At 42.4% G+C, this 222,148-nt stretch overlaps 3 protein-coding genes across 6 annotated transcripts in view; 1 reads left to right on the top strand and 2 right to left on the bottom strand.

Moving 5' to 3' along the window:
* LOC115219790 (metal transporter CNNM4) overlaps positions 1-8,764 on the bottom strand; it is a 63,216-nt gene extending 54,452 nt beyond the window's left edge. Inside the window, exon 1 of the mRNA XM_029790051.2 lies at positions 7,123-8,764. Within this exon, the coding sequence (XP_029645911.1) occupies positions 7,123-8,461 (1,339 nt within the window). The 5' untranslated portion in view covers positions 8,462-8,764. The remainder of the gene's footprint in view (positions 1-7,122) is intronic.
* A 27,874-nt stretch (positions 8,765-36,638) lies between these two features.
* Positions 36,639-99,203, top strand: LOC115219725 (charged multivesicular body protein 3). Of its 3 annotated transcripts, XM_029789940.2 has the most exons (7): positions 51,723-51,727; positions 58,666-58,670; positions 63,327-63,387; positions 69,335-69,514; positions 91,404-91,525; positions 94,165-94,279; positions 96,664-99,203. In XM_029789940.2, exons 3-7 carry the CDS (start codon positions 63,348-63,350, stop codon positions 96,819-96,821), a joined length of 615 nt encoding a protein of 204 aa, XP_029645800.1. In that variant the 5' UTR covers positions 51,723-51,727; positions 58,666-58,670; positions 63,327-63,347; the 3' UTR covers positions 96,822-99,203. The 3 variants fall into 3 exon arrangements, with proteins under 3 accessions (XP_029645799.2, XP_029645800.1, XP_036365370.1); XM_029789939.2 differs by lacking the exons at positions 51,723-51,727; positions 58,666-58,670 and adding an exon at positions 36,639-36,848; XM_036509477.1 differs by lacking the exons at positions 51,723-51,727; positions 58,666-58,670 and adding an exon at positions 62,505-62,652.
* Positions 99,204-103,366: 4,163 nt separating this feature from the next.
* On the bottom strand, positions 103,367-195,379 carry LOC115219814 (synaptic vesicle glycoprotein 2C). 2 transcript variants are annotated; one of them, XM_029790088.2, is made up of 12 exons: positions 195,218-195,379; positions 177,370-177,420; positions 173,897-174,058; positions 168,632-168,794; positions 164,639-164,760; positions 131,688-131,848; positions 128,850-128,933; positions 124,761-124,844; positions 118,656-118,744; positions 111,089-111,315; positions 109,348-109,507; positions 103,367-103,673 (listed from the first exon to the last, which is right to left on the bottom strand). In XM_029790088.2, the coding sequence occupies exons 1-12, from the start codon at positions 195,327-195,329 to the stop codon at positions 103,490-103,492; spliced, it is 1,599 nt and encodes a 532-aa protein (XP_029645948.1). In that variant the 5' UTR covers positions 195,330-195,379; the 3' UTR covers positions 103,367-103,489. The 2 variants fall into 2 exon arrangements, with proteins under 2 accessions (XP_029645948.1, XP_036365369.1); XM_036509476.1 differs by having other exon boundaries at positions 195,221-195,378.
* Positions 195,380-222,148: the final 26,769 nt, after the last annotated feature.

Below are 222,148 nucleotides of genomic sequence, written 5' to 3'. Positions count from 1 at the left end.
CCCCCTAGCATTGCTTGACAACCGATGCTGGTGTGTTTACGTCCCCGTCACTTAGCGGTTCGGCAAAGAGACCGATAGGATAAGTACTGGGCTTACAAAGAATAAGTCCTGGGGTCGATTTGCTCGACTAAAGGCGGTGCTCCAGCATGGCCGCAGTCAAATGACTGAAGCAAGTAAAAAAGTAAAAGAGTATATATATATATATGGCATTTCTTCGATATAGCTCGACAAGGTCGAGGCATTTCACTTCAGCTATTTCTGTGGGTTGTGGAGAATAGATATAACGAAATTATGCCAGCAATGTCTCATTTTAAACTTGAACCTCCAATTCATATTCTTCTTTTTCCTCAGTTGCACGTCTATATTCTCACTTGCTCCCCATTTGTTACGTGAGTTCATTTCTGTCTGTGTTTTTTGTTGACTTGAACTGTTGTCTTGGGACAAACAGTAATTTTCGCCCTAAGGGGCAGAAAATTTCTGAATTTTATGAAATTTGTCTCTCGTCATTTGTGACAAGGTTTTCTTGTGCTACATCAGGGAGTACGACCTCGCATCAAAAATTGATTTTCCCGAGATGGAAGGAAGGAATAACAACGGAAATAAAAAAGGAAACCAGGAAAAAACAAAGTTTTTCAGCTGCCATAGGTGGAAATGTCATTGAACTGGAAGTAGCAATGGACAAGCTCTTCCAGTTAAGAAAATTAATCGTAAAAACTGGTGAAGAAACCAAGTTAGTACCGCCCCCGGAAACTGTTCAAGCAATTCGGGAAAAAACAGTCGTTTACAAGGTGCTTAATATTAAGGAAAATGAATCGCCAATGTGAAGAATGAAGTGGTTGAGCGGCGCATGGCTCCGATATGGAACAAGGTGTGCTACGTTGGCAGAGGTGTAAGAAGTGCTACAATAGAAGCACATTTCGAGTCGGCTAACGTAGCAAAGGAAATTTCGACCCAAACGTTGAAGAACAAAGAAATTATGTTGCTACCAAAGTATTTGGGTCAGCGAACGGCAAAAGTGACAGCTGAGGACATACCTGTTGGTTATGAAGTAATGTGGGCAGCGACAGCAGTTATATATGACATTGAAGGCAAAATAACAATCCTGAGCATGAGGAAAAAGGAACCGACAAACTGGAGGGGACAAATGCTAGAAATGGTAATTCAAGCTGACAACCAAATGCTTGAAAATTTGCTGGATAGAGTCTTCGTAGGGGAGGGGCATGCAATTCGTGTGTCAATGGAGGGACGTAGGCCCAGGTGTTTCAAGTGCGGGCAGAAGGGTCATGTTCGCTCTACCTGCACTAAGAAAAAAAACAGTTGAGGTCCCTCCCCAAAACGTAGCACCAACAAAAGAAAACACTAACAAAAAAAAAAGCAAAACGAATAACAGAAGGATGAAAAGAAACAAAATGAAAAACAGAATGAAGAACAAAAGGAAGAAGAAGAAAAACAAACAAAAGAAAATGACCAAACTGATATGGAGTACACAACAGTGACATACAAACGCAAAAAAGAAAGCACCCCGGACTCCCCTCCCCAAACAAAAAGAAAAAAGACAAACACACACGAACAACACCAAAACATTCCCCAATCCCACCCAGCTAGCACCACATTTGTAGGACAGCTTTTCAATAAACCCCACCCCCCAATGCTAAAAGGTTTTTAAAAAACGGACAAGATTGTCTCGTTTAATGACAAAAATGAAAAGGTGTTATGCTTAATTAAAGCAAACAACCGCATAACATTTTTTAAAGTGACTGACAAAGAGTCTGACACACGTTACGCCAAAGTCGAAGAAGAGGAGTGGAAAGGAAAACTCTTCCAAGAACATGTGCAAAACAACCTTATTAAAGATGTAACCCAGGAGGTGATAGCTGGGAAGCTGATTATCAACCCAGCAGCCACTCCAACACAGAGCCCGGTGGCAACGCCGGTGAAAAGCCAAGCAGCTACGGGGAGTGCTGGGGAAGCAGGCAGACAAAGACTGCCATGCTCCCTCTCACAACCGTAAGTAGGTTATTTTTCTTTATTCGATGATTAAGTTAGGTTGTTTAAATGTGTGTGGAATGGGGTCGAGATGGAAATAGGTCGAGATGGAAATGACCTCATGACACATAGAATAGATGTGGCTATTGTCACCGAGTCCAAGATGAGTGGACCTCAAGTGTTCTCGCCTCTTCTGAGTGGTTACGCGAAATTTATTTCTCCTAGCCAAGGGGTGCAGGCATGGCAGTCCTTATCAGGAAGAACTTGAACTTACAGATAAGTACTGTCTTTCTGGACCCAGAAGGCAGGCTGGTTGTACTAGATGTGACTCATGCGAGTAAGCAGTCCTTCAGGTTGGTAGCTGTCTATGCCCCTAAGGAGTGTAGGCAGTCTGGTTTTTACCGAAACCTGGAGCACTTTCTAGTGACGTCTAAAATGTTAGTTTTGGTAGGGGACTTCAACACTATCCTCAATGTGCGGGTCGATAGTATAGGCTCAACTGATAGGAAAGGGGAATCCTTGCCTCAAAGGTCTACTAGAGAGCTATAATCTAGTAGACCATTACCGACTGGATGAGCCGAACGTTCCACAGTGGATGTGGAGTAACAACAACAGCTCACACAGATCGTACTTAGATAGGGTATTTATTAAGGAAAGAGATAAGAATAGTGTTAGTTGTCCACAATTTTGTATTGTACCTTACACGGATCACAAACTTGTGACGTGTGAGGTACACGTAGATAAATGTCATAGACAGGAACCCGGGTATTGGAAAATGAACAAGTCTATTTTGACTTGTGAAGTTTTCCATACCCGGATTAAGGTGTTAGTTCAGAGGGCATTATGTGGCACCATCATTAACAATAGATGGTGGCACGCCCTCAAAAGAGCCATCCGTTTAGAGTCCATTAGATTTAGCAAGCAGCTAAGTTTAGATAGGACTAGAATAGAGGTGATTTAGTTAAGAACTTAGACAAGGCAATGGAATCTGGCTCTGCATGTAGAGTGTTGTCAGCGAGAACAGTTTTGTACCGCCACCTCAACGCCAAACATGAAGGTTGCAGAGTCAGAGCCAAGCTATGTGCAGGGAAGCGAGAAGGTATTACTGTTGCCGGATGGGCACGTCGTGTGGAAAGTCAGAGAGGTAAAAAGTCCTCTATAAAGTCTTTAACGGACGAACAGGGACGCAAGATCAATAGACAGGAGGAAATGCAGAGAGTCTTTCACCAGCATTTCGCTTGGTTGTTTGAGGAGAGTGGTCCACTTGAGCGGGGGAGCCCTTAAAGGACTTCCTAGCCGGTGGGCCTCGACTTGCGGCACGTGAGGCTGAATGCTGTGAAGGACCGATCACTCCTGCAGAGGTAAGAGAGGTGTTGGCCGAGTGCGCCGGGGCTAGATGGACTGCCCTACAAGTTTTATCGTTGTATGCCGGACTTGTTCGGGGAAATACTGGCAACAGAATGGGAGGATTCCCAGTTCTGTAAGCCGGGGAGTTATGACACTGGTTCAGAAAGACCCGAGCAAGGGGGATAGTATCTGTAACTATAGGCCCATTACTCTATCTAATGTAGAGTTAAAGATTTTAGCCAAGGTGTTAGCAAAAAGGTTGACGGTTGTCGTGAAGAAACTTGTCGGGAAGGCACAGACATGTGCAATCCCAGGCAGGTCGATCTAGGTTAATCTTCCCCTTCTCCGCTACACTTTAGATAGGTTGGGAAATTAGCTGGCAAAGGAGGGGCATTGGTCCATTTAGACCAAAGTAAAGCGTTTGATAGTACCTGGGGGCGGTCATCAAAGCGGCAGGGCTGGGCCCTGGCTTTCGCAGGTGGATCTCCGCAATGTACAGCGGCATCAAATCCACAGTCCAGATAAACGGCTACCTAACAGAGACGTTTTCGATCAAGCATTCTGTTCGTCAATGGTGTCCCTTGTCTCTGCTTCTGTATGTTTTGGCTTTTGAGCCATTACTGCGGAGGTTGGAGAAGTTAGGAGGCAACCCAAATGAAATCGGATGCAGTAGGTCCGTTTCTGCTTATGCGGATGACATCACCCTCATCGTGTCCAAAGAAGCACAGCTACCTCGTGTAGAAGATGTTCTCCGAGAATATAAAGCGGTGGCAGGGGCAAAAGTTAACAAGGACATGTCCATCAGTTTGCACCTTGGCACCTGGAAGAACAAGCCAATATCATCAAGTGTCGTTGAACACTGGACAGATGGTCCTGTTAAGTTGCTTGGAGTTTGGTTTGGCCCGGACTCCCAGGCAGAGAATTGGAGCGAGGTAGTGGACAAGGTGGAGGCCATAGTACGGAAGTGGTCTGGAAGGCCTCTGTCCTTGAAGGGCAGGGCAGAGGTGGTGCAGGTGTTTATAGCATCTGTAATCACCTACCGCCTGTCCATTGTGCCTTGCCCCGATTTGTGGCTAAACAAGTTAGAACGACTCCTCTTCCGCTTTTTGTGGAAGAGAGGAAAGCCACTTGTGAGCGCTCCGGAACCGTTAAAGGGTGGACTGGGAATGCCCAGGCTGATGATGTACAGACACGCGTTGAGGCTGAGACATCTCTGGTGCCACCTGGAGGGTGATAGGCTGTGGAGTCCGCTGGCGGAGGAGTTCTAGCCGCGACCGGCCTCTTTGGAGAGATTTAAACCCGGTCTCATTAAAAGACATAACCTGATTTTATGGCAGGAGTGCCGTCAGGCACTCTGGCCGATCCACAAGACAGGCAAGGCCGGCAGCAGGAATACCACCTCGGTGTTCTATAGAGGGCTGGTAGAGGCAAAAAACGATGATGTCCTTGGAGAGGCTCTGGGGTTCGATGAGAACCAACTTGCCAACCTGTTCAAAAAAACTTTCAGGCCGGGGTACTTGGATAACTTCTAAAAATCCCTGACCTGGCAGTGCTACAGGAACACTTTACCTGTTCGCAATAAGTTATCCAGGCACGGAATATCAGTGCCACCGACGTGTCCAAGATGCATGTTGGACAATGAAACGGTCCAGCACGCTATTGTACAATGTCGGGAGCTATCCAGCTTGATAAGTTACGTCGAACATGTGCTGTCGCATCTGGGACGAGTACAGCTGTCGGCTGGATCTATGATAAAGATGATACCGCCAACTGGACTCACAAAGGAAGGTAAGGCTTGTTTTTACTGTACGGTTGCAGTGCTGAAAGAGTGTGTTTGGAGAACTAGAATGGAAGGTTCTGTGAAAGGGTCCTTCATCTCTGGAACCGGTTTGCTGTCTTACTTCAGATACCATCTAAAAAGCAAGATGGGGTTGGAGAGGAAGGCCCTGCCACCGAGAGAATACAAGAAACGATAGAAGGATGTGATGAGAAAGGTGGGTGTTAGTAACCCAGCTTAATCATCGACGAAAGGAAAAGATAGCGGCTGGGCCTTATAGGCTGCCGGGTTTGATCTTTTGAACTTTTAATCGTTTTCTTTGTTTTCTTTTTAAAAAATAAAAAGTTCTAGTTAAAGGAAAAATTAAACATTCTATAAAATATTTTTAAGTAAATTTTTAACAGAATACTCATTCGAACTCATATAACATTTTTGTGTTTGTTTGTCTTGTGATGTCCCTTTCTATGTACGATCATTTTGATCATAATAAAGATTTCATTTTAAACTTGAAGAAAAAAAGCCTTGCATATTTGTTCTCACCTGTTTCATGTGTGTATGTAAAATACGCAAATTTCCAAGCAGAATCGAACTGTCATTTGCTTCCACAGAAATACCCGAAGTGAAGTGTTTTGATTTTGTCGAGTTATATCGAAAGAATACCATATATATATATATTATACACGCACACACACACACACACACATATATATATATATATATATATATATATATATACACATATACAGGTATATAGTATATACCTGTATATATATATATTATACTTATACAGGTATATATATACATCACAAAAGAAAAAAAAGGATCGAAGTTCCTTCCCGAGTCCTGGGAGCATGAGACCAGTTTCGTAGATTCTGGGGCATACATATTCACACCTTGGACAGGACGCCTGCCCGTAGGAGTTTTACTCATTTTTGGCAGGTATGTGGAATGGTGTAACGTGAAATGAAGTCCAGGAATAGAAACGTCAGTGCAACATCCTAACCACTAAGCCACGCGCACATATATGTATATACATAACATAGATACATACATATATACATATATATATATATATATATATATATATATATATATATATATATCAAATAAAATCAAAAACAGAACACTGATTTTATTTGATATATACCCTATCACCTCTGCCACTAGCTGGCGTATACAGGTGCTTACACTTATCAAGTATTCACCCTAAATTTACAGTACCTATATATATATGTATGTATATATGTTTGTGTATGTGGGATACATTTACATCTAAATATAATTCTGGAAAGAAAAGGTAATACATATATCCATATATATATATATATATATATATATATTATATATATATATATATATATATAATGTATGCGTATAAATTACATATATACATACACACACACGTATGTGTGTGTATATATATATATATATATATAATGTATTTGTATATATTACATATATACATACACACGTATATATATATATAATGTATGCGTATATATTACATATACACACACGTACACATACATATATATATATGTGTGTGAAAACGGATATAAATCAATATATACCTGTGTACGTGTGTAGGTGTATAAATATACACAAAGCGTTGTATTTTTATTAGTGTATCTTATGCACCTATCTGCACAATGCATAGCGACACCCCTATGCAATAACATTGACAAACAATTGTATGACACCGCTTTAGTCTCATAATCAAAAACTGGACAGGTACCCTCTGTATATAAGAGAATCATAGGATGATTGTCTTCTCTTTTTTTTTCGAAGAACATAACCTGTACGCATTGTCTTTTAATACTGAATTGTTAAAATTTCACATTGAGAATTAGCTACAACTAACGACCTGTAGACAAATACATACGAATCGTGTTAGCTTCACACATTTGCATTTGTTTACTGCCAACTTGGTTGGTCGCACGTCGTGATTGTTCGCGCACACATGGATATGTGAATTTATCAGCTAAGTGTATGTTTATACCATTTTGACTTACCTTGTTTAAAATCTTGTAACATATTATCCAGTTTATGGTCGTCAAAAACAAACAACACGGGGTGATTGTAAAACTTGCACACCGCTCTCAAAGGGGTTTTATCGTCAGGATCAATTAAGGCTAAATCCTTGATGTTGAGAATAGCTACGATATTTTCCCGGTCTTTTTCATAAACAGGTATTCGAGTGTAACCTTGTTTCATGGCCTCAGACACTGTCTCAAAATCTAAGATAGTGTTGAGTTCTAGCATAAAAACATCACTCATTTTAGTCATAGCATCTTTCGCCGTTTTTTTAGTTAGAGCCAATGCTCCGGAGATTATGTCTACTTCTTCGCATTTCAAATCTTTCGCCAACCTAATGAGCTGCTGCAATTTTTCTCGGTTGTACACCTGACCGATTTCTTCTCCCAGAATTTTGTCCAATATTAAACTAACAGGATAGGAGAGGGGAAATGTCAAGAACATAAATAAACGTGTAATCCATACAGTGCGGGCTCCGACGGCTAGTCCATGGCGCGAACAAATGGCTTGTGGTACTATCTCTCCAAAAACAACAATACCTACGGTGGCTGATATGACGGCAAAAATACCACTGCCGGTCAAATCATCCATCAAGATTGTTAATGTGTTGTTCACTAAAACATTACCTAAAAGTAAAGTACAAAGTAAAAAGTTTCCCTTCTCTCGGACTGGTCGTATAATCCGCGCGTAACGCTTCTCAGATTTGGAACCTGACTGTTCGATAATCTTTAATTCTGTTTTATCCAAAGACATCAACCCCAAATTCAAACCACTGAAAAGGCCTGACAAGCATAACAGAACAATTATCAAAATTACTTGGATCCATATAGGTAACAAAGTCTTTCTATATGCTTCAGCCTTAAGTCGGAGCCAAGAGTCGCTACCCTGGTGGATCCAATGATCCACTTTCAATTCGGAATTTACGGTTAAAGGTTGCTTTATACACAAATAATAATAAGTTTCTCCGGGAAGCAGAGGGTTCAATTTTACTTTAACTATCACGGATATATTTGATTCGGACGAGGAGGCCACGAAAGCGCTGGTCCGCTGCAAATTGCTGCAGCTGTCGTTCCTCTGCATCTCGTTGGTTGTGAAGGATACTTCAGTTTTATCGGAGAGTTCATGGCCGATCAGTCGGATTTTCTGTTTGATTGAAGTATATACTACTTGGGACCCCGTGTCATCCTTTTTTATAGATTCCTCTTCAATTAAAACTGCGTCAACTCGGACCGCCTGCACCCAACGCTGAGCCGAGTGCAGGAGGCCAAATATCAAGAGAACCATTCGAATCCCATGGTGACACAACGAAGTGGCCATGTTCTTTGACCCACTGCCGGAAGTTTAGATTTTCGTCCCTCCCATTTCCTTCACCCAAAACTCTAATCTGAATGCTATTACGCATGCGCTTCTTCAAAACAATAATTTCCTGTTGAATGACAAGGTTACACGCCTTTCACAGTTATTATTATCACTACTGCAAGGAGGCGTGTCCTCAAATGCGTCATAATTTGTGGTGGTTTCGATTCTCAGTTAAAGCCGTTAAACTTAATCAATTCACGTCGCTAATTTCTCAAGGACATCAGGCACTGACGTTACTGGTGCCCTTGAGAAAGAATGAACATTCTGTTTCCTTAAAATATCCAAAGGTCAGAGAAGTGTAAGAAATAAATATTTTATTTGTTATTTATTCTTCGTCTAGTACCATATATTTGTATCGATATGAATGATAGAGAACAGTCTATAGATCGATTTCAATTCCTGCTCGATAATGTATCTGAAAAAAGCTAGAAGGTCACTTTTATTTCCCTTGCTTCATTATGCATATGTAATAGATGGTTATTTTGTTTTCGGCTGATTGTAAACATTAAGAGTCATTACGTATAAAGCTATAACTAAACATATTGAATATAATGTAAAATAACGTCCAAGAAATTAATATAGTCGTTTTCCCTATGATAACACAAAAAAAAAAGAGAAAAATGCTCCCCCCCCCCCAACTCATATTTATAAACAAAGGAGTGTTTTTCGCGGTTAATGGGGTAATGTCTAAATTTCCATCAAATCACACCCACCGAATCAGAAAAGTTAAGCCACATTGAACAATAAATTAAAATAAAAACACGAATAGCGATCGCTCGACTACCTTTGATTATCGGGTCTACTAGATTAAGGTTGATGTGGGTGTAAGAAGCAATTGTGCACGTTCACACACGCATGTATATATGTATATAGATGCAGTTTAGCCGAACGTTTAAGGTGTTCAGTTTTTCGTGAAGTCCAGACTTCTACACCACTGAGTAGCATCATGAATGTCTTTTAATATAGCATGGGGGTCGACCTATGCTTTATGGGTGAAACTGGGGAGAGAATAATTGTGTGAAAGACTTGTAACACAATGGCTAGGTCCTGGTACTTTGCTATTTTCTCTCTACCTCTCATAATGACTTTCTCGTCATTTGGGACTGTAAAGTCAATTACCTGGCACTTTCTATTCTCTTTCCCCGCTTATATTAAATCAGGCTTTCTAGCTTCTATTACTCTGTCAGCCTGAATGTTGAAGTCTCACAACTTTGGTTCATGTTCATACCATTTACTAGTATAGTCAAATCCTACCTTTCTACATAACTCCCAGTCTATTATTCTCCCTAGTTTGTCAAGTCTTTTCTTCTTCTTCTTCTTTATTATTATTATTTAAGGCGGCGAGCTGGCAAAATCGTTAGCACGCTGAATGAAATGCTTAGTATTTCGCCCGCCTCTACGAAATTCTTTCAAGGTCGACTTTACCCTTTATCTTTTCGGAGTTGATAAATTAAGTACCAGGGAAACACTGAGGTCGATGTAATCGACTTACTACCTACCCCAAAATTTCAGGCCTTGTGCCTACAATAGAAAGTATTATTATTATTATTATTATTATTATTATTATTATTATTGAGTGAGAGAGCAGTGCATGCCATCAAAGTGACACTGGGGTAAAATATACGAAGCCCAGTATACTCATCATGACTACCTGTCTGATAAGGGTACACCAGGCACATGTATCACAACTATATGTGCATGAAGTGGTGACCTCATATCAAGATAAACAGTGCATGACCTTGCACGTGGGGGCCCAATTAGAATTTTCTTCAGGTCGAGTAACCCATCCCACTCAAAAGGTCCCTGAATAAGGTTTATTTAAGGATGATGAATGAAGCACCCATGTTTCCAAGGGTGAATTATCCAAACCCCAAAGAATTCCTCTCAACACATGGCTATGATGCTCCCCCACTACTTCTGCTTGTGATCAGAGATGCACATATCATCAGCCACCAAGGGACATGCTCAACTGGTTAAGGTCAAGCAACTGACAAGCAAATCTGTGGTATTGAGCAGAATATTTGCTGTAGCCCATCTTTTATACCAAGACAAAACAATGTACATGATGACACTTCCAATCAGTTAAGATCAGAAGCCATGAGAGCCACTGCCTATTATTATTATTATTATTATTATTATTATTATTATTATTATTATTAAGAAGGGGGTGAGCTGGCAGAATCATTAGCACACCAGGTGGAATGCTTTGCAACACTTCTGAAATGCTTAGTGGTATTTTACCTGTCACTACGTTCTGAGTTCAAATTCCACTGAGGTCGACTTTGCCTTTCAACCTTTCAGGGTCAATAAAATAAGTACCAGTTGAACACTGGGGTTGATGTAATCGATTCATCCCCTCCCCCACAATTACTGCCCTTATGGCAAAGTCTGAACCCATTATTATTATTATTATTATTATTATTATTATTATTATTATTGTTATTATTGTTATTATTATTATTATTATTATTATTATTATTATTATTATTGGGGCAGCGAGCTGACAGAATTGTTAGCACATCAGGCAAAATGCTTTGCAGTATTCCGTCTGTCACTACGTTCTGAGGTCAACTTTGCCCTTCATCCTTATGGGGTTCAAAAATTAAGTACAAGTTATGCACTGGAGGTCAATCTAATCGACTGGCCCCCTCCACAAAACTTTCAGGTCTTGTGCCTATTGTAGAAAGGGCTATTATTGTTGTTGGTGAGCTGGCAGAATTGTCAGAATGTCAAAAAAAAACATGCAATATTCTTACCACCTGTTTACATTTTGAGTTCATTGAAGTCAACGTTACTATTCATCTTTTCAGGAGTCCATAACATAAAGTACAAGTTCAAATATTCTTTTCTACCCTAGGCACGAGGCCCAAAATTTTTTGGGGAAGGAGGCCAGTCGATTAGATCGACTCCAGTACACAACTGGTACATAATTTATCAACCCCGAAAGGATCAAAGGCAAAATTGACCACGGCGGAATTTGAACTCAGAATGTAAAGACAGACGATATACCTATTTCTTTACTACCCACAAGGGGTTAAACACAGAGAAGACAAACGGATTAAGTCGATTACATCGACCCCAGTGCGTAACTGGTACTTAATTTATCGACCCCGAAAGGATGAAAGGCAAAATCGACCTCAGCGGAATTTGAACTCAGAATGTAAAGACAGACGAAATGCCGCTAAGCAATTCACCCGGCATGCTAATGTTTCTGCCAAGTCAAATATTACGCCACTAGTAGTAGTAATAACAGTAGTAGTAAGGCAGTGAGCTGGTAGAATCATTAGGATTCCAGGTAAAATGCTTAGCAGAATTTTATCCGTCTTTATGCTATGAGTTGATTTTTGCCTCTCATCCTTTTGGGGGTCAATGAAATAGATACCAGTTAAGCACTGGGGGTCAATGTAATTGATTTACCCACTCCCCTAAAATTTCCAAACTTTAAAACCATTATTATTTTTATTCCTTCATTTCATACAGTCATTATCTTGTGAACACTAGACTGTTTTTATTGACTCCTATCAAGTTATGTAACCTCAGATAGTATTCCCTGTAGGATGTTTGCTGTTCCCAAAGGTGTCGTCTTTTGCAGTGTTGTAATGCTGGAACAGACTCCAATTGTATCAAGGTATTTTCTAGAGGCTTTTTTTTTGTCACCAACCCAAGTGCTCCAATCACAGTTGGTACTATTCTTGCTTTTTTTCATATGCCACATTCTCTCAACATCTAACGTCAAGTCTGTATATTTTACGATTTTCTCATTTTCTTTATCATTGATGTAATAATCTGCTGAGCAAACTACATTGAGTTCAAATTCCACTGAGGTCGACTTTGCCTTTCAACCTTTCAGGGTCAATAAAATAAGTATCAGTTGAACACTGGGGTCAATGTAATCGATTCATCCCCTCCCCCAAAATTGCTGCCCTTATGGCAAAGTCTGAACCAATTATTATTATTATTATTATTATTATTATTATTATTATTATTATCGGGGCAGCGATCTGGCAGAATTGTTAGCACATCAGTACCTTACAGTACCTTTCTCCACCAAAGTTATGTCCAGTCTTGTATGTTCAAGGATTCTATCTGTTTGGACTGTAAAGTCCCACAGGAGTTTCACTATTTAGTTTTTTAGGATCTTCTTTGGTTTGTACTGATACCATTTCTCAGTGGTTGGAAACCCGTATTTCTTGCACAAAGTGGCAATGTAAGCACTCTTTATTCATGACACCTTTTATGGCATTCCGTCACAACATTGAGGGTTTCTGTTGATCCAATCAACAGAACAGCTAGCTTGTGAAATTAATGTGCAAGTGGCTGAGCACTCTACAGACACACATGTTCTTAACATAGTTCTCAGAGAGATTCAATGTGGGCACATAAAAAGCACCATCCGAATGTGGCCGATGCCAGTGCCGCCCTGACTGGCTTCTGTGCCGGTGGCACATAAAAAGCACCATCCGAACATTGCCAGCGCCGCCTTGGCTGGCTTCCGTGCCGCTGGCACGTTAAAAGCTCCAACCGATCATGGCCGATGCCGGACACCCCCTGGCACCTGTGCAGGTGGCATGTAAAAAGCACCCACTACACTCGTGGAGTGGTTGGCGTTAGGAAGGGCATCCAGCCGTAGAAACTCTGCCAGATCAGACTGGAGCTTGGAGCAGCCCCTGGCTTCCCAGACCCCGGTCAAACCGTCCAACCCGTGCTAGCGCGGAAAACGGACGTTAAACGATGATGATAGAATGTGACAAGGCTGGCCCTTTTGAAATACAGATACTATTCACTTTTGCCAGTTGAATGAACTGGAGCAACGTAAAATAAAGTGCCTTGCTCAAGGATACAACAGACCAATGGAAATCATGGTCGTGGCCATACAATCATGAACCACTAACCCATGTGCCTTCATTATACGCTTTTTATACTCTCTCTGCATAAGCATGCCACAGGCACTCACAATGTGTTTCACACTTTCTGCCTACTTTCCACATAACCTACACTTATTTCTTCCTTCTGGGTTTGTGTTTAGTGCTTCACCCTGAGCAACCACCTACAAATTCTCTGCCTCTCTTTTAAGATCACTTTTTGTCGACCACTTCCATGATGATTCTACCTTTACTTGTCTTTCGAATTGTCTTTCATTTGTCTTTCGAATTCACCATGTAATTCCATACTCTCCTACATGCTCATTTTCTTAGCTTAGCAACCTGTTTCTTTACTTTCAGTAGTTTCAATGCATATACCACTGCTTTTGGCAACATACTTTAAAAGTTTCTTCTCTACTACTGGCCAAATAAAAATCTAAACACCTGAATTCACCAGCTACACAATATGGATCTTTTCGGTTTGAACGGCAGTTTTTAACATAATTTCTAGGTAACTAAAAAATTTTAAACTTCGTATACTGGTAGAATGTGTTTATAAAACATCTTTTTCTCTTGGCTTTATTGAGAAAATTCTATGGTTTGTAAGATATTTGTTGTTGTTTTTCTTCAATTTCTGCAATTTCAACCAATCACTGACGTCTATTGAGGTAAAAAAAACATTCTGTGCCGTATGAATATGTCCTTCGTTTAAGAAACAGATTGGGTTTATTTACATTTGTGAAGAAAAAAAGATACCCTTCCCCCCACCCTAACTAACCCTAACCCTAAAACAGATTGAAATGCAATAGATCGATACTAGGGTCATAATTATGGGTGACAATTTCATATGACACCGCTAGACAAAACTGCCGTTCAAACCGAAAAGATCCCACAATATTTCACACTCACAAGTCTTCATCCTCCTGCATTACTCAGTGTATATAGCCTTATCATATTTGCCTTTGGGTGCAATGCACTGTTGTTGACTGTTTTCTTTCATGTTAACCTGTCCTACTTCTCTCAAATAACCCTCTCCCCCAAATTTATTATTATTATTATTATTATTGAGTGAGAGAGCAGTTCATGCCATCCAAGTGACACTGGGGTAAAATATACGAAGCCCAGTATACCCATCATGACTACCCGTCTGATAAGAGTACACCAGGCACATGCATCACAACCATGTGTGCGTGACATGGTGATCTCATATCAAGATAAACAGCACATGACCTTGCAGGTGGGGCCCAGTTAGAATCTTCTTCAGGTTGAGTATATTATTATTATTATTATTATTATCATTATTATTATTTATTTCTTTACTACCCACAAGTGGCTAAACACAGAGGGGACAAACAATGACAGACAAAGGGATTAAGTCAATTACATCAACCTCAGTGCATAACTGGTACTTAATTTATCGACACCGAAAGGATGAAAAGCAGAGTCAACCTCGGCGGAATTTGAACTCGGAACATAACGACAGACGAAATACGGCTACGCATTTCGCTCAGTGTGCTAGCAATTCTGCCAGCTCACCGCCTTTATCATTATTATTATTATTAACCAATCTCAGGATGTTGGACCTCACAGAGAAAATGACAATGGACTATGATGTCTGGTGATATGAAGTGCTTGAGAAGATCCACCCATGTCAGGAAAACTGAGTTCTAGAAGTGCTGTGTGTTCCACCTACACGTAACAAGCAAACTTTACAAACACCTTACCCCAACAAACCAAACTACATCTCTTCCTCACATTTCCTCTTTCATGCACTATACTTACCTCCTACTCTCCAATCCTGTCCTCTTGGCCCTGTTTCACTGTATCATTTCTATCTGCTAGCCCCTGACCTGTTCCACCACCCACATGTTACAAGATAACTTTTCACACACCCTGACCCAGCAAACGAAACTACATCTCTACATTTCTTCTCTTCCTCACATTTTCTCCTTCATGCACTATGCTTACCTTTCACTCTCCAATCCTGTCCTTACAGCTCTGTTTCTCTATATCGTCGCTATCTGGTAGTCCCCCAACCTCTATATATCCAGGTTTTCACCACTCACTGCATTCCTCTTCACCACTCTCTACTCACACTTCTTTGGTGATATCTTGCCACTTATATTATGACCTTTGAATCTCAAGGGTATACCCTGGCACTTGCCACCATCTCTCTCTCTCTCTCTCTCTCTCTCTCTTCTTTTACTCGACCATCCCATTTATATCCTGATCCCTGTCCTTTGTGAGTTGCCTGACACTTTGCTACTGCCATCTCTATCCTGCTGTCTCCCTCTCTTTCTCTTCTCCTGTGCTCCCTTCAGGTTGGGTAGCCAGCTATCTCCATGACAGCAGCACATCTGTTTCTATCTTTATTCCTGATCTCTCTCTCTCTCCCTCTGGCTGGGTAACCTTGTACCTACCCTACAGCAAGACACCTCTTTCTGTCTCTCTGTCTCACTATAACCTTTCATCATCTGCCACAAGATCACCCTACTCCAATTCCCCCTTCCCCTCTCAAATGTTAAAAAAAAAAAAAGATTTTGTCTTGCTCATTACTTGGTAACCCTGTCAGTGCAGGTGCCATGTTAAAAGCATTCAGTCTACACTATAAAGTGGTTGGCATCTGGAAGGGCATCCAGCAGTAAAAACCTTGCCAAAACTAACTTCAGTTGTGCTTGTCTCATATGGAAAGCACTCAGTCCATTCAGGGCAGTTCGTGTTAGGAAAGGCAGCTAGCCATAAAAAATCTGCCAAAACAAACGTAAAATAAATCTAAAACCATTATTATTATTATTATTATTACTAGCAGGTGTACCTGGCATTGACCAGGTGTGTTAGTTCGAAAAGGCTGCGAAACTAATAAAGCGATTAACACCTCCTTCCCTTAAGCACCTTTCACACTTTATGGCAAGACTAACACCTCTTTAAGGGTACCGCATGTGTAATAATATGACAACAATCAAGTGAAAAAATAAAGCAACAAAAATTATTACAGCAATAACATAGGACTGAAATATGGTGCCAATACAGCAAGTCTACAAAACTTCCTTATAAACAACATTTTTGGTTTTCCCCTGGGGGATGAAGGCATGTAAACTGTTCCTACAACCCACTCTTGAACAGCCAACGTACAGTTGACCATGTGAAAAGCATGGTTTGGCTAAGTAAAGTCCAGCAACAGACAGTGATTGCCCCTGGGACTTATTAATGGACAAGGCATAACTGAGTCTAATTGGAAACTGCACTCTGCAGAATGTGAACTGTAAATCAGCAGCTGAAGGCACAAGGGGAATTCGCGGTATGAAGACGTCTTGATGGTCATAATCGTTGCTTCAATGACATTGGGAAGTAATTTTGTGATAACAAGGCATGTACCATTGCCCAAATGTTGTTCCTCCGCCATTTACCCAAGCATCTTTTCAAAATCAATTTATATTTAAAACCTCCCCAGACACATAAGCAATGTGTGTGTGAAGTTTAAGAAAAATCGGTCAAGCCATTTTGGCACAAAACGAGGACATACCGATACATGCACACACACACAGACATTTTCAGTTTTAATATGTAAGATTATTTAAGGCAGCAAGCTGGTAGAGTCATTAACATGCCAAGCAAAAACTTAGTGGCATTTTGTCTGTCTTAATGATCTGAATTCAAATTCCACCAAGGTCAACTTTGCCTTTCATCTTTTCAGGGTCAATAAATTAAGTACCAGTGAAACACTGGGGCTGATGTAATCGGCTAGTCCCCTCCCCCAAAATTTCAGGCCTTGTGCCTATAGTAGAAAGGATTATTATAATAATGTCAATGCACCAACTTTTTGTTTTTGTACACACCTGTGGCATGTGTTACACTTACTTCAAAGGAAGAAGTTTGTGGCAAAGAGGGAGAGAGGAGGACAGAGAGGAAGTGAGAGAGACAGTGAGTGGTGATGGTGTTCGTTTTGTGTTTTTAAATGTTTATCAGTATTTTTAGAGTAGACTGATACATGGATCAAAAGCTTTGTCCTTCGACAATGACAAGTCTCTATCTAAATCATTTAACTCTCCTTGAGAAAATTTCTGTGGTACGTCTTCATTTTCAATCATGAAATCTGCATCCACTTTGGTGTCTTCCACAGCAATAGTATTTTCTTCAGGAAATACATCTTCGTTAGACATCTGAAAGCCATTTTCTGGTGGTATTGGAATAGAAAGATCATCATCATTGTGTGGCACTGGTCTTCTTGCCAATTCCAAGTTGGGATACACAATCTTGTGCTTGGGCTTTACAATAAACCCACACATTAACGTTGCAGAAATAACAGTCCATGAAGTGATCCTTTGGCTCTCTCCATATCATAGGTATTGCAAACGGCATTGCTCTCTCTTCCCCTTACTTAGCCAATCCCTTAGTCCATTTGAACAAGCTGAGCAGATGATGTGCGGGGCCCTTATCTTGATCCCCAAGAGAGCAGCCAAAGTATAACTGGTAGATCTTCTTGATTTCACTTGTGATGGCACATTGCTGAGCTTTGGTGGTAAATGGACCACAGACATGACAAAATATATCAGGACTGTTCTTGCAATGCCTTGACATCCTGAGTAGAATTTGATGATGATGATGGCTTGGCACCTTAAACAGAAAGAAAAATTTATGAAAAGAAAAGATTATGAAAACATTAAATTACAAAATGAATACAAATAGTTATAAAACAAAAATCAGAATTTACCTGTATCAGACGTTTAGATGTAGCAATACAGCTGATGGGAGTTATATACCTCTCTTATCTCATCAGAAAAACTGTGCCTGATAGAAGGAAACCGATTACATTTTTGAAATCTGCAGACAAAACTACATATAAAACAACATATAATATCCCTGATGAAAATTGGCTGTTGACCAGTGTTATAAGTAGGAGAGAAGGCGGACACAGAGGAAGTGGGAAAGACAGTAGATACATAGATTGAAAGAAAAGTTGATACATAGATACATAGACTCATTGTTAAATCAACTACAGCAAATATTGGATGTCACTTTCACTTTTCATTACCACACAAGGATAAAAATTAACTCGCAAGTAGCTGAGTACTCCACAGACATGCATACCATTACTTTTAACAATGAAGAAGAGGGAAAGACATTTAGAAATGAATGGAGGAAAAGTCTTTCAAGTGTTTATGTTGTCATTCTGGGAGTTCTAGAAGGATCGAGTGTTAGTTCTCTCTTCTTTCCCCCACCCCTGGTACTTATTTGCCTTCTTTCATAGTTCTTCATGTCTTTTAGTTGAGGGAAAGACCATTCTTTTATTCAGGTACATTTAACATTTTCTCTACAAACGGGCCCCCTTCCCTTCCTTTTGTTTTGTTTTTTCATACAAAAACTAATGCAAATTTCTAATGGGTTATAGCTATGAAAAGAGCCCAGAAAATGAGTTGGGGGAGAAAAGTTGCCAACAGGTAGCTACACAAAATTCAACTCGATACTTTAAAGAGTGTCTTCTACTATAGCCTTGTGAGTGGATTTGGTAGATTACCAGCAGCACGCTGTGTTCTTGAACAAGGTACTGTACTGCAGTCCACTCAGCTGTGAGTGAAAGGGGCTAGCCTTGTCAACTGAAAGAAGCCTGTCATATATATATATATATATATGCTTTCGGTGAAAATGGTTTTGTTATACAGCACCAGTGTTTTACAATCCTGCAAATAATAATAATGGTATTTATATGATAGGAAAGCCTACTTTTTTCTGTCGTGGGCTCATATGCCCCTTCACTGGACTATTTTCCTTAGTCATTGCATGGTGTTCACCATAAGCTTTAAGCTCATACAAATACCATTTATATATATATATATATATATATATATATATAAAGTTAATCCAAACATGAAAGCACAAAAAAACATAACAACGCGAGGACATGGAACAAGTATAGTATTATTGGACGCTCAGGAAAGAAGGAGGGTTTAACGTTTCGAGCGGAGCTCTTCGTCAGAAATATAGGAGAAGGAAAGATCCAGAGAAGGGAAGACAGAGGAAAAAAAATTGCCAACGGTACACACACGGTCATATATATATAAATTAAATTAAAGATAAAACCACTATTAGGCTACTCAAACAGTGATAGACATAAACCAAAACATAAAAAAACAAAAAATAAATATAATTAATATAATATACAATATATATATAAAATATAAAATTAAAAATTAAAATTATTAAAATTAAAAATTTTTTAATTTATATTTTTAAATTTTTAAACTTTTAAACTTTTATACATATATATATATATATATATATGTGTGTGTGTGTGTGTTTGTGTCTGCATTTGTTCCCCCACCACCATTGCTTGACAACCAATGTTGGTGTGTTTGCATCCCCATAACTTAGCTGTTTGGCAGAAGAGACTGGTAGAATAAGCACCAGGCTTGCAGGGAATTAGTCCAGGGCAGTGCTCCAGCATGGCCACCATCAAATACTGAAGCAAGTAAAAGAATAAAAGAATGCCAGAAATCAATAAAATACAGCACCAATTAAGTACAGCTATCCCCATTCCCCTCAGCATGAACAGATTTGTTTCTTCCCATTCTTGCTGTTAATATTTAGATTACAAGTATTGGATCTTTTCGGTTTGAACGGCAGTTTTTAACATAATTTCTAGGTAACTAAAAAATTTTAAACTTCGTATACTGGTAGAATGTGTTTATAAAACATCTTTTTCTCTTGGCTTTATTGAGAAATTTCTATAGTTTGTAAGATATTTGTTGTTATTTTTCCTTCAATTTCTGCAATTTCAATCAATCAATGACGTCTATTGAGGTAAAAAACATTCTGTGCCGTATGAATATGTCCCTCGTTTAAGAAACAGATTGGGTTTATTTACATTTGTGAAGAAAAAAAGATACCCTTCGCCCCACCCCTAACCCTAACCCTAAAACAGATTGAAATGCAATAGATCAATATTAGGGTCATAATTATGGGTGACGATTTCATATGACACTACTAGAAAAAACTGCCGTTCAAACCGAAAATATCCCATGTATTTTCAAGAATTTGTTATATTGAATTTGAATTTATTAATTATTTTATGTCATGTAAAAAGTTTTTACAAGGCAAGTTATTTATTCATTTCATTGACTTCTCCAGAGTAAATTTTTGTGGGGGACATTTCTGTTTTATTCAGCTTCCTTTGCAATGGCATCAAGCTAGAGAAGCAGTGCCTCCCAAGAAAGGAAGAAAATAGCATGTCTGCCATTGCAAAGCAGAATAACAGACCTAATCTTCCAAAGTCCTTCCCTGCCATAAAAATGGAAATTTTTGCCTTTTCAGAAAAGAGGTATCCTCTGTGTGAAAAGTCTGGCTGCATACACGTTAGCATATGTCAGGTGCATACAATTGACAACACAGTTAATTAAAATTTATTCAGTGAGTTCTATTCAACACATGTTTACACGTGGAATTAGCAGAATCATTATTAACTTTAGATGGCTCGCAGGCGAGGTGAACAAATTAGTGAGAGAGATAGACTGGCAATACTTCTACGCTACTAGCAAATTAAAGATGGGGTCGCAAATGAAACAGTGAGTGATCTTTGCAATGCCTTTCAAGTAGGCCGCAATATACCAACGCGAATTTATAAAAATGCAACTCTTCATGGAACGATAACAGCCAAAAAACAGCCTTCTGGGCGACCAAGCCTTGTCAAAAATGCTGCTATTCAAGAATGGTCAATGCTATTCGTAAAAGGCGTACTGCAACCAGTAGACAACTTGGTAGAGAATTGGGATGCTCTAGCAGTACAGCAAACATAATGAATTTTATGTTTATTTTTGTTTCATAATATGTATTTTTTCGGATGCAACCAGACTTTTCACACAGAGGTAAATGTTTCTTGAACAGTCTACATCATTTTTCAGCAACAACAGAAATGCCAATAACAACATGACACACACAAAAATAAAAATGCCATCATCAATACATGTTGGAGTTAGTTTTTTCCCAAGCTTCTTCCATATTGAAGTATTTGATATGACAAATAAAAAGGCAGAAATACAACAGTGGGAAAATTGCATTGATGGAAACTTAATCCCTTTGCCTGAGGAATACATCGAAAATCAGACAAAAAGCAAATTGATATATCTGTGTCTGACAAAAGGAGTGGTTGCTTTTATTAATCCCCACAAAACAAGGTCCGGGCTAGTATTGTACCCCTGGAAAGAGGAAAACCCTACAGGACCATCTATCTGACTTTCAGGACCGAAAACAAGTTGAGTTTCTGTATCAAAAAAATTCCCACAGACTCATGCCCCCAGTGAAGGTAATACTCAGAGGTTTAGCAAGTGATTTTCACTCTTGGTTTGCTTTACAAAAGCAATCATCATCATCGTATAACGTCCGCTTTCCATGCTAGCATGGGTTGGACGATTTTGACTGAGGGCTGGCAAACCAGATGGCTGCACCAGGCTCCAATCTTGATTTGGCAGAGTTTCTACAGCTGGATGCCCTTCCTAATGCCAACCACTCCAAGAGTGTAGTGGGTGCTTTTTATGTGCCACCGGCACGGGGGCCAGTCAGGCGGTACTGGCAACGACCTCGCTCGAATCCTTTTACACATGCCCCCAGCACAGGTGCCAGTAAGGCGACTTTGGTAACGATCATGCTCGAATGGTGCCCTTTAAGTGCCACTGGCACGAAAGCCAGTTGGCTGCTCTGGCAACGAATACGCTCGGATGGTGCTCTTGGCACCCTACTAGCACGGGCACAAGTGCCAGTAAGGCAACGCTGGTAACGATCACACTCGAATGGTGCCCTTTAAGTGCCACTGGCACGGAAGCTGGTTAGCCGCCCTGTCAATGATCACACTCGTATGGTGCTCTTTGCACCCTGCTAGCATGGACGCCAGTCATCGAATTTGATTTTTATTTTGCTTTGATTGATTTGATTTTACTTACCTCAACAGGTCTTCGCAAGCAGAGTATTAGTGTCCAAAGAAGGAAAAGGTATGCATAAGTGGGCTGGTTACACTCCTGGCATAAGCCGTGAGATTATGGCTTCAATATAGGCAATTATTAAGAGCACAGATAGTAAGGAATGGTATGTAGATGGGAGGGATCAGATGGGCTCATGACACCTCAGATAAAACCAAAAGCCATAATACTGAAGATGTAAAGCAGAAAACACACTCGTTTTTAACTTGTAGCAGTATAAGCCACTTGAAGGCTTTCTGCCCAGAACTGGAAAAATGCAAAAGGGTTGAGCAGTGTTGGAAGACTGCTGTTCCAGAAGCACCACTAGTCAGACCACCAGTTACAGTTCCAAGCAGAATTGAAAGACTTATCTCATCTTCAGTCTCAGTAACATGCAGTGTCAAGGCACTTTCAGCTATTCTAAAGTTTGCAGAGGATGTCACCTTCTGATCAGAATCAGAAAATGACAAAGCACCCAATTCTAACAGTTCTACCCAATCCTCTTGCAGGGTTGGAGGTCAAATGTGCAAAGAGGAAGAGAAATGGAAAACTGTAAGAGAGACAAAGAAACAAAATATTAAAATGGGCTAATAGTCCTCTCCGAAAACCTGAATTCTGGGATTCAAGCAGTTTCACTGTTATTTGAAATAATAGCAAATAACTGCTCGACTTGTTATATGAAGTGGAAGAAAGTAAATGAACCAATATGTGGATGCAACAGAAATTAAATCAAAACTAGACGAAATATTCAGTTGATCATGTATTCGGGAAGATGACGAGGGAGGTTTGCAAATGGGTTAAGTATTACTACCCAGAAGACTTGACTTGACTGGCTTCTGTGCCAGTGGCACGTAAAAAGCACCAACCGATCATGGCCGCTGCCAGCGCCTTTTGACTGGCTTCCGTGCTGGTGGCACGTAAAAAGCACCAACCGATTGTGGCCGCTGCCAGCCTCCCCTGGCACCTGTGCTGGTGGCTCGTAAAAAGCACCAACCAATCATGGCCGCTGCCAGCCTCCTCTGGCCCCTGAGCCAGTGGCACGTAAAAAGCACCCACTACACTCACGGAGTGGTTGGCGTTAGGAAAAGCATCCAGCTGTAGAAACACTGCCAGATCAGACTGGAGCCTGGTGCAGCCTTCTGGCTTCCCAGACCCTATCGAACCGTCCAACCCATGCTAGCACGGAAAACGGACGTTAAACGATGATGATGATGATGATGATGAAGATGTAGGTGTCTTTTTGGATGAGCATGGGGAAAAGATGGTGACAGGGAATTACAGAAATCCCAAGAAATACACAGTCAGGTGAGTAAGCAGAAAAGCCAGGTACCCTGATTTGGCCTAACAAGTGGGTGCCCACTAGTGTATGAATGAGTGGCCCTAAATGTTTTATATATAATTACTGTAAGTATATTTTGTCTTAATTATTGAATGTTTTTTCCAATAATTTTCTACTTATTCATCAAATTTTTAATCTGTTTGTAACTGGTACTTACTTTATTGACACCAAAAAGATGAAAGGCAAAGTCAACCTCAGTGGAATTTGAACTCAGAATGTGCAGACAGATGAAATGCTGCTAAGAATTTTGCCTGGTGCACATCTTTATATAACTTTGTCTACCCATTCCCACTTGTTTTCTAAACTCCATGTTCTTTGATGTTCTTTGTTTGTATTTTACATATTTCTGAGGGCCATTGGTTGGCATCCTTTTTGTCTCGGGGAAACAATGGAGTTGCGCATAAAATAATCTAGTCTGGCTTTTACATTTCATGTCCTAATACATCTCCTGCTATGGCTGTGTAGTCCTATCCTGGACAAACACTCCCTCTGGCAGGTGCCGCAAATGTAGCGAAGACTGTTCCTGGCTGGTTGTAATGTCATAGTAATGTCATGCTGCTAAGCATTTTGCCTGGTGCACATCTTTATATAACTTTGTCTACCCATGCCCACTTGTATTCTAAACTCCATGTTCTTTAATGTCCTTTGTATGTATTTTACATATTTCTGTGGGCCATTAAGAAAAGATTATTACTAAGACAGCTTTAGATTTTGAATTGAGATGCTGCTGAGGTTGACTCGGCCTCTCATTTTTTCAGAGTCACTATAATACATTGTAGTGAGGTCAATGTAATCAGCTAAACTTTTTTCCCTACACTTTCCTAGTCTAAGATGAAGGGCTGACAAAATTATTAGCATGTCAGACAAAATGTTTAGCAACATTTCCTCTGGCACTTTGTATCCTGAATTCAAATCCTGCTGAGGACTACTTCACATTTCACCTTTCTGGGATCTACAAAGTAAAGTACCAGTGACGTACTGGGATCAATTTTATCAACTCCCCCATCCTTTAAAATTGCTGGGCTTCAGCCAAAATTCAAAATCCTTATTATTAAGATGATGAGCTGGCAGAATTGTTAGTACATCAGACAAAATACTTAACATTTCTTCAAGCTCTTTACTTTTTAAGTTCAAATCCTGCCAAGGTTAAATTTGCCTTTCAACTGTTTGAGGTCAGTAAAATAAAGCACCAGTGAAATACTAGGGTTGATTTAATCAATTTCCCCATACTCAAAATTGCTGGCCTTGTGCCAAAATTATTATTATTATTATTGCACCGGGCAAAATGCTTAGCAGCATATCATCTGTCTGCACATTCTGAGTTCAAATTCCACTGAGGTTGACTTTGCCTTTCATCCCTTTGGGATCATTGACAGAGCGGCTAACCGGCTCCCGTGCCAGTGGCACTTAAAGGGCACCATATGAGCGTGATCGTTACCAGCATCACCTTACTGGCACTTGTGCCCGTGCTAGTAGGGTGCCAAGAGCACCATCCGAGTGTGATCGTTGCCAGAGCAGCCAACGGGCTTCCGTGCCAGTGGCATGTAAAAGGACACCATTCAAGTGTGATCGTTACCAAAGTCGCCTTACTGGCACCTGTGCTGGGGGCATGTGTAAAAGGATTTGAGTGAGGTCGTTGTCAGTACCGCCTGACTGGCCCCCGTGCCGGTGGCACGTAAAAAGCACCCACTACACTCTCGGAGTGGTTGGCATTAGGAAGGGCATCCAGCTGTAGAAACTCTGCCAAATCAAGATTGGAGCCTGGTGCAGCCATCACCTTACTGGCACTTGTGCCCATGCTAGTAGGGTGCCAAGAGCACCATCCAAACATGAGCATTACCAGATAAGCCAAATGGCTTCCGTGCCAGTGGCACATAAAAGGGCACCATTCAAGCGTGATCGTTACCAAAGTCCCCTTACTGGCACCTGTGCTGGGGGCATGTGTAAAAGGATTCGAGCGATGTAATTGACCTACCTCTTCCCCAAAAACTGCTGGTGTTATGCCAAAATTTGAAACCATTATTATTATGATTATGTAGGCTGCAAGCTTAGAGAATCATTAGTACACCAGACAAGATACCTTGAGACATTTTGTCTGGCTTCACATTCTGAGTCCAAATTCTCTCAAGGTCAGATTTGCCTTTCATCCTTTCAGGAATGATAAAGTAAATGACAGTTGAGTAATAGGTTCAAGATAATGACTCACCACTCCCCTTAGAATTATTGGCCTTGTACCAAACTTAGAACAAATTAGTGTGTATATATATATGTGTGTGTGTGTATCAATAATAATAAGGATTATATATACATCATTACATGTGTTTGTGTTTGTGTGTGTGGAAAAGAATATATCCCAGGAGGCTACAACTGCAAAAGATGCCCATCATTGCCACATCTATGCTGGTCATATTTAAGAGAACATTCTAACAATGGCATTACTTGAAGTCAAGTTACAGCATGGAAAATGGATGTTAAATGATATGTTAATATATGTATATATGCATATATATATTTGCATGTATGTATGCATGTAGGTATGCATGTAGGTATGCAAGTATGTATGTATGTATGTATGTATGCATGCATGTAGGTATGCATGTAGGTATGCGTGTAGGTATGTATGTAGGTATACATGTATGTATGTATGTATGTATGCTACACTCTCGGAGTGGTTGGCGTTAGGAAGGGCATCCAGCTGTAGAAACTCTGCCAGATCAAGACTGGAGCCTGGTGCAGCCATCTGGCTCGCCAGCCCTCAGTCAAAATCGTCCAACCCATGCTAGCATGGAAAGCGGACATTAAACGATGATGATGATGATGATGATGATGATGATATATATATATTTGTAATGATTATTCGGTGTTGACATAATAAAACTCCGAGTTCTGGGTGTCAGGGTGGAAACCTGCACTGACATCTCTTCAAGGCCAGTGCAGATTTCTGCTCTGACATTGCACATGTCTCTTTCTTTGCAGCATCATTAACTGCAAATGAGCCATCATCCCTGTAGTCACGTTTCTCTCCTATGACATCATGATTTTCCCTCACACACTGTCTTGCAATTCAAAACACTTCAAGTCTCTGGTCCTTTCAATGCAGAACATTGGCAAATCTCTTCTGACATATAGAAAGGTAGAAATACAACAGTGGAAAAATTGCATCGATGAAAACTTAATCCCCTTACCTGAGGAATACATTGGAAAATGGCAGTGAGACATGGGCTGTGACTGCTGAGGACATGCGTAGGCTTGAACAAAGTGAAGCTAGTATGCTTCGCTGGATGTGCAATGTCAGTGTGCATGCTCGAGAGTGTAAATGTCTTCAAAGAAGAGTTGGGCATGGAAGGCATCAGATGTGGTCTGTAGTGGAGCTCTGTTGGCATGGTCATGTGATGTGGATCAATGTAGACAGCTGTTTGAAGAAGTACCAATCTCTAACAGTGGAGGGAAGCTGTAGAAGAGGGAGAACCAGGAAGACATGGAACAAGGTAGGGAAGCATGATCTTCAAATGTTGGGCCTCATGGAGGCAATGATTAGTGACTGAGACCTTTGGCAATATGTCATCAAGCCAAGTGAAATCATAGTTGTGACCGTTGTCAGTGTCACATAACTGGCTCCTGTGCCAATGACATATAAAAGGCACATTTCAAGCATTGAGCCTCACAGAGGCAATGACATAACCAAGACTTTTGACAATATTCTGTGCTTGAGAAGAACACCAAAGATGAACTAAAGGCAAGGATTGTTAGACAGGTGGAGTTTGAAAAGGTGCTCAGAGTTATTGTTTGTAAGATGGTTAATAATTTTATGGGTGTCTGCCAAGTCAGCTGCCAGATGTCGTTGTTTCAATGTGTCCATACCCAGGGAAGTAAGGCATTCAGAATATGGCAAGTGCCTGATGGAGGGTATTCTTTTGGTTGCACGTCACTGAACGGCTTCCAGATGATTAATATCCTGGGCAAGATAGGGGTTCCAGACCGGTGATGCAAATTCCAGGTGAGGTTGTACCGTAGCTACATAAAGCTATGATAGATAGCCGGAGAGCGGCTCACAAAGGACTTGGTGAGTGATGCCAAGACACCCTCATCCTTCTTGGCAATTTTAGCAATGTGTTTTGTCCAACGCAAATCGCTGTCGACAATAACACCCAGGTCACATTCACACGAAGACTTTTTAAGATTAGTGTTGTGGAGGGAGTAAGTAAACGCTGGGTTTTTCCTCCCAAAATGCATGGTGGTACATTTGTCCACAGCCAGCTTGAGTTGCCAGTCCATGATCCACTGCTGCATTGTGTCTAGGTCTGATTGCAATAGAGATCTATAGTGTACAGGATCTGACCTCTTTATTTCGAGGTACAGCTTGATGCCATCTGCATATTTCAGCACTGTGGCATTCTTTAAGTTGGTATCTATGTCATTAACATATGCAACAAATAAAAGGGGGCCAAGAACAGATCCCTGTGGTACACCAGATGTCATCTCATAGGGTGAAGAGTGCTGTCCTAGAACTGTGACAACCTCTTTTCGGCCAAAAATAAAGGACTTCAACCAGTTATAGAGATCATCTCTTACGCCCAACGCAGAGAGTTTCACCATAAGCACTAGAGTGCCAATCTTTGTGTCTGCTTAAAAAACGAATGATAACATTGATAGTTGGGTGAAATGTTGATTATCACTGACAAATCATCTAAGACATGTGGCAAATGGAAACTAGTAAAAATTTTACATTAACCTTTTTGATACCAACCTACCTGAGAACACCACCTGGTTGTATAATACAAATTCTATATTTTAAAGTGATGTAAATTTAAATCTACTATCCAAATTTCATGTTTAGTTATGTTTCAACAATGACAGTTATTTTACTAAATTCTTTATGAATTTCAAAATTAATTGAAACAAAGATAGTATATTTCAGCAGCAATTTGGTTAACAAAAGGAATAAAGAATTTTGCGTCCAGTGAAATATTTCATGCTTGACTGTATGTACCTATGTGTATGTGTGGTTCTGCAAATATGTGAGTGTATGCACATGTGAACATTGACAATGATATATAAATTTAAACACATGCACCACACATACACAGCGATATTGATATATACATATGCACACATATAAAGAATACATGCATACATAGGAACAAAAGTTTCTTAGTCATGTATGGAATTCATGAGAAGTAAAAAAAAAAGAAAAAAGAAACAAAAAGATATGTTAGAGAAAAAAATAAGAAAATATGACCGTTTTCTTGAATTTTCAGAAGGGAAGAAAAGGAGAAATGCAGAAAACAAAAGAGAAATGCTAGCACTTTTTCTCCTTATACTATATATATTTGTGTGTGTATGTAGATACATGTGTGCATAAGGGTGTGTATATATACATACATTATGGCTGCCCCCTCGTTATCGAGTATGGCCATTGCACGAAGCTTAACTTTTACTGGTGCTGTGATCGAATGTGACTTTTTAGCCCAGCTAAAGATCTACAATGTCTTGTACAGAATTGGCAACTAATACCTTTACCGGTAATAGCCGGCTGTAGTTGTAACTGGGCTTCATATACCTTTGCATGTCATTTAAGTCCTCCTGCCGAATTACACTCTCTTACACATGCCCGACAGATATGATTAGTATGGTGTGTTACACCACCACCAGTGTCCAGGTTGTCACTCATCTGTCTCGCTTTATGACTACAAAGATGACTCTTGAGTCCAGCTTTACTGAGGCAGGGTCTTGCACAGACATTGCATACATACATACAATAGCCATGCCTTCACGCCGTAATCTCCCTCACCTCCTCAATCCTCTGTGTATGTCTTTCTCAACGTTGTCGTTGCCTCTCGCCATCACCACCTTCTTGGCTGACCATCCGTATCGACTGCTGTCTTTTGCCAACTGACTCTTTTCCGGCCCTTTTTCTGTCTCAGGCAGAACTGACCAACCCAGGCCAACTGATCGACAAACCCAGCTCGTCGCATTTTAAAGGGTAGTTTCTTAAACTTGCCCTGACCGGAAAAGGGTCAGATGTCTCTTCCAACTATATGTATATATACATACATACATGATGTCCCCGCGTATGATATAGCCTTAAGCCTGAAAAAAAAATACACATTTATTGGATGGCCATTGACTCTCAAGAGTTCCTCTGCCCTTTGACAGGTTTTGTTTTTCATCCCGCAGGGTGTCCAATAAACACCCTCCTCACCAAGCAAGCTTGGTGGGGTTGCCGGTTTAGACACCGATGGCCCAACCATGCAACAGGTTGTACTGGGTTACATGTTACCAGTAGCACTCGAAAGTGACCAACTATATATATACATACATACATATATACACACATATACACACAAATACATGCATACATACATATATGTCATTATGAAAGGTTATTAAATGTGGGGAATGATTGGGTGGAGGAGAGTCTTTCAGATATCAAGCCAATTGAGGGACCAGCCATCAGAATTGATAGCAGTACAAGAGATAAGGCAATTAAGGATATGAAGGCTGGTTAAGCCTCTTAACAATTGGGTATCCCTGACAATTAGGTATCCCTGATATGCTAGTTTCAGACAATGGAATGCAGTTCTCTGGGGAATTTAAGAAAGGCATATGATAAAGCATATTTTCACTTCACCCTACCACCCAAGGTCAAACGGGCAGGTAAAAAGATTTGTGGACACCTTTAAGAGTGCATTAAGAAAAGCAAGGAATGAATTAAGCAATGACAAAGCACTGACAAATTTCTTAAGAATATACAGGTGGCACATAAAAAGCACCCACTACACTCTCGGAGTGGTTGGCATTAGGAAGGGCATCCAGCTGTAGAAACACTGCCAGATCAGACTGGGCCCGGTGCAGCTTCCTGGCTTTCCAGACCCCGGTCGAATCGTCCAACCCATGCTAGCATGGAAAGTGGATGTTAAACGATGATGATGATGATGATTGGAAGAAATTAACAATATAATGATAAGAAAATTCATGAAAGTGAAGATCAGAAATATAAGTGTTAAAATGCAGTTGGACACGGGTAGTGACATTATTATTGTAAACTAAAAAAAACGTGGAAATAAGTCAGTAAGCTGAATTTAACTAAATCTAAAAAGGTAGCACATGGTGTTACAAGGAAAAAAATTACATGTTTTTGGTGAATTTCAATGCAATGTAACTTTTCTCCACCTCATCTTTATACTTGTATGTATGTGTATATATGCAGCATACACTGACTTTTCAACCTAAAAAATTCTTCAATCCATGGTTTTTAATTTTGGCACATAAAAAGCACCATCTGATCGTGGCCATTTGCCAGCCTCATCTGGCACCTGTGCCGGTGGCATGTAAAAAGCACCCACTACACTCACGGAGTGGTTGGCGTTAGGAAGGGCATCCAGCTGTAGAAACACTGCCAGATCAGACTTGGCCTGGTTCAGCCTTCTGGCTTCCCAGACCCCAGTTGAACCGTCCGACCCATGCTAGCATGGAAAGAGGACGTTAAATGATGATGAAAAACAAACTTGCACCTCTATTAATTATTAATTAACCCCTTCTGGACATGCATCACTCTTTTCTTCACTCAAGGTTTTAATGATATTATATAATATAATATATTCATATTTTATACACCTTCAACCTTCCCAACAATTAGTGAATACATCACCATTTATATTTTGAAAATAAGTTACCCAATCAAATTCAAATGCTCATTTGTCAAATAGCATTATATCAAACCATATATTATATGTACCATCACAATTTTATTCCACTCCTGATCACAACTGTCTGACCAACAGAAATGTGAAACTCTGAGTAACAGTTTTGTAATGTTTTCACAGCTTTGCATTTATGTGCTTACTGAAAAAATCTCAAATTTTATTTAATTTACTTCGCGGGAAGGATTGTTTCAAAAAAGTCGTGTCTTGCCTTTACCTTCGAAATGCAGAGTAGATGAAACAGAGGCGGCTGAAGAAAGGGAATTTTCCTTGTGTTGTATGTCTTGTACTCTGTTTTTTCGTTGTTTAAGAAAAATGTCCATTTCCTTCGTTTTGTTTTTATGTTTACGTTTCTCATTGTGTTTGACGTTTTTTTTTTGTGTCCTGTACCCTAATATGCATGTATATATACATATAGATGTAGGTACATACATATATGTATGTATATATGCATATGTTTTATTTATTATTTTGTTATTATATATATATATATATATATATATATACACACACGTGCACGCATACTAATATCAAACAGTGAGAATGAGTGCTCAACACTGTATTTGTGGATAAATATTTTCTATTTGTGGGTCATCAAAGCAACCAATGGTTTCAGTAAAAAAATTTCACAATTGTTCAAGTATTCAACATGGAAGTGTTGATACTCATCTCCATTTTGGATGAGAATTCAGGAAGTTGCATGAGACTGAACAGCATTTTGAAATACACTGATCATGGGAGGTAACTCTAAGAAAATGTTGTTATCTCCCTTGCATTAGCCTTCGATTTATGCAAGAAACTGTGTTCACCACAGATTAATTCTTTAATCATTTTAAGCTGGAATGTCTATATTAATAAATATATACATATATGTATGTACGCATACATACACACATATATGTATACATGCATACACACATGTGCATACATTTATATACACACATACACACACCTGCGACATGCATTTTGTTTACGTTCATCCAATCTAAGTTTGGAGGTTAGTTACAATTTCAGATCTTACAAAAACCCACTACATATTAACACTCTAGATAGAGTTGAAAACAACCCCATGAAATTAATTTAAAATGTTATAATCAACCATAGATCTAATAGCTTCCAACAGCAATTATAAGCATTTATTGAACCTTTTAAGAAGTCTTCAAACACATTTATGAAGGCAGATAAAACTAAAAATGTTTATGTGTGGTAAACAACTGCACACATAATCTGCTAATCAATAATATAAAAAGCTAGCACTATGACCTGGCAACGCCGGGTGATAGTGCTAGTGCATGCATATACAGATGCGTGCGTGTGCACATACACGCGAGTACTGTCCAAATCTCCGACCAGTCACATACAGCTAACTGGCATTCAATTGACGTATCAAGTTTCGGGCATTTTGATTGGGTTTTGGATATAAAATTCACAAAAAATTGCTTTGTGGGGTGACCAGGGAAATGTAAAGATGTGCACGACCACCTTTGGACGGTTTTGAATGACCAAAGAAAGTGCGAGTTCTCTAACTGAAAAATTGTGGATTTGTATAAAGGACACACACACAGACATTTTGCCATTTATATATAGAGAGATGATCCATATCACTAGCCATGAAACTTAATAGCAATTCATGCCACAAAAGCCTTTTGTAACCCTGAAGGACTACAATGACAATTTTGCACAAAACCTTTACTGTAATTAATACATCATATAAAAAGCAAAACAGGCATTATCAGCAACTCTATATTAAATAACATCATATGATACCTAAGAGCTTTCTTAAACCTTATTCAATGGATATGTAACAGCACAACCATTGAATGGTTCAAGAAAATTGAAGATAAGCTCAAATGAAATTCGTCCAGTTTGACATCATGGAGTTTTACCCTTCCAATCTCCAGAAGGCATTCAGGCATAGACAACCATCACTAACACCAATATAGCCATTATATTGAATTGCTTACTGGGTGAAAAAGAATGGAGATTAGCTATTTGATGTCACTATGGGGATCAACAATGGAACAGATATAGTGGATCTAGTTGGCTTTTACATCCTACATGTCCTTCAAAATGAAATAAAAGAAGCCAACACAGGATTATATTGGGATTATGATCTCGGAGTAGTGCATAACAAAAATGGACATGATATGGATAAGATAAGGAAAAAATTATGCAAAATATTTAGTCAACTAAACCTAAAAACTACAGTTAACACTAACCTTTAAGAAGTTAATTTCCAAGACATTAATAACCATCCACCATCATTAATTAAGCAATTAGTCAACAGTATTTGCAGGTGTGTTTCCAACCTATCCACTGATGAAGCTACTTTCAAAAAGGGCAGCCCTCTATTACAATGCCACAATAGCATAACCTATATGAGTGGATGAGTTACTATGACTTTGGTTTTTGCTATGTTAACTCTGAGGCCCTTTGATTACCTGGAGCTTCTTCTCTAGTTCAGGTAGTAATTCAGCTATAAGAGCAAGGTCATCAGCATAGAAGAGCTCCCAGGGGCAGCCTATCTTGAATTCCTTCATTATTGCCTGGAGGACTATGATAAACAAGAGAGGGCTGAGCCCCGATCCTTGGTGAACCCCAACTTGTACCCTGAATTCTTCACTGTACTTGTTGCCCACCCTCACCTTACTGGTAGTGTCCCTGTACAAGGCTTGTATGGCTCTCACCAACCACTTGTCTATCCCTAGTTTCCACATTGACCACCAGATAAGAGACGGGGCACTGTCAAAAGCTTTCTCCAAATCAACAAAAGCCAAGCACAGAGGTTTATCTTTGGTTAGGTATTTCTCTTGCAGTTGCCTTACCAGACCAAACTGCATCTCATCTAGACTAATTCTCTCCCTAATTAGTTGGGCTATGACCCTCTCTGTAACTTTCATCACCTGATCCAACAATTTGATACCTCTGTAGCTATTTCTATCAAAGGCATCACCTTTACCTTTGTAGCAGTTGACTATAGTACTGCTACACCAGTCATTGAGTATGACTCCTTCATGAACCACCTGATTTACAATACGGGTGACTAGACCATAACCCACACTACCGAAACCCAACTAGTTATTCCATGAAAAACTTCAAAGATACAATACACTTGTACATAGATAATTACAGTTGGTGGGTGAGGGCAACAACATTCTTGGAGAAATTCTAGGCATTGATGAGAATGAATTACCTGGTCTGTTTTAGAGGGCTTTTGGGCCCACCACTACTATGGGTGACTTCCAGAAATCCCTGGCCTTGCAGTGCTACCAAGGAGCACTGCTAGTTTGAGATAAACTCAGCAGGCATAGAAATGCCACCATTTGGGACTGCCTGAGATACACACAGAACAGTGAAACTGTGCTCTACATACTCATGCAGAGTCTGAGCATTGCTTGCTTGCAGAGTTATGTCAAACAGCTTTTATCGCATGCAAGACAAATCCAACTATTGGCCAAATCCATTGAGGATCACCCCACCACTCACCGTTAACTAGGCAGGGCAGGTGGTGTTTCTTTATCTAGAGACTATGGCAAAGAGGTTGTGAGGTGAAGGCTGAAAGTATTGAAGAAATATACCTTCCTCTTCAATAAAACCCTCGTTGACTATTTCAGGTTTCACTTGGAAAGAAAGTGAGGATGGAGAGGGAAGTGCTACCTCCCAGTAAATTTGTGAAAAGGTGGGTGATTATAGCAAAAATGAACCTACTCTAAGCAAACACCTATAGAGTGGAGAACAACAGTTGGGCAAAGGCTCATATGCTTCTGATGATCAATGTAATCCTGGATCTGTGAGGTTCCTCGATTGACCCTACTTGTAGTTTCTCCTGCATCAGTTATGTTATCATATACTCTGTATATTATGTACACTTTTATTTCATTTCACTATGTTTGTGCCAAGAGCACCATCCAAGCGTGATTGTAACCAAAATCACCTTCTGGCACCTGTGCTAGTAGCATGTATAAAAGGATTTGAGTGAGGTCGTTGCCAGTACTGCCCTGTGCCAGTGGCACGTAAAAGCACCCACTACACTCTCGGAGTGGTTGGCGTTAGGAAGGGCATCCAGCTGTAGAAACTGCCAAATCAAGACAGGAGCCTGGTGCAGCCATCTGGTTTGCCAGCCCATAGTCATATCGTCCAATCCATGCCAGCATGGAAAGCGGACGTTAAACGATGATGATATGTTTCTCATTCCTTCCCCTCATTTTTTGTGTAAGCCCGACACAGATTGTAGACTGCCTTAGTGATGTCCTGCTCATCTCTGCCCCTGTGCTAATAAAAGAAATCATCATCGTCATCAACATTACTATTATTATGGAGTAAGTGATCAGTGCATGCCATCAAAGTGACACTGGAGTACAAATATACAAAACTCGATATACCCATCATGACTACTCGTCTGATAAGGATACGTCAGACACATGCATCACAATCATATGTACATGACATGATGACCTCAGGTGGGGCCCAGTTAGAATTTCCTTGAGGTTGGGTAGCCTGTATCAATCAAAATGTCCCCGAATAAGGGTTATTTAAAGATGTTAAACAAAACATTCGTGTTTCCAGACATGTATTATCCAAACCCCAAAGAATTCCTCTCAATCCATGGCTATGATGTTCCCCACTATTCCTATTAAAGAAAAACAACAAATATCTTACAAACCATAGAATTTTCTCAATAAAGCCAAGAGAAAAAGATGTTTTATAAACACATTCTACCAGTTAAACGAAGTTTAAATTTTTTTAGTTACCTAGAAATTATGTTAAAAACTGCCGTTCAAACCGAAAAGATCCGGGTTTATTTACATTTGTGAAGAAAAAAAGATCCCCTTCCCCCCACCCCTAACCCTAAAACATATTTCTTTACTACCCACAAGGGGCTAAACACAGGAGGGACAAACAAGGACAGACAAACGGATTAAGTCGATTATATCGACCCCAGTGCGTAACTGGTACTTAATTTATCGACCCCGAAAGGATGAAAGGCAAAGTCGACCTAGGCGGAATTTGAACTCAGAACGTAGCGGCAGACGAAATACCGCTTAGCATTTCGCCCGGCGTGCTAACGATTCTGCCAGCTCGCCGCCCTAAAACATATTGAAATGCAATAGATCGATACTAGGGTCATAATTATGGGTGACAATTTCATACGACACCGCTAGAAAAAACTGCCGTTCAAACCGAAAAGATCCGAAGAACAAATAATTCTGTATGGCTAGTTGTCTTAGGAAAATAAGTGGGATATGGCTGAAATCCAGTTGATTCGATGCCTGTTTGTCACTGCGACCAAAACAACGGCACATGGCGACGCGTCTTCGAGAAACTGACAACAATAGCAAAACTTCCGTCACTTGTCTTGCGTTCTCTGCGCATGCGGAGACGGAAGTTTCCACGGTGGTCGCGGGCACAGTGATCAGTGACACAAGGTGTGAATATCATAAACACTTCGAAATGGGACTATTCGGGAAGACACCACAGAGATCGCCCAAAGAATCGGTAAATACCATGTTCACCACCGTCTTTTTTCTTCTCTACTTTCGTTTCCTTTATTACTCTTCCAACTTTATTATTATTATGGAACCACTTTGCAATCTGTCGACGGCATCATAGAAGGGTGCACCACCCCTGACTTTAGTTTTTTCATAACTTTTAAAGAAATGGGCAATTATTTATTGTCATGAAATTTCCTACAAATGCTTTTCAGATGACGTAGTATAGATTATATCGGAATTTGTTATGAACATTTCTATGGAGGTGGGTGAGTTTCGGATAATTCACACGCTTCAACTTTGTTTCCTTGAAACTTTCATAAAAATGAGTATATTTTATTACGGAGATGTACTTGCATAGCAAGTGACTTGATATGAGATCGTGTGCTGGAACGAAAACAATTGCAGCGTGGAAGGTGTTTGTAAGCCATTTAAGAAACACACAAAAACCATTAGATTCACTTCAACATTTAAGTTTAATTTGTCAAAATATTTTCGTCGCTTTGAGACCGCGACCTGTTCACTGACAAAAATCCGTGCTGCATCTCAGTATATTTTAATAATTTTTTTACTAATACCTTTGAGATGGTGTAGATTATAATTGTATTAGAATCTGCAAATTTTTTTAAAAGGCCGGTAGGAAGTTTCACTTAATCCACACACCTCGCTATGGATATAATTTTTTTTCTCGACTTTTTTTTTAATCTACATCATCAAAACGTATGAAGAATCAAAGTCAAGGTGCGCAAAATGTCCATACATACCCACATATTATTTTACGCATTAATTTCCAATATAATCCTATTCTACACCATCTAAAAAGTAGTTGTAAAAAAATTTATTTAAAAATACCTATTTTTCGGAAAGTAGTAAGGCAACAGTGGAGGCGTGTGAATTACCTGAAACTCCCTTTCTGCCCAACTTCGAAAATACTTTTCATAACAAATTCCGATATAATCGTATTCTAATCCATCTGAAACCTAGTCTCCATTTTATCAGAGTTATGAGAAAACAAAGTCAGGAGGCATATGCCTCCTATTTTTTTACTACCCACAAGGGGCTAAACACAGAGGGGACAAATGGATTAAGTCGATTACATCGACTCCAGTACGTAACTGGTACTTAATTTATCGACCCCGAAAAGATGAAAGGCAAAGTCAACCTCAGCGGAATTTGAACTCAGAACATAACGGCAGACGAAATACGGCTACGCATTTCGCCCGGCATGCTAACGTTTCTGCTAGCTCGCCGCCCCCTATCAACCTACTGTAAATGGCCCCCAATTTTTATGATCATACTCAGCCATCGTAAAAAAGGGGGCCACATTATATAAACAATCTTGGATACCTCTGACGACGGATGATCACAGGTAGAATACCCATTGATCATAGATATATGCAGTCAGAGTTGACTTTGGCTGAATGCCAGTGGTAGGCTTCGTGAGCCAAACAAGGAGCCTCTACCCCAGGAATAGAGAACTAGAGCAAATGATGAACATATGTGGGATGCATCTGTGCTGAGAAAAATTTTTTCTAGCAGTGTCATATGAAATTGTCACCCATAATTATGAGCCTAGTAACGATCTATTGCATTTATATCTGTTTTAGGGTTAGGGGTGGGGGGAAGAGTATATTTTTTTTCTTCACAAATGTAAATAAACCCAATCTTTTTCTTACACGAGGGACATATTCATACAGCACAGAATGTTTTTTACCTCAATAGACGTAATTGATTGGTTGAAATTGCAGAAAAGAAAACAACAAATATCTTACAAACTACAGAATTTTCTCAATAAAGCCAAGAGAAAAAGATGTTTCTACCAGTATACGAAGTTTAAAATTTTTTAGTTACCTAGAAATTATGTTAAAAACTGCCGTTCAAACCGAAAAGATCCGAGTTTTCAATCTCCAGATACCCTTCCTGACACCAACCCTCACCTATTTCCAAACAGAGGTAATAATCCTCCAGTATTTTGAACAGGAGAAGCCTAGATGTATGAATAGTGAAGCATTTGTTTACAGACTGCAAAGAAAGCACGAGCTTGCAAACACATCAAAACTAGAGGAAATACAAACTTAACACAAAGCATCATTATCATCGTTTAACATCCGCTTCCCATGCTAGCATGGGTTGGATGATTTTGACTGAGGGCTGGCGAACCAGATGGCTGCTCCAGGCTCCAGTCTTGATTTGGCAGAGTTTCTACAGCTATGCATAGATACGTGTACAAATGCCTTCTTCAGTTTCTCTTTACCAATTTCACTCACAAGGCTTAGGCAAACCTGTGGCTATAGTAGAGGACATTACCCAATAGCATCCATGCAGTGGCATTGTACCCATAACCCCATGGTTCTGAAACAAAGCACCATCCGATCGTGGCCGTTGCCAGCCTCGCCTGGCCCCCATGCCGGTGGCACGTAAAAAGCACCATCCAATCGTGGCCGTTTGCCAGCCTCGTCTGGCACGTAAGAAGCACCCACTACACTCATGGAGTGGTTGGCGTTAGGAAGGGCATCCAGCCGTAGAAACACTGCCAGATCAGACTGGGCTTGGTGCAGCCTTCTGGCTTCCCAGACCCCAGTTGAACTGTCCAACCCATGCTAGCATGGAAAGCAGACGCTAAACGATGATGATGATGACAGCAATGCCTGTGCCTATATCAACATTTAATGTCATCATTTGATATATCATTTAATATCCACTTTTCCATGTTTGCATTGGACAGAGTTTATTTGAGGCAAATTCTCTACAACTGGATGCTCCACCTGTCACCAACCTTCCTGTTTCCTAGCAAAATAATATAATAACCCTTTCTGAAAGTGGACAGCTTTTACACTGTACTCTACTATGTTCTTAACAGAATATACCATAACTATATATATATATATATATATATATCATCATCATCATCATCATCGTTTAACGTCCGTCTTCTGCGCTAGCATGGGTTGGACGGTTCGACCGGGGTCTGGGAAGCCAGGAGGCTGCACCAGGCTCCAGTCTGATCTGGCGGTGTTTCTACAGCTGGATGCCCTTCCTAATGCCAACCACTCCGCGAGTGTAGCGGGTGCTTTTTACGTGCCACCGGCACAGGTGCCAGGGGAATCTGGCAGACATATATACATATATTAGATAATAAATCATATGGTATACACCTGGTAATTTACCGGTAAAGCATATCCACTTTCAGTGTTTGTTTAATGAGAGAGATGGAAGATATGAAAATGTTCATTAATCACTACAATTGTTTTGACCTATCCAACATCGATCCCTCACGATGGGAGACTTAACAACTGGTTTAAGAGTATCTGTCGGTGTAGATGTGTCTCTTCAGGTGATTACAAGATATATCTTGTTAAAATAAAGACTGTTCCACAAGAAACTTCTCAGTTTGTGTATAGAAAAGCAGCAAATTAAGGGATACAGTTTCATTTTTATAGAAGACAGCTGGGGCTCGTGCTGTAAAAAATGATGGCTAATTTTAGTATTTTATATATAAATGAGGTACAAAACCAAGATTTTGGTTTAATAATTCTTTTATTACTAAATTTTTTGTGAAAAATCTATCTGCAACTAACATCCTTTGACTGCTTGTTTCCTTCAAAAGAATTTTCAAGTTTTCCTTCCTTCTTTTTTGACTTACTGCCACATAAAGCTGGCTGTGATTAAATACGGGAGCTGCCAAGTAAATACCAAATACACAGAGTTGAAACGCTGTTTGATTTTTTCTTTTCAGCATTGAATGTTCACCATCTCACTTCCATTGCACACACACACACACACACATTCACATACCTCCCTTTTACATACACACACATAAACTCACACAGAGTTGAAACATTGTTTGACTTATCTTTTTCACTGTACACCTTCCATCATCCCACTAGGAAGTTTGCCATCACTCCTTCCTTCTTTGTCCATCTATCACTCCTTCCTTTCTCATTCATATGTTGTGACTGAGAAAAACACAAGAGTATTATTATAGTAGATAGGTACAAAACCAAGTTTTTAGTTTAATAATTCTTTTACTACCAAACTTGTGAAAAGTCTATTGGCAACTAACATTCTTTGACTGCTTGTTTCCTTCAAAAGAATTTTAAGTTTTTCTTCCTTCTTGTCCAACTTAAGGTCACATAAAGTTGGCCGTGACTAAATACAAGAGCTGATAAGTAAATACCAAATACACAGAGTTGAAATGCTGTTTGATTTTTCTTTTCAGTGTTGAACGTTAACCATCCCACTTCCATTGTGTCCACACACACACATATTCACATACCCTCCCCCCTTTTACATGCACACACATATATTCATACAGAGTTGAAATGCTGTTTGATTTATTTTTTCAGCATGCAATTTTCATCATCCCACTACCAAGTATGACCCCCACCCCTTCCTTTCACATTCATAAACACGAGCATTATTATAGTAGATTATCTTGGAGCTATGGAAAAAATACAAAGCCCAGCAACACTAATGGATCGTTCTACACATCTGTGTAATTTTTCGCGCAAAGCCACCTAGCTGTTTGACCATGAATCCCAAGACAAGAAAATATACAAGAAAGAATTGCCAATGTAAACTTATATGTATAGATGAATAGTAAAAACAGATGCAAAACGAAACACATACACAATACAGCAACAAAAAGGATTAAATATAACCATATAGGTGCAGGAGTGGCTGTGTGGTAAGTAGCTTGCTAACCAACCACATGGTTCCGGGTTCAGTCCCACTGCGTGACATCTTGGGCAAGTGTCTTCTGCTATAGCCCCCAGCCGACCAAAGCCTTGTGAGTGGATTTGGTGGATGGAAACTGAAAGAAGCCTGTCGTATATATGTATATATATATGTGTGTGTGTCTGTATTTGTCCCCCTAACATTGCTTGACAACTGATGCTGGTGTGTTTACGTCCTCATCACTTAGCGGTTCGGCAAAAGAGACCGATAGAATAAGTACTGGGCTTACAAAGAATAAGACCCGGGGTCGATTTGCTCGACTAAAGGCAGTGCTCCAGAATGGCCGCAATCAAATGACTGAAACAAGTAAAAGAGTAAAGAGTATTAACAGATATGGATGTATAAACGCACTGGCTTAAGTTCTGTAGGGCTCACACAAACATCCACAAAGATACAAACATATTCACGTGCATGTTTTAGTGCACATGTGCTCAAATAGCAAATTATATACCTACTTGGTGTTTATGAGGCACTGACGAAAGACCAAGATCTCTGGAGAGATGCTGTGACTGTGAAGACCCGACTAATAACGTGAGTTCATGGCTGTTTCCTGCATCAGTTTCGCATAGCAGCCCCAGCCCATCCAAAGTACCCTAGATTGCAGAATGATCTGCTGTGCTTACCTTGGATCGTAGGGTGACCTGCTGTGCTTGAGGAGATCTATTGAGTCAAATACATCAACATCAAAATAAATATCAAATAAATAAATATCAAATGGAAATTGTAGTTGTGATACCTGTGCTGGTGGCACATAAAAAAGCACTATCCGAACGTGGCTGATGCCAGCGCCACCATGACTGGCTTCCGTGCTGGTGGCACATAAAAAGCACCAACCGACCGTGGCCGCTGCCAGCCTCCCCTGGCAACTGTGCTGGTGGCACGTAAAAAGCACCCACTACATTCACGGAGTGGTTGACGTTAGGAAGAGCATCCAGCTGTAGAAACACTGCCAGATCAGACTGGAGCCTGGTGCAGCCTCCTGGCTTCCCAAATCCCGGTTGAACCATCCAGGCCGTGCTAGCATGGTAAACGGGCATTAAACGATGGTGATGATGATGATGAGGGAGAGAATTCACAAAAAAAACAGAAGACGAAGACAGGTGGCGTAGAAAACAAACAGATGTATTAGTATAACGCTATATATATATATCTATGTATATGTATGTATAGGTATGTATATAAATATGTATATATATATGAATATGTATAATTTATAAGATAAGGGCAAAAATTTTATCCTATATCAATTATATATGAATATGTATAAATATGTATATATATATATATATATATGAATATGTATATATATGTATGTATACATATATGTATATGTATGTATACACACACACACACACATATATATATATACACACACACACATATATATATATATATACATACATCAGCCACGTTTGGATGGTGTTTTTTACGTGCCACCGTCATGGGTATCATAACTACAATCTTCATTTGATTTTTTATTTTGATGTTGGTGTTGATTTTCTTGACTCAATTGGTCTCCTCAAGCACAAAGGTTAGCACAGCAGGCCATCCTGCAAGCCATGAAGTCGCTTCATTTGTCGGGTCTTCACAGTCACAGAGATCTCGATCTTTCGTCATAGTCTCTGTGAGGTCCAACGTACGAAGGTCATGCTTGACCACCTCATCCCATGTCTTCCTGGGTCTACTTCTATCCCGGATTCCTTCAACAGTTTGGGAGTTGCACTTCTTCACACATCTCTCCTCATCCAGCCGTAGTATATGGCCATACCAACGCAAACGTCTCTTCTGCACGCTGCATCTGATGCTTATGTCCAACATTTCTTTCAGGGCGCTTACACTCTGTCATGCCTGGACACTGACATTACACATCCAGCAGATCATGCTAGCTTCATTTCTTTCAAGCCTACGCATGTCCTTCGCAGTCACAGCCCATGTTTCACTGCCATAAAGCATGGTAGTTTGCACACATGCGTCGTACAATCTACCTTTCACTCTGAGTGAGAGACCCTTTGTCGCCAGTAGAGGAAGAAGCTTTCTAAACTTTGCCCAGGCTATTCTTATTCTAGTGGTAACACTCTCTGAGCATCCATCCCCACTACTAACTTGGTCACCTAGGTAGCGGAAACTATCAACCACCTCTAGTTTCTCCCACTGGAGTGTAATAGAATCTGTTTTCTGAGTATCTGTGGTTTCTATTGCCCCTGTGCATCTGCTGCACACGAAAGCTATCTTCTCGGTAAATAATGCAAAGTTCTATCTTCCCTCATGCCAGGAATGTGTTTAATTGGTTTATCGAATTGTTTTACACCACTAAAATAAGTGGGTATTCAAGGAATGTGTTTGTGGATAGTTAATGGGTTGGATGTGGTGCTGATGGAAGAGTAATAACTCTTGAAATTTGCCTATACACCCTTTTCTGTCTTTGATTAGCATCAGGACGGGCATCCAGCCGTAGAAACCAAAACCAGACCAGACTGGCTTACCAGTTCCAGTCAAACCATCTCACCCATGCCATGATAATGATGATAATTGATTTGTTTACATTGACATATTACTATATGAAATGTCCACTTGCAGTGCTAGCACTGAATTCTATAGAAAACCTACAAACATATAAGTAATATATATATAATGTGTATGCATGTTTATGTGTGTATGTGTATATTATCTTTTACTTATTTCAGTCATTAAAAAGTGGCCATGCTGGAGCGCTGCCTTGAGATTTTAGTCGAATAAATCAACCTTAGTGGATTGTTTTTTTATTTTTTAAGTCTGGTACTTGTTCTATCAGTCTTTTTTGCTGAACTGCTAAGTTACAAGAACATAAACACACCAATACCGGTTATCAAGTGGTGGTGGGGGTGACAAGTGCATGCACACATATCATCATCATTTAGCATCCAGTTTCCATGCTAACATGAGTTGGACAGTTTGACAGAAGCTGACCAGCTGAAGGGCTGTTCAGGTTCCATGTCTGTTTTGGCATGATTACAGAGTGTATTGGGTGCTTTTACTTGCTGAATGCAACACCATGTGGTTGGGAAGCAAGCTTCTTACCACACAGCCATGCCCGCACACACACACATACAGAGGGTACAATAATTTCATGCAGTTGCATTGTTTGTTTTTGATTTTGTTGACTATACAGTCTAGTAGGCACCGTCTGTGAGAAAAAGAACACTATGACACAATCCACTTTGCCAGAAATTTGGAAACAAAATGCTGTACTACTTGACAGTTGCGTCAGGAGCTCCAATACGAACATTTCAGACTGGGTGTCGATCTAAGGACTGATACTGAGAGGGATAAAAATCAAACATCCAATTAACATTATGGTGTTTGGAGTGTTCACTAGTAGTGGTGACGTTATGCTTCCATTCATCTTCCTGCACGGTCTCAGACTCAACCCGGAGGCCTACATCAAGTGTCTGGGTAGGGTAGTGCTGCTCTGGGTCAAGAGGGTGGCTGCTCTAAAGATCCTATATCCGGCAACAGGAATCTGCACCATGTCACACAAGCAGGAGAACCCAGACATGGCTGTCAGACAATTTCTGTGACCATCCGTTCGTGGCCATTGCCAGCCTCGCCTGGCCCCGTGCCAGTGGCACGTAAAAAGCACCATCCGTCCGTGGCCGTTTGCCAGATCCGTCTGGCACCTGTGCGGGTGGCATGTAAAAAGCACCCACTACACTCACGGAGTGGTTGGCGTTAGGAAGGGCACCCAGCTGTAGAAACACTGCCAGATCAGACTGGGCCTGGTGCAGCCTTCTGGCTTCCCAGACCCCAGTTGAACCGTCCAACCCATGCTAGCATGGAAAGCGGACGCTAAATGATGATGATATCACCCCAAACATCTGACCACCTAACTCTGCAAACCCCCTTGATTATTATGTGTGGGGAACAGTTGAGCAAGAGATCAACAAAACTTGTGACCCCAAAGATTATGGCAGCATTCATCAACTGAAACAAGGAAACCATCCAGAAGAGTTGCAGGAGATTCTGAAGTCATTTGAAGGCCATGGTTGAAACCAATGGCGATTTTTATTGAATATGTTTACTCTTTTTATATTTCAAGATATCTTTATGTAATTTAGGTAAATATATCTGTTAAAATGAGAGGTCAGTGTTATTTTCATTTTTGTGTAATTTAAGCAACAGTTTATTCACCACACCCTGTACATATATTATACTTGGGGAAGGTAACTTTTTTTTGCCAAGTAAACACATGCACTATTTATATGACCTTCACTTTAGAATTTTTTTTGTTTTATATTTAGTGTATACGCCCATCAAAGTTCTTTCATCACGTATTCTGTGACCTCATTAGTGACTGTGCCATGTGTTTCTTCTTGTCCTGCTTATTCCATTTTTATCATATATAAATATATACGTGGTAAAATATGACTTTCAAGCGGTGGGCCTCACAGAGGCAATGACAAGCAACCAAGACCTTTGGAGATATGCTGTGATTGAGAAGACTTGGCAAGTCATGCGAGATCGTAACCGTGGCCAATGCCAGCATCACGTAATTGGCCCATTTAAAAGTACCCTTCAATCATCGGGCAATATGCTGTGCTTGAGAAGACCTTTTGAGTCAAGTGAAGTTGTGGCTGATGCCAGTGCCACCTGACTGGCACCTATACTGGTGCCATGTAAAAGGCACTATTTGAGCTTGGTCGATGCCAGTGCTGCCTGACTGGCCCCAATGCTGGGGGCCGCTCTTAGAGTGGTTGGTGTTAGGAAGGGCATCCAGCTGTAGAAACCTTACCAGATCAGATTGGAGCCTGGTACAGCTTCCCAGTTTACTAGTCCTCAGTCAAACCGTCCAACCCATGCCACCATGGAAAGCAGATGTTAAATGATGTTGATGTAAATGTCGATTAATAAGAATGAATGCTCAACACCACATTACTGGATAAAGATTATTTGTTTATTAAGGTTACTATTGGTTTCTTGTTAAGAAAATATCTTAATATCTTAACTTTTCAAGCTGATCACATGGAGGAATGGTGTTTGTCTCCATTTTGGATTAAAAATGGAGACAAGCACCACCACCTCTCCATGTGATTGGCTTACGATATTTTCTTGAGATGAAATCAGTGGTAGCTTTAAAACGCAAGCACCAGACTCCAGTCTGATTTGGCATGGTTTCTATGGCAGGGTGCTTTTACGTTCTACCAACATGGGTGCCATTTGTGTGACACCGGTATCTGCCATGAATGCAATTTTGCTCAGTTTCTTAAGTCTATTCAAGCATGACATAATGCCAAGGGTCTCAGTCATTGCCTTCATGAGGCCCAACATTCAAACCAAAGGTCTCAGTCATTGCCTCCATGAGGCCCAACACTTGAAAGGTGCTTTGTACGTGCCACCACCTGCACAGATGCCAATTACATAACACCAGCATTAGCCACAGCTGCGATTTCACTAGGCTTGACAAGTCTTCTGAAGTACAGCATATCACCTAAGTCATTGCCTCTGTGAGGCTCATGTTCAAAAATCATGCACTACCATGCATCCCATGTCTTTCTGGGTCTACCTCTATCATAGAGGTTCCTTTCACAGTTAGAAATCGGCACTTCTTTACACAGCTGTCCTTGTTCATACACATCACATGATCATACTAGCACAGTCATCTCTTGCACACGATACATCTGATGCCTCTTATGCCTAACTTTTCTCTCTGGATACTTACACTCTGCCGAACATGCACACTGACATTGCACATCCAGCAAAGCATGCTGGCTTCGTTTCTTTCAAGCCTACGCATATCCTTGGTTGTCGGCCTATGTTTTACTGCCATGTAGCATAGCTGTATGCACACAGGCATCATATAATCTGCCTTTCACTCTGAGAGAGAGGCTCTCTGTTGCCAGCAGATGTAGTGGCTCTCTGAACTTTGCTCAGCCTAATCTTATTCTCACAGCTACACTCTCAGTACATCCACCTCCGCTATTAACTTGGTCTCCTAGATAATGGAAGCTATCTACTATTTCTAGCTTACCCCACTAGCAGGTGATGAAGTCTACTTTCTATACAGTTTTGGTGTTTATTGTACTGTGCATCTTCCACATACAAAAGCTATTTTCCCCGTTAACTTTCCTCTGATATTGTTGTACTTTTTATGTGTCCAAAGTTTACCCCGGGTGCATCTTATGGAGTTTCTACCTACACCTCTTTTAAAGATCGAGCAGAGCCATCAGCTTGAAGAAATTTATGATTTGTCTGCCTTCCTACTTAGACTTTGATTTTTGCTAGGTTAATTCTAAGGCCCTATGATTCTAGACCTTGCTTCCATACCTGGAACTTCTCTAGTTCTGGTAGTGATTCAACTATAAGAGCAAGGTCATCAGCATAGAGGAGCTCCCAGGGGCAGCCTGTCTTAAATTCCTTTGTTATTGACTGGAGGACTATGATAAACAAGAGGGGCCTGAGCACTGATCCTTGGTGAACCCCTACTTGTACCCTGAATTCTGCCAACCTTCACCTTACTGGTAGCATCCCTGTACAAGCCTTGTACAGCTCTCACCAACCTCTCATCTATCCCTAGTTCTGCATTGACCACCAGATAAGGGATTGGGGGACCCTGTCAAAGGCTTTCTCCAAGTCAACAAAGGCCAAGTACCGAGGTTTACCTTTGGCTAAGTATTTCTCCTGATGTTGCCTTACCAGAAATAAAGTATCAGTGGTGTTTCTCCCTGGCACAAAACCAAACTGCATCTTATCTAAACTAAGTCTTTTCCTAATTAGTTGGGCTATGACTCTCTCCGAATTATTATTATGTACTCCTTAAATGATAATGATGATACTCCTTTCTAGTCAGCTAGTGCCCCTCCCGCTTCTTTTTTGTCTTCTTCCTTTTCCCTTTCTCCTTGTAGAGGCTTGCCCTGGGAAGTTTGCTGGATTGCAGAAATTAATTCATTAATTAGTAACTGCGTTTTAAACTTTACAAGACATGTACAAGAGCCTGCTATGAAACAAAGCCACCATTCTTAATAATGTTTAAAAACACAATGTTATTCATGACCACTATAGTATTTGTTTTTTGTTTGTTCCTTCTCGAGCCATGCCTGGTTTCTTGGCGTATAGGTTCCCCACCTGGACGCGACGCCGGTCTGTTGTAGATGAGCTGCAAGATGCAGGAGGAAAGAGTGAGAGAAAATTGTGGCGAAAGAGTCAGCAGAAGTTTCACCATTACCTTCTGCCAGAGCCTCGTGGAGCTTAAATGTTTTCGCTCATAAACACACACATCACCCGGTCTGAGATTCGAACCTGCGAGTCCGCTGCTCTAACCACTAGGCCATGTGCCTCCACACACCACTATAGTATCACTTCCAGTGGGAGAATTCACTTTAAGTCATCAAAGAACTGTTTGGTTTTTGCACGTATTATTCATTGAAATTGTATTATTTCTAGCAATTTCTTTTATTCATCCCAAAATCAAATTTTTGATCTTGTCAGTAAAATTGCTACATGTTTTATTAAACTTAGATAAACTTAGATATGTTTTGACCAAAGATTGGTCCAGACCATGTCTATCTTAATAGCACCACCTGATAGGATTATCTAAGTTTCGTTTATGGTCCATTCAAGTAGTGAGTTTTTGTTGGGTGAGTTGTATCCAATTATTGGTGGCTTATCCGGTATTTACTTTAAATTTACTGGAAATTTAGATGTATAAGTCAGACACTTTTCTGTTTATATATAAAAAAAAATAATGCCGCATGAGGAGTTGATTAACGTAAAAGAAGTCATTCTTACCTCAATTATTAAGTTTGGTTATTCCCTTAGCCATCTGAACACTGTAATTTGTACTTTTTTTCAGCATGGTATTGGCTGTTGATTTTGTCATTCTATATTCTGAACTCATATTGCCAACACTTGTTCTATTTCCATGTTTACATATTTCATTCTTACTTTTTATGGTAATTAATTTTCACACTCACTTACGTTGGTCCTTGATTATATTTTTAGAAAAAATATTATTTTCTATACATCTATATAAAAAAATGAAAATCTGCAAGTTACATGAAATGCATATACAGACTTTGAAGTACTGTCTGTATACACACTTGCAGCCACAGCCACTTAGTGTGCGAAGTCTACTCCTGGTTTGTGGTTCAAATTTTAGCTCATTAGCTGAATATAAATTTCTTTAAAAAAACTGTTCTCTATACCATTTGTTCATTTAGCATACCGTTGTGTTTTTTCCTTCAATTATTTTCCTTGAATGATAAATTAACTAGATCTCCCTTGATTAAAGCTAGTATTCTATTAAGTAAATGAATAAGTAACACTTGAATTTATTAACCATATCATTTCTTCAATATAATACAGTAAATTAAGTTTTTTTTTTTGAGAACATCAGCAACTAGCTTCAAAAAGGTGTAAACATGCGTATTTTGTGTAAGTTAAGAAATGGTGATGAGTGAAAATTTTGTAAATATAATTATAAGCATCCACTGTATATTGATGATAGAAAATAGTTTAATATTAGAGTATTAAAATGGTTAAATATCATCGTTTAGTGTCCGCTTTCCATGCTAGCATGGGTTGGACGGTTCAACTGGGGTCTGGGAAGCCCTAAGGCTTATAAAGTCCAATAGAAAAAAATGGGCATTAATGCATATAAAACCAGACAGAAAAAATAGGCATTAATGCCTTTTCTTTTTTTTTTTAACGGGGTTTAATACTCTAATATTTAACCATTTTCTATCGTCAGTATATGGTGGAAGCTTATAATTATATTTACAAAATGACTTCAAAATGTTTTGATAGGGTCAAATGTCATGCTTGGTGCCTGCTATCTGCTGGTATATAAGCCTGCTTTGCCAGTACCAGTTTTTATGAATGGTAATCGAAATCGATCAACATCAATGGAAATTGCAGCTGTGATACCAGTGCTGGTGGTACGTAAGAGAACCATCCGATCGTGGCCGTTTGCCAGCCTCGTCTGGCACCTGTGCTGGTGATACGTAAAAAGCACCTACTACACTCACGAAGTGGTTGGCGTTAGGAAGGGCATCCAGCCGTAGAAACATTGCCAGATCAGACTGGGCCTGGTGCAGCCTTCTGGCTTCCCAGACCCCAGTTGAACCGTCCAACCCATGCTAGCATGGAAAGCGGACACTAAACGATGATGATGATGATGATGATGATATAAACTTAGTTTAGTGACATCTTTGGATAGGATATGCTTTTAAACTATTCTATTATTTACACCCTTATTCTGCTATCCATCCTCTTGATTGACTGATTATAGTCCCACCCACTTTGCATTTTTTAAATGCTGGTAATTCTGATCTGAAATTTCGCTTGTTGATTCATCAGCATGTCCCTGCTCGCTTGTATATTTGGTAAACCTGATGAGTTGTGAGTTGCATAACATGTTACATATTTTTTGTGGATATTCTGCATACTATGCCTGACTGTACCATTTTTATGTCACAATAAAGACTCTTAATAAAATAATTGTAGCAATGTACCAGATAACTCATTCATCTGTTTTTATTTAATGCCCTGTCCCTCTCATAATTCCTTGTCTTCTGAGTTATTTGGTTACCCTGCCAGTGCTGGTGCCATGTTAAAAGCATCCAGTCCACACTGTAATGTGGTTCACATTTGGAAAGCATCCAGTTGTAAAAATCATGCTAAAACTAACCTCACCTGTGCTAGTGTCACATAAAAAGCACTGAGTCCACTTAGTAGAGTGACTGGTGTTAGGGAGGGAATCCAGCCGTAAAATCCCTGCCAAAACAGACACAGTAGCCTAGGGTAGATTTTCTACCTGGGTGGCTCCTGGAAGATGGACATTAAATGACAATGGTGGTAAGTAGCTTGCTTCCCAACCACATGGTTCCGGGTTCAGTCCCACTGTGTGGCACTTTGGGCAAGTGTCTTCTACTATAGCCTCGGGCCGACCAAAGCCTTGTGAGTGGATTTGGTAGATGGAAACTGAAAGAAGCCCGTTGTATGTATGCATATGTATGTATATATATGTGTGTGTTTGTGTGTCTGTGTTTGTCCCCCCAACATCGCTTGACAACCGATGCTGGTGTGTTTACGTCCCCATAACTTAGCGGCCCGGCAAAGACCGATAGAATAAGTACTAGGCTTACAAAGTCCTGGGGTTGATTTGCTCGACTAAAGGTGGTGCTCCAGCATGGCCACAGTCAAATGACTGAAACAAGTAAAAGAGTAAAGAGTATATATATATACATACACGCATATTACTATGTATTATATGAATATACATGTGTATACTATATTTATATGAATGCATATATGTATATGAGAGCTCCTACCTCTGCTGGTAACAAAGGGCCTCTCACTCAGAGTGAAAGGCAGACTATATGATGCCTGTGTGTGAACATCCATGCTACATGGCAGTGAAACATGGGCTGTGACAGCCAAGGACATGCATTGGCATGAAAGAAATGAAGCTAGTATGCTTTGCAGGATGTGTAATGTCACTGTGCATGCACAACAGAGTGTTAGCAGCCCGAGAAAATAGTTGGGCATAAGAGGCATCAGATGTAATATGCAAGAGAGATGACTGCGCTGCTTGGGTCATGCGATGCATATAGACAAGGACATCTGTGAAGAAGTGTCACACTCTAATGGTGGAGGAAACTTGTGGAAGAGGTAGATCCAGGAAGACATGAGACAAGGTTGTGAAGCATAACTCTGAATGTTGGGCTTCATGGAGGCAATGACAAGCAACCGAGACCTTTGGCAATATGTCATGCTTGAGAAGACCCATCATGCCAAGTGAGATTGTAGTCATGGCCAATGCTAGTGTTGCATAACTAAACCCATTAAAAGCACCCTTCAATTGTTGGGGGATATGCTGTGCTTGTGAAAACCTGTTGGGCCAAGTGAAATCATAGTCATGGCTGATGCCAGTGCCTATTTCTTTACTACCCACAAGGGGCTAAACACAGAGAAGGTCAGACAAACGGATTAAGTCGATTATATCGACCCCAGTGCGTAACTGGTACTTAATTTATCGACCCTGAAAGGATGAAAAGCAAAGTCGACCTCGGCGGAATTTGAACTCAGAACGTAACGGCAGATGAAATACCGCTAAGCATTTCGCCCGGTGTGCTAACGTTTCTGCTAGCTCATTGTCTTATGCCAGTACCGTCTGACTGGCACCCATACCAGTGGCATGTAAAAATCACCGTTTGAGCATTGGGCCTCATGGAGGTAGTGACAGGTGACCAAGAACTTTGGCAATATACCGTGATTATGTAGGCTTATCAAGCCACATGAGACCATAGTCGTGGTCGATGTTGGTGTGAGATCAATAGCACTTGTGCTAGTGGCACATAAAAACACCCACTACACTCTTGGAGTTGCTGGCATTAGGAAGGGCATCCAGCAGTAGAAACCTTGCCAAATTAGATGGGAACCTGGTGCAGCTCCATGGCTTACCAGAATTCATTCAAACCGTCCGACCCATGCCAGCATGGAAAAAACGACATTAAATTATGATGATGAATGCCTGTATTTATTTACACACACACATTGCAACTTGCCACATTAATCATTTATAGTTTTCACTTTACCATTTTATTGAATCTGCCACTGATTCCTATGGTATTTTTTTATAAACTGACAAAATGAGTTTAGCTTAACCCTAGGCAACAGAGTAAGTTAATGAGGATTAATTCTGTCTGAAATCATCGATGATCTGATGCTCTCGCTTGCTGTAGAGAGGTTGTCTCACTCGGCGTCAATAGATAAGAGCTTTGCCCATTGCCAAGAGTTGTTTTGACTCTTATTTCTAGCAATGCCGGTGCTGACTTGCACTCTTAGTCACTTTAGTGACAATTGTAATTGTGCCTTTTGGTTTTAAATTGCAACTAGCCATGATAGATCGTTAGCCACCACACACATTTTTTTGTCTCCTTTTTTTCTCTCCTTGTTTTTTCTGTAGAAGAGCGTAGACCCGAAACGTAAAAGACTTTTTCTATTCCTGAGCATTATACTAATACATCTGTTTCTTTTGTACACCACCCATCTTCGTCTTTTGTTTTTATCGTAAACTTTCCCTATATATATATATACACAGTGATCCCTTGTTTATCGCGGTAGATTGGTTCCAAGACCGGCCTCGATAACAGAATTTCCACGAAGTAGGGACACCACTTTTACAGTATTTATTCAATGTGTATTTGGACTTATAAAACCCTCCCTGCAATGTGAACAACCCACCCATTACAGTAGTCTATTAATAACGAAGACAACTATTAAGCAATAACACTCTAGATTTTAAAAAAAATAAAGATTGTTACTGTACTCAACACAAAAGAAGCTTGGGAGCCATTGCAGGGGATGAAAACGCAAAGTTTAATGCAAAGAAGCCAAAAAAAAATCACACACAACACAGCGTAAAGTAGTGCAATAAACCACTCAGCGAGAAAGCTTGAAGCGAAATGGCCGTGAGAGAGTGACAAGTGAAGATGCTGCAGATCTGAGCATCGGTCAGAGCACCAATCATAGGATAGATTACAAAATAGAAAGCTGTGATTCGTTGTCTCTTTCCATTGCACCAATCACAGCCCGTCTTGAGTTCAAATACCCCTGTATATGCTGTTTTGCTATTTTACGCTTGTTTTGTTGTTCCTAGACTAGGAAATAATATTTATTATTAAGGATTGGTTCGAAATTGAACCAATCCTATGACTGGCACCCGGCAGTTGCCAGGACCGCTGGACTGACTCCTGTGCAGGTGGCAAGTGAAGAAACACCATTTCGACCCTGTGCTTGAGGAGATCCATTGAGTCAAGTACACCAAGATCAAAATCATTGGAAACTGCAGTTGTGATCCCTGTGCCGGTGGCACGTAAAAAGCACCATCCAAACGTGGCTGATGCCAGCGCCACCTTGACTGGCTTCCGTGCCGGTGGCACGTAAAATGCATCAATCCGATTGTGGCCGTTGCCAGGCGAGGCTGGCACCTGTGTAGGCGGCACGTAAAAAGCACCCACTACACTCACGGAGTGGTTGGCGTTAGGAAGGGCATCCAGCTGTAGAAATACTGCCAAATCAGACTGGAGCCTTTGCAGCCATCTGGCTTCTCAGATCCCTGGCCAAACCATCCAACCCATGCTAGCATGGAGAACGGACGTTAAACGATGATGATGATGATTTTAATGGATTTAATGACAAATTTTAGGTTTTCATGTTTATATATATTCTAAAAATCCACGAAGTCGTGAATCCATGATAGTTGAACCGCGAAATAGCAAGGGATGGATATATATATATATATCTCCAAAATTAAGGAATGGATTTTTATTCTTTTACACAGCAACCCCAACTGCTAACCATAAGCTATAAAACAATTTTTTCAGCTCATAGATCTTCGATATAAGGAAAATTTACAACCTTCTACATCAATAAACCACTACTGTTTTTTATACCATCTGCTCGTAGCTTTCTAACTTGCTACACCTTGAACTTTTACCTATGTTCTTTTATTTGTTTCAGTCATTTGACTGCAGCCATGCTGGAGCACCACCTTTAGTTGAACAGATCGACTCCAGGACTTATTCTTTGTAAGCCTAGTACTTATTCTATTGGCCTCTTTTACCGAACCGCTAAGTTACAGGGACATAAACACACCAGCATCGGCTGTCAAGCAATGGTGGGGGAACAAACACAGAGGTACAAACATATACACACACACATATATATATGTATGTGTACAACAGGCTTCTTTCAGTTTCCATCTACCAAATCCACTCACAAGTCTTTGGTTGGCCCAAGGCTATAGTAGAAGACACCTTAGGTGCCACGCTGTGGGACTGAACCCAGGAGCGTGCAAGCTTTTTACCACACAGCCACTCTTGCACCTATATATATATTTGGTTAATAAAAACTTTTGTATCTTCCATCTCTCATTAACCAAATACATAATGAACCCTGTGAACCGCTAAGTTATGGGGGCATAAACACACCACCATTGGCTGTCAAGCGATAGTGGGTGGACAAACACAGAGACACAAACATTACACACACATGCATACCTATATGTATATATATATATATATCTATATATATATATATATATATATATATTATATATATATATATACATGATGGGCTTCTTTCAGTTTCCGTCTACCAAATCCACTCACAAGGCTTTGGTCAGCCTGAGGCTATTGCAGAAGACACTTGCCCAAGGTACCACACAGTGGGACTGAACCCAGAACAATGTGGTTGGTAAACAAGTTACTTACCACACAGCCACTCCTACACCTATACTCTCTCTTTACTTGTTTCAGTCATTTAACTGTGGCCATGCTGAAGCAACGCCTTTAATCAAGCAAATCGACCCCAGGACTTATTCTTTGTAAGCCTAGTACTTATTCTATCAGTTTCTTTTACCGAACCGCTAACTTATGGGGACGTAAACACACCAGCATCGGTTGTCAAGCGATGTTGGGGGGGACAAACACAGACACACACACACATCACACACACACACACACACATATATACATATATATGACAGGCTTCTTTCAGTTTTCGTCTACCAAATCCACTCACAAAGCTTTGGTCAGCCCAAGGCTATAGTAGAAGACACTTGCCCAAGGTGCCATGCAGTGGGACTGAACCTGGAACCATGTGGTTTGTAAGCAAGCTACTTACCACACAGCCACTCCTATATATATATTTGGTTAATAAAAACTCTTGTATCTTCCATCTCTCATTAACCAAATACATAAGGAACTCTCTTTACTCTTTTACTTGTTTCAGTCATTTGACTGCGGCCGAACCGCTAAGTGATGGGGACATAAACACACCAGCATCGGTTGTCAAGCAATGCTAGGGGACAAACACACACGCATATATATACATATATACGACGAGCTTCTTTCAGTTTCCGTCTACCAAATCCACTCACAAGGCTTTGGTCGGCCCGAGGCTATAGTGGAAGACACTTGCCCAAGGTGCCACGCAGTGGGACTGAACCCGGAACCATGTGGTTGGTAGACAAGCTACTTACCACTCAGCCACTCCTGCGCCTATTTCTGCAAGTGACCGTGCTTTACCAGTGAACCACCAGGCATAAACCATTTGTTTTATTATCTAATAGCTACAACCAATTTCCGATTTCCAGGAGTAAGGTGTTATAAAGTAACATGCCACAAAAATGAAAAGAATAACACTGGATGTTTTGCTAAAGGATATACCTATACCCAGTAGGAAGGATTATATAAGTGAACTTTTGGAAAAATTCAACCAATTCATACAAAGTATGTGGTGGAAAGTTTTCTTCTTTGACAGAAAAGTTAAATGAAATGACAAACCTGAATATGGAGACCCACTAAGAAAAGTATTCAAATTGGAAGGAGCCACTAACTAACCAACACCTACCCAGATTTGAAGAGGAATTTTATTGTATTGTTAAGAATGTGAAGTTCAGGAAATACCCTAGAAGGTACAATATACGTCAGTAGGCAATTAGAAAATTACTTGATGACTTCAAGAAAGCTCCAGGGATACTTGTACCAGAAGACGAAACAAGAAACATTTACATTGTTGATATTGCATTATATAAGAATATGATTAGGAATTACTCAGCAAATATAGACACTAATAAAGTGTCTTTAAAAAGAATTAACAATACAAGGTTATAAGTCTCCAGAGATTTAGCTATAGCTGATATAACCGAGCCTTACATCCCTAGAAAACCCCAGATTATGATTAAGGATCATCAACCTAACTTTCTAATTAACCCCTCAGATTGATCTGTCCTTCTAAATCAGATATAGGGATTCTTAGTAAGAAAATCATCGACAGAGTACTACTTGCCCTAAAATCTAAAATTAGATTAGCCTTCTGGTCAGATACCCAAGAGGTAATTGGCTGGTTTAAGCTTCTAGAAATTAACAAAAATAGTAAATTCTTGAAAAATTAAACAGAGAGTTATTATGCCACTATTAACCCAATCCTCCTCAATAAAGCCTTGATTTATAGTATGAAAAATTCCAATTTGTCCTGATGTGAAATAGATATAATAGTTGCAGTGCAAACTACTTTAGTATATTTTGATGGCAGATTATGAAGTAGATCAGATAGAGAGAATGCTTTTGATATAGCAATGGGATCATCTAACTCCGCACAGGTCATAGACTTAGTCAGAATATATATATCCTTTCATTAATTCAGTCTTCCTTTCCAGTAGAAGGAAGTCTATATAGGGGTGACACCATATTTTTCCTGGACAGAAAAGTACAACTAGAAAGGTATAGGAAACATTTCTTTAGACTTTTTAAGATTTTAGAACTCAACATTACTATAGGAACAAATTAGTGTAGAGTAGAGTAATTTTCCTTGATGCTACCTTTTGTCTTGATACTGGATTATTTGAATCATTTCATAAACCAAATAATAATTATTAAGTATATAAATGTAGCGCCCAACCATCCACTTCAACAATATGGGTATTAATTAAAAATATTTCTGCATGAGTGGCTGTGTGGTAAGTAGCTTGCTTACCAACCACATGGTTCCGGGTTCAGTCCCACTGCATGGCACCTTGGGCAAGTGTCTTCTACTATAGCCTCGGGCCGACCAAAGCCTTGTGAGTGGATTTGGTAGACAGAAACTGAAAGAAGCCCGTCATATATATGTATATATATATGTATATATATATATGTATGTGTTTGTGTGTCTGTGTTTGTCCCCACAACATCGCTTGACAACCGATGCTGGTGTGTTTATGTCCCTGTAACTTAGCGGTTTGGCAAAATACACCGATAGAATAAGTACTAGGCTTACAAAGAATAAGTCCTGGGGTTGATTTGCTCGACTAAAAGGTGGTGCTCCAGCATGGCCACAGTCAAATGACTGAAACAAGTAAAAGAGTAAAGAGTATGAATCTCTAGGTTATCTGCTAATAAAAAAATTACAGTACTGCTTTAGCTAGGGCTGGATACAGTGAGAAAATTCATTACATACATGACACAAACATACACAACCCTGCCAAGTCCTCCAACAATAATACAGACTACACCAACACAACATTACTGTATGTGAACTGACTCAGATCGAGAACACTGGCCACTAAGAATCGGTCAAGGCAATAAACTACTAACCAAAACTCACACACAACACAATAATTCTACTGCTCATGGCACAATGAATTGTTTCAATCCTGTACAACACATTAAAACAAGTAAGTCAAACAACAGATATAGGAATCATGATGTCCTCTGGTACAACCCAACCTTCGGTTCACATGTTTCAAGCAAGATTGCTAGGAAATTTTTTGCTGCTTTAGACAAATGTTTTTCTCTAAATCTAACAGGTACAATGCTATTTTTTAATAGACGCACCGTGAAGGTATTTTATGCTAACTTTATTTGGAGCAGCATATGCACTGCGTAAACAATAGCAAAATGGAACAACAGCTCAATAACCCACCTTCTGGAACTAGCAAACATATGCATCAAAGTGCCAACAAAGATGTAAACCACAATGAAAAGCACCAGATACATCCAAATCATGATAGCAGAAATGATTGTTATATAGCTAACACAGCAACAACATAGGAAAATGATGTCAGAACTGCCATATATACAAATAAGTATCATCAAAGTACCCATTGATGAACCTCTGTATGAGTACAAATCTTGTATATAAATGTACTGTGCACACAATGATAGTAGAAATGATTGTTATATAGCTAACACAGCAACAACATAGGAAAATGACGTCAGAACTGCCATATATACAAATAAGTATCATCAAAGTACCCATTGATGAACCTCTGTATGAGTACAAATCTTGTATATAAATGTACTGTGCACACAAGGGGTGGGTTGTATGTTTACATTGGGGCAACAGCTGATTCACTCAAGAATCGTTATCGCAACCATGTTTCCAGCTGCAAGAAAATCAATAAGAGGCATTCAACATCTTTGGCTGATTTTGTGTGGTGACTTAAGGAAGATGAAATTAAATATAACTTAATTTGGTCTATAGTTAGGTATGCAAAACCATATAATATCTTTTCCAAGAGATGCCAGCTCTTCTCCAAGGAATCCTTGTCTATTCCGTGGACAACTGACAAGATCATTTATAGAATTTGTGAAAGACTTTCAAGATGCTAACATGCATATAAATGCACTTTCACACAATGCAGTGGGAATGAATCTGAGTAGCTGTTAATGTAATCCCTCCTTAAGGTATGGATGAATTAAATTTAGCTTTAACCTCCCCATTCGTAAGTGCATCAAACCACACATGCACATATGTTTACATCTTTGTGGCTGTTTGTATGAACAAGTGTACATGCATCATACAAGTTACGTTAACGGTTATATTTAATTTTTTTTTTCGTTGTATTGCATGTTGGTTTCTTTTTTTTCATCTGTTATTCTATTATTGATCCTCAATATAAATGAAGCTATATCCTTTAATTTGCTACTTTTCTTCACAAGAATCGAGAAAATACATTGCGAAGCTGTTATTTTAACAAGTTGTATCTGTTTATCACCTGAAGAGACACATCTGCACTGTCAGATACTCCTGAAGCAGTTTTTAAGTATTCCACCTGAGGGATCAGTGCTAGATGAGTCGAAACAATTGTAGTGATTAATAAAAACTCTTTTATCTTCCATCTCTCATTAACCAAACACGTAATGAACACTATGAAAGTGACCATGGTATAAACCATGTAAGCTAGTAAGCTACCAGGTATAAACCATTCGTTTTATTATCTAATATATACGTGTGTGTGTGTGTGTAAAGGCTGGTCTTAGAATGTTGAAGTGCATAGAAAAAAAAGATAATTGGTGATCCACTGTACCCCAAAATACTTATTCATCATGGTAAAACTAAAATAGTGCTAAAACTATTATATTTGCTAGAAGAATCACCACCCTCCAGGTATTTTTTCTGCTAGAATAAACTGCTGTGATTTCTACCAATGCACAAACACACACACACACACTCATATTTATTATCTTTTTTAGATGTCAGTTATCTGCAAAGTAATTTTGATATGATAAATAAGTACCATAGTATAATATAAAATGAAAGTTAAAGGGCAATTCAATCAATTTAAATCTTTCAGTTATCTCCCCTTCCCTTATTCTTAACAAAGGCCTTCACTATGTCTACTCACAGTGTTCAATGCTCATAAGGCAAAGAGTTCTCCATCTATCATGAACAGCCACTGAAGCTGTGAAGTAAGTCACATTTTTGTTCATATGATACATCTTCAGATTTCCCTTTAGAGAGTATCTATGACATTTTAGTAGTCCTCCAACAAAACATTTACCAGTAGCAAGCTGCTTTGGGAATGCAAATGTTTTGCACCTGAACCATATGACCACTCCAGTGAAATCGTCATCTCGTTAGTAATACCTGCATGCCGCTGAGTTTACATTGAGGATCATATCTGACCACTTGATCAAAGACAGAAACTATTTAATTGTTTTATCTGGCTACAGTACAGAGTCTGTGGTTCTACTCCATGCAATAGTATAGTCATCATTCTCTCCGTCTTTTGGGGGGGAATCCTAAGTGTATCTTTCATCTGTGGAACTCATAGCAAGTTGAAGAAAGACAAAGAGGGGAACCAGCCCATATAGCCTGTTGATTTAGTCTGTCCTAGAGTCTTACAATCAATGAATTTAAAGAACCACTTAGATCATACAATTTGTAAGTTGAAACTCCTATGTAAGCTAAGATAAGTGTAGAGAGTAACTGCTGAAAATTCAAGTTTATAACCACATAAAAACCAGTTTAACGACTTATTGGTCCTACATTCTAACTTTCAGTGTTTAGTCTGGGATCTTTTGTGGTTGGTCATGTGGACGTGCACTGAGATAATATTGCATTCTTTGTTGTTTTGTCTATTCATATAAATCAGGTAAATAATCAAGTTGAACATTGTGTGATTATTTTGTCCCCTTAGAATTCCTTTTGTGTGTTTAGTAAGTGTCAAGGCTTTGACATATAGTTGCAATGAACTGTGCTGTTCTAGCATATTACAGATGTTCTTTGCCGTTATTGCTTGAGAACTATTCTTTGTTCAGCGTCTGTAGCCTTTATTCCTGGAGGTCTTTGGTGACAGCAAGATTATTGTCTATAATAGCAATTATAGTATCTAACAATTATAGTATCCAAAAGTATGCAACTGTATTTGATATGAGCGTCTCTAGCTAATTTTCTTGTTGTTACAACACTCTATGTATCAAGAACACACAGACTTCACAATCCATGAAGACCTCTCATGATGATATCCACATGTGAAATAATGCCAACTGCATATCAAAAACTAAAACTTTCTCTTCAGGTCCTGAAAACACTACCTATAAAGTGCAGCTGACATTCAAATACTATTGTTTACATATCTGGGACAATGTTGTATTACCTAGACTGTATCATCAAAAATAGGACCTGTAGCTGATTGACAATGTCACCAACATACTACAACTACAAGCTTACAGATGTGCTGGGGTTTTTTTTTGTCTTTTCTAGTACAATTACAACTAACACATCTTACAAACTGCATACCACATCTCACCAAATCCTTCCATTGCATCCACCCTTTCTTGTATCATTACTTTGAAACACTGTATAGAACACGTTATTCAATCCTTCCCATCTAGAATTGTAGTTACCTGGAATTCACATTTTAATACTGAAGTCTAAGGTTCTTCACTTAGTGGTATCTTTCATCTAATATTAAGATTACTATTTTTTTCTTATTCAGTATGAAGTTTCTGAAAAAATTATACTGTTGAAAAAAAAAATTTTTTTTTATTGATTTCATGTACACTTTTCTGAATAATATAATTTGTTGGCCACATTACACTCACATGGCAAAAGGACTTGTAATGGTCCTTAAATATCCTTAAATTTCAGTCTTGCAGTATGTTCACAGCCTATCTGTGAGCAAAAACTGGTAGAATGGCAAGAATTATATCTGCTGTTGTAAACAGGTGGTGAGTTGGTTCAACCTCCCTGTTAAAATAAATTAACTTATGATGCACACTTATTAATTGAAGTATTAGTCAAAGTAGACCCAACAACAACCAACAAAAGTGAGTAACCTTAATCCTGTTCAAGCAGAGAGTGAATGCAGCCATTCTGCTATAATCCACTTAGCTTTGTAACAAATGCTGCCTACTTACTGAATTGTCTCTGTGGTTGTGTTTTTATTGGCTCTATAAGAACTCTACATCTGAGTACCTGGATCCTTCTCATCACAAATACACTCCTTGTACGTTCTGGAAGATGTGCAAAATGCAACAAGAATTCCAGCAAGGTGTTCTGTTGCTGTTAATCTCAGATTAGCAGGTTCTCTTTGAACTAACTCCTGGAGATGTAAATTCACTGTCAATAAATATCATAAATTGATTGGAGTAAAAGTATGTGCACTCATATTTCAATTTCTCTAATCTCTATGATGATGAAATTTTACTATTAAAGATATACTTCCTTTTATCAAGTCTCTTGTTACATTGTTAGTCATTCATATCTTGCATTTAACTGCACCAACCTTTAACACCAAAAGTGTTACTGACATTGTGTTGTAGGTAGTTTGCTGAAGGAGATATGCTCCAGCAAACATCTTAAATGATGCCTTACAAGTGCTCTGTCTGGTTTAATAGCATTCTGTTGCCCTCTGTGGCCAAAATACATTTGAAAAGGGGGTAAAAGCAAGTATAAAAATAAAGGAAAACTGTGTCCTAAGTGTCTTATTTTCCATTTTTAGGTTCAGGAGTGGTGTTCTAAGATGCGTAAAGAAGGATATGTGATAGACCGACAAATCAGAGGTAAATAAAATATATATATAAAAAAAATCTAATTAACTTTCTTTTCAGAAACTATTTTTATCATCAAATAAGAATTAATAACTCAAACCAAATACATTCATTGTTATGATTCTGTTCAATCATTAGTCATCAACAAACTTTCTGTTGTCTAAAATCCTAAACCATAGGGTACTATGCCCGCAGTAAGACTGAAAAAACCACCAGGTAGATTATCAAATGATGATGTTCAGCTTTAATCAATCGCCCGGTTATAACCTGTGTCAAGAGTATTATGCATTTATTTGCCTTCCATGGTGCAGAGCTACTCAATGATTCAGATGTGACAACATAACATTGCTTCATTGTATTGATGCTATCTTACAGGAACTCAGTTCTTGTTTAATAGGAACAATACTCTTAAACAGGGCTCAGTGATTGGAATGCACATAGCTCAGTGGTTAGAGTGTCCAAGTTTGTGAGTTTGATTCTTGGACTGGGCTGTGTGTTGTGTTCTTCAGCAAGACACTTTATTTCATATTGCTCCAGGTCACTCAGCTGTAGAAATGAGTTGTGATGTCACAGGTGCCAAGTTGTATTCCCTTGGATCACATCAGTGGCATGGAGAGGGAAGGTTGGTATGCATGGGTGACTGCTGGTCTTCCATAAATAACCTCACCCAGATTTGTGCCTCAGAGAGGAACTTTCTAGGTGCAATTCCATGATTATTCATGACTAAAAGGGGTCATTACCCTTTCTTTACTCTTAACGTACTAGTTTTCTTTAATACTCAGGCTGCTATTTGACCCTTATCTTGTGAAATGGAGTCTGTTTTCTTTTTTCCACATCTTAGTGTACTGGGACATGATAATAGCATCATCATCATCAAAGTCATCATGATCGTTTAGCGTCTGCTTTCCATGCTAGAATGGGTTGGACGGTTCAACTGGAGTCTGGGAAGCCAGAAGGCTGCACCAGGCCCAGTCTGATCTGGCAGTGTTTCCACAATGTGCTGAAATTCTTTCACATAGGCTACATGATGTTACTCCTATGTAAGTTGCAGTGCTATTTCCAAATTGTCATTTCATGCATTTTATACGGGACGCAATGTCTCTAATTTTAGGTTTGTTGCATATACTTTGCAGTTGTTGGTGCAAAATGTTTTCTTAAATGCTTTTTTATACAGCAATGACATGATGGATCTACCTGATTTTCTACAACTTTGATTCTAAAGTTTTGTGTCATACAGTGCTGTTTTTTTAAATTTTCAGGTTAATTAACCTTTGGGTTAATTGATGAACATCACACCTTGTATATTTTTGTCATACCAGATTTTCTTGTCCAGTTTTCTTCTTTTTCTTTGAAGTCTAATCCAGAATTTGTCATGGTACATAGAGCACTTCTCTTAAACGAGGGACATATTCATACGGCACAGAATGCTTTTTACCTCACTAGACGTCACTGATTGGTTGAAATTGCAGAAAGTGAAGAAAAAAAACAACAAATATCTTACAAACTATAGAATTTTCTCAATAAAGCCAAGAGAAAAAGATGTTTTATAAACACATTCTACCAGTATACGAAGTTTAAAATTTTTTAGTTACCTAGAAATTATGTTAAAAACTGCCGTTCAAACTGAAAAGATCCCAATATTATAACAATTATTGACTTAACATTCACAACTGAATTGATTGGGTAACAGACAACTAAACTAGGACTAGTATTTCATACCTATTCAGTGGTGTCAAAATGATTAGCTCTTAATGACTTAGTCCACCAAACTGTTATGTACATGGAATAGTCTATCAGTGTAAGCACTGAAACAGTGCTTCATGAATTTGCAGTGCTATGTCTTAACCCTTCCTAATACTATATGCAAAAAAGCTGCTAGTTCACACCGTTCATTCATTTATTCGTTTACTTGTTTCAGGCATTTGACTGCGGCCATGCTGGAGCACCGCCTTGAGTTGAGCAAATCGACCCCAGGACTTATTCTTTGTAAGCCTAGTACTTATTCTATCGGTCTCTTTTGCCAAACCACTAAGTTACGGGGACATAAACACATCAGCATCGGTTGTCAAGCGATGTTGGGAGGACAAACACATACATATATATATATACATATATACGACGGGCTTCTTTCAGTTTCCGTCTACCAAATCCATTCACAAGGCTTTGGTCGGCCCGAGGCTATAGTAGAAGACACTTCCCCAAGGTAACACGCAGTGGGACTGAACCCAGAACCATGTGGTTGGTAAGCAAGCTACTTACCACACAGCTGATCAATAATGATGAGCTATTGGTTGAGACTTCTGACCACATAAAGTTTGCTCAGTCAGTGAACAATAGATGAATTGTCTGAAGATGTTATTGCGTATAGAAAAGTAATGAGGTTGGTGAAAGGTGATAGAGAATTTACTATCTATTTATGCCAGTTTCTCAAATACTTGAGTTCCATTTTTCCAGTTCCTCCAGAAAAATCTGAAGACAGTAACAAAACTACCAGCGATATCTCTCTATATATAAACGGCAAAATGTCTGTGTGTGTCCTTTATACAAATCCACAATTTTTCAGTTAGAGGGCTCGCACTTTCTATGGTCATTCAAAACCGTCCAAGGGTGGTCGTGCACATCTTTACATTTCTCCAGTCACCCAGCAAAGCCATTAAAAAATCAATAGCAGTGACTTTTTTGTGAATTTTCTATCCAAAACCCAATCAAAATGCCCGAAACTTGATATGCCAATTGAATGCCAGCTAGCTGTATGTGATTGGTCGGAGATTTGGACAGTACTCGCGTGTATGTGCGCACGCACGCAGCTGTATATGCATGCACTAGCACTATGACCCGGTGTTGCCGGGTCATAGTGCTAGTATAATATAATAAGGTTAGTTCAATGGCTTCATTTTTCAAACAAAGATGGCTGTGTTCATAAAGAGAAGTGTACAGGTAAGTCTCTTCTGAGTAAAAGCCATGAACGATTTTCAGTTGAAATTTAAGCTGCTAACACAATTTGTAATATTCATGTCTCTGTAAAAGACATGAGCAACACAATTCCCCAGTTCCTTAAAATTCAATCCTAAGAAATTATTATTCTCGGGCACATAAAAAGCACCATCCGATCGTGGCTGTTTGCCAGTCTTGTCTGGCACCTGTGCTGGTGGCACGTAGAAAGCACCCACTACACTCACGGAGTGGTTGGTGTTAGGACATCCAAAATATACAAGGTGTGATGTTCATCAATTAACCCAAAGGTTAATTAACCTGAAAATTTAAAAAACAGCACTGTATGACACAAAACTTTAGAATCAAAGTTGTAGAAAATCAGGTAGATCCATCATGTCATTGCTGTATAAAAAAGCATCTAAGAAAACATTTTGCACCAACAACTGCAAAGTATATGCAACAAACCTAAAATTAGAGACATTGCGTCCCGTATAAAATGCATGAAATGACAATTTGGAAATAGCACTGCAACTTACATAGGAGTAACATCATGTAGCCTATGTGAAAGAATTTCAGCACATTGGAGAGAGAGTACAATGAGAGAAAGCAAGCATCCAAATGCCATCAACATGGCATACAAAAACACAGTAGCTTAATAACAAAAAAAAGAATGGTTGAAAAATTATTTTCAGTTATGTAAAAGATCCAACCTTATGACAATACAGAAGCTATACAAATACAGGAGGCAGACCCTCACCCACATACACAGAATATGAAGAACGACTGGGTTAACAATGCAACACCATAATGATACAAAAATAAGGTTTAACCCTTTAGCATTCAAATTATTCTGTCAAATGTAAAACTTATGTATTCACACCATGTAAAATTAATCTTGCATCATTTCATGGCTTTGAGATTTCAATGATGTGATTGTTTATTTTTTAAATGACACAGTAAGGTAGCTATGAATGACCATATCTGATTAGTTTGAACACAAAATAGGTAGAATATTTTGGCCAGATATGGCCGGTTTAAACACTAAAGGTTTAAGTAAGTCCCAAGAACAATAATGTCCACCTGACATGCAAACAGGTGATGCTTGCAAATAGAAATAAAGCTTTAAGTAAGCAAAAATATCATCTGCTCCCATTCTTTCTACCATGGAGGTTTAACAACAGCAAAAAATCAGTTATAAAATGAAAACCATGCATTCATCATCATCATCATCGTTTAACGTCCGTTTTCCATGCTAGCATGGGTTGGACGATTCGACCGGGATCTGGGAAACCAGAAGGCTGCACCAGGCTCCAGTCTGATCTGGCATTGTTTCTACACCTGGATGCCCTTCCTAACACCAACCATTCCGTGAGTGTAGTGGGTGCTTTTTACATGCCACTGGCACAGGTGCCATGCAAGGCTGGCAATGGCTACGATCGGTTGGTGCTTTTTACGTGCCACCGGCATTCAAAAGAAAAATGTATACCTGTTGAGAAACTACAGATTGGTGTTGCAAAAAATTTTGTGGAACATAAACAAACACAAACTGCTTTGGAAAAGAAAAAGAAATGAAATATAAGCAAAATGCAACTGGTAAGTGTGTTTATGGGCTTTATCAGTTATCACTTTATCCAATACTAGCACTATCACCCAGCAACTGTCCAAATCTCCAACCAATCACATACAGCTAGCTGGGATTCAATTGGCGCATCAAGTTTCGGGCATTTTGATTGGGTTTTGGATAGAAAATTCACCAAAAAGTCACTTCTATTGATTTTTTAATGGCTTTGCTGGGTGACTGGAGAAATGTAAAGATGTGCACGACCACCCTTGGACAGTTTTGAATGAGCATAGAAAGTGCGAGCCCTCTAACTGAAAAATTGTGGATTTGTATAAAGGACACACACACAGACATTTTGTCGTTTATATACAGAGAGATAACAATAAGGGAAACAGATTCTGCCAATTTGTAGATGTAGCACACACAAAAAGGGACTTGAAAGACTTAAGTTCACAAATGTACAACTTGAAATATTGAGGATGTGGGAAAACTTCAACAACCTCACTTTATAATTGGAGATTATGACTGCCTTTTATTCCGCTCAAGTTAGTAAAATGAGTACCAGGTGTATACTGAAAAATGAGTACCAGGTGTATACTGAAATCAATTTGTAGTGATGTAAAAGGAAAAAAAATCATTCAGTAGCAATTGTTATTGCTACTACTACTATCATTGTTTGGAGCAGTGGATTGGCAAACCATTAGGACATTGCTGGTCTGGCATTTTTATGCTCTGAGATCTACCAGTCAAGTGTTGTGGTTGGTATAATTGGCTGTGGAGGCGCAATGGCCCAGTGGTTAGGGCAGCGGACTCGCGGTCGTTGGATCGCTGTTTCGATTCCCAGACCGTGTATTGTGTGTGTTTATTGAGCGAAAACACCTAAAAGCTCCACGAGGCTCCGGCAGGGATGGTGGTGATCCCTGCTGTACTCTTTCACCACAACTTTCTCTCACTCTTACTTCCTGTTTCTGTTGTACCTGTATTTCAAAGGGCCAGCCTTGTCACTCTCTGTGTCACGCTGAATATCCCCGAGAACTACGTTAAGGGTACACGTGTCTGTGGAGTGCTCGGCCACTTACACGTTAATTTCACGAGCAGGCTGTTCCGTTTGATCAGATCAACCGGAACCCTCGTCGTCGTAACCGACGGAGTTCTTCCATCCATAATTGGCTGGCCCTTTCCCTCCAAATTTCTGTCCTTGTGTGTATGTTAGAAACATTATTCCCTTTCTTTAGTGAGGTGGATTGGCAAATTTATTAGTGTTGGATAAGATGTTTTGCATTACTTGTTCTGGCTCTTTACATTTTGAGCTCAAATCTTGCTAGCTGATAAAATAAAACTAGTAGTCCAAGTACTAATCCAATTTAATCAACTTAATATTTTTGGCCTTGTACCTATGTTAGAAACAATTATCATCACTGTTATTCTGACTTTCATTAACATTACTTTTCTATTTTTAAACAGCTATCAAAAGAGAAGAAGAAAAAACTAAACGCTCTCTAAAAGATTCTGCCAAGAAAGGTGAAAAGGAAGCTTGTGTGATTCTTGCTAAGGAGCTAGTCCATTCTAAAAAAGCAATTTGCAAACTGTATGCTGCTAAAGCTCACTTAAATTCAGTTCAATTAAACATGAAGCAACAACTAGGTAAGAGATTGAACTTTTGCTTTAATAATAAGAAATTACCAAAAGACCATAATTAACTTACTCTCTCTCTCTCTTTCGGAGAGGCACAAGCACCTACACGCACATATACACACACGGCAGTAACTTCCGCCTGCCGAATTCAATCACAAAGCTTCAGTCGGCTTGGGGCTATAGCAGAAGACACCTACCCAAAGTGCCACGCAGTGGGACTGAACCCGAAACCATATAGCTAGGAAGCAAGCTCCCTAACCACACAGCCATGCCCGCACCTATTGTAAGAAAATATATTGTTCCAAACCTTTTGATGTAGTCAAACAGTAATTATATTTTTCTTCACATGCCATATCAATCTGATCTCTTATCTTTTACCTGTTTTAGTCATTGGACTGTAACCATGCTGGGGTACTTCTTTGAAAGATTTAGTTCATCAAATTGCCCCAGTACTTATTTGTTTAAAGTTTGGTATTTATGCTATTGGTCTCTTTTGTAGAGCCACTAAGTTATGCAATGTAAGGAGGAGTGCAATGTAGGCGCAGGAGTGGCTGTGTGGTAAATAGCTTGTTTACCAACCACATGGTTCCGGGTTCAGTCCCACTGCGTGGCACCTTGGGCAAGTGTCTTTTACTATAGCCTTGGGCCGACCAAAGCCTTGTGAGTGGATTTGGTAGATGGAAACTGAAAGAAGCCCGTCGTATATATGTATATATATGTGTGTGTGTGTTTGTGTGTCTGTGTTTGTCCCCCTAGCATTGCTTGACAACCGATGCTGGTGTGTTTATGTCGCCCGTCACTTAGTGGTTCGGCATACGAGACCGATAGAATAAGTACTGAGCTTACAAAAGAATAAGTCCCGTGGTCGAGTTGCTCGATTAAAGGCGGTGCTCCAGCATGGCCGCAGTCAAATGACTGAAACAAGTAAAAGAGTAAAGAGAGTAAACAAACCAACACCGATCGTCAGGTAGCAGGGAGGGGAGGGAGCAAACACAATCACAACATTTAGTATCAACCTCTGCATATATTCATGACTTATATACTACTGTCCAAAAGTTAATTTCAGTGTCATCAATTTAGATAATTTTTTGGTATAAAAATATGGAATAACATATTGCATAAAGTTTGAGGTTTATTCAATGTGGAATAACACTATTTATACATATTTTATATGCAAATAATCATATTTCTTGAAAGCAAGCCTATTTGGCAATGTTGTCAAAATCATTTTAGCATCCACTTTTTGGCAACATTGCCATTCATTTTGATTATTTACACTCCTTCTTTCAGGTTCAATTATTTAAAATAAATTAAATTAGTGAAATTCCTAAAAATCAACCTGAATATGGGCAAAATCAGTTATTGATCACCTGAAAAGAGACAAAACATTGTCACATTACACAATGAAGGCTATAGTTTTCGAGATGTAGCCAAGAAAGTTAAAGTTTCCTACACTGCCATCCACTCCACCATTGTAAGGTATAACGACAGGTAAAAATAACAACAGAGCTTGGTTAGATCGTCCGAAAGTGACTTCTAAATCACAGGATAAGTTCATCAGAGTCACCAGTCTTTGAAACAGGTGCCTGGCAGCAAATGAAATTGCTCCACAAGTAAATGAAGCTGGCAAAGCTAATGTGTTTCCTACAACCATGTGGAGAAGACTCGTTGCTGCCAGTCTAAATGACCATTGTGCTGCTAGAAGACCACTGCTTTAACCTGTGAATAAAGGTAAGCAACTCATATGCGCCAGAAAATACCAAACTTGGGCCATTGCTCAACAGGAAAGAGTCCTCTGGTCTGATGACTTAAAGATTGAAATCTTCAGATCCTAGCATAGAGTTTATGTGAGACACAGAATTAGTGAATGGATGACTCCTGAGTGTATAGTTCCAACTGTAAAGCATGGTGGGGAAGTGTGATGAACTGGGGGTGTTTTGCAGGCAATAGTGTTGAGGATACTCATTGAGTAACAGAAATATTGAATCAAAATGGGTATCAATCTATCCTTCAGCATCATGCCATTCCATCTGGGATGAGGCTGATCGGTGATAATTTCATGCTCATTCAAGATAACACTCCTAAACATACTTCTAAGCTATGCAAAAATTATTTATAGAAGAAAATGAATGAAAAAATAGTTGACTGTAATGGAATGGCCATCCCAATTCCCTGATTACAATCCCAGTGAAAGTGTGGGGGATGAATTGGATTGCAGAGTCAAAAGGCAACAACCAAGTAGTGCAGAAACCTTTGGACACTCTTACAAAAAGAGTGGCAAAATATTATCAGCGAACATTTGCTTTCATTGGTTAAAAGAATGCCCAGAGTATGCTCAGCAGTGATCAAGGCCAAGGGCCGATATTTCAATGAATCTAAGATTCAGAGTTTTTCTCTAATTTTTCACAGCTTTGTTTACTTACTGAGTTAATTATGTCACCTAATGAATATAACTGTACATTAATAAAATATTCCACCAGAATCTCTCAGTTATTTCTCATTTTGTAGATGTTTTTTTTGAAATAAGTATAGGCAATCTTAAACTTTGGGATAGTAGTATAAACCCAACAAATACCTTTGATCCCTTTGTCACCACTAACATAGTAGTGAGTGTCCAGATTGAACTAAATATATAATTGTTTGTACGTAGGAAGTAAAATTATTCAATGGATTGAGTTTTATTCATATTTTATTGATTACTAGCAGTATCGCCTGGCATTGCTCGGGTTTGTAAGGGAAATAACTATATAAGCATTTTTAGAGATGTAAAGTATAATAGCCATCTCAATATGGCTAACCACAAAGGGGGGGGGATGTTACTGTAGCTTTTTACGTTCTGAGATTTAATAATAAATTTTTAGAGAGTTACTTCCCTTATATATGCCAAAAATGCATTAAAAAATGGGAAAAATTGATGGTAAATTTTTTTTTAAATCGTAGACTCATCATAGACGCGCGCTAATACCCAGAAGGGCTCGATATGAATCACGACTATAAGATACCCGGTTTTGGTTAAACTGCACCGCAAAATGTGGGAGTAGTTAGGAATCTAAATCGTAGGAGACAGACAGCACACAACCTCTCTTTTATATATAAAGATTTCCTGTAGTTTTTGCGGTGGAGACAAAAAAAATCACAACTTCTCAATTGTTACTAATCACTGTTTCATTCCCTGCAAGTGGGTTTTTTAAAATCCTATATTTATGGAAGGAAAGGGCAGTAGGAATCAATATATCAAGAAATTGTGTAATCCTCTGGTTGAAGGCACCCGAAATCCAGATAGTATATCAAACTATCCTCACCAGTAGAATAAAAGTTACATAGAGGATTTTATCATGGTACTAGAGAGATCTTTCTTGATTTAAGCTTCTTCAACCCTGGACTAGTGAATATGCCTGGCATTTTGCCACCATCTCCATCCTGCAGTCTCCCACTCAGCTCTCTCTTTTTCCTTCACTTCCCTCAGGTTGGGCACCCGTGTATTTTCATTGTGGTAGCACACCTGTTTCTCTCTTCGGCCAGGTAACTTTGTTCTTCTTCTACAGCAAGACACCTGTTTCTGTCTCACTATAGCCTTTTCATCATCACTTCCTCCAATGCCTCCTCCCCTCTTAAAAGTTTTTATCTGGCATGTATTTGGTGACCCTGTCAGTGCAGGTACCACTTAAAAGCACCCAGTCCACACTGTAAAGTGGTTGGTGTTTGGAAGGGCATCCAGCTGTAAAAACCTTACCAAAACTGTCCTCGCTCGTGCTTGTGCCACATAAAAAGCACTAAATCCACTCTGCTGTAAAAATCCTGCCAAAACAGTCACAGAAGTCTGGTGCAGGCTTTAGCCTGGTTGACTCTTGTGGTACTGTCCCATCCACACTAGCATGGAACATAGACGTTAATTGATGATGATGATGTAAAATTCAAGAAATAAAAAATTTTGCCAGAAACTTTTACAATCCACATTAATATATTAATTAGATGTATATGTTTCTTTATTTTTAATGACTTTAGCACATTTCCATGTACAAAATTTGACCAATTTCTCACATTCATCATCATCATCATCGTTTAACGTCCGCTTTCCATGCTAGCATAGGTTGGACGGTTTGACCGGGATCTGGGAAGCCAGAAGGCTGCACCAGGCCCCAGTCTGATCTGGCAGTGTTTCTACAGCTGGATGCCCTTCCTAACACCAACCACTCCGTGAGTGGCCAACCACTCCGTCTGACATAATTTTATTCCATCCTTCCTGAAGTTTTTCCCACAAAATTGTAACATACACAAATCAGTTCTCTCTGATTTTATCGACAAGTATCCTTCATAAAGTTTCCAATGGGATTAAGGTCAGGGCCTTGAGCTGGCTAATGCATCACAGTAAGGTTTTCAGCTTCAAATACCTCCTTAACTATTTTAGCACCGTGACATGGTGCATTATCCTGCATAAAGATTGGCTGATGAGTTGGAGATGACTTTGTAGCTGGCACATGTTGCAGAATGATGTTTGTGTATATGGCTGCATTCACATTATCATGGATCTGGATCAAAGGTCCCACACCTGCTGTGGAAATCATTCCCCACACTATTAAACACCCACCTCCAAACTTAACTGTTTTTTCATGCATTTAGGGAGCAATCTTTCACTTTTACATCTCACATATTGACCAGAATTGGAGCCAACCAAATCAAACTTACTTTCATCACTGCAACCAGTTGTCGTCTGTCCAAAATATTATGCTTGTTGGCAAAGACTAACCTTGCTTTTCAGTTCTTCCTACTGATGAGAGGTTTATTGGCAGAGGAATGGGCATGAAGTTCAACTTCCTTCAAACAGTAAGTCACAGTCTTCTGAGACACGTTCATTCTGCAGTCGCAATTTACTTGGTAAGAAATTCCTGCAGCAGTATCGAAATGGTCTCTTAACCCTTTCATTACTGTATTTATTTTGAGGTGCTCTGTGTTGCTTTCAATTACTTTAAATATAACAAAGAATTTAGTAAAATAACTCAGTTATCATTAAGCTAGTATTAGGAACATAAATTGTGACTAAGGTGTGGTGCAAGATTTTAATTCAAAACTTATGAAAACAAAACATTTATACTTAGAGCCAGAGCCAGTTTCAGCCAGGTTGGTAACGAAAGGGTTAATGACAGCCTCTGAATCACACAGTCTTGCCGAACACTTATTTTCCATGGTCTCCCTTGTTTTTCTAATGGCACAAACAAGCTTGTTTCTTCATAAATCTTGAGTATTCTTGAAACAACACTCTTTGATCTGTTAATGTCTCTAGTGATAGCAGAAATTGCCATTCCTTCTTTTTCCAATATGACCACTTGCTTCCTGAGGGTTTCATGAACTTTATGTCAGCTTTCCATGGTTGTTAATTCACTACCATTCTATATAAATGTTCACACTGTTAGGTCAGCATAGTTTACATTGGTCAGAGGAGTGTTGCCAGATTTTGCTTTTTGAATTTTACACAATATGTTCTCTAATTTTGTCCATCTTGTATTTCTCAAATAAACGTTTTTTTCTAATATAAAATATTTAGTTATTAATCATTTTCTATGAAAATGAAGTAGAAATGTAAATATCTTTAAATTTTATTTTAATTCTATAATTTTGGCCACTACTCTATGCACTTACACACACACACACACTCACACACACTTTGATTGGATGTGTTCATTACATGATAATTATTCCATAGAAATTTCGGCTCTTATTGTTAATCACATTAAACACTCACCATTGCATATCCACACAGTGTCCCTCTTCTCTCCCACTCTTTTACCCTCTCTTTATCTCTTCTCTCTTTCTCTCTTCTCCTCCTCTTTCTCTTCACATACCCACCTTCCCCTCCTCCATAAACCCACCCACACCTACACATCCCTACTCCAACTTGCCTATCCTTCCCATCCTCCCATCCTATCCCACACCCCATCCCATCCCACACCCCTCCCCCACATACCCCACCTCTACCCCCACCCTCTGCCTACCCTCAAACCCCAACTCTACCCCAACCCCCAGCCGAACCCACACTCCACCCATGCTTTCCCCACTCTCGCCCCTTCACCTCCCCACAACATCACACCACACCACACCATACAACATTACACATCACATCACAACACACCACCCACACACCCATCCCCGCATCTTCACACCTACACATACATACACGCACACGTCCAGACCACCAGCCCTCCTTCACACGCACATACATACTCTCTTATACACACACACACCTTTGTGTTGGGGGTCATCTTTACCTTGTTATCTCCTCTACTTTCCTTCTCGTGTTTGACCCTTCTGGTGTTTGATCCTTCTGTCTGGCACTAGTCGCCATGATAGATTGTTAGCCACTACACAAAATTTTTTTCTCTCCTTGTTTTTTCTGTGTACCTTTCTGTAGAAGAGCGTAGGCTCGAAACGTAAAAGACTTTTTCTATTCCTGAGCATTATACTAATACATCTGTTTGTTTTGTACACCACCAGTCTATGTCTTTTTTTTCGTAAACTCTCCCTATATATATATATCCTTGTTTCTCTCCTTGTTTTTTCTGTGTCCCTTTCTGTAGAAGAGCGTAGGCTCGAAACATAAAAGACTTTTTCTATTCCTGAGCATTATACTAATACATCTGTTTGTTTTGTACACCATCTGTATTCGCCTTTTGTTTTCTTCATAAACTCTCCCTATATATAAGAGCACATCAATAATAAGAAAGTAGTAACTCACAATGCCACTCGTTACTATTTCAGATCCATGGTCAGACTCATTAGGAGGATGATTTCCACACACACCAACACTCATTTAAAAATGTCAAACATCAGTTGTCTACATCCCTAGTCGAACACATATTCAGTCTGAAGGCAAAAGGAGTCGACTGTAAAACCGACTGGTCTGTTATCATCAATGTGGCTTCTCCCTACTGACCTCCTAGACATTAGTGCAGACCTTGCCTACATGGGGTCATCACCATAATCACAGCTGATGGCCTTTCCCTAATCAATAAGCAAGATGAGCTGGTAAACATTGCCTGAGGTGCCTGCATAACATCTGCTCGAGGTAGTCCATACCTTTGTATTGGTATCCTTCCCCCCACTCTCCTCCTCCTCCTGCCCCATGTACTCAGTAAACTTTTATTGCATGTTAAATGAACTCATGTCATTTATTGTGCCGTAATGTAGGAGCCACTTTGGGTGCATTAGAGTGCTTGTTATTGTAATCATTTTTATCACTATTGTTATTTCTTTATTATTATTATTACTTGCATAAGGTGGCCAGCTGGCAGAATTGTTAGCACACTGGGCAAAATGCTTAACAGTATTTTGTTTGTCTTTATGTTCTGAGTTCAAATTCCACCAAGGTCAACTTTGCTTTTCATCCTTTCAGGGTCAGTGAAATAAGTACCAGATGAGGAGTTGCTTTAATCAACTAGTCCCCTCTCCTAAATTTCAGGCTTTGTGCCTAGAATAGAAAGGATTATTATTATTAGTAGTAGCATAAGGTGGCAAGCTGGCAGAATCATTAGCACACCAGGCAAAATGCTTAGTGGCATTTTGTCCATCTTTATAGTCCGAGTTCAAATTGTGCCAAGGCTGACTTTACCTTTCATCCTTTCGGAGTAAAATAATAAGTACCTGTTACTTGAGTACAGGAGTCGATGTAATCAACTTTCTCCTCACACCAAACTTGGTGGCCTTCTGCATTATTATTACTAGCATACCCATGTCAGCAATCATGTAAATATTATGTATATTCACAGAATTGAAACTCTTGAAGTCATATATGGTTGTAGCATCTGAATTGAAAATATTATTTATGTAATATATATGTGAAACATCCATGTTTCCATGCTTTTCACACAGATTTTGTATAGCCGGATACCATTTCTGTCACCAACCCTCACTTTCCTCCAAATAAGGTAATATTTTACCATACCCAGACATGATTACATGAAAGACTGGAAACAAAGAACACCTCTTGCATGACAGTGACACTCACTTAAAGCTACTGCTTGATGTCAAGGCAAGCAGACAATAAAATAAACACACACACACATATATATATACACATCAAGTTAATCATTGGTGTAACCATGGTGTTCTGGTGATCTCTCATGAGCTAGCTTTCTTTATTTCCATTGACTTGTATTGACTGCAAACTGATGGAAGGCAAATGTACACAGGGTCGACAAAAGTTCTTCAAGGACATTCTCAAAGCCTCACTGAAGTGCTTTGAGATCAGCCTTGAGTTCTGAGAAATGCAAGCACATAACTTCCTTGCCTAGTGAAGCTGCACCACCAGGGATGCACCTCCTACAAACAGAATAAGATTGCAGGGGCACAAATGGATGCAAACTATGCAAGTCTAGAGCCAGCTCCTTGCCATCAGTCCCAATAGACTACCAGGGCCTGATCTGTGGCAGAGCCTTCTGAGCTCTGCCACAGACTGATTTTGTTTTGCTTTTGTTTGTTCCTTCCCAAGCCATGCGTGGCTCATAAGGACCAGTTTCCTGGTTTCCTTGGCGTATAGGTTCCCCAGCTGGACTGGACACCGGTCCGTCGTAGGTGAGCTGCAAGATGCAGGAAGAAAGAGTGAGAGAAAGTTGTGGCGAAAGAGTCAGCAGAAGTTCGCCATTACCTTCTGCCGGAGCCGCATGGAGCTTAGGTGTTTCGCTCATAAACACACACATCGCTCGGTCTGAGATTCAAACCCGCGATCCCTCGACCACGAGTCTGCTGCTCTAACCACTAGGCCATGTGCCTCCACACAGACTGATTGGCCATAGCTGGACACATTCTGCCTCGTCTTCTCCCATGTGATGTCCTTCGTCATTGTTAACAACAGTGGACAAGCTTATAAAAAAAAATAATAGATGTTTGTACATGTCTGAGTCTGTTTGGGTATGTCTCTGTGTGTGAACAGGTGTGAATGTGAGCATATTAATATATATCTGTACGTATGTACATGTGTATATGGGTAGTCATGTGTTCTGGGAACATCTTCTTGTAGAGATTGACAGGCAAGATATCACTCTGGGCTCCAGTGTCAATCTTTAGCCTTAAGTCAATGTTTATTCATTTCTTGCCTGACTTGTTTTGTATTTGTATAGTTGTGTATGCCTCATTTTTTTTCTGGTCGTCATTTCCCATCTCATGCACATTTATTGTGCCGACTGCCAAGAATTCCTCTTCTGAGGTGTTTTGTTCCTGTTGTTGGGCATGTATATCTCTTTGTCTTCTCTTTCTGCTCCTCTTTGAAAATTGGGTCTTGTATTTCTGAGACTTTGTTAGTCTACACATCTTTTCCCAGTGGTTGGGCATTCCACATACTTTGCAGTGTGTACCGAATACAGGACATTTCCTCCGGTCATTGAACTCATGCGCCGTACCACAGTACTGGCATGTTCTTTGTTTGTGGGTATGTTTCGTCCTATGTCTAGATACAATATCTACATTGCTGCCTATTGCATTTGTTTGTAAAGTAAGTGAGGCCATTTGTTTGGTAGTGGCTTTGAATGCTCTTGCAGTGTCTGCTGCTTCTATTAACTGTAGAGCGTCCTTACCTATGAGGGATTTCTGGACCACTTTATGAGCACACCCCCATATTAACCCCTTACCCAGCAGAAACGAATATATGCGTTTTGACCGAAATCGTTTTTTTCTATCTCTGGCGAGTTAACTCGTCAAAAGATAGACTCGCCAAAATCGACAGCAAACGAGTTTCTTCGTCTAAAAATGGGTTAACTCGTTTCTGCCCAAAGCGGTAATTTAAAATCAATATTATTGAATTAAAATTCATAATAAATAAGGTTTGAAATATCCCTCGAAATCACCATTCAAAACATAGTAAAATAAAACAATTAAAAAATATGTCTGAAAAAATACATTTATTTTCAAAATAATTGTTGGGTAAGGGGTTAATTGATCAACAATCCTTTTGTCCTTGTCTTTGAATCTGCATTTCTCAGCAACATTCTCTAGTCTGGACAGGAAATTGTCAATCGTTTCTTGTGGGTCTTGTTTCAGGCCCTGGAATTCGTATCTGTGAATTCTATGGTTAGATCTGGGCTCTAGGTGCCTTTCAAATTTCTCTAAAAGTATGTCTGGGTTATTGCAATCCGATTCTGACATGTCCTAGCTATTGAATAGGTCTAGGCCCTTCTCTCACGTCCATAAAAGGATGTAGCTTACCATTTCATCGGCAGTTGTACCTTTCAGGAAACTTTTGAAAGCCAGTTGAGTTTTCTGTTTGAATTTCTTGAACGCTTCCACGATATCTGTTTCTCGGGGCTAAACATAGAGAGGACAAACAAGGACAGACAAATGGATTAAGTCGATTACATCGACCCTAGTGCGTAACTGGTACTTGATTTATCGACCCCGAAAGGATGAAAGGCAAAGTCGACCTCGGCAGAATTTGAACTCAGAACGCAATGACAGACGAAATACTGCTAAACATTTCGCCCGGCGTGCTAACGTTTCTGCCAGCTCGCCGCTTCCACGATATCATTGGCGTCCCAGTTCATGGTCAGATGTAAATTCATCTGTATGGCAACGGGGGTCGCCATTTTGGATCCTCATGTGTGTGTGTCCGAAGACAAAGCGATATTCAGTTTGTTAAATTTCTGGTTTGTTGTGTTCCTGTTTTGTTGTAAAAGCACAGTTTCCGATTAATTATTTACCGCTGCCACCATGTTATGCATTGTTTCGTTCGTGTTGGGATCATAGACAACTCAATGAAGGCATTGTTATTGTTTTACGTGTTTGTTTTGCTTAACCTGCTACGAACTGTCAAAATACAGCGGAGTGATACGCTGTGCGTATCCACTTTAGACACAGCTCATACTGTTTACTAATAAATAGTGCCAAAAGTGGGGATGTGTTCTACACCCGTATACCTATGTATACACAGTAGCAAGGATGAAAAAAATATCCATGTTAATTTATTGATGCGTAGGCATAGGAGTGGCTGTGTGGTAAGTAGCTTGCTTACCAACCACATGGTTCTGGGTTCAGTCCTACTGCGGGGCACCTTGGGCAAGTGTCTTCTACTATAGCCTCGAGCCGACCAAAGCCTTGTGAGTGGATCTGGTAGATGGAAACTGAAAGAAGCCTGTCATATATATGTATATATATATATGTGTGTGTATGTTTGTGTGTCTGTGTTTGTCCCCATAATTTAGCGGTTTGGCAAAAGAGACTGATAGAATAAGTACTAGGCTTACAAAGAATAAGTCCTGGGGTCAATTTGCTCAACTACAGGCAGTGCTCCAACATGGCCACAGTCAAATGACAAACAGGTAAAAGAGTAAAAAGAGTATGCATTTATTGATGTCTGCATTATCAGACAATTACAAAAAAATGTTTAAAAAATATTCAAAACTCTGCAAAATTCCAGTACAAATTCTTCATGGTTCAAAATGTTGCTTACTTTTTACTCAACCTTATAATTTCTACTGCACTTTTTCTTAGAGAGCATCCAAAAAGAAATATTTTGATATGTAATTTGTGAAATTTGGACGAATATTTTAGGAAATGTGACAATTTCAATGATCAGCAAATTAGTTGAAATCTTGCCTAATTGGCCTAAATGAATAATTAACCATATGTGTGATGTTATATCTTTGAAACTGAGGTGATAATCATCTTCAAATCAGACAAATTAATAGTGACCATGAATATAGCAGTTATTATTTTTCAGGTCATTGGAAAAAAAACTTTTATGGGGCAATTTTTAAAAATATTCGTTTAAAACCTATTTTGTTACATGTTATAAACATTCAGTTCCACAGTATCTTCAGACCTAGTTAAATCCAAAAGTAGGAGCCACAGCAACTTGAGTTTTGGCACATTTGTAGTTAGTATAGAACTAAATAAATCCTGAGATTTCGGGACATGAGACCATTGCAATAAAATTTCAATGAACTATTGAAAATGGCTGTAAATGAGTTTTAGATCAGGATGCCCACATAAGCTTCCCCATTTTAACGGGGATTCCCCCCCCTTTTTTTTTAAGAATCGTTACATGACTCAGAGTATGGAAGTTTGACCCAGTTTTGTAGAGACCTAAACCAGTAAAATCGTGCTATAGCTGCAGTATTATATATTTTGTGTCACATATTTATAAAATTCTTGAAAATGTCAATTGTCCGAAAAGTTACAATGTTTTCTTTAAATCTCTATGGTATTTCACCTGTTTTCTCATACTTAACCTTTAAAGAAGATATTTTGTTCTTTATCTTTGCCTCAGTTGAATACATGGATATATCATCGTGTGGAGGATGTCTTTGTTAGAACAATTCCCATGCCCTGCGTGGTGTAATATTAGGATCTTCCTGAAATATTTCCAGCACTGTTGACTTGAATGGCTCATGAATTCCACGGCTAGCATTATACAATGTCGATTGTCTCTTTATTTTCTTTGCTATCAAGGATGAAATAACAGTTCAAATTTCTGTTTCCAATGGTAAATCCAAACGCCCAGTATGTTTAAGTTCCACTAACATTTTACCTGGACCTCGTTTCATAGCTTCGTTTTCATTAGCCAAATTAAACATATCAATAATTTCTTGTTTAAATGTATCCACATACTTTCGACCATACTTATTACCGTGCTTTCTTGTTCTTGCCCATCCTGTTTAAAATCCACAACACTCATTATTATGCTGGATCGCTTTATGAATGGAATCAAACATCTTAAGTTCTTCAACATTTGAACTAGTATTAATCACCTCAAATTGATGCTGTTCATATATATATATATATATATATATATATTTAGCATAAACAATAGCTTGATTGATTAAATCTTGTTATCTTAAGGCTCCCTTGCGATTATGGATTTCCATTTTGTAGGCAGTTGCAAATTCCGTACAACATTAATGACATTGAAGAGGATTTTCATCATCTGATTCCATATCCAAATCATTAATGCTACAGCAAGTTCAATATGATGCTTCTCTGGGTTATTCCCCTCAACACTATAAACAATACATTTTGTTAAGCTGCCTCTACCTTTCTCTACAACACCAATATCTTCAACTGTGTCTGTATCAAATATTTCATTTTCATTGGAAGCACAATCTTCTTCATCAGATTTGCTTTCACAATTTCCTTCATTTACATCGTTCGTAGTGCCATTGATAAGGTTGTATGTTGCTGTCAATGGTTAAGTTTGAATTTTCATAAACTGAAGTGGAATTTCTTGTCGAATCAAACAGTATTTCCATATGATCACCTATGTTTTGTAATTTTCCAATTATCTCCAAGATTTCCTGTTCAAACTGTTCAACAGTAGGCCTATTAATACCAACCAATTCTACCACTGTATTACTTACACCGTCATTAGCATTTAAGGCATCAACTAATTCAACATGAGTTATAACATCTAAACCCATATTACATTGCCTCATACACGTACCTCATAGCTGTAGCAAAATGAGTGTCGATACTGCCTTTACCATCTTGTACACCAGTACAAAGTTTAAGGTTGTATCTATCTGCAATTTTATATAATGTAAACAATAAATTTCCCTTCTTATAACATCTTGTGTTGTCAGATTGTACATAACGATTTTGAAAGACAAAGAATTCGAAAATATTTTCAAATGAAATTTAAGGGAGATTTAGCTATTGTTTCTAACACATTCCACAACCACCTGATACTTTTCTCAGAATTGTATGTAGACCTAGATTAAAAGACAAACAAGATGTGAAAACTAATTCCTTACTTTAAGCATTAAAAACATAAAGACAATAAAAAAAAAATTTTCATGTATAAAAATTTTCCTGTGCCGGTGGCACGTAAAAAGCACCATCCAAATGTGGCTGATGCCAGCGCCGCCTTGACTGGCTTCTGTGCCAGTGGCACGTAAAAAGCACCAACCGATCGTGGCTGCTGCCAGCCTCCCCTGGCACCTGTGCCGATGGCACGTAAAAAGCACCCACTACACTCACGGAGTGGTTGGTGTTAGGAAGGGCATCCAGTTGTAGAAATACTGCCAGATCAGACTGGAGCCTGGTGCAGCCTTCTAGCTTCCCAGACCCCGGTCGAACTGTCCAACCCGTGATAGCACGGAAAACGGACGTTAAACGATGATGATGATGATGAAGCATATCCACAAAGCTTACCTAGTGATACATTGTTAAGACAGCGAAAAGGAAATAAACAACATTCTCAATACAATGAATTCATGCTAAGTTTGGGCCTATTTTAGTGCCTTTTTTTTTTTTTTTTTTAAATATATGTTTACTTAGTAATTAGTTTGTCCATTTCTTGAAATTCTAGCTCAAAATCAATATTTGAAGCTTTGGATTTATGTTCCACTTGACCTCTTGCCAGGGACAAATGTATAGGCGCAGGAGTGGCTGGGTGGTAAGTAGCTTGCTAGCCAACCACATGGTTCCGGGTTCAGTCCCACTGCGTGGCACCTTGGGCAAGTGTCTTTTACTATAGCCTCGGGCCGACCAAAGCCTTGTGAGTGGATTTAGTAGACGGAAACTGAAAGAAGCCCGTCGTATATATGTATATATAAATATATATGTGTGTGTGTGTGTGTCTGTGTTTGTCCCCCTAGCATTGCTTGACAACCGATGCTGGTGTGTTTATGTCCCCGTTACTTAGCGGTTCGGCAAAAGACACCAATAGAATAAGTACTGGGCTTACAAAAGAATAAGTCCTGGGGTCGAGTTGCTCGATTAAAGGCGCTGCTCCAGCATGGCCACAGTCAAATGACTGAAACAAGTAAAAGAGTAAAAGAGAGAGAGTTTGACTGGCTTTGTCCTTTTCAGCCATATCGTGGCCAGATTTAACAATGACCATATTGAAATAGAGAGGAACCTTTTTTTTCTTATATAAAAATCTTGAAGAAAATATGTTCTTTTCTAATCAAAAATTAACAATGTCTTTTAACATTCGATTTTTATATCAAAATAAATCAAAAGCATTCCTCTTCATGACTATGATTTTCAACACAGCCCTAGTTATAGCACTCCAGTGCATTGAACTAGAATGAGGGTTACCGTTCAGCAGTAAAAAAAAAAAGTGGGGGACAAACTTTGTAAATGCATGGAAATACCAGGGTAATTGAGGGACCTGGGATGATATGTAACCGTTTGAGAAGAAAGTTCACATTCAGAACTTTCAAATGATATATAAGTTTCCAAGGAAAAAAATTATTTTGTCATGAAAAGGATGAAGCAAAAAGTGTGGTTTTTGTGTGTTCCAATGGTGCTTGCCTCCATTGTATGGTGCTCTATAGTGATACCTACTAATATTATAAGAAGCCTAAGGAGAGTTGTTTATGCCCTGAGTGGGACCAGCATTTCATACGAACATCCACTGAAGACAACCCCAAATCTAGACAACTTACCATGATGACAGGCAATTATCACATCATGAAAGTGCATGTTGTAGTCTGTGCAACTCATCACCTGATTGTCTGTGAGGTTTCTGAAGAAATAGGCATAAGTGGATGCTTATATAGCATGATTTTCAAAAGGAAAATTGAAAATGTATCATGTTACCAAACATTTGTGCTATATGTGGTGAAAGAAGAACAAAAAGAACTGAGTCACAACCAGGAGCTGGTTGATCATTTGAGTGCTGAGAAAACCTTTCTGAATAGTGTCATAACAGGTTAAGAAAGGAGTGGATATAGCTACAATATTGAAGCAAAAATTTGTTACAGTAGGCTTGGTCATCAACACTGTCACCAAAAAAAAAGCATGTCAATCATACAAATATGAAAGTGTTGTTCATCATCCTTTTGTTGATTAGAAGGGTATTGCTCCTCATTAGTTTGTTCCACATAGTCAGCCAATCAATAAAGAGTTTTACTTGCATGTCATGAAGCTTTTGAGAGAAGCAGTGCAAAGGAAAAACATCCAAGGCATGAGCAAATAAAACCTAGATGCACCGTGAAAACATGCCTGTTCATGTGCCACTCCTTATTCATAACATTTTGGCCAAAGCCCAAGCTGACTTTTTTTGTTCCCCAGCCACTCTACTTTCTAGCTTTGGTACTTGCAGACATTTTTTTGTTCTCAAAGCTGAAATCCACCTTCAAAGGTTGTCTATTTTGGAAGGTAGAAGTGATAGAAGAAAATTCCATGAGAACTTTGCAGTATTCCTGAAAATGTGTTCCAAAACTGGAAAAATGTTGGGAGCAGTGTAACAACAGTGGAGGGAATAAATCTGATTAAACTGTAAGTTGTAAATAATTCAATAAATTTGTTTTTTTTTTTGAAAAGTTTGGTTATACGATATAATATATAATATAACAATGGATTTAATTACAAGTCATAACTTTCACATCTCCCTGAAATGTAAACTACATGGGCAGCAAGCAGTTTTTTCTAATTTAGTTTTACTACTCATTTATTCATTCTGTCTCGTCTTTGTGTTACAAACTGTAAACTTATTCTTTGTAAGCCTAGTACTTATTCTATCGGTCTCTTTTACCAAACCGCTAAGTTACGGGGACATGAACACACCAGCATCGGTTGTCAAGCAATGTTGGGAGGACAAGCACAGACACACAAACACACACACACACATATATATATATACATATATACGACAGGCTTCTTTCAGTTTCCGTCTACCAAATCCACTCACAAGGCTTTGGTCGGCCCAAGGCTATAGTAGAAGACACTTGCCCAAAGTGCCACACAGTGGGACTGAACCCGAACCATGTGGTTGGTAAGCAAGCTACTTACCACACAGCCACTCCTGCACCTATTGACTTTAATATCAGCGATAGTGTTCCTCAGTTTCGGTGAGGTACTACTATTATTATGGATTCTATTTATACTATTCTCATTTTCACTGTCATAGCATTCACATGCTTCAGGTTGTGTATTCCTAATTTGATCAGTATGAACTGATGTTTCAGGTTTATTCTGGTGCTGTTTACAGTTTGTAACACAAATTTTGCACATTTTTGGTCTAGAAACATTGTTCTTATTATACCACACTTGTACCTTCATGGTGTACGACAGTCACTGATGCACAAATCTGATGTTCCTTCAATGCAGGACTTTGTAATATATGTATAATAATATGGCAACTATGGAACAGTTGAATCAAGAAGTTGTTTATATCACATTTACATGTTAGTAATTCCATCTGCTTGTGGATGACATGGAGATATCTTATAAAGAATGCTGTTCTTTAAAAGATCTTATAAAACAACGCTGTTCTTTAACCAAGAACAAAAATCACCCTTATGAAGTTCCTGAGCATTTCCAGGCACCAAAACCTATGGTATACTCTTTACTCTTTTACTCTTTTACTTGTTTCAGTCATTTGACTGTGGCCATGCTGGAGCACCACCTTTAATCGAGCAACTCGACCCCGGGACTTATTCTTTGTAAGCCCAGTACTTATTCTATCGGTCTCTTTGCCGAACCGCTAAGTGACGGGGACATAAACACACTAGCATCGCCTGTCAAGCGATGTTGGGGGGACAAACACAGACATACACGCACACATATATATATACATATATACGACGGGCTTCTTTCAGTTTCCGTCTATCAAATCCACTATAGTAGAAGACACTTGCCCAAGGTGCCACGCAATGGGACTGAACCCGGAACCATGTGGTTGGTAAACAAGCTATTTACCACACAGCCACTCCTGCACCTATATCTATTTTTGAAAGAAAATTCATGCATAACCTGTTTCCATAAGTAACAGGGATAATTTTTATTCTCCTTGAAAATAAGTTAACTGTTATCAGCAACTGTCCAATGGATTATTAGCAATATTTATACGTATTTGAGTCTATGGTTGTTACTCTTTGGACTGCAATTTTTTATTTCAGCACATTTATAGCATATATTAGATGTACTCCTCTTCAACATGTAAATAACCAGACAACCTTGCTTCAAGTCTGAGACAACTGCATATATTAGTACTTTCACTATGGGCATCATCATGACTATATTTTATGATTCATTTTCTGAATATTTCAAATGCACCAGTGAGATTACAATTACAAAATAAACCACATTATACATTAATCTATAACTGTCTTTAAAAGTCTCTCTTTTTATTGGAACTCCAGATATTTTTTTTATTCTAGAAATAATTTCACTCAATAGAGGATGGTGTAATGTTTTTCAATCTAAGCTATCAAGGTATAATGCATCAGTTTCTAACCAGTGAATAAAGTGATTATTAATAGAATCTTTTTATCATGAAATATAGTCACAAGTTCAAAATGAGAAATGAAGTTTCACTTAACATATGAAATACCAAAGTTAAATGCTGTCAGCCTTTTGACACACCTCAGTATTCTTGAAGATGTGACCATTGAAAGTTTGTTGCATGAATTAATTCAAGTCGAGGATTATTAAATCTGACCAAGAACTTTCCAAGTAAAAAATTATAAATGCAGTTTGTAATCTAGATAATTGCTTAAAGCTTCCTTTTTGATGTTGAATAATTAGAGATTCAGAAGTGGCTAATTTTCTTGATAACTACAATACTGGGTGTTGTTGTGTGATAAAATGCCTGACATAGAATTCTCACTAGCATCTTCGTTGTCATCAACAGTGTGCTCAACAAGATTCTCTACTAAGGCAATTTTTAAAATTATCAAATACTGTTTGAAGATTGTCCTACTACACTCAGCATTTTTTTTCATTTTTTTTCTCCATAAAATTGCAGACAGTTTGGTCATTCCTGAGTATTTTAACAAAAAATAAACATAAAAATTAAACATTCTTAAAAGAAACCTAACTCATTGTAAATAAGGTCTTAATGTATAAAATTTTCTGGATTAAGCATTGATCTACAGAAATACTTACCTTTGAAATAGAATATATCTTATTAGCACCTGCATTTTCCAAATTTATAGTCATGCCCATTTCTTTCAAGTGACCCAACACAATACTCTTACTCTTTTACTCTTTTACTTGTTTCAGTCATTTGACTGCGGCCATGCTGGAGCACCGCCTTTAGTCGAGCAAATCACCCCCAGGACTTATTCTTTGTAAGCCTAGTACTTATTCTATTGGTGTCTTTTGCCGAACCGCTAAGTTACGGGGACATGAACACACCAGCATCAGTTCTCAAGCGATGTTGGGAGGACAAGCACAGACACACAAACACGCACACATATATATATACATATATATGACAGGCTTCTTTCAGTTCCCGTCTACCAAATCCACTCACAAGTCTTTGGTCGGCTCGAGGTTATAGTAGAAGACACTTGCCCAAAGTGCCACACAGTGGGACTGAACCCGGAACCATGTGGTTGGTAAGCAAGCTACTTACCACACAGCCACTCCTGCGCCTATTGACTTTAATATTGACTTTAATTCAGATTATCTCAGATTGTTGTGCATATCCTGATAAACATCTTATTCTTTATATCCTTTTTGCAGTGTTGCATACAGTTTTAATGTTATATCCATCACAGTAAACCAGTAATTGTGTTAGTTGTGGGGATATTCTTAAAATTATCGTCAGTTTAAATTTGGTGGTATGCGCCCTTAAAATCTAATATTAAATCCATGTGCACATGTGGCTATTTTAACTAACCTAAAGTTCTGTTATTCTTCACTACTGCTTGGCACTGATGCAGCTATTTTTATTCTGACCAGGCGGTCCACTAGCACAACTTGGTCACTGATGTTGACTGTTATTTAGATAAAGCTATGGATTTGAATCTGTCCAGGGTTATCTCTCTTCAGTATTTCCCATTCAGGAAGGATAAAGAGCCAGAAATGTGCTAGATATGATGTTTTTACACCTTTTACTGTGAGAAAGAATTTTTCTTCATAGTAACTGCAGTAAATTTGCCTTTAGAAGTTAAAATATGTCACAAGCATATTTTTAATTCAATTTTTTTTTTCAATTTCAATTCAATTCTTATTGGCTCAAAAAGCAAAAGCAAGGCCATGTAGGGGGACAGGGAGGGTGGTCATACAAAGAGTTCAGGCCATTTCTGGTCAAGAGAGACTTTGAACCGAGCGGTTGTCGGCATCTTCACTATCTCATCCGGCAGCTTATTCCACGGATCCGCAACTAATCTAAAGTGCATTTATTCTTCATTACTGCTTAGTACTGATGCTTCTATAATAAACGGTGTTAGCTGCAGTTATTGAATAATGAAATGATCAGTTAATTTCCAAATGTCATTGTTCTGCAAATATTATTGCATGCTTTTTGAGTGCATGCACATAAAAGGGTTTGTTTAAGGTGGCCATTAGTTCAATGTAACACTGTAGGCTATCAATTGAATAAAACTTCTGAACATAAATCATGTGCAACTATGACTCTCTCTGGGTAAGCACCATTTAATACAACAGACTGTGAGAAAACTGCTGTGCCTTTATTTTGTTATATTTGTTCAGATTATTCAGTTAAATGTAATACTTTTTCACTCAAATTGTTTTGAATTAATCATACATTATCTCATAGCTTTGAAATATCAATGATGTGAATATTCATTTTTAGAATGCCAATGTAGGTTAAGTGTGAGAGGCTAGATATGGCTAGTTCAAATATAAAACATGTAGAATATTTGGGCCGGATGTGGCCGGTTTAAACACTAAAGGGTTAAATGAAATTTGAAAGATAACCACCAGGTTTGATCCATAGTTCTGGTTTAGACATTTAACCAATTAGTTTAAGACTTTCCAACACATTTTGTTTTGACATGTGTTCTTTTCACTGTTTGGTCTATTTCTGTATGTTTGTTGTTTAGCCTGTGTGAGCAACCTATCATTAAAGATGTTCCAGCTATAACTATTTAGTCTTATCATATATCTAGAATGGTGAAGGCGCATGGCTTAGTGGTTAGGGCATTCGACTGACGATTGTTAGGTTGTGAGTTCGATTCCCGGCGATGCGTTGTGTCCTTGAGCAAGACACTTTATTTCACATTGCTCCAGTCCACTCAGCTGGCAAAAATGAGTTGTACCTGTATTTCAAAGGGCTGGCCTTGTCACACTCTGTGTCACGCTGAATCTCCCTGAGAACTACGTTAAGGGTACTCGTGTCTGTGGATTGCTCAGCCACTTGCACGCTAATTCCACGAGCAAGCTGTTCCGTTGATTGTATCAGCTGGGACCCTTGTTGTCGTAACCGATGGAGTGCTCCTATATATTTAGAATGATATTATCCAATGGGTCCATTTTGAGATGTCGGGTATGATATGGAGTAAATCTGTTTGCTAATTTTTAGCTGGTCTGTTGTCCACTTGGAGGCTCTTTAATTTCAATGGTAACCATGTTGAGAGCAGGCAAAGTGAACACCTGAACACAAGGAATCCTCAGTATGTTAGCTCTCAAACTTCATTCTATTGTCTATGATTTAATAACCTTCTGGAATGGTTCTGATAATGCAGCAGCCTTTAACTTTGCTCTTTAAATGCCCAAGCGTTATAATCATTCTGGTGGTATAAAACATACCCTGCTTATCTTTACCAACTGCGCCACCTACAAAGACAAAGCAATAAGGGGTCCTCATTTACTTAACATGCTAGAAATAGTTACCAAACTCCTTAAAAATCACATTCTATGACAGGATTTGAAGAGATTTACCGGCTAGATTTTGCATGTTAAGGACTGTGTTGTCCCTGTTTACCCCCAGGGAATCCTGATTGAGTAGACTTATGATCAAAAGTGTTCAGGGTGTGCCCCCCTGTTATTATTGATACAGAAGTAATAAAAGTTTAAAATGTTAATACTTTAGTAATCCAGGACTATTAAAGTTGATGACAGTTGTGGTAACGATGCTGGATGTTGATAATAATTCATTACATGTTCTGTCTACAGTAGTTTATAATTTCAAGAAAAGTTTTGCAATAATTTGATATATCTAATCAGTTTTTCTTTCCATGAACTTTCTATCCCACTTTACCGTTTTCTTTATCTGTAGCTAAGTTACGCATGGCTGGTGCTTTGGAGAAAAGTGTTGATGTGATGAAAGCAATGCATTCTCTGATTAAAATTCCTGAAATTAATTCTACTATGATGGAGATGTCTAAAGAAATGATGAAGGTTAGCTTGCTTGATTATTAGTCAGTGTATTACAAGATGCATGTAGATATATACCTATTTCTTTATTACCCACAAGGGGCTAAACATAGAGGGGACAAACAAGGACAGACATAGGTATTAAGTCGATTACATCGACCCCAGTGCGTAACTGGTACTTATTTAATCGACCCCGAAAGGATGAAAGGCAAAGTTGACCTCGGCGGAATTTGAACTCACAACGTAACGACAGACGAAATACGGCTAAGCATTTCGCCCGGCATGCTAACGTTTCTGCCAGCTACCACTGCCACCATCATTATTTATTAGCAGTGACACTCATGTACTATTTGTAAGTTACACCTAGTCATTAGGCTGCCTCCTTACATGTCATCAGTGTGCTCAGTTTGAGCTGACTTGTAGATATACAACGACAACAATGTAGTCCACTGCCACATGCCAGCATCCTTTGCATATGTAATTGTTATAGCATTCCAATTACACAATCCTGTCTTCACCGGACACAGCTTCAACCTGTATCAAACACTCAGAAACTTCAACATCCACATCACATTCATCATCATCATCGTTTAACGTCCATTTTCCGTGCTAGCACAGGTTGGACGGTTCAACCGGGGTCTGGGAAGCCAGATGGCTGCACCAGGCTCCAATCTTGATCTGGCAGTTTTTCTACAGCTGGATGTCCTTCCTAACACCAACCACTCTGTGAGTGTAGTGGGTGCTTTTTATGTGCCACCGGCACAGGTGCCAGGGGAGACTGGCAGCAGCCACGATCAGTTGGTGCTTTTTACATGCCACCGGCACAGAAGCCAGTCAAGGTGACACTGGCATCGGCCATATTCGGATGGTGCTTTTTATGTGCCACCGGCACAGAAGCCAGTCAAGGCGGCGCTGGCATCGGCCATATTCAGATGGTGCTTTTTATGTGCCACCGGCACAGATATCACAACTATATTAGGGGATAGAATTAAATAAAAAAAAGTAAACAAACATAAGTTTGCTCAAGACTAAGAACAACAACTGTTATACAAAAATTGCATTAAAAAAATGGTGCACTTCACCTGATCAAAGGCTGCAAAATAGATCTTGCTCATTAGCTATCTATACTGTAAAACATAGAAACTCAAAAGGGAAGAACCTACCTGGATATGCATGAGCACAGCTTTTACTGCAGTAAATTACATTCTGCTACTACATGGTCACTCTTCTGCCAAACACCAAGCATAATTATAAAACTTCAAAACACTATCTTTTCCCATTCAGCCAAGAAAATTATTAAAAAATCATATGCATTCAAAAATAGCATTAGCATCCATAACATTCACTCAATCCCTCTACTGGGATGCACACTACTATAGACAAATACTGTGGAGGCACATGGCCTAGTGGTTAGAGCAGCGGACTCGCGGTCAAGGGATCGCGGGTTCGAATCTTGGACCGGACGATGTGTGTGTTTATGAGCGAAACACCTAAGCTCCATGTGGTTCCGGTAGAAGGTAATGGCGAAACTTCTGTTGACTCTTTCGCCACAACTTTCTCTCACTCTTTCCTCGTGCAGCTTGCAGCTCACCTGCGATGGACCGGCATCCCATCCAGGTGGGGAACCTATACGCCAAGGAAACCGGGAAACCAGCCCTTATGAGCCAGGCATGGCTCGAGAAGGAACAAACAACAAAAAAAAAAAACATAGACAAATACTAAGGAACTGGAACTAACACATTTTGACTAAGACCTTTCTTCTTACTCTTTGACCATCAACCAGCACACAAGACTAAACAACATGACATGCTTTGAATTTTACACTTCATCCATACTCTAACCTATTACAAAATCAGATGAAGTGTTGGAACTCTAGATCATACCATTTAACCTGCTATAAGTCAGCTCTATCAGGTTTGATCTACAACAACGGCAAAGCATTGAGCTCTCTTGTATTTCAGTATATAGAAGCAGCTTTGCACAAAAGAATCTATACTATTGCATAATAGTATGCATGACGGTATTAACTGATGTGTGGGTATTAACTGAAAAAATACACTATTTCATAAAGTTTTTAGTAATGTGACTAGGATAATAGCACACTTCTGATAATATCCTCTAAAGTAGAAATAAGATTCTAATTATACCAAGTTCATCTCCATGTGTCTAACACACGTGGACATGCCTACAAAGTCAGAAAACAACACAGCTCCCATGACTTTCGGAAACATTTTTTCACGCTCAGAGTTGCTGAAGCATGAAACAAACTGCCTGCGTCAGTTGTTGACTGCCATGACACTGCATCCTTTAAGGCCTTCATGCTTTCCGAAATCCACCGAAACTACACCTGATTATATATACACTTTTGATGAGTTGTAGTGCACCTGAGCACTGTACACAATGTTTTATTATTATTATATGTCATATGACTACTGTTTAGAAATAGCAACTCAACTGTAGAATTTACCTGCTTTCATTTATTACAAATGTTCTTGCAATCATGTTTGTAGTTTATATTTTGTTTTTCCAGTATGAAAATTATAATTTTTGTATATCATTGTTAGTACAGGTGTTTTTACAACTGCCAGAGAAGCAAACTAAAAACTAATACATACTGCTCTTAGGTGGAACATTATGACTGTGTTATTGTTATCATTTTACAGGCAGGAATTATTGAAGAAATGTTGGAAGATACATTTGAAGGGCTGGAAGATGCTGATGAACTTGAAGACGAATCTCAGAATGAAGTTGATAAAATTCTTTATGAATTAACTGCAGGTAAAGTGAAAAAATTTTTACAGTGACTTTTTCAGCAAATAATGATGGATGCAGACAAAAACAACTTGTTTTAAATCTCTGAGCAAGAGATATACAGTAACAGTAACAGCTGGCCATCGATACACAGTCTGTATATGTATAGCATTTGCAAGGGATGTCATCGCTCCCATCTCTAGTCTTACATGATACTCACAGACCTAGGTTTCTGGGTGGTTATCCATCCTCAGTATGAGTCAACCATAGGCTAGTGACGAAAGCTCTCTCCACTCACATGGATACATTCTGTAGAAAACTTGTTTCCCAGATAGAAAAACATACCCAAGACACAAGAGGGAAGCTGATTAAATTCTTGTGACTTTTTCAAAAGTTCATCACATCAGTTATTAATTTAGTCATTTGACTGCAACCATGCTGGAGCACCACCTTTAGTTGAACAAATCGACCCCAAGACTTATTCTTTGTAAGCCTAGTACTTATTCTATTGGTCCCTTTTGCTGAACTGCTAAGTTACAGGGATGTAAACACACTAACATCAGTTGTCAAGTGATGGTGAGGGGTAAGCAGACACACACAAATCATCATCATCATCATCATCATCGTTTAACATCCGCTTTCTATGCTGGCAAGGGTTGGACGGTTTGACTGAGGGCTGACAAGCCAGAAGGCTGCACCAGGCTCCAATCTGATCTGGCAGAGTTTCTACAGCTGGATGCCCTTCCTAATGCCAAATATGTACATATATATATATTATACGACAGGCTTCTTTCAGTTTCTGTCTACCAAATCCACTCACAAGGCTTTGGTCAGCCCGAGGCTACCGTAAAAGACACTTGCCCAAGGTACCACACTGAAACTGAACCCAGAACCATGTGGTTGAGAAGCAAGCTTCTTACCACACAGTCACACTGCGCCTATTGTAAATGTTTAAAAATGTAATTATGTTTGTGATTTGTCCCTATCCCATTTTTTAGATGAATTTGTTATTGCGAGTAAAATTGTTTATTCTGTTAACTTCATTTTTTCTGATTGGAATCCTTTAGAATTTTAAATGTTTGTAAAGGTTAATTGCAGCCTATCTACATATATGGCATTTGATGAATACGGCGGCGAGCTGGCAGAATCGTTAGTACGCTGGGCGAAATGCTTAGCGGTATTTCGTCTGCCGCTACGTTCTGAGTTCAAATTCCGCCGAGGTCGACTTTGCCTTTCATCCTTTCGGGGTCGATTAAATAAGTACCAGTTACGCACTGGGGTCGATATAGTCGACTTAATCCGTTTGTCTGTCCTTGTTTGTCCCCTCTGTGTGTAGCCCCTTGTGGGCAGTAAAGAAATTGGCATTTGATGAATACTAAATCATTTGAAATGTGTTTTTAAAAAATTATAGAAAAGTTGTTTTAACAGTTTGAAAATATTTGTATTTGATTCAATATTTCATAAACTCTCCAAAACCAATGAGGCCAGTACTTAAACCTATATACAGACAACATATAAGGTGGCGAGCTAGCAGAAACGTTAGCACGCCGGGCGAAATGCGTAGCCTTTTTTGTCTGTCGTTACGTTCCGAGTTCAAATTCCGCCGAGGTCGACTTTGCCTTTCATCCTTTCGAGGTCGATAAATTAAGTACCAGTTACGCACTGGGGTCGATATAATAGACTTAATCCCTTTGTCTGTCCTTGTTTGTCCCCTCTGTGTTTAGCCCCTTGTGGGTAGTAAAGAAATATATATACAGACAGCATGTTGCCTGTAAATAAAGTGAAATAGAACATATATGCAAATTCTAGTTGCAGTATACCATTGAGTTCTAGCTGTGCTTCTAACACTGCTTAATTCTCTAATTAACTCATTAACTAGAACTTTTCTAATTATCTAAGAATTTTAGATGGAGTGGCTGTGTGGTAAGTAGCTTGTTTACCAACCACATGGTTCTGGGTTCAGTCCCACTGCGTGGCACCTTGGGCAAGTGTCTTCTACTATAGCCTCGGGCCGACCAAAGCCTTGTGAGAGGATCTGGTAGACAGAAACTGAAAGAAGCCCGTCGTATATATGTGTGCGTGTGCGTGTTTGTGTGTCTGTGTTTGTCCCCCTAGCATTGCTTGACAACCGATGCTGGTGTGTTTATGTCCCTGTTACTTAGCGGTTCGGCAAAAGAGACCGATAGAATAAGTACTGGGCTTACAAAAGAATAAGTCCCGGGGTCAAGTTGCTCGATTACAGGCGGTGCTTCAGCATGGCCGCAGTCAAAATGACTGAAACAAGTAAAAGAGTAAAAGAGTGTGTGTCTGTGTGCATATGAGAGACTATTGGTCGCACTATTTTATTCCTTATTCGAGTCTATTTTTTTTATGTACACACTCCACTTCTGATTTGTGTCTCTTTGTTTCAGGAGAACTTGGCAAAATGCCTTCCGCTGTCAAAGATTCTTTGCCGTCAACTGATGTCGCTGGTGCCACAGCAGCTACAGCATCAATTGCGCTGGAGGAAGAAGAAGATGATGAAGAGGAAGACGAGATGCGAGCTCGGTTAGAAGCTCTGCGCAGCTAGGCAGACACTGCAAATGCTCTTGTCCTCTACTGCGCAGTTGCGAGTGTGTCTATGTGTTCAACAAGAACACAAAGTTGAAGAAAAGAAAAAGAATAACAAAACAGTCATGTGGTATTTGAACCCACGTTCCTTGATTTATTGCCCAAGTGCATTCACCTATACTCTTTTCCTGCCTTTCTTTTACTCTGTTGTTCTTTCCATCTTTTTCTTTTAACTTCCTTATCTTTTTGTCTTTTTCATTTCTCTTTCTCCTCATCCTTTCTAACTCTTTCAATCATTTCCCATTTTATTTCATCAATATTTATGACTGTTGGGTTCTTTTCTTATTGTCCACCATTATTTATCTAACCATCTTCATTTTTTTTTTTTTTTGCATACAATATACCTAATCTATCTGACAAACCTAAAATTACAATCACTGCTCTGGACTTCATACAACAGCAACGGTACCACCAAGAAAATATTTGGTTATGGTTATAGCAGCGTGTGCATGTGTATAGATGAAATGATATTTTATTATCCAGCCTGACTTGCTTTGTTATATAAACTCTGAAACAGATTCTACCTAGAGGTTACCTCATCTACATATGATATACATACATATCCAGTGACACAAACATCTATACACCTTGGTAGCTGTACATATATTTTCTGTCACACACACATTTATCCAGTATCTATTGAAAATGTTAAGTATTGAACTGAAAATTTAGAATTTCTGATTTAAAATCAGCTGCAGTTGTTGTGTATTATTACTTTTTGTTTCCAGGAAGGATACATAGTTCTATATTACCTCAGTTAACAAGAATTTAGGGAAAATATACCAATTTTTTTATAGAAAAAACATCAGAGATACGTTGGTTTGCTATCCTGAGCAGAGCTGGCAAAATTGGTAGCACACCGGGCAAAGTGCTTAACAGTATTTCGTCTGCCGTTACGTTCAAATTTCACCGAGGTCAGCTTTGCCTTTTATCCTTTCGGGGTCGATTAAATAAGTACCAGTTACACACTGGGGTCGATATAATCGACTTAATCCGTTTGTCTGTCCTTGTTTGTCCTCTCTGTGTTTAGCCCCTTGTGGGTAGTAAAGAAATAGGTTTGCTAACCTGGGTGTGGTTATGTTATTATCAAGTCTTGCCTTTATCATTATATAGAGTGTGAGAACTTAACAGAAAGAAGAGTTAAACACTGTAGCTATGGATTTTTATCTTTTGCAAAAATGATTGGCATTTTAATTATTTTGTCTACTCTGTTTAGAATTTATTTCACACAACTATTTGATATGATGCATTTTGTTTTAACTTTTGTAAAAAAAAGTAGCTATAATTGAGTGACTTGGCCTTAGCATGTCACCAATACATGATACACGCACTCTTATGCACACACATACATAGCTCTTTATTGGCACTTGACTGTTAAAACAGCAGCCAAATCTTTCTAAATTCACACACTATTGTAATAAAATAATGGATACATTGGATAATGTTTTTATAGAAAATTATGTATATAATATAAAAATGGGAATGACCGATCATTCAAACTGCTTTTTAAAGTAATACTCATGTAGGGCTGCTCACTTAATCGCTACTTTTCATATACACGAGCAGTCTCCAATTGTATTGCCTTTTACTTCCACACTCACTTTACCTTTAGACGTTGGAATCCTTCCTTTATCCCATTATCACCAATGTCTCTCTCTCTCTCTCTATCTATCTATCTATCTAGATACAAAAACATAACTCCTACTGGGCTATTCTTCTTGCATTGAACATAGCTGAAGTACAGGACACTATAATAAATCATCTACTATATCTTGGAACTTTCTCAGTTTAGCAATCACTAGTATATCTTCCAGAACCAGAACCTTTGGAGACCTATTCCCTAGTATTACATAGTGTGCATGTCTCTTTGTTTAGGCCTTGTGCTAAGCACCTTTCCATATTTATGGAAACTTTTTCCATTCATATACATAACAAATCAACACAAAATATATTAATAGACACACATCTATTTTCTTACTGTTTTGCATTCATTTTTCTTTGTTATCATTTGTAGGAATATTTCTCAGAATGTTTATATTTACATTTGAATCATTGGAGTATGTGCCTTCACAGCTGAATGTTTGGTTTTCTCCTACAAGCAAGTGACCTCTAATATTTGGCTATGTGAGATTGAGGTGAGACAGAACAATGTCTTGCTTGTCAGAGATACAGTATAGTAGCTGTACCAAGCTTTGAACTCATAACCTATTTTAACTTTGTGTGTGTGGTTATTGGGTGGATGTGTGTTTACATCTATATATAAAGCATTGAAAGTAGGGTATTCTGGTTTACTTTTACTGCATATAGTCCAAGCAATAAAATCTGTCAGACCTTTTAATTGTAGTTGTGTCTTGTTAATTTTTCTTTCTTCCATCAGAACATAAACAAAATATTACTGGTGAAAAGTGTCAATCTTCTTAACCAAACCAATACTACTCTAGAATTGTGACACTCTGAAATTTTCTCTATGCCCACATTTTCGTTGCAGATATTGACTTACAAAAGTTCAAACTGAACATTAACTGCATTGATTTCACCAGGCACTACTTTTTGATTAATGTATTTAATAAAAAATTCAGTGTTAGTGCATACATACGTGAGTATATAGTGTATAAATACATGCTTATGTATAGAGATGAGTGTGTTAAACACCAGCATAGAGATCACTTGGCTCTCTCAAGTATTTTGTTTTTCTGTTACACTTAAATGTGTTGAGAGAAAACTTGGGCATAAGAGGCATCAGATGTAGTGTGCAACAGAGAAGACTGTGTTGGTATGGTCCTGTGATGCATATGGATGAGAACAGCTGCACAAACAAGTGCTGATTATTAATCAATCTAAAATTCATTCTATTTAAAAATATAGTCACTCATCAGGTCTAAAATAATAAATAGATAGAAAAAATAATAATATAATAAATGTACTCATCTAAACTTATATTAATTATCAAATAAATATATAAAAAAATATGTGTATTAACTATAAATAATCGAAAAGCATTTAACAATATTTCTTAAAATAAAAATATAACTTATCTTATCGAAGGATTTTTGTTAACTAAAAATTTAAAGAACTTAGCAGTTATAAGAAATATATTGCATGAAAATATGGCGTTAATAAAATTTATAGAAGAAATAGATAGAAATATGTATTTAAGCTATTAAAATTACAAATGTATTTTAGCTCTGGGAATAAGGGATAAAAATTAACTTTAATATACCATTTACTGGAAAAATTGTAAAGTCTAAATAATTTAAATACTAAATACGTAAAATATATAATATAATAAACATAAATTAAGCTAAAATTTTATAATTTAATCTATTTTCACTAATTAATTTATTTATTTTATAAACATCTAATTTTCAACCTATTCTAATTATGTAATATAGTCAATATAATCTTGTGCTAATTTATACACATTTTACTACTACAAATTATAATTACAACAATTAGTAGCATAAAACAGGGTTTATATATATACACAAATTAGCTAAACTTATTATATAAGTAATTCAATTTATGTCTACATTTAATTTTTCATTTGTCTAGGGAATTAATGAATTTTTTATTATTAGTTAATAATATCTCCTTAAATACGTTAGTACATAATAAACAAAAATTACTACCTATTTGATATGATTTTGCCTTACAAACTATCTCCCAATTTAAATTGTACTTAATATTTTTAGATTTTAGTTCCCATATATATTTACTAAGGCCAGTAGAATTAATTAGATTTCTATTCTTAAAAGAATTAATGTGTTGAGCCACCCGTAATTTAATATTATTTGAAGTCGACCCTATGTAAATGGCATTTAAATTATAACCATTCCTATTATTGTCATCAATCAAAGTCACTACACATTTATATACTACATCATCAAAATTACATTTAGTTTTATCCCTACATGTACAATTAATTATATTCTGGTCTTTATTATTATTATTGGAATAATTATTTGATTTGTTTTTGTAAAACTTAGCTTAAATTCATTAAAAGAAATAATGTTACCAACATTATTAGTAGTAGAATAACCAACTCCAAAATTATTACTAGAAAAAATGTTATATTTTTTATTGTCTCCAATGAATACTTCAATTACAGTTAAAATCTCTTTAATAATGTTTGTTTTAACTTGAGCGTATACATATGTATATGTGTATTTGTGTGTATATTTATGTCTTGCATATATATGTCTGCATATGTATGTGGTCTGTGTACAGCTATCTGTATTTTGATGTATATATGTACATTGATGGTTTAATATGCGTATATTCTGTTGTGAAATATTTTAATTTTTAATTTATTAATTGTATTAATCGAATTATATTTCATATATAATTAATGACAATATGTATTTTGAATCTGCTCTTCGATTTAAGGTTTTTCCTCGATTTTTATAATATACAATTTATATTGAATTCATTTATTTTGTTTGTTTATCACATGCTTAAGACCATTATTTGAAAGGACCAATGAAACAAATCCATTTTTAAAGGTGTATCCTTTAACTAGTTTTGATCAAATTGTTATTTCTGTTCTATTTTAACAAAACTGTCCAACGAACGGGAATGCAAAACTCTGAGTAACAGTTTTTGTTACATTTCTGCTGCTTTTAAATAAAGTATATATAGGCGCAGGACTGGCTGTGTGGTAAGTAGCTTGCTTACCAACCACATGGTTCCGGGTTCAGTCCCACTGCATGGCACCTTGGGCAAGTGTCTTCTACTATAGCCTCGGGCCAACCAAAGCCTTGTGAGTGGATTTGGTAGACGGAAACTGAAAGAAGCCCGTCGTATATATGTATGTATATATATATGTGTGTGCGTGTATGTTTGTGTATCTGTGTTTGTCCCCCTAGCATTGCTTGACAACCGATGCTGGTGTGTTTACATCCCCGTCACTTAGTGTTTCGGCAAAAGAGACCGATAGAATAAGTCCTGGGGTCGATTTGCTCGACTAAAGGCGGTGCTCCAGCATGGCCGCAGTCAAATGACTAAAACAAGTAAAGAGTATATATATATATTGAGGGTGGTTGCTAGAAAAGCGGAAAATGAAGGCAAAACTAACAAGTATCATCAAAAAACTCTGATAGGTGGTTTCTGATTTGTTGTTTCTGTTATTGGATAGTTTGAACATTTCTGAGTGCTAATATGATAACAAACTTTGTTATCAAATAAATCTTGTGAAAATATAAAATGGCATTAAATGAATTTTCCATTTTTCTAGCAACCACCCTATATATACACACAAACATAGATATACTTATATACATAATACATAGATATATATATATATATAGATAGATCCAAAATAGTTGAATTAACAAAACAAACACTCTATCCAGTAAAAAGTAGATATCAATTTAATACACAACCAAAAGGGCTAGTAATAGTTTCACGCTTCTACGATACTTTAATTAGGCATATTTATAAAATATCCCATTTATCTCCAAGTAATCTTTCAGGTTTCTTTATGCATTATATATACTTTAAATAAGGCTGCTGGACAGTGAAGAAATAATAGAAAAAAAATGAAAAGAAAAACGTGAAGAAGGTTGATGCAAAAAATGAAACAAGAAGAAAGAAAACTAAGACATCATCCTCCCTAACTGCAGAAACTACAATTAATGCTGCTGGTATGGAACAAAATAACAGAAAATATGTCAAAGTCTGCGAGACAGCAACTCAATCTTGGGCAGGTGGTTTGATAAAAGAAACCTGTCTATGTATTTATACCTGCTAAAACTTTCAGATCTGGAATTAAGCAGTGTATTGGAATTCTTGGACCTAATACACACATTGTGGTCCTGAACAGGTAGAAAATCAGAATATTTCGAACTTGTGGATGTTTACACACTTGAACTGAACTCTCAAATAAGATATGTTTCTTTATTACCCTCAAGGGGCTAAACATAGAGGGGACAAACAAGGACAGACAAACGATTTAAGTTGATTACATCGACCCCAGTGCGTAACTGGTATTTAATTTATTGACCCCGACAGGATGAAAGGCAAAGTCGACCTCGGCAGAATTTGAACTCAGAACATAGCGGCAGACGAAATACCTCTAAGCATTTCGCCCAGTGTGCTAACGTTTCTGCCAGCTCGCCGCCTTTTTAGCTGATATACCCTCCACCATTCATCAGGTGTCTTGGGGGAAACTTTGAACCTAGGTTCTCATTCTTAAGGTATTTTTCAATATTGTTATTATTATTCAGGTCACTGCCAGGAATTGAACTTGGAATCTTGGGGTTAGTAGCCTACGCTCTTAACCACTATGCCATATGAAGGCTGGAGGGTATATCAGCCAAAACGTTGTGTTAACAACAAACAAGATGAGAACAAATATCCGTCAAATGTAAATAATGTACATAATTCCTCATCTCTTAAATACAGAACTGGTCATTGAAGTTGTACTTTGGATTATTTGTATGTGTGTGTGTATGGACAGAGAAATATAGAAAATTGTTTTATTATAACTGAATATAAAACCAAACATCAAAATAATAAAAAATATATTTTTTAAAATATATTATGCAAATTTAAAATATTTTGAATTGAAAAAATAGTTTGATATATTGATATATTATATAGAAAGACATGTCAGTTAACAGAAATATATCAAGACAGGTCTTTGCCAGTCAAATCTGGTAGCTTTATTGCAAGGAGACCTCCAAGTAGCAGAAGTCCAGAAGTTAGAAGCATTGGTATAGCACATTGTGCATTTATAAGAATCCCAAAAAACAGGTTTCCAAGTATTGCACCAATTCTCAATGTAGCTGTTTGTACACCTAAGCCTGTGGATCTGAAAATTTAAAACAAAATCATAAACAGCATTATTTATATTGAACATAAGTGTCAACAGAGAGAAAAATTTCATGTATATTGATTAGTAAGCTTCCATTTTCAGAACTCTTCATTTCACTTAAATAGTCATTAATGACCTTAGAAAAGGCATAGCAACAACAAGTTATATTTCTCCCTCCAACAAATCAATGATGCAACCATCAAGTGATGGGTACAGTAAATTGTTGTTTGTTCCTTCTCGAGCCATGCCTGGCTCATAAGGGCCGGTTTCTTGGCGTATAGGTTCCCCACCTGGACGGGACGCCGGTCCGTCGCAGGTGAGCTGCAAGACACAGGAGGAAAGAGTGAGAGAAAGTTGTGGCGGAAGAGTCAGCAGAAGTTTCGACATTACCTTCTGCCGGAGCCACGTGGAGCTTAGGTGTTTCGCTCATAAACACACACATCGTCCGGTCTGAGATTCGAACCCGCGATCCCTCGACCACGAGTCCGCTGCTCTAACCACTAGGTCATGTGCCTCCACAGTACAGTTAATTATGCTAAGTCAAACAAAAAGCCATACAAATTCTGATGCATTTATGTGAAATAAATAATGAAACAATAATAAATGTAATGATTTTTACTAGCAAAAGTTACAAATGTTTAAAAGGTGAGGGTAGAGTCACTCAAAAGGAGCCTAGAATCTGGATGGTAACAATCAATTCGAGGCAGATGGAAGGTAAAAGTTATTCTGTCAGGATTCTAACTCAAAATATAGAGACAATCCTAGTGTCAGGCATTTCTTTATATTGGCATGTTTGTTACTGACTTGGTCGATTAGTGAATAAAAATAAAAACTGCATCAACCTTATCATACTGCTTTTGAGTGTAGGAGTGGCTGTGTGGTAAGTAGCTTGCTTACCAACCACATGGTTCTGGGTTCAGTCCCACTGCATGGCACCTCGGGCAAGTGTCTTCTACTATAGCCTCGGGCCGACCAAAGCCTTGTGAGTGGATTTGGTAGACAGAAACTGAAAGAAGCCTGTCACTGTAACTTAGCGGTTTGGCAAAAGAGACCAATAGAATAAGTACTAGGCTTACAAAGAATAAGTCCTGGGGTCGATTTGCTCGACTAAAGTCAGTGCTCCAGCATGGCCACAGTCACATGACTGAAACAAGTAAAAAGTAAGTAAACACTCAGCTGGTGATCCTGAAGAGAGATTGGACTCTGTACAAAAATCTATGTTCCAGTTCACTCATTTCTCCTCTGCAGCTGAGAAACTAGTTCCAATGTAAACTGTAGGCCTCCATCATCAGGTGCTATTCTACAATTAATACCTCAGAAAAATGTTCACTACATTTGAATGATTTTAACCCTTTGGTTATCATATTTCTATTGAAATACACCTCCTTCATTTTAATTAATTTTGAAAACACTGAAAAATTTCATAAAATAATTTTGTCATTATTTAACCCTTTAGTGTTTAGATTACGTTGTCAAATGTAATACTTATTTATTCACATTGTTTTGAATTAATTGTGCCTTGTCTCATAACTTCAAAATTTTGATGATGTGATTATTTATCTTTACAATGACATTGTAGGATAAGTGTGAGAGGCTGAATCTCATAAGTTCGAACATAAAACAAGGACAATATTCTGGCCAGATGGATGGAAGCACTCCGTCGGTTACGACGATGAGGGTTCCGGTTGATCCGAATCAACGGAACAGCCTGCTCGTGAAATTAACGTGTAAGTGGCTGAGCACTCCACAGACACGTGCACCCTTAACGTAGTTCTCGGGGATATTCAGCGTGACACAGAGAGTGACAAGGCCGGCCCCTTGAAATACAGGTACAACAGAAACAGGAAGTAAGAGTGAGAGAAAGTTGTGGTGAGAGTACAGCAGGGATCACCACCATCCCCTGCCGGAGCCTCGTGGAGCTTTTAGGTGTTTTCGCTCAATAAACACTCACAACGCCTGGTCTGGGAATCGAAACCGTGATCCTATGACTGCGAGTCCGCTGCCCTAACCACTGGGCCATTGCGCCTCCACATCTGGCCAGATATGGCCGGTTTAAACACTAAAGGGTTAAGCTGGTGTTTGGAACATAAATGAACATGGAATTTTGATGAATATTTTAAGTTGGCACATTTTAGTTTGCATCACAGAACCAAGAGTAATCTCAGGCAGGTTGGTATTGAAAGAGTTAAAAAAATGTTGTTTTGTGAAGCAGCTGTTATTCATATTTAGGATCCATGATAGCCACTAGTCTGGATACATCCATGTCACTCATAGAATCGAAAAGTGGTATATAAGTAACTGAAGTTTCAAATACCTATAGCCGCTATCAATAGAATGAGGGCAGGTTTTAAAATTAAAATAACAATAAAATGTCAAAGATTAAGTTTTGCAATTTACTTAATCTTTGACATTTTATTGTTATTTTAATTTTAATTTTCTATTATATGTAATTTTTTTAGATGGTGTAATTTAATTGTTCATTTTGAATTGATAAAAGGTGGTTTTGTTCTAATTTTTTATATATATATATAATATTGTGTGAAAATTGGATTTAGTATTTCTAAATTGAATTTTTTTCCTTGTAAGTTTTATTCCCTCAAATAATAATTATATACGAGGGGCGTTCAATAAGTAATGCTCCTGACCCTCTCGCACTTGTTTGATCTAGCTGAAATTTTGCATGTGCAATTATGTATATCTCTATAGATTAAGTGACAAATTACAGCTCTGAACTAATTGTGGTTTCTGATTTACAGGTGTTTGAACTGAGTCAAGTGTGAAATGGAGCTTGTTGAGTGTCGAGCAGTGATCCGGTTTTTGTATTTGAAAGAACGCACACTACGGGAGACTTTTGTTGAAATGAAAGTAACTTATGGTGATGACGCCCCATCATATGACCTTGTAAAACGCTGGCATCGTGAATTCAAATATGGTCGGAACTTGTGGAAACAGCTCCCAGATCTGGTCACCCCCCTTCTGCCATTGATGAGGCATCTGTCCGTCAAGTTGAGGCTGCTATTTTGGAAGATCGATGCATAACTATTCGCTAAATAGCCCATGAGGTCAAGATTAGTACCGGATCTGTGGAAACTATCATTCGTGACCATTTGCATATGCAAAAGGTGTCTGCCAGATGGATTCCCAGGTTGCTCACACCTTTCCAGAAGCAAGAACGCGTCGAGTGCTCGAGGATGAATTTGGAGATGTGCCAAGAAGATGAGTCAAAATTTTTCAAAAGACTGATTACACAGGAGGAAACCTGGGTCCATCACGATGATCCAGAGACCAAATCCCAGTCAATGCAGTGGAAGAACCGTGATTCACCTCCTCCAAAGTAGGCAAGGGTGCAGCCCTCCGCTGACAAGGTCATGCTCACAGTCTTCTGGGACCAGGACGGAGTAGTGATGACAGATTTCCTGGCAAAGGGTACCACAATTACAGGAGCCTATTAAGCTTCACTTTTGAGGAAATTAAGAGGAGCTATCAAAATCAAGAGGCGGGGCAAGATCAGCAAAGGCATCCCCCTCCTGCAGGACAACGCACCGGTTCACAACTCGCATGTTGCCAGATAAGAAGCGCAGGCGTTCGGCTATGAACTCTTCCCCCATCCTTGCACTCCTGACCTTGCACCCCTTGATTTTCACCTCTTCCCAGTCATGAAGTTGTTTTTGAAAGGAAAGCGTTTTCCAGATGATGCAGCCTTGATTTCTGAAGTCACGTCGTCGTTGGAGGACCTAGCTGGGGTCTTGAACTAAAATGGTCTCGAGAGCTGCATCAGACGATGGGAGAAATGCATAACTCTGGGTATTTTCTATGCAGAAAAAGACTAATAACTGTGCCAAGTTTCGTTGCTCTACTTCTATGGGAAGTGGGTCAGGGGCATTACTTATTGAACGCCCCTCGTATATATATATATAATTATTGGGACACTGGGATATATAACACTCTACCTGAGTACCAATCTTGAGAAATTAAGCTTCTCTCGGGCTAAAACATGTTTATGGATATATATATATATATATATGAGAGAGAGAGAGAGAGAGTGGGGGTAAAAAGACAGAGGCACAGAGAGAGTGAAAATTGAAAAGGTATGGATAAGTTGCCACGTTTAAAAAATCTCAAGATCATTTGAAATATTTAAAGCTTTTTAAACTGTCACTGTTTCCTCCAGCCTCTACCCTAGTTGCAGGATTCTGCTGCTGTGATTAAATGAGAGCAGAACTTCGTATTTCATCATTTTTCTTTCTGTAATACCAGTTATCTTTCTCTCAACTCACAACCAATGCACTTAATGTCCTCCCCTCAAAGCACCCTTCTCTGCTATCAAATTATCTCTCCTTTTCCACAACCATATATTTCTGACTCTCCCTATACACTACACCTGCTTCTACCTATATTCATGCAACATACCCACCTTCATGTCATCTCACTTTCTCTCAAATTCCCCCCTATTATCATTACTACCCTGTGCTCTTCATCCCTTTCATCCTGTAAGTCTTCCCCTGCTCTCCCTTACCCCCCTCTTTGAGCTCATATATCTGTTTCTTTATTACTTACAAGGGGCTAAACACAGACGGGACGAACAAGGACAGACAAATGGATTAAGTCGATTATATCAACCCCAGTTCGTAACTGGTACTTATTTAATCGACCCCGAAAGGATGAAAGGCAAAGTCGACCTCGGCAGAATTTGAACTCAGAACGTAGCGGCAGACGAAATACCTATTTCTTTACTACCCACAAGGGGCTAAACACAGAGGGGACAAACAAGGACAGACAAACAGATTAAGTCGATTATATTGACCCCAGTGCGTAACTGGTACTTATTTAATCGACCCCGAAAGGATGAAAGGCAAAGTCGACCTCGGCGGAATTTGAACTCAGAACATAACGGCAGACGAAATACAGCTACGCATTTCGTCCAGCGTGCTAACGTTTCTGCCAGCTTGCCGCCTTCCAGCTCATATATCATTAATCACTCTTCCACTCTTGTCCATCATTCACTACATTCTGCCTTCCCTCCAACACGTTCATTATTGACCATCCTTCAACCTTTTTCCTTCAGTATATTTACCTCCTCACCTATTACTCCTTCTCTTACCATCCTTTACTCTCTTCTTGTAACCTCTACCCACTCACACTTCTTATTCTGTACCCACTCACTTTTATTCACCTTCTTGTAGTTTGAGAATCCATTCCAACACTCTGTCACAATTACTTTCTCTCTTTTTCTGGATCCATCCCAGTTTCTCCTATCCACTTTTCTATAATGTGAGTAGCCATGTATCTCTCCTACAGCAAGAAACCTTTCCTGTTCTGGCCCCTTCTTTCATATTTTAATTTCTCATCTCCTGGCATAAAGCCTCCTCGCTCTCCACTGTAGCTTCATTCAATCAAAGGGATGTTAGACTTGGAAACATCACCAATGCTGGCCCCATTGTAAAGTGATTAGTGTCAGGAAGGGCAAACAACCATAGTCAATGCAAAAGCAAACATTGGATCACAATGTGGTCCTCGGATGCATTGGATCCTATCAAACCATCCAATCCAAGCCAGCATGGACAATGAACATTAGATGATGATGATGTGGTGGTGGTGGTGGTGATGATGATGATGATGATGAGGTGGTGGTGGCAATGGTGGCGCTGCTGATGAGGATTATGATACTCACCTTAGTTGTGTTGGAAATATTTCACTTGATATAGTGTCGAGAGAGTTCCATCCAATAACGGAAATGCCACCAAATAGGCATGACAATGCCAAACTTTGTACTTTTGTTTTGACAAACCAGATGAAGAAGACACTTAATCCAGAGATCACCATGCTAACAACTGCAGAGAGAAATGAAAGTGTTTTTGAAGTAACACAGTGCGAGGGATGAAACATGAAAATATAAACATAAGATGATGTGGTGTCATTGATAGATGTACCCATTAGACTTTTGCTTACTGTATCCCACTTTCAAATTACAATACATTCAATCAAGGCCTCTTGTTTTGTGTTACTTTAGCCTCACATCAAATATTATAATGTAATTATTCAATTCTACCCAATGATCATAATCTGGTAAGACTACTTTTCCTCTACTTCACTTACAGTCCCGTATTGCTTCACATTTTGTATTAATGATACTAATTTACATATTCCTCTCAAATTTTTCTGCTCCAAGAAAACACTCATAAATTGTGTACAATGTTCTTACTTTAGAACACAGTAAAAGAAAGTTATAAATATTTCCAACAGGCAGATTCGGTCAAACATTTCTGTACCATAAATTTGTTGCCAATAGATAATCAATTATGAAATTACAACAACAAGAGTAATAAATATGTCTGACTTCATGATGTCACACAATACTTGATTCATTAAAGCCATAAATATAAACATACATCAAACTTGAAATTCAACAAACAACAAAATAAGAGCAAATGTACTATAATACACATATACTCTTTTACTTTTTTACTTGTTTCAGTCATTTGACTGCGGCCATGCTGGAGCACCGCCTTTAGTCGAGCAACTCGACCCCAGGACTTACTCTTTTGTAAGCCCAGTACTTATTCTATCGGTCTCTTTTGCTGAACCGCTAAGTAACGGTGACATAAACACACCAGCATCGGTTGTCAAGCAATGCTAGGGGGACAAACACAGACACACACATGCATATATATATATTTACATATATATGACAGGCTTCTTTCAGTTTCCGTCTACCAAATCCACTCACAAGGCTTTGGTCGGCCCAAGGCTATAGTAGAAGACACTTGCCCAAGGTGCCATGCAGTGGGACTGAACCCGGAACCATGTGGTTGGTAAACAAGCTACTTACCACACAGCCACTCTTGTGCCTATGTGTATATATATGTGTATTATGCACATGCAACTTACATATATGTGATTAAGTTTAACTTATTGCACTGAATATGCTTTGCTCATGAGATCTAACAAGATCAAAAGATGTCTGTTGCCTGCACTTATTAGCTTTAACCCTTTCGTTACTGTATTTATTTTGAGATGCTCTGTGTGTCTTTCAATTACTTTAAAGTAAAATAACTAGTGTTAGGAACATAAAGTGTGACTAAGGTTTGGTGGAAAATTTTAATTCAAAACTTATGAAAACAAAACATTTGTACTCAGAGCCAGAGCCGGTTTCAGCCAGGTTGGTAACGGCAGGGTTAAACACAAGATCCACCCCTAACTGCTTTGTCCTTATTTTCCAAGAATTTGGATTGACAGATTTGAGTTATTTTTAAGCATTTTGTGCTTTGACTGCAAGAATAATCTCAGTGAATTAATGATTTTCAACTTACTATATTACACATGTAAGACTATACCACATATATATTTAGTATGCAAAATGCTCACCCAAGATAGCTCCCTTCAACCCTATTGTTGATAATATTCAATCTTACCTAAGAGGATTTTACGACCAATTCTATCTACAAGCAGCATACTGAGTATGTTGCCAGGTAAATTGGAAACAGAAGTCAAGAAACCATCAAAGTAAATGTCCTTGTCAGGTTCCTGACAAGTCAGATTAAACGTAGTATTTGTAGGTTTTCCAGGGCTGCATATTGAACCTCCATATTTCTCTATTTTGTCGAACATACTTGGGAACCACATTGACAGACCATAATAGCTGTGGAAGGATTAATCACACATTAAACAAAATAGAAAAAAGAAAATTTTCACTTATGCATATAATTTTTTAATGACAGATTAGTTTTTAATTTTTTGACAATTTTCTGAGAAAATACTTTAGAAAAAAGTTGCATTGTTTTTGCAGACTTCTCAAGACTAGCAAGGTCAATTTGTTAAAAAAAAAAGTGGATAAGAAGGCAGTTGCAGAATATTGCAGTTCTGAGCATAAAAATTTAGATGAAGTGTTAATTAAAGAATATGGACCGAGGTTTAGTTCCCTACTAGACAAAAGAAAAGGTAGATGAACTGGATGAACTGATATTTTACCAGATCAGAAGAAGAACCATTATTGTAACAGAAAGAAAAAATAACTGGTTGAATTGCAAGTGGTTATAATGAGTGATAATTTGCCAATCAAGTCGATGATCTTTTGTCAGATGCTCTAAGTTTTACTTCAATGTGTATACAAGTTTTGTATAGGGTTTGGCAGCTTCTCAGATTTGAAGTAGTTTCTCACTCTGATAAGAAGGCTTAGCTTTTGAGATGTAGTCTTGATTATGTCATGTTTTGGCTAGACTTCTTAAAAACACTGAGAAGCCTAGCATTTGCAAAATTCGTGAAGGTTTAATTATGCATTTTTTATAATATTCCTTGATGTGTGTTATACATGGCATTTTTGTGCTGACAATGGAACAGGGTTGTTGTTATGTTTGGTATGAAATGTGATAACATCAATGGGTGGAGGCACATGGCCTAGTGGTTAGAGCAGCGGACTCGCGGTCGATGGATTGCGGGTTCGAATCTCAGACCGGAAGATGTGTGTGTTTATGAGCGAAACACCTAAGCTCCACGTGGATCCGGCTGAAGGTAATGGCAAACTTCTCCTGACTCTTTCACCACAACTTTCTCTAACTCTTTCCTCTTGCATCTTGCAGCTCACCTGCGATCGACCGGCGTTCCGTCCAGGTGGGGAACCTATACACCAAGAAACCGGGAAACCGGCCCTTATGAGCCAGGCATTGCTCGAGAAGGAACAAACAACAAAAAACATCAATGGATGAGAGATATGGAAGAATATACCAGAAATTAGGTTTCAGCCACTTTGTTATTTCAACGGTTGATGATGATTAAAAGAAATCTAGAAATGACACAGACAATAGTTGAACTATTTTCAACCAGAGCAAAATGTAGTTGTTATTGGTTATGTCTAGATAAGAGAGATGAGTGATAGGAAAAGTGAGTTAAATACTCTTACTCTTTTACTTGTTTCAGTCATTTGACTGCGGCCATGCTGCAGCACCACATTTAATCAAGCAACTCGACCCCGGGACTTATTCTTTGTAATCCCAGTACTTATTCTATCGGTCTCTTTTGCCGAACCGCTAAGTGACGGGGACGTAAACACACCAGCATTGGTTGTCAAGCAATGCTAGGGGGACAAACACAGACACACAAACATACACGCACACATATATACATACATATATACGATGAGCTTCTTTCAGTTTCTGTCTACCAAATCCACTCACAAGGCTTTGGTCGGCCCGAGGCTATAGTAGAAGACACTTGCCCAAGGTGTCATGCAGTGGGACTGAACCCGGAACCATGTGGTTGGTTAGCAAGCTACTTACCACACAGCCACTCCTGCGCCTAAATGTAAGTGCAATCACTACTTTTTTGAAAGAAACTGGAGTACAGTAGCTAGTCTGCACAACAGAGATGGATTAATAATTGAGGATGGGAGATTTATGTCCTAAAGACAAATAAAATGACTTCTGTGCGAGAATAAAGTGGTGTATAAAGCCTGACATTGGGCAACAATAAATGGATGTTTGTGTGTCAGAGAAAAAAAAAACTATCCAGTATATAGGTCAGATGTGGGGATATGCACAGTTGCAGTGTGTTGCTGTGTTCACCATTTGTTGGTATATTCCTTGGTCCTCTCAGGCAATCTATAGAGCAGAGTTCTAGTCAGTCCCCTATCCATTTTCATGGGATAATTTCTCATGTGGTCATGTGGCATGTGGTAAACCAACATGAACCATCAACCCAGCTGGGTCCTCAGTGAAGAGAATACGGTAAGCCGGGTCTAGCTTGGAAAATCAAGCAACAGTCAGAGCTGGTACACCCGAATCATATGAGTAACCAGACACATCCAGGTTTCTGAGTAGAGTTTTTGGTTGGATGCAAAGTCCAACCAATGGTAACCCATAATCCTGTGATTATATACAGACTGCTGTTTATTTGGAATAAACTTTGTCATACTACCGTATTTTCTAGTCTATAAAATGCATCGGTATTTAAGCTGCAGGGCTGAATTTGGGGGAAAATTTTGGTTTTATCCACACATGAAGCACACAGCTGTTTAAAAGACCTATAGAGCTATGGGTCTGCAGCTAGCTTTTTCTGTTGTTGACGTGTAATGTAGTTTCAAAATGCCTTATTTTACAACTATGAGTTGTATTGTTATTGTTATGATTTTATCTTACTATAATCAACAACAAATAACATTTTGTCAATATCAAAGTCTTTATTAGATTAAAAATAACCTTATCAAAACATGAAGGTAAAACAAAACAAAAATGCTTTGTTTTCTTCCGGGCACCAATGTACTGAAGTAGAAGCTTTTCACATTGTTCACTGACCAACTTTTCCTCTGAAAAAAATCAGTGGAATCATTTGACCTCCATACACAAATTATTTTCCTCTTGAAACTTATAAAAAATACACACATTAGATGCGCCTTTCTATAAGCCGTACACTTCATTTCCCAGGTAAAAAACAGCGGCTTATAACCTGGAAAATATGGTACACAAACTAAAAACAAATAAAAAGAGAAATAAAAGAATGTATGATTACAGAGGTATCAAACTGTAGGACCAGGTAATGAAAGCTACAGAGAGGATTACAGCTCAACTAATTAGCAAGATGGTTAGCCTAGATGAGATGCAGTTTTGTGCCTGGGAGAAGCACGACTGATGCTTTATTCCTGGTAAGAAAGCTGCAGGAGAAGTATTTAGCCAAAAATAAACCTCTGTACTTGGTTTTTATTGACTTGGAGAAAGCCTTTGACAGGGCTCCCTGCTCCCTTATCTGGTGGTCAATGTGGAAGCTAAGGATAGACGAGTGGTTAGTGAGAGCTCTACAAGCCATGTACAGGGATGTTTGCCAGTAAGGTGAAGGTTGGCATCAAGTATAGCAATGAATTCAATGTACACATAGGAGTTCACCAAGGATCAGTTCTCAGCACCCCCTCTTGTTTATTATAGTACTCCAGGCCTTAACAGAGAGATTCAGGACTTGCTGCTCCTAGGAGCTCTTCTATTCTGATGACTTTGTCACTACTTGACCGAAAGAAGAAATTTCAGGTATGGAATCTAAGGGGCCTTAGAGTTAGCTTAACAAAAACCAAAGGCAAAGTAAGTCCGAAAGAGACCGATAGAATAAGTACTGGGCTTACAAAGGGATAAGTCCTGGGGTCGAGTTGCTTGACTAAAGGCGGTGCTTCAGCATGGCCGCAGTCAAATGACTGAAACAAGTAAAAGAGTAAAGAGTATACATCTACGTTACATGACAGTGAGACATTGGCTTTGACATGCAAAGGCTTGAAAAGAAATAAAGCTAGCAATATCCAATGGATGGGTAATGCACACACAGCAGAGTGCGAATGATTTCAGAAGAAAATTATAAGAGGCATCAGATGATGCGTGCAAGAGAGAAGACTGTGTTGGGTTGGTCATGGGATGTGTATGGATGAGGACAGCTGTGTGAAGAAGTGCTGATCTCTAACTGTGGTGGGAACCTGTAGAAGGGGTAGACCCAGGAGGATATGGGACAAAGTGGCGAGAAAGGATCTTCAGATGCGGGGCCTCACTGAGGAAATGACAAGGTACCAGGGGTTGTGGTGATTTATTGTACCAAACCAAGAAAAATTGTTGAGCTCTAACTGTGGTGGGAACCTGTAGAAGGGGTAGACCCAGGAGGATATGGGACAAAGTGGTGAGAAAGGATCTTCAGATGCGGGGCCTCACTGAGGAAATGACAAGGGACCAGGGGTTGTGGTGATTTATTGTACCAAACCAAGAAAAATTGTTGTCATCCGTATATACAAGCTTATCCTTTATAGGCGCTGATGTCACATAAAATGAATTCATACCATCATGCCAGTGGCAAATGGCAAGTACCCAGTACATTCTGTAAAGTAGTTGGTGTTAGGAAAGGTGTCCAGCTATAGAAACCATCCCACAACAAACAATTTGAAGTCTGGACAGCTCCCCAGCCTATGGGACCTATTATTAGTCAGTGATCCTGTAACAGGAATAGTTATGGAACTTGTATCAGCGGGAAGAAAACAATGGCTTGTAGCAAAGGCTGAACAATCTTTTCTAAAGTTAATCACTGAACTATACTGTATGAGCAGCACCTGCTGTCAGTTGCACAAATTAATGCTAATATTAATCTCAACACCTTAATCTCAGAATTGTTGCATAAAATAAATAAAAAGACAAAACTGATAAAAAAAAAACATGAAAATGTCCTACAGAAAATAGTCTTAAACGAAGTTTTAAGTAAATATGGGTGATCGTTACCAACATCGCTTCACTGGCCCCTGTGCAGGTGGCACGTAAAAAGCATCCACTACACTCTCGGAGTGGTTGGCGTTAGGAAGAGCATCCAGCTGTAGAAACTCTGCCAGATCAAGATTGGAGCCTGGTGCAGCCATCTGGTTGCCAACCCTCAGTCAAAATCGTCCAACCCATGCTAGCATGGAAAACGGACGTTAAATGATGATGATGATGATGATGATGATGGGTAAGATGGTATAACTGCTTTTATAGTTGGACGCTCTTCCAACCATCAACTTTAAACATCTTGGTAGGTAACTAATAATCTAGTAAGATGGAACATATCAGAAAATGATAGATGCAGATGTGAAAAAGTTGGAACACTGAAACATATTCTTTCCAACTGTTCACTGGCATTAAATACAAGCTCTGATCAATCTGTACCAAGCGGCTTCACTCTGCATGCTTTAGCTTCATTACTATGACAACAGTCCAGATACTTATTGATCAAACCGCATACATATACATGGAGACACAATTGAGTCCTTAAGATCATCTTCAATGCTATAAAGAACCAAATTGTTCTCATCAACAGTGGCAAAAAAAAACCCACTGATCAAACCAACCAGCAATTTCATTACCTTCATGCCTTCGGGACAGCAGCTCCATTTGGAGAAGAAGAAAGTTCCAGTGAACAATGAAAAGTGGAACAGCTATTAGGAGGTGACTGCAGATTTACCAGAGTGTCAAGGATTTTCCCCATTCTAGTCACAAAGAAACCAGATATCATTTTATGATGATAATGAAAGTAAGTGGTAAATCTAGTCATGTTAACAGTTCCTCATGAAGATAACATGGGCACCACTGGGGCTTGGAAGATAGACAGTTATGAAAAATCTCCTTGAGGAATGTGAAGATGCAAGCTGGAAGATGCAAGTGAAGATGCAAGATGCAAGCTGCAGAGCATTTTCCAATTGAAGTCGGATGTAGAGGAGTCGTTGAGTTGGACACAGTGTGAGGTGACTATTGTTGTCACTAGGCCAAACTCATCATAAAGCAAATACCACCATGAGTGATATCCATGACTAGAAGAACATTGAATGAAACCTAATAACCAGTTGACCTCGCAAGAAGGGCCTCATTTTAGTGAATGGGGTGGTGGTGTGCAATGATGCTGTCAAGACGAAGGCCCTGAAATGGCATGCAATTTTTTCCTGATGACCCCATAAATTTGCTAGCTTCCAGTATGTAGTGCTTTCAACTGGAAGCACTTACATCTGCAGGTAGGCATGCTTAGTCCAAATTAAAATGAAAATTTTAAAATGGGGATGAAATGTCTAAGGTATCCTAAACAAAAGAACTGAAAATAAAGAAAAAAGAAAATATGGAAAATAAAAAAGTATGTTACCAAAAAATAATTTTAAAATTAAAAATAGGACAAAAATAATTGAAATATTTGTGAACTGTATTTGTTGAGGAAGAAACTTGATCTGGCTCGATCATTTGTTAGAAGAGCTATTTTAGCCATGTAGGATTGCATAAAAACTGTTCCATTCACTTTTTGCTTATTTCTCAATAAGATTGAGTGTCAAAAAGCTTTGTTGCACTTCTATAAATAAAACTAAAACATGAAATAGAAATGAAAAGTATTGTGAAAAACGTGCTTTAAAAAATATAGAAGAGTTATAATATAAATGAAAAGCAAAAATAACCATTAAGGAATAACAAAAAAAGACATTAGAAAATAATAATTAGAACATTAGAAAATAAAAAGACCATGTCCTTCAGAAATAGCAGATAGTAGAGTGTTTAACCTTTTAGTATTCAGATTATTCTGGCAAAAATGATGCTTGCATACTCTTTTACTTGTTTCAGTCATTTGACTGTGGCCATGCTGGAGCACCGACTTTAGTCGAGCAAATCGAGCCCGGGACTTATTCTTTGTAAGCCCAGTACTTATTCTATCAGTCTCTTTTGCCGAACCACTAAGTGACGGGGATGTAAACACACCAGCATCAGTTGTCAAGCAATGCTAGGGGGACAAACACAGACACACAAACACACACACACATATATATATATATATATATATATACGACAGGCTTCTTTCAGTTTCCGTCTACCAAATCCACTCACAAGGCATTGGTCGGCCCGGCGCTATAACAAAAGACACTTGCCCAAGATGCCACGCAGTGGGACTGAACCCGGAACCATGTGGTTGGTTAGCAAACTACTTACCACACAGCCACTCCTGCGCCTATATATTTATATATATATATCTTGTAGTTTAAAGATTTCGATTATGTGATTGTTTAGTTTTAAAATGACATTGTAGGGTAGGTGTGAGAGGCCTGATCTACTCAGTTTCAATATAAAACTGGGGGAATATTTTGGCCAGATATGGCTGGTTTGAATGCTAAAGAGTTAAAACTTTACCAATAGAATTGGTTTGTATTACCACTTGGCAAAAGACCAGCTATTTAACTGAATGCACCAGTAATAATAGTTCATTGTTAGGATGAAAATCAATGTCAAGCATATCAGAATTTGTACAGATTTTAGTTAAGTGTCTTTTATGTCAAAGCTCAAATTTTGCTTCTCACCATTACAAGTTAAAATAAACCCTGGTAATATTTTAAGATCAATTTTTTTAAATCTTGCACTGTAGTCATTGTTGGGAACAGCAACAAGGACACCCCCCCCCCCCTGTCATCATTACATTAATTTTCCCAGCAACTCTAATCATAGGAATGAAGGAAGTCCATAAACTTACCCAAAGGACAGTGTAAAACTGATAACCATTAAGGCAGCTGAATTGTAGAGCAGAGGATTTTTGAAAAGACTTGCGGTATTCTTCATAGTCTGCAGAATAGAGAGAATACAGAAGATAAAACAGTTTAAAAAAACATTTTGTTTTTAAAAATTAATCACTACAGTAATTTAAAATTTCTAGATTTCTATGGTTTATCTTCAATGTATCTTATTCTAAACTATATTTTGCTCACTTCATTTTCTATATCTACATGCAAACATATACCTATTTCTTTATTACCCACAAGGGGCTAAACATAGAGGGGACAAACAAGGACAGACAAAGGGATTAAGTCAATTACATCGACCCCAGTGCATAACTGGTGCTTAATTTATCGACCCCGAAAGGATGAAAGGCAAAGTCGACCTCGGCATGTAAACATATACCTTGAGCATAGCAGTTATTAAAGTATTAGAAATATAGGTGTGAGCTTAAACTCATACCTATATCTCTAATATTTTAATAACTATTATGTCCCAGTCCTATATAACAATTAAATTTTAGAGTATTTAAGCTCATTTCCACAACAGTGACCATACTGTTCTATATTGAAGAGATGAGGAATTATGTACATTATTTACATTTGACGGATATTTGTCCTCATCTTGTTTGTTGTTAACACAACATTTTACCCCCCAGCCTTCATCAGGTGTCTTGGAGAAATTTCGAACCTAGGTTCTCATTCCTAAGGTATTTTTCAATGTTATTATTATTACTATTATTATTATTCAGGTCAATGCCTGGACTCAAACTCAGAATCTTGGGGTTAGTAGCCTGCGCTCTTAACCACTACACCATATGCCTATGGGCAATTTTGGAGTGAATTTTAGGACTTATAAATCTAATATTTTCCTATCCTACCTTAATACCGTTTCCCATATGCTACTCATATCTGTACTTGGTCTACTTAGGAGATTGTTGTGTCCTAGCATATGTGCTGCTTCTTTTAGCTTTAGTATTTTCCAGTAGTGCTCTCTGTCTATTATTTTAACTTCATCTCACAGGGGGAGCTGGTATCCATTTTTTCATACATGATCTGCTATACCCGATTTATCAATATCTCCTCGTGTCACAGCTTTGTCTCTACCCTTATTTTGATGTTCCTCTACCCTTATTTTGAGGGGGTGGCATGTGTGGTAGTTTACTGTACATGTTATTAAAGTATTAGAAATATAGGTATGAGCTTAAACTCATACCTATATGTACGGTCTCCCTAAGATTCACAAGGATGGTATTCCATTAAGACCTATAGTGAGCTGTAGAGGTTCAGTATGTCATCCACTGAGCCACTTCCTTGTGGATATAATCAGTCCATTAGCAGGAAAGTCAACATTGTACTGTGAAGAATTCCACCCACTTCACAGAATTGATCAAGGATACCCCCACTGAATCCAACCAGATGGTGAGTTGAGATGTGATAAGCCTGTTCACCAAAGTCCCAACTGGTGAAGCACTATTGGTGATACAAGAAAAACTAGTGACAGACACCCATCTAAAAGAACGCGCTAGTATACCAATCAGAAACTTGATGGAAATGTTGACCTTCTGTGTAGAAACTACCTACTTCAGTATGGACACTGATATATATCGACAAGAAGAGGGTTTAGCTATGGGTTCACCATTATCACTGATAATAGCCAATATATACATGGAATACTTTGAGAATTTGGCTTTAGGGTCAACACCACTAAAACCAACCCTATGGCTGCAATATGTTGATGACACCTTTATACTCTGGCCCCACCAGGAAGATGTCCAAGTGCTGTTAGATCATGTGAACTCAATAAAGCCATCCATACAGTTCACAATGGAAAACGAAAAAGACAATCAGCTAGCATTCCTGGGGGTATTAATAACGCACCAGGTATGGATTCAGGACATCCGTATACCACAAGCCGACCTTCTCTGGATGATATCTTAACTTCAATTCCCACCATCCATTCAGAGAAGGATTACTCAGTGCCTAAAACATTGAGTAAAGAATATGAGTAGCGATCGTGATACCCACCACGAAGAAATGATCAAGCTCAGTAACAATCTATTAAGCAACAACTACCCCAAAAGCATATTCTCCACTCTAATTATGAAGGAAAGAGAGGATGACACCAATAAACTGTCCACAGTCTGTCTACCCTATGAGAAAGGCCTCTCCAAAAAGATACAAAAGATATGCGGCCCATATGACATTAGTACAGTATTCAAGAGTAATACAACACTTCGCAAATATCTTCTTCGGGTAAAACCACCGATTGAAGAGAATATGATTAAAAACTGTGAGTACTCCATCCTATGCAGCTGTGGTAGGTTATGCAAAAGCGAAACATGCCGCCCACTCAAAATAGCACTTTCATCTTCTTACAAGTTAGAAAGACCCCTTCATAGGGACTTAACACCCACAATTTAGTCATTTTATCTAAGCAAAGACGAATACAGTTGTACTCTTGGAAGCTGTAGGGTCCAAAACTAGGTCAAAAGTACTGAATGGATCTTTATGAAATTTGGAAATTATATTTTATGCATAAGGGCCATAACCCCCATGACAATTCATATATTTTTGCTGTTGATGAAATTTTAATCACAGATATTAGACACAAATGAAATAATATTTATAAAATTTCATCTTCTTAGAAGTTAGAAAGACTCCTCCATGGGGACTTAACACCCACAATTTTGTCATGTTATCTAAGCAAAGACGAATATAGTTGTACTCTTGGAAGCTGTAGGGTCCAAAACTAGGTCAAAAGTACTGAATGGATCTTTATGAAATTTGGAAATTATATTTTATGCATAAGGGCCATAACCCCCATGACAATTCATATATTTTTGCTGTTGATGAAATTTTAATCACAGATATTAGACACAAATGAAATAATATTTATAAAATTTCATCTTCTTAGAAGTTAGAAAGACTCCTCCATGGGGACTTAACACCCACAATTTTGTCATGTTATCTAAGCAAAGACGAATACAGTTGTACTCTTGGAAGCTGTAGGGTTACCCAAGAATAAAGGATGAGCATTATTTGTAATTCAATGGTACAACAGTGTAAGAGTTTGCTTTGACATACACTTACATTGTGATTTCTGCAATGTGCTGCATAAATTGCCAAGTAAATGAGAGGCATCTTTGACTCCACTGATTCAGTTGCAAAGTGTTGAGTAAAGCTATTTGATTGCAGACCTCCTTTCAGTCTTTTTATTATCACTGGGTCACACATAGTCCCCACATGGTAACATTGATTTCAAGGCCTTCCCAGATGAGTGACTGATTATTCAAAGAAATTTATAGATTGTAAATTTATTCTGTCCAGTTATGTATCAGTATAGTGGTTATTTGCAAATTCCAACTTTCATTTCTCCTTAGCCCTCACGTCACACAGTTATTAATGTTCATTTCGGTTGGGTCATGCCCTTCCAATTGCTATACATTCATAATGCATCTTACGGCTGTGCCTGTCACCTGGATGGTGATGAATCCTACATTGGGAGTGGTAACGACTAGGGTAAGGTAGCTAACTGCTTATTGTGATCCTTCGTCTTTTGGTTTCCTGTAGCTTTGCTCTCTTTTACAAACCCAGTGAACATATATTTCCTATTTCAAAGAAATTCAAACAATAGATATAGGACCCAACTTAAAAAGATTCTCAACAATTCAACTTCTCTGCTTGACATTAAGATGCCCACCTCCAACAGAGGCCTTAACTCTCACATTTTAGAGCTCCATGACCTCCATTTTTCAGGAGCAAAATCCTTTTAACAGGTTCTATAAGACTGGAATTTTGGAATATGTGCATAAAAATCAGTAGCATGGGATACATGTGGCACGATTACAATTTTTTTAGGGTGTGTAAAGAGGGAAATAACCCTCATCTGCAATTTGATGAAATTCGAAACACAGGTATTCCAGTTCATTAGAGAAAATATAACAGAAAAGTCTAATTCTTTAATTGCATGTAACACGGGCAACACCGGGTAACTCTGTTAGTTCAAAATATAGTATCACATCAATTGAAATCACTGGTCTGGAGGAGAATATCATCTTATTAAACTGTTTTGGCTATCTCTGGAGTAATCTCAGGTAATGTGATATACATTTATTTCTCATGAATATAACCATCTTTAGTTGGTTGGTTTTTGTTAAAGTAGTAACTTTCAGCCTGATGTTGTAGACTTCTAATTATCCTTTCCTTTAACATTATGAAATTCATAATCTGGATCAATGAACGAGACTACTTTCAATATATATATGGTATTTGTAGATCTAATACAGCAAGGAAATAGTACTAGATTATTTCTTTCAAACTTACTATAAAAGCAAAGCTTCATACTGTCTGATGATCTTTTCCTACAAAAAACCGAATCTCTACTTCAAATGACAAAATACTTCAGCTTTAATCAATTATTCATTCTCTGACCGACATAATTTTTCCTAAATATGTATTTTAAAGTATTTTTAAAAATACAACTTTTTCTGTCTTATCTCAATTTATTTGCATGGATCTTTTGTTAGTCCTGAAAACTCTTGAGATAGTTATAACATGGCATCAATTGCTCAATTTCTTTCTTTCCAATTTCGTTTTCACATAGCTACTGATAGAAATAGTAAAGTCTGAAATATTCAGCAAAATTAAAGCACTGTTTACCCAGTATTTTTAACATGATGAGATTCTTTGGAAGTGTAGGTCCATAAGTAGGACTAACACAATTTATCAAAGAACTTTGTTTTCATTTTTTTCCTTACGTCAGTTCAGCATGATTGAATCTTAAGTGATATCAGCTTCAGAGTCAATGAGATACTTTAGCCATCTTGGAATAAGAATATTAACCCTTTAGTGTTTGCATTACGGAGATGTACTAGCATAGCAAGTGATTTGATCTGAGAGCATGTGCTGAAACGAAAACAATTGCAGCGTGGAAGGCATTTGTAAGCCATTTAAGAAACACACAAAAGCTGTTCGATTCACTTCAACATTTAAGTTTAATTTGTCAAAATATTTTCGTCGCTTTAAGACCGCGACCTGTTCACTGGTCAGTGAACAGGTCGTGGTTTCATAAGTGTTTGCATTATTCTGCCAAAATTAATGCTTCTTCATCTACATTGTTTTGAACTAATCAGGCATTAATCTTGTAGCTATGAGATTTTGATGAGGTAGCTGTTAATTTTTTAAACGATATTGTAGGGTTGGTGTGAAAGACCAGATATGACCAGTTTGAACATAAAACAGGCAGAATACTTTTGGCTGGATATGGACGGTTTAAATGCTAAAGGGTTAAGAAACTAGGAGAGATGGTTCTTCTCTCTAAGTAGCTCCATATCCCACAAAGGTAAAAGTGGTTGGAGAGTGCACAAGTGATCTGTCTTGTGGCTATACTTGCATACTAGGCATATACAACATTCATGATCTCTCCATCAATGCAGGCTAGCCACTCACATTTTACTATAGCATAGAACTATTCCCATTGTAAATCCTGGTGTCAGCAAGTTAAATAGAATAATGAATCTTTCCTATGAACACAATAAAAGGATAATACTATATTCTTACAGAGCGATTACACAAAGCTAAGTAATATAAATTGCCTAAGTAATATAAATTGCCTTAGGCGCAGGAGTGGCTGTATGTTAAGTAGCTTGCTTCCCAACCACATGGTTCCGGGTTCAGTCCCACTGCATAGCACTTTGGGCAAGTGTCTTCTACTATAGCCTCGGGCTGACCAAAGCCTTGTGAGTGGATTTGGTAAACGGAAACTGAAAGAAGCCTGTCGTATATATCTATATGTATATATATATATGTGTGTGTGTGTGTGTTTGTGTGTCTGTATTTGCCCCCCCCCCCAACATCGCTTGACAACCGATGCTGGTGTGTTTACATCCCCGTAACTTAGCGGTTTGGCAAAAGAGACTGATAGAATAAGTACTAGGCTTACAAAGAATAAGTCCTGGGGGTCGATTTGCTCGACTAAAGGGCTATGCTCCAGCATGGCCGCAGTCAAATGACTGAAACAAGTAAAAGAGTAAAAGAGTAGAGATATCAAAGAGTACCTATGATAAATAAATAAGAATACTTACATGTTTTAATTTCCCTGTTATGGTAGACTGTGTGAAAGAGTGTTTGCTGCTACTGAAATCTTTCGAGCTCCGAAGTGAAAACACCTGTACAGATTAATAATCATTTTAGTTCCCTTTGACAAGCATTTACACAAAACTTTCACCACAAATCAAAATGCCTATTTAGTGAACAATTCTATAAAATACTAGCAGTATCACTCGGCGTTGCTCGGGTTTGTAAGGGAAATAACTATATAAGCATTTTTAGAGAGTTATAGCCAAAAAATAGCAAAAAAATGCATTAAAAATGGAAAAAAAATTATGGTAAATTTTTTTTAAATCGTTGACTCATCATAGACATTTTTAGAGAGTTACTTCCCTTATATAATAGCGAAAAAATGCATTAAAATGGAAAAAAATGATGGTAAATTTCTTTTTAAATCGTAGACTCATCGTAGACGCGCGCTAATACCCAGAAGGGCTTGATATGAATCACGACTATAAGATACCCGGTTTTGGTTAAACTGCACCGCAAAATGTAGGAGTAGTTAGGAATCTAAATCGTAGGAGACAGACACACAACTTGACTTTTATATATAAAGATTTAGGTAATTCACTTCTGTACTACTCTCTAATAACCTCAGCACCATTTATAACTCTCATGCGTTTATTTTCAGTATTTATGTCTACCTAGTAACTTTTCAATAGTCAGGCCACTTCACATTTATTCTATAACTTTCTTGATGTTTGTAGTGATTAAAATGATGTGTATTGTTTTTTGTTTTTTTTGCTAAAAATCATTAAGATGGAGAGGTGTTGCAATTAGATTCCTTAAAAGCAAGGAATTTAAGTTCTTAGGAGCAGGTGGTATGAGTGAGGTAGGTTATATTCATGGTGGAGAAGTGGGTAGCTAAAATAAAGAAAAAATTAAATGAAAACTTGAATATGTTGTCTGACACCTATAATCATTATTTGGTCTTCTCAAATATGACAAAAGAATTTATCATAGTAATATTATCAAATAGCTTAAAAATACAGTGGTGTAAGGAAATATTATTCAGATCTTAAGTTTTGTGATGTATATCTCCAACATAAACTATAAATAGCTCTAATATACATTTAATATTGTAACAAGCATGAAAGCCAAATAAAGTTTATTCTTATCAGGATAAAAGATAGGCAACATTGCATCTATTTTGCATTCCATTTTAATGTTTATATAGTAACATTACTAGACCTTTGGAAGTATGCTGTGCGTGGGAAGACCCGGCAGGACAAGTGAGACCATAACCCGTAGCCTCAACCTGGGACATTGCCAGCCCACTTATGCATACCTTTCCTTCTTGTGACAGAAACCCTACTTGTGAAGACCTGTTGAGGCAAGTGAAAATCAAAATCAAAATCGATCAACATCAATGGAAATTGTAGCTGTGATACCAGTGCCGGTGGCATGTAAGAGAACCATCTGAACGTGGATGTTGCCAGCGCCGCCCCGACTGGCCTCCGTGCAGGTGGCACGTAGAAAGCACCATCCGATTGTGGCTGTTGGCAGCCTTGTCTGGCACCTGTGCCGGTGGCATGTAAAAAGCACCATCCGATCGTGGCCATTTGCCAGCCTCGTCTGGCACCTGTGCAGGTGGCACGTAAAAAGCACCCACTACACTCACGGAGTGGTTGGCGTTAGGAAGGGCATCCAGCTGTAGAAACACTGCCAGATCAGCCACTTTGCTGAGGCATCCAGACTCTTTGGCCTGACCATCAGCCTTGGGAAGATAGAGGTCCTGCTCTAGGCAGCCCCCAAATACAACAAAACCTAAGCCAGCCATTACCATTGATGGGGTTGAACTGAACTGTGTTGAAAGCTTCAGGTACCTAGGCAGCACTATCTCTACAGATGGTTCACTAGATAAAGAGATCACATCCAGAATCCAGAAAGCCAACCAAGCACTCGTAAGACTCAGAGTTAAAAGCTTACAACAGAAAAGTGTGCGGCTGCCCATGAAACTCAAGATATACAAAGCTGTTGTTCTCTCCACACTTTGTTGTTTGTTCCTTCTCGAGCCATGCCTGGCTCATAAGGGCCGGTTTCCCGGTTTCTTGGCGTATAGGTTCCCCACCTGGACGGGACACCGGTCCGTCGCAGGTGAGCTGCAAGATGCAGGAGGAAAGAGTGAGAGGAAGTTGTGGTGAAAGAATCAGCAGAAGTTCGCCATTACCTTCTGCCGGAGCCACGTGGAGCTTAGGTGTTTCGCTTATAAACACACACATCATCCGGTCTGAGATTCGAACCCGCGATCCCTCGACCACGAGTCCACTGCTCTAACCACTAGGCCATGTGCCTCCACTCTCTCCACACTGCTGTATGGTTGTGAAACATAGACTCCATTCTGCCAGAAGATCAAGTAATTGGAACAATTCCATACAAGATCACTGTGCACAATCATGGGCATCTGCTGGTAGGACAGAGCAGAGTCCACAGGTATTGAGACACTTCTGCTAAAGCTCAGTTACATTGGACCAACCACATCATCAGAATGAACGACCATCCCCAGACAGCTGATGTATGGTGAGCTGAAGGAAGGCACAAGGCAACAAGGAAGGCAGAAGGTAACAAGGAAGACCCAAGTTGAAAAATAAGGGCACCCTAAAGGGCAACCTAAAGTGGTGTGACATCTAGCCTCGCAAACTCAAGACTACAGCCACAAAAACAGGGCTACCTGGAGGTCAATCACCTACACTGCTGTACCTGTCTTTGAGGATAGACGGCGATGCTTCACAGCTGCAAGAGACAGACATCAATGGGCCGCATCATCCTCAGTTCTGATCACAGACTACCAGTACTGTACATGAAACCCATACGATCAGCAAAGTGGATTTCGGAGGAGACTATTGCATACTAACAACTATATAATTACAAAAAAAGAAAAACTCATGCGGTTGATTTTGTAAACTGAAAACAAAAGAAAAAAAAATTCTTGAACATACAAAGCTGCCTCTTATAGAACTAGCAGCCAAATCTTCCTCAAATAACACTAACATCCTCCCCAAAACGGTGAGTTACATTGGACCAACCACACTACCAGTGTCCAGCATGAGGGTGCCTGTGAGCTTCCGGCCCTGGGCTGCAGAGCTACCTGTGCTCCCACTGTTGATTGCAGAGACCACAGACTATGTCTTTATGAGAGATTGGTGGGCTACCATTAAGAAGTATATATGAATGATTGATTGGTGGGTTGTCAGTCTTTCAATAAATCCATCTCTTCTATAATTCAGGACCTCACCCCTGCCAAGCTCAATTAAGATTCAGAATACAGTTTAAATCTTACAATTCTTCAACAACCAATGTAACACCACCTGGTTCTAATGGCCCACATCTGCCCACTATTATACTTATGGCTGCAGCTTCATTTGCAGTTCCTCATACTAACAAATATCCCTCTCTCTCTTTCGGAGAGGCACTGAGCAGCTATACGCACACATACACACACGGCACTAACTCCCGCCTACCAAATTCAATCACAAAGCTTTGGTCGGCTCGGGGCTATAGCGGAAGACACCTGCCCAAAGTGTCACGCAGTGGGACTGAACCCGAAACCATGTGGCTAGGAAGCAAGCTCCCTAACTATATAATTACAAAAAAAGAAAAACTCATGTGGCTGATTTTGTAAACTGAAAACAAAAGAAAAAAAAATCCTTGAACGTACAAAGCAGCCTCTTATAGAACTAGCAGCCAAATCTTCCTCAAATAACACTAACATCCTCCCCAAAACGGTGAGTCACACTGGATGATGTGTTCATAGATGCACTAAGTCTGGGTAACAGACAGGATGATTATGGCTGGAACATCTTTGATCATAGGACAACACAATCAAAGCTGACCTGGAGGTGGGGGTAGGATAAATACTATCACCGGGATTATGCCCATCAATGCCACCACAATGCTAACTGCTACCACCAGTAAAATATAAGCACCTATAAAATACATACCACTACTACTGCATATATAACTAAATGCATCAGCACCACAAGCACTCCTACCAAAGCAACCACCACTGCTGCCAGCACTACTAATAACAGTAAAATGAAAACTATATAACAGGATAAACTCACTTGATACTTGTGACCATATGCCCTTGTGTGGTTTTTCTTGTAAATCAATTTCAGGATAGCAAGGGCTTCAGATTCATTTCCAATCTGGTAAAATTAAAAAACAAAAAAACAATGCAAACAACGAGCACAGATAAAGTACAGATAAAGTACAGTATGGGAGGAAATAGCCTCTCTAGATGAGTGTAACTGGAGCCTCTCTAAGTGTTGGTCAACAGTACACCTAGTGATGGTATCATGATAAAGACACCAGTAGTTGCATGAACTGACAATCACTACCTCATATGGATGACAAAGACAAATTGGGATTTTGAGAACAACTGTGTTAATGGGACTATTACCTACATAGAAGACTATGTCTACTCTAGCTAACTCTACACAGTCTTCTACTGATATTAAATCTCTGCCACTTTCCTTTCTAGGTAAACACAATCTTGCTACTTCTGCTCTTGCATGAAGTCCGCCATTCATATAAGTAGAAACACTGCCCAAGTATTTACAGTCTTTACTAGATTTGGGCTATTTAGTTTTGACTTCATTAACTTTCTCACCCTTCTGACATACACCTCAATTTTCACATTTATTCTGTAGTTAGTACTCTGTCAGATTCTAATACTCCTAGATACTTATAACTTTCTCCTTCTTTCAGTGATTTTAATGTATTGTGCCTGGCAAGCTTGGAGCAACTGGTTTGGCTCCAACAGTTTGTCCACAGCAGGCAGAACTAGACATTTCAGATGAAGATGTGAAAGAAATAAGTAAAAAAAAAAATGGGCAACTGGAAGACTTTGGGACAAGTTACTGGATCAAAATCAAAGCTACTGGATCAAAATATATAGTGAAATCCATGCATGAATAGCTGAATAATTCAACACTTTGTTAAATGCTGACCAAGTGACACCTGAGTGGCTGACAAAGGACAAGACAGTTTTATGCACAAAAAACATTGCATAAGAAATTGTGGTAGATAACCACAGACTGATATTATGCTTGCTACTTATGATGAAGTTATTAACTGGAATCATTGCAGTCAATGTAACAGGTATCTTGAAGAAAATGGAGTTCTACCAGGTGAGCAGAAAGGGTGCAAGCATAAGTGCAGTGGCACCAAGTATCAACTTCTGATGGTCAAAAAAGTACTTGGAGATTGCAAGAAGGAAACTAACTTGGTCAAGTCATGGACTGATTATCGCAAGACCTACATTCTTGGATCATGTAATGTGTGAATCTGTTTAGTGTTGCATTGAATATCAAGCAATTCCTTAGGAAAAATATGGACTCCATCGGTTATGACAATGAAGATTCTAGTTGATCCAGTCAACGGAACAGCCTGCTATTGAAATTAAAATGCATGTGGCTGAGCACTCCACAGACACGTGTACCCTTAATGTAGTTCTCCGGGAGATTCAACATGACACAGAATGTGACAATGCTGGCCCTCTGGATGAATAACAGGTACCAATCATTTTTACCAGCTGAGTAAACTGGAACAATGTGAAATAAAGTGTCTTGCTCAAGGACACAATGCTCCACTGGGAGTCAAACTCATGACCTTATGATTGTGAGGCCAAATACCCTAACCACTAAGCCACATGTCTTCGCTTGGAAGAATTCAGGTTACAGAGAACTTTACCAGGTAGCTTGAAGAGAGGCTATGTGACAAGTATATTTAGCTATGGGAGAAGCAGAACGGAAGGGGTTTACCGATGCTCTGCAGCAAAAGATCAGAAGTATGAGGTGTTCTGGATTGCAAGACAGTGTCATCATCATCGTTTAACATCCGCTTTCCATGCTAGCATGGGTTGGACGGTTCAACTGGTGTCTGAGAAGCCAGAAGGCTGCACTAGGCCCAGTCTGACCTGGCGGTGTTTCTACAGCTGGATGCCCTTCCTAACGCCAACCACTCCGTGAGTGTAGTGGGTACTTTTTACGTGCAACCGGCATGGAGGCCAGTCGGGGTGGTGCTGGCAATGGCCACGTTCAGATGGTTCTCTTATGTGCCACTGGCACTGGTATCGTCAACTACAATTTCCATTGATGTTGATTGATTTCGAAAGAGAAAAATCACAATGTTGTAGGAGAGAAGTGTTTTCAGATGGGTGATGATACACTTGCACTTAGTAACTGAAAAGAAATGTGGCAAGGAAGTGCCACTATGAAAAGCTGCTACATGTGGAGAATACATGTGAGAAAGAATGTCTTCTTAATGTGGACCCAGCAGAGAGGCCAGCTATCTTAGTTGATAGTAGTGTGATAGATAAAGAAATTAAGGATATGAAGACTAATATGACTAATCAGGAATTACCACTGAGATGCTTAAAACATTTGGTGGCGGGAGATATGGCTTAGTTACCCATATAGTTAGTCAGGTTGTCTAGGAAGGGGTATACCCAATGTCAGACACCTAATTCTGTCCCTCTCTTCATACTCTCCCCTCTCATCACCTGGCGTAGATCTACCTTCCTCAAAATTACTCTTCCTCTCAGTTGAAGGGTTTTTGTCTTGCAAGTTGCTTGGTGAGTTAATTGCAGCTGGTGCCATGTAAAAAGTACTCAATACACTCTGTAAAGTGGTTTGCATTAGAAAGAGTATCCAATTGTAGAAACCATGCCAAAGCAGATAGTAAAAGCTTGATGTAGTCTTCTGACTTTCCAGCTCCTGTCAAACCATCCAAACTATGCTAGCATGGAAGGAGTGTTAGTAATGATGATGAGGAAGATGATGATGAAGAGGATGATGAATATACTTATTACAAAAAGAGAATTACAACATATACAACACTGGTCTGTAAAAGATCATGTCATTTTGTAAATGAAAATTAAAGAAAGGAAACCTTCTTACCGAAAGTAGAAACTTCGGACTTTCTGGTAAAAAAAAGAAGAAAATCACTGATGACAAACTAGGTATGACACAGACAGAAAGGTAGAGGCGCCAGTTGGTGTAAGCAAAATTTTGTAGATGGACGTCTATATGGGTATATGGAATGATAAACCAAGCAAGACCTGTGAAGAACAGCAAAAGGAAATTTTAATTAGAATGTGGTGTGTATGTACATACTGTTTTACTTGTTTCAGTCATTTGACTGCGGCCATGCTGGAGCACCGCCTTTAATTGAGCAACTCAACCCCGGGACTTATTCTTTTTGTAAGCCCAGTACTTATTCTATCGGTCTCTTTTGCCGAACCGCTAAGTGACGGGGACATAAACACACAGCATCGGTTGTCAAGCAATGCTAGGGGGACAAACACAGACACACAAACATACACACATATATATATAGATATATATATGTATATATATATGTATATATATATATATTATATATATATATATAATATATATATATATACCGGAGTAAACACATAAATGTGAAAAAAGGTGGAAAAAAGAGTACTCAAATACCAGTGGTAGAGTAATATGCTTTATTTAAAGCAGCAGAAAATTCAACAAAAACTGTCCGACGAACAGCAACGTGAAACTCAGAGTAACAGTTTTGTTGAATTTTCTGCTGCTTTAAATAAAGTATATATATATATATATACATACATATATATATATATATATATATATATTATATATATATATATATATATATACATATATATACATACATATATACGATGGGCCTTCTTCAGTTTCTGTCTACCGAATCCAACCACAAGGCTATGGTCGGCCCGAGGCTTTAGTAGAAGACACTTGCCCACGGTGCCACGCAGTGGGACTGAACCCAGAACCATGTGGTTGGTAAGCAAGCTACTTACCACACAGCCACTCCTGCACCTATATGCATTAACATTTTCTTTTCTTTTTTTTTTTGCATTACAGTTAATAGAATTGGCTCAGTATATTAGTGGCTCTTATTAAACAATCTCAAGGAGTTAAAAAGAAAACTTGATCCCAGTGGAATTAGAATGAAACTGGGAATAATAAGGAACTAAAGCAAATAGAGTAAAACATCTTATCCAGAATTCTACAGTTCTCCATACACAAGGAAATGATAACCAAAATATTAAGTATCTTACAAGTAGCCACTGATATATGTTAATATTTGATAAAAATGTAGAAAATATTCGAATAATAATTATGGATCTATAAAGTGTAACATAAAATATGGGCAGCAAATTTCTCTAACCAGTTTTTTTTTTAACCCTTTAGTATTCGCATTATTCTGCCTAAATTAATCCTTTTTTATCCACATTGTTTTGAACTAATCATGCATTATCTTGGTGCTATGAGATTTTGATGAGGTAGCTGTTAATTTTTAAAATGATATTGTAGGGTTGGTGTGAGAGACCAGATCTAGCCAGTTTGAACATAAAACAGGAAGAATACTTTTGGCCGGATATAACCGGTTTAAATGCTAAAGGGTTAATGGTTACAAAGGTTTATTTGGTATTTTTGATTTCCATGATGAATTTTTCTTTTTTGGGAACAATCTTTAATATTCTTTATTTTATAAGTGCTGCAATATGTCTGAATTTGCTACGATATGCGATAGATTTATAGAATGAATCTGCTGGTTACTACTATTTTTTTTTTGTGAGCAGTCACTTTAATAGTGTTATAAGTATTTGCCATGAAGAAGATTTTAAGTTCAACTTGCATAGGAAGTGCACTTCCCATGTATATAATGCAGGAAACATTACATGTTTAATGTTTCCTGCATTGCACTTTCTGTGCACACATGAATGAGAGAGAGAGAGGGAGGGAGAGAGAAAGAGAGTGGCCCCATCCGAACTTGGCTGACTGGCTTCTGTGCTGGTGGCACATAACATGTACCAATCCGATCATGGCCATTGCCAGCCTCGCCTGGAACCTGTGCACTTGGCACGTAAAGTGCACCATCCGATCACGGCCGTTTGCCAGCCTCGCCTGGCCACAGTGCTGGTGGCACGTAAAATGTACCAATCCGATCATGGCCATTGCCAGCCTCGCCTGGCACCTGTGCACTTGGCACGTAAAAAGCACCATCCGATCGTGGCCGTTTGCCAGCCTCGACTGGCCGCCGTGCCGGTTGCACGTAAAAAGCACCATCCGATCATGGCCGTTTGCCAGCCTCGCCTGGCCCCCGTGCCGGTGGCACGTAAAAAGCACCATCCGATTGTGGCTGTTTGCCAACCTCGCCTGGCACCTGTGCCGGTTGCACGTAAAAAGCACCATCCGATCATGGCCGTTTGCCAACCTCGCCTGGCCCCAGTGCCAGTGGCACGTAAAAAGCACCATCCAATCGTCGCCGTTTGCCAACCTCGCCTGGACCCAGTGCCGGTAGCACGTAAAAAGCACCATCCGATCATGGCCGTTTGCCAGCCTCGCCTGGGCCCCGTGGCGGTGGCACGTAAAAAGAACCGTCCGATCGTGGGCGTTTGCCAGCCTCGCCTGGCCCCAGTGCCAGTGGCACATAAAAAGCACCATTGGATCGTGGACGTTTGCCAGCCTCGCCTGGCCCCAGTGCCAGTGGCACGTAAAAAGTACCATCCGATCGTGGCCGTTTGCCGGCCAGACCTGGCCCCAGTGCCGGTGGCACATAAAAAGCACCATCCGATCATGGGCGTTTGCCAGCCTCGCCTGGGCCCCGTGGCGGTGGCACGTAAAAAGAACCGTCCGATCGTGGGCGTTTGCCAGCCTCGCCTGGACCCCGTACCGGTGGCACGTAAAAAGCACCATCCGATCGTGGCTGTTTGACAGCCTCGCCTGGCCCCTGTGCGGTGGCACGTAAAAATAACCATCCGATCATGGCCGTTTGCCAGCCTCGCCTTGTCCCAGTGCCTTTGGCATGTAAAAAGCACCATCCGATCGTGGCCGTTTGCCAGCCTCACCTGGGCCCCGTGCCGGTGGCACGTAAAAAGCACCATCTGATCATGGCCGTTTGCCAGCCTCACCTGGCCCCGGTGCCGGTGGCACGTAAAAACCACCATCCAATCATGGCCGTTTGCCAGCCTCACCTGGCCCCAGTGCCGGTGGGACGTAAAAAGCACCATTGGATCGTGGGCGTTTGCCAGCCTCACCTGGCCCCCGTGCCGGTGGCACGTGAAAAGCACCATCCGATCATGGCCGTTTGCGAGCCTCGCCTGGCCCCAGTGCCAGTGGACGTAAAAAGCAACATCCGATCGTGGCCGTTTGCCAGCCTCTCCTGGCCCAAGTGCCAGTGGCACGTAAAAAGTACCATCCGATCGTGGGCGTTTGCCAGCCTCACCTGGCCCCAGTGCCGGTGGCACATAAAAAGCACCATCCGATCATGGCCGTTTGCCAGCCCCGCCTGGCCCCCATGCCGGTGGCACGTAAAAAGCACCGTCCGATCGTGGCCGTTTGCCAGCCTCGCCTGGACCCCATACCGGTGGCACATAAAAAGCACCATCCGATCGTGGCCGTTTGACAGCCTTGCCTGGCCCCCGTGCAGTGGCACGTAAAAAGTACCATCCGATGATGGCCGTTTGCCAGCCTCGCCTTGTCCCAGTGCCTGTGGCACGTAAAAAGCACCATCCGATCGTGGCCGTTTGCCAGCCTCACCTGGCCCCCGTGCCGGTAGCACGTAAAAAGCACCATCCAATCATGGCCGTTTGCCAGCCTCACCTGGCCCCAGTGCCGGTGGGACGTAAAAACCACCATCCGATCGTGGCCGTTTGCCAGCCTCGCCTGGCCCCAGTGCCGGTGGAACGTGAAAAGCACCATCCGATCATGGCCGTTTGCCAGCCTCGCCTGGCCGCCGTGCCGGTGGGACGTAAAAAGCACCATCCGATCATGGCCATTTGCCAGCCTCGCCTGGCACCTGTGCCGGTGGCACGTAAAAAGCACCATCCGAACATGGCCGTTTGCCAGCCTCGCCCGGCCCCCATGCCGGTGGTACGTAAAAAGCACCATCCGATCGTGGCTGTTTGCCAGCCTCGCCTGGCACCTGTGCAGGTGGCACGTAAAAAGCACCATCCGATCGTGGCTGTTTGTAAGCCCCGGCTGGCCCCAGTGCCGGTGGCACGTAAAAGGCACCATCTGATCGTGGCCGTTTGCCAACCTCGCCTGGCCCCAGTGCCGTTGGCGCGTAAAATGCACCATCCGATCTTGGACGTTTGCCAGCCTAGCCTGGCCCCCGTGCCGGTGGCACGTAAAAAACACCATCCGACCGTGGACGTTTGCCAGCCTCGCCTGGCCCCAGTGCCGGTGGCACATAAAAAGAACCATCCGATCGTGGCCGTTTGCCAGCCCCGCCTGGCACCCGTGACGGTGGCACGTAAAGAGCACCATCCGATCATGGCCATATGCCAGCCTCGCCTGGCTGCAGTGCCAGTGGCATGTAAAAAGCACCATCCTATCGTGGGCGTTTGCCAGCCTCGCCCCCTTTGCCGGTGGCACGTAAAAAGCACCATCCGATCGTGGCCGTTTGCCAACCACGCCTGGCCCCAGTGCCGGTGGCACATAAATAGCACCATCCGATCGTGGCCGTTTGCCAGCCTAGCGTGGCCCCAGTGCCGGTGGCACGTAAAAAGCACCATCCGATCCTGGCTGTTTGCCAGCCTCGCCTGGCCCCCATGCCGGTGGCACGTAAAAAGCACCATCCGATCGTGGCCGTTTGCCAGCCTCCCCTGGCCCCCGTGCCGGTGGAACGTAAAAGGCACCATCCGATCGTGGCGGTATACCAGCGTCGCCTGGCCCCAGTGCCGGTGGCACGTAAAAAGCACCATCCGATGATGGCCGTTTGCCAGCCTCGCCTGGCCCCAGGGCTGCTGGCACGTAAAAAGCACCATCAGATCGTGGCAGTTTGCCACCTCGACTGGCCCCCATGCCGTTGGTACGTAAAAAGCACCATCCGATCGTGGCCATTTACCAGCCTCGCCTGGCCCCAGTGCCGGTGGCACGTAAAAAGCACCATCCGATCGTGGCCGTTTGCCAGCCTCGCCTGGCCGCCATGCCGGTGGAACGTAAAAAGCACCATCCGATCTTGGCCGTATGCTAGCGTCACCTGGCCCTCGTGCCGGTGGCATGTAAAAAGCACCATCCGATCGTGGCCGTTTGCCAGCCTCGCCCGGCACCAGTGCAGGTGGCACGTAAAAAGCACCATCCGATCGTGGCTGTTTGCCAGCCCCGCCTGTCCCTAGTGCCGTTGGCACATAAAAAGCACCATCCGATCGTGGCCGTTTGCCAGCCTCTTCTGGCCCCCGTGCCAGTGGCACGTAAAAAGCACCATCCGATCGTGGCCGTTTGCCAGCGTTGCCTGGCCCCCGTGCCGGTGGCACGTAAAAAGTACCATCTGATCATGGCCGTTTGGCAGTCTCGCCTGGGCCCCGTGGCGGTGGCACGTAAAAAGGACCGTCCGATCGTGGGCGTTTGCCAGCCTCGCCTGGACCCCGTACCGGTGGCACGTAAACAGCACCATCCGATCGTGGCCGTTTGACAGCCTCGCCTGGCCCCTGTGCGGTGGCACGTAAAAGTAACCATCCGATCATGGCCGTTTGCCAGCCTCGCCTTTGGCATGTAAAAAGCACCATCCGATCGTGGCCGTTTGCCAGCCTCAGCTGGCCCCCGTGCCGGTAGCACGTAAAAAGCACCATCCGATCTTGGCCGTTTGCCAGGCTCGCCTGGCCCCAGTGCCGGTGGCACATAAAAAGCACCATCCGATCGTGGCCGTTTGCCAGCCCCGCCTGGCACCCGTGACGGTGGCACGTAAAGAGCACCATCCGATCATGGCCATTTGCCAGCCTCGCCTGGCTGCAGTGCCAGTGGCATGTAAAAAGCACCATCCTATCGTGGGCGTTTGCCAGCCTCGCCTGGCCCCCTTTGCCGGTGGCACGTAAAAAGCACCATCCGATCGTGGGCGTTTGCCAACCACGCCTGGCCCCAGTGCCGGTGGCACATAAATAGCACCATCCGATCGTGGCCGTTTGCCAGCGTAGCGTGGCCCCAGTGCCGGTGGCACGTAAAAATAACCATCCGATCCTGGCTGTTTGCCAGCCTCGCCTGGCCCCCATCCCGGTGGCACGTAAAAAGCACCATCCGATCGTGGCCGTTTGCCAGCCTCCCCTGGCCCCCGTGCCGGTGGAACGTAAAAGGCACCATCCGATCGTGGCCGTATACCAGCGTCGCCTGGCCCCAGTGCCGGTGGCACGTAAAAAGCACCATCCGATGATGGCCGTTTGCCAGCCTCGCCTGGCCCCAGGGCTGCTGGCACGTAAAAAGCACCATCAGATCGTGGCAGTTTGCCACCTCGACTGGCCCCCATGCCGTTGGCACGTAAAAAGCACCATCCGATCGTGGCCATTTACAAGCCTCGCCTGGCCCCAGTGCCGGTGGCACGTAAAAAGCACCATCCGATCGTGGCCGTTTGCCAGCCTCGCCTGGCCGCCATGCCGGTGGAACGTAAAAAGCACCATCCGATCTTGGCCGTATGCTAGCGTCACCTGGCCCTCGTGCCGGTGGCATGTAAAAAGCACCATCCGATCGTGGCCGTTTGCCAGTCTCGCCCGGCACCAGTGCAGGTGGCACGTAAAAAGCACCATCCGATCGTGGCTGTTTGCCAGCCCCGCCTGTCCCTAGTGCCGTTGGCACATAAAAAGCACCATCCGATCGCGGCCGTTTGCCAGCTTCTTCTGGCCCCTGTGCCAGTGGCACGTGAAAAGCACCATCCGATCGTGGCCGTTTGCCAGCCTTGCCTGGCCCCCGTGCCGGTGGCACGTAAAAAGTACCATCTGATCATGGCCGTTTGGCAGTCTCGCCTGGGCCCCGTGGCGGTGGCACGTAAAAAGGACCGTCCGATCGTAGGCGTTTGCCAGCCTCGCCTGGACCCCGTACCGGTGGCACGTAAACAGCACCATCCGATCGTGGCCGTTTGACAGCCTCGACTGGCCCCTGTGCGGTGGCACGTAAAAGTAACCATCCGATCATGGCCGTTTGCCAGCCTCGCCTTTGGCATGTAAAAAGCACCATCCGATCGTGGCCGTTTGCCAGCCTCAGCTGGCCCCCGTGCCGGTAGCACGTAAAAAGCACCATCCGATCTTGGCCATTTGCTAGCCTCGCCTGGCCCCCGTGCCGGTGGCACGTAAAAAACACCATCCGATCGTGGCCGTTAGCCAGGCTCGCCTGGCCCCAGTGCCGGTGGCACATAAAAAGCACCATCCGATCGTGGCCGTTTGCCAGCCCCGCCTGGCACCCGTGACGGTGGCACGTAAAGAGCACCATCCGATCATGGCCATTTGCCAGCCTCGCCTGGCTGCAGTGCCAGTGGCATGTAAAAAGCACCATCCTATCGTGGGCGTTTGCCAGCCTCGCCTGGCCCCCTTTGCCGGTGGCACGTAAAAAGCACCATCCGATCGTGGGCGTTTGCCAACCACGCCTGGCCCCAGTGCCGGTGGCACATAAATAGCACCATCCGATCGTGGCCGTTTGCCAGCGCAGCGTGGCCCCAGTGCCGGTGGCACGTAAAAATAACCATCCGATCCTGGCTGTTTGCCAGCCTCGCCTGGCCCCCATCCCGGTGGCACGTAAAAAGCACCATCCGATCGTGGTCGTTTGCCAGCCTCCCCTGGCCCCCGTGCCGGTGGAACGTAAAAGGCACCATCCGATCGTGGCCGTATACCAGCGTCGCCTGGCCCCAGTGCCGGTGGCACGTAAAAAGCACCATCCGATGATGGCCGTTTGCCAGCCTCGCCTGGCCCCAGGGCTGCTGGCACGTAAAAAGCACCATCAGATCGTGGCAGTTTGCCAGCCTCGCCTGGCCGCCATGCCGGTGGAACGTAAAAAGCACCATCCGATCTTGGCAGTATGCTAGCGTCACCTGGCCCTCGTGCCGGTGGCATGTAAAAAGCACCATCCGATCGTGGCCGTTTGCCAGTCTCGCCCGGCATCAGTGCAGGTGGCACGTAAAAAGCACCATCCGATCGTGGCTGTTTGCCAGCCCCGCCTGTCCCTAGTGCCGTTGGCACATAAAAAGCACCATCCGATCGTGGCCGTTTGCCAGCTTCTTCTGGCCCCCGTGCCAGTGGGACGTGAAAAGCACCATCCGATCATGGCCGTTTGCCAGCCTTGCCTGGCCCCCGTGCCGGTGGCACGTAAAAAGTACCATCTGATCATGGCCGTTTGGCAGTCTCGCCTGGGCCCCGTGGCGGTGGCACGTAAAAAGGACCGTCCGATCGTGGGCGTTTGCCAGCCTCGCCTGCACCCCGTACCGGTGGCACGTAAACAGCACCATCCGATCGTGGCCGTTTGACAGCCTCGCCTGGCCCCTGTGCGGTGGCACGTAAAGATAACCATCCGATCATGGCCGTTTGCCAGCCTCGCCTTGTCCCAGTGCCTTTGGCATGTAAAAAGCACCATCCGATCGTGGCCGTTTGCCAGCCACACCTGGCCCCCGTGCCGGTAGCACGTAAAAAGCACCATCCGATCATGGCCGTTTGCCAGCCTCACCTGGCCCCAGTGCCGGTGGGACGTAAAAACCACCATCCGATCGTGGCCGTTTGCCAGCCTCGCCTGGCCCCAGTGCCGGTGGAACGTGAAAAGCACCATCCGATCATGGCCGTTTGCCAGCCTCGCCTGGCCGCCGTGCCGGTGGCACGTAAAAAGCACCATCCGATCATGGCCATTTGCCAGCCTCGCCTGGCACCTGTGCCGGTGGCACGTAAAAAGCACCATCCGATCATGGCCGTTTGCCAGCCTCGCCCGGCCCCCATGCCGGTGGGACGTAAAAAGCACCATCCGATCGTGGCTGTTTGCCAGCCTCGCCTGGCACCTGTGCAGGTGGCACGTAAAACGCACCATCCGATCGTTGCTGTTTGTAAGCCACGGCTGGCCCCAGTGCCGGTGGCACGTAAAAAGCACCATCTGATCGTGGCCGTTTGCCAACCTCGCCTGGCCCCAGTGCCGTTGGCGCGTAAAATGCACCATCCGATCATGGACGTTTGCCAGCCTAGCCTGGCCCCAGTGCTGGTGGCACGTATAAAGAACCATACGATCAAGGCCGTTTGCCAGCCACACCTGGCCCCAGCGCCGGTGGCACGTAAAAAGCACCGTCCGATCGTGGCCGTTTGCCAGCCTCGCCTGGCCGCCGTGCCGGTTGCACGTAAAAAGCACCATCCGATCTTGGCCATTTGCTAGCCTCGCCTGGCCCCCGTGCCGGTGGCACGTAAAAAACACCATCCGATCGTGGCCGTTTACCAGCCTCGCCTGGCCCTAGTGCCGGTGGCACATAAAAAGCACCATCCGATCGTGGCCGTTTGCCAGCCCCGCCTGGCACCCGTGACGGTGGCACGTAAAGAGCACCATCCGATCATGGCCATTTGCAAGCCTCGCCTGGCTGCAGTGCCAGTGGCATGTAAAAAGCACCATCCTATCGTGGGCGTTTGCCAGCCTCGCCTGGCCCCCTTTGCCGGTGGCACGTAAAAAGCACCATCCGATCGTGGCCGTTTGCCAACCACGCCTGGCCCCAGTGCCGGTGGCACATAAATAGCACCATCCGATCGTAGCCGTTTGCCAGCCTAGCGCGGCCCCAGTGCCGGTGTCACGTAAAAAGCACCATCCGATCCTGGCTGTTTGCCAGCCTCGCCTGGCCCCCATGCCGGTGGCACGTAAAAAGCACCATCCGATCGTGGCCGTTTGCCAGCCTCCCCTGGCCCCCGTGCCGGTGGACCGTAAAAGGCACCATCTGATCGTGGCCGTATACCAGCGTCGCCTGGCCCCAGTGCCGGTGGCACGTAAAAAGCACCATCCGATTATGGCCGTTTGCCAGCCTCGCCTGGCCCCAGGGCTGCTGGCACGTAAAAAGCACGATCAGATCGTGGCCGTTTGCCACCTCGACTGGCCCCCATGCCGTTGGCACGTAAAAAGCACCATCCGATCGTGGCGATTCACCAGGCTCGCCTGGCCCCAGTGCCGGTGGCACGTAAAAAGCACCATCCGATCGTGGCCGTTTGCCAGCCTCGCCTGGCCGCCGTGCCGGTGGAACGTAAAAAGCACCATCCGATCTTGGCCGTATGCTAGCGTCACCTGGCCCTCGTGCCGGTGGCATGTAAAAAGCACCATCCGATCGTGGCCGTTTGCCAGCCTCGCCCGGCCCCAGTGCAGGTGGCACGTAAAAAGCACCATCCGATCGTGGCTGTTTGCCAGCCCCGCCTGTCCCTAGTGCCGTTGGCACATAAAAAGCACCATCCGATCATGGCCGTTTGCCAGCCTCTTCTGGCCCCCGTGCCAGTGGCACGTAAAAAGCACCATCCGATCGTGGCCGTTTGCCAGCCTTGCCTGGCCCCCGTGCCGGTGGCACGTAAAAAGTACCATCTGATCATGGCCGTTTGGCAGTCTCGCCTGGGCCCCGTGGCGGTGGCACGTAAAAAGGACCGTCCGATCGTGGGTGTTTGCCAGCCTCGCCTGGACCCCGTACCGGTGGCACGTAAAAAGCACCATCCGATCGTGGCCGTTTGACAGCCTCACCTGGGCCCCGTGCCGGTGGCACGTAAAAAGCACCATCTGATCATGGCCGTTTGCCAGCTTCACCTGGCCCCGGTGCCGGTGGCACGTAAAAAGCACCATGGGATCGTGGGCGTTTGCCAGCCTCGCCTGGCCCCAGTGCCGGTGGCACGTGAAAAGCACCATCCGATCATGGCCGTTTGCCAGCCTCGCCTGGCCCCAGTGCCAGTGGTCGTAAAAAGCACCATCCGATCGTGGCCGTTTGCCAGCCTCTCCTGGCCCCAGTGCCGGTGGCATGTAAAAAGTACCATCCGATCGTGGTCGTTTGCCAGCCTCAACTGGCCCCAGTGCCGGTGGCACATAAAATGCACCATCCGATCATGGCCGTTTGCCAGCCCCGCCTGGCCCCCGTGCCGGTGGAACGTAAGAAGCACCGTCCGATCGTGACCGTTTGCCAGCCTCGCCTGGACCCCATACCGGTGGCACATAAAAAGCACCATCCGATCGTGGCCGTTTGACAACCTTGCCTGGCCCCCGTGCAGTGGCACGTAAAAATAACCATCCGATGATGGCCGTTTGCCAGCCTCGCCTTGTCCCAGTGCCTGTGGCACATAAAAAGCACCATCCGATCGTGGCCGTTTGCCAGCCTCACCTGGCCCCTGTGCCGGTGGCATGTAAAAAGCACCATCCGATCATGGCCGTTTGCCAGCTTCACCTGGCCCCAGTGCCGGTGGGACGTAAAAACCACCATCCGATCGTGGCCGTTTGCCAACCTCGCCTGGCCCCAGTGCCGGTGGAACGTGAAAAGCACCATCCGATCATGGCCGTTTGCCAGCCTCGCCTGGCCGCCGTGCCGGTGGCACGTAAAAAGCACCATCCGATCATGGCCATTCGCCAGCGTCGCCTGGCACCTGTGCCGGTGGCACGTAAAAAGCACCATCCGATCATGGCCGTTTCCCAGCCTCGCCCGGCCCCCATGCCGGTGGGACGTAAAAAGCACCATCCGATCGTGGCTGTTTGCCAGCCTCGCCTGGCACCTGTGCAGGTGGCACGTAAAAAGCACCATCCGATCGTGGCTGTTTGTAAGCCCCGGCTGGCCCCAGTGCCGGTGGCACGTAAAAAGCACCATCTGATCGTGGCCGTTTGCCAACCTCGCCTGGCCCCAGTACCGTTGGCGCGTAAAATGCACCATCCGATCGTGGCCGTTTGCCAGCCTAGCCTGGCCCCAGTGCTGGTGGCACGTATAAAGAACCATACGATCAAGGCCGTTTGCCAGCCACACCTGGCCCCAGTGCCGGTGGGACGTAAAAGGCACCGTCCGATCGTGGCCGTTTGCCAGCCTCGCCTGGCCGCCGTGCCGGTGGCACGTAAAAAGCACCAACCGATCTTGGCCATTTGCTAGCCTCGCCTGGCCCCCGTGCCGGTGGCACGTAAAAAGCACCATCCGATCGTGGCCGCTAGCCCGCCTCGCCTGGCCCCAGTGCCGGTGGCACACAAAAAGCAACATCCGATCGTGGCCGTTTGCCAGCCCCGCCTGGCACCCGTGACGGTGGCACGTAAAAAGGACCATCCGATCATGGCCATTTGCCAGGCTCGCCTGGCTGCAGTGCCAGTGGCATGTAAAAAGCACCATCTGATCGTGGCCGTTTGATAGCCTTGCCTGGCCCCAGTGCCGGTGGCACGTGAAAAGCACCATCCGATCGTGGCCGTTTGCCAGCCTCGCCTGGCATCAGTGCCGGTGGCACGTAAAAAGCACCATCCGATCATGGCCATTTGCCAGCCTCGCCTGGCTGCAGTGCCAGTGGCATGTAAAAAGCACCATCCGATCGTGGCCGTTTGCCAGCCTCGCCTGGCCCCCTTTGCCGGTGGCACGTAAAAAGCACCATCCGATCGTGGCCGTTTGTCAACCACGCCTGGCCCCAGTGCCGGTGGCACATAAAAAGCACCATCCGATCGTGGCCGTTTGCCAGCCCAGCGTGGCCCCAGTGCCGGTGGCACGTAAAAGCACCATCCGATTCTGGCCGTTTGCCAGCCTCGCCTGGCCCCCATGCCGGTGGTACGTAAAAAGCACCATCCGATCGTGGCCGTTTGCCAGCCTTCCCTGGCCCCCGTGCCGGTGGCACGTAAAAAGCACCATCTGATCATGGCCGTTTGCCAGTCGATACGGCCCCAGTGCCGGTGGCACGTAAAAGGCACCATCCGATCGTGGCCGTATGCCAGCGTCGCCTGGCATCAGTGCCGGTGGCACGTAAAAAGCACCATCCGATGATGGCCGTTTGCCAGCCTCGCCTGGCCCCAGGGCTGCTGGCACGTAAAAAGCACCATCAGATCGTGGCCGTTTGCCACCTCGCCTGGCCCCCATGCCGTTGGCACGTAAAAAGCACCATCCGATCGTGGCCATTTGCCAGCCTCACCAGGCCCCAGTGCCGGTGGCACGTAAAAAGCACCATCCGATTGTGGCCGTTTGCCAGCCTCGCCTGGCCGCCGTGCCGGTGGAACGTAAAAAGCACCATCCGATCTTGGCCGTTTGCTAGCCTCGCCTGGCCCTCGTGCCGGTGGCATGTAAAAAGCACCATCCGATCGTGGCCGTTTGCCAGCCTCGCCCGGCCCCAGTGCAGGTGGCACGTAAAAAGCACCATCCGATCGTGGTTTTGCCAGCCCCGCCTGTCCCTAGTGCCGTTGGGACATAAAAAGCACCATCCGATCGTGGCCGTTTGCCAGCCTCGCCCGGCACCAGTGCAGGTGCACGTAAAAAGCACCATCCGATCGTGGCTGTTTGCCAGCCCCGCCGCCTGTCCCCAGTGCCGTTGGCACATAAAAAGCACCATCCGATCGTGGCCGTTTGCCAGCCTCTCCTGCCCCCGTACTGGTGGCACGTAAAAACCACCACGATCGTGGCCGTTTGCCAGCCTCTCCTGGCCCCCGTGCTGGTGGCACGTAAAAAGCACCATCCGATCGTGGCCGTTTGCCAGCCTTGCCTGGCCCACGTGCCGGTGGCACGTAAAAGGCACCATCCGATCATCGCCGTTTGTAGGCCACACCTGCCCCTTGTGCCGGCGGCACGTAAACGGCACCATCCGATCATGGTCCGTTTGCCAGCCCCGCTTGGCCCCAGTGCCGGTGGCACGTAAACACCATCCGATCGTGGTCGTTTTCCAGCCTCGCCCGGCCCCCGTGCCGGTGGGACGTAAAAAGCACCATCCGATCGTGGCTGTTTGCCAGCCTCACCTGGCACCTGTGCAGGTGGCACGTAAAAAGCACCATCCGATCGTGGCTTTTGTAAGCCCCGGCTGGCCCCAGTGCCGGTGGCACGTAAAAAGCCTCATCTGATCGTGGCCGTTTGCCAACCTCGCCTGGCCCCAGTGCCGTTGGCGCATAAAATGCACCATCCGATCGTGGCCGTTTGCCAGCCTAGCCTGGCCCCAGTGCTGGTGGCACGTAAAAAGCACCATCCGATCATGGCCATTTGCCAGCTTCACCTGGCCCCAGTGCCGTTGGCACGTAAAAAGCACCATCCGATCGTGGCCGTTTGCCAGCCTCGCCTAGCCACCATGCCGGTGGCACGTGAAAAGCACCATCCGATCGTGGCCGTCTGCCAGCCTCACCTGGCCACAATGCCGGTGGCACGTAAAAAGCACCATCCGATCGTGGCCGTTTGCCAGCCTCGCCTGGCCCCGTGCCGGTGGCACGTAAAAAGCACCATCCGATCGTGGCCGTTTGCCAGCCTCGCCTGGCCCCAGTGCCGGTGGCACATATAAAGCACCATCCGATCGTGGCCGTTTGCCAGCCTCGCCTGCACCCGTGCCGGTGGGACGTAAAGAGCACCATCCGATCATGGCCATTTGCCAGCCTCGCCTGGCTGCAGTGCCAGTGGCATGTAAAAAGCACCATCCGATCGTGGGCGTTTGCCAGCCTCGCCTGGCCCCCTTTGCCGGTGGCACGTAAAAAGCACCATCCGATCGTGGCGGTTTACCAACCACGCCTGGCCCCAGTGCCGGTGGGACATAAATAGCACCATCCGATCGTGACCGTTTGCCAGCCTAGCGTGGCCCAGTGCCGGTGGCACGTAAAAAGCACCATCCGATCGTGGCCGTCTGCCAGCCTCCCCTGGCCCCCGTGCCGGTGGCACGTAAAAGGCACCATCCAATCGTGGCCGTATGCCAGCGTCGCCTGGCATCAGTGCCGGTGGCACGTAAAAAGCACCATCCGATGATGGCCGTTTCCCAGCCTCGCCTGGCCCCAGGGCTGCTGGCACGTAAAAAGCACCATCAGATCGTGGCCGTTGCCACCTCCTCGCCTGGCCCCCATGCCGTTGGCACGTAAAAAGCACCATCCGATCGTGGCCATTTGCCAGCCTCGCCAGGCCCCAGTGCCGGTGGCACGTAAAAAGCACCATCCGATCGGGGCCGTTTGCCAGCCTCGCCTGGCCCCAGTGCTGGTGGCACATAAAAAGCACCATCCGATCATGGCCGTTGCCAGCCTCGCTGGCCCCCGTGCCTGTGGCACGTAAAAAGCATCATCTGATCGTGGCGTTTGCCAACCTAGCCTGGCCCCAGTGCCGTTGGCGCATAAAAGCACCATCCGATCGTGGCCGTTTGCCAGCCTAGCCTGGCCCCAGTGCTGTGGCATGTAAAACACCATCCGATCATGGCCGTTTGCCAGCCTCGCCCGGCCGCCATGCCGGTGGCACATAAAAACCACCATCTGATCATGGCCGTTTGCCAGCCCCGCCTGCCCCCGTGCCGGTGGCACGTAAAAAGCAACTTCCGATCGTGGCCGTTTGCCAGCCTCGCCTGGCCCCCGTGCAGTGGCACGTAACAAACACCATCCGATCGTGGCCGTTTGCCAGCCTCGCCTGGCCCCAGTGCCGGTGGCACGTAAAAAGCACCACCGATCATGGCCATTTGCCAGCCTCACCTGGCCCCAGTGCCGGTGGAACGTAAAAAGCACCATCCGATCGTGGCCGTTTGCCAGCCTCGCCCGGCCCCCGTGCCGGTGGCACGTAAAAGGCACCATCCGATCATCGCCGTTTGTAGGCCACACCTGCCCCTTGTGCCGGCGGCACGTAAAACGCACCATCCGATCATGGCCGTTTGCCAGTTTCACCTGGCCCCAGTGCCGGTGGCACGTAAAAAGCACCATCCGATCGTGGCCGTTTGCCAGCCTCGCCCGGCCCCCGTGCCGGTGGGACATAAAAAGCACCATCCGATCGTGGCCGTTTGCCAGCCTCGCCTGGCACCTGTGCCGGGGGACGTAAAAAGCACCATCCGATCGTGGCTGTTTGCCAGCCCCGCTTGGCCCCAGTGCCGGTGGCACGTAAAAAGCACCATCCGATCGTGGCCGTTTTCCAGCCTCGCCCGGCCCCCGTGCCGGTGGGACGTAAAAAGGACCATCCGAACGTGGCTGTTTGCCAGCCTCACCTGGCACCTGTGCAGGTGGCACGTAAAAAGCACCATCCGATCGTGGCTGTTTGTAAGCCCCGGCTGGCCCCAGTGCCGGTGGAACGTGAAAAGCACCATCCGATCATGGCCGTTTGCCAGCCTCGCCTGGCCGCCGTGCCGGTGGCACGTAAAAAGCACCATCCGATCATGGCCATTCGCCAGCGTCGCCTGGCACCTGTGCCGGTGGCACGTAAAAAGCACCATCCGATCATGGCCGTTTCCCAGCCTCGCCCGGCCCCCATGCCGGTGGGACGTAAAAAGCACCATCCGATCGTGGCTGTTTGCCAGCCTCGCCTGGCACCTGTGCAGGTGGCACGTAAAAAGCACCATCCGATCGTGGCTGTTTGTAAGCCCCGCTGGCCCCAGTGCCGGTGGCACGTAAAAAGCACCATCTGATCGTGGCCGTTTGCCAACCTCGCCTGGCCCCAGTAGTACCGTTGGCGCGTAAAATGCACCATCCGATCGTGGCCGTTTGCCAGCCTAGCCTGGCCCCAGTGCTGGTGGCACGTATAAAGAACCATACGATCAAGGCCGTTTGCCAGCCACACCTGGCCCCAGTGCCGGTGGCACGTAAAAGGCACCGTCCGATCGTGGCCGTTTGCCAGCCTCGCCTGGCCGCCGTGCCGGTGGCACGTAAAAAGCACCAACCGATCTTGGCCATTTGCTAGCCTCGCCTGGCCCCCGTGCCGGTGGCACGTAAAAAGCACCATCCGATCGTGGCCGCTTGCCCGCCTCGCCTGGCCCCAGTGCCGGTGGCACACAAAAAGCAACATCCGATCGTGGCCGTTTGCCAGCCCCGCCTGGCACCCGTGACGGTGGCACGTAAAAAGCACCATCCGATCATGGCCATTTGCCAGGCTCGCCTGGCTGCAGTGCCAGTGGCATGTAAAAAGCACCATCTGATCGTGGCCGTTTGATAGCCTTGCCTGGCCCCCGTGCCGGTGGCACGTGAAAAGCACCATCCGATCTTGGCCATTTGCCAGCCTCGCCTGGCCCCAGTGCCGGTGGCACATAAAAAGCACCATCCGATCATGGCCGTTTGCCAGCCTAGCGTGGCACGTAAAAAGCACCATCCGATCCTGGCTGTTTGCCAGCCTCGCCTGGCCCCCATGCCGGTGGAACATAAAAGGCACCATCCGATCGTGGCCGTATACCAACGTCGCCTGGCCCCAGTGCCTGTGGCACGTAAAAAGCACCATCCGATGATGGCCGTTTGGCAGCCTCGCCTGGCCCCAGGGCTGCTGGCACGTAAAAAGCACCATCAGATCGTGGCCGTTTGCCAGCCTCGCCTGGCCCCAGTGCCGGTGGCACGTAAAAAGCACCACCGATCATGGCCATTTGCCAGCCTCACTTGGCCCCAGTGCCGGTGGAACGTAAAAAGCACCATCCGATCGTGGCCATTTGCCAGCCTCGCCCAACCCCCGTGCCGGTGGGACATAAAAAGCATCATCCAATCGTGGCCATTTGCCAGCCTCGCCTGGCACCTGTGCCAGTGGGACGTAAAAAGCACCATCCAATCGTGGCTGTTTTCCAGCCCAGCCTGGCCCCAGTGCCGGTGGTACGTAAACAGCACCATCCGATCGTGGCCGTTTTCCAGCCTCGCCCGGCCCCCATGCCGGTGGGACGTAAAAAGCACCATCCGATCGTGGCTGTTTGCTAGCCTCGCCTGGCACCTGTGCAGGTGGCACGTAAAAAGCACCATCCGATCTTGGCCGTTTGATAGCCTTGCCTGGCCCCCGTGCCGGTGGCACGTGAAAAGCACCATCCGATCGTGGGCATTTGCCAGCCTCGCCCGGCCCCAGTGCCGGTGGCACATAAAAAGCACCATCCGATCATGGCCGTTTGCCAGCCTCGCCTGGGCCCCGTGCCTGTGGTACGTAATAAGCATCATCTGATCGTGGCCGTTTGCCAACCTAGCCTGGCCCCAGTGCCGTTGGCGCATAAAATGCACCATCCGATCGTGGCCGTTTGCCAGCCTAGCCTGGCCCCAGTGCTGGTGGCACGTAAAAAGCACCATCCGATCATGGCCGTTTGCCAGCCTCGCCTGGCCGCCGTGCCGGTGACACGTAAACAGCACCATCCGATCTTGGCCGTTTGATAGCCTCGCTTGGCCCCCGTGCCGGCGGCACGTAAAAAGCACCATTCGATAATGGCCGTTTGCCAGCCTCGCCTGGCCCCAGTGCCAGTGGACGTAAAAAGCACCATCCGATCGTGGCCGTTTGCCAGCCTCACCTGGCCCCAGTGCCAGTGGCACGTAAAAAGTAGCATCCGATCGTGGCCGTTTGCCAGGCTCACCTGGCCCCAGTGCCGGTGGCACGTAAAAAGCACCATCCGATCGTGACCGTTTGCCAGCCTCGCCTGGCACCCGTGCCGGTGGCACGTAAAGAGCACAATCCGATCATGGCCATTTGCCAGCCTCGCCTGGCTGCAGTGCCAGTGGCATGTAAAAAGCACCATCCGATCGTGGCCGTTTGGCAGCCTCGCCTGGCCCCCGTGCCGGTGGCACGTAAAAAGCACCATCTGATCGTGGCCGTTTGCCAGCCTCGCCTGGCAGCCGTGCTGGTCGCACGTAAAAAGCACCCTCCGATCATGGCCGTTTGCCAGCCTCGCCTGGCACCTGTGCCGGCGGCACGTAAAAAGCACCATTCGATAATGGCCGTTTGCCAGCCTCGCCTGGCCCCAGTGCCAGTCGACGTAAAAAGCACCATCCGATCGTGGCCGTTTGCCAGCCTCACCTGGCCCCAGTGCCAGTGGCACGTAAAAAGTAGCATCCGATCGTGGCCGTTTGCCAGGCTCACCTGGCCCCAGTGCCGGTGGCACGTAAAAAGCACCATCCGATCGTGGCCGTCTGCCAGCCTCACCTGGCCACAATGCCGGTGGCATGTAAATAGCACCATCCGATCAAGGCCGTTTGCCAGCCTCGTCTGGCCCGTGCCGGTGGCACGTAAAAAGCACCACCCGATCGTGGCCGTTTACCAGCCTCGCCTGACCGCCATGCTGGTGGCACGTAAAAATCACCATCCGATCGTGGCCGTTTGCCAGCCTCGCCTGGCCCCAGTGCCGGTGGCACATAAAAAGCACCATCCGATCGTGACCGTTTGCCAGTCCCTCTTGGCCCCCGTGCCGGTGGCACGTCAAAAGCACCATCCGATCATGGCCATTTGCCAGCCTCGCCTGGCCCCAGTCCCAGTGGGATGTAAAAAGCACCATCCGATCGTGGCCGTTTGCCACCCTCGCCTGGCCCCCGTGCCGGTGGGACGTAAAAAGCACCGATCGTGGCCGTTTGCCAGCCTCGCCTGGCCCCCATGCCGGTGGGACGTAAAAAGCACCATCCGATCGTGGCTGTTTGCCAGCCTCGCCTGGCACCTGCGCAGGTGGCACATAAAAAGCACCATCCGATCGTGGCTGTTTGTAAGCCCCCGCTGGCCCCAGTGCCGGTGGCACGTAAAAAGCACCATCTGATCATGGCCGTTTGCCAACCTCGCCTGGCCCCAGGACCGTTGGCGCATAAAATGCACCATCCGATCGTGGCTGTTTGCCAGCCTAGCCTGGCCCCAGTGCTGGTGGCACGTAAAAAGCACCATCCGATCGTGGCCGTTTGCCAGCCTCGCCTGGCCGCCGTGCCGGTGGCAGGTAAAAAGCACAATCCGATCTTGGCCGTTTGCTAGTCTCGCCTGGCCCCCGTGCCGGTGGCACGTAAAAAGCCCCATCCGATCGTGGCCGTTTGCCAGCCTCGCCTGGCCCCAGTGCCGGTGGCACATAGAAAGCACCATCCGATCGTGGCCGTTTGCCAGCCTCGCCTGGCATCAGTGCCGGTGGCACGTAAAAAGCACCATCCGATCATGGCCATTTGCCAGCCTCGCCTGGCTGCAGTGCCAGTGGCATGTAAAAAGCACCATCCGATCGTGGCCGTTTGCCAGCCTCGCCTGGCCCCCTTTGCCGGTGGCACGTAAAAAGCACCATCCGATCGTGGCCGTTTGTCAACCACGCCTGGCCCCAGTGCCGGTGGCACATAAAAAGCACCATCCGATCGTGGCCGTTTGCCAGCCCAGCGTGGCCCCAGTGCCGGTGGCACGTAAAAAGCACCATCCGATTCTGGCCGTTTGCCAGCCTCGCCTGGCCCCCATGCCGGTGGTACGTAAAAAGCACCATCCGATCGTGGCCGTTTGCCAGCCTTCCCTGGCCCCCGTGCCGGTGGCACGTAAAAAGCACCATCTGATCATGGCCGTTTGCCAGTCTGATACGGCCCCAGTGCCGGTGGCACGTAAAAGGCACCATCCGATCGTGGCCGTATGCCAGCGTCGCCTGGCATCAGTGCCGGTGGCACGTAAAAAGCACCATCCGATGATGGCCGTTTGCCAGCCTCGCCTGGCCCCAGGGCTGCTGGCACGTAAAAAGCACCATCAGATCGTGGCCGTTTGCCACCTCGCCTGGCCCCCATGCCGTTGGCACGTAAAAAGCACCATCCGATCGTGGCCATTTGCCAGCCTCACCAGCCCCAGTGCCGGTGGCACGTAAAAAGCACCATCCGATCGTGGCCGTTTGCCAGCCTCGCCTGGCCGCCGTGCCGGTGGAACGTAAAAAGCACCATCCGATCTTGGCCGTTTGCTAGCCTCGCCTGGCCCTCGTGCCGGTGGCATGTAAAAAGCACCATCCGATCGTGGCCGTTTGCCAGCCTCGCCCGGCCCCAGTGCAGGTGGCACGTAAAAAGCACCATCCGATCGTGGCTGTTTGCCAGCCCCGCCTGTCCCTAGTGCCGTTGGGACATAAAAAGCACCATCCGATCGTGGCCGTTTGCCAGCCTCGCCCGGCACCAGTGCAGGTGGCACGTAAAAAGCACCATCCGATCGTGGCTGTTTGCCAGCCCCGCCTGTCCCCAGTGCCGTTGGCACATAAAAAGCACCATCCGATCGTGGCCGTTTGCCAGCCTCTCCTGGCCCCCGTACTGGTGGCACGTAAAAAGCACCATCCGATCGTGGCCGTTTGCCAGCCTCTCCTGGCCCCCGTGCTGGTGGCACGTAAAAAGCACCATCCGATCGTGGCCGTTTGCCAGCCTTGCCTGGCCCACGTGCCGGTGGCACGTAAAAGGCACCATCCGATCATCGCCGTTTGTAGGCCACACCTGCCCCTTGTGCCGGCGGCACGTAAACGGCACCATCCGATCATGGCCGTTTGCCAGTTTCACCTGGCCCCAGTGCCGGTGGCACGTAAAAAGCACCATCCGATCGTGGCCGTTTGTCAGCCTCGCCCGGCCCCCGTGCCGGTGGGACATAAAAAGCACCATCCGATCGTGGCCGTTTGCCAGCCTCGCCTGGCACCTGTGCCGGTGGGACGTAAAAAGCACCATCCGATCGTGGCTGTTTGCCAGCCCCGCTTGGCCCCAGTGCCGGTGGCACGTAAAAAGCACCATCCGATCGTGGTCGTTTTCCAGCCTCGCCCGGCCCCCGTGCCGGTGGGACGTAAAAAGCACCATCCGAACGTGGCTGTTTGCCAGCCTCACCTGGCACCTGTGCAGGTGGCACGTAAAAAGCACCATCCGATCGTGGCTGTTTGTAAGCCCCGGCTGGCCCCAGTGCCGGTGGCACGTAAAAAGCCTCATCTGATCGTGGCCGTTTGCCAACCTCGCCTGGCCCCAGTGCCGTTGGGGCATAAAATGCACCATCCGATCGTGGCCGTTTGCCAGCCTAGCCTGGCCCCAGTGCTGGTGGCACGTAAAAAGCACCATCCGATCATGGCCATTTGCCAGCTTCACCTGGCCCCAGTGCCGTTGGCACGTAAAAAGCACCATCCGATCGTGGCCGTTTCCCAGCCTCGCCTAGCCACCATGCCGGTGGCACGTGAAAAGCACCATCCGATCGTGGCCGTCTGCCAGCCTCACCTGGCCACAATGCCGGTGGCACGTAAAAAGCACCATCCGATCGTGGCCGTTTGCCAGCCTCGCCTGGGCCCCGTGCCGGTGGCACGTAAAAAGCACCATCCGATCGTGGCCGTTTGCCAGCCTCGCCTGGCCCCAGTGCCGGTGGCACATATAAAGCACCATCCGATCGTGGCCGTTTGCCAGCCTCGCCTGGCACCCGTGCCGGTGGGACGTAAAAAGCACCATCCGATCATGGCCATTTGCCAGCCTCGCCTGGCTGCAGTGCCAGTGGCATGTAAAAAGCACCATCCGATCGTGGGCGTTTGCCAGCCTCGCCTGGCCCCCTTTGCCGGTGGCACGTAAAAAGCACCATCCGATCGTGGCGGTTTACCAACCACGCCTGGCCCCAGTGCCGGTGGGACATAAATAGCACCATCCGATCGTGACCGTTTGCCAGCCTAGCGTGGCCCCAGTGCCGGTGGCACGTAAAAAGCACCATCCGATCGTGGCCGTCTGCCAGCCTCCCCTGGCCCCCGTGCCGGTGGCACGTAAAAGGCACCATCCAATCGTGGCCGTATGCCAGCGTCGCCTGGCATCAGTGCCGGTGGCACGTAAAAAGCACCATCCGATGATGGCCGTTTCCCAGCCTCGCCTGGCCCCAGGGCTGCTGGCACGTAAAAAGCACCATCAGATCGTGGCCGTTTGCCACCTCGCCTGGCCCCCATGCCGTTGGCACGTAAAAAGCACCATCCGATCGTGGCCATTTGCCAGCCTCGCCAGGCCCCAGTGCCGGTGGCACGTAAAAAGCACCATCCGATCGGGGCCGTTTGCCAGCCTCGCCTGGCCCCAGTGCTGGTGGCACATAAAAAGCACCATCCGATCATGGCCGTTTGCCAGCCTCGCTTGGCCCCCGTGCCTGTGGCACGTAAAAAGCATCATCTGATCGTGGCCGTTTGCCAACCTAGCCTGGCCCCAGTGCCGTTGGCGCATAAAATGCACCATCCGATCGTGGCCGTTTGCCAGCCTAGCCTGGCCCCAGTGCTGGTGGCATGTAAAAAGCACCATCCGATCATGGCCGTTTGCCAGCCTCGCCCGGCCGCCATGCCGGTGGCACATAAAAACCACCATCTGATCATGGCCGTTTGCCAGCCCCGCCTGGCCCCCGTGCCGGTGGCACGTAAAAAGCAACTTCCGATCGTGGCCGTTTGCCAGCCTCGCCTGGCCCCCGTGCAGTGGCACGTAACAAACACCATCCGATCGTGGCCGTTTGCCAGCCTCGCCTGGCCCCAGTGCCGGTGGCACGTAAAAAGCACCACCGATCATGGCCATTTGCCAGCCTCACCTGGCCCCAGTGCCGGTGGAACGTAAAAAGCACCATCCGATCGTGGCCGTTTGCCAGCCTCGCCCGGCCCACGTGCCGGTGGCACGTAAAAGGCACCATCCGATGATCGCCGTTTGTAGGCCACACCTGCCCCTTGTGCCGGCGGCACGTAAACGGCACCATCCGATCATGGCCGTTTGCCAGTTTCACCTGGCCCCAGTGCCGGTGGCACGTAAAAAGCACCATCCGATCGTGGCCGTTTGCCAGCCTCGCCCGGCCCCCGTGCCGGTGGGACATAAAAAGCACCATCCGATCGTGGCCGTTTGCCAGCCTCGCCTGGCACCTGTGCCGGTGGGACGTAAAAAGCACCATCCGATCGTGGCTGTTTGCCAGCCCCGCTTGGCCCCAGTGCCGGTGGCACGTAAAAAGCACCATCCGATCGTGGCCGTTTTCCAGCCTCGCCCGGCCCCCGTGCCGGTGGGACGTAAAAAGCACCATCCGAACGTGGCTGTTTGCCAGCCTCACCTGGCACCTGTGCAGGTGGCACGTAAAAAGCACCATCCGATCGTGGCTGTTTGTAAGCCCCGGCTGGCCCCAGTGCCGGTGGCACGTAAAAAGCACCATCTGATCGTGGCCGTTTGCCAACCTCGCCTGGCCCCAGCGCCGTTGGCGCATAAAATGCACCATCCGATCGTGGCCGTTTGCCAGCCTAGCCTGGCCCCAGTGCTGGTGGCACGTAAAAAGCACCATCCGATCATGGCCATTTGCCAGCTTCACCTGGCCCCAGTGCCGGTGGCACGTAAAAAGCACCATCCGATCGTGGCCGTTTGCCAGCCTCGCCTAGCCACCATGCCGGTGGCACGTGAAAAGCACCATCCGATCGTGGCCGTCTGCCAGCGTCACCTGGCCACAATGCCGGTGGCACGTAAAAAGCACCATCCGATCGTGGCCGTTTGCCAGCCTCGCCTGGGCCTCGTGCCGGTGGCACGTAAAAAGCACCATCCGATCGTGGCCGTTTGCCAGCCTCGCCTGGCCCCAGTGCCGGTGGCACATATAAAGCACCATCCGATCGTGGCCGTTTGCCAGCCTCGCCTGGCACCCGTGCCGGTGGGACGTAAAAAGCACCATCCGATCATGGCCATTTGCCAGCCTCGCCTGGCTGCAGTGCCAGTGGCATGTAAAAAGCACCATCCGATCGTGGGCGTTTGCCAGCCTCGCCTGGCCCCCTTTGCCGGTGGCACGTAAAAAGCACCATCCGATCGTGGCGGTTTACCAACCACGCCTGGCCCCAGTGCCGGTGGCACATAAATAGCACCATCCGATCGTGACCGTTTGCCAGCCTAGCGTGGCCCCAGTGCCGGTGGCACGTAAAAGGCACCATCCAATCGTGGCCGTATGCCAGCGTCGCCTGGCATCAGTGCCGGTGGCACATAAAAAGCACCATCCGATGATGGCCGTTTCCCAGCCTCGCCTGGCCCCAGGGCTGCTGGCACGTAAAAAGCACCATCAGATCGTGGCCGTTTGCCAGCCTCGCCAGGCCCCAGTGCCGGTGGCACGTAAAAAGCACCATCCGATCGGGGCCGTTTGCCAGCCTCGCCTGGCCCCAGTGCTGGTGGCACATAAAAAGCACCATCCGATCATGGCCGTTTGCCAGCCTCGCTTGGCCCCCGTGCCTGTGGCACGTAAAAAGCATCATCTGATCGTGGCCGTTTGCCAGCCTAGCCTGGCCCCAGTGCTGGTGGCATGTAAAAAGCACCATCCGATCATGGCCGTTTGCCAGCCTCGCCCGGCCGCCGTGCCGGTGGCACATTAAAAAAACACCATCTGATCATGGCCGTTTGCCAGCCCCGCCTGGCCCCCGTGCCGGTGGCACGTAAAAAGCAACTTCCGATCGTGGCCGTTTGCCAGCCTCGCCTGGCCCCCGTGCAGTGGCACGTAACAAGCACCATCCGATCGTGGCCGTTTGCCAGCCTCGCCTGGCCGCCGTGCTGGTGGCACGTAAAAATCACCATCCGATCGTGGCCGTTTGCCAGCCTCCCCTGGCCCCAGTGCCGGTGGCACATAAAAAGCACCATCCGATCGTGGCCGTTTGCCAGTCTCGCCTGGCCCCCGTGCCGGTGGCACGTAAAAAGCACCATCCGATGATGGCCATTTGCCAGCCTCGCCTGGCCCCAGTGCCAGTGGGATGTAAAAAGCACCATCCGATCGTGGCCGTTTGCCAACCTCGCCTGGCCGCAGTGCCTTTGGCACATAAAAAGCACCATCCGATCGTGGCCGTTTGCCAGGCTCGCCTGGCCCCAGTGCCGTTGGCACGTAAAAAGCACCACCTATCATGGCCATTTGCCAGCCTCACCTGGCCCCAGTGCCGGTGGAACGTAAAAAGCACCATCCGATCGTGGCCGTTTGCCAGCCTCGCCCGGCCCCCGTGCCGGTGGGACATAAAAAGCACCATCCAATCGTGGCCATTTGCCAGCCTCGCCTGGCACCTGTGCCAGTGGGACGTAAAAAGCACCATCCAATCGTGGCTGTTTGCCAGCCCAGCCTGGCCCCAGTGCCGGTGGTACGTAAACAGCACCATCCGATCGTGGCCGTTTTCCAGCCTCGCCCGGCCCCCATGCCGGTGGGACGTAAAAAGCACCATCCGATCGTGGCTGTTTGCCAGCCTCGCCTGGCACCTGTGCAGGTGGCACGTAAAATGCACCATCCGATCTTGGCCGTTTGATAGCCTCGCCTGGCCCCCGTGCCGGTGGCACGTGAAAAGCACCATCCGATCGTGGCCATTTGCCAGCCTCGCCTGGCCCCAGTGCCGGTGGCACATAAAAAGCACCATCCGATCATGGCCGTTTGCCAGCCTCGCCTGGCCCCCGTGCCTGTGGCACATAAAAAGCATCATCTGATCGTGGCCGTTTGCCAACCTAGCCTGGCCCCAGTGCCGTTGGCGCATAAAATGCACCATCCGATCATGGCCGTTTGCCAGCCTCACCTGGCCGCCGTGCCGGTGGCACGTAAAAAGCACCATCCGATCTTGGCCGTTTGATAGCCTCGCCTGGCCCCCGTGCCGGTGGAACGTAAAAAGCACCATCCGATCGTGGCCATTTGCCAGCCTCGCCTGGCCCCAGTGCCGGTGGCACATAAAAAGCACCATCCGATCGTGGCCGTTTGCCAGCCTCGCCTGGCATCAGTGCCGGTGGCACGTAAAGAGCACCATCCGATCATGGCCATTTGCCAGCCTCGCCTGGCTGCAGTGCCAGTGGCATGTAAAAAGCACCATCCGATCGTGGCCGTTTGGCAGCCTCGCCTGGCCCCCGTGCTGGTCGCACGTAAAAAGCACCCTCCGATCATGGCCGTTTTCCAGCCTCGCCTGGCACCTGTGCCGGCGGCACGTAAAAAGCACCATCCGATCATGGCCGTTTGCCAGCCTCGCCTGGCCCCAGTGCCAGTGGACGTAAAAAGCACCATCCGATCGTGGCCGTTTGCCAGCCTCACCTGGCCCCAGTGCCAGTGGCACGTAAAAAGTACCATCCGATCGTGGCCGTTTGCCAGCCTTACCTGGTCCCAGTGCCGGTGGCACGTAAAAAGCACCATCCGATCGTGGCCGTCTGCCAGCCTCACCTGGCCACAATGCCGGTGGCATGTAAATAGCACCATCCGATCAAGCCCGTTTGCCAGCCTCGTCTGGCCCGTGCCGGTGGCACGTAAAAAGCACCATCTGATCGTGGCCGTTTGCCAGCCTCGCCTGGCCGCCATGCTGGTGGCACGTAAAAATCACCATCCGATCGTGGCCGTTTGCCAGCCTCGCCTGGCCCCCGTGCAGTGGCACGTAAAAAGCACCATCCGATCGTGGCCGTTTGCCAGTCTCGCCTGGCCGCCGTGCTGGTGGCACGTAAAAATCACCATCCGATCGTGGCCGTTTGCCAGCCTCCCCTGGCCCCAGTGCCGGTGGCACATAAAAAGCACCATCCGATCGTGGCCGTTTGCCAGTCTCGCCTGGCCCCCGTGCCGGTGGCACGTAAAAAGCACCATCCGATCTTGGCCGTTTGATAGCCTCGCCTGGCCCCCGTGCCGGTGGCACGTGAAAAGCACCATCCGATCGTGGCCATTTGCCAGCCTCGCCTGGCCCCAGTGCCGGCGGCACATAAAAAGCACCATCCGATCGTGGCCGTTTGCCAGCCTCGCCTGGCACCCGTGCCGGTGGCACGTAAACAGCACCATCCGATCATGGCCATTTGCCAGCCTCGCCTGGCTGCAGTGCCAGTGGCATGTAAAAAGCACCATCCGATCGTGGCCGTTTGGCAGCCTCGCCTGGCCCCCGTGCCGGTGGCACGTAAAAAGCACCATCTGATCGTGGCCGTTTGCCAGCCTCGCCTGGCAGCCGTGCTGGTCGCACGTAAAAAGCACCCTCCGATCATGGCCGTTTTCCAGCCTCGCCTGGCACCTGTGCCGGCGGCACGTAAAAAGCACCATCCGATCATGGCCGTTTGCCAGCCTCGCCTGGCCCCAGTGCCAGTGGACGTAAAAAGCACCATCCGATCGTGGCCGTTTGCCAGCCTCACCTGGCCCCAGTGCCAGTGGCACGTAAAAAGTACCATCCGACCGTGGCCGTTTGCCAGCCTCACCTGGTCCCAGTGCCGGTGGCACGTAAAAAGCACCATCCGATCGTGGCCGTCTGCCAGCCTCACCTGGCCACAATGCCGGTGGCATGTAAATAGCACCATCCGATCAAGGCCGTTTGCCAGCCTCGTCTGGCCCGTGCCGGTGGCACGTAAAAAGCACCATCTGATCGTGGCCGTTTGCCAGCCTCGCCTGGCCGCCATGCTGGTGGCACGTAAAAATCACCATCCGATCGTGGCCGTTTGCCAGCCTCGCCTGGCCCCAGTGCCAGTGGCACATAAAAAGCACCATCCGATCGTGACCGTTTGCCAGTCTCTCTTGGCCCCCGTGCCGGTGGCACGTAAAAAGCACTATCCGATCATGGCCATTTGCCAGCCTCGCCTGGCCCCAGTGCCAGTGGGATGTAAAAAGCACCATCCGATCGTGGCCGTTTGCCACCCTCGCCTGGCCCCCGTGCCGGTGGGACGTAAAAAGCACCGATCGTGGCCGTTTGCCAGCCTCGCCTGGCCCCCATGCCGGTGGGACGTAAAAAGCACCATTCGATCGTGGCTGTTTGCCAGCCTCGCCTGGAACCTGTGCAGGTGGCACGTAAAAAGCACCATCCGATCGTGGCTGTTTGTAAGCCCCCGCTGGCCCCAGTGCCGGTGGCACGTAAAAACCACCATCTGATCGTGGCCGTTTGCCAACCTCGCCTGGCCCCAGTGCCGTTGGCGCATAAAATGCACCATCCGATCGTGGCCGTTTGCCAGCCTAGCCTGGCCCCAGTGCTGGTGGCACGTATAAAGAACCATACGATCATGGCCGTTTGCCAGCCTCACTTGGCCCCAGTGCCGGTGGCACGTAAAAAGCACCATCCGATCGTGGCCGTTTGCCAGCCTCGCCTGGCCGCCGTGCCGGTGGCAGGTAAAAAGCACAATCCGATCTTGGCCGTTTGCTAGTCTCGCCTGGCCCCCGTGCCAGTGGCACGTAAAAAGCACCATCCGATCGTGGCCGTTTGCCAGCCTAGCCTGGCCCCAGTGCCGGTGGCACATAAAAGGCACCATCCGATCGTGGCCGTTTGCCAGCCTCGCCTGGCACCCGTGCCCGTGGCACGTAAAAAGCACAATCCGATCATGGCCATTTGCCAGCCTCGCCTGGCTGCAGTGCCAGTGGCATGTAAAAAGCACCATCCGATCGTGGCCGTTTGCCAGCCTCGCCTGGCCCCCTTCGCCGGTGGCACGTAAAAAGCACCATCCGATCGTGGCCGTTTGCCAACCACGCCTGGCCCCAGTGCCGGTGGCACGTAAAAAGCACCATCCGATCGTGGCCGTTTGCCAACCACGCCCGGCCCCAGTGCCGGTGGCACATAAAAAGCACCATCCGATGATGGCCGTTTGCCAGCCTCCCCTGGCCCCAGGGCTGCTGGCACGTAAAAAGCACCATCAGATCGTGGCCGTTTGCCACCTCGCCTGGCCCCCATGCCGTTGGCACGTAAAAAGCACCATCCGATCGTGGCCATTTGCCAGCCTCGCCAGGACCCAGTGCCGGTGGCACGTAAAAAGCACCATCCGATCATGGCCGTTTGCCAGCCTCGCCTGGCCGCCATGCCGTTGGCACGTAAAAAGCACCATCCGATCGTGGCCATTTGCCAGCCTCGCCAGGACCCAGTGCCGGTGGCACGTAAAAAGCACCATCCGATCGTGGCCGTTTGCCAGCCTCGCCTGGCCGCCGTGCCGGTGGAACGTAAAAAGCACCATCCGATCTTGGCCGTATGCTAGCGTCACCTGGCCCTCGTGCCGGTGGCATGTAAAAAGCACCATCCGATTGTGGCCGTTTGCCAGCCTCGCCCGGCCCCAGTGCAGGTGGCACGTAAAAAGCACCATCCGATCGTGGCTGTTTGCCAGCCCCGCCTGTCCCCAGTGCCGTTGGCACATAAAAAGCACCATCCGATCGTGGCCGTTTGCCAGCCTCTCCTGGCCCCCGTGCTGGTGGCACGTAAAAAGCACCATCCGATCGTGGCCGTTTGCCAGCCTTGCCTGGCCCCCGTGCCGGTGGCACGTAAAAAGCACCATCTGATCATGGCCGTTTGCCAGTCTGATACGGCCCCAGAGCCGGCGGCCCCAGTGCCGGTGGCACGTAAAAGGCACCATCCGATCATCGCCGTTTGTAGGCCACACCTGCCCCTTGTGCCGGTGGCACGTAAACAGCACCATCCGATCATGGCCGTTTGCCAGTCTCGCCTGGCCCCAGTGCCGGTGGCACGTAAAAAGCACCATCCGATCGTGGCCGTTTGCCAGCCTTTCCTGGCCGCCGTGCCGGTGGCACGTAAAAAGCACCATCTGATCATGGCCGTTTGCCAGTCTGACATGGCCCCAGTGCCGGTGGCACGTAAAAGGCACCATCCGATCATGGCCGTTTGTAGACCACGCCTGCCCCTTGTGCCGGTGGCACGTAAAAAGAACCATCCGATCATGGCTGTTTGCCAGCCTCGCCTAGCCCCAGTGCTGGTGGCACGTAAAAAGCACCATCCGATCGTGCCGGTTTGCCACCTCGCCTGGCCCCCGTGCCGTTGGCACGTAAATTGCACCATCCGATCGTGGCCATTTGCCAGCCACGCCTGGCCCCAGTGCCGGTGGCACGTAAAAAGCACCATCCGACCGTGGCCGTTTGCCAGCCTCGCCTGGCCGATCATGGGCGTTTGCACCATCCGATCATGGGCGTTTGCCAGCCTCGCCTGGCACGTAAAAAGCACCATCCGATCGTGGCCATTTGCCAGCCCCGCCTGGCCCCCGTGCCGGTGGCACGTAAAAAGCACCATCCGATCGTGGCCGTCTGCCAGCATCGCCTGGCCCCAGTGCCGGTGGCATGTAAAAAGCACCATCCGCTTATGGCCGTTTGCCAGCCTCGCCTGGCCCCAGTACTGGTGGCATGTAAAAAGCACCATCCGATCGTGGCCGTTTGCCAGCCTCGCCTGGCCCCCGTGCCGTTGGCACGTAAAAAGCACCATCCGATCGTGGCCATTTGCCAGTTTCGCCTGGCCCCAGTGCCGGTGGCACGTAAAAAGCACCATCCGATCATGGGCGTTTGCCAGCCTCGCCTGGCACGTAAAAAGCACCATCCGATCGTGGCCATTTGCCAGCCCCGCCTGGCCCCCGTGCCGGTGGCACGTAAAAAGCACCATCCGATCGTGGCCGTCTGCCAGCATCGCCTGGCCCCAGTGCCGGTGGCATGTAAAAAGCACCATCCGCTTATGGCCGTTTGCCAGCCTCGCCTGGCCCCAGTACTGGTGGCATGTAAAAAGCACCATCCGATCGTGGCCGTTTGCCAGCCTCGACTGGCCCCCGTGCCGTTGGCACGTAAAAAGCACCATCCGATCATGGCCATTTGCCAGCCTCGCCTGGCCCCCGTTCCGGTGGCACGTAAAAAGCACCATTCGATCGTGGCCGTCTGCCAGCATCGCCTGGCACCTGTGCCGGTGGCACGTAAAAAGCACCCACTACACTCACGCAGTGCTTGGCGTTAGGAAGGGCATCCAGCCGTAGAAACATTGCCAGATCAGACTGGAGCCTGCTGCAGCCTTCTGGCTTCCCAGATCCTCGGTCGAACCGTTCAACCCATGGTAGCATGGAGAATGGACGTTAAACGATGATGATGATGATGATGATGATGATTATGTCATTTATATCTGAAACTGTTGTGCTGAGGTTGTCAATGTGTTGCTAAGCTAAGGTGTCCAATAGCATATTTCTCAATGTCATTAATCCTAACTATATTATTTTGTAATCACTAACTCCATCTATACTCTTTGGTAATCAATTTATATCATAGCAAGAAAGGTGTGTGAATGTGTGTGTGCGTGTGTGTGTGTGTGAAAGATGTATGAATGTGTACATACAAAAACAGATGTATGCATATGCATTGATGCATGTACATATACATAACAACACACAGGTAATCTAGTAAGTTTTAAAATTTTGTCTCATACTGATGGATTTAATTCTGCTACACAGAAAATTCCACGGTATTCAGATCCCCTTTATTTCTTTTGGATACTACTACTATTATTATTATTATTATCATTATTATTACTGCTTCTGCTGCTGCTCTACTACTACTACTACTACTACTACTACTACTACTAAAGTGGCAAGCTGGCAGTCATTAGCACATTGGGTGAAATGCTTAGTGGTATTTCATCTGTCTTCACGTTTTGGGTTCAATTTCTGACAAGGTCGACGTTGCCTTTCAGGGTCGATAAAATAAGTACCAGTTGAGTACTGGTGTTGATGTAATCAAATGTCTCCCTCCCCCAAAAAATTTCAGGCCTTGTGCCTATAATAGAAAGGATTATAATTATTATTATTATTATTATTATTATTATTATTATTATCACTAAGGCAGCGACTGGCAGAAGCATTAGCACACTAGGCAAAATGCTTGGCAGCATTTCGTCTGACTTCACATTTTGAGTTCAAATTGCACTGATGTTGACCTTGGATCACCGGGGTCAATAAGCCTTGTGCCTGGAATAAAAAGGATTATTATTATTGTTGTTGTTGTTATGATGCTGACGCCAATGCTGCGACCACTGCTCCTGATGATTCAAAATTTCTTATTATCATTTCATAACCTCAGACCTATACTCTCTACTTGTTTCAGTCATTTGACTGTGGCCATGCTGGAGCACTGCCCTTTAGTCGAGGAAATCAACCCCAGGACTTATTCTTTGTAAGCCCAGTACTTATTCTATCGGTCTCTTTTGCCAAACCGCTAAGTAATGGGACGTAAACACACCAGCATCGGTTGTCAAGTGATGTTGGAGGGGACAAACACAGATACAAACACACACACACACATATACATATATATCTATATATATATACATATACATATATACAACAGGCTTCTTTCAGTTTCCGTCTACCAAATGCACTCACAAGGCATTGGTCGGCCCGGGGCTATAGCAGAAGACACTTGCCCAAGGTGCCACACAGTGGGACTGAACCCGGAACCATGTGGTTGGTAAGAAAGCTACTTGCCACACAGCCACTCCTGCACCTATGTAGCTAATTCTTACTATGAACATTATTATTATTATTAGTATTATCTTTATCATAAGCTTCATATATTATAATTGTAACAAGGCAGCATAATCATAATCAAAAAATTTGATGAAAAGTCAACAGAACCAAATGAAACTCACCAGCAGCCACTATTGTGCCACTCATCCAAAATGAAGCTAATAGAGAAACCATAGCACCACGGCGCTTCTTTGGTTGGAATTCAATAAAATAGGAAAATACAACAGGAACGCTGCCACCAACTCTGACAGAAAAGAAGTAAAATTAATTAAAAAGAGAAAAGTAAGATGAATAGATTTTTACTTGGATCTTTTTGGTTTGAACGGCAGTTTTTTCTAACGGTGTCATATGAAATTGTCACCCATAATTATGACCCTAGAATCGATCTATTGCATTTCAATCTGTTTTAGGTTTAGGGTTAGGGGTAGGGGAAAGGGTATCTTTTTTCTTCAGAAATGTAAATAAACCCAATCTGTTTCTTAAACGAGGGACACATTCATACGGCACAGAATGTTTATTTACCTCAATAGACGTCAGTGATTGGTTGAAATAGCAGAAATTGAAGAAAAAACAACAAATATCTTACAAACTATAGAATTTTCTCAATAAAGCCAAGAGAAAAGGTTGTTTTATAAACACATTCTACCAGTATACGAAGTTTAAAATTACCTAGAAATTATGTTAAAAACTGCCGTTCAAACCGAAAAGATCCTTTTACTTTTGCTTGCATTTTTCACCTACAGCTGAAAGTAGGAAGAAGGATAGCATTTTTAAATTTGAATATTTGCAAATTTTGGGACTAGTTATATAGATGCAACTTTTCCTTGATACCACTAAACACCCTCAATTAAAGTTGATGTGATATACTATCTTGTTTTACCTCAACATAAAACAGGTAAAATACATGAGCCTGATAAGGCCCATTTAAATACTAAAGGGTTAACAGATCTGGAGGAAGAGGCAGTGTCTTTGGCTTTGCAGGCTCTCTATGACCAATGGAACTGATGCTCTAAAGAATTTCCACTTCAACAGTTACAAGTCAACATTTACAGGAATTTCATGAACAGGGAAGGAATTTCATTGAGCTGAAATTCTATGGGAAAAGAAATGGGGAAACCTATTTGGTGCAAGACCTGCAGAGTTGGACACAAATTCCCTCTCAGACATGCTCTAGTCAGAAAATGGGGAACAGTTGAAGTATTTTTTGATACATAAGAGAAGGGTCAGTCAGTTATTATGAGAAATATTCAGTGATGAGCATGCTGCTCTTACTTGTAATGTAATTGTTGTTTTTGTTTAGTCCTTAACCAGCCATAATTTAACAGAACTATATCAAAGCCATTCCAACTATGAACATGCACCCATTTCTTTTATCAGACATAGACTATCTAGAAATACGTTATCTGATATACGTTACCTTTCATTTCATGAGACTTAAGGTGTGATGTGAGAGATTTGGCTGCTATGCCTAGAAGAGCCTTCTTCAATGGCTCAAGGAATGCTATGTGCTCAATGTCTTAGTATGTTACTGAAAATTATTTTTAGAGATTAGTGTATTGGCATGTGACAAAATACAGATTCTTCTAAAATTTCTTGTGTTGTGAAAAGAATTTGTGAACAAAGAGAAATGGTATTTGGAACTTAACATGAGCAGCATTTTTGATATTTTATTACATTTCAAAGTCCCCAAATAATGTTTGAGGAACAGGCACAAAAGGATAGGAGCAGTAGGTCACTTTTTAGATAAGGCGGCGAGCTGGCAGAAACGTTAGCATGGTGGGCAAAATGCTTAGCGGTATTTCGTCTACCGCTACGTTCTGAGTTCAAATTCCGCCGAGGTCGACTTTGCCTTTCATCCTTTCGGGGTTGATTAAATAAGTACCAGCTATGCACTGGAGTTGATATAATCGACTTAATCCGTTTGTGTGTCCTTGCTTGTCCTCTCTGTGTTTAGCCCCTTGTGGGTAGTAAAGAAATAGGTTAATATTCTAATAAAGGTTGATTTCTGACTTTGTCTTCATTTTAGTTGATGTAAGACAAATATCAGTGGAAAATATGTAATATACTCTTTACTCTCTTTTACTCTTTTACTTTTTTCAGTCATTTGACTGTGGCCATGCTGGAGCACCGCCTTTTAGTTGAGCAAATCGACCCCAGGACTTATTCTTTGTAAGCCAAGTACTTATTCTATCGGTCTCTTTTGCCGAACCGCTAAGTTACGGAGACGTAAACACACCAGCATCGGTTGTCAAGCGATGTTGGGAGGACAAACACAGACACACAAACATACATATATATACGACGGGTTTCTTTCAGTTTCCGTCTACCAAATCCACTCACAAGGCATTGGTCGGCCCGAGGCTATAGTAGAATACACTTACCCAAGATGCCACGCACTGGGACTGAACCCGGAACCATGTGGTTGGTAAACAAGCTACTTACCACACAGCCACTCCTATGCCTACAATTATATAGATTTTTCCTTAGTCACATAATAGTTAACTTTTGTTTTGGGTACATTTGCAGTTAAAACATTAGAAATTAGTAGTGTGGAGGAGTGAAGGGAGACGCCCGGACTGGGAACGAGGAGGAAGGTCTGAAATTCATCACATTTTCCATTTGCTGTCCCACTTACAAGTAGTTCATACATTTTTTTTCTAATTCAGACTCTTTAATCAAAACTCTTAAATATCAATATATTTAACATAGAATGTCCCTCCACGAACCTTCTAATTTGTGATAAACATCTTTCCTTTCACAAAACAATTCATTTACAGTGCATGTACCTATATTCTGCCTTTATTTTGTCTTGGATCTGATTTATATACATACAAGCAGTATCGCCCAGCGTTGCTCGGGTTTGTAAGGGAAATAACTATATAAGCATTTTTAGAGATGTAAAGTATAATAGCCATCTCAATATGGCTAACCACAAAGGGGGGGGGGGTTACTGTAGCTTTTTACGTTCTGAGATTTAATAATAAATTTTTAGAGAGTTACTTCCCTTATATATGCCAAAAATGCATTAAAAAATGGGAAAAATTGATGGTAAATTTTTTTTTAAATTGTAGACTCATCGTAGACGCGCTAATACCCAGAAGGGCTCGATATGAATCATGACTATAAGATATCTGGTTTTGGTTAAACTGCACCGCAAAATGTGGGAGTAGTTAGGAATCTAAATCGTAGGAGACAGACAGCACACAACCTCACTTTTATATATAAAGATAACTGATGATATTCTCAAATTTCCATTTTACCCTCACAAATGCAGTCGTCAAGAATGAGGAATTCTTTGGTTACTTCAGCCAAAAAGATGACTAGATCTTACAAAGTTCCACCCATTACCATCAGCTCTTAAGCTGGCCACATCATCACAAAACTCTTCAGGGGTATCTACCCCAAATTATAGAAATACACAACAGTATGTCCTTTCCCTAAGAAGAGCAACATTTACTACTGAGATTGTTCCTATTTCCAACATTACCAAGGTAATAGAAACAGTCTTAAGTGGCCAACATTTAAAAAAATTTCATTCTCTTTCTTTTCTCAATTAAGACTTCTCAAGTTTACGATGTACATACACATATTTACATATTTTGAAAAAACTGTTTCTTTACTGGTGCTAGTGGTTGTAGCTATGCCATCTTGTGGTGGAGGCGCAATGGCCCAGTGGTTAGGGCAGCGGACTCGCGGTCATAGGATCGCATTTTCGATTCCCAGACCGGGTGTTGTGAGTGTTTATTGAGCGAAAACACCTAAAGCTCCACGAGGCTTCGGCAGGGGATGGTGGTGATCCCTGCTGTACTCTTTCACCACAACTTTCTCTCACTCTTACTTCCTGTTTCTGTTGTACCTGTATTTCAAAGGGCCGGCCTTGTCACTACTCTGTGTCACGCTGAATATCCCCGAGAACTACGTTAAGGGTACACGTGTCTGTGGAGTGCTCAGCCACTTACACGTTAATTTCACGAGCAGGCTGTTCCGTTGATTCGGTTCAACCGGAACCCTCGTCGTCGTAACCGATGGAGTGCCTCCAACCATCCAGCTATGCCAACTTGTATAACTTTTTATTGGTATGCATGTGTATGTATGTTATATAATTTTATACTTACCCAATTCCACTAATTAGTCTCATTGAAGTGAAAAGCCAGTACTCCTGAGCAACACTGGAAACAAGGCCTGCAACACCATTGAGTGTTAATGAAAACAGAAGAACTTTACGCCGACCAATTTCATCAGCAATAATACCCCACATATAACCACCTATCAGCATTCCTGAAATCAGAACAAAACAAGAAATAAAGATATCTGGAAAGATTTTCTATAGATCTTTCAATGTTTTTAAACTGCTTATTTTCATCAGTTTTACAAAGCCACGTAATGATGTGTATTTGTCTATAATTCATTACTCTTTTACTCTTTTACTTGTTTCAGTCATTTGACTGCGGCCATGCTGGAGCACTGCCTTTAGTCGAGCAAATCGACCCCGGGACTTATTCTTTGTAAGCCCAGTACTTATTCTATACGTCTCTTTTGCCGAACCGCTAAGTGACGGGGACGTAAACACACCAGCATCGGTTGTCAAGCAATGCTAGGGCGACAAACACACACACACAAACACACACACATACATATATATATATATACATATATACGACAGGCTTCTTTCAGTTTCCGTCTACCAAATCCACTCACAAGGCATTGGTCGGCCCGGGGCTATAGCAGAAGACACTTGCCCAAGATGCCACGCAGTGGGACTGAACCTGGAACCATGTGGTTGGTTAGCAAGCTACTTACCACACAGCCAATCCTGCGCCTTGTTGATTTTATTTTTATATCATTTTATATCATTGTTGATTTTATTTTTATATCTATATCCAATTTTATTGGGAGCTTTCTTATTCTTTTCTAATGTATTTCTATCTGGCTTCGCTGCCGGTGGCACGTAAAAAGCACCATCCGAACGTGGCCGATGCCAGCACCGCCTTGACTGGCTTTGGTGTCGGTGGCACATAAAAAGCACTAACTGATCGTGGCCGCTGCCAGCCTCCCCAGGCACATAAAAAGCACCCACTACACTCACGGAGTGGTTGGCGTTAGGAAGGGCATCCAGCTGTAGAAACACTGCCAGATCAGACTGGAGCCTGGTGCAGCCTCCTGGCTTCCCAGACCCCGGTTGAACCGTCCAACCCGTGCTAGCACGGAAAACGGACGTTAAACGATGATGATGATGATGATGATTTACTTTTATAGAAGACTAATACATGCCAAAGCATGATCTTCTCTTGAAAATGCAAAGTCAGATATTGTAAAGTACCTACCTGATCACCTTCCCTCACCTTCGTTAATATTTTTAAATCTACCCAGCTGTTGTAATCCCTTGAGAGTAGAAACAGCACATATTATATCCCCGCCCCTATTTGTTCTTTGTCCTACCAGTTATCTCCTGCTCTGAAACCTCTTCCATATCTCATTCTCATTGTCATTCCTTCCCATATGATTTTCACTGATTACCTTGTCTCTGTGCCTTCAGTTATTTCTCATTCTCTTCTGCTATACTTCATCTTTAAGGCCTTTCATATTTTCTATCATCATCAACATCATCTCATATTTGCCATCATGTCTTATCCACCCTTATGTACCTCTACATCTCCCTACCCACTGCTCCTACACCAAGCAGATTATCCTGATCTATCCTCCCTGATCCACTTCTATCTCTCTAATCTTACTACTCTCCTATACTGATACTCCCATCATCCACAACTCCATGTTTGTTCATCACTCACTACATTCACCTCTACCCACAACTCCAACCATCTGTGACTCTCCCCTCCCACTCTTATGAAACTACCCCTTGAACCCCTATCTGTATCCTCTCCTATGCTCATCTTCTTGTGCCTTAAGGATTTGCTCCAGCACCCCTTCTTCATCTTCTTTCCAGTTATAACCACCTATCCTTATATAATACGGGGTAGCCATGTATTTTCTCCATAGCAACACATCTGTACTTAGCATAAAGTTACCGCCCCTCTCAGATACTCCTCACCCTACCTTAGTTAAAGGGGCTGTTTTGTTTTCTTTTTCCTATCTTGCGTGTTACTAGGTGACTTCAGTGAGTGCTGGTGGCATAAGAAAAGCTCTAGTCACACTGTAAAGTGGTTGGTGTTAGGAAGGGCATCCAGCTGTAGAAACCTAACATTGGAGCTTAATGCAGCCCTGCTGCTTACTAGATCTTGTCGAACAGTCCAACCCATGCCAGCATTGAAACAGGCATTAAATGATGATGATGATGATGATGATGATGATGATGACTGTAAACTAATAAAATACTATGGTTGTCCCCCAAATGCACAGGTGGCACCCACAAAGTTATTCAGCTTTTATGTTTAATTTTATAAATCAGAGGAAGAAAGAACTGTAGTTTTCTGTAGGGATTGACTAATAATCTCTTTACTCTTTTTCTTGTTTCAGTCATTTGACTGCGGCCATGCTGGAGCACCGCCTTTAGTCGAGCAACTCGACCCCGAAACTTATTCTTTTTGTAAGCCCAGTACTTATTCTATCGGTCTTTTGCTGAACTGCTAAGTGATGGGGACGTAAACACACCAGCATCGGTTGTCAAGCAATGCTAGAGGGACAAACACACACACACACAAACATATACACATATATATATATATATATATATACATATATACGACGGGCTTCTTTCAGTTTCCGTCTACCAAATCCACTCACAAGGCATTGGTTGGCCCGAGGCTATAGCAGAAGACACTTGCCCAAGATGCCACGCAGTAGGACTGAACCCGGAATCATGTGGTTGGTAAGCAAGCTACTTAGCACACAGCCACTCCTGCGCCTATCATGAAATTTATGCTACAGAACTGTCTTTCATATAAATGAATTTCTTTCTGGACAACATCCTAGTCACAAATCACCAAATGTTTTCACTATAAAGAAATCAATTTGAGCAGGCCAGTTTGTACTCAACAACCCAAGTGATGATTGCTGTCATAATTTAGGTGAAGGATGAACTATACAAATCTTTAAAGTCAAAATAGTCAATTGCCTCATGATTTTCCCTCTTACTGCTAAGTTTCATTTGTCACTTTACTGTTGTAGGTTGATAGTTACTTTGAAGTTTTATTGGTGGTTAGCTTCAACAAGACAGTGAGTTCTGTAGCTGTGGGTGTTATACATTGGTGAAGTTTAAAAAAGTTAGAGCTAGGAGTGGCTGTGTGGTAAGTAGCTTGTTTACCAACCACATGGTTCCGGGTTCAGTCCCACTGCGTGGCACCTTGGGCAAGTGTCTTCTACTATAGCCTCAGGCCGACCAAAGCCTTGTGAGTGGATTTGGTAGACGGAAACTGAAAGAAGCCTGTCGTATATATGTGTATATATATATATATATATGTGTGTGTGTGTGTGTGTGTGTGAGTTTGTATATCTGTGTTTGTCCCCCCAACATCGCTTGACAACCGATGCTGGTGTGTTTATGTCCCCCGTCACTTAGCAGTTTGGCAAAGAGACCGATAGAATAAGTACTGGGCTTACAAAGAATAAGTCCCGGGGTCGAGTTGCTCGATTAAAGGCGGTGCTCCAGCATGGCCGCAGAGAGAGAGAGAGTGGAGTTTTTATGACTCAAGTCAGAGGTGCAAGGGGTGAAGTGCCCATCAACCTGGTAACCCTTCAACTAACTGTAATCATACAGTTCTTCCTTCCACCTCTCATTCACTCTTTGCTAGTGCAAAAAAATAGAATTGAATTCCTCTGTCATTGCTTGGAGGATTATGATGAACAAGAGGAGACTGAGGACTGATCCTTGATGTACCCCTACTTGTACCTGGAATTTTTGCTATTCTCGTTGCCAATCCTCACCTTACTGACAGCATCCCTGTACATGGCTTGTACAGCTTTCACCAACCACTCATCTATCCCTAGTTTCCACATTGACCACCAGATAATTGATTGGGGAATCTTGTCAAAGGCTTTCTCTATGTCAACAAAAGCCAACTACAAGTGGTTTATCTTTGGCTAGGAATTTCTCCTACAGCTGTCTTACCAGAAATATAGCATCAGCGTTGCTTCTCCCTGGTACAAACCCGAACTGCATCTCATCTAGACTAACTTTCTCCCTAATTAGTTGGGCTATGACCCTCTCCATGTCTTACATCACCTGATCCAACAAATTGATACTTCTGTAATTATTTCTAAGGCATCACCTTTACCTTCGAAACAGTTGACTAGACTATAGCCTACACTGCCAGATATTTTAAGCATCTCAGCAGTGATTCCTGATGGGCCAGGGCTTTCCTTGTCTTCATGACCTTCATTACTTTATCTGCCAAAGTACTGTCAATTTAGATAGCTGGTCCCTTAGTTGGGTCACCATTTGGCAAATTCACTTTCTCCCATTCATTCTCTTCATTTAGCAACCTTTCATAGAGGTGCCTCCAAGTCTCTCTGGTGCAGCATCATTAAATGCAAATGTACCATCATCCATGCGGACACATTTCTCTCCTATGACATCGTGGTTTTCTCTCACACACTGTCTTGCAATTTGAAATACTTCAAGTCTCTCGTCTTCACGACACAGAACATTGGCAAATTTCTTCTAATCTGCTTCCGCTCTGGCTAAGTAAACCCGTCTCCTAGCTCCCCTTCTGACAATCTGATACAGTTCCCTGCTACCACCACACTTCCAGTCCTTCCATGCTTGTTTCTTTTCCCAAATGGCTCTGTCAACTACATTGTTCCACCACCACTTTGAATGAGTAGTGTTATTTATTAATACTTATCTGCATATGCATAGCTTAACCACAAGACAGATTATATTAAAGTAACAAATATCTACAAAGGCGCAGGAGTGGCTGTGTGGTAAGTAGCTTGTTTACCAACCACATTGTTCTGGGTTCAGTCCCACTGCGTGGCACCTTGGGCAAGTGTCTTCTACTATAGCCTTGGGCCGACCAAAGCCTTGTGAGTGGATTTGGGAGACGGAAACTGAAAGAAGCCCATCGTATATATGTATGTGTGTGTGTGTGTGTGTGTGCGCGTGTATGTGTGTCTGTGCTTGACAATCGAGGCTGGTGTGTTTATGTCCCCGTCACTTAGCGGTTTGGCAAAAGGGACTGATAGAGTAAGTACTGGGCTTACAAAGAATAAGTCCCAGGGTCGAGTTGCTCGATTAAAGGTGGTGCTCCAGCATGGCCGCAGTCAACTGACTGAAACAAGTAAAGAGAGTAAAAAGAGTAATGCAAGTCATTAGATAATGCAGTCTTTCGTATCCATTAAAAAGATGGGATGACTACAATAAGAATTGTTTTGGTCATAAATCTGCTCAGCCAGGGTTGATCAAGAGCTAAACAACAACTTACCAACAAACATTGAAGCGTTGAGGATAGCAACATAATACTCAGAAATGTTGAAGTCACATGTTGTAGAGGGTAACACATAGGAAAGAGACATAATCTCTATTGCATCACTGGATACAGCCCAACCACAGATGACAGTCAACAGATAATTGAATATACCATTTCCTGAAAAGAAGAAAGAACTATGGGATCGAGATGATACAAAAACAATAAATCAAAGCTAATTTCTGAAATGGGAAAATTTGGGGGAATAATTTGCAATCCATTCCAAATATGGTTCTGTGTCAAAAATAATGCTTTATTAAAACCTGTTCAGAATGACCTCTTTTGTTGTTGCTATTCTTTAGCCTCAAGTAAACTCCCGTGAAGTTGACCTATGAGTAGAGGCAATCCAGCTGCTACCCTCTCTTTTGGGGGGTGGGGGTGTCTAGAACTATATAAGTCGATGTGTTTTTTAGGCTTTTGAGATTGGGAACCTGTAGCAGTCATGTTATGTGTGTATGTGGAGTGTGTGTATATGGAATGGTGTGTATGTGAAGCATGTGGATAGGACAAAGAAGATAAGGTATCAAACTAGCAGCTCATGAGTTCTTAGTTCATAATTTCAGTAAATTGATTGTTGTGTGCCTGTATAAGACACACAAAACCCTCACTGTCCAATTTTCATGGACTTAACCCTTTCGTTACTGAATTTATTTTGAGATGTTCAGTGTTTCTCCCAATTATTTAAAATATAACAAAGAATTAAGTAAAATAAACTTAGTTATCATTCAGCTAGATTTAGGGACATAAATTGTGACTAAGGTTTGGTGGAAGGTTTTAATTCAGAACTTTTGAAAACCAGACATTTGTACTAAAGAGCCAGAGCCGGTTTCAGCCGGGTTAGTAACGAAAGGGTTAATTATGTATGATACATTTTTACATTCATGGTTTTAATAGATTGTTAAGAGAAAAATCATTTTAATGCTAGACATGCTCCTGTTCCTACTAGAAACCATAATTTATGTAACACAGGATAAGTATAGACACTTTGCTACGTAAATCTCAAACATATATCCCCTGTTAATCTCAATGTTTAAATAAACTTTAAAAAAAATTCTTATTCTAAATGAACACATATTTCTAAATGAGAATAATCAATTGGGATCTTTTCGGTTTGAACGGCAGTTTTTTCTAGCGGTATCATATGAAATTGTCACCTATAATTATGACCCTAGAATCGATCTATTGCATTTCAATCAGTTTTAAGGTTAGGGGTGGGGGAAGGGTATCTTTTTTTCTTCAGAAATGTAAATAAACCCAATCTGTTTCTTAAACGAGGGACATATTCAAACGGCACAGAATGATTTCACCTCAATAGACATCATTGATTGGTTGAAATTGCAGAAATTGAAGAAAAAAAACAACAAATATCTTACAAACTATAGAATTTTCTCAATAAAGCCAAGAGAAAAAGATGTTTTATAAACACATTCTACCAGTATACAAAGTTTAAAAGTGTTTAGTTAGGTGGAAATTATTTTAAAAAACTACCGTTCAAACCGAAAAGATCCATCAACTGTTACCACTCATCAGTAATAGAAAGTCTGATGCACTACACTTTTTATTTTAGCATTTTGCAATCTACATTCAAATGTTAGTACATATGTATTTGCATACTTCTATGTATATACACAATTATTGCATGAAACTAAGGAGGTAACTGTAGTGAAGAGTAAATTGGATTTGAAGTTACACTGAAAGCATATTACTAATCTCAAATAATATTCCTATTGAACGGTCGAATGTTTAGTGGAGGGAAGGTTATTAATATCTCTCTATATATAAAACAGCAAAATGTCTGCATGTGTGTCCTTTATACAAATCCACAATTTTTCAGTTAGAGGGCTCGCACTTTCTATGGTCATTCAAAACCATCCAAGGGTGGTCGTGCACATCTTTACATTTCCCCAGTCACCTGGCAAATCCATTAAAAAATCAATAGAAGTGACTTTTTTGTGAATTTTCTATCCAAAACCCAATCAAAATGTCCAAAACTTGATGCACCAATTGAATGCCAGCTAGCTGTATATGATTGGTCGGGGATTTGGACAGCACTCGCGTGTATGTGCGCACGCACGCAGCTGTATATGCATGCACTAGCACTATGACCCAGCGTTGCCGGGTCATAGTGCAAGTCTAGTTATAAAATCTTAACAAGAGATAGAGTAGTAACATATACTAACCAGTAAAGCGAGTAGCCACATCAAAGTAACAGATGAATGTTACTACTAGCTTAACCCCAGGCAGACTCTCTGCCTACTGGTTTTCAGTGAAAGCTCTGCACCCTGCCGGTGGCACGTAAAAAGCACCATCCGATCGTGGCCGTTTGCCAGCCTCGTCTGGCACCTGTGCCGGTGGCACGTAAAAAGTACCCACTACACTCATGGAGTGGTTGGCGTTAGGAAGGGCATCCAGCCGTAGAAACATTGCGAGATCAGACTGGGCCTGGTGCAGCCTTCTGGCTTCCCAGACCCCAGTAGAACCGTCCAACCCATGCCAGCATGGAAAGCGGATGCTAAACGACGATGATGATTGCTAGTAGGGGGATTGAACCCCTACTGGAGGGTAGTAGGGGTTTGCCTCCCCTGAAGAGCTTGCACCGAAAATCAACTGGCGGAGAATCCGCCTGGGGTTAAACTAGTAGTAACATTTACTGCTACTTTGATGTGGCTACTCGCTTTACTGTAAGTAATATATTTACTATTTACAATGCCCAAAGTTGAAAAAATCTTTTTCTTGGATTATTATGGAAAACTGGAACAAATAATAAAAATATAGTTTATATGAAATAATTGTTATTACACAATACTGCCAACAAGTTTGACAACAGATTTTTATCAAAAGAGTTATAAATAGTAACTATTATACAGTACTACTAGCAAAACTTGTGAAACAAATCAATATCTCACATTACCAAAATACTATAGATGATAAAGAAATATGCAAAATAGTAGGGTCTATACTTCCAAATGAGTAAATAAAAACATTTATAGGCGCAGGAGTGGCTGTGTGATAAGTAGCTTGTTTACCAACCACATGGTTCCAGGTTCAGTCCCACTGAGTGGCACCTTGGGCAAATGTCTTCTGCTATAGCCCCAGGCCGACCAATGCCTTGTCAGTGGATTTGGTAGACGGAAACTGAAAGAAGCCGGTCGTATATATGTATATATATATATATATGTGTGTGTGTGTGTGTCTGTGTGTCTGTGTTTCTCCCCCTAGCATTGCTTGACAACCGATGCTGGTGTGTTTATGTCCCCGTTACTTAGCGTTACTTAGCAAAAGAGACCGATAGAATAAGTACTGGGCTTACAAAAGAATAAGTCCCGGGGTTGAGTTGCTCGATTAAAGGCGGTGCTCCAGCATGGCCGCAGTCAAATGACTGAAAGAAGTAAAAGAGTAAAAGAGTAAATTAAGTAAAAGTAGACACCAACCAGTTGCTTCCAAGGCATCTTCGTATGATGTAGGGTCAGGTTTATTATCCTCTAAAATAAAAAGAATTAAACACAAATGAATATACAGCACTTAATAGTTTAACGTGAGATGATATTACATTTAGGATACTCTATAACAGATAAAGCATTATCAGTTATAAAGTATTATAACACATTAGCATATCTGTATCATCAAAAATGCCGATGGTTTTATTAATTGACTAGCAGTATCGCCCGGCGTTGCTCGGGTTTGTTTCGACCCGCTGGAATTGTAATTTTGAAAAGTAAAAATTTTGTGAACATTTTTCTGGTCGAAATACACCGAAAAGTGGCGACACAGCAGTGAAAAAATCATAAAAAATAGGGATTTTCATAGAAAAAAGCAGCTTTTTGATGTAAATAATTTTTGGTGTTAACATGGTCCGATTTGAATTTTATGTTCTACGGAAGGAAGAGCAACCCTTCTTCTATCATACTCTCAATTTTGGTCAACTTGCGCCGCAGGGTCTCGGAGGAGATAGTGTTAGTTGAAGGTTACCAAACATGGCGCACACAGACAACTTTAGCTTTATATAGAGATAACACACACACATTAATACACATACATAGACACACACACACATGTATGTATGGATGTATATATGGGTACTTGTAACACAGTGGTCCCGGTTGCCCAGACGCGGATTCGCGCGTGCGCGCGAGCCAGACGTAGGTACTCGATACTCGATCGCCCTTAAATAATTACTTTTTTTTACAGAAACGCGAACGTATATAACGCGCAAAATTATTCCGTAGAATTTATCAAATTAAATAACGCAAAATTAATATATTTTTTGAAATTGCAAATTATTTAGAATATAAAAATCTGGCTGCTATTTCTAGGTGCCTGAGTAACAACCTCGCGGATTTACAGATAAATGAATTAATTACTATTTTACAGAATAAAATTAATGAATTAATTATATAAATTAAATATTTCTTGAAAATTAATTAATATTAATATTTTTTGAACAAAGTAAATAATTTTTAAAACTTAAATAATAATTTTTTTTTACACAAACGCGAACGGGGAAAAGGGGGTGGCGAATTCGATTTTTTTATTTTCGTTGAATGAATTGAATGAATAGAAAAAATGTATACTATATGTTGTACATACCTTAATTTTTTCTTTTTCATGACATTGTAGCAAAATAGTAGTGAATTATATAAATACCAGCAGTACATTTTTTTTCTGGGGTATTTTTTTTCAACCTCGTCACATATTTGCACCTTTCAATTTAAACAAAGTCTTAATTAAGCAATTACGGCAGCTTAGCAATGGTTTCAATACAGGCGTGACATCTGTATCTCAATTGTTCAAAACCCTTCGAATTTTTTCGCACGTGATGATATCATAGTGAAAACTTTCAATTACGCGCGCTTAGAAGTATGCTCGCAAATTAATACTACCAAAATTTTGAAGTTCGCGCTCCGCTTGTGTGTGTGTGTGTGCGTGCTTTAGGTGTACGTAGGTATGTGTTTTTGTGTGTGTGTGTCACTGAAGCCATACATACATATATACATACATAACCTCTCTCTCTCTTTTCTCTCTCAGTCACTCACTACAAAAAGTGAATAAAAAAAGTTCAGTTATTTCTGTCTTTCACTCTCTCTGTCTCTTTACACACACTAACAAAAGCACTTCACTTACACACCACACTTTCTGTGTCGCACAACCCATCAAACACACACTCACACACACACACTCACGCACGCACACATGTACATCAATGCTTTCGGAGTGAAATGTTAAAATATTGAGTTTTCTCGAATTTTGTCTTAATTGGGGGTGAAATTGAAAGAAATTTTTTTATGGCATGACCGAATGGAGTACTTTGAAAAATCTTAGGTAAACTCTAATTGAAGAAATTGTGTGAGGTGTAAATCGTTATGTATTTATTTGTTTCTGTTTGCTGTGTTTTTTTTTTTGAGTAGTGGTTTAGGGTACACTTGCAAAGAGAAAGTGGGAGAAATTATGTTGATAGCATGAGTGATCCGTTTTATAGAAATACTTTCAGTTTAATCTTTGCACACTTGCAAAGAGAAAGTAGTAGAAATGAGAGTGATAGCGTGAGTGAATCAGATCGCTCCCTTTTTGTGTGTGTGTATGTGTGCGAGTCCTGTAGCCCACACTAAGAAAAGCATTTGACTTATACACCACAATGTGAGTTTTCTCTAAATTTTGCTTAATTGGGTTGAAATTTTAAAAACTGGACGTGGCACGACCCAATGCATTCTACTCTTAAAAATGCTAGGTAAATTGTAATTGAAGAAATCCTATATTGTAGATTTCTATAAGATACAAAGGGAGGCAGATAAAATCTGCCTTTTATAATAAGAGACTATAAGATACCCGCTTTTGGTTAAACTGCACCGCAAAATGTGGGAGTAGTTACGAATCTAAATAGTAGGAGACAGACACACAACTTCACTTTTATATATAAAGATATAAGCCACGTAGTTATATACACATACTTTGTTATATACACATTCTTAAAAGAAAATGTTATTTTGAACACAACATTTACAAAGAATAAAATATTTTTTGGTTTTTCTTAACCCTTTCGTTACTATATTTATGACCAAAATACACCCCTTATGTGTTTCAATTAATTTCTAATGTAATCATAAATTTAGTCTGGTTTCATTAAACAACTATAACTTTTTTATTTATGAATTATAATAAGAGATATATTAATCTGATTTTTGGAAGATAATTTAGTGAAATGTTCTCAACCAATTCTATACTATAATTTTTGTCACAAAGTGACTCTAATTGCAGGTAGATACAGGTAAATTCAACAATATATAAAATTATTAAAATTTTGTTCAAACATCGCTATAGAAAATGGGTTATTAGCTAATATTCAATTGGGTATACAACAAAATTTTACGATAGAATTTGTTATTCTGGGTAACTTTCTAATACCCATAATAATATTTATGGCAAAATAGGCCTTAATTTCATTTAAGGTTGTGGGAAATAACAAACTATCGTTTCTTTCGCTTTGTTTAGGTTGAGCGTAACAGTTCGTTTCCGCCGTAATGATTTCAAATAGGCTCATTCGAAAAAGTAAAAAGAAATAGTCTAAGGCTTTACTCTTCTGGGAAAGTCTGTGGCTTGGTCCAGTTTCTTCAGAGAAATCACCGAAAGAAACAGTTTTTAAATTTTCACTCCATTCAGGTGCCAAATCATTTTCTTTATCGCTGTCGGAGATCTCAGATTCACTGTTTTCACTTTCGGAAAATGAAACATCAGATTCATTATCAAATACCACATGCTTTTTTTTTTCAGTCATAGAGTTAGATTTATGAAGGTCTTCAGTAGAAAATCCTTCGAATTCTGACTCGCTGCTTGATATAATGAAATTCGTATCCATTTTTTGTCAGAATTACAAATTTTGAAAACACAATAGGAACAAATTTCGGAAAAAAATCTCCCATAATTCACGGAATTAAAATTACACTTCGATTTTTGTACAAAACTGTAGTTGAACTGTTTACGAAGTATAATACGTGTTTTCACGAATGTTCTAAAGAGATTTACTCTGATATTCTCATTAACCAAAATTTTTTTCGGGCGGTTTGGTAACGAAAGGGTTAAACGGATGCATGCATTTATTAATAACTATATATAAGTGTCGTCTGTTTATACATAAACACTGTTTCATACTGCAATTATATATACATATATCTATATATAATATTATATAATAAAATATATATAGAGTAAAATAAAAACCAATTTACCTTTTCTGTATTGTTATAGCAATTTGACCGTCCGTGTGTCTTTGCAAATGTGTTGGAATGATAAGTGAGTTGTGTTTTGGCGCCTTTTTTACTAATAACAAACACACACATGTTTGTATGTAGTTGTTTGAAACGTTTGTTTGTCACTGTCATATATGTATGTGTATGCGTGTGTGTGAGGAATGACACACACACACTCACGCACGCACACATGTACATCAATGCTTTTATCAGCGTCATAGACAGAAACAAATATTACATCGCCATCGCATTCTATTGTCTACCTGTCAACACACACACAGTGAATTAGTTTCACTTTATTCGTTGCACACTGTGTGTGTGCGTTTGCGTGTGCTGTAAACCAGACTAAGAAAAGCATTTGACATATACACCAGAATGTGAGTTTTCTGTAAATTTTGCTTAATTGGAGTTTAAATTTTAAAAACTGGACCTGGCATGACCTGATGCATTCTACTCTTAAAAATGCTAGGTAAATTGTAATTGAAGAAATCCTATATTGTAGATTTCTATAAGTGACAAAGGGAGGCAGATAAAATCTGCCTTTTATAATAAGAGATAGAAAATAGCTCATCAAAACAATGGGAGAAACCATTGATAAATGTCAGCAATTAAGTAAATATAGGTACATACAAAGAATTGAAGCACTTGAACTAGAGATACAGTTATAACAACTTGTTTGCGAATATTACTGTCCACATAATATACACACACACACACCACACAAACAAATGCATGCATGCATACGTACATACATACATTCATACATACATACATTCATACATACAAACATACATACACACATTGAAACATACATACATACATACACACACACATACATACACACATACAAACATACATACATACATACACACATACAAACAAACATACATACATACATACACACATACATACACACACACATACATACATACATACACACATACAAACATACATACATACATACAAACATACATACATACAAACATACATACATACACACATACAAACATACATACATACACTACCGTCAGAAATTAATTAGCACCCTTGATTTGCTCTTCACTCAAGGTATGTGCTGTCACCTAGTGGCCATATATCGAACTATTGCTTTGTTGCGAGTTCACTGTTGCGCAGAACGATGACGTAACTTTGTTTGCAGAGCAGTTTGAGAGTCTACAGCCTTATGATGTTGACATAGCAGTGCAACAACTTGGAGTGCGGATGCAGACAAATCTTCCTTTGTTTAATAGATATAGGTAGCGCCTTGCAAGGACCGAAATCACACCATACTAAGTTTTCTCATCGCGTAAGACGTTTTGAACAGCTCATAGGTTAATTGATTTAACCTATTTAATGTAGAAATTTGAGAAGTGCTAATTAATTTCTGACGCAAGTGTACATACATACATACATACACACATACAAACATACATACATACATACATTCATACATACATACATACATACATACATACATACATACAAACATATATACATGCATACATACATACATAATACATACATACATACATACATACATACATACATACATACATACATACATACATACATATCAATTTAAATACACAACCAAAAGAGCTACTAATGGTTTCATGCTATCATGATACTTGAACAGGCATATTTATAAAATACACTATGTATCTTAAAACAATCTTTCTGGCTCTGTTTATGCGTAATATATATTTTTTTTAAAACAAGAATGTTGGATAGCAAGAAAACAAGGAAAAACATGGAAGAAACATGAAGAAGGTTGGTGCAAAAAATGGAATAAGTAAAAAGAAGTGAAATAAAAATAAAAAACTGATTCTCGTCCTCCCTTATTGCAGAAAGTTCATTAAATACAACCATTTTAGAACAAAATAACAGATAATATGTCAAAGTCTGCAAGAGAGCAACTCAATCAGGAGCCAATCATAGACTGACCAATGATTTTGCATTCACCAAGTGCTTAACCTTATAAACTATTTTTCAAATTTGTCCCTTGTGCCTCTTGAACGAGTGGTAGCAAGTATCATGGTGGTAACTACAACACCCATCTCTCTCTCTTGCCAAAGCCCAGATTCTCTTGCTCAGATCTTCTTTCATCTTGTACTACAGCTGTTGGATGAATTCCAGGATGTAGACAAAGTCAGAAAGCCCGCTGTGTTCTTTTCTGTTGGCCACAGCTTCATAGTCTCCACTGTAGTTGTCCACAGCCCTTACATTCTTCATAGAGCATTCATTGAGCAGCAGTCATGATGTCCTGCAATTTTTGCACCCAGTGTGAATACTCATAATACTGGTAACTTTTTTCCAATAGCCATGTGGGTTCCAGTCAGCTAACTTTTTCTCTACAACTTTAATCTTTACGCTCCCTAATGTCCAAGCTGTAAAGTGGTTGATGTTAAGAAGGGCACCCAGCCATTAAAAACTATACCAAAGTAGACATTAGACCTTGATGCAGTCGTTGGACACATCAGTTCCTATCAAAGCACCCAACCCATGCCAGCATGAAACATGAATGTTAAATGATGATGATAATATGACGATATAGATTCATATCTATCAATCTATCTATCTCTCTCTCTCTCTCTCTATATATATATATATATATATATATAATGTAGATAAAATAAAGTAATTGAGGTAATCAGAGTATGCGACAGAATACTTAAGATTAGATTAGCGCTTCATCATAGTTTAGCAACCATTATATCAGCCTATGCTCCTCAGTCAGGGCTAACTGATGGACAGAAAGACCGATTCTATGACACTCTACTGCAGACTACCTCGTTGACGAACGACAGAGACCTTCTCTTTGTGTCTGGTGACTTCAATGGTCACGTTGGACGACATGCTGGGGGCTTCCATGGCGTACATGGAGGCTATGGCTTTGGTTCCCGCAACGAGGAGGGAACCAGGCTGCTGGAGTTCTATGATGCAAATAATCTTATGATTTGCAACACTAACTTCAGGAAACCTACCAGCCACCTAGTCACCTACCGATCGGGCCAACATACCAGCCAAATTGACTACATCCTTGCCAGGCAAAGGGAGAGATGGCTACTTATAAATGCCAAAACCTTCCCAGGCGAAGAATGTACCCCACAACATAGACTGGTAGTTAGTGACTTTAGGATCAGGACTAGGAGAACAACCAGAAGACGACCAACATGGAGAAGAAGGATCTGGAAGCTTAAAGATCCTGCGAATGGACAGAGATTTAGAGACATGCTACTTGAAGCCTTTGACGAAGTAGAAGGGGATAGAGTATCACATGGAGTAGAGGGCAACTGGATGTTTCTAAGGGACAACCTGCTGAGAGCCACTGACCAGATCTGTGGCTGGTGCAAAGTCCCCTCTCGTCCCAAGGTAACGTGGTGGTGGAACAGTGTTGTAGACAGGGCTATTAGAGAAAAGAGACAGACTTGGAAGCACTGGAAGAATAGTGGTAGCAGGGAATTGTATCAGACTGCTAAAAGGGAAGCTAGGAGACAGGTCTATCTAGCCAGAGGGGAAGCAGATAAGAAAAAATTTGCCAATGTTCTGCGCCGTGAGGACCAAAGACTGGAGGTGTTTCGCGTTGCAAGACAGTGTGTGAGAGAGAATTGTGATGTGGTAGGAGAGAAGTGTGTTCGCATGGAAGATGGTTCACTTGCGCTAAACGAGGATGCAAAGAGAGAGGCTTGGAGACGCCACTATGAAAGGTTGCTGAATAAAGAAAATGAATGGGATAAAGAGAGTCTGCCGAACGTTGACCCAACAGAGGGACCAGCTATCAGGGTTGATAGTTCCTTGGTAGCTAAGGCAATTAGAAGCATGAAGACAGGGAAAGCCCCAGGCCCATCAGGTATCACTGCAGAGATGCTCAAAATATCTGGTAGTGTCGGCTATAGCCTAGTCACCCGTATAGTTAATCAGATGATACATGAAGAAGTCATACCCAATGACTGGTGTAGCAGCATAATAGTCAACTGCTACAAAGGTAAAGGTGATGCCCTAGATACAAATAATTACAGAGGTATCAAGCTGTTGGATCAGGTGATGAAGGTTACAGAGAGGGTCATAAGCCAACTAATTAGAGAGAGAGTTAGTTTAGATGAGATGCAGTTTGGGTTCGTGCCAGGGAAAAGTACCACTGATGCTATATTCCTGGTAAGGCAGCTGCAGGAGAAATACCTAGCCAAAGATAAGCCCCTGTACCTGGCTTTTGTTGACATGGAGAAAGCCTTCGACAGGGTCCCCCGATCACTCATCTGGTGGTCAATGGGGAAACTAGGAATAGATGAATGGTTAGTGAGAGCTGTGCAAGCCATGTACAGGGACGCTGCTAGTAAGGTGAGGGTTGGCAATGAGTACAGTGAAGAATTCAGGGTAGAGGTTGGGGTCCACCAAGGCTCAGTCCTCAGCCCCCGCCTATTTATCATAGTCCTCCAGGCAATAACGGAGAAATTCAAGACAAGATGCCCCTGGGAGCACCTCTATGCTGATGACCTTGCTCTAATTGCTGAGTCACTATCAGAACTGGAGAAGAAGTTTCAGGTGTGGAAGCAAGGTTTAGAATCGAAGGGCCTTAGAGTCAATCTAGCTAAAACCAAAGTCGTAATAAGTAGGAAGGTAGACAAATCACAAACGCCTTCAGGTAGATGGCCCTGCTCGATCTGTAGAAAAGGTGTAGGTAGAAACTCTATAAGATGCACCAAGTGTAAGCTATGGACACATAAGAGGTGCAGCAATGTCATAGGAAGGCTAACTAGGAAGATGGTTTTTGTATGTGGCAGATGCTCGGGAGCATTAACCTCTGAAAATCTGCAGAAAACAACTTCCGTCACTTTCCAGGGGGAAAAACTAGAAGTAGTTGATAGCTTCCATTATCTTGGTGACCAAGTTAGTAGTGGGGGTGGGTGTGCTGAAAGTGTAACGGCTAGAGTAAGAATAGCCTGGGCAAAGTTTAGGGAGCTCTTACCTCTGTTGGTGACTAAAGGCCTCTCGCTCAGAGTAAAAGGCAGACTGTATGATGCATGTGTACAAACAGCCATGCTACATGGCAGTGAAACATGGGCCGTGACTGCTGAGGACATGCGTAAGCTCGCGAGAAATGAAGCCAGTATGCTCCGATGGATGTGTAATGTCAGTGTGCATGCTCGACAGAGTGTTAGTACCCTGAGAGAAATGTTGGACCTAAGGAGCATCAGTTGTGGTGTGCAAGAGAGACGATTGCGCTGGTATGGTCATGTGGTGAGAATGGATGAAGATAGGTGTGTGAAAAAGTGCCAATCCCTAGCAGTTGAGGGAACCCGTGGAAGAGGTAGACCCAGGAAAACCTGGGACGAGGTGGTGAAGCACGACCTTCGAACTTTAGGCCTCACTGAGGAAATGACCAGCGACCGAGACCTTTGGAAATATGCTGTACGTGAGAAGACCAGGCAGGACAAGTGAGCCCAGCCCACTTATGAATGCCTTTCCTCCCTTGGCCACAAAGACCTGTTGAGGCAAGCGAAGTCGATATAGAACCTCATCCGACGACAGGCACCCATGCCAACCCCCTCTGCTTGCGAAGACATGTTGGGGCAAGCGAAAGCAAAAGCGAAATCAAAATCGAACTGAACCAGCCAGGATCCCTGGTCTGGTGGTACGTAAAAAGCACTATCCGACTCGTGGCCGATGCCAGCGCCGCCTCCACTGGCTTCCGTGCCAGTGGCACGTAAAATACACCAATCCAACCGTACGACAGGCACCCATGCCAAACCCCTTTGCTTGCGAAGACATGTTGGGGAAATCGAAATCGAATTGAACCAGCCAGGATCCCTGGTCTGGTGGTACGTAAAAAGCACTATCCGACTCGTGGCCGATGCCAGCGCCGCCTCGACTGGCTTCCATGCCGGTGGCACATAAAATACACCAATCCGACCGTGGCCGTTGCCAGCCTCACCTGGCACCTGTGCAGGTGGCACGTAAAAAGCACCCACTACACTCACGGAGTGGTTGGCGTTAGGAAGGGCATCCAGCTGTAGAAACATTGCCAGATAAGACTGGAGCCTGGTGCAGCCTTCTGGCTTCCCAGATCCCCGGTCGAACCGTCCAACCCATGCTAGCATGGAGAACAGACGTTAAACAATGATGATGATGATGATAAATGAGAGAAAACCACCTTTTATCAATTCAAAATGAACAATTAAATTACACCATCGAGAAAATTACATATAATAGAAATATAAAATATAAAATAGCAATAATATACCGATGATTAAGTAAATTGCAAAAAAAATAATAAATATGTATATAATTAGTAGAATAACGACACGTGTTTCATGGCTATATTTAAGAAATGATTATAGTAAAAAATAAATAGTAGTAGTAAAATCACTTCGATATAGATATATCCACTCATCAGGTTAAAAATAAACTAAAATAATTAAATAGAATAATTAATTAATAAATATACTTTAAAATATGGAGTGGTTGGCGTTAGGAAGGGCATCCAGCCATAGAAACATTGCGAGATCAGACTGGGCCTGGTGCAGCCTTCTGGCTTCCCAGACCCCAGTTGAACCGTCCAACCCATGCTAGCATGGAAAGTGGACGCTAAATGATGATGATGATGATGATATATAAGATATTAAATATACATTAAGTGAAAACTAAAAACAATACTTAAATTATTCAATACATTAAAATTAATTAATATACACAATGCTAGTACAAGTCATTAAATTGTAATCAAAATAAGAAATGGTTCAAATATAGACAAACTCATTAAATAAGCTAACTATATAATTAATATACATGTGTAGTATCTATAGATTTAATATATCAATCAATAATATAGTTGACTAAATATCAATTGATGTAATACCTAATTATCTTAAAATGTAATACTACTTAATAAATATACCAGCTAATAATTAAATAATATATTGTCTAACAAAATTAATTCACAAATTAAATCTAATGTGATACGTTAGATGCCTTTATATATATATATATATATATATATATATATATACTCTTTTACTTGTTTCAGTCATTTGACTGCGGCCATGCTGGAGCACCGCCTTTAATCGAGCAACTCAACCCCGGGACTTATTCATTGTAAGCCCAGTACTTATTCTATCGGTCTCTTTTGCCGAACCGCTAAGTAACTGGGACATAAACACACCAGCATCGGTTGTCAAGCAAAGCTAGGGGGACAAACACAGACACACAAACACACACATACATATATATATATATACATATATACGACAGGCTTCTTTCAGTTTCCGTCTACCAAATCCACTCACAAGGCTTTGGTCGGCCCGAGGCTATAGTAGAAGACACATGCCCAAGGTGCCACGCAGTGGGACTGAACCCAGAACCATGTGGTTGGTTAGCAAGCTACTTACCACACAGCCACTCCTGCGCCTATATATATATATAAAATCTAAATAAATAGATATAAGAATTAATATCTATCATAACTTATAATTATCAATATATATAAAAATGATATAATGGCGGGAATTATTTGCTAATGGAAAATAAGAAACATTTAAAGATTAAAGAAAGGTGCAAAAATATTAGAACCAATGAACAATACACTATGAAGATTTTCGATCACAATCACCGGTCCACTAAAAATTCAGTCAATAACAATAATAATAATAGCAACGATCAAACTCAAAATAATACAAGATCCAAATATTATTGATAAACAAACTATGTTACTAAGTTCAACAATTAAATTAATCTATTTGGATTTTAAATGTATAAACATGTTTAAGTGTCTAATTAATATACCCAATGCTATTACTAGTTATGAATAATACAATCAAAAATAGGAAATAGTTCAAATATACACAAATCCATTATATAAACTAATTATATTATTAATATCTATGTATAATCAGGAGTGGCTGTGTGGTAAGTGGCATCTTGGGCAAGTGTCTTCTGCTATAGCCTCGGGCCGACCAATGCCTTGTGAGTGGATTTGGTAGACAGAAACTGAAAGAAGCCTGTCGTATATATGTATATATATGTGTGTGTGTGTATATGTTTGTGTGTCTGTGTTTGTCCCTCTAGCATTGCTTGACAACCAATGCTGGTGTGTTTACATCCCCGTTACTTAGCGGTTCGGCAAAAGAGACCGATAGAATAAGTACTGGGCTTACAAAGAATAAGTCCCGGGGTAGATTTGCTCGACTAAAGGAGGTGCTCCAGCATGGCCACAGTCAAATGACTGAAACAAGTAAAAGAGTAAAAGAAATTTAATATTTCACACGATAATAAAGTTAAACATAATATTGATATTAATTAAAATAAAAATTAGTTTACTTAAATATAATACTACTTAATAAAAATATTACCTAATTATTAAAAAATATATATAGTCAAACGAAACTAATTCTCAAATTAAATTATATGTAAAATGTTAAATTCCTATATAAAAATTAAAAGATAACATATCTAATATCGAACGTAAAAAATAACTATCAAGAAACGATAAATAGATAATAATATTACATCAGCAATAATAATAATTTCAAACCCAAAAACGATTCCAAATTCAAATGAAATAGATAAACAATAACATGTCAAATGTAGCTTATCTTGGCGAAGGAAAATAGTAACTGAATTTTAAACGTAAGATAGTTAAAGCGTTTATAAAATTTAATGTGTGAAGACTTAGTGCAAAGAAATAGAATAAATACTCAATGAAAATGGCAAATTTTTTTATCAATGCCCTCAGCCATGCAGAGAGCCATGATCACAAGTTATGCAGATGATACAAAAGTTTCACAGGCAATACAGAACCCTGAAGACACTATGCACCTGCAATGTGAGCTGGACAAAATATACAAGTGGGCTGAAAAGAATAGCATGCAGTTCAATGCTGAAAAGTTTCAAGCTTTATGCTATCAGCATGCAAAACTAAATGCAATACCCAATAAATACACTGGACCTGGAGGGATTGCAATCCCAGAGGCACAATCAGTGCGAGACCTGGGTATTTACATGAGTGATGATGCAACCTTTCATGTGCATGTTGCTAAATTGGCAATGAAATGTAGGCGGCTGACCGGATGGATTCTTAGAACCTTTAGAACAAGAGACCAGGAAACCATGATGGTCCTCTGGAGGACACTTGTCCTAAGCCATTTTGACTATTGCTCTCAGCTATGGTCACCATCCATTGAGGCGATCCAATGAAGCTACACGAAGAAGATAGCCTCTGTGCAGCATATGAGCTACTGGGAAAGACTCAAGAGATTAAGACTCTATTCCTTAGAGCGTAGGCGAGAAAGATATGCCATAATATATATCTGGAAGATCCTGGAAGGACTTGTCCCAAACTTTGGCATCGAGAGTTACACAAATACTAGAACTGGGTGTCACTGCATAGTGCCAAGGACTCCAAATTTGCCATCAAGATGTAGGACAAGATACTGTGATAGCCTGGGCTTCAGAGGCCCACAGCTCTTCAATATCCTTCCGAAGAACTTAAGAGACCTGCATGGGGTGGATGCAGATGTCTTTAAAATGAAACTGGATCTCTTCTTGTCAGGTGTCCCAGATGAACCAACTTCACGGCAGGAGGTGCAGATGAGGGCAGCTGCATCGAACTCTCTCATGCACCAAATGGCAATTGCTAAAAAGCATTCATGAAGTAAAATCATGTAGCAACACCAAATGGCAGTGCCCCAGCATGGCCACAGCTCGTGAGCTGAAACTAGATAAAATAGAAATAAAAATAAAATGAAAAATACGAAAAAAACGAAAAAACATTTAAGCCTCATGAACTAAAGAAATGTGAGAAAAAAACACAACTTATGGAGAAACTACCATGAAGACACTCAGCTACAACCTACAGACCCCTATTAATAAATCAATAACAAAATTAACAACAGCTAAATATTAATCCCAAAACAATACAACGTTGCTTAGTTAGTTGAGAAAGTATCACTAGATTATAAACGTAAAGAATAGTTCTTAGCGTTTATAAGAAATAAAACTCGTGGAGACATTGCGTGGAAAAATAGAATAAAATTATTAATGAAAATGAGTAAAAGGAATTCATTAATGAAAAATACAGGAATTATTTAAGCCTCATGAATCAAAGAAAATTAATAAAAATAGTAAAAATAGTATAATAAGTATTACTTGTTCATCAAAACTACCCGGACTATGGATAAATGACATTCTAATCTCTATATACAAGGGTAAGGGCCCAAAAGCAGTGTATGGTAATTCTAGAGGGATATTTGTCCTGGCACGTACCAGGAAAATACTTTCAAGGATCATGTTACACCGTCTTGAGAATGTGTGTTCACAGGTGATTCCTGAAGAGCAGTGTGGTTTCAGACCTGAACGAGGAACAATGGACACAATATTTTCTGAGGCAGGTTCAGAAATGCTTAGAGGAATAAACGCTACTATACCAGTTCTTCATAGATTTAACTAAGGGAGGCACTGTGGATTGTTTTGTGTAAACTTGGTTGCCCAACACATTTCGTGAGCATCTTTAAGGAACTATACAGAAACATAAAAGCTTGGGTAGCCTTTAGTGGTGAGCTATCTCATGAATTTTTAGAGGACAACAGTGTGAAACGGAGATATTCCTGACCCTGCACTTTTCTCTATTCATTTTGCTGCATTGCTTTGGTATGCTTTCAAAGATTGCAACAGGGTAATCGGAATTAGATTTCAGACACCTGGTCGCATTTTTAATTTGACCAGATTTAACTGCAAAGCAAAGACTTTCAAAGCACTTGTAAGAGAATTACTTTATGCTGATTCGTTGGCAAATAATGGATAGATTTTCCACTGCATATGTACAATTCGGACTAACCAAATGTTTACTCCCACACCAGGACAAACATATTCTGAACTAAACATTTTTGTGAATGGAACAAGGTTAGAAGTTGTTGACACCTTTGTTTACCTAGGAAACACACTGTCAAGAGATGGTAGTCTTGATGAAGAGATATACTATCGAATGGGGAAGTGTTGCATTAGGAAAGCTTGAAAAGCGAGTATGGGTGGAAAGAGGTATTTCCCTGCAGACAAAAATCAATGTTTATAGAGCATGTGTATTGACTGCACTTCTTTATTAAAGTGAGACACAGACCACTTGCAAGTGTCATATAAAAATGCCAGAGAGATTTCATCAAGAATGCCTCAGACATATCTTAGGAGTCAAGTGGGAATGTTTCATACCAGAGACAGTTTTGCACATGGCACATTGTAGCTCAATCGCACAACATGTTATTTTGGCTCAATTGTAGCTCTATTGAACAACATGTAATCTTGGCTCAATTGTAGCTCAATCGAACAACATGTAATCTTGGCTCAATTGTAGCTCTATTGAACAACATGTTATCTTGGCTCAATTGTAGCTCAATCGCACATGTTATCTTGGCTCAATTGTAGCTCAATCGAACAACATGTTATCTTGGCTCAATTGTAGCTCAATCGCACAACATGTTATCTTGGCTCAATTGTAGCTCTATTGAACAACATGTTATCTTGGCTCAAATGAGATAGACTGGACATGTTATTAGAATGAAAGACAAGTGATTGCCAAAGCATCTTTTTTATGGCAAGCTCAACTCTGGTAAGCAACCACAACATAAGCCAAAGATAAAGGTAAAAAGACTGTGTGAAGGAAAACCTAAAGAAACTAGATATGAACAAAAGTGATTTGGAAAATGATGTTCTAGATTGGAACACATGGAGAGGCACTGTTAGGACTGGTTGTAATGCTTGGGAAGAAAAGATGATTCAGCACTCTGAGCTTAAAAGGGCCAGTCACAGAGGAACAGTTAGAACTGTAATCAACAGTGAACATTGGACATGTATTGTATGTGATTGTTCTGTTTTCAAAAGTAGGATACATGAATCATATGAAGTCACATGAAAATCAAAATGCCCAGGTAGTTAATAATCTTGGACACCAACCGCCTCTTACAACTTGTGTCATATGTCAAAAAACTTGTAAGACAATACCTGGACTTAAAAAGGCATATGCCAGTTCACAAAAACATTCCTTCAGAATCAGATTCCAAAGGGCAAAGATATAGAAGAAACTTAAATAATATCCGTCACTTGTGTTTTAAACCCTGTCAGTCAGCAGCTGATCTTAAAAGTCATCTGAGGGCTCATCAACAGAGTGATTGTGCTGTGCGATGGGGGTGTGGTGTGTGTGTTGATGGAATGGCTATCATCTCTCAAGATGAAGCAATCATCATCATACACACACACATACAGGGTGCTCAGGCTAAACTTGATTTTTTTTATGTCTCCTTTTTTTCAGAAACAGCTTGATGTATTGGTGAGCAAACAATGGCATTGGAGAGCATAAAGATTAAAGTTGTGATTGAGAAACAGTTAGCTGACATGGAGGACTGGGAGCCATCTAAATATTGGAGATTTATCTGTATCATGATGATTTGAGCCAAGTATCAAAATGCCAACCTCATGACTGCTGCTCAAAGCTCTTTGGAAACTGCAATAGCATGGACATCATGAAAACGAAGTTCCCTCAAACTGTGATGGTCAAACTAGTCACAGGTCGAAGGACTGTGAATTTTATATACGTCGAAGACTTTTCCATTCTTCCCTGTTTGTTGTTTCCTCACCTGCCTTCACCTTTTGCTTTCTGTAAGTTATGAGGAAACAAAACCTGCTTAATAAATTTTCAGAAACTCTCCTCCCCACCTTCGGAAACAAATTTTTAAAAACAAATCTCGGATCTTTTCAGTTTGAACGGCAGTTTTTAACATAATTTCTAGGTAACTAAAAAATTTTAAACTTTGTAAACTGGTAGAATGTGTTTATAAAACATCTTTTTCTCTTGGCTTTATTGAGAAAATTCTATAGTTTGTAAGATAATTGTTGTTTTTTTCTTCAATTTCTGAAATTTCAACCAATCACTGACGTCTATTGAGGTAAAAAAAAACATTATGTGCCGTATGAATATGTCCCTCGTTTAAGAAACAGATTGGGTTTATTTACATTTGTGAAGAAAAAAAGATACCCTTCCCCCCAAACCTAATCCTAACCCTAAAACAGATTGAAATGCAATAGATCGATACTAGGGTCATAATTATGGGTGACAATTTCATTTGACACCGCTAGAAAAACTGCCGTTCAAACCGAAAAGATCCCAAATCCCAATATATTCAGAATCTGTACCATCTGAAACATATTTGTTAAAAATTTCATTAAAAAATATCCACACACACATATATAATTGTGTTAAGGTGCGTGCCTAGTGGTTAGGGGTGTTGTACTTACGGTCGCTAGTTAGGGGTTTCGGTTGCCGTGCCGAGCGATGCGTTGTTTTCTTGGGCAAAACCTGAACACTTGTACATCCTTCTTGATGGGAGATGACTATCAGATGTGCTGTTATACACTGCTAATCATAAAACACTTCCGCATACTGTGATTTTTTTGTTGTTGTTACACATATAATTTTTTCAGAAAAATTTTTAATTCCATAAGCTTATAGATATGTGTATAAAGAGATAGATATGAATTTCAACGGACAGGGATAAATAGATAGACAGATACGTAAATAAATGGATGAAAAAGTTGAAAATTTAAAATTGTGGGAGGGGTGAAAAACGAGCCCCTTATGAAACTTCATAATTGATGTTATTAAACATTGCTTGTTTCTCATAAAATCGTGATTATTTAATTTACATTAAATTATTATTTACGATTATTTAAGGCAAGCACAAGTAAAACGCAAATTCTTTTCACTTTAGTGTTTTTGTCCGTATTTAATTCTGATTTGCATATGCTCGTCAATTCGCTACGATCCCTTTAAAGTAAACAAAATCAAAAATGTTAATGAAGAAGAGAGAAATTTTTTTTAATATTTTGCATATTCGTAATCTCCGACATCTAAAAAGTAGGAATCCGAAAAAAGTTTTTTTCAAAATACTACATTTTTCAAGGGACAGATGCGAAACTGCATTGGCCCCTTTCAGACTTGAAATGATACCACCGCAACAAAAATACCAAGAAATAAAAAAGAAAAAAAGAAATAACATACTACTAGTCACAGATTCATTGTCACTTGTATCCGATTCCAACAAATTCTGCGTTTCGACTAATCTACCAGACTGATCGTGTCTCCAATCCATTTCAGTCAGTTGAACATTCATTTAAAGGCCATGACTTTGTGTTTACATCTTTAGTGACGTCAGCTGGTCACCCCCACCACCACCACTACCACTATGCTGTAGAGATTACTTCCGCCTTACGATACGCATGCGTAATTGCCAAAAGTGTGCGCTGAGCAAATCTGTTTCTCTGAATTCCGACCAACGTTCGTCAGGAATTGGTTTCTTCTTACTTTCCTTTTTTTGGAAAAAGCTTTCGTAGGATTGAGTTTCGACTGAAAGTGGTGGAAATTTCGAAAGTGGTTTTTTTTCACCCCCCCCCTACAAAATAAAGAAAATATCAAAGAAATTTCATGTTACATACTGTTGGAATTTCCAGGGGATAAATGTCGGAATTTTTTTCATCTTTGTATTCCAAGATCCTTCTTCTATTCCATTTTGAAATTTCACTCGGTGACAGAAAATGAAACAATATATGAGAGCATTAAACGAGCCTTCAAGCAGTCTATCCACATGCTAGAAATAACAGCCAAATCTCACACAAACTCTTTTCTGCACATATTTTTTTTTACATATACGCTTCATATGGCCTAGAAGTCGATTATATAGGAATTTTTTTTTGGAAAAAGCTATTTGTAGGGGTGGGGAGGAGTTTCGACTGAAAGTGTTGGAAATTTTCAAAGTGGTTTCTCCCCCCCACCTACAAAATGAAGAAAATATCAAAGAAATTTCAAGTTACATACTGTTGGAATTTCCAGGGGATAAATGTCGGAATTTTTCATCGTTGTATTCCGAGATCCTTGTATTCCATTTTGAAATTTCACTCGGTGACAGAAAATGAAACAATATGAGATCATTAAACGGCTGTGTGGTAAGTAGCTTGCTAACCAACCACATGGTTCCAGGTTCAGTCCCACTGCGTGACATCTTGGGCAAGTGTCTTCTGCTATAGTCTCGGGCCGACCAATGCCTTGTGAGTGGATTTGGTAGACGAAAACTGAAAAGAAGCCCGTCGTATATATGTATATATATGTATGTGTTTGTATATGTTTGTGTGTCTGTGTTTGTCCCTCTAGCATTGCTTGACAACCGATGCTGGTGTGTTTACGTCCCCGTCACCTAGCGGTTCGGTAAAAGAGACCGATAGAATAAGTACTGGGCTTACAAAAGAATAAGTCTCGGGGTCGATTTGCTCGGCTAAATGTGGTGCTCCAGCATGGCCGCAGTCAAATGATTGAAACAAGTAAAAGTATAAGCCTTTAAGCTGTCTATCCACATGCTAGAAATAGCAGCCAAATCTCACACAAACTCTTTTCTGCACATATTTTTTTACATATACGTTTCATATGGCCTAGAAGTCGATTATATTGGAATTTTTTTTTTTTTAAAAAAGCTATTTGTAGGGGTGGGGAGGAGTTTCGACTGAAAGTGTTGGAAATTTTCAAAGTGTTTAGTTTTTTTTTTTTGTTTTGGATCTTTACCTTTTGACCGACATATTTAAAAAATAATTTTTGTAACTAAGCACCTTCAAACTTTGGACACTGGTAGAATGTGTCATATAAAATATATTTTACTCTTAGCGTTACAAAGTTATTTCACGTTAAAGTTGTCGTATTTTGTTAATTTCAACCAATCAATGACGTGTATTCAGCTGAATGAAATTAATACCATTGTTTGTCAACAACTATCGGTGGTGTATATTTCGTTTGTCACTGTTATTTATGACATCGTTCATACGTTTGTACTGGTTTTAGCTTTAAGGTTTTAGGGTTAGGGTTTTAAGTGTTAGGGTTAGGATTTATCATAAATAACAGTGACAAACGAAATATACGCCGCCGGAAGTTCTTGTTGACAAACAACAGCAGTAATTTTATTCAACTGAATACATGTCATTGATTGGTTGAAATTACTGAAAGATGACAACTTTAACGTGAAATAACTTCTTAAACATAAGCTTTTCTCAAAAACGCTAAGAGTAAAAGATATTTTATATGACACATTCTACCAGTGTCCGAAGTTTGAAAGTGTTTAGTTACAAAAAATTATTTTTTAAATCTGCTGTCAAAAGGTAAAGATCCTTTTTTTCCTACAAAAGGAATCTTGAAACGCCATTTACAAAAAATGTGAGTACCGAAATAACAGCCAAACCTCCAACAAACTCTCTTGACACACACCCACATACATCTGTGTATGATGCACACACAACATGAATTCATCCAAAATATCAAAGAAATTTCATGTTACATACCGTTGGAATTTATGAGGAATAAACCTCGCAGTTATGTTTTCCGTGTTCATTGTATTCTATTCTGAAATTTCTCTTGGTGTCCTGAATGGGAAATCAGTGACCTAACAAAATAAAAGAAAGAAATGAACTCTTTGTTGTAACTACACAGTATTCACGATAAAATAATGAAAAAATATATGTGATTGAACAAATCATCCTTCTGCAAAGATTTATATCAGAGAAATTCATGCAATCTGATTTTTTCCATCATAACTTTAAAGAAAATGGATATCTATTAGTGAAATTTTGCAGAAACATCTTTCAAACAGCATAGATTACAATTATAAAGAAATTTCTGGGGAAAATCGTGACGTATATTTGCCATTTAAATATGGCTAACCCCTAAGGGTGGATGCTACTGTAGCTTGTAGCCCCAGGAGGACACCTCCTCCAGCTGGCTATAGACATACTTTCTGTGCCCTATCAGTTTTCCTGAAAGTTATGAGGGAAAAATCAAATTTTGTGAAATTTCGGAAAGGCTAACACCCCCACCCCCCGTTCGTTTTCTCCACATGCTTCCCGTCTGTAACACAAAGTGAAATGACAGAATAAAATTAATATTCTTACCTGTCTCTGTGGCTTGTAAAGTTCACCAGCATTCTGAATGAACGCATGGAAGAGATCCTCTCCCATGTGAGCATACCTCCACATATACTCACATAGATGGCTGGTGAGGTTTGCATGTCACTTGTGTGTTTCACCCATTTGGCGTTTACTTTGTCACCACAGACTTTCGACGGTGTTCGTGTGAACTCTGGTGAGAGGATCCTCAAAGTTGTATTTGTTATTTAGAGTCAGATGCTGGAAACCGAAAGCTCCAAGGCTGCCGTATGCTTTCCAGCAATCACTGATGGCGCAGTGCAGGCGATGCACACAAGCACGGTGGAGAGCGCAGTCAGCCAACCAGTGGGAACAACCACGCTGTTGCTGCCTGAGCATGAGCTTTTGTGCTGTAAGCATGAGCATGAGCACAAAAACGCGGAGCAATCAGCAAATTGCAGGTGATGCACGGCAGCACGACGGAGAGCACAGTCAACCGACCAGCAGGAGTGACCACAACGTCATGGTCCAGTCAGTGAGATCCGCCAAGCTGGCAGTATCAGCCGTGGTGGCGTCCACATAGACAAGCGCGAGATTCATGCGGTATACACGAGGACGAGCATGAAAGTGCGGGGCGATCGGCAAAGTGCAGGCGATGCATGGCAGAGAACGCAGTCAGCTGACCAGCGGTAATGACTATGCCGTTGTGCATGATTGGCAGAAGAGCTACCAGGATGACAGCAGCATCGGCCACGGGACAGATGAGCGTGCAGGACGACACCACGCCTGTAGCCGGGCGTCGGTGGCAGAGCATAGACAATGGACTGGAAGGCGGCAGGGAGACAGTTGTAGGTAGGAGAAGTATGGGGAAGGTGTGTGCAGTCGGGGCCAGTGCGGGCATGAGAGAACAGAAGAAGATGAGTTTTTGTTCAATGGCGAATGTGGCCGCGTGTAGGTGCTTGTGTACACAGGGCAGCCAACAACGGAAACTCAGCTGACCAGCTCGTACCCCTTACTGTAGTCCGGACCCCCCTTTGTGGTGTGACAGTTACCTAGAACATAGCTGTTCTGCATGGCACTGCTGGCAATTTGATGGATGGACCACTTTGCGGTAGCAACCCTGTCACCTATGCGGTCTGGCCAGCGACAACTACCTGGCTACCAGCATTGGCCACAGTGACGTCCACGCAGACGAGCAAGAGCAGGTCTGATGACATTGCATTGTCGGGCACAAGAGAACTTGCCATGTTGGTTGGTTGCTTGCTTACACTTACTTAATCAATACACATGTTGGCAAGGATACTGGGGTCCATGGACTTAACCGCATGAACACGAAGTCCATCTGGACCCACTGCTGAGCAAGGATTCATCTGTCTCCAGAGACAGAGAACGGCCGCAAAATAGGACTGTTATCCACTTTGGGGGAGGATGGGTAGTCAGAGAGATCCACCTCAGGGCCTAGAGTGTAGAGCCTTCCCCTATAGAAAAGCTCTATAGCAGGCATAGGGATTGGACATCCCTGCTCCACATTCTCACCAGGTACTGCTGAAGGAACCTCTTCCTATCCTTGTTGTGTAAGTCCTGGAGGTATGCATATCAAACTAATTTGGCCCGCTGCCGAAATTTATACCTAGTCTCATTTCTAACACTTCTGCACCCTCTAGTAGCCTCCATCCTGCACAACCTATAGTGCTCTGCCCAGTCCTCTACACTTTTAGTGAAAGAATCCAAGGCACGTGGTCACGTTTTCAACAAGTTCCAACAGGGCCTCAGAAAAGAATGCCGACCAACGGGTATGCCCAGGACATGCAGCGTCGAGGAATCAATCTCTCCAGTCAGGACAAGAAGATCTATCCTCGACTTGTTGAGGGGAGTCGGCAGCAGACAGCCCTGACCTGGTCTCAATCAGCAAGACATTTTCTTCAAGGAACATGATCAGTTAGGCGTAGGAGTGGCTGTGTGGTAAGTAGCTTGCTAACCAACCACATGGTTCCGGGTTCAGTCCCACTGCGTGGCATCTTGGGCAAGTGTCTTCTGCTATAGCCCCGGGCCAACCAATGCCTTGTGAGTGGATTTGGCAGACGGAAACTGAAAGAAGCCTGTCGTATATATGTATATATATATGTATGTGTGTGTGTCTGTGTTTGTCCCCTTAGCATTGCTTGACAACCGATGCTGGTGTGTTTACGTCCCGTCACTTAGCGATTCAGCAAAAGAGACCGATAGAATAAGTACTGGGCTTACAAAGAATAAGTCCCGGGGTCGATTTGCTCGACTGAAGGCGGTGCTCCAGCATGGCCGCAGTCAAATGACTGAAACAAGTAAAAGAGTAAAAGAGAGTAATATCTCATAAAAACTGGAAGAGATTGTCGATATGAGAGAACTGGAGAGGTACATGCCTTGAATTTCTTCCTCTATACAACAGAAAGTAAATTGGAAAACAGATATAAACACAAATACACAAAAATATATTGGTATGAGCAGGTCATAATCTTACTGTCAATGGAACCAACCCCATAGTCATCATAGTCATCATAGTTAATAGTAGGTCAATCTTTCTGCTTCAGCAGGACTAAAACCAAAGATACATATAATAGGTAAAAATTAAATTCATACATATACACACATACAGGCACAGGAGTGGCTGTGTGGTAAGTAGCTTGTTTACCAACCACACAGTTCCAGGTTCAGTCCCACTGCGTGGAACCTTGGGCAAGTGTCTTCTACTATAGCCTCGGGCCGACCAAAGCCTTGTGAGTGGATTTGGTAGACAGAAACTGAAAAGAAGCCCGTCCTATATATGTATATATATGTGTGTGTGTGTGTGCTTGTGTGTCTGTGTTTGTACCCCTAGCATTACTTGACAACCGATGCTGGTGTGTTTATATCCCCGTTACTTAGCGGTTCGGCAAAAGAGACTGATAGAATAAGTACTGGGCTTACAAAAAAGAATAAGTCCCGGGGTCGAGTTGCTCGATTAAAGGCGGTGCTCCAGCATGGCCGCAGTCAAATGACTGAAACAAGTAAAAGAGTAAAGAGTACATATGCACACGGACATAAAATACTGCGATTCCGCTGCTCTAACCACTAGGCCATGTGCCTCCACAAAACAGGATAATGCTGATAATAGGAGAGGTTAGGCAGGTAGGGAAGGTGAAATAAAATGAAATAAGATAAAATAGAATAAATAGTAGTAGAGTACAAGGAGGTATGAGGAGGCTTAAGACGTAATGAATGAGTAGGGGATGGGGTGGGGTAACGGAAGAGGAAGGAGATAGGTACAAGGAGAGTAGAGAAGAGCAGCTGGTTGAATGGATGAGATGCAGTTTGATTGTGAGGCAGGGAGAAGTACTACTGTTGACATCTTCCTAGTAAGATTAGGAGGTGCAATGGCCCAGTGGTTAGGGCAGCGGACTCGCAGTCGTAGGATTGCGGTTTCGATTCCCAGACTGGGCGTTGTGAGTGTTTATTGAGCAAAAACACCTAAAGCTCCATGAGGCTCCGGCAGGGGATGGTGGCGATCCCTGCTGTACTCTTTCACCACAACTTTCTCTTACTCTTACTTCCTGTTTCTGTTGTACCTGTATTTCAAAGGGCCGGCCTTGTCACTCTCTGTGTCACGCTGAATATCCCCGAGAACTACGTTAAGGGTACACGTGTCTGTGGAGTGCTCAGCCACTTACACGTTAATTTCATGAGCAGGCTGTTCCGTTGATCGGATCAACTGGAACCCTTGTTGTCGGAACCGACAGAGTGCTTCCATCCAGTAAGATAACTGCAGAAGTATTTAACTGAAATTAAACCTTTGTACTCAGCATTCATTGGCCTGGAGAAAGCCTTCAATAACCCCTCGCTCTGTGGTCTGGTCTCTGAGGAAACTATGGGTAGACAAATAGCTTGTGCAAGCCATACATGTATAGAGGTGTTGTTAGTAAGGTAAGATTCATCCATGAGTACAGTGCTGGATTTAGTGTACATGTAGGAGTGCACTAGTTGTTTGTTTGTCTTCATACGGAGTAATTTAGACTGGCTGCCCTTCGGAACTACTATATGCTGATGATCACATTTTCACAGTAGGATCTGTAATAGAATTTTTTTTTAATTTCCAGATATGGAAGAAAAACCTGGAATCAAAGGGTCTTACAGTTAACTTAGACTAAAGCAAGAAAACAGACAGGACTGATCTCCCTCAGGAAAATTGCCTTCCTTATCATGTAGGAAAGGTGTAGGCAGGAATTCCATATAATGTACTGAAAGCAATCTATAGACACACAAGAGGTGCAGTGGAATCACAGGAAGGTTAACAGAGAAAATGTTTGTAGATGTTTTGTATGTGGAAGATGCTCAGGAGCTATAAATACTTAGGATATACAGGAAGTAGACTTTCTCACATAATAGTTTCTGTTATTTAGGTGACCTAACAAGCAGTGGAGGAGAATGTGCTGAAAGCATAGTTTCTAGAATAAGATGGAGAAATGCATATATGGCTACCCCACACTATAGCAGTGTGGGAGCATTCCATTTTCTCTGGAATTTTGACAAGAATTTTTGTGCAAATGCTAGAATAAGATGAAGAAAATTCAGAGAGCTATTTCTTCTGTTGACAACAAAATCTCTCTCTCAGAATGAAAGGTAGATTGCATGATGCTTGTGTATGAACTACAGCATTACATGGTTGTGGGAGATGGGCTCTTAATGCAAATACTCTCTCTTTTACTCTTTTACTTGTTTCAGTCATTTGACTGCAGCCATGCTGGAGCACCACCTTTTAGTCGAGCAAATCGACCCTGGGGCTTATTCTTTGTAAGCCCAGTACTTATTCTATCGGTCTCTTTTGCCGAACCGCTAAGTGATGGGGACGTAAACACGCCAGCATCGGTTGTCAAGCAATGCTAGGGGGACAAACACAAACATACACACACACACACACATACATATATATGACAGGCTTCTTTCAGTTTCCGTCTACCAAATCCACTCACGAGGCTTTGGTTGGCCCGAGGCTATAGCAGAAGACACTTGCCCAAGATGCCACGCAGTGGGACTGAACCCGGAACCGTGTGGCTGGTTAGCAAGCTACTTACCACATAGCCACGTAACAACTTGAAAAAAAATGAGGCTAGTTTGCTCCGTTGGATGTGCAATGTTAGTGTGCATGTGTCTGATAAAGTGCTAAAGTATTGAGAGAAAACTTATGCATAAGAGGAATCAGATGCAGTGTGCAAAAGAGAAGTCTGCACTGGTTTGGTTGCGTATGTGTATGGAGGATGACAGCTGCATGAAGAAGTGTTGGTTGTTTAACCCTTTCATTACCAACCCGGCTGAAACCGGCTCTGGCTCTGAGTACAAATGTCTTGTTTTCATAAGTTTTGAATTAAAATCTTCCACCAAACCTTAGTCACAATTTATGTTCCTAACACTAGCTGAATGATAACTAAGTTATTTTACTAAAATCTTTGTTATATTTAAAGTAATTGAAAGAAACACAGAGCATCTCAAAATAAATACAGTAACGAAAGGGTTAAAATGGATGAAACTTATGGAAGAAGGAGGCTGAGGAAGACATAGGATGAAGTAGGGAAGGCTGATCTCACAATGCTGAACCTCATGAAAGAGATGACAAAGGACAGAAATGATTGGTCCTTCACTGTGCTCAAGAAAACCTTCCAACCACAGCAAAAGTGTTGTCCCAAAATCATTTTGTTTTTGATTCTATATGCTACTTCTCGTCCCCCTAAAAAACTCTGCCCACCTTCGCTCTATCTATGGCACTACTCAGCAGTTGTACTCACCTGAGAGCAGAATCAGCACATATTACTCACCCCACACTTTCTCTGTGGTACCAGTTACCACCCTCTTTCTTCCCTCCAAAACTACTGTCGTCCCTCATTCTCATTATTCTCCCTACCCTCCACCCACTATTTTCACTGACCTCTTCCTTTCTATGCCTTCAGTTATCTCTCTCTCTCTCTCCTCTTCCATACTCCATCTTAGCATGTCAATCACATACCTGCCGTCAATCACATACCTGCCATCAATCACATACCTGCCATCAATCACATACCTGCCATCAATCACATCTGCCGTCAATCACCTACCTGCCATCAATCACATACCTGCCATCAATCACATACCTGCCGTCAATCACATACCTGCCATCAATCACATACCTGCCATCAATCACATACCTGCCGTCAATCACATACCTGCCATCAATCACATACCTGCCATCAATCACATACTTGCCGTCAATCACATACCTGCCATCAATCACATACCTGCCATCAATCACATACCTGCCATCAATCACATACCTGCCATCAATCACATACCTGCCGTCAATAACATACCTGCTATCATTCTCAATGCCCTCTCATCATGCCCCAATTACTATAGCTACCCTTATGTACCATTACATCTCTCTCTACCTTGCACATCATCCCTCTACCTTCTGATCTATGCTCCTTCCAGATCCATTTCTCTCTCTCACTCACTCTCTCTTTCTCTCTCTCTCTCTCTCACCTTAGCCCCTCTCCATACTGGTTTTTCCCACCAACCATAACGCCACCTTTCTTCACCACTTACTACATTCACCTCTACCCCCTTTTCTAACCCTCTGTTACTTTCCCTAACACTCTTATGAAAATACCCACCCTTCCCTTCTGGTCCACTATCTGTATTCTCTCTTATGCTCACCTTCTTGTACTTGAGAATTTGCTCTGGCATTCCTTCACTACCATCTTTATCTTCTTCCCTGCTACTCCCATCCAGCCTTATATAGTGTGGGGTAGCCATATATCTCCTCTATAACAAGGCACCTATGCTTGTACCTCTACCATACTTTAGCCTAAATGCACCTCCCCACTCAACTACTATACATGTGTATATGTATGTGTGTGTGTGTGTGTGAGAGATGCTGAATTGACACTTCTTCACACAGCTCTCCTCATCCATACGTAGCACATGACCATATCCAACATTTCTCTCAGGGCACTTACACTCTGTTGTGTGTGCACACTGACATTACACTAGCTTCATTTCTTTCAAGCCTACACATGTCTTCAGCAGTCATGGCCCATTTTTCACTGCCAGGTAACATGGCAGTTCACACACATGCATCGTACAATCTACCTTTCACTCTGAGCGAGAGGCCCTTTGTCACCAGTAGAGATAAGAGCTTTCTTATTCTATTCTTATTCTAGTGGCAACGCTGTCTGAGAATCCACCCTCACTACAGTCTCGGTTACCTAGGGAGCAGAAGCTATCAACTACTTCTAGTTTTTCCCCCTTGCATGTGATGGAATCAGTTTTCTGAGCATCTGTGGTGTTTATTGCTCCTGTGCATCTGCCGCACACAAAAGCTATCTTATCCTTTGATGTTGCTGCACCTCTTATGAGTCCATAGCTTACACTGGGTACATCTTATGGAGCTTCTACCTACACCTTTTCTACCGACTGAGCAGGGCCATCTACCTGAAGGGGTTTGTGATGTGTTCGCCTTCCTACTTACTAGGACTTTGGCTTTTGCAACATTGACTCTAAGGCCCTTCGATTCTCAACTTTGCTTCCACACCTAAAACTTCTTCTCTAGTTCTGGTAGTGATTCGACTATGAGAGCAAGGTCATTAGCATAGAGGAACTCCCAAGGCAGCCTATCTTGAATTCCTCTGTCATTGCCTGGAGGACTATGATGAATAAGAGAGGGCTGAGGGCTGATCCTTGATGAAACCCTACTTCTACCCAGAATTCTTCGCTTTACTCATTGCCCACCCTTACCTTACTAACGGCATCCTTGTGCAAGGCCTGTATAGCTCTTATTAACCACTTGTCAATCCCCAGTTTCCACATCGCCCACCAGATAAGGGAGCGGTGGACCCTGTCAAAGGCTTTCTCCAAGTCAACAAAATACGGGTTTATCTTTGGCTTGGAATTTCTCCTGCAGTTGCCGTACCAGGAATACAGCATCAGTGGTGCTTCTACCTGGCACAAAACCGAACTGCATCTCATCTAAGCAGACTCTCTCCCAATTTATTTGGGCTATGACCTTCTCCGTGACCTTCATCACCTGAACCAGCAGTTTGATACCCCTGTAGTTATTTCTATCTTTTAGACAGAAATAACTACAGGGGTATCAAACCTTTACCTTTGTAGCAGTTGACTATTGTGCTGCTACACCAGTCATTGGGTATGATTCCTTCCTGAACTACCTGGTAACTTGGATGGTAGCGGCCGTAATTTACGACGCAGAAGAAATATCAATATTGCAAATGAAAAAGCGAGAGGCTCTAAACTAGAAAGGCCAAACGCTCGAGATGGAGGTTCAAGCCTCAAACGAAATACTTGAATCAAAGCCCGACCATATTTTTATAGGGGAGGGACTAAGTGCTAGAGTATCTGTCGAGTGACGTAGACCCAGATGCTTCAAATGTGGAGAAAAGGGGCACTCCGCAAGGAGTGCGAAAAAGTTAAACAACAACAACAGAAAAGGGCTGCGGTCCCTTCCCAAAAAGAAAGTAACAAGAAAGCAACGGAAAGCGACACAGGAGAAGCGGAGGAAAAGAAAATACAAAACGTAGAAGACACACAACAGAAGGAAGAGGAAACAGAGTTTACCACAATGGTTTCACATAAAAGAAAAAAACCCATGCCTCAGACTCCCCTGTCAAAGAAGACCTCTACACAAAACGCAAACATACAGAAAAAAACTACCCCATCCACTCCCAAGCCATAACCCGCCACCAGCCCCACACCTAAAAATGCACTAGGAGAAAGGATTGTGAGATACAATGAAAAAAATAGTGTACTAGAAAGAGTATTAAGTCCGCATAAAAAAACCCTACATTTTTCAACCGATACAAGGTATGCCACCGAACATACGGATGGCAAGGTTAGAAGCAGAAATATTCAAACAATATAAAGAGAGACACCCGTAGGACATACAAGCTGTTAACCAAGAGATGGCCAACAAAAGACTAGTGCTCAGCCCAGTGGCTACACCAACGGCTACACAGTAGGAAGAAAAGGAAGGGGAGGTTTGAAAATTGTGTGCAGCCCCTCTCCATGCTTAAAATGTAAGTTTGTTTTATTTTTACCATGGAAATTAAGTTAGGTTGCATAAATGTCCGTGGCCTTGTCTGCTCTACGACCTCAGGTCACTAGAAATTGATATATATGTGTTGCGACTGAGTCCAAGTTGAACAGGCCACAGGCGTTCTCGCCTCTTTTTAAATGGCTATGAGAAATTTATTTCTCTTAGTCGACGGGGAAGCTGGGGCGTGGTGGTGTTGTTCAGAAAAGGCTTGGACATACAGGTAAGTAGTCTTTCTGGACCCAGAAGGTAGGCTGGTCGTCCTAGATGTGACACACGCAAGTAAGCAGTCCTTCAGTTGGTAGCTGTCTACGTTCTGAAAGTGGGTAGACAAGCTGTTTTTTTCCGAGACCTGGAGGGCCTTCTGGTGACGTCTAAAACCATAGTTTTAACAGGAGACTTTAACACTGTTCTCGACGTGCGGCCGGATAGTGTTGGTTCGACCAATAGAAGGGGAAGTCCTGGCTTAAAAAGGCTATTAGCAAGCTATAACCTAGTAGGTCGATATAGACTGGTTGAGCCGCTCGTTCCCCACTAGACGTGGATTAATAACGACGGTTCACACAGATCTTATTTAGATAGGATAATTGTTAGAGATAGAGATAGTAATGCGTTTAGTTGTCCACGCTTTTGCTGTGTCCCTTACACAGATCATAAATTTGTGACGTGTGAGGTGCACCTAGTTAAGTGTCATAGACAGGGACCAGGTACTGGAAGATGAACAAGTCTATTTTGACTTGTGAAGTCTTCCGTGACCAGGTTAAGGAGTTAGTGCAGAGGGCATTATGCAGCGACATCATTAATAATATATGGTCGTACGCCCTCAAGCGAACCATTCGTTCCGAGTCTCTTAGATTTAGATTTAGATTTAGAGAAGACTAGAATAGAAGGGAACCTAATTAATGAATTAGAGGAGGCCATGGATTCTGGCTCTTCATCCAGAGTGATGGCGGCGAGAGCGGTGTTATTCCGTCATCTCAAAGCCAAACATGAAGGGTGTAGAGTCAGGGCTAAGTTATGTGCAGTGGGTAGAGAAGATACTAACGTTGCCGGATGGGCCCGTCGTGTGGAGAGTCGGAGAGGCAGAGAAGCCTCTATAATTGATGAGCAGGGGCGTACGATCAAAGGACAGGAGAAGATGCAAAAGGCTTTTCACCAGCATTTCGCCCGGTTGTTTGGGACGCGTGAGGCGTTGGACCGTAGGGAGTCCCTAAGGAACTTCCTCGCCAGCGAGCCATGACTCTCGGCGCGGGAGGCGGTATGTTGTAAAGGGCCGATTATAGCTGTGGAGGTCGAGGAAGCGCTGGCTGAATGCGCCGGAGACAAGTCACCGGGGCTGGATGGTCTGCCCTATGAATTTTACCAAAGTACGCCGGACTTGTTCGGACACTTGCTGACCTGCTTCTACACGAACTGGCAGCAGAATGGGAGAATTCCCAGCTCTGTGAGTCGGGGAGTGGCGGCGCTGATCAGAAAAGACCCGAGCAAGGGGGATCATATTAGTAACTTTAGGGCTGAATGTAGAGTTAAAGAATTTGGCCAAGGTGCTAGGAAAAAGGTTGACACGTGTCGCGGAGAGACTTGTAGGGAAGGCGCAAACATGCGCCATCCCAGGTCAATTCAGGACAATCTTCATCTCTTTCGCTACACCTTAGACAGGGTGGGTAAAGTATCCGGTAAAGGTGGAGCATTGGTCCATTTAGACCAAAGTAAAGCTTTCGATAGGTTAGACCACTAGTACTTGGCGGCAGTCCTTGAGGCAGCTGGGATAACCTCGGACTTCCGCGGGTGGATCAAAGCCATCTATGGTGGCATCAAATCCACAGTCCAAATAAACAGTTACCTATCGGGGCCGTTTGATATCCAGCGCTCGGTTCGTCAAGGGTGCCCGCTGTCTCGGATGTGGTAAGTCTGTTTCTGCATATGCAGATGACGTCACAATCACCGTTTCCAATGTAGCTCAGCTACCTTGTGCAGAGGATGCAATCAAAGGATACGAGGCAGTGGCAGGAGCAAAAGTTAACAAGGACAAGTCCATCGGTTTGCGGTTCGGCACCTGGAGCGGCAAGTCGATAACGCCTAGTGTCGTCGGACACTGGACGGATTGCCCTCTTAAGTTGCTTGAAGTTTGTTTTGATCCAGACTCCCAGACGGAGAATAATTGGAGTGAGGTGGCAGGCAGGGTGGAGGCCCTAGTCCGGACCTGGTCTGTAAGGGCACTGTCCCTGAAAGGGAGGGCAGAGGTGGATCAGGTTTTTATTGCGTCTGTTATCATCTACCGTCTGACCGTTGTCCCTTGCCCCGATTCGTGGCTATTGAAGTCGGTGCGACTTCTCTTCCGCTTTTTGTGGAAGGGGAAACCGTTTGTGAGGCGCTCCGTATGCTGCCAAAAACCGCTAAAGGGTGGGTTAGGGAAGCCGTGGCTATTGATGTGCAGACATGCACTGAGGCTAAGGCATATCTGGCACTACCGGGATGGTAGCCAGGTGTGGAATTCGCTAGCAGGGGAATTCTTTCCACGACCTACTTCCTTGGAGGAATTTACACCCGGTTTGATAAAAAGACAGAATACGACTGAATGGCAAAAGGAATGCCGACAGGCACTCGGGCTAATCCACAGGGCGGGCAAGGCTGGCAAGGCTGGCAAGGCCGGCAGCGGAAATACCACCTCTGAATTTTATAAAGGGATGGTAGAGTACAAGAACGATGACGTCCTAGGAGAGACTCTGGGGTTCGATGAGAACCAGCTAGCTAAACTGTTTCAAAACACCTTCAGGTCGGGGTATTTGGATAATTACCAAAGATCCCTGACCTGGTAGTTTATCGCCTTACCTGTCCGCGATAATTTGTCCAGGCACAGAGTATCAGTGCCACCGGAATGTCCAAGGTGCGGGCAGGACATGGAAACTGTCCTGCACGCTCTTATACAATGCCCACAGCTTTCGGGCTTCATAATTTACGTAGAACATGTGTTGTCGCACCTGGGAAGAATACAGCTATCAGCTGAGTCTGTGATAAAGATTGTACCACCAACCAGACAATGAAAGGAAGGTGAGGTTCATGTTTTCTGTGTGCGGTCGCAGTAATGAAAGAGTGTGCATGGAGAACAAGAATGAAAGGAATCGAGACAGGATCCTTCATCTCCGGCACTGGTCTGCTATACTACTTCAGGTGTCACCTGAAGAGCAAGATAGGCCTGGAGAGGAGACACCTGTCGCGAAGCATATATGAGAAAAGATGGAAGGATGTCATGAGGAAGTTGGGAGTGACTGTCCCTACTTAATTCCACCCGTGGTAAAAGCAAGGTGTAGTCGCTGGGTTTCCGGCCATTTGTTGTGAAAATAAGTTTGTATAAATTTTAAAATTGTATATAAATTGTATATAGGATTGATCCAATTTTTAATTACAAACTCTCTTAGCCCATCCATATGTTTGTTACGTCCTGTATTGTCCCTCTTTGTAAATTATATTTATTATCATAATACAGAAATTGCTGGGTTCGGCTGCTCTACATTGATAAGGGGCAAGTACCCCGAAACTAGTCTGAGGCTGCCAGACCAACAAGGGGAAGCGGTTGACCTCCCCTGTCCGAAGGTTATAATGGACACAGGTTTGTGTGTCACATAGCTAGCTAGAGGCGATGGCCTCTTGGAGCTAATCAACGGCAGCATTCGTCCTATTTTCCTGGACTGCCATTTTAGCTTGGCGATAATTATTAATATCCAGTACCGCTGCCGTAGTTTCCTTTAAAGAGACTTAGAAATATATATATATATATATATATATATATATATATATATATATATATATATATATATATATATTATATATATATATATATATATATATATAATATATATATATATATATATATATATATATATATATATATTGGGTGAGAAAACGGTATGGACGGATTTTTAGAGTCCAATAATACCCTGTACGCCTATTTGATTATGAAGATTTACAAACATACTTTCCCAGTGATACTCAGTTTTGGTATTATTTATAATGGTAGGTAAACTGAGCATCACTGGGAAAGTATGTTTGTAAATCTTCATAAATAATACCAAATGTTCTTTCTCAGACCTTTCATAATGTGATACAAGTCTTTGGTGTAGCAATTGCATGCGGCTGAAGAGGGCTTTTAAACTATCTGTTATGTCGATTATACATTGATGTAAGAATGAGTTGTTTTATAAAACTCGAAACATGTGTACCACAACATCCTTTGTGTCCTGTTTTTCATTTTATTTTATTTGATACATATATATTTTTTTTTCAGTAATTTGACTGCTGCCGTAACAAAGTGATGGATACGCGTCACTTCATTGCAGCTGTTTCCAGCGGGTTTCTTTTATAGATTAATGAGTACATTACATCAGAACTAAAAAAAAAAACCGCTTCCATCAGATTATACATAACATTTCAAAACAATATAAGAACACTTTACCACAGTGGGCTAGCCGATTCCAGTTGAAGCTGGCTGATTCCACATGATTTCAGTCGAAGCTGGCTTGGAATGAGAGAAACAGCAAAGCTGAGATGACATCAAGAGATTAGTTAATTTTTAAAATTTTAATTTAATTGAATTTTTTTGGCTCAAAAAGCAAAAGCAAGGTCATGTAGAGGGATATGGAGTAATGTACAGGGAGGGTGTTCATACAAAGAGTTCAGGCCATTTCTGGTCAAGAAAGAACCGAGCGGTCGTCGGCATCTTCACTATCTCGTCCGGCAGCTTATTCCACGGATCCGCAACCCGGTCGGAGAAAGACCCTCTCCATCGATTGAGATGAAATCGTCGAAGATAGAGCTTTTCGGAGTGACCCCGCAGCCGACGCTCTGGAGCAGGAGTGAAGAACAGCTCTTTCAAGAGGTTACACTTTCCGCTTATGATGTTGTGAGCGAGAGTGAGATCAGCACGGCGTCGTCGTTTCTCGAGAGAAAGGTTGAGCGTCTTCAGCCTTTCGTCATCAGACAAATGCTTGAGACCAAGAACCATGCGGGTAGCCAGCTTCTGGACTCTTTCGAGATGATGTATGTCTTTGAGGAGATAAGGAGAAGAGGCTTGAATCCCGTACTCCAATATGGGTCTCACCAGCGTGACATAGAGCGGTAGGAATATGGCTGCTGTGAGCATTCCGAATGACCGTCGAATCAAAAACAGAACTCCGCGTGCTTTGTTGGCAGCATGGACACATTGGGCCGAAGGCGAAAAGAAAGAATCCACCAGTTAGAGCGTTCAAAAGATTTACGGCTTCAGGGCAGTTAGTGAGCATATAAGTGGTTGAGGAGAGAAAAAGAGCCAAGCAGGCTCGTTCTTTATCTCCCTGTTTGAGTTGAAAATGTATGTATATCTCCCTGCTATTCATTCTGTTCAATTTATTCTATTCTCTGACAGCTTTATTACACTCAAATCTGAATTGGAGAATGGGTACATACGGCAATTAAGCATTCAAGAGTTTACCAAATAAAAACTTATTGAAACCAAATAGAAAGCGAAGGAACTTAATTAGGGGTTCAGGGTTATAACTAGCGTGAGTGGTGACAAAATGTGTGGGAGATATTACCTAAATGGTATAGTTGAGATTATATAAATTAGGAAAATATCGATATTGTTATTATTAATATTATTCTATGTTTGACTTTTGCTTTATATTTGTACAAGTTGGCTCAAAGTCTCACCCAGAGACCCCAAGAGACAACAGGTTGGAAGTTCGTGTTGTTGTTATGCCTAGTGTGCCATATATTTGGTTTTGTATATAGTGTTGTACTAGTGAATGTCTAAAAAAAAAAACATACGAAAATTATGTGTGTTTTAAAACTTGAGATTACATAGAAAGTATTTTGCGTAGAATATGAGCTGTTCCCATGCGCACTATCTTTTGAATTTCTGCCATTTTGGGTTTCCTGGTATCTGAGTTAGGTAGCAATCAGCCCCTTTTCTATCATTCCCAGGGCACCTATGACAACAGGTATTGTTTTAGTCTTCAGGTTCCACATTTTGCTGATTTCAATTTCCAGATCTTTATATTTGCTCAGTTTTTGGTAGGTCTTGACAGATACGTTTATATCGATTGGGACAGTCATATCAACGAGGAGGCATGTTTTTTGTCTGAAGTCTTTTACTATGATGTCTGGCCTATTCGCATCTATCTTTCTGTCAGTTTGAATGGTGAAGTTCCAGAATGAGAGATGTGATCCTTTTCAAGCACTGGAAGTGGTTTGTGTTCCCACCAGTTTTTATCACGGGGCAAGTTCAGGCTTTTGCAAATTACCCAGTGAATATATTGTGCAGCTCTATCATGCCTGTTGAGATACTCTGTTGAGATATTATTATTATTATTATTCTATGTTTGACTTTTGCTTTATATTTGTACAAGTTGGCTCCAAGTCTCACCCAGAGACCTCAAGAGACAACAGGGTTGGAAGTTCATGTTGTTGTTATGCCTAGTGTGCCATATATTTGGGGGTGGGGGTGTTGTACTAATGAATGTCTAAAAAAAATTTTTTTTTTTTTTTTTTTTTAAACCGAAAATTATGTTTGTTTTAAACCTTGAGATTACATAGAAAGTATTTTGCGTAGGATATGAGCAGTTCCCATGAGCACTATCTTTTGAATTTCTGACATTTTTGGGTTTCCTGGTATCTGAGTTAGGTAGCTATCTGCCCCTTTTGCTATCATTCCCAGGGCACCTATGACAACAGGTATTGTTTTAGTCTTCAGCTTCCACATTTTGCTGATTTCTATTTCAAGATCTTTATATTTGCTCAGTTTTTGGTAGGTCTTGACAGATACGTTTATATCGATTGGGACAGTCATATCAATGAGGAGGCATGTTCTTTGTTTGAAGTCTTTCAATATGATGTCTGGCCTATTTGCATCTATCTTTCTGTCAGTTTGAATGACGAAGTTCCAGAGGAGTGAGATGTGGTCATTTTCAAGCACTGGGGTGGTTTGTGTTCCCACCAGTTTTTTTCATGGGGCAAATCCAGGTTTTTACAGATTACCCAGTGAATATATTGTGCAGCTCTATCGTGCCTGTTGAGATACTCTGTAGGCGCTAGAAGACTGCACTTGGAGACCACATGGTCAATGGTTTCATTTTGTTGCTTGCATACACGACACGTTGGACTGCTTCTGATCTTTAATATGTTGGCCTGGTAGTTTCTTGTTGGTAGGCATTGATCTTGAGCTGCTATGATAAACCCTCTGTTTCAGATTTTAAGCCAGAGGCCATTAGCCATTGATGGGTCAGGGCTTTGTCAACATCTGCATTATTTGCTCTCTTTGGGTATTTGCCATAGAGAGGTTTTTCTTTCCATTTATCATTCAGAATATCTAAGGCCGCAGATTTAGCACGGGTTTTCATGCGCTTAGCTTTTTCTGTGCCTGTTTCTTGTATGTCTATCTCTAATTCCGAAATTTGTTGTATTCGGAATTCACTTAGATATTCCTTTGCCTGTTTTGTTACTGAGTATGATGCTTTCTTGTTTTCATGTTTTGAGACAAGTTTTAACATCCAGTCCTCAGAGTTTTTCAGGTAGGTATCTAGGCCAATTGTAGCAATCTTCATTGTTATTGCCAGTTGTAAAAGTCCACGGCCTCCCTCTTTTCTTGGCAGATAAAGTCGTTCTGTATCTGCCTTAGGGTGGTGCATTCTATGCATTGTCAACAGTTTTCGTATTTTTCTGTCAAGATTACATATTTCAGTAATTGACCAGTTAACGATACTGAAACTGTAAGTCACGACTGGTATGGCTAATGCATTGATCGCTTCGATCCTGTTTCTCGCATTCAGCTCTGTCTTGAGTATTGCTTTTACTCTGCGATAGCATTCTCTCCTGATCCTTTCCTTCATCTCTGAATGCCTTATTCCTTCTCCTTCAATTACCCCTAGATACTTGTAGTTCTCTGCTGGGTCTAATTCTTTTATGACATTCTGCTGGTCAAGGTTAACGTTAGATGTTTCTGTCATTTTTCCTTTGATAAAGGTAGCTTTTGCGCATTTATCGAGGCCAAATTGCATTCTGATGTCATCACTGAATTGTTTGACAATCGCTAGTAAGCCCTTGAGTTGTTGGTCATTTTTTGCAAAGAGCTTTAAATCATCCATGTAAATGAGATGATTTATATTTTAATCAAACATTTTATATCCGTACTGCGCATCATTGAGCAGTTTTGAGAGAGGTATTAAGGCTAAACAGAAGAGGAGCGGTGATAGTGAGTCACCCTGGAAAATGCCACATGAAATTTTTACATCACCAGCATTTAGAGATTCATTGTCACTGTTCAAGTTAGTGTGGTTCTCCATGATCTCATACTTACAGACAAAAAGTTTCGCAGAGCAGGTGCTATCTTATACATTTCTAGGCATTTATTAATCCAGCTATGTGGTAGGCTATCAAAAGCCTTTTTATAGTCTATCCAGGCTATTGATAAGTTTTTGTGTCGTTTGTGACAATCTTCTAAGATCATCTTATTGATGAGTAGTTGATCTTTACAACCGTAGGATCCACGTTTACATCCTTTCTGTTCATTAGGGAATATGCTGCTGTCTGTCAAAAAACTATAGGTATATTCCGTCAGGACAGATGTTAGTGTTTTATACATAGTTGTTAAGCAGGTTATGGGTCTATAGTTTTTGGGTTCATTTGTTTCTTCACTTTTTGGAAGCAGGAATGTTAACCCATTAACTAGCCAAGGAGGCATCCTACTAGGGTGTTGCAAAACATCATTGTAAAGTTCTGCTAGCAGTTCATGGCTCTCTGGGAAGGCATTCAACCAAAAGTTAGGGATTTTATCCTTTCCTGGAGACTTCCATTTGCTTGACCTTATTTGCTTATTATTATTATTATTATTATTATTATTATTATTATTATTATTATTATTATTATTATTATTATTATTCCTTCCGACGCCGATGGACGTACGTGAATCAGCTCTGTGAGTTTTGTGCCAATTTTATTGGAAATTTTTTAATAAGTTTGAATATTTTTTAATATTTTTGTAGCCAAACCGACCGGCTTCTTGCGGAGCTCGTCGGTTGGGCGAAATTTTGCCCCATTCGGGGTGAAATTACGTTTGAAAATTTTGAACATTTGACATTTTTCAACATTTTGAATATTACAACAAAAAAAACATGGCTATGAAGCGAACAGTTGGCTGTTCCTTCCTTCAAGATACATTCCTTCCGCAAACACACACAACTCGTACAAAACACCCACTTCACGCCTTAAAAGGCAACAAAGATTCTCCTTCCGAACCGCAGAGCACGAGCTCGGTTCAAAAGGAGAATGCAAGCCAGGACGTCGCGTTCGACGTAATTCTCGATTTTCCCCCTCTGCCTTCACCCAATGCTTTGGTACGGAAGGAGGAGGAAGAAAAAACAATTACAAAAATCATCACAAACATTGACACGGAGAAAAAAGAAAAAACTTCCAACAATTTTGCTTCTGCTGCGAAGCAAATTTCGGAGGAAGTTAAGATAACTCTAGAAGATGTGAAAAGAGCGAAGGAATTGTTAAGGAAGGATGGCAATGGTATCTTCCTCAATACTCCACAAGAGGTGATTGAAAGCACCAACAAGAAAACAATAGAAAACTAAAAAGAATAACAAATGCCACACCCCAACAGTTGGAGATAGCTCTAAAGCCCATTTGGGCCCAAAAGAGCTACGTAACCAAGGGGAAGCGTTTTGGAACCGTGGAGGTTCGCTTCCCAACAGAGGAGCTTGCAAGGGCGAACGCCATTTCACCCTTGCAAACTGAGAATTTGTTACTAGTTCCGACCCACCTCGGGCGAAGAGTAACAAAAATAAAAATCGACCTCGTCCCCCCTGAGCTAGATATGTCATGGCTGGTGGCAGCTGTCCTTTATGATATAGAGGACACTACCACCATTCTAGATGTCAGGAGAGTGAGGGCGAAAAACTGGTTGGGGATGGGAGTGCTGCTTCTTGCGCAAATTCAGCAAGAGAATATAAGTAAAGTCCCTGATTTCGTAAGTTTGCCGGACGGCACCAGGCTAAACGTTGCTGTGGAGGGGCGAAAGCCAAAATGTTTTCTCTGCAGCAGCGAAAGCCACTTAAAGAGGGACTGTCCCATTCACAAAAAGAGGATGGAGGCTTTCAGCAAGAGGCAGCAGCAACAACAACAACAACAACAACAACAACAACAACACAAGCAACAACAACAGAAACAACAAAAACAGCAAGAAACACCAAAGGCTGCCACACCACCAACACCATCACCAACACCAGCACCAAGACGAACAACACCACCTCCAACAACAACAACCACCACCAAACCAACACCGACAACCACCAGCAAACCAACACCGACACCAGTACCTCGAAGGTCGACAGCAGCGACATCAACAGTAACAGGAGCAGCGGCACCACCGATACCGGCGGAACCAAAAACTTTTCGTCCTGCTACTGAAGCAGACCCCTCAACCATTCCTTTGCCGGATGAAGAGATCTCGGATTGTGCGAGCTCTGATTCCAACAAAGGAGAATGGAACATAGTACCTCCAAAAAAGAAAAGGAGGAAAAAACAAAAAGATTTACAGGGGAAGCACGAACAAACAGTACTTCCCAACATCACAACAACATCAACAACAACACACACTCACAACAACAACAACAACAACAACACTTTCGACACCACTACTGCCACTACCACAGACACAAACAAACACAGACACAATTACAGACACGATTACAGCAGTGAATACAAGAAACCAGGAACTGGTTGAGTATTTGAAAAACAAAACAAGCACAAACATTACAGATTTCATAATACCTACACACAACACACCACCAGCACACATTCTCACAATAAAAATAAACAAAACAGTTTACAACGAAATAAAACAAATATTCCCTAACGATGTGGGATCGTTAGGGAAAAGTTTCTCTCAGAAACTTTACAAAAATATTATTGAAGCACCCGTGCAAAAGCACAAGGGAGCCACCCCCACCACCAACAACAGTAAGTAGAGCCTTTTTTCTCCTTTTTTTTTCCTCTAACTTTTGAAACATGGCAAATCTTAGAATCGGTTGCTTGAATGTGAGAGGCCTCGGGTCACCTTGGAAACAGGGTCACCTGTTAAACGACCTGAGGTTTCATGATGTGGATGTAGCAGCCATCAGTGAAACCAGGCTCTCCGATCCGCAGGAACTCGCAGCCCTTTTCGGCGGATACGAGATATTTCTATCTCCGTGTCGGCCGGGAGCGGGCGGTGGTGGTACTGCGGTGTTGTTTCGGAAGGGCCTGGACCTGAAAATAAGGACAGTCTTCTTGGATCCGGAAGGTAAGTTGGTGGTCCTCGACGTGGACGGTAGTGACGGCGGTGCTTTCAGACTGCTGGCTGCCTACGCTCCGACAGGAGCAGGGCAGTCGGATTATTTCAAACGTCTGGAAGTTTTCCTGGGAACGTCACGCACTCTAGTACTAGTTGGGGATTGGAACGCTGTCTTAGACGAACGTTTCGATCGGGTGGGCAGGGGAGCGTCTGATAGGAGAGGGGGAGGGTGCAAGAGCCTCGCCAACCTACTCGGCCGCTTTCAGCTGTCCGACAGGTTTCGACAAGACAACCCGAATGTGCCAATGTGGACTTGGACAAACCGCATCGGGTCGTCTAGATCGTACTTAGATAGAGTGTTTTGTAGGCCAGCGGATAAGGACAGCGTAGGGTGTCCACAATTCCACCTAGTCGAATATACGGACCACAAATTAGTGATCTGTACGGTCGACTTAGATAGGCTACATAGACAGGGACCCGGCTACTGGAAGCTGAACGCGTCGTTAACGGCGTGCAAAGCTTACAGAGACCGGATTAGTTTACTAGTTAAGCGGGCGCTCACGGGGGCAATCATCAACAACAACTGGTGGTTTGCCCTCAAGAGAACAATTAGAGTAGAGTCGATTAGGTATAGTAAGACTCTAGCTATTGAACGTAGGAAGAGAGAGCGGGATTTAGTTAAGAAACTAGACGAGGCTCTTGACACTGGCATCGCGACCGACGTGTTGGCGGCAAGGTTGGCCCTCGACCAACACTTCGACGCCAAACACGAAGGCTGCGTTGTCAGAGCTAAGGCACGTTCGCTAAGCGGGGAGGGGACTAGAGCCGCTCGATGGGCCCGCGTGGCGGAGGCGAAGCGAGGCAACAGAGCAACCATTCGGTCTTTGGTGGACCAGAACGGGCGCGAGGTTACCCAACCGAAGCAGATGTGTACGGTGCTTCAGCGGCACTTTGCTCAACTGTTTGGGACGAACGGTGGAACGGACACCAACGGTACAGACTTCGGTGTGTACCTGGACGGACTGCCGCAACTCTCGGACAGCGAGGCAGAGTGCTGCGAAGGACCGATATCTGCCTGGGAAGTACAGGAAGCGATGAAGAGTTGCACGAGAGGTAGATCGCCGGGTTTGGATGGTCTGCCCTACGAGCTTTACTTTTCAATGCCAGACTTGTTTGCGGACCTGTTGGCAAACGTCTACTGCAACTGGCAGCAAAACGGGAGAATTCCTGCTTTTGTCTGTCGAGGGGTGGTGGCTTTGCTAAAGAAGGACCCAAACAAGGGGGACGTTATAGGAATTTCCGGCCCATCACTCTGCTCAATGCAGAGTTGAAGATTTGGCCAAGGTGCTAGCCAAGAGATTGGCGCTTGTCGTGGACAAGCTGGTCGGCGGGACGCAGACATGCGCCGTGCCGACCAGGTCGATACACGACAACCTCCATCTCATGCGCTACATCATAGAGAGGGTGGGGGTAACGACGCTGGGTGGGGCTTTGATCAACTTGGATCAGAGTAAAGCCTTCGATAGGGTCGACCATCGGTACCTGGCAGCTGTCCTCAAGGCAGCCGGCTTCGGTCCAGTCTTCCGCGGGTGGATCGCTGCTTTATACAGCAACATCTGCTCGGTGATACGGGTGAACGGTCACCTTCGGAACCGTTCGACATCTCGCGTTCGGTCCGCCAAGGATGCCCTCTCTCCTCCCTCTTGTACATTTTGACTCTCGAGCCATTACTGCGCAAGTTGGAGGCTTTGAGGGGCATCCCGCACGATCTAGGAGGCGGAAACAGCGTGTCTGCTTATGCCGACACGACGTCACCGTGGTGGTGTCGATCCACAGGCACATTGGCCTGATTGGCGAGACGCTAAACCAGTACGAAGCGGTGACAGGGGCAAAGATTAACGCGGAAAAGTCTGTGGGCTTGCAACTGGGCACCTGGAGAGGCAAGCCCATGCCGTCCAACAGCGTCGTAGGGCGCTGGACAGACGGACCCGTTAAACTGCTCGGGGTCTGGTTCGGTCCGGACCTCAGGTGGATAAGAACTGGGAAGAGGTGACGAGCAGGGTGGCACGTCTCACCCAGAAATGGACCGAGAGGAAGCTGTCCCTGAAAGGTCGAGCGGAGGTGGCGAATGCGTACATCGCATCCGTCATCTGTTACCGCTTGACCGTCGTCCCTTGTCCCGACGCTGGTTGGCCAAGCTGGTACGCCTGCTCTTCGACTTTTGTGGAAGGGTCAGGTGCCACTGGTCAGGCGATCCATCTGCTGTCAACGACCGCTGAACGGAGGCCTGGAATTCCGTGGTTGCTGTTGCGCAGACATGCGCTCAGGCTGCGGCATCTCAAGCGCTTCCTAGACGGTGAACAGGTGTGGTCGTTTTGTCAGACGCGATTTTCCGCAGCTCGTCTCTTTGACGGAGCTGCAGACCTGGATCAAACGTAGACCGAGAAAGGGCGCTTGGCACCTCGAGTGCCGTCAAGCCCTCTCCGCCCTCCACCAGGCGGGCAATGCGGTCGGTTACAGCTCCACTCTAGCGTTCTATAGAGGGTAGTGAGAGGAAAAATGCGACGACGTTCTCGGGAAACTCTAGGCGTTGAAGACGACGAACTGAGCGGTCTGTTCGGGAGGACTTTCGGGCCGGGGCCGATGGATAATTTCCAGAGGTCTCTCGCCTGGCAGTGCTACCGAGGGGCTCTGCCTGTTCGAGATAAACTCTACCGGCACGGAAGTGCCGTCAGCCGGGCCTGCCCGAGGTGTTGCCAGGACGACGACGAAACCGTTCTGCACGCACTCGTCCAGTGCCCGAGTATTGCTGAAATATGGGTTTATGTCGAACAGCTACTGTCACGTGTAGGACGGATCCGACTATCGGCCGAATCCATAGTGAAGATTGCCCCGCCGACCTCCTTTAACAAGGAGGGCGAGGCCGTTTTCTTGTGCCTAGTGGCTGTGGCGAAAGAGGTCGTGTGGTGGACTCGTTTGAAAGGGCTAAAGTCAGACACTTTCCTCTTTGGTCAAGGCCTCATCAACTTTTTCAAGTTTCACTTGAAAAGGAAGATGAGGTTAGAGAGGAAAGTGCTGTCCGATAGCAAGTTTTATGAAAGGTGGGTGAATTGTGCGAGACTGGCCTGTATAAATGGACCAGTTCTCAGGTTTCGCCTGTGATTTCAAAGAAAAAGGTAATGTAAAAGGAGAAGAAAGGGGACTCTCCTACACCCCCTTTTTTTGACCAGGCTCCCGTTGGCTTTTGTAGGGTTTTTTCCACAGGAACCTTTCGAGACGTCTCCCCCTTTGGGAGTTTTTCATTGTTGAATTTTATAAGTTGTTATAAAGATTTTTACTCGATGTTTTAAAAAAAAAAACGGCAAAACCCTTTGTAACCTTTCGTCCTGTCTTGTCCCTTTATGTAATCATGCGTGTCAGCCCTTGTGGCCAATAAAAAAGAATTGATTATTATTATTATTATTATTATTATTATTATTATTAAGGCGTCGAGCTGGCAGAATCGTTAGCATGCCGGACAAAATGCTTAGCGGTAGTTCGCCCGTCGCTACGTTCTGAGTTCAAATTCCACCGAGGTCGACTTTGCCTTTCGGGGTCGATGAAATAAGTACCAGTTGAACGCTGGGGTGGATGTAATC

The sequence above is a fragment of the Octopus sinensis genome, linkage group LG15, assembly GCF_006345805.1.
Source record: "Octopus sinensis linkage group LG15, ASM634580v1, whole genome shotgun sequence".
NCBI lineage: Eukaryota > Metazoa > Mollusca > Cephalopoda > Octopoda > Octopodidae > Octopus > Octopus sinensis.
The sequence above is the reverse complement of the archived record's forward strand: the minus strand, read 5'-3'. Positions and strand labels throughout refer to the sequence as shown.

Bases quoted from the DNA above. Each gene is read 5' to 3' on its own strand.
- LOC115219725 (XM_029789939.2), top strand. From the start codon at position 36,654: ATGGCGACGCGTCTTCGAGAAACTGACAACAATAGCAAAACTTCCGTC. The intron at 36,849-63,326 runs GTAAATACCATG...TTCCATTTTTAG, and splicing joins AGAGATCGCCCAAAGAATCG to GTTCAGGAGTGGTGTTCTAA. The intron at 63,388-69,334 runs GTAAATAAAATA...ATTTTTAAACAG, and splicing joins GATAGACCGACAAATCAGAG to CTATCAAAAGAGAAGAAGAA.
- LOC115219814 (XM_029790088.2), bottom strand. From the start codon at position 195,329: ATGAATGTTCAACTGACTGAAATGGATTGGAGACACGATCAGTCTGGT. The intron at 174,059-177,369 runs GTTGGTGTCTAC...TCTTCTTTTCAG, and splicing joins AGATGCCTTGGAAGCAACTG to GAAATGGTATATTCAATTAT. The intron at 164,761-168,631 runs GTAAGTATAAAA...CTTTTCTGTCAG, and splicing joins AGACTAATTAGTGGAATTGG to AGTTGGTGGCAGCGTTCCTG.